This window comes from Chrysoperla carnea, chromosome 5 (assembly GCF_905475395.1).
Source record: "Chrysoperla carnea chromosome 5, inChrCarn1.1, whole genome shotgun sequence".
Taxonomy (NCBI): domain Eukaryota; kingdom Metazoa; phylum Arthropoda; class Insecta; order Neuroptera; family Chrysopidae; genus Chrysoperla; species Chrysoperla carnea.
The window spans coordinates 21,402,050-21,690,407 of NC_058341.1; the positions used below are offsets into that span (position 1 = coordinate 21,402,050).

The 288,358-nt window shown below is 27.9% G+C and overlaps 25 protein-coding genes and 1 long non-coding RNA gene across 30 annotated transcripts in view; 10 read left to right on the forward strand and 16 right to left on the reverse strand.

Annotated features, from left to right (window-relative positions):
* Positions 1 to 664: 664 nt before the first annotated feature.
* Positions 665 to 8,614, reverse strand: LOC123301048 (epoxide hydrolase 4-like). The gene is made up of 3 exons (XM_044883775.1): positions 8,485 to 8,614; positions 5,932 to 6,795; positions 665 to 775 (listed from the first exon to the last, which is right to left on the reverse strand). Exons 1-3 carry the CDS (start codon positions 8,524 to 8,526, stop codon positions 665 to 667), a joined length of 1,017 nt encoding a protein of 338 aa, XP_044739710.1. The 5' UTR covers positions 8,527 to 8,614.
* A 4,819-nt stretch (positions 8,615 to 13,433) lies between these two features.
* Positions 13,434 to 15,534, forward strand: LOC123300529. The gene is made up of 3 exons (XM_044883114.1): positions 13,434 to 13,598; positions 13,670 to 13,888; positions 13,996 to 15,534. Exons 1-3 carry the CDS (start codon positions 13,443 to 13,445, stop codon positions 14,935 to 14,937), a joined length of 1,317 nt encoding a protein of 438 aa, XP_044739049.1. The 5' UTR covers positions 13,434 to 13,442; the 3' UTR covers positions 14,938 to 15,534.
* A 152-nt stretch (positions 15,535 to 15,686) lies between these two features.
* On the reverse strand, positions 15,687 to 17,418 carry LOC123301049 (amphoterin-induced protein 2-like). The gene is made up of 3 exons (XM_044883776.1): positions 17,405 to 17,418; positions 16,237 to 16,440; positions 15,687 to 16,191 (listed from the first exon to the last, which is right to left on the reverse strand). The coding sequence occupies exons 1-3, from the start codon at positions 17,416 to 17,418 to the stop codon at positions 15,687 to 15,689; spliced, it is 723 nt and encodes a 240-aa protein (XP_044739711.1).
* Positions 17,419 to 17,963: 545 nt separating this feature from the next.
* LOC123300585 (prefoldin subunit 2) lies at positions 17,964 to 20,047 on the reverse strand. Its single transcript, XM_044883177.1, has 3 exons — positions 19,993 to 20,047; positions 19,718 to 19,908; positions 17,964 to 18,405 (listed from the first exon to the last, which is right to left on the reverse strand). Exons 2-3 carry the CDS (start codon positions 19,873 to 19,875, stop codon positions 18,075 to 18,077), a joined length of 489 nt encoding a protein of 162 aa, XP_044739112.1. The 5' UTR covers positions 19,876 to 19,908; positions 19,993 to 20,047; the 3' UTR covers positions 17,964 to 18,074.
* A 2,036-nt stretch (positions 20,048 to 22,083) lies between these two features.
* LOC123300143 (vang-like protein 2-B) lies at positions 22,084 to 25,102 on the reverse strand. The gene is made up of 4 exons (XM_044882634.1): positions 24,801 to 25,102; positions 23,801 to 23,985; positions 23,312 to 23,717; positions 22,084 to 23,230 (listed from the first exon to the last, which is right to left on the reverse strand). Exons 1-4 carry the CDS (start codon positions 24,950 to 24,952, stop codon positions 22,084 to 22,086), a joined length of 1,890 nt encoding a protein of 629 aa, XP_044738569.1. The 5' UTR covers positions 24,953 to 25,102.
* Positions 25,103 to 27,296: 2,194 nt separating this feature from the next.
* LOC123299750 (molybdenum cofactor biosynthesis protein 1) lies at positions 27,297 to 30,142 on the forward strand. Of its 3 annotated transcripts, XM_044882083.1 has the most exons (5): positions 27,297 to 27,536; positions 27,616 to 27,783; positions 28,428 to 29,111; positions 29,305 to 29,352; positions 29,433 to 30,142. In XM_044882083.1, the coding sequence occupies exons 1-5, from the start codon at positions 27,317 to 27,319 to the stop codon at positions 30,005 to 30,007; spliced, it is 1,695 nt and encodes a 564-aa protein (XP_044738018.1). In that variant the 5' UTR covers positions 27,297 to 27,316; the 3' UTR covers positions 30,008 to 30,142. The 3 variants fall into 3 exon arrangements, with proteins under 3 accessions (XP_044738018.1, XP_044738019.1, XP_044738020.1); XM_044882084.1 differs by lacking the exon at positions 29,305 to 29,352; XM_044882085.1 differs by lacking the exon at positions 29,433 to 30,142 and having other exon boundaries at positions 29,305 to 29,391.
* Positions 30,143 to 31,262: 1,120 nt separating this feature from the next.
* LOC123300122 (actin-related protein 8) lies at positions 31,263 to 35,573 on the forward strand. 2 transcript variants are annotated; one of them, XM_044882608.1, is made up of 8 exons: positions 31,263 to 31,430; positions 31,754 to 31,921; positions 32,040 to 32,258; positions 32,512 to 32,796; positions 33,261 to 33,696; positions 33,790 to 34,098; positions 34,179 to 34,476; positions 35,482 to 35,573. In XM_044882608.1, coding segments are annotated over exons 1-8 (1,749 nt in total). In that variant the 5' UTR covers positions 31,263 to 31,397; the 3' UTR covers positions 35,483 to 35,573. The 2 variants fall into 2 exon arrangements, with proteins under 2 accessions (XP_044738543.1, XP_044738542.1); XM_044882607.1 differs by lacking the exon at positions 35,482 to 35,573 and having other exon boundaries at positions 34,179 to 34,519.
* A 1,283-nt stretch (positions 35,574 to 36,856) lies between these two features.
* LOC123300864 lies at positions 36,857 to 38,354 on the reverse strand. Its single transcript, XM_044883518.1, has 2 exons — positions 38,307 to 38,354; positions 36,857 to 37,886 (listed from the first exon to the last, which is right to left on the reverse strand). Exons 1-2 carry the CDS (start codon positions 38,339 to 38,341, stop codon positions 37,364 to 37,366), a joined length of 558 nt encoding a protein of 185 aa, XP_044739453.1. The 5' UTR covers positions 38,342 to 38,354; the 3' UTR covers positions 36,857 to 37,363.
* An 18,235-nt stretch (positions 38,355 to 56,589) lies between these two features.
* Positions 56,590 to 59,457, reverse strand: LOC123301050. Its single transcript, XM_044883777.1, has 3 exons — positions 59,274 to 59,457; positions 57,171 to 57,422; positions 56,590 to 56,759 (listed from the first exon to the last, which is right to left on the reverse strand). Exons 1-3 carry the CDS (start codon positions 59,380 to 59,382, stop codon positions 56,590 to 56,592), a joined length of 531 nt encoding a protein of 176 aa, XP_044739712.1. The 5' UTR covers positions 59,383 to 59,457.
* Positions 59,458 to 66,129: 6,672 nt separating this feature from the next.
* LOC123300117 (activating signal cointegrator 1 complex subunit 2 homolog) lies at positions 66,130 to 80,334 on the reverse strand. The gene is made up of 5 exons (XM_044882602.1): positions 80,166 to 80,334; positions 68,725 to 68,886; positions 67,908 to 68,173; positions 67,542 to 67,799; positions 66,130 to 67,000 (listed from the first exon to the last, which is right to left on the reverse strand). Exons 1-5 carry the CDS (start codon positions 80,184 to 80,186, stop codon positions 66,760 to 66,762), a joined length of 948 nt encoding a protein of 315 aa, XP_044738537.1. The 5' UTR covers positions 80,187 to 80,334; the 3' UTR covers positions 66,130 to 66,759.
* Positions 80,335 to 84,973: 4,639 nt separating this feature from the next.
* Positions 84,974 to 85,857, reverse strand: LOC123300645 (histone deacetylase complex subunit SAP18). The gene is made up of 3 exons (XM_044883243.1): positions 85,699 to 85,857; positions 85,546 to 85,623; positions 84,974 to 85,478 (listed from the first exon to the last, which is right to left on the reverse strand). Exons 2-3 carry the CDS (start codon positions 85,618 to 85,620, stop codon positions 85,068 to 85,070), a joined length of 486 nt encoding a protein of 161 aa, XP_044739178.1. The 5' UTR covers positions 85,621 to 85,623; positions 85,699 to 85,857; the 3' UTR covers positions 84,974 to 85,067.
* A 728-nt stretch (positions 85,858 to 86,585) lies between these two features.
* LOC123301021 lies at positions 86,586 to 104,565 on the forward strand. The gene is made up of 6 exons (XR_006535425.1): positions 86,586 to 86,738; positions 88,233 to 88,241; positions 92,995 to 93,001; positions 94,423 to 94,433; positions 101,123 to 101,129; positions 104,555 to 104,565. It is a non-coding gene; the product is annotated as an uncharacterized LOC123301021 (long non-coding RNA).
* Positions 87,094 to 88,710, forward strand: LOC123301020 (protein sarah). Its single transcript, XM_044883745.1, has one exon. The coding sequence runs from the start codon at positions 87,214 to 87,216 to the stop codon at positions 87,913 to 87,915; it is 702 nt and encodes a 233-aa protein (XP_044739680.1). The 5' UTR covers positions 87,094 to 87,213; the 3' UTR covers positions 87,916 to 88,710.
* Positions 97,135 to 114,189, reverse strand: LOC123301019 (organic cation transporter protein). The gene is made up of 3 exons (XM_044883744.1): positions 113,967 to 114,189; positions 100,496 to 100,607; positions 97,135 to 100,175 (listed from the first exon to the last, which is right to left on the reverse strand). Exons 1-3 carry the CDS (start codon positions 114,013 to 114,015, stop codon positions 98,627 to 98,629), a joined length of 1,710 nt encoding a protein of 569 aa, XP_044739679.1. The 5' UTR covers positions 114,016 to 114,189; the 3' UTR covers positions 97,135 to 98,626.
* A 7,955-nt stretch (positions 114,190 to 122,144) lies between these two features.
* LOC123300240 (ATP-dependent DNA helicase PIF1) lies at positions 122,145 to 124,701 on the forward strand. Its single transcript, XM_044882772.1, has 3 exons — positions 122,145 to 122,905; positions 123,014 to 123,282; positions 123,744 to 124,701. Exons 1-3 carry the CDS (start codon positions 122,269 to 122,271, stop codon positions 124,692 to 124,694), a joined length of 1,857 nt encoding a protein of 618 aa, XP_044738707.1. The 5' UTR covers positions 122,145 to 122,268; the 3' UTR covers positions 124,695 to 124,701.
* A 713-nt stretch (positions 124,702 to 125,414) lies between these two features.
* Positions 125,415 to 127,055, reverse strand: LOC123301051 (zinc finger protein 271-like). The gene is made up of 2 exons (XM_044883778.1): positions 126,704 to 127,055; positions 125,415 to 126,559 (listed from the first exon to the last, which is right to left on the reverse strand). The coding sequence occupies exons 1-2, from the start codon at positions 127,053 to 127,055 to the stop codon at positions 125,814 to 125,816; spliced, it is 1,098 nt and encodes a 365-aa protein (XP_044739713.1). The 3' UTR covers positions 125,415 to 125,813.
* A 2,398-nt stretch (positions 127,056 to 129,453) lies between these two features.
* Positions 129,454 to 130,355, forward strand: LOC123300202 (gametocyte-specific factor 1-like). The gene has a single exon (XM_044882728.1). It carries the CDS (start codon positions 129,639 to 129,641, stop codon positions 129,951 to 129,953), a length of 315 nt encoding a protein of 104 aa, XP_044738663.1. The 5' UTR covers positions 129,454 to 129,638; the 3' UTR covers positions 129,954 to 130,355.
* A 649-nt stretch (positions 130,356 to 131,004) lies between these two features.
* Positions 131,005 to 132,888, forward strand: LOC123300201 (translin). Its single transcript, XM_044882727.1, has 4 exons — positions 131,005 to 131,160; positions 131,218 to 131,314; positions 131,374 to 131,586; positions 132,368 to 132,888. Exons 1-4 carry the CDS (start codon positions 131,089 to 131,091, stop codon positions 132,730 to 132,732), a joined length of 747 nt encoding a protein of 248 aa, XP_044738662.1. The 5' UTR covers positions 131,005 to 131,088; the 3' UTR covers positions 132,733 to 132,888.
* A 10,222-nt stretch (positions 132,889 to 143,110) lies between these two features.
* On the reverse strand, positions 143,111 to 155,348 carry LOC123300055. Its single transcript, XM_044882525.1, has 9 exons — positions 154,931 to 155,348; positions 154,446 to 154,584; positions 152,830 to 153,071; positions 151,178 to 151,658; positions 150,608 to 150,753; positions 149,504 to 150,321; positions 146,474 to 147,426; positions 145,374 to 145,533; positions 143,111 to 144,747 (listed from the first exon to the last, which is right to left on the reverse strand). The coding sequence occupies exons 1-9, from the start codon at positions 155,081 to 155,083 to the stop codon at positions 144,474 to 144,476; spliced, it is 3,366 nt and encodes a 1,121-aa protein (XP_044738460.1). The 5' UTR covers positions 155,084 to 155,348; the 3' UTR covers positions 143,111 to 144,473.
* Positions 155,349 to 155,960: 612 nt separating this feature from the next.
* Positions 155,961 to 156,672, reverse strand: LOC123299844 (protein FAM136A-like). The gene is made up of 3 exons (XM_044882234.1): positions 156,482 to 156,672; positions 156,202 to 156,423; positions 155,961 to 156,136 (listed from the first exon to the last, which is right to left on the reverse strand). Exons 1-3 carry the CDS (start codon positions 156,566 to 156,568, stop codon positions 155,993 to 155,995), a joined length of 453 nt encoding a protein of 150 aa, XP_044738169.1. The 5' UTR covers positions 156,569 to 156,672; the 3' UTR covers positions 155,961 to 155,992.
* A 37-nt stretch (positions 156,673 to 156,709) lies between these two features.
* Positions 156,710 to 158,397, forward strand: LOC123299843 (NADH dehydrogenase [ubiquinone] 1 alpha subcomplex subunit 8). The gene is made up of 3 exons (XM_044882233.1): positions 156,710 to 156,976; positions 157,047 to 157,222; positions 158,046 to 158,397. The coding sequence occupies exons 1-3, from the start codon at positions 156,848 to 156,850 to the stop codon at positions 158,266 to 158,268; spliced, it is 528 nt and encodes a 175-aa protein (XP_044738168.1). The 5' UTR covers positions 156,710 to 156,847; the 3' UTR covers positions 158,269 to 158,397.
* Positions 158,398 to 160,786: 2,389 nt separating this feature from the next.
* On the reverse strand, positions 160,787 to 204,642 carry LOC123299806 (uncharacterized protein DDB_G0283697). Of its 2 annotated transcripts, none has more exons than XM_044882170.1 (8): positions 204,563 to 204,642; positions 165,915 to 165,953; positions 165,238 to 165,353; positions 164,796 to 165,029; positions 164,015 to 164,148; positions 163,279 to 163,625; positions 162,846 to 163,157; positions 160,787 to 162,643 (listed from the first exon to the last, which is right to left on the reverse strand). In XM_044882170.1, the coding sequence occupies exons 2-8, from the start codon at positions 165,949 to 165,951 to the stop codon at positions 160,842 to 160,844; spliced, it is 2,982 nt and encodes a 993-aa protein (XP_044738105.1). In that variant the 5' UTR covers positions 165,952 to 165,953; positions 204,563 to 204,642; the 3' UTR covers positions 160,787 to 160,841. The 2 variants fall into 2 exon arrangements, with proteins under 2 accessions (XP_044738105.1, XP_044738106.1); XM_044882171.1 differs by lacking the exon at positions 204,563 to 204,642 and adding an exon at positions 183,109 to 183,160.
* An 8,867-nt stretch (positions 204,643 to 213,509) lies between these two features.
* On the reverse strand, positions 213,510 to 221,047 carry LOC123301052 (U-scoloptoxin(01)-Cw1a). The gene is made up of 3 exons (XM_044883779.1): positions 220,970 to 221,047; positions 213,757 to 213,879; positions 213,510 to 213,689 (listed from the first exon to the last, which is right to left on the reverse strand). The coding sequence occupies exons 1-3, from the start codon at positions 221,045 to 221,047 to the stop codon at positions 213,510 to 213,512; spliced, it is 381 nt and encodes a 126-aa protein (XP_044739714.1).
* An 18,982-nt stretch (positions 221,048 to 240,029) lies between these two features.
* On the forward strand, positions 240,030 to 250,724 carry LOC123300656 (serine/threonine-protein kinase pakF; the record flags this gene model as incomplete). The annotated part of the gene is made up of 3 exons (XM_044883262.1): positions 240,030 to 240,192; positions 241,514 to 242,095; positions 249,375 to 250,724. Coding segments are annotated over 3 exons (1,230 nt in total), but the record flags the coding sequence as incomplete, so codon positions are not given.
* A 2,201-nt stretch (positions 250,725 to 252,925) lies between these two features.
* On the reverse strand, positions 252,926 to 255,400 carry LOC123300877 (U-scoloptoxin(01)-Cw1a). The gene is made up of 3 exons (XM_044883541.1): positions 255,285 to 255,400; positions 253,752 to 254,003; positions 252,926 to 253,175 (listed from the first exon to the last, which is right to left on the reverse strand). The coding sequence occupies exons 1-3, from the start codon at positions 255,360 to 255,362 to the stop codon at positions 252,966 to 252,968; spliced, it is 540 nt and encodes a 179-aa protein (XP_044739476.1). The 5' UTR covers positions 255,363 to 255,400; the 3' UTR covers positions 252,926 to 252,965.
* Positions 255,401 to 278,399: 22,999 nt separating this feature from the next.
* The window catches only part of LOC123301053, a 14,993-nt gene continuing 5,034 nt past the window's right edge, over positions 278,400 to 288,358 (reverse strand). The window contains exons 2-3 of the mRNA XM_044883781.1: positions 281,285 to 281,584; positions 278,400 to 278,857 (exon numbers count right to left, since the gene is read on the reverse strand). Of these exons, the coding sequence (XP_044739716.1) occupies positions 278,400 to 278,857; positions 281,285 to 281,584 (758 nt within the window). The remainder of the gene's footprint in view (positions 278,858 to 281,284; positions 281,585 to 288,358) is intronic.

The following is a 288,358-nucleotide window of genomic DNA, read 5'->3' on the forward strand; positions in this document are numbered from 1 at the left end:
TCGTAAATGGATTGTTTCAAAAATTTGTCGTGTGACACAAGCGAAAGTATTAACAGCATTCTAATTTACAGAATTGCAAGTATAGAAAGCCATTGAAAGAAATTGGACCACCCTTTATATTTAATACAGTGGCGTATTTATGAATCTCTGAGATCAATTCAAAAATATTAAAATCTACACCATTCGGGAAACTTAGACAACCCTTAAAAGCGAATGGATTTGCAAACATAAACTCACTACTGAGAAAACAATAGAAATTTCCTTAAAATCTTTTGGTATATTGTTTTGTTAGATCAATTATTTAAATATCAAGATTGACGGGTGGTGATTATACTTACCACCCAAAAAAACATAGAAAGCATTTCTCTTATGCTTATTAGAGTAAACTGGAAATGCTCCAACCATGGAGTATTAAAATTCGTATCACGATTATAAATCCATGAGAAAATATCCAATGATTTAATATTGAATTTACTTCAATTTATCAATCTGGGTTGAGATTTTTTAGATTTTGTTACAAAATTTAGCTTCAAAAAACTTTTTTTACGGATATTTTTAGTATTTTTTTACAGGATCTGTACATCTTATAGCTGTCAATATTATAGAACAATATGTACGAAACATGAGGCTGAGGATAACAATTTGAAAAATGAATCAATGGCGGTCATTCAGATTGTATTGCCGATAAATAATACCGAACAACTTTGTCTTTATCCCCCTTTTCAGCCTCCCACATTAAATTCGCTACAGAACTGTCACGTACGCCAGTGATATGCTGTATAATATAAATGTAAAATTTAAATAGATTTTATATTTATCTGTATATCATATTGGTTTTATAGAACCATACAATATGTATACGTACACTTAAATAAATGCATTACATTTGAGGTAACTAGCTCACATTCTAAAGTATTCCTTCTATTGTGTATAAAATGAAATGTTACTAAGAATGTTTTCCACAGATTCAATGTTTTTTTACTATATATGTAATGTACATGACTGTACATTATGATTATTTTATATTCATCATGTATTGTATTGTAGACATCATGATGTGTTATGTAATATAAAATGATGAAAATGAAAATGAAGGGTGTTTTTACACATTCATGGGTGTGGTTCAAAAACAACCCTTATATATACAAAATACTATATACTTTATATACTATTTATATATTATATAACATAAATGATATAGAGTGTTTTATAGTTGTTTAGTTGTATATATCATGTTCTGTATTTATTCATCTATATGTACGTTTTTACCAAAATGTTAAAAAAAAGTTTAAGGAGATAAACAAGCATTGGATAATGCTAGGGATTTCAATAATACTTTATAAATACGTTTTTTGATTAACAAAGTTTCCAAAAATCACAAAAAATACCTAGGTCATCATGCTTTTTATTATTATTTTATCGTTCAAAGTTGGCTAAAAAAAAGATGATTCATGTATTTTATACTTGGATATTTCTATATCCAAAAATCTAGAGAGTGTGATAAAAAACTATCTAAAATATTTAGACATTCTTGTCGTTTATAATAATACCATAAAAATATAAGGTTGTCGATGATATAAAAACAAACTTTTAATTTAATTATGAGTTCATCGAAGATCCATCATTTGATGAACAGAGACGACTATAGTTAGAGTATTGATGATTGAAGAGCGATATCAATATTATCAAATTTATAAGCAGCACTTGCACACAATATATTAAATATTTTTATAGTTGCGTCGTATTGTAAAACCCAAAAATAACTCCTTACTTCACTATAAAGTATCTATTTGGTTTATATATATGTACCGTGCAATAAACTAAACTTTTTTACAATAATGTAGGTTTACAATCACCTTAAATGTCCACATTCCTTCGAAGTGCTTAGCTTAGGTCAAAAAACGCACTCTAGAGAGAAATACAATGAGTGCATATAAAGCAGTGTGACCAATAATGGCCCAGGTCCTATCGTAGCCCACATTAAAAAAAAAGAAAAAAAAAAAAGAGACTAAATTACCAAAATGGAAGAATCATAAAAATCACGTTGCATTATGAGCCCATGGCATATGTTTAAACACTGCAAAGAATCTTTTCTTGAAAAATTTTATTTTCAATACCGCTGTGCTTTTTGAATGGCTACTTATATTATACAAAGGATAAATAAACTATTGTTTACTGTAAGGAACACAAAAATGAGGAAAATAATTAAACTTAAACAATTTTAATTGTAACAAAAATAAATTTTGTAGATAATATTTTACAAAATATGATAGATATGATATAATAAATATAAATTAAAATAATTATTTTTAAAATAAAATATATTGTAAAAAGTGTCAATCATTTTTAATTGAATACTTATGTACATCGTTGTAATATAAGATGTATAGGTAAAGTAATGTTGGTAAGTATTTTGTATTATGATACTTGTATAAGTAATTTTATGTTTTATTTCAGGTAAAATATCGTATCAAATTAATTATATTTTCTATTATATTATATGTTTAAAGGTAAACCAAAATAGGTACCAAGACTCTCAAGTTCAAATTACAATTATATTCATACAAAATATATTAACAAAATATCTTATAACAATTATATAATTGTATTAAAAAGATACAATTATTATATATACAAATATATTTATATGTAGGTTTGTCGTGTTCTATTAAGTAGACCAGATTTAATTTTCATTAATAAAACATAATAAATAGTTATTTAATTGAGCGACATTTATTATTTTTTAACAATCTAAGCATTGACTATAAAAACTTAGTTGATGGTTATATCAAACATCTCTAGCTTTATGTTTAAATAAATCTAAAAAACAAATTTTGTAACTAGCTCAACTAAAATGTAGAAAATAATTTCTTTAAATTCAAAAAAAGCATTTGATCGTAAAAAAGCGTGTTTTTTAGTTTTTAAACTATTATTTATTTTGTGTCTTTTAGGTTTTTAGACTATAATTTATTTATCAAAAATTCAGTATAAATATGGTGGGAGCGCAAGTAAATGTATATATTTTCAGATATGAAAATTGTTAATCCTGAAAATCCTGATCAGGATAATCAAATAAACTTATTAAATTATTGTATTGTCATCGGTCCAGGATAGGTACTCAAAATTGTAGAGTTAATCCGACGTTTTGAAGGGGGTCAAAATCATGTTCAAAGTTTCCGTTACATACTAACATATTAATATACGTATTAGGCTAATAAAAGCGTGTTAAAAAAAAGAAAGCATATTGAATGAAACATGAAACGTTTTGAATGATTTTGACCAAAACTTAAGAGAATTATGACCTAATTATCATTTTAGCCTCGTCATTACTGTTAAATCGGAACTATTTCAAACCACCCACATGAAATTTACAATTTCCACAGAAAAATCTATATATCCAGAGTACCATTATCCATTTCACCCATGTTCGAAAAAGGAGAGAGGGTATTAAAACACATAATTATTATCATTTTCCTATCGTTTTTCTATAAACTGACTCAAATTTGCATAATGATTACGTTTTTATGGTCAACGGATTGGGCTATAAAGAAAACATGTTCAAATTAGTATCATGAAATATAGCGTAAAATTACTCTTTCCAGTAATTTTCAGGTTATAGTTTGATATTTTTAAGATAAACAAGTCCGGGAAAACTGATCGGAACTCCTGATGCCAGTAATAGGTGTCTATTTATTGTTTGATTTATTTCTAATAAGATTTTCTTTTTTCAAAACTGAAAGAACTTAATCAATGACGAATGGGATAATCATTTAACTTAAATTTAAAACAGGTAGAAAATTTGATCTAAATAGATTTTCGTCTAAGGTTGTTGAGGCGCTACGCAGAAAAACAAACACAAATAACTTAAAATTTTGAAACATAAATAACTTAAAATTTTGAGTGAATTTTGAACCATATTATCATAAGTCTCTGTAGTGGTATTTTATTGTTTTTATTTTAATCTATAAATCTTAAAGTTATCATATCTATGAATATATTTGTTTAAAATATTCTAAATTTAAGATGAAGGGTAATAACAGCTTTAAGACTGAATCGAGACTGGATAATTAATATTACTAAACTGATTGTATGCTCTTTGAAACAAAGTTGGGAAAGTGGCTTAGAAATAAAAACTTTGCAATAAAAAAACTAAGAATATTTGGTTTATTTGACCATGAATATAAAATTTTTATTTAAATAGGAACTACATAAAAGATATTTATTTATGTAAGTATATACAATATACATTTAACATTACTAAAAATTAAAATCACATATAAAAAATATATTAAAAATTTTATAATTTTGAATAATAATATTAATAAGTTAAAATTGTTTATGAGTTAATTATATTTTTTGAATTAATTATTATTTTGTTTTTTTATTTCAACTTTATTAGCTTAATTTTAAATACAAATATACACCAGCCATTTAAAAAGCAGTCCATTACATCATTCGTAGCTCATTCGAAAGCAGTTCGAACTAATTAAAACTTTCCCATCACCCACTCAGCTTTAAGACTACAGTTGAAATGATAAGCAGAATTATGTCCCAAATTTATTGCGTTTAAATAGCTTTATCTCTTAAAATAAGTTCGAACTAAAATCTATCTGAAAGCTGAAATTCTTTGAAATAATTCGGTTTTTCATATCCCTATTTTCGTTTTGAAAATATATAAAAAAATTTGAAAGAAAAGGCTTACATATGAGCTATAAATATAACAGATACGACCAATTTTCACAAAAAAAATGAATTGTTCTAACTGGTTCAGTTTTTCCGGTGACCTGGTACCAAAAACTTTAAGTATTTCAATTTTTGCTCAATATTACATTAAAAAATGATTTTCATTCGGGAAATACTTAAAAAGTATTTTCACTACTTATTTCAGATTTTTTTAAAAGAAATATACATCAAAATTTCGATGTAAAACTTGGATAATAAAAAATTCTACCATCCAAGCGAAATGTACGCATTATCTTATCTTTAATACGTAAAATTCGGACTAAAATAAAAAAGATATATTATTTTTAAGCGTTTTAACTTCTCATTAGTATATTCCCAGTACTTTTGATATCATTTGATAATGGAATTCGTTGCCGACGCAACATTAATTCTATATAAAAACTGCAATTAAAATTTTTTTTAAATAACATCTTAAAACTAATACACAGAGGGTCAAAGTTACGAAGTAGAACTTCATCAAATGATAGATAACGGTAAAATAGTGACAGTTTCTCAATACCCTATAGCTTATAGTCGGGAAAGCTTCCTTTTCTAGATACGTGTGTTGGAACTTCAAAAAAACAGATATTACTGAAAATATTGCCAAAACAGTTGCATAGAAAAACTGAAAATTTGGCACACAATTCCCCAAACATGGGTCAATGCATAAATTTATAAAAGCTTGTGTCGCTGAAGATTTTTTCCCAAAATGAGGTGCTGGAACACCGATAATTTCTCTACCGCAGGTTTTCGTAATTTATTATCATAAACCTTAAATCATGAAGGCTCCTTATCCCTTACTGTCAAATTTCTAATGTTTCTAAACCAACGTTTTGACAATATTCTCAACATTTTCAACGTCTTGGAAATGTTGAAAGGACGCTTTCCCGACTGAAAAATTACTACTTTCAGTCGGAAATACTTTCATAACTTGGACCACCCTGTATATAACAATAAACAACAAAATCAGATCATTAAATATAAATATAAATAAAAATATAATAAAAAAGAAATAAATTATTTTAATTTAATCGTACTATTAATCGTATTAAACATACGATTCATACTACATGTTAAACTATTTAAATACGTCGATGATCGTGACGTTAAACTATTTGTTGTATTAACATTATTAACATTATTATTAATTTTATTAACATTATTAATATTATTTAATAATTGATTACTACTTTTATAATTAATATTTAAAAAATTAAATATAATATCATTACATTCTTTCGGATATTGTTGATGCGGAAAGTGCTCAGCATTATCGATAATTTTTATTAAAAATTTATATCCACAATAATTTGTTGATTTAATTATCGAATCTAATTGTATAAATGGATCTTTATTACCAACAATAAATAATGTATTAATATAGATTTGATGAGTTAATTCATCTGTATTGATATTTGTATTATTTGTATGTATATTATTATTAATTTTAATATATGGTATATTACGAAAATAATTTAATGGTCCAATCCAATCGTTAAATCGTTTAAAACAATATTTATACGCTGTTATAATATTTATATTATTATTATAATGCTTATAAATTAAATCGATAATATTTAAATCGTTATAAATGATATCCGATTCAATAATATATGGTAATTGGGTAATATACAGCCATTTTATATTAAATATATTACCAGTTGTATTAATTAAATTCGTAATATATTCATTTGGATGTATCGATGATATTGAAATAAATTTACTAATATTAATATTTTTATTATAAATTAAATACCATGATAATATTGCACCTAAATCATGACCAATTAATATTATTGATTTATTTTTTGTATTATTTGCATATTTTTTTATTAATATAATTGTAATAAATTCTTCTAGTTCTTCGATAATCGTATTTATTGAATATAAATTCTTGTTTATTGGTTTATCTGATTCACCAAAACCTTTTAAATCTACAGCAATACAATGATAATATTTCGATAATTCGGGTAATTGATATTGCCAACTGAACCAACAATCGGGGAATCCATGTAGTAAGAAGATTAATGGTGCTTGTTTATTACCACATTCCACGTAATGAAATTTTATGTTCTAAAAAATAAAAAATAAATTTATTAGTAATAAAAAAAAGTAAGAATGTTTCGTGTTTTAACTTAAATAGTTTGTTTATGCATTTAGTGTAGGCACTGAGTGAGTTTCGTATGCATTTACAGGTCCTACAAGTCGAAAGCGAGCCCTTAGCTAAAGAACACTTAATTATGTATGAGAAAATTGCAAATTTGTTCTAGTTTAAGAATCTTTTTTATTTTTTCAAACATCTCTATTTATAATTGAGTTATTACAACCGACTAGCCCTTAAGGTCCTAAATTTATAAATTTGAGCTGTTTAAGTTTGCATTTTTAACTTATGCAATAAAGCTTATTTTCTTAGGATTAATTTTTAAAATTAAAATGCATTAGTTAAAGGCACAACAAATATTTTACTATAAACAAAATTACAACAACTGGTACTCGTTTTTCCTCACTTTTCTCAACGACTCAAAATAATATTTTGATTTAAAAAATAATTTTTAATCTCGTGTACAAATACGTGTTTAAGTAAAAATCGTATATAATCAAATAATTAAAAATTTTAAAAAGAGATTAAGAAGATTAGAATTTATAAAGTCATATCACAGTCAAATTGATTAAGTACCAATTTTAATAAATTTATTATAAACATTTAACTTATTTATTCATAAAAATTTTGATTTTGATGATTTTGGAAAAACTATATATTTTTAATTAACCAAAACTTGGATGGATTTTTCTGAAGTTCATTTGGTACCTGAAAGCGCCGCGTTTACTGCGTTTAATAGTTTGCATTCCCGAGAAAAACTGGAAAAATTGCTGATGAATTGAATGATTTTATACATTTTAAAATAATTTTTCAAAATCATTTTCCATGCCCTTTCATCGATAATAACATTGGCTATTCACGGCGCCAGATATTCCTATATATTTATTATAAATGTGAAACTAAGGATGTTTATTTGCTACGCTTTCACGCAAAAACTAGCAAATGGATTTAAATGAAACTGTACACAACAATATAGCTTTTATATCAGAATAACACATGAGCTATATTTTATGAATTACACTTTAAAAAAATTGAAAACTGTGCATATATTTTAGCTATGTAAAACAATTCTTTCGAGTGTTATGGAAGGGGCATAAGTGAGATCAAGAGAGGTGGAGGCTTTAAAACGGTGTTTTTTACTTTTAAGCCCAAATCTAGAAATCTTTTTAGTGTGGGTGTTATTTTAATATTTGTGTGACTGTTTATTTTAATAACATTTTTCGTATATTATCTTTAATTTTCTTCAAACGTGTTAGCATTCATCATAAAGAGCCTTTTCTTTTTTCTTAAGGGTACCTAAGACAGGTATCTAAGACCAACCCCCGACAAGAATCCCTAACATTAGAATTTGTTTGTTTATATTTTACGCTCATGATTACGTCACATTAATCTGTATATATATACCAACCGTTGCCTCTTTTCGTCAAGCCCGACGGAAAGATACTTACAAACTCGCACGTTTTTCCTAAAATAAAATTACTATTTAAATTTGTCGGGGTCTTTTTAAATTTTGTAAATTTCACTTGACACGAGGTCATTTTCTTGGGTCAGGATAGTATGCGTGCTCCTATTGTACGGTGGAATAGTAGTTAATTATCCTGACTCAAAAATTTTCCTGATGTAATCTGGCGCGTAAAACTAATTAAATTTAATATACTTACTTTTAGTTTAACATAAGAATGACTGCCTAAATTTGTATCCATTAAACATTTTGGTGGAATATCATAAATAATATTTTTATTATTTGTACTTATATCTAAATTATTGGTACTATTATTTTGTGAATTATTATTAAATCTTAATTTATTATAAATATAATTAAATTTAATAAATCGAAATTGTATAATAAATAAACGTTTAATTAATGTCCATATACCATATATTATTGAATTGATTTTTATATTAATTTTATCTAATATTGATATATTTATTATTAAATTTGTATTATTTATTGAATTTGTATTCATTTTTAATAAGCACTAATTTTAATATTTAAAGTAATTAATTGAACACACTAAATTTAATTCAAACTAAATTTTTACATTTAAACACATGTTATTTAAAAGTATATTGATGTAAGTTTTATATAAGTCTTCGGATTCAAATCAACAACTGAAACTAGTAAACTAAATTAAACTCAAGTTGTAACATTTGATTTAATATCACAAAATAAGACATATTTATCAATATATTATAAAGATTCATTCACACTAAACACTTTAAATATTTTTAATATATATATTTAATAATAAATATATTGAGATTATTTTGAAATAAAATTATTAGTAATATTTTTCACCTTAAAATTAATTTGTTTATCTAATCTTTAGTCTAAAGTGTAAAGTTTATTGTATTTAATTGATATCTAAAAAGTTTATAAAAATAAAAAATTTTAACAATTAGGAATATTTTATTGAATTCATTCATTGATTTTTTGAAGAGTCATTTCAGTAGCTACGTATGGATTTTTCACTATAAATAAAAATAAAATCTTGAAACAAGGTTTATTTATTTATTTATTTTTTTTTTTGAACTTCTAAAACCAAAAGTCTTGGCTTATTAGCTTTAAGTATACATAAACCTCTTCCAAATTTAATCTACAGTTGGTATAAGAAAATGGTACACGAAAAAGTTGATTTCAAGACGACATTCCCGATAACAAGCCACGAAAATTGGTGATTATAACATTTTTTAAGTCAATTTTCATATTCTTTACGTAATATAAATTACTATTTATATTATATTATGTAAGACGTACTTCATCTCTACCTTAGCTTAATAAGGAAATAAATATCTAAAATATCCAGCCATCTTAAAATAAACTTTCGAAAGTTTGACCGCTATGTGTGTGTGTCTGTCTGTGGCATCGTAGCACCTAAACGAATGAGCCAATTTGTTTTAAATCCAAGTTCAGGGTTCCGTAGAAAAATTTGTCGGGATCTTTTTATATTTTGTAAATTTTATTTGTGTAGGTATATATTTAGTAAATAAATGGTTTTTCTCATATTTAATAAAGTGAAAATGAAATGTAAATCATGAACGTCATAACTGATGTTATTTCAATTCATCATTAACGTTTATCTTTAATATTTGACATACGATTGAATTTTTATACTGTAAGGTATAAAAAACCTGTTGAAAAATCAACGAACGCAATGGTAAAAATTTTAATAAAAGGAAGACCCTTCATAGTTACAACGTTGATCTATGAGTTGGTCCAAGTTTTTGACGCGCACTTCATATCTTAAAATACTCAAATTTTACATTCCAATTAATTTTAGTAATTTTGGGTCAACAAATTTGCATTCAAACCAGGGCTAAAAGTATTTAGAGCTTGATATATTTGAAATATATAATATGGTTCTTATGGGCCTTTTATTATATTTGAAATATATATAAGTAAACAACAACAATAAGTAATAATATAATAAAAGACCATAAGAACTTTGGATCAGCATAATCAAAACTATTTTAATCTATAGTTTTCAAAAAATTTTATCCGGATCCAGAATTTATGTATTGTGTTTGGCGTCTATTAAATTACCTTTCAAACAAAAAAAATTCAAAATCGGTTCATCCGTTTAGGAGCTACGATGGCACAGACAGACAGATACACATAACGGTCAAACTTATAACCCCCCATTTTAGGTTAAGAGGTTAAAAATGAATCTTTTTTGGATTTAAGTACTAAAGTAAAGAAAACATTGGACAGCAGATACTTAGGATAATTTTTATATGTAAATAATATATATAAGTTTTGTTATCAATATCAGTCGGTAATCAGTATCGAGTAGACTGAATCGACTTATAAAAGGTTAAAGATTCATGGGTTTAATACTTAATAATTTGTTATCAATATATGGCTATATCAACAGAATACAAAATCATTTAATAGTTATTGTATAAATTATTGACTTAAAACAATTAGGTAGATGATATCTACTATCTCATTATTGTATTTTTATGTTTCTATGGGCAACTTGCATAGCTTCAATGCTTCCCAACATCCTATCCTATCTCCTACGTACTATTTTAATCGTACAAATTTGTGAGTATGTTTGACAGGATATGCGTACCTATATCAAAATAAGAGGTAGGGTATAATTTCTTTTGGTACGATAACTATGGCCGAAGATACGATAAGTATTTCTGTCTTAAAAATATTTCTGTAGGTATGAACGTATTTTTTGATATATCTACTATCTATCTCATTATTGTATTTTCATGTTTCTATAGGCAACTTGCATAGCTTCAATGCTATGCAAGTTGCCTATAGAATCAATGCTTCGTACCATCCTATCCTATCTCCTAATTGCTAATCGTAAAAATTTGTGAGTATGTTTGAAAGAATCTGCGTACCTATATCAAAATAAGAGGTAGGGTATAATTTCTTTTGGTACGATAACGATGGTCGAAAAGACGATAAGTATTTCTGTCTTAAAAATATTTCTGTATGAACGTATTTTTTTCCATAAACTTCCGACTCCTGTAACCTTGATGTTCAAATGATCTTGAAAATTTACCTGAGGTTAATAGTTATTAACACGGAAAAATGACCTTTATTGTCCTTGATAACTTTTGTCCAAAAAAATTTTATAAAACTAGCGTATTTTCTTTCGATTAAAAACAAAAATGACATATTTTTACGTTGCATTTCCTCCTAAAGCTAACAATTTTTTAATAAATTATTCTATACGGATCTAAGTTCAATCTGATGCCAGAACATGATGTATCCCATCAATCTCTGCAACTTTTGTTTAAGTTTATATTTTGATTGGCTAACTACAAAACGAGTTACTAGCCATAGTATATTAAAATGATGCACCCTGTATATTTAAATGAGATTGTTAATAATGTAATGAATATTTTAGATTTATTGAAAAATATTTTTTTAATAATAGTACAATTTTAATATTACAATTATAACTAATTTGACAAATAAATTATGATGGTATTTATTTGTTATAATATTAAATGCATTTACACAATATGTGGGAGTATTCATATATTTTATTTCAAATATAAATGTATTATTTCTATTACGATAATAATTTCATCATCTGAGAGTCTATATCTGTGTAAATAAAGTCAAAAGCAATAATCATTTCTTTCGAAACATTCAAAACATCAATTAGTTTCTTCTCTCTCGCACTGATTTACCAGTCTGTGATGTAGTTTGATTCATTAATAATTAAGAAAACGCTAGGATACTTTATAATGAGGTTTAGAGGTACTTAAAAATAATAGGGAATATTTATGAATTTTATTTTTTACTTTCATTAAAGCTCCTTCATGTAACAAACAGCACAGAAAATTGTTTGAATTTCTTTCTAGCAAAACAAAATTTAACATGGAGTTCTTATGGCAAAGATAGGATATGACGTCAAATACTATGTTCGATCTCTTTGTCTAATTAGTAGTTTTTGTCATCTCTTTTACGGTATTTTGATATTTTACTAAGAAATGCGAAAAAAAAATTCATGAATATTCTCTATAACAATAATTATTAACAAGGAATAATATTAGCATTATTTGGTTCAATGATAATTTGTGTTGGTTTCGGTTCTTTTGGTGTTATACTATAATTATATATAATAATACTTGCTAATATTAATATTATTAAAAATATTAATATAAATATTATTGTTAATATATTTATATTATTTAATTCTATGTCACATATATCATTGTTTTTGTTATTATTTGAAAGTAATGTTCGTATATCTTTATTTTTGTATTCATTCGGTGTTGAACATCTGAAACAAAAAATCAGCATGTGATATCAACAATACCTTTATCAAATTCAAATTTCAAAACAAATGAAACAAAATGAAACTAATATACTCTATCTAGTGGCAAGTTTTGAAATAGATTGATCGGATTTATCCTTATATCTTTATATGTCTATGGTTTTAAGACTTAAGATGTAAGTCTATGGATTTAAGTGTAATCAGCTATGGACCTAGATGAACTGGACCTATCAGTTTATCTAAAAAAAAATTAATTCGTGATTCATCTGTTTTATTAAATAGTATACTAGAATATAATTCTGAGGAGAACAGATATACGTCACAAATATACTTCCACACTAAAGCGATAAAAGATGCGTCTAGTTCAGATATTTCGTTAAAAAAAATGTAGATACCTTAAAAACGATTATAAATTGTATTTTTATCCATTTTTACAGACGAAATGCATAAGTAGAAAATGCAACAATAAATTTTCTTATTATTCATTACCATTTTAGATGAGATATATCAAGAAAAAAGACTATTATTTAAAAAAATGTCACTTACAGCTGAAATGTGAAATCCGACAATCATTCATATAGTAGTCCAGTTCATAAAGTTAATGGTTTCAGATGTAAACAAATAAAGTGACATTTGACAACACAAAACTGTTATTGAGATTTTATAATTTTTGTCAAAGATTTTATAAATTTTACACAGTTTCATTAAAAAATAATTCTTGAAATAAATTTATAAACCCCAACTTCAGTAATAGTTATGTTTTATATTTCTGAGCTACATGGTTTAAGCAAAAAATTTAAGACACCTCAAAAATTTCGATTAATGTAAATAAATCAATTGAAAGAAAAATCTAATAAGTATTTAGAACAATGGTAGGATGTGCAGCTCAAGACTGCAGAAATTCTTATGAAAAAGGATATCTTATGAGAAGATTCCCAAGTGATCCACAACGTAGAAATGAATGGGCGAAAAATGTTGCCCGTGGTTCTAATTGGGTACCAGCAAAACATGCATCTTTATGCGAGGTAAAAATCGACTTATTCATATTTTGTTAATGTTTAAAGAGTCAATAAAATCAAAATTTGTTATGATATAGGTGCATTTTGCTCCCGAAATGTGGGAGCAGCGAAGATTAGACAATAAACCAAAATTAAAACCAAATGCTGTACCAACTAGGTTTGGATCTGCTGCAAAAGAAAGAACATTTGTTCGGGTTAAGCAAAATAAACAAAATGTATTTGAAGGCAATGAAAATGGTGATACTGTTGGTCTAAATATTAACTATTCAGTAATAGACGATATTCAAAATAACGAGGTTTGTAAAGACAAATATCAAATTAAAGAAATAACGTGTAAAACGGTTTCTACGGTTTTTCGGGCTAAATACTAGTCTAAAGTACTTATACTTTCATTTTATTTCAGGATGAATTTATTTTGCCGGATCAATCAGAAAACTTTCAACAAATATCTACACCATTACAGACATCATCTGGAGTCATGAATAATTTACAAGAAGTGGTGATTAAAGTCGAGGAAGAAAATGAGAGCCTGTTTATTTCGCCCGATCAATTAGAAAACTATCAAGACGTAACTCTTCCATCTGGAGACTTAAATAATGAACAACAAAGGTGGATTCAGCTCCAGGAAGAAAGAGTGGTGATGAAGTTTGAAGAAGAATGTGATAGACAGTTTATTATGCCGGATAATTCAGAAAATTATCAGCAATTGTCTGCTTCATTTGGAGACATAAATAATATACAAGAAAAACTGATTAAAGTCGAGGAAGAAAATGAAAGACAGTTTATTTTACAATACCAACTAGAAAAGTTTCAACGAATGGCTAATCCATTGCAATCTTCACCTGGAGACATAAATAACGTACAAACCAAATTGACCAAGCTCGAGGAAGAAAATGCAAGACAATCGAAGGAAATAGAACGATTATCCAAAGCTGTCGGAGGAAAACAATTCCAATTAATGGCTCTACGAAAAGCTTTAAAGAGCGAAAAAGACAATGTACGAACATTAAAAGAACGTATTAATAATGATAGATATAAATTGGCTCTTTGTAGAATATTTACAGATGATCAGGTTCAATCATTAATTTATGATCGAACTCCATGGAAATGGTCTACGGAAACAATTAAACGTGCTCTAGAAATAAAACGAACTTGTGGCGTCCATGGATATGAGTTACTACGTAAACAAAAAATTCCTCTTCCTGATTTACGGACTATTCGACGCTTTTTACAAAGTAACAGATCCCAGTCGAATGAGAATGAATGCACTTCCGACTTTTTAGAATTGTCATGGATGATAAATGCAGACGAAGAAAGAGAATATATAGAAAGTAATCCTATGTAAGATCAATCTCCAAGGCAGTGGTGGTCTATTGAAACGGACCCAACATGCACTCTGCAAATAAAAATTATGGAGAAAGGAAAGTCGTGGATTATTGGAAGGGTGCGTGTCTCCTCTAATTCCCATGTGAGCATAATAATTGAAGATACAAGGCTTCCGACTGACAAGACTCCAAATGTATGTAAACAACAATTGGTAAAATAAATTTTGTTGATAAAAGAGCGCTTCTAACGAATAGATAATGAAACATTCTGTCCCAGCTATTCCGCTTAAATTCTGAACGTATTAATTAATTATTGATTGCTTTAAAAGGATCGTTGATTGATCTTAATTAATTGCTCTAAATTTTTTTTAAATCTCGCTTTTAGAAAATTCATATTGATGATGAATTCGCAGAATAGTTGTTAATAAATTTCTATTTTTTATCGTTTTGATTACAATCGCAACAGCTATATAAACTTATAAAGTAAACCTTCAGCGCAGGGGGCAACGACTGAACAACTATGTCCCACTATTCGAAGTTAGGAAAAAACGATCCATTAAGCATTTGTGAAAATCAAACTGGAACAAAGATTCTAGACATAATACTCGTTGCCAAATTATTTATTAAATGGTAAAATTGTTCAATTCAAATGAAAACTTTTTAAATTGGATTTATAGGCTAAAAGTAATTCCTAAAGTAGGAAAATCCATCACCGTTTACCGGAATAATTTATAATATGAAATATCAACAACAAGAGACTTGAAAATACTTACTTGAAACTATGACTTGTATTTGATTTATAACGATGTTGTTGACTTAAAAACGTTGTTTTACGAGAAAAAATCTCATAAAATAATTGATACAGCTGGCAATCACAGTTCCATGGATTCCCATATAAATTTAAATACGTGATACGTTTTAAAAAATGTATCAACGTTCTGTTAAGTTTTGTCAACGCACAATTTTGAAACGATAATTTAATCAACGTATGATCTGGATACGTTTCCGATATTTTATCAATACCAAACGATAAATCATTAAATTGATTCAATCTGATACAATTATCTAAATGAATTGATCGTATTTGATTCAAATAATAGAATGCATATGAACCGATACGAGTTAAATAATATAATCGTGTCATATACAAATATTTTAAATGCGGACATGTTAATATATTTGATCGTAGATTTGTTATATTTAAACCACTGATATCTAATACTTGTAATGTTTGTGGTAACGATTGATTTAAATCGGTGATTAAATTATTATCACTAATATATAATTCAATTAAATTTAAATGATTTAATAAATTATACGGCATTTGTGATAATGAAGTATTCTCAACTCGTAATATTTGTAATTTATTAAATAACTTTCCTTTAGGATTCGTAATTTTTAATAAATAAACACCGATAGGATTATAACTGATCGATAATATTTTTAAATAGTTATCAACGATATTTTCCGAGATGTAAACTAATTGATTAAAACTTAAATCTAATTCTTGTAAATTTATAAATCTGTGAAATAAATCTTCTTCAATAGTTTTTAATAAATTTTCACTTAAATCTAATTTAATTAGTTTATTTGGTATATTAATTAAATCATTTGGATTTAATTGTGTTATTTTATTTCGTGATAAATCTAATGTATGTAATAATTGACAATGTTTAATATTTATTAAATCTAATAAGATCTCCGATAAATGATTTTGTATATTATTTCGTGATAAATCTAAAACACTTGTTATTATTGGTATATTAAATAATTGTTTTCTATTAATAATGTGATTTAATTGTAATGAACAATCGATATTTAATATTTGTATATTAATATTATTGATATTATTATTAATATTTGATTTTAAACAAATACATATTGTATCACATATTGATTGATTATTACTGCCGCAATTTATTATTTGTATGAAATTTATTAAAATTATTAAATTATATTTTAATTTATTCATGGTTTTAATTAAATGATTTATTATTAAAAATTTAAAAGATTGTGCTTTGGATGTTTTTAAATTATTACCTCCTTATTTCTCTTATCTAATGATAACTAAAATCTATTCATAAACAAATAAATAAATCGTTTAGATAAATAGATAATATCGTGTACATTGTACATACAGTCACAAGCAAAACAAATGAAATTTAAAAAAAACCTCCCACAAATGTGATTTTTCCCTTGTAGCTTTCCCTTGAAACATATCTAACAACACTCTCCTTTAAATTACCTTTAAAAAAAACGATTCATCCTTCTAGAAGTTACGATGCCATAGACAGACTAAAAGACACCCATAGCGGTCACATACTTATAACACCCCTCCTTTTGTGTCGGGGGTTAAAAATTGAACCGAAATTACAGTGTACATTAGATAAATAATTATTTGTATAACATATTTAATTTGATCTTTTCTTCTGCCTCTTATGGCTTAGAAGATAGATTTTTATGACAAAATCCTTGAAATAATTTTACCCATTATCGGACATTTTATTACGGAATTGCAACCTTTTTTTAGCTTTGTGGGTTTTTAAACTAAGGTGGAGTACGGTGTTCTCATTCTTCATGCATCCCTCGCGATACATCATCATTCCACGATTTTACATGCTACCCTCACGATACATCATCATTCCACGATAATTTAGTAAACTTAACATAATTAATTTCCCGATAATAGTATTATTTATATATTTTTTAAATTAGTTATTAATTATTCCGCATTGGAATTCCTATTTTTTCATTGACAATAATCACTTTGTAGCTATATTAGACAGAGAGATCCTACAGATATGGTGACATGCTATCATAGCTACTCCATGTCCTGTTTTGCTAGAAAGAGATACAAACAAATCTTTGGAGGTTTTTATCTTGGTTGTTTTTATAGTAATTCGAAAAATAATTCTTCTCTGTTGCTATTAAAGAAAAAAAGTCGGGGCGGAAAGGGATAGTTTTACAAAACAAAAGACATAGACTTCATACTTTGATTAATAATATTATTTATTAAATATAATATAATTATTAATATTAAACGATGATGAACAAATTAGAATTAAAAATAAATTTAAGTGTTAGAAATGGGTAGAAGTAAACAAGACAAAAACAAGTGTGTAATCATATGTGTGTGTATGTGTCGAAGATTGTAGTTTTATGAATTGGCAACTAAAACATTGCCACGTGTAGATGTTTTATCTTGATTACCCGAACCACTATTATCGGTACCAGAATCTTTATCTTTTTGTGATAGATCGTCATCTTGTCCACGTATCTTAATGTTATGTTTCTCTTTGTATTCATTTAATTCAACGCCTTTCTTTGTAAGTTGTTCGTTTAACGCTTCAATTACTTTTGTTAGTTGTTCTTTGTTTGTCTGTAAGATTGGCATAACATCTTTAACGGTACGTTCACATAGAATACCTCCAATCATACGATAACATTTACGATCTTCATTTACTAATTTTAATGTGTCGATTACAACTCTGTAAATAATTCATATTGTTATTATTAAAAGAAATTTATATAAAACTAATACATCTATTGTCAAATTAAACTATTGTAGGTTAGGTTAGGTTAGGTTAGAGTTACTGTTCTGGGGTGGGACACATTTAGACCATAGGGTCCGTTGTGATACCGTTAATGGGTTGGCCCATCCCCGGCCACTACTCCATGAACCATTTGGAGCTGTTTAAGAACAGCAGGAGGGCTTTGAAGTCGACTGACTTTAGATCCGAGAGGTCGTCAAAGAAAAGCTGGCTCAAGTAAGTCCATCTCCTCATGACAAGAGCTGGGCAGTGACAGAGATGATGAGACATTGTCTCCTCCTCGTCACCACTGTGACAGCTCCTGCAGTAGTCGTGATACACTGCCAGGCCTAAGCGTTCAGCATGCTTGCCGCCCAGCCAGTGTCCTGTGATAGCCGCAGCTTTGCGAACTAACAACTTTGCGAACAGAGGCCCTTGGAAGTGATATGAGAACTTTGGAACGCTTGCGATTGTACTCAGACCATATTTGTCTTGTAGTACCACAAGTACGTTCTTCCCTCCATCTAAGATTGGCCTTTTTCAGGAGTAACTTGCAGTTCGCAAATGGAACTCCCGGGTATTTATTGATGCTTGTGTCCGGCAGCATTGTACCATTTCTGGCAAGCTCGTCGGCTTCACAATTTCCTGGAATGTCCCGGTACCCATATCAGGTTTACATTCATTTGTTCCGCCAGCTCATTTAAGGAGCGTGGTTCTTGTCAAAAATGTGTTCTGAATTTTTAATATTGGTGAATATATTTTGAAATTGAGAGTTTGCAATAAATAAAGAGAATATCTTGGTTCTCTTTTACTTTTTAGCCGTGGGTATCGTGTATTTTACAACCTACACTTACAGTATTGAATCTGATCATCTACACTTCAGTAATTACTATTTTATAAACAACATTCTCAAAATTTCAGGTAAACTATTAATAAAATTAATGAATCGCTTCAATCCGTTTCTTATCATTACTTAATAATTTTAAGATCGATAATGGTACCAAAACACCAACAAATTATTTACTTTATTGTTTTATTTACGAATAAATTAATCCTTAATTTGCATAAGGTTCTCTATCCCAGAAAAAAAGTGTATTAAGTCCAATTGTTACATCATCCATTCGTCAAAATTCAATGAATTTACTATTTTAAGACAATTTTCTTAAAAGATTTACCAGAAATTCTGTGAGTGGGCGGTTGTAAATGTATGATTGATGGTAATAAACTTTCCATCAGAATCTTAATATTATGAATTATACTTAAAACTTACTTATGTTCATTTAAATCCATTTCTAATTCAGATAATTTATTTGCTAATGCTCTTTGTTCAGAGCGTAATGCTTGAAATCCAGCATAAATATCTTCTTTAGATGACATAACCTTACTTTTATCTTTATCCGCAGCACTTTTTTTTGATTCACTTGACATTTTTATGTTTATATTTAATTTAAGGATTCAATTCTAATGGAAATCGATAAAAAATTATTTAATATATATAAATAAATAATATTTAATTTAATAAATACATGTCATGTAAGTACTTACATGTGCATCATTCATGTAAGTTATCTACCGCAGTCTATCGGTGGTTTTGTTTACTATTCCAACAATGAACTCATGTCATTACTCACCTAAAGCTACATTTATACCATGTATTCGCTTTTTAGCCTTTAGGCTGATAACACCTTAAGAAATTATGTTCGAGACATATCATATAGCGCACACCATCATAAATTTCTGCAAGAAATTCTGATGGCCTGTTACCAGGGTCGTATTGACTATATACAGCGCTTGTGACAAATGTTTAGAATGTGCTCTCCTTAATGAAATGATAGTTTTTGTTTTCCTAATCTTTTTAAACTGTGAATCGGTTACGGACAGTGCGACAAACATTTCCTCCAAGCACTCAATATTTGCCATGAAAATGCGTTTCCAAATGTCTACAAAATGCTTCGCGTTCTGGTAGTTTTACCTGTGACAACAACGATTTTAGAATGACACTGTCAGAATTTTGGAAAGGTTTTTTTTTATACCTCGCAGAATTAACTCATTGAAAAATAATGTCTGAATATCACATTTTGATATAATAAAATATTCTCTTACTCGAAAAAAGGAGTTTCTTGTTTTTATTAACTTTATGACCTAACTTAATGAACAAAAGTTTGAACCCCCTCCCACCTCTTGGATGATACTTGCTGGCCTGTATTGACATGATTTAACGAGATGCAATTTAAAACAACCACAGTGCATGAATAAAAATTTATTTGAGTAATGAGCATTGAATACAATTAATTATTGTGTGATTTATTTGTATAAAATAAAAAATATTCTTTAAAAAAAGTATAAAAAAGCTATAAATATTAAATATATAAATGTATTATAAAAAGCCTATCTACGTTTTTATTTACTTATAAAATTTAAAATATTACTTATTTAATTACAAATAAATAGTTTACGTTCTTATTTTAAATAACTTATACATTATTTGTTGCATAGGACGTAGTACGTATAATTTCTATCTAATTTTTTTTTTTTAAATCGTCAGTTGAGCTTAGCCGAAAAAATCGCGTTTGCGAACACTTATTTAAGACACGAAGTTGTATAGAAGGCGCCTCTAAAAAGTCTGTACAACGTACGTTAAAATGTAGCTCAAAATAAAGAAATTTAGCTAAACTTACCATTTGGGGGTGGAATTAGGAGAGTATCTCAATTAGCCTATTATTAGCTGCACTTTACTTGATAAAGCGTTATACAGACCTTTTAAAGGCATTCTATATAATTTTTTTACATAATATGTCCTGGTAAGTTACCCTCTATGAAAATGATTCAGCATTTTTATCGGCTAAACGCATCCAAACGTTTTTTTTTTTTTAAATCTTTATCATACTTTATGCGTTTAATACATTTGGTTTTCAAATAAAATTTGCTTAGTAGCATTATTAAAAATAATTCTGCAATAAAAAATTTACTTAGCTTCGTTAAACCACTTTTCATTCGAACTACAATGCTATGTACATAAAATTTGAAGTCGAATGTTAGAGGTAAGTACAAATACAAATTTTTTGTTGAAATTCAACTTATCGTTGAGATTCATTTAATTTTATTAACTAATTCTATTTAGGTACTACAACTCATCCTCATTTTAATAACTCCAGGTTATGGGCCCAATTGATGCGAGTGTATTCCCATTTTGTACCGCTAGGGACAAAAATTTTGAGTGGATTTAAATTCTTTAATATTTTACAATAAATTCCATTTTAAATATTAAAATGGTGAGAATATATTCAACTAAATTCGCCCTGGGAAATGATTTGTGTCACTTTCACTCAAATTTATTTGATTTAACGCTGTGTTTTCTAAATACAATTTAAAATTAAGAAAAGTTAATTTTCTTGAATATTTTACAGTAAAATCACATTAAAAATCAATTAAGTACGAAGAATAAGTTCGAATTTTATTTTTTAAGGGTTGAGTTGCAGACTTAAAAATCATCAGTAATGATTAGTTGATTACAAAGAATCAATCAGAACAAAACTGATATTTATTAATAATTATTTTTGGTATTAAAAAAAATATATAAAACTAATTCTTGTGAATAAAATATTATAAGTTTACTTATGAACCAGTCAATATGACTCAAACAGAAGTCTCAGAATTTAATCGTAACACAAATTTATTTGATTTAACATCAACAATATGTTCAGTCAAATTAAAATTAGGTAATTGTTTAATAGTACACAACAATGAAATATCATTCTGTCTTAATTGAAAACAACAATTATGTTGAATTGAACGTGACAACAATTGATCCGATATTAAAGCCCAAGTTTGTGTTTGTTTTTCTTGTTCTTTATCATTTTGTAACACTGGTTCTTGTACTAAATACGGTTCAAGAAATGCTCGTGCAGTTAAATCATGTTTTAAACAGTTTGATAAATGCTGTAATATCGAATCAACCGTATGTTGAGGTTGTTGTCGCGTTACACGTAAATATTTTTGTAAAGCTCGTGCCATAGATGGGAAGATTGCTTGTGCAGCTTCTTGAGAATCCATTGGTATTTGACCCGTACCATTTGTATTATTAAATTCATTATGATTTAAACGTTTAATATGTGTAAACGATTCTTCAGCAGCGGTTATTAAACGTGCTTTACGTTTCTTAACACGTCTCTCATATTCATGTTCTTCATAAAACCTCTCATTATGATGACTAGAATCACGTCGATTACGAGATGTTGTAGTTGTATTACATGTACTCCCAGTTCGTTGTTGAATAACGTTATTCAACAAAGTTGTATTATTTGTTGTTGCAACATTATCAACTTCATAAAACTTAAAACTAGCGGTTGATGAATGATTTTTATTTGTATTACCTGAATTATGTCGTTTTGTTGGAATACGCTCCAAATATGGATTATAAATTGGGAAATCGGTGTAATAACGTTCTAAAACAAATACAGCCGCACGCTGTATACTAAATTCACCAATTGGATATGATCGTGATTGTCCATCTGGTGATCGTATAATTTTGATATAATACATCGGTTGTAAATGTTTTAATTCAATCAATATAACAGCTAAATAATGTATCAATAACAGTGTATCAGTTAAATAAATCGCATATGATACTAACGATTGATATGTAACAGATTCGTTAAGAGTAGTCGCACTTTGTGCAACCTCTGTTACTTGTATATAATAAAATAACCAATATGTAAATGTACTTATAAATATTAATAATAATATAAATATTTTATAAATATATATATATGGCATTTTAATAAATGATTTATTTACATTTTTTAATTTATTTAATTTATTATTTTTATTTATATTATTACTTATATTATTATTAAATATATAAGAACGTTGTCTAATAAATAACATATATGAACCTATAATTAATATAATTAATTTAAATATTAATGATATTAAAAGACCTTTACATTCTGCATTACATTGTAAATGTTGTAATGTTGTGCTGCTTCGTTGTAATTGTAATGTCGATGACGATAATGCAGTGAAGATGCCTAATTTTGGTAATATTACCATTAAAACAGGGCTTATAATTGATGTTAATGATAGGAGTAATGTGATGATGTTGTTTAAATATTTCATACAATAACTAGTAAAGGTGTAGCTGCCATCGTTTAAGGTAACACTACCGAATGTATCTAAATCGTTTGACCAGAGACCACCATGACCGCCAGTACCACCAGTTGTTGCACTTAGTACGTCTTCCATTGACTGAGATTGATCCGATGTGTTACCTAATTAAAATGAATAAATTACAAATTTCTGAAGTAATACTTTTTTAGGCGAGCTATGAAAATATAATAAGCTGATGCATTACCTGTGATAGCTGTAGTATTTTCACCCCAGTTATCATCTTGTGGTAATATCTGTACTTCTATGATTTCTTGATTGTTATTACCACCATTGTTACCACTGTCAATCATTGTTACTGTTGTCTGATATGGTGATGGAGCCATGTGTTCAGCGTCTTTGTTGCGTTGTAATATAGTTGATTTATTACTTCTACAATACATGTAATTAAATTAGATTTACGTTCGCACACGGAAAATTCCTCTATGAGGGATAATAGTAACTAGCAAACATTATCTAGGTCCTATAATTATATTCTCAGAAAGTAAACCAAATAATTTTTACAAAAATATTAAAAACTCGGCTTCATGTGTTAAAAGATTAATCCGGTTTCAACATTTTAACCGTTCGTTTCTACAAGTTTGCCAGATAAGAGTTAAAGACGACGGGGCCATGTTTAACCAGATAAAATACTCTAGCCATTATTCCTATGGTCTACTACTCCTTATTCTGAATTCCACAATCATTCGAAAATCAAATACCGTTGTCGTAGCCTACCAGATCCTACTAGATCGAGATCGCCTACGAGTAGCCAACGAGATCCTACTAGTTCGAAATCGTAGCCTACCAGATGCCATTATTCCTATCGTCTACTAATACTTATTCTGAATTCTAGTATTCTACAATCATTTGAAAATCAAATACCGCTGTCTTAACTCTTACTTCAAGTGCCCTTTATCTTAGACCAAATTAGTTTTTTCATTATATAGGGTAGATCATTTAATTTACAACGGCTAGAGTTTCTGAAAGGAAACTGCAAAAAAATCTTCACAAGCATAGCCAGTTATGTCGTTTATGTGTCTAATTTAATCAGATAACCGTGCGGTTATTTTGGGGATACGAAATCGTAGCCTACCAGATTCGAGCGAACGAAATTTCGCACCATTATATTAAATTTTTCTGATTTATCATTAAAACTTTGTGTCCTAGGAAAAAATCAAATAATAATTAAAGTATAAACAAATTACCTAGTACTTCTATGTGAATGTTGTCGATGATTCGATGTAGTTCGATCACGGTCACGATCACGATCACGATGTGTACGTGATCGTCTAGATCTTGAACTTTGTTCAGATTTAACAGATTCTGTTTCCATATCATGTATTGCTTCACTACCCATACAAATGTTTTATTTACTTTTATTTTATTTTCAAATAGTGAATATTTTAAATAATATTATTGTTTGATCACATATTCTTTTCTAAGTTAGATTCTATTTTAATTTCATTTTAAACAGAATATTCTCATCTACACTTTACCGCTAAACTAAACTTCTTTGTATCTTTTTTTAAATTTATTTTTAAACTCATTTATTAAATAGGATCATATTCTTCTAAAAGGTATTCCACTTTTATATTACAGTTATAGTTTATTATACTAGACTCATTTTATAATTACTATTTAATTACTTGTATCATTTTAATGTATTGTATTTAAATTATATATTTCAGTCTTTTTCAAATTAATTTATTGATTATTTATAAATAAAATACTAAATAATAAACATATTTAATAAACAAATTATATTATTTTAACTTATTAATTACTAAACACAATCGAATTCATGTCAAATGTTTACATTTCAATATGGCTGCTTGCTGCTGTACATTCAACCCATTTAGGACCATGTTATAAATAATTATTTTTTATTTATAATAAAATTTATAAATAAATAATTCGTTTTAAATATATTTAATAAATAAAACTATGGTCATAATTTGATTTTGTATATCTAAATATATTTTATTTTGTTATTTCAAAAATTTAACAAATTATTCATTTTTAAATTTTTAGTAAGTGGTGTACTCTGGTGGTTTGTTTGTGGAAAATGTAGCTATACAAAGTGAATCTAAAAGTGACTCACCAACAAAAAAGAAAATGGTTCTATCTAACTTCCTTACGAGTTAGCGACATTTGCTAAGTTTTTTTAGAGATTGTTTTTCTTGTCTTTTTTTTGTATTCAATTATATGATTAGAGCGAATTGCGAGCGGATGCACAAGTAGGTAGTAGTATTTAAGGTAATATATAAAGACTGGTATATATCTAGATATCACTCTTCTAATACGAGCTGCCAAAAAATGTCAACGAGTGCTAAATCAACCCTTTTAAAGCCAAACTTACTCAAGTTTGGTTTACATTACGCAACTTGTTTTGTTAATAAAAAAAACTAATTGACTTTTTGCAAAACTGCAACTTTTAAATACTTTAATCAATGTTCGGAAATCGAAGTTATCATGGTTTTTTGTTAAAATGCATAAAACTTCAATTTGCGTATAATTATATGATGTCTCTCAAATTTAGAAATAGACAAGTGATAACAAACAATTGACTGAGTTAATTGTTGAAATACAATGCATAAACAGTGTTGATTGTCACACATACATAACTAATATAACTGATATTCCCATATGTAATACATACTTTACAATTTACGCCTAATTTGCACCCTCACGGGTAAACAGTGATGTTTACGACAAAATGTTTCAAACAAAAGTTGTTTTGTTTTTTTATAAGGAACATTTTTTATATTTATACTTTTGTTCTATCTCTAACGGTTTACAAGATGGGTCTTGCGGACCCAAGACCCAATTGACCTATGTGGCTCATTTATGAACTCGACCTCACTTTTTACGTTCTGAGTACGCTGTAAGAATTTCATCTTGATATCTCTTTTCGTTTTTGAGTTATCGTGTTGGCAGACAGAAGGACAGACAACCGGAAATGGACTAATTAGGTGATTCTATGAACACCTATACGAAAATTTTTTTCGTAGCATCAATATTTTTAAGCGTTACAAACTTGGGACTAAACTTAATATACTATGTATATTTCATATAGGTATAACAAGCAAATATATGAATTGAAGTATTTGCTTGAACGTTTTGCAATCAAAAATAAAATGGGTCGATTTTTTTATTATTGTGAAAAAATTAAAATTTAGGGATGGCAATTGTGTTAAAAGGAACTGTTTTTAGTTCCATAATTTCTTAAAATCTTAAGTTTTGATACGCTAACAGATTCAACAATCAATCAACAATGCATAGCCTTGTTTTAACTCTTGCATCAAGTAAATTTAATGAATTTTATGCTATATGTTCTTTTTTAACCTTTTAGTGTATACTCTATTTACTTTGAGTGTAAGTAGAAAAAGATAATCTTATTATACAATGATATGATACCACCCTTCTTTACTTACACTAGAGTAGTGTAATAACAACAATGTTTAAGAAGATGACGTCTCGTTTATAACGTCAAATTAAATTGTCTATTAGTTTTTTGATAAAAGACAGTTCAAGGATCATTATGCTGAATAATGAAAAAAGTGTAGTATTGGAAGTGGTATTCAAACAAACATTATAAAAAATAAAAAAACTAAAATGTGAACAAATATTAGTTAAAGTAATGTACTTATTATAAGTACCTTACTTAAGTATATTAAGTTTAGTACACATTGCATCTGCAAACGTAAATGATTAATAAATAATGATTAAATTTCGAAGAGAATTACAATTACTTGTATCAAATGTAAATAATATACAAGGACAGTATTATTCAAATCAACAGAAACAATATGTTTTAAAGAATGAATCAATAAACAATAACAGTACAAGTATAAATAATAATACGAGTACGTTAACAGATACATTTGGACGATTTCATGATTATTTACGTATTTCGTTAACGGAACGATGTAATTTACGATGTAAGTATGTTACACACATGTGTAAAATTGTGATCGCATGCATATGAATGTAATTAAAGTAAGTATTATTTTTTATTAGGTAAATATTGTATGCCATCAGAAGGTGTGCAATTAACAAAACAATCCAAATTATTAACGACCGATGAAATTATTTATATATCAAAATTATTTGTACAACATGGCGTTACTAAAATACGTTTAACGGGAGGTGAACCAACAATACGAAGAGATTTAACAGATATTATATGTAAGTATAAAATCAAATTCTATGGTAATTAGATCCGTATCGCCCCAGGGAAACAGTGAGTTAATTGACAAAAAAAAGTTGCAGAATTTCAATGCCAAATAAAATTGCTTTTCGTACGTAGGAATGAATAAAATGGATCAAGTAGATAAAAAATTAATTATTTTGTTCATTATTGAATGTGAAAAAAGTGTATTATTTTCCAATTTTCTCGAAAATGGCGATAACTAACAAAAAAAGTTTCATGCAAGAGCTTTAGCAAAATTAAATTTTATAAAAAGTCAAGTACATATTATTTTTTAACCCCGATCCAAAAAGGGGTGTTATAAGCTTGGCCGCTATGTGCATGTGTCTGTCTGCCTGTCTGTGGCATCGTAGGTCACCCTATTGTACAAAAATGGCCTAAGAATTAGCCAGCAACATCATTAAATGTTGTATTAGACGTTACGACTGAATATCATTCAGATCGTTAGTTGAACGGCGCCGTATATTAAAAAGGCTAGGCTGTTAACTGAACGGCTAATTAAGCTAATTGACTGCGACATATACATTGCACTGATTCAGCAGTCGAATTGGTGACTTTATGCATGCTTTTTCATTTTACAAAGTAAACCCTAGAATTTATTCTACTGGTATGAATGTTTCAGATGAATTAAAACAATTAAAAGGTTTACAAAAAGTTGGAATTACAACAAATGGTTTAACATTAACCAAACAATTAGTTAAGTACCAACGAGCGGGTTTGGATTTAATCAACATAAGTTTGGATACGCTAAAACCAGACCGCTTTATCGAATTATCACGCCGTAAAGGACACGAACGCGTCCTAGCTGGTATACATTTAGCATTACAACTCGATTATCAACCAAAAATTAATTGTGTTCTGATGAAAAACATTAATGACGATGAACTCTTAGATTTCGTTGACCTAACAAAAGATCTAAATGTCGATGTACGCTTTATCGAATATATGCCATTCGATGGTAATAAATGGAATCAAACCACTATGGTATCATTTCAAGAAATGTTGAATGCGATTCGATTAAAATATCCGAATTTAGAAAAATTAGAAAATCATAAAAATGATACATCGAAAACGTTTAAAATCCCGGAATTTAAAGGAAAAATTAGTTTTATAACATCGATGACGAATCATTTTTGTAATACTTGTAATCGACTGCGGATTACAGCTGATGGGAATTTGAAAGTATGTTTGTTTGGTAATACTGAAGTATCGTTACGAGATTTTATACGATCGGAACAATTCAATGAAGACGAATTAGTATATTTGATTAATGCAGCTGTTCGAAGGAAGAAACAACAACATGCAGGTATGTAAATACTTGAATTCATAAATTTCTAGTCTAAAAAAATTCTCTATGAAATGCTAAAATGACACGACTATATTTTGTTCTTTAAAATCTTCTAATTTAAATTTATAGGCTCAATTTTAGATCTGAATCTAGCTAAAAACATCCTAAAAATTTTCTAAAAATATTAATTACAAATAATTTCAATTTCTAGGTATGCTGAATTTATCAAAAATGAAGAATCGTCCTATGATATTAATAGGTGGTTAAATTAATTAATTAATTATTCCAAATAAAATAATTAAGAATCCAATGAAATGACATACAACATTTTATTTATAGATACAAATACAAGATTTTCATTATCATTCAATCATAAATCAATATTAATAAATAATAATCAAATCCGACTTTATTGTACTCATAAATTAACACATCTAGATAAAGATGGTAAACCCAATATGGTGAACGTAAGTAAAAAATCAATAACACAACGTGTAGCCAAAGCACAATGTTACGTTCAATTACCAATCCATATCATACAAGTAATCAAACAAAATCAATCGACTCAAATCCATTCGCATAAAGGGAATATATTAAATATCAGTGAATTAGCTGGTATTATGGGTGCAAAACGTACACATGAATTAATACCTTTATGTCATGCAATATCAATAACGTCCGTCCAAGTTAAATGTGAATTATTGGAAACAGAATCAAAAATTAAAGTTGAATCGTATGTGGAATGTATGGATCGTACTGGTTGTGAGATGGAAGCTTTAACTGCATGTACTGTGGCAGCTTTAACTATTTATGATATGTGTAAGAAGTTATCACATGAAATTGTTATATCGGATGTTCATTTATTACATAAATCTGGTGGACAATCTGGTAATTATAATAAAACATCAACGTAGACTTCATGAAAGGGAATGGAGACAGCTATCATTTGAAGCTCTATGCTTTTAACAACGAAAAAATCTTGACGAAATAAATAAAACCGGATACAATCAACGTGATTAATGAACTAAAATATTTTTGTATTAAATTGTTAAAACTGTATTTGTAAAAAAATTTAAAAAAATGAAATAATTTGTATGGAAAATATTAATTTTTTGTTTTCTTTTTTTTTTGCATCATTAAAACTTTGTAGCCATTAGAAAAAAGTTATGAGGAAATTAAAAAAACTCTATTTTTGTCGAGTTTTCCGGTTTTTCTCGGAAATTACGTGTCCAATAGGGAATATTCATGTATTTTTTTATATTTTTAATTCATAGTTTCCACCGTTATAACAAAGTAAAAAATATAATTACTGTTTAAAAATGCTGTATTTAAGTGTAAAAAAAATATTTAAAATACAATATAATTTTGAGATATTTAAACGCAGTTTTTTGGCGCTCTCTGTTGATGATGTATAAGTACGTGAACTGTCAAATTTTGACAGTTCAATGTATAATTTTCACTTAAAAAAAAATACAGTCGAATTGATAACCTCCTCCTTTTTTGTTTGAAGTCGGTTAAAAAAAATGAATTTACAACATAGAATTTACACACATGATTATTAAGTTTTCTAATAAAAAGCCGTAGAATAGTATAATTTAATGAAATACCATATAAAATGTAAGTAATTAATATCATACAGTATGTCAACAAATTTGACAAGCCCGTACTATGATGTCACGTCCGTATACAAATTTGAATTTCCGTTTTAGAAATTTTTAAATGTCCTCACTGAATATATACTTTTATTAATTAATTTTAAGTTATTAAAAAGATATTAATTACTAAAATAATGGTTTAGTTGAAATGCCAGTCATTAAAGTTACGGAAGAAAAATATTTGAACCAAATTTAAATTTCATTTCAAACAAATACGATAAAAATGACACTTTCTCGTCAAACAGCTCTTTCTTAAGTTATAATTTGACAACTTCTTTGATTAAGAATACTCTGTATCCTTTTGTAGTTGATGATTTGATATCGTCCTAACTTTTCTGAACGTTAATGACCAGTCTATATAGACTATAATAATTTTATAAGTCTGTTATGCAAATAATTATATACCTATCAAATATGTAAACAATAAACATAACCTATCTTATAGATAGTTTCGAAAAATTGTTATTAAAAAATCTTAAATAGATTTAAAAAAATTGATTAATGCAAAATTATGATAAATATTCATGATTTTGTGCATGATAAGTATTGTTACTAATTATACTAAAGTAACGAATGCCGATAATATTGGTTATATTAACCTAAATGTACTTGAGTTCTTTTCTGATTAAATAATAATATTAATTTTAAAATGCCACTTTCAAATGAATATGTGGATCCAGAAGTAAGTAATATAAGTTGATTACTAGTATCTAGGTACAAAACTACTGATTTGTATTATAAATCAAAACATGTAACCACCCGGTATCCAATTTTGTTGAACGGACTCAGATATTTTTTTCGACAAGGATATTCTTACGCAATCATATGTAGATCGTGTACTTCGCATTAATCTGAACTTTCCAGTTTTTCAAATGTAAATGCGACTCACGCTAGAATAATTAAAACGGGGGCCATTAAAACCATCATATTTTTTCTTTTCTATGATCTAATGTTAAAAAATCAATCTCTTATAATTTGAAGTTCAAAATTTATCGTTTGTTATAGCATATTCAAACAAAAAGTATTATTATAATACATCCAGGATCATTGTACTTGAAAATAGGACGTGCTTCAGATTTAAATCCGCACACGGTTTTGCACGCAATAGCGAGACGTCGGAAGAGAGGTGGTCTTGTTTATAAAGATACATTTATAACACCAGCAGTTAATAAAGTAAGTATTAACTTTGAAGGTAGTTCACTTATATTTGTAACTAAGCTTTTATTAGAATGTGATGTTGAAATATTGAGCTTAAATTTATTAACTCAACATCCATTTATTTTGATTATAGAGTAATAAAGATGTTTTACAAGAAATGGAAGAAACACGCTTAAATGTATCACATACATTACAATCGTGTTTACAATCAGATGGACGTAGACGATATGCAACCCCACCTCAACAAATAGCTGCATTCAACAGACGTTCACAACCAGAACAAACAGAAGAACATATACAACAAATATGGGTCAAACCTGAAAGTGACGTTGATATAATAGTTGGAAATGATGTAAGTTCTGTTATTTCTAAGCAATCTAAAAAATTATAATTAAGTCCAGTGTGGCTAACATAGCGTCTTTAAAAGTCGAGACAACAGATTGTTTTAAATTAAATATTATAATCTGTGGTCGAGACCCATTCTTAGAGAGATTTGATCCGAAAAATTTACATCTTTTAATAAAAAACCTGTGTCTTTTATCAAAAGTACTTTTTGTGTTTATTTTAAGACGCTCTTTATTTATTAAAAATTGATTTGATTACAGATATTACAATTGGATCCAGCATTAGATTTTAACATACATTTTCCAATAAAACGAGGTGAACTTAATATTCATAAAGATATTGGTGGTTCATTAACATCAGTCTTAAATGATTTGGAAACTATTTGGTTGTATTGTATACAATCTTATTTGAATATTCCATCGAATCAATTAAATAATTATAAAGTGGTATTGATTGTACCCGATATTTATAATCGAATTTATTTAAAAGAATACATGAATTTATTATTGAATCGAATGGGTTTCTCTAGTTGTTTTTTAGTACAGGTGAGTTCATATTTATCTATATACAGATTGTTTTCAAAAGCATTTCTAGTAGGGAATCAATGTTAAATAAATAAATAAAATATTTGTTATAAAACTATTTATATACAGGGTGGGCCATTTTAATCTATGTATCTGAATATCTCGTTGAATATCGAAAGTTGCAGAGTTTGATGGGGGACTCATTATGTTCTGATATCAGGTTGGTCCTTATCTTCGGGTTTCTTGAATAGCCAATTTAGATCCTAAACGGTAAGAGATAGAATAACACTTTTAATTAGAAATTTGATCCTCATAAAAAAAGCTCTATTTCGTTAACGGTACGTCGAGTCCAAAAACTGTAAAGGAACTTATTGGATGAAAATTTTAACTAGATTTGCTGATATTTTACATACAAATATATTTATACAAAACATGGATTCCAAACAAATACATCGCAAGCTATTTTATTTTGTATTATTTTTTAGGATCATGTCGCTGCTACATTCGGAGCTGGTCTTGGCTATGCATGTGTTATAGACGTTGGTGATCAAAAAACAAGTGTATCATGTGTTGAAGATGGTATTTCACATCGTAATACCAGAGTTCGTATGGAATACGGTGGTGCAGATATAACTCAAACATTTTATTGGCTACTACAAAAATGTGCATTCCCATACAAAGAATGTTCCGAGGATAGTAATAAATTAGATGCCATGTTATTACGTAAATTAAAAGAGGACTTCTGTCACGTGAACCTGGATATATGTGGAGCTCAAGAGAAATCATTTTTGGTTAACAATAAAAAATATACTTTACAAGTTGGTGATGAATGTATAGTTGCCCCATTGTCGTTGTTTACTCCGGAATTGTTTGGGATTACTGGAAAAAAATATATTTATACACAAAAGTCAAATTTAGCTGGTTAGTTTAGGAAAACCTATACCAACTTTAAAAAATTATTCTGCATAATTATTTTGCTTATTGATTAGTTTTTTTAATCTTTTCTTCCCTTAGGTGATCCCGAAGATCCACACGATGGTAATTATTTACGAGAGACATCCAGGCGTGCGATTAAAGAAAATGAATCGGCAAATATGTTTAATGAGTTTAATAATACAATGTTGTTCAAAGATGATAATAATGATAGTACTACAATTAAACAGGAAGTCGGCGCTGATGAAGATATTGTTGTTGATGCGATTATTGATAATACGTTAAATACGATACCGTATCATGTGCAAGATGGTAAAGAATTTACGATTTTAAATCCGGAACAAGTTATTGGATTGGATCAAGCTGTATTACAGAGTATTGAACGATGTCGTAAGTTCGCTAAAATCTAATTGAATCCATTTTACACCCCCGAAATGATATTTAAAAAAAGTAATAAATTCGTTTTATAGCTAATGAAGATCTCAAACGTAAAATGTACGCTTGTATATTAGTGGTTGGAGGTGGAATGAAATTTATTGGAATCGGTACATGGCTACAAAATCGTATATCATTACAAATACCATACATTTATAGATCTGAACAGATGGATATTATTACACAACCAAAAGATATGGATCCATCGTGGACTACGTGGAAAGGAGCTGCTATCATGTCATGTTTAGAGTCTGCAAATGAATTGTGGATTTATCAGAATGAATGGAATAATAATGGTGTTAAAATACTAAGAGAACGTGCCCCATTTATGTGGTAAACTGTTTTAGCTATATTTTAATAAATTCATTTGTTTTTATATTTTGCATACATTTTACTTAATTATTCCTAAATAGTTGAATTATCTTGAGCCAAATTTAAGAGGAAAAAAAAAAATTCATCAAAATTCCAAATTTAATTTTTTGGTCATTTAAGGTATCATTAAATAAAACAAGTGAAAACAAACAATTGACTGAGTTAAATGTTGAAATACCATGTATAGACAGTGTTGATTACTCGGTCACAGTACAATACATTCATGTCACACATATATAACTGATATACCCATATAATAAATACTATAAAATTTGCGCTCTCACGGGTAAACAGTTATGTTAACGAAAAAATGTTTCAAACAATAGTTGTTTATTTTTTGATAAGGAACATTTTTTACATTTAAACTTTTGTTCTATCTCGTAACAATTTACAAGATAGATCCTACGGACCCAAGACCCAATTGACCTATGTTGCTCATTTACGAACTGGATCTCACTTTTTACGTCCTCAGTACGCTATAAAAATTTCAGCTTGATATCTTTTTTCGTTTTTGAGTTATCGTGATGACAGACGGACAGACGACAGACAGGGTGCAACCGGAAATTAGGTGATGTTATGACCACCTATACCAAAATTTTGTTCATAACATCAATATTTTTAAGCGTTAAAAACTTGGGACTAAACCTAGTATACCTTGGTATTTTTCGTATACATGGTATAAAAAAATCTTATGTTGACACTCAGGGACGCTCATTAGATAAAACTAGGCGAGTGCCTAGAGCTCGAATGAACAGAGCACGGACGAAATGGCACTAATACACGATAGATAAACACGTCCGGGGCATCAAATACCGGTCATTTACGGTTTTATTTTTTTGTTAATATTATTTTCTTCAAAGAGGTGTCAATTTGAAATATCGCCTAATTTTTTCCACATGACGTCCGTGTACGTAAAAAAAAACTAGTAGCAGAACATTAACTTGGAAATATCTCTGTAAATATTAGATTTAAAGAGGGAAAAATGATATGATGGTGAATTTTCATTCAATCAATATCGAAGCAGTGTTAATAGCGAGGTAAGCGACCTTGAAAATCTGAAAATGGCAAGAAAACAATTTTGGTTTTGGCATCAGGTATGTACAGTTTTTTTTAAATAACAATTTTTTAATGACAAAAATAAAATACATTTAAAATACATTTATTTATTAATAATAATACAAAAAAATTATTTTTATAAAAATGGTATTATTTATTAATAATAAGCAACATTAAAGCAAGCTTGATTTGTATTTCTAGAATACCTTGACCTTTTATTTATTTAATATTATTATTTTTTTATAAAATTTGCGACCAGTTTTAAATGTTTTACAAAATTTATTGTTTTATATGAGTAGCAGTTGTCATTTTCTACTAAATTATCGAAAATTTTATTCCATCTCAAACAGACCTTCTCTTTTAATATCAAAATATAAACTGAAACTTTACTAAATTAAAGTTTTACTAGACCTTTACTCAAGTGTATAAATGGTGTTGGTACACCCTTGGAAAATTTATGGATAATCTAACTTTAATTAAATTTTTATTTTAAAAAGTGTTGGATTAACCCATCCCGGGACCCATAGACAATACAGTTGTCGGGGCCCATGTGCCAATAGTCCAAATATAGGGTTTTTTAGTCTTCGTAAATTACCTAGTCGCCCCCTTATGTGGCGCCATTTCGAACAAATTTATTTGCCTCTTCTTTTTTTTAATAGTCTTCATAAATCAATTTGCCGTCATCTTCTGTGCCACCCTTCTCATAAAAATTTGTCTTTTCCCCTTTTATACTCTTCGTAAAATCAACTTAGAGCGCCCTTATTATACAAATTTGTTCTTTTCTCTTTTGATTTTTCCCTAGTCAATAGTCAATACGGAGCCACTATAAAATTGCCTACCCCGCCACTGATTTTTCAAAAAAAATTCGAATTCGATTATCATTACTATATTTTATTATTTTTATTATCGTTTGAAGTTTATAGCTAAAGTAGTAATATCCAATTACTTGAATTCAAAGCAACTTTACACGTTTTTTAATTAAAGTGACTTTAATATTTAATTAGCTTGGAAAACTTTAAAGGCACTTTAAAATTGTAAAACCGTCCGTAAATTATACAAAAATATTCAATTTTTAATTTCGATTTACAAAACACTTTATATTATCAACATTTATTACCATTAACTTGTGTTAAAAATTAAAAAATATAAAAAAATTAAAATTTTTTTTTTCTAATATTATTTGGGCTCATTTAAATATTATTAGATTTTTCTTCAAAAAACTTTATTCTAAAATCTATTAACATCTTACATAAAATCTTTTTACATATTATGTAGGTACGAATTATTTTTAATTTCTGTATAAATCCATTACAAAAATTTGTGCAAGAACATTGATCTGTTTTGAGCTAAGAGTATTTTGGATATTTTTTTAACATTGAAGACATTAAATATTAAATGTTTAAGTGTTTTATGTGTGTTCCACCCCAGGACAGCCACTCTAACCTAACCTAACCTAAGTATTTTTTGTGAAACAATTTCGTATTTTATATTGGTAAATGGTTGGTAAAATTGGTAGTCCAAATTGGAATACTTGTGAAAACGGGTCTACTTCCTGTTTTAATTAGTACTAATTATTATCGGCAGTTGGCTGGATTTAGCTGATTTGAATTTGAATATTTTGATTGGATTTTAAAAATGGTAAGTACAAGTATTGTACTGGTAATCTAAATTAGAACTACTGAGAACGGGCCCACTTCCTGTTTTAATAAGTACGAATTAGTTTCCCCAGTTTTTATCGATTATTGTCCAATTCACATCAAAATTGATACCAATCAAGTCTTTAAATAGATTTTCACGAATAACAAATTTCTTTTGGCATGCCATTTTCTAACAGTTGATTATTATGCTTTGAAGAACGACGCGACCGATTACGATTATATTTTTGGCGTTGAAGTGGTGCATGTCTATTATTACTTAGACTTACATTCCTATCGAAATCACCAAGATTCTCTGCGTCATTGTTATCTGTAGTTAAAGGTAAAGTAATAAACGTAGGTGATATTGATGTTGTATTCAATTCTTTTGTATTCATCGTCGTGATACACTCTGTATCAATATCATTATTATCTGTAACTTGATGTTCAATAATTGTTCCATTAGCAATAGTAGCTTCATGAGTTGAATTTCTGATTTGTATTGAATTATTGTTACGATGAATACCAACACTGATGAGGTTATTAGTAACAACCCCTAGAACAATTCCACCACCAGTTGTACTTGAAACGGATGTATATGTTGTTACAATGTCGGTGGTAGATTGTTCCAATTTCCGTTTACTAAATCGGAAGTAACCACATAGACGTTCTTTTGTTAATCTGAGAAAAACAACATAAAATAATTTATAAATCTAAAGATAAATATTTATCGAAAGGTTTATGAACTGTAAATTTTATTACCTATACCCAAAACAACCGAATTCATCACACACGAGCTGCGTAAACTCAGTGAATTTCTTGTTATGTGTTAGTAAAATATAAAAAGTTCTTGCTATTTTTACAAATTTTTTTTGAGAAAATTTTATTTAAGTCTGTTGGGGCTTTACAGAAAAAGGAATACCATTAAGAATGTACGAGTATCAAGACCATTTTACTTAAAAAGCTTGTTTTTTTTCTATACGAAGTTTGACTAAGTCTAAATCAATTCTAAAAATTTTAGAAGAGGAATGTGGGGTTGCCCGATAGAGGAGGGAGTGGGGTTGAACTAATCATAGATTGTTAACATAATAATTAACTTACCTACTCATTTGCCATAATAAATAAAAGAATGGCATTGTAACAGTTGGTATAAATGCAATCCATACAATTAGTAAAAATATTAAATCAAAATGTCGACTATTCTCATATGTTTCAATTATAGCCAATCGGGCTAAGCGTAATATCATTAAAGGAAACAGACAAATCGCAAAAGACAAAACCATCATTGTTAAATATTTTTGTGTACGAATCTCTTTACAAACATTAAATTCACCTTCATACATTTCAAAACTCGATCGATAATTGTTTCGACTGCAACGACTTCCTCTTTGCGTCGAACTATCAAAATCTGATCTATAAAAAAAAGGTATTTCATTAGCTGAAGAGCAGATTGATATAGAGGCTGAAATTCTTGGAGAATTTTTGAGGGTGCGAATTTTGGGGCGAGGGATTTGTATGGGTGAATTTTCAGGGGGTGTTCGGGGAGTAATTTTTATCAGGAAGGTGTTTTGAATTGTAAAATTGTAAAAATTTAAAATATAAATAGTTTATTACACTTACCGGGAATCCGCCGTAGAATGTGAATCGGCTCGTGAACGTGAACTCGCACTAGCCTGACGTGAACGTGATGAGCGATTTTCAAACATTGTGACACTTAATGTACGATCTTGTACTTCCAATTCACGGGATATACGTGTATAAAAGTATGCCATTGAAGCTAATGGTGCGATATACCTGAAATATTAAAACAAAACAAAAGTTAATACAACTTCGTCCCATGTGTGTTATAAAGCAGATTTGTTTATTTATGCACACTACTGAATACACCCGGCAGTGTACTCCACCGAACTAAAAAGAATAAAAATTTATATGCATACACAGAGTTATTGACGCTATACGACTCCGAAGATTATGGATTGATTTTAACAAAATTCTTTCAGGAATAGATGGAGGCTTTAAACCGGAAACGCGATATGTATTGAAGTTGTATTTTTTTCAATGACACATCCTGTTTATTATTTCATTTTCTGGTTCTATGATCAAAATAAAAATGTTTATAAATACTTAATACGCGTTACGAATTTACTATGCTTTCATGTGGAAACTCGTAAATTTTCAAAACTGGACAAATACAAAGTTTTTAGAAATTTACTGGACAAATACAAAGTTTTTGGAAATTTTACTCGACAAATACAAAGTTTCTTAACTTAGTTTTGATTGGAGGACATGTACTTTTATATATTATGTACAGTAAATACATTAGCTAAAGATGAAGTTATCTTGTGTTATAGTTAATTTAAACCGCATTCTGTAATTTGATTGAGAATTCTTAAAAGCTAGAATGCAATTGAAAACTTATTGAACAATAAATTGAGAACTTCTTAGAAACTCTAGTACAGGTAGATAGTTGAATCCAGGGCCGTAACTAGGGCGTGGCAAAGCAGGCACGCACGCACGCACGCACTGGCATAACAGAATTTGAGGTGAAAAACAAAAAGGATATTTTATATGTAAAACAAAAAGTCAATAATGAAAGGCGCAAATATATATTTTTTTCATGCTCAAAGTAATTATTTTACTTGTTACTTTAACTATTCTTATCTGGAAAACCCCTTTTTTAATAATTTTTTTTTCACCAATGAAATTTAAAAAATAATAAAGTTACAGACCAATCAAATAACTTTTAAAATTTGTACATTACAGTATTAAGGAGAGATGTAGGTACCCTAGTTACGGCCCTGTTTGAATCAATCAAACGCAGCAGGATATAAGAACTATATCACTATAAAGAAAATTGTAATAGGATATGACATTTTCCTTCTTCTGTACAGGATGTGCTATAAACAAATGAAATATTTTTTTAAATTATTGTTGTTAACTTGGAAATCAAAATTAGGATTTCTGGTTTCTCGACCTTTTTTTATTTTACGAGGCACGCGAATTTTCGATCGGGATTTCTTGAGTTTCTCGAGTATCTCGAGAAATTTTGGAACGTGGTCTCGCATGCAATCTTGAAACTCGGGTATTTAATGATGTATTTTCATATGTTTTATGGGACGCTGGATTGAATGGATATGTTTTTCAACTTTAAAAGATTAAAATATGACTAAAATTACAGGATTTTGCACTGTGACTCACGAAACACCTTGTATATAATACATATTTCCTCATTTTACTACATAGAGAATCTGATGACAGGTTGAAATAAATCTATGAAAAATATGAAATAGAACTTATCACTCAAAGTGTAAAATACATTGGCGCACGGCTTCAACAATTTTATACACAACCAAAATATAAAAAGAAAATTTTTTTAACACTAAATTTTACCTAAACTCTAAACATCTATTTCTCTGCGAAAAATCATCGCATAAGGAACTGCAATAGTTCGATTGAAAATTTGTACTTTTTAGTTTGTTTTGGAATCTATTGCTTAAATTTTGTATCACCTCATATCGCTTTGCACAGAGGGTTGAAAGGGTGAGAAATGTTACCTCTGAAATTTAATATACGTTTTCAAAAACTCTGTACTGGTACCATTTAGGAAACATGACACAATTTAAAAAAATCAAAATAACCTGTATATCTAATTAAAAATACTGTATCAGACTTATTCTTGCCAAATAGTAAAATGATCAAGGATAAAATTTTATAGTTTAATAAAAATGCACCTTTAGGTCAAAGGTCAAAATATGATCTTTATAATTCTTATTATATGAAAACTTATCAATTTTTCGTCTATAGATTATTGATTTACCATTTATTTTTATGAAATGATAATCAGATTTCGCTTAAAATCATTATTTATGAGAAAATCGACCGGTACTAATTATGCTTTGATATGCAATTTACTATTCACACCCTATATTAGAGATTTTTCTACGGGTTTTGACTTTTGTACACATAAAATTTGATATTGGATAAGTTATATAAAAGAAAGAATTTATTCTCAACTATTTATCTTCATTTTTATATTTATAGAAGGCAATTTTTATAATATTCTTATTAAAATTGTTGCATGGAAAATTTTCTATTATATACTTTTTTTTATATCCTTCATATATAATACGAGTATGTAATATGATACAAAGGCTATTTATTTTATGAGTTGTATCCTAAATCTGTACATTACGTGTAGTGATATCTAACAGTTATTACCTTGTTTGTATACGAAATGTTGTTTATAATGAAAATTCAGTATTTGGAAAGTTTGCTTGGATGCAGAACTGAGCTAGCGCCATGAAAAACAATTTCTCAAAAAGCGAATAAATTGTTACGTTTTTCCCTATATAGGTTCGATAGGTACATTAAAAATATTACAATCTGGGATAATTCTTTGAAAACTTTGATATATTTTACTGTTTAACATTAAAAAAGTACATTTGATTCTTTCATTTATTTTCCGAACAAGAACGCATGAAATTCTTGACCTGATGTGATTATTGTTGCAACTGAAAACACGTTGATTTAAATATCGAGGAGAAAGTTAAAAAATGGTATCTAGAGAATTTTAGGTTTCATCCATTCATCCCCACACACATTTTTGAAATTTCAAATAGCATCCCCTATGTTGTGATAACTCATTTGAAAGGGCGTAAAATTATCTCTTCAATCATGATCAAAAAAATGAAAATGATCGATTGGTTCTTAAGATAGGCTACACAAAAGAAGGAATACATACCTTTCATCTTCTATGTAGCCTTAATTTTTTGCTCTTCCAAATGAAGTATAACAAGCTAGGAGGATAGTTTTTTAGGTGCTCGTGTATATTTGGCCTTAACAAAATTATACTTCATTTCTACATAGAAAAAATAATACAATTTTTACTTACATGATAACAAATAAAGGTCGAATATATTCTTGAATATCATCCACTAAATTTAACGCACAAATGCCAACGCCTTCAAAATGTAATTTTTCATATGTCTGAAAAAAAATAATCAGAAAATGTACATGTTTTTAAAACGCTCTACCAGCAATGGTGGATTTTTAAAAAAGCCCGCTAGGCAATGACCTAGGACATTAACGCAGAGAGGGTAACGGTTATAAAATTTCCGATAAAAAAGGTTATAAGTTACTAGACTATTTGAACTAGACTTTTGAGCTAGATATCTGCGTTGCCAAGGTTCAATTTTGGGGGGGGGGGGGTTCATCAAAAAATGTATAACTAATTGAAAAATAGTGACTCAATACTACATTTTGACCTAATAAAATGTTCTCTTATTCAAAAAAAGAGTTTTCTGTCTTTATTACTTTTATGACCAAACATGATGAACAAAAGTTTGAACCCCTCCCTTGGATAATTCCTGCGCACGGTCCTGTGTACAGTAATAATATCAAGACCCTATATCGTAAAACTCATACATTCTATCAAACTGTTTTGCTTGTACTAACATCTCCAAACATAAAAAGATACACAAAATTTTCGATTTGGTTTTTGGGATAAAACAATAAATTTTTATAAAAAAGTTGAATATAATTAATTTATTTTTTATAAACTCGAAAAGACATACCTGTTTACTCTGAAAATAGAGGTGTTTAAAATTAGGTCATCTAATTAACTAAATTACCTATATGTAGATATTATCTGGCCAATTTAAACATCCGAAGGTACAAAATTTCGCATCCGGCTGAAATTCGGCAGGATTAATCAAAACACCTTCATAAAAAAAATGTAAAAAGTCCTCTACGATCCGAAATGTGGGAAAAAATTTACGCGGCGTCACACTAAGGTTTATCATAAAATTAGTTCAGACAAAAATTGTAGATCAGATAAAAATGTCTCAACACTATATATAACGATTCAAAAAGTTGGAAGAGTTGTAATCGTCATATGATTTTATGGCTGGACATATAATTCTCTGGCTTACATTGAAAATTTAACAATATTTTCTAACAAATTTCAATAAGTAATTATGTGAATTCACAATTTCTAATGCAACAAGTTAAATTGTTATTTTTCAATAATTTTAATTTAACATTTACTATACCATTTATAAGTAAGCAATTGACAATTAGTTATAACAGCCTCCTTTATCGCTAAAATTATCCACCTAAAGCGCTGGCGTCGATCTGATTTTTTCTACCATGACTTCTCACGGAGTCAATACATATAAGCTTAATTAATTAATAAATAATATATATATATTAAGTTTAATTAATTGCAATATTTTAATAATTTTAACTGAGCATTTACTATACTATTCATTCATATTTATTTACTTAATTTTACCGGATAAATATTTTACAACTAATTAATTTGATTGGATATTATTATCATCTATCTATACATTGTATTTGTATTTATTGTATATCTAGTAATCTGTACAATTGTAATTGGAGTTAAATTACAAATTTTAATTGGTTAGGCAATTTTATACTCAAAACAAATCCTTTATACAGTAAAAACCCTTTATAGCGACATATATTACCATATAAAGGATATTTTTTTAAAGTTATAATTGCTAAATAAAAAATAAACATATAAGGTTAAATAACAAGTGAAAACAAACAATTTACTGAGTTAATTGTTGAAATTCCATGTATAGACAGTTTTAATTACTTTGTCACATTACACATACATACATGTCACACATACATAACTGATATTCCCATATAATACATACTATACAATTTGCGCTCTCACGGGTAAACAGTGATGTTTACGAAAAAATGTTTCAAACAAAAGTTGTTTATTTTTTTATAAGGAACATTTTTTTTTACATTTAAACTTTTGTTCTATTTCTAACGATTTACAAGATGGGTCCTACGGATCCAAGACCCAATTTACCTATGTTGCTCATTATGAACTCGACCTCACTTTTTACGTCCTAAGCACGCTCTAAAAATTTCAGCTTGATATCTATTTTCGTTTTTGAGTTATTGTGATGACAGACGGACAGACGACAGACAGGCGGAAATGGACTAATGAAGTGTTTTTATGGACACCGAACTTAAACAAAAGTAGCGGGGTTTGATGGGAGACATCATTTTCTGATTTCTGACATCAGATTGGAGAGTTTTAGTTCGAGTAACTGATACTTTCCTAATAACTTTTTATTATGCGGGAAAACGAGATTGAATCCTATGTAAGAAGTGGGAGGGGTGGTCAAAAATCGTCAAAATCATGCTTACGTAATTAATTAATGAATGACCTCTAATCGAAAAAGATACTTACTCCCAAATCAATATACGTGATGTATATTGGATATGGCAAAACAATACAAACAGCTAAAAACCATGTCCCCAATGCACATATCACTGCTGGTATACGAGGTTTCATTGGATCTTGTGTTAGATGATATCGATCCACAGCAATCAATAGAAATGACAGCATGGTAACATGAATCGGAATATCCTAGAAAAAAGCAAATAAACACACATTAGGTATTATGCGCAGATTGTGGCTTACAGCGCTTGTCGAATAAATCGATCCCAATATTGCGATATCTCGGAAACTCTGCATCCAAACATAAAATTAACCTGATTTTTATACTTTTTGGATCAAAATTACCCAATCCACTGAGTTTCATCAAATTCCAAAGCAAAATTTTTTTTTGCCAATTTCTCGATTTTTTTAAAGGGGTAAAAAATTACAAAAAATCGAGAAATTTTTTTTATCTCCAATTTCGATAAAACTCAGTATATAAGGTAATTTTGACCCAAAAAGTACAAAAATCGGGTGCATTTGCTGACTGGTCGAATAGTTTTTGAGATATGGAGTAAAATCGATCCAAATATTGCGTTATCTCAGAAACTCTGCATCCAATCATAATATTAACCCGATTTTTATACTTTTTGGATCAAAATTACCCAATCCACTGAGTTTCATCAAATTCCAAAACAAAAATTTTTTTTGCCATTTTCTCGATTTTTTTAAAGGGGTACCCCTTAAAAAAATTGCAAAAAATCGAGAAATTTTTTTTATCTCCAATTTCGATAAAACTCAGTATATAAGGTAATTTTGACCCAAAAAGTACAAAAATCGGGTGCATTTGCTGACTGGTCGAATAGTTTTTGAGATATGGACTAAAATCGATCCAAATATTGCGATATCTCAGAAACTCTGCATCCAATCATAATATTAACCCGATTTTTATACTTTTTGGATCAAAATTACCCAATCCACTGAGTTTCATCAAATTCCAAAACAAAAATTTTTTTTCCCATTTTCTCGATTTTTTTAAAGGGGTACCCCTTAAAAAAATTGCAAAAAATCGAGAAATTTTTTTTATCTCCAATTTCGATAAAACTCAGTATATAAGGTAATTTTGACCCAAAAAGTACAAAAATCGGGTGCATTTGCTGACTGGTCGAATAGTTTTTGAGATATGGACTAAAATCGATCCAAATATTGCGATATCTCAGAAACTCTGCATCCAATCATAATATTAACCCGATTTTTATACTTTTTGGATCAAAATTACCCAATCCACTGAGTTTCATCAAATTCCAAAACAAAAATTTTTTTTGCCATTTTCTCGATTTTTTTAAAGGGGTACCCCTTAAAAAAATTGCAAAAAATCGAGAAATTTTTTTTATCTCCAATTTCGATAAAACTCAGTATATAAGGTAATTTTGACCCAAAAAGTACAAAAATCGGGTGCATTTGCTGGCTGGTCGAATAGTTTTTGAGATATGGACTAAAATCGATCCAAATATTGCGATATCTCAGAAACTCTGCATCCAATCATAATATTAACCCGATTTTTATACTTTTTGGATCAAAATTACCCAATCCACTGAGTTTCATCCAATTCCAAAACAAAAATTTTTTTTGCCATTTTCTCGATTTTTTTAAAGGGGTACCCCTTAAAAAAATTGCAAAAAATCGAGAAATTTTTTAAATCTCCAATTTCGATAAAACTCAGTATATAAGGTAATTTTGACCCAAAAAGTATAAAAATCGGGTACATTTGCTGATCGGTCAAATCGTCGTTACATACAAAGACAATAGCTTCAAGTACTGTTACTCGTTAGCAAACATAGATAAAATTGAATTACGATGCTCTTGCATATACTTTCTTTTTTCTTTTTTTTTTTTAAATAATAGAAAATATGAGAAAAATAAAGAGAAATCTTTTGTTTGCGTCGCTATGGGAAACCACTTGTACTTAAAGAGAATATCTTGACATCTTTAACAATATAGTCATCATAATATACATTTGTAATAAATAATGGTACTTACAGAAATATTCAACAAAAAGATATGCAAAGCAAAATATTAAGAAGCCAAAAACAAATTCGTAATATTATGAAGTTCGTGATAGCATGAAATATTACAACTTTAATTTTACAAAGACGTATGTAATATCATATCAAAAGGACTTTTTTATATTTAAGGTAGTATATCCATTATAGTCAAGTTCATAAACTTGCTTGAAACACGAAAAATAAGTTTAAGCAATAAAAATACTGCAGGCCTTAAACTTAATCTAGGTTTTCAAGCTCAATGAAAAGCTCTCTCAACTCTATATTTGGTAATCGATAGATGAACACTTTAAATTAGAAAGTTGTCGGTTTGCTGATCGAAGGAAAGAAAAAGGTAATTTTCCTCAAGCTAATGCAGAATGTCCCGTACAGCAAGAACTTTCCGACAAAGAAGCTATTCTTAACAAGGTCAAAAATGGCCTCTCTCTAGTAGTGTACGAAGAAAATTTTTAAATTAAAAATCATTAAACTACTTTACTCAACACTGTCTTTTGCTTTATTGGTTAAATTCGACAGTGTCCATAACTCCTTTACTATTGGATTTTGGACAAAATTATATAAGGTACTTTCGACTCAAAATTGTCTAAAGAATACGCTCTTAAGCTATGGTAATCGATTCAAGGGCCCCCCTGTATAAGTGCTAGAGAAATACTCAGTACAACGTTTTATGCTTTACGATTTTTGTAAAATTTTTTGTTAATTGTAAAATCCTTATAACATTCTTTTTTTTCGAGTTACAGCTCTGCAGTTCTCCAGTTAATTAGAAAATCTTATATAAATCAGTCAAAAATTAACCATTTTCTTTTTAGTTTTAGTCAAATTTCTTTAAGTGTTTAGCCAGGTTTCTTTTTAGTATTCATATCATTTGCTTACATTTGAGAATAAGTTGAAAACGATGTTTTTTCAATTTTCTGGATAGACATAAAGCTTTCCTCGGTTAGCTTTTATGACAAACGTCTTTTTTTCACGCGCAATTTTTGGAATAGAATCCTGTGGCAATATCAATGGAACTTTAATGACTTTTTTTATTATTTTATAAAATATATAGTTTTGGCTACTTTTTCAGTCAGACAAAAGGAGAGTTTCGAATACGAACTCTTGACTGTGGGGTTATAGGTATATTTTGTAATAAGAAGTTCAGTATGGTTACATTTAAAGGACAGTTTTCATAGATCACCCAGTACCATTTTTTATTATTTTGAATTTTAACAAAGTGACACTACAAATTATGTAAAAAAAAAGTAAAATATAATGTCAATAGAAATTTAATAAACGAGATATACTCTTATAAATATAATACTTATATTAATATAATACTGACGCCATATTGTGTTTGTCTGTCTCATTTGATTGTCATTTGTTTTGATTTGTATATTGAAAATAAATAGCGTAAAACTGATCAGTGTTGAGGGTGCAAATAGCAGTGAGCAGATCGAAACTGAGAACTTAAGAAGTTATTGTTTTTTGAGCATTTATATTAGCGGACTTAAAAGCAGATAGATATTTGAATCTCTTGTGGAAACTTGTATGAAAAAGTATGATACTACCCAATTTTTAGCCCACAGCTTTGTTAAGGTAGTACGAACGCCAATGCAAGTTTAGACTTGTGGTTGATGATGCATTTTGTTATAACTTTATGACTGTAGATGAAAAATAAGAATAAAATTTTTCGATATCTGTCTTGGTTTTCGAAATATCGAAAGCTAAATAATTAAATTTTCGATATTTTGAAAATTTTATCAGGCTGGTTTGTTTCACTCTCTTTCGTATGTTCGAACGACCTGAACTCACTTCTAAGAAAGGTTCGCTATCACTGCTCTAGACTGTCATACTCAATACCATCGTCTACATTAAACTGACAATCACAAGGAGAACAAATTTATATTAATGTCTAAAGGATGTGACGACATTAATACAATTCGATATTACATTAATATGTCTACATATCTTTTATTTCAACACATAAGCTTCGAAAACATTTCCCTTACCCCCTCGACTTCTTATAACTTGTCTTTTATTATTTATTCGGATGAGTTTATGTATGATGAGGTTTAAAAAAAGTATTTACTTAATGCGTTTCTACATTTTCAAACAGGAAAGTCTTAAGCAAGGTCCGAGCTATTTAGCAGCTGCGGACAAAAATTATAATCGCCGCTCTTTTCACCATATATAGAAAAAAACACCCGTTACAATAAAAAGCTAGAATGAGATTTTCGACTACATAAAATTTTCAACTCCATTTTTTGGGTGAAACTATGAAAAGAATTACTATTTAATAATTTATTCAAAAAAAAGCTAAAAACACAATTTTTAACTTACATAACTTGAGTATGTACTCATATTACAACAAGAATAAAAAAATTATATAATGAAAATAAGGATAAACAACAAAATATAATTATCCTGACAATTTTCTCTTGACTCTCAGACAAAGTAAGGGAGAGTTGTCTAGGTTGGTCCGTTGTGCATGTTTTAGTTTTTCGACCACCTGTGCGAAATTTGTTTGATGATATGTTTTTCCTAATAAATCTGGGAAGACTTAGCAATACATGCGTGCTTTGCAATCAGTATAGCATACAAATTAAGGAAAGTTTTAAAATTTTCTATTTTTGTAAGTAAAAATTTTCAAAATTTAAAAAAAAAACCAGAAATTTTTCGAGTACGGAATCCTAAACTTGTACTTGAAACGTACTTAAGAATACTCTCCATTATATTATCTTTTTCCTTAAAGCCTTTTCCAAACTGAACCGATTTTGAGGATCATCGCCTAATTTTTAATGGTTCCGGGTACGGGTACGGGTAAACTCGCATAGAAACATTGTTAAGAACACACGCCTATTAAATTACCTTTCAAACGAAAAAAAAAAATCCAAATCGGTTCATCCGTTTAGGCGTTACGATGCCACAGACAGGCAAAAAGATACACATAGCGATCAAATTTAGAACATCCCTTTTTTGGTTCGGGAGTTTTAAAACAAGGAATCATCATGGAAAGAATTGTAAATGTATCTATTATGTTTGAAAATATGCTAAGCGGTTAAATTAAAGCGGTTAAGTTTGTTATTGTATTAAATAAATTCAATTTTCATATTTTTTTTAAATAATGGGCTAAACTTTGACTGATTCTTTAAAATTCCTTTAACTTTTCCGTGCTCTGAATAATCAATTTGCGATATGTAGAGAAATACTTCTTTTTTCCATACCTTTAATTCCATGTGGATTTCTGAAATTATTTTTCTCAAGTTATGGACGTGACATAATAAAAAAAAATTTAGGCCGACCTTGACAACAATCTTATTCATATAGTCTTGATGTGTTCATTCAACAGTGATGTTTCTTCATTTCATTATTAAGTATAGTATTCGTTGTGTGCGTAGTCATGGTAGGGACAATAAAATCGATGCCAGCGCTTCCAGTGAAAAATTTTGGCGATAAAGGAGGCTGTTATGAATAATTTAGCAATTCTTTACATGTTAATGTTATAGAAAATGTCAAATTGAAATTATTGAAAACCACTAATTAATTAAACTTAATGCATTAAAAATTGTGAAAATAAGAAATCAAATTGCACAAATATTATTTTTCAAATGTAAATTATATTAATTATTTGTGAGACAATAATATTAAATTTTCAATGTAAGTTATAAATGCAATCCATACAATTATATATGCATCCATACAATTCTATAATTAAAGTAGTGTATCGTTACGATGGAAACGGCTCCAATAAAACTCACGCACGGTGCGAATATGTTGGTTTACATTAACAACGATTTTATACAACCATTTTAATATAATGCTTGTCAATCACAAATTTTTCTTCTTATTTTATACCTATTTTCTGGTTTCTAATTTGTATACATAACTTCGTAATGTTATTTAAAATAAAATTATATATCATTAAAACATGATTGTACATAAAAGAAGAATTTTAATAAAATTTAAAACGTGGTAAATTGAAAAATAAAAAGTTGCCATACAAAGCACTGTAAGAATAACAAACTTTCTTCTCAGGGAGCTCATAGTCTTTTATTAAAAAAAAGTTGAAAATATTTATTCTTCGAGGTAAGAATTTGGTGGAAGCGCATGGAAAAGCATAATTACTTAATAAATAGCGTTTCAATAACGCTCAACGCTCAAATTATTCACTTGTTCTACAGAAATAACAATTATGTAACTATGCATAGACTTTTATGCGAAGATTATGGCCAATTTAATCGTCCTAGTTAACGAATAAGTCGCAACATTGTTCAAAAGGTAAATGCAAGCAGCACCAATCCTACCCTCAAGTCAAGGTAAAGCGAGATCGTTTTTCGGTGCCTTTCTTTCCAAAAATTAACTTGTACTTCAAGAATCAACACTTAAAATGCGAATTTGTGGGGCTATCTTTAGAGTTGCGTTTATATCAACAAATCTGCAACGTAGGAGTTGTAGTTGAAATAATCTGTTGAAACTTGCGAAAAGCCATAGAAAATTACATCGAACGAATGTTTTATGAACACCTATACCAAAAATTTTTTCACTTCATCAATATTTCTAAGCATTACAAACTTTGGACTAAATTAAATATTCTTAGATATTTATTTCAACACACAGGGTATAAAGGTATAAAGATTGAAAAAAAAAATTAAAAAAAAGAAGATATCTTTATGTTATTGTTGCTTGGCTGGAAAATGAATTATTTTCTATCTATTGAAATCCTAGAAAAATATAGCATTGACCTAAATGAATATTGCGAATAACAAAACTATGTAATTTTTATAAAAACATTTCAAATAACACGTACATATCGATCTACTTATCTATGTTTGTTCAAACTTTTATTTAATGTGTTTTTAAAAAAAAAGTTGTAAGGTAACTAACTATTCCTGGATTGAATATTTAATGACATTTTTAAGCGAGGATTTCTTACAATTTTGTACCGTATTATTAAGGATGTATGACTAGGGATCATCAATTAATTTCAAGAAAACAAATAAAAAAAATATTTTTTTTCAATTTTGATACTGAATTATGTATGTTATAACTTGACAATGCAAGTCGAAAGTAAGAATAAAATTTTTCGATATCTGGCGTAATTTTCAAAATATTGTAAATTGAATTTGTTTTAAAATTATTTAGCTTTCGATATTTCGAAAACCATGAGGTTATAATGAAATTCATCATCAAAGTTGAAAATAATATAAAAATAATTTCATCCCTAAATTTAGTCTGCTCGTACATCCTTTATATGGATGGGGACACTTGGTTTATTTTCTTTTCTATGTCATTGCTAATATGTATGTTTACTTTCTATTAAGAAGTTTTTCAATTTCCAATTCGTTCCAAGTGAACATTATCAACAATTATCAAAATATGTCGTTTTTTTTTAAATTTCTCCATAAAAGCAATGTATTTTATATTGATTTTCAATGATAAAAAAGAAACAAGTGAAAACAAACAATAGACTAGTTAATTGTTGAAATACCATGTAAAGACAGTGTTGATTACTCTAGCACATTACACATACATACATGTCACACACATATAACTAATATACCCATATAATACTACAATTTGCACATAATATGCGTTCTCACGGGTAAACAGTGATGTTTACAAAAAAAAGTTTCAAGCAAAAGTTATTCTTTTATATGGAACATTTTTTACGAAGATGGGTCATACGGATCTAAGATCCAATGTTGCTCATTTACAAACTCGACCTCACTTTTTACGTCCTCAGCACGCTATAAAAATTTCAACTTGATATCTCTTTTCGTTTTTGAGTAATCGTGATGACAGACGGACAGACGATAGACGACAGACAGACAGACAACTAGAAATAGACTAATTAGGTGATTTTATGAACACCTATATCAAAATTTTGTTCATAGGATCAATATTTTAAAGCGTTACTAAACTTAGTATATCTTGGTATATTTCATATGGTATAATAATATAAATACAAAAATTTTCCATATGTAGCCAACTTAAGTAGCACCATGTATACCGAAATTTGAGTTCAGGTATATGTTAATTTAATTAATTCATAATTATGTATATATGAAATATACATAGAATATTAAGTTTAGTCCCAAGCATGTAACGCTTAAAAATATTGATGCTACCAACAAAATTTTGGTATAGGTATTCATAGAATCATCTATTAGTTCATTTTCGGTTATCCGTCCGTCCGTCTGTGCACACGATAACTTAAAAACGAAAAAAAGCTATCAAGCTGAAATTTTTACAGCGCAAATTTTTTACTCAGGACGTAAAAAGTGAGTTCGAGTTCGTAAATGAGCAACATTGGTCAATTGGGTCTTGAGTCCGTAGGACTCATCTTGTGAACCGTTAGAGATAGAACAAAAGTATAAATGTAAAAAATGTTCCTTATTAAAAAATAAATAACTTTTGTTAGAAACATTTTTTTGTAAACATCACTGTTTAGTCACGAGGGCACACATTAGATTCAAATTTTAATCTGGGATAATCAGTTATGTATGTGTGACATGTATAGGTATATGTGTAATGTGATAGAGTAATCAACACTGTCTATACATGGTATTTTAATAATTAATTCAGTCAATTGTTTGTTTTCACTTGTTTCTTTTGTTTCAATTGTTCTGTATGGAAATCTGTAAATATAAATATAAATAACTACAACTCTCAAGTCTCAAATTAATTTTTTTTTTACTTTTCTTTTATATGAAAATTTGTGAATTTTTTTTTTTCAGATAAAATTTACTCTCCATTAATTTAAATCATTCTTGGTAAGGAAATCTCATCATAACAAACATGTAAAAGTTTGTTAAAAGTTTTTAATATTGCTACAGAATATAACTTTTTATGTAGAAAGTAAGCTTTTCAAAGTTATTCCTACCTAGGTAATCGTAATTGTAAAGTAAAGAAGTTTCTTTTCAAAGAATGAATACCTCTACATGGGGAAATACATTTAAATTATAAGTGAGTTATTCTTAAAATTTTACCGTTTTTTTTGTAGACATTTTTTTTTTTCAATTAGTTAGTTTACTCAAAAATCAGAGCAAATTTTTTTCTGCCCTGCCCTTATCTTTCTTATTCCTTTATCAAATTCCATAGTTCACCCCTCATTTTTCAAGCTTATTATGTCGTGTTTTTCCATAAAAATACATGTGAAATGATGAAATTGCATGCGTTTGTTATTAGCGAATTAGCGAAGGAAATGGAGCTATTTGTACTGATGATGAAATTGTGAAAAATTTCTCCAAATGAAACTTTTATTCTTATTTTCCTGCAAAAACCCCTTCATAACACAAAACGATTGAAATGTGAAAGATGATCGTAAAAACTTATTTTCTTAGTAAGTGAGCAACTTCAATATTTAATTTTATTTTTATCGAATTAAGAAAAATGTATTTACGAATGAACTAAAGCAGAAGATTCAATGTCTGCCTTTTAATATAATTTATCGTCAGTTTTTTGCTTTTATCGAATATTCGTAATGACATTTCTATTAGAAATATTTCTTGCGAAAAAAAAAAAAACGAGTTTGTGGTAGCAAAAACAAATTCAAAACCTTTGATATGTGTATGAGAATCCCAAGAGGTTAATGCTATATGATATACGTATGGTTTTGTGTACCTTGATAATCAATGGTTATATTTTAAGATACTTTGTATATCATGTATATGAAATATATCAAGGTATACTAAGTTTAGTCCCAAGTTTGTAACGCTTAAAAATATTGATGCTATGAACAAAATTTTGGTATTCGCACCGTGTGTGAGTTTTATTGGAAGCGTTTCAATGGTATCAATACACTACTTTAATTATAGAATTGTATGGATTGCATTTATAACTTACATTGAAAATTTAATATTATCGTCTCACAAATTTAAATAAATAATTATGATAATTTACATTTAAAAAATAATATTTGTGCAATTTGATTTCTTATTTTCACAATTTTTAATGCATTAAGTTTAATTAATTAGCGTTTTTCAATAATTTCAATTTGACATTTTCTATGACATTAACATGTAAAGAATTGCTAAATTATTCATAACAGCCTCCTTTATCGCCAAAATTTTTCACTGGAAGCGCTGGCATCGCTTTTATTGTCCCTACCATGACTACGTAAACAAATACTAGGTGTCCATAAAATCACCTAATTAGTCTATTTCTAGTTGTCTGTCTGTCGTCTGTCTATCTGCCCTGTCTGTCATCGCGATTACTCAAAAACGAAAAGAGATATCAAGCTGAAATTTTTAGAGTATGTTGTGGACGTAAAAGGTGAGTCGAGTTCGTAAATGAGCAACATAGGTCAATTGGGTCTTGGGTCCGTAGGACTTATCTTGTAAACCGTTAGAGATAGAATACAAGTTTAAATGTATAAAATTAAACAACTTTTGTTCGTTTTGTCCCAATTAAATCACTGTTTACTCGTGAGAGCACAAATTATGCTCAAATTGTATAGTATGTATTATATAGGAATATCATTTATATATGTGTGACATGTATGTATGTATGTGTAATGTGACAGAGTAATCAACACTGTCTATACATGGTATTTCAACAATTAACTCAGTCAATTGTTTGTTTTCACGTGTTTTCTTAAAAATTTGCATGGAAACCTAAGCTGAAGTTTTAACCACATATTTTTTGAGTTAAAGTCTACTTATTAAAAACAATTTGAGCCTTTAAATCAAACATTGTTGTTATGCTCATACATTCTTAAATCAACATATATAGATGAATAAAATTATTTATCTGTAAATAATAAAATCCAATTTCCATACAATTGACTTTGATGTGACATTCAAATAATGGGTGACATTCCTAATTTGATAAAGTTGAATATGGGTTTTATATAATACATATTCTATGATTTATATCAATTGACATTTTGAAATTAATCTATTCAATAAATCAACTTTCGTGCTATATCGGATGACGATTGTATATAAATTTATAATTATCTTTCGATATTATCTAGTTGGTATAGAGATCGGCAATGAATGGTGAAACTAATTGTTTATAATCTCATAAAAACACGTTTCTGTAAAATGAAATATCTGTTCGTTATATTCAAATTTAAACAAATATCGAAAGTTTATATCTTTAAATAAAAATTATTTGTAATTTGTACCAAGTATGTAATCCTGCTAAATTTGGGTCGGACTTTTCAAATTTGTGAGCAAAAGTGATAGCTAGCGAAAAATTAGCATCACAGCTGAAAAGAATGACCCAAAATTAGTGGGTTTCAACAAAAATTCCTATAAGATCGGATCAAATTTGCCTGTGTTATAAAAAAAATCGAATTTTTCAACTTTATGACGTAATCAAAATCCAAAAAATTTAATTATGCTCTATCACATCCAAATTTTATCCAATTTTGATAAACCAAGTATGTAATCCTATTAAATTTGGGTCAGTTTTTTCAAATTTGATATCAAAATTAACCTAGCTCTAATATGTTTCGAGAATTTGGAGTCCTGGTCCTGGAATTAAGCACATAAGTGATAGCAAGCGAAAAATTAACAACACAATTAAAAAGAATGACCCAAAATTAGTGGGTGCCAAAAAAAATTCCTATAAGATCGGATCAAATTTGCCTGTGTTATAAAAAAAATCGAATTTTTCAACTTTATGACGTCATCAAAATCCAAAAAATTTAATTTTGCTCTATCACATCCAAATTTTATCCAATTTTGATAAACCAAGTATGTAATCTTACTAAATTTGGGCCATACTCTTCAAATTTGAGATTAAAATTAACCTATCACTAATAGGTTTCGAGAATTTGGAGTCCTGGTGCCAGAATTAACCACATAAGTGATAGCTAGGGGAAAATTGACATCAAAGCTGAAAAATAGTTTGAAAAAATCGTTTTTTTACACTGTTTTCAAAATCACTCACATATCTATGCCCTACCCTATACAATAGTATCCGGATGACAATAAAAAATTACATCCGAATATCTTATCTATGGAAAACTTACCACTATTAGAAAAACAATTTTTATTTTTATTTCTATTTATTTTTAACTTAAACATATACAATTGTTGATTGGAATACAATAATGAAGCTTTATTTTACTCTGTACAGCTTTTTTTGGTTCTTAAAATAAAATACCTAATTTTGTGAAATAGATTTAATCAGAGGCTCTCGAAGATTTTATATATTTTCTCGCAGATGCTTGTATTTGACGACGTATACGTGCCGTATAATCTGTATTTAATCGTGAACCACGATTTATCAAAATAAGGGGCTTTAATGAAACGCCTAGATCATTTTTTGGAAACACCACAATAAAATATATAGCTAAAAATTGTAAATGCTTTATGTTAAAAAAATGGAATTCATTATCTGCGAACCAAGTGTTTTTAATCGGAAATTTCACGGGTATTAAAAAAGGAGGAGGTGAGAGCTTAGCCTAAAACATTTATTTTTCATTTGCCATAATGGTAGGGTTGTCACTTTGAAAATTCGGGAAGTCAGAACAGAACATTTGCTCCTTCCAAAGCTAGATACTGATTGTTTATCAATGTATGATCGAGTGACGATTTTGCACTTATTTTAAAAAAGAAATGTTCCATTATCCCAATTTATTTTGAACGCGAGCAAATGAAAAATTTCTAGATGGCTATTCGAATTGAATGCCGAAAACTCCATCAAAATCCATCCGGTCCGCTAAAAATTAGTTGCTAGCTAATTTTTAATTATTTTTGTTACCTTTTGATACTAGTAATTGGCTGGCCATTTTTTCTGGCGATAACTGAAATGTTCGTTTTAAAGTTCCCATTTCATCAAATAAATCAAATTCAAGCGTCATTGGAATATTTGCTTCAAGTCGGAGATATTCCATTAATAAACGTATTGGACAATTTATATTTATAAATAATTCACGTTCCATTTTTGGAGATGATGGGGATTGATGGGATGTTTCTTCAGAATATGGGAAAAATTTTACACGTATGTATGAAACTACAAAAAAAAAGCCATCAAAAATTTCATAAATTCGAAAGTATTTTGGCTTAAACGTATACTTAGTAACTAAACCTGTGGTAATTCTGAGCCCCTTACCCTCTGTGCTTCCATGAGACGGTGGTATTTTACCTCGGGTGATATTATCGTAAGGATTATTATTCTAGAAAAGGTTTCATATTATCAGAGGTTTCATTAATCACTCTATTTTTTTTTTTTTTTTTAACTTATGGAAATTATTTTCTACTTTTTAGTTCAGCTAGTTAGGTACATTTTTTAAACTTATACTATTTTTTAGTATTACAAAAAGTTTTTTAATACCTAAAATGATCTCGTCTTTTGAGATATTCTGTATATTATTGTTAAACTAACAAACTTTTTTTCCTGGAAATAAGCAGGTAACAAATATAAAACACACTGCTGTGTTTATATCAGAACTACTATAATTTACTTTTATAACAAGCTGTGGACAATCCTTAATATCCTTAGGGATCAGTCCAATACTTCTCTGATTTAGTTAATTATTGCATATATTTTATCATTGCTAGATATATTAAAGTTTCCTGATTTAGTAAGTTATTTTATTCATCAATAAAATACCCACTCAAATCGATAAATGCATTGTCTTGCAAACAATTTTTTTTTTAAATTGCTTTATTTCTTGTTTAAAAAAAGTTGCATTATAAAACAATAGAATATCTTGACACCCGGACATTTTTTTATCCGCAAATAACGAAAATATAATAGTAAATGAAAAAAGAGCCAAAACTCGGTTCCAGTTTTCTGGAATTTTACGTTTGAGTCAATCGATTATTAACGAAGTAATTAATTTTTTTGAAAAATATCTGCCATCTATATAAATTTAATATAATTTATTTTCAATTTTCCATAAAATTCATTGAGTCGATTTGTTGGAAAATTGAGATATAAAGCCAGAAACAGCAAAGACATAAAAAGTTTAATTTTTGAGATGCATACAATAATTTCCTATCGGGAAGTTAATTATTATTGATTTCTTTTAACTTCGATTCTCTTTAGAGCAAAAAAAAAAAGAAAAAATAGAAGCTATTGTAAACGAATCGAGAAAAAATTTCAATCTCGATTTCAAAACAAATGGCAGGCAATACAATTCTGCCTGCCATACGACGTGTTCGTATTTTCTGGACTTTTATATAAAATATACTTCTGATTTGAAAGAAATTTTTTTCTGATTCCCATAAGTTTATTGTATTTCCTAGATTCATGACAATCCGATCCAATTATTGTAAGGGGTGAGAGCAAGTGCCATTATCTGTATCAGTTATCCGAACGAAATCGGGGAGGAAAAAATAATATTTAAAAAAAAACTCAAAATACCAAAACTGTTAGCTAGGTTAGGTTAGGTTATATTGGCTGTCCACGAAGTACACACTTAGGCTATAGAGCCCATTGTGATACCATATATGTGTTTTACCCCTTTTCCGCTGATAATTTCATTTATCAGCTCCTCAATTTCAGAGGCTGAGTGCATCTCCTTCATGCATATACCATGCACTACACCAGCCCATCACAACTATTCATTAAATTAATTTTGTTACGCTACCCTAAGCATACCGCGGAAGGAATTGGTTACGCCTTAACCAACTGAGCTAATAGGGCGACAAACTGTTAGCTAATATCAAAAAAATTTATAAGAAGAAGGTGCAAAATAGGATAGAAGTTTGTGTGAAATCATTTATAGTATTATTTATCTTAGAACATAAAATTTCCTATATTTTATGAAGTAATTATTAATAAAGTTATGATAAAATCACAAACATAAATATTATATCAATTAATTAAGGATACGTATATTATTTAAAAAAAAAACACCTGGTGTTATTTCTTTTCCAGAATTTGCCAAAGCACTACGTTTACTTATTGTTGATGCACTTTTATCCCGATTTTGTGAACCACCAGTGACACTCCCTTTTTTCTTCATTTAAAAACGTTTAAAAAAAAATATTCCAGAGCTGTTTTCATTCAAGTTTATTCGGTACTCATCAACAATCGAAAATAATCAAATCGTTTAAGTATCAATCGAAAAATCATACATTTAAAAAATACATATTCTTACCATCTTCAATCAAAAATATTTTTTGTAAAATAAATATTTTGACATATTTTTGTTTTTATATATTGATATTTTCTTTTTAGACCAAGAGTTTCCCACATAAAACGTTATTTGGCTGGGAACTCGTGATATCATATTAAAATTAAACCTTAATTTACATAACTACTTAGAGTTATCACGGAAAACTGGTCCGTCGGGATGAAATCTAGTAAGTCTCGATCTTATTTTCCCATTTTACCTTCTTGTACAAGGTAAAGAAATTGTTTTGTATATCAGAGTAATGTAAAAGTGTTAATTAAACACTAGCACATTTGTAATTTAACACTTATATGGTTAATTTAACACTAGAAACACTCGTAGAAACAACAAAAAATACTAAATATTAAGTATACAAGTCTGCGAACTCATCTAACCGACTTTTCAGTCTGGTTTAATGTATAAAAGAAAAATATTATAACAACTACCATAATAAGTTATTAGTCAGTCACCTCAGTTATAATTAACAATAAATTGTCACTCCCTCAACTAATGTTTTATATCGGGCAGTGGCTAATATGGCTTAGAGAAGTCAGACTTTTGTATCTAAAATACGAGTAAAACAGTGACAACCTAACCAGCGACAACCAAAAATACGAGTAAGACAGAGAGACAACATTTTTTTTCTATCTATCTCATTACTATAAGACAAACTGAGATAGGTAGAAGAGTCGTATCCCCGTCTCGCTTCCTCTTCTATGAGCAATGCGGACTTGAATAAAGAAACACACAATAAAGTTTATAGCACACAATAAAGTTATAACAATGGTGACTTTCACTTAAAATAACTTGCCCATGCCTGTTTTATATACAACATAGTAAACGACTATGACAGATAGACAAATATACATCTATGATAAATGGGCGCGCTAGGAAGAACTTTGAATAATTGATTAACAAATAACATTCATTTTATACTTAAATAAACTCACCTGTAACATTGGTAAGAAATAACATAAAAATTGTCCAAATATCCAATTTTCAATTAATTGTACCATTAATGTAATCGGTAAAACAATCGCACATTTTAAAATATTACATATCGCGATATTTACCAAAAAACAATTAGTTGGATCATGATATAATCGAAAACGTATTATATAAACTATCATACCAACATTTGTTAAAACACCCCAAATGATAAGCACACTATAAAGTATTATAAATAGCCAATAGCTTTGTTTGATTGATGGTCGAATATGTGGTTCTTTAAAATCGATCGTGGTTGCATTAAAACCTAAGATAAAATGTGATATATAGCCTAACCATTGATCAGGTATTTCATTAACTTGATCCCGTATAATTGTCTCGGTTGGATCATTTGATGGTAATTTAGTTGCCATTTTTAATAAATTTTAAAATAAGATTGTTGTTAAGTTAATCATGATTTTTTACTTTTTGCCTTTTTTGTCGTACTTTTTTTTTAAATGTTGCAGATTGCTACTTTCAATGAACAAAGATTTTTCTTTTTAAGTATTACTAACAAATTTTTTTTATATTTTTTTATTAAAAAAGTCAAAACTAATTTATTATTTTTTGTTTATATAAAAAACAATTTAATTCGTAATAGTAAAAAAAAAAAAATTTTCAGATTTATTTCACTTTTTATAGTTTTTATCACGCTTTTATTAATAGTTTTTATTTTTTATATTAATTAATTTTTGATTTATTCTTTTAATTAATCTTGGTTTATTGTTTTTGTTTTCTATGACAATATTAAACGCGTTATAGTAACAATAAAAAAAAATTAATTGATTAAATTTTCAAAGCTTTTTTTTGTTGCTCTTTCATTTTAACAGGATGTTGTTCATATCTCGTCTTTTATTTTTAACTTCCGTGTAATTTTTGTTTGATTATTATTAATTTTTTACCTACAATACATTACTCACGGTTTTATTATCTTTTATTTTCTTGTAGGACCCATTTAAACTCGTGGTATTAGAAGAAAATTTTCTTTTCACCGAATTGAAATAATATTTGTGATTTTTTTTCTTTCAACTGGAGCACTGTGAATTATTACCTGTAAGTAGTTTGTCAATTTTTTTATATTAATGCTAAACTATTAAAAATATTTAATAAATTATTTTGCAAACATTTAATTATATGTTTAATAATTATTAATTATGTGAATCAGTGAATGTTTATTTTTCTACAACTTTGCGTTGATCTTTTAACACAGTATTTACAAAATTTTCACTTTATAAAATTAAATAATGATTTATATTTAATTTAATTTACTTAGTTTTTGATTTTAAGATTTATCTTAGAACCACTTTTTTTAGTATTCATTCATCAAAAGAATTCTTTATTAATTTATTTTCTATCACAAAGTATTTTCCACATGGTTGTAATAAACCTTTTTTGGCTTATAAAGATAAACCATACTTCTTTTTTCGCATTAAACCTGCAACGAAAAAAAAATCTTTTAGTTTGTTAAAAAATTGTTTTTGAGAGAATTTGTTATACAAGGTAAAATTCTAGAAAGGGGCTTCATTCAACCTTTGTTTCTCGATGTATGATAAGTACAAGAAAGATTTTGTGGCTTGACGGAACAGGCGTTACATTTTCATAAAAATCAATTTTTTGGCTATGTGTAATTTGTTTTTGTCTACGCAGTTTGGCGTGAAATAATAAAAATGCAAAAAATTCATTAAAATTGAAATTCAGGTAGCATAATAGTCATAAAAATGTTAAATCTTTAGCGTCACGTATCTGATGGGAATCACAAATATTGATTTTATGCTGAAGGTGTTATATAAGAAAGGGATCAAATTTTGTATAAAAATTTGTCAGTTTTGAGTCAAGTTACATATGGGATGTATTTTAAAAGGAAGTTAAATGAGGGTAAAAGAATTGAAGGCTATAATTCGGTAGTCATTGTTTGAAAAGTTGAAATTGCTCAGCGACGCGGGTGGATAATTCTTAGTTAAAACATAATTAAAGTATATTTAAAATAATATTACAAGGAATATATGTTAGATTAAATAATCCTTATATAAATGTTTAATAATAATATTTACGTTTCAAGCTTTAACAATACTTGTAAAGTATTATTACAAGTAATTCATCAGGAATTATATTAATTTAAATGCGTATTTTGTATGTACAAGGAGCTCGAAAAGATACAGGAACTTATTTTTACGTTTTCAGTTCATAATTTTAACATCCTTGCATTTTAATTAATTTGAATTGATTCATTTCTGAATTGATTTCTCTATGCATTGAGTTTTTTTAAAATTATTTTTGGGTTAAAACTAACGGCTGTACCTTTTTGCATGGGCTGATCGATTGGCACCAGCTTCTAAAATTGGCTGTGGGGTCACACGTTAATACTAAAGTAAAAGTTCAAAGTCGTTAGCCTTTCCTCTATAACATCTGTTAAAATTGATAACAATATTGGGACCTGATTCAGAAATTTAACACCAGTGGGCTAAAAAAATTAACATTTGAGGTCCTTTAGATGAATTGACCGTTGTTGTTAAAATAATTAATCATTCATTTCAACAAAGGTCAGCAAAAAACCAATAAGTGTAATCAGATCAAATTTAATTCACTCAACCAGTGTAAAGATCAGTTATATAAGGTGTATTTTTTCATAGGCAATACACATAAACTTTCAGTAGACAAACAGACTGTTGTTCGTTCTTTGGTATTTTTAAGGACGAACAACTGTGGTACACATTGCTCGCAAATATGAGTTGAAAAGGGATAAAATATAGGATAAATTATGTATAATGAGCTTTTATAAAATTATTCATAATAATTCCTGGATATAAATTTAATTGTCTTAATATAAAAGCTTACTCTTTAGAGCTATTTAAATGAGGTATGGAATTAAACCTTTATTTTAATTTTATTTTGTTTATACACCAAAAAAGGTCTTTCTAATTAGTCAAACTTTAGTTTTTCAGTAATCAAAATAATTTCTTCCTTTTTTAATTATGTGATACATTGAAATTTAATTCCACAAGTACTTGTACATCACGTTAAGCCGTCAGCATTCGCGTTATGTACAGTTATTCGTTTATATCAGCCCTTATACTAAATATGGAGACAATGATACAGCAATTTCGAAACTTATTTACGATACGTTAAATTTAACTAATAATTTGAAAAGAATGACCCAAAATTAGTGGGATTACGTATTTGATTATCAAGATTGGATAAAATTTGCGTGTGATAGAGCAATATCAAATTTTTTTGATTTTTATGACGTCATAAAGCTCAAAAAAATATGTATGTTTGACTTTTATTTGTAGAAATCATAAAAAGTACTACAGTAAATTTTCATATAAAAAGAAGGAATTATAAAATAATGTATTTTGTTCGTTTGCATAACATGAATTTAAATTGATATTTTTTCGTTCGGTACTCACACATTGAAAAATGTGCTTGACATATGTAAGTTTTCCCATTCACAAAATAAAACGTATAAAAAATGAAAATTTTTAATTTATATTCATAAATATTTTATTGTACCTACATTTAAAAAAGGCAAACTTATTTAATATTTTTGAAATTCGATTATGGCAGCAAGCAGTCTATATGCTCAACTTGAATTTTACTTATATTTCTTTTTTCATTTTCATACATTTTAATTCAAAACATAGTAAATAATAAACATCTCAAAAACCGCAATAAATTTTTCTTGATGACAATTACCGCCTAAATTCTCTTTACGCGCTTTTGACGAAAACTGGTTGAAACCGAATGACTTAGAATTCTGAAATGCATGTTGCCAAATGAATAGGAAAGATTTTGAGATAAATTTTTATATCCCAATTTTATTCACTTCACTTGTAGTTATTTCATAAAAATATATCATTACCAGATGACCCTGTGAACTTTGTTTCACCTACATTTATTTGATTATTCATCAGCTATTATTAATCTTAACCCATCCGCTTGCCTACTACCGCTTAGTCCACCCGCTAAACACAAACTTTATTCATTTCTTACTAATACAGTGTTTAAGGAAGTAAAAAGATTTTCGATAGTTGTAGGCTTAAAGTTTATCGATAATTGTAGGTCAAAGTCATGAACACAGGCGAATGTTCTCTATTGGCTTTGACAACTTTTGGCTAAGTCGCATTTCGAGTTTTACAAAGATTGTTTATAGATTGTGAACCATTTTGAGTGGACTATGCTATGGTTGAATAGCATTAAAATATTATAAACTTTTTCAAACAGATACTTACAAAACACAAACTAAACGAGAAAGTCTCCAAAAAAATCTACCCCAAAAAAAAACACCCGGCTTTTTTCACAAAAACGTTATTTTTTATTAAAATAAAAAGTTTCTAATTTTTAATTATTTAATTGTTATGTTGAAATAGAATAAATTGCCCATTTAAGATTATTTATTTCAAAATATAGAATTATTTTCTAGGTGAATAAACAACACGTGTTTTTAAGAATTAGATTATCGTGAACACAACAATCACTACTAGAGTCATACATACACTGTGGATATAGTCGAATATATACTACAATATCGCTCAAAATGCAAATTCGAACAGCTTCGATATCAAATGTATATATAAACATTTTACAACGCATGTGAAGCTCGAAGTGTATAACAGATACATAAAGAGTGTTCTGGATTTCTATAGCCTAAGCCAGATGATAAGACAAGGTAATCGTATAATAATTTTACAGTGCAATTCCAAAATACTTTTAAAAACTTTTCGGGTATACACCAAAACAAGATGCAAGTTTGTAAAAAAAAATAAAATAAGTTTGTAAAAATTAAGATTTCTTTCACAATAATAAGAAAAAAAAATAAAAAACCCGACTGCGTTAAATAAAATTTGAAAAGAAAGAAACAATTCCAGTAGTTTACATAGCGAAAATTTGAGTTGGTGTAGATTTTAATGAGCCTCGACTGTTAAAGCCGCTATGTAAACTATTGAATTTGTTTTTTCTTTTTAGATTTTATTTAACGCAGTCGGGTACTAAAAAAATCTTCTTATTATACTATATTAAAACTTTTAAACCAATTTATTATTCCTAATTAAACTTAAACATTTCACTTATATATATTTTTGCAATCCCCTTCTAATTTCCTTTATTTTGATACCCTACTCGATAGGTTTTGTTAATTTTTTTTAACGTATTACTATTTCACTCCAAAAATCCGCCATTTGGTTTGTTTTCTTAAACACCCACCTAATATAAGAACACTTGGGTTTTTGAGACAAATATAATGATACCTTAAATATTAAAATCTATTGAGCATTAAACTGAAAAAAAAAACATATGGTTTTTTCAACAGTTGCAAAATTTTCAGCCACTTTTTGATTTCTGAAATATATTTATAAAATTTAAAAAACAATATTTTTTTCCATTAAAAACGTGTCTAATAAACTATTGATGTGTATTGATGTTGTTGTGAACAATGGGTTGTTTATCGGAGATGTGAATTCCTATTAAAACGCTAGATACAGTACCTCTTACCTGGAAAATCTAATAATAATAAAGAATACTTGGGGGTCACAAATACCTCTTCAAAGTTAAGAAAAATAAAATAATACGAAAAAAATTTCTTTTATTTACAAAAAAAAAGTTATTACTGTCCTATCATATACAAAAATTCTTTTATCAGTACAGAATTAACAATAAGTTATCTAAAAAAAATTTAATTACAAAATATTTTAAGTTACTTGTATCCGGCAACTATTTCGAACATACTAAAAAAAAATCGTTTTCACACCCTCTGGTTAAACCGAAAACAACTTTTGAAAAATTCAAAATTATTTTGGCATCTACCAATTAATCGGCTTTTATCATCATAAAGCTTTATTAAGTGACATGTTTCGACGCTTTGTTTCTTTTTACCTTTTTGATAAAAATTTCCCAAAAATGCAAAAAAAAATTGACCCTGAATATACTAAAATGTGTTAACTTAGATTTTAGGTCTTTTGCACCAGACTGTGATTGATTTAAGGCAATGGGCCCAGTGGGCAAAATTTCTCTAGGGGCCTGAAACTATAGTTTAAAGATTTCTGCTTTTTTTTTTAGTTTTCGTAAAAGCACTTGGGGCTCCTTTGTTCCGAGTACTCAGTCTCTTAAATTCCTCACTGAGTTCAGATATTTCCATCATGTGTGAAAACGCAATTAAGTCATTTGTTTGGTTTTGATGTTAGTATAAATATTTAAAAATAAGTCTTAAAAACGAATTTGTTTGTTTGTTTAAAAATTAAATAAAAATTAGTATCTAGGTCTTTTAGGTTGTTGTTGTTGTGGCACTTGTGGTTGTTCAGGTTCTTCTTCTACAGGATCACATGCATGTCCTGTTTCATAATTATATTCTCGTCGTACACCATCTGGATCTACATATCCATATTTACCACGTGTTATGCAATCAATTCCAATGGTTTCTTCCTTGAAAGATCCATCATCATTTTCATATCCCCATGTAATGCTTCCATCTTCATTTTCTTCTTGGTATCTGTAATATACAAATTTGTAAATTTTGTTGTTTTTAAGATTCTGAATTTGAAGAAATAAAAATGAAACCCTTGAATATTTTCCGTAGTTTATGGGATTTTGGAGAATACCCTGCTAAAAACTAATTTAAAATTAGTGAAAATGATCAATTGACTGAGCTAATTGTGGATATACCCTGTATAGACAATGTTGAATATCAGTGCTTGAATAATTTTTAATAAATTAGAGAAGTTTACAAAACACACAAATGGTGGCCTTCCGGCCTCGATTTATTCTACTAAAATTCTCTTCGTCGGAAAATTTTTCGAATGCCTCGAAAGGCTTGAAGTAGGACTCACTTGCTGAAGCTACTTACAAATTTTCAACTCTCTATCTTTTATAGTTTTGGAGAAAATGGAAATCAAGGTTGTACCCTAATTTGCTTCCTTGGATGATCGAATAGAAATAAAGAGAGTCTTCTGGCGCTCTTTCATCTTACTCTAACGCCGTTCCTGAAATGTGCTAGGTTTTATGAAATTTATAGAATTAAATGAAATACTCACTTTCTAAGGATTTGAGCTACAGGTTTCTTCTCACGACGTTCATTTCCTTGATGTTGATATTCTCGTGGAGTTTGTATTTGTTGAGGTGCAGGTCTTGGTGCTGGTCTTGATCTTTGACTAACTTGTTGCTGTTGTTGTTGGTATTGAGGTTGGGCTTGTTGTTGATATTGACGAGGTTGTGGTGGATCGTTTCTCTGAATTGGTTGAGAAATACGAACTTGTTGTGGCCGAACTTGTTGAACCACTTTAGGTTCAGGTCTACGAAAAAAATAATAAATAGTAAGTTTTGCTGTTAAATAATTAGGTTTGTGTTGCTCGATAAAAGTTCTTTTTCGAGTTTCCTGTTTAACTATTTTACATTTTTACCTGAATTGTACAGGAGATGGTGATGTTTGTGGGCTGGTATTTAAGAATGATGGAGTGAAATCTTCATTCAATTGAGCTAAAAGTGCCTGTTTTTGTGCAAGCTGTTCATCAAAGTTTTGTTCTTCATTGTTTTGATAAGGTGATGAATTATCTTCTTCTGGTTCTTCAGTTACCGGTTTGCTGGCTATTGGTGTACTGTATGATGGTTGTGGAGGTAAATTTGGAGTTGGGCTTGCACGATAGAATCCAGGAGCTGGTCTTCTGGCCTGTAATTTTAATTAATGCTTTAATTATTTAGCTTCGAAGAAGCAAATAGTTCGAAAAAATTTCTTGAGAATCATATAAATTTTGTAAGTTTCAAAAGAGTTACTTTCATCTTATGAAGGGTGCTGAATTTGATTTTATCCCTCACTGTTATAAAAAGGTCAACTTTGGCTCGAAATTGATAAAGGATGAGAGGAAAGATTAAATTAGAATGTTCTAAATTTAGAAAAGCTTTTAATTACAATTAGGATGATGACTAAAGAAATGGATCTATTGATTTGAAATGCGTCAGAATCCGGCATAACTGACATGAATGGTCTATTTTCGCCGGTCTATAACGCGATGAAAGCAGGACTAAAATCTATATTATTTATTATTTTACAAAACACCGTATGCAAATTCACGAAGAGTGTTGGTTGGTTATAATTACATAAACGGAAAGTGTATCAGACAGTACGCAAAAGTACCACACTATGCCAAGGTTTATCTCTTTACACATAAACTGGTTTATATAAAAAAAAAATTTATATTATATATAATTTTGAATAATTACTTGTAACAGCCGCCCTTGTCTTGGTCCACCTCGAACTGGTACAGCACCAGGTATTTGAAGTGGTCGAGCTGGAATTGCTCCTGGAATTATTGCAGGCCGTGGTGGTACTGGACTATCATATTGTGCATTAATTTCAATTATATATCCAATCAGGAATATAATCTGTAAATAATTAAATAAATTATATATTAGATTGAAATTGAAAAATTAATATCAAAATCGCTTTCTTTTCTGCCTCTTTGTCTGTCTGTTTGGCTGTTCGGTACAAATCTTGTGCCGAGATTATTATTGCGAGATAAAATTCATAGAAAAAGTAGAAAATGAATGATGAACACAAGAAAAAAAAATATTTTAAAACTAAATTGTGTCTTTCTTCCAATCGCTTCCACCATATTTTATGTACATTTTTAACACACTGTATAGGGAAAATCACTAATGACGTCAAACATTCAATGTGGCAGCTATAAACAAGCTTTAATAGTTTTAATTTAATTGAAATTGAAATTATTTTTCGAATTAGAAACAAAGTGTAAAAAATTAATAATAATAAAAAAATCTTAAAACCTGCTAAATAAGAATTTTTGTATTAAAAGAAAATATGCTTTATTATCATTTGGACTAAAAAGTATGAAAAAATTTTATTTGTAAAATAAAATTCTAGCTTCACGATTTATATTATTGAATTTAACATTTAAATTTTACAATTAATTATATTTTTTTATCTTAGATTAGAGATTAAAGCTACCCATCTTCGACTGTATATAAAACATTCATAGGCTCAATTAATGTTAGAAAAATTCGTGATTAAATTTGCATTCCTTATGATTTTTTCTTTAAAATCGGAATTAAAAAGAGAAACATGCAAAATTTTTTTCGTAACAGCGCTAGTTGTATAGTTTCAATACAGGCAAAAAATCATTTCATTAGATTTCATTTGGATGATTATTTTTTGAGTTATTTGTGCGCGAAAATTCAATAAATCTGTCTAGATAGTTTTAGCTTTTGTATGGTAATGAAGAAGTTTACAGTTATCGATAGCTATGGGTGCATAATGAGTAAATTTTCCACCTTTCCATTTTAGTATCATTAAGGATGTATGAGCATGGTAGTGGGGGCACAAATTTGAAAATAGATATTTTCAATTTTGATGATAAATTTATATTATTACTTGACGATATAAGACGAAAAGTAAGAATAAAATTTTTCGATATCTGGCTTAATTTTCAAAATATCGAAAATTGAAAATTTTGTTTAATTATTTAGCTTTCGATATTTCGAAAACCAAGACACATATCGAAAAATTTTATTCTTATTTTTCGTCTACATTCATGAAGTTATAACAAAATTCATCATCAAAGTTGAAAATAAGATAAAAATAATTTCAACCCTTAATCTACCCTGCTCTTACATCCCTTATATGGGCGGTGACACTTAGTTTTTTTCTTTTCTAATTCATTGCTAATATGTTTACTTTCTATTAAAAAGTTTTTTTTTAATTTGTTTTCATTCATTCCAAATGAAAATTATCAAAAACTTCCAAAATATGTCGTTTTTTGAGATTCCTCCATAAGAGCCAATGTATTTTATATCGATTTTTAATGACTTTTTTCTTAAAAATTTGCACGGTTACCTAAGCTGAAATTTTAACCACATATTCTTTGAGTAAAAGACTACCTACAAACAAATTTTGAGCCTTTAAATCAAACATTGTTGTCATGCTCATACATCCTTAAGACATTTCCCAATATTCCTTATGCTTATTCTTAATTTCAATGAAATGAAGAAAATCCAGTTTGAGCTCAGCATTATACACTAGACTGCATTATTACAATATGAAATTTATTGTTTAAAAAAAACAATTTTTTTATGCATGATTATACGCTAATAAGTACCTTTATACTCTCTCTTTGTTAATTTACAATATATATTATTAATATTTTATATTTCAATTTTAATGTACATATTATAAAATTTATGGTAAAGTGTCGCACCACGAATCACAATTTACATTCGTATATTTTTATATTTTTACGTACTGTAATTTTATTGTTTTAATTATATTTATTAGTAATACAGAGAGTGAATTTGTAAAAAATTTGCCGATCATTATACCCGCAAATTCCGCACAAATTTTGAGCCTCAATGACCATCCGTGTTAGCTTTGCTTTACTATCATACGGATGTGTCTTTAAAAAAAGCCAAAACTAAAGCTCAAATCGTTATCAGTACGTAAAAATCTGAACTTGAACAGTGTTTGCTAACATGAGTCAATCAATTTCGTAACAAAAACGTTCCGGTAAGCGGACTGATGATTAAAGAATAGACACAAGATTTCACGCGAAGGTTCGGTATTCATAATTTTTGTAGCAGCAATGGTTCGTTGGAAGGGGTTAAAAAAAGAAACGGGATAGTTTTCAAAGCAATTTGTGGAGAAAGTAACGCTGTTGATGTTAACAAATGTAGCCAATGGATTGAAGACCTGCCAGTTGTTTATCATATTTTTAACGCAGGTGAAGGGGGTTTATTTTATTAAGTGTCTACTCGATAAAACTTTTACCTTAAAAGGTGAGTCCCGACATGACGGAAAACTTAGCAAAGAGCGCGTTACAATACTTCTGGATGCTAACATGTCATAAACTGAAAAGCTGTCTATCCTATTAATCGGAAAATCTAAAACTTGAAGATGTTAACACCTTATATGTGAATTATCAAAACAATAAAAAAGTATGGATGACATCTACTATTTTTTATGAAACCCCGTGTAAATGAGACAGATATTTATTTATACCAGGATATTAGAGGCACTAGGTAAGTGGAATACTTCTATAAGTGAGACAAATTTGCAGGTCTTTTGATGTCTCACTTAACCAGGTTCCACTGTATTAGTTTTTTGGAACGGTTTTTAAGATGTAGACGAAAATCTGTCTTTTATTATACTTTATCAGCCCATTTTATGTTAATTAAATATACCAAAATGGATTTATACCAAGCCACCTTAATTGGTGTGACTTTAATAATATAGAGTATACATTATGCCCAAGATACAACATTTTACCCTATATAATATAATATGTATTATAAAAATTTAAAATATTATGTGTGTATGATACAAAAGTTATAAAAAGATTATAATTTCAATTTCACTTTTTGTTAAAGGTGTGTATATTATACTTTGAATACTTTGTATAATGACATTCATGTTGAAATGTAAAATTTTAAAATATTAATTACTATCTGCATATTTATGTGTTCTATATAATAACGATGTTTGTTATTCTGGTTATTTATGTATGACTCATATACAATAATAATAATACGATCGATACTTATTTATATTTTGAACTAGATATGAAAAAAAATATTTTGAATTTTGATTTTTGATCAGGGTCAGAAGAATGAAAGTGATAAAATTTACTAAAAACCATTTACTAAAATTACAAATAATATTTTTTATTTTTGGTGGAAGCGTTAGGTACATTGATTTTCGTTACAATTACATATGAGTAACGTATTGACTTGCGCTTCCACCAATAAGAAGATTTCTATCTTCTTCAGAGGATACATAATAATATAAAGAACTTATTTCTACGCTGAATGATAAAGCTTTAATTTTTATCTTTGAGTCATTTTCCGTGTAATGTTCAAATGATGAAACTTGTAAATTTTCTAAGAAAATTTTTATTTCATTAATTTTTTTGAGATTGAAAGATTTTGAAATTGTACGAGAGCTGGTAATGTTTTCGAGATAATTTTAAGACTGCTGAGTTTCGGATATTTCTTTCCTTACTGAGCTTTATTCCTTCCACACACTAAAATGATTTGAAATCGTTTTTATTAGAATATCTGGCTCAGAGAAAGTAGATAACGATTCCGTTCACAGAAGTGCTCGTACGCAAAAAAAAATTACAGAGGTTTTTTCCACAATTATAAAAGATAAAAAGTTGAAAACTACTATGTAGCTTTAAATTGTTGTTGGTCCATAGTATCCAATCATACCATTAGATAATTTCATACCAACCCTATCAGATAACTTTAAGGGAATGAAAGAGGTGAAATTAATAATTAAAGCACCTTTTAGAGTCGTCATATTTTATTAGTTTTAACACGAAATTTTAATAAAAAACGAGCATAGAATAAGTTTGCGTGGAATTATTTGCAATGTTATTTTCGGTGAACCAATTTTGATTTTTTTCTTTGTTTGTTTGATAGTTAATTTGATGGAAAGTGTTCTTAGCTATGTTTCAAGAAAATCTTCCCATTCGTTTGATGATCATTAACTCTTTTGTAGCTGTTATTGGGTACGGAATTCTAAACTCGAAATTGAATAACTAAGAACCATCTCGATCAAGTTACATTAAAAAAAAAAAAAAAAAAAAAAGGAATCGAAATCAGTTCATTTGTTTAATATAAAAGCTACGATGACATAGAATCATGCATGTTCGATTTGCTTTGTGGCATCGTAGCTCCAAAACGGGTGTACAGATTTTTCTTTGTTCGAAAGGTAATTTGATCGTGAGTGTCCTTATCCATGTTTTAAGAAAATCTGCTCAACTATTTGAAGATCATCACCTCTTTTCTAGTTGAAATCGGATACGGAACCATAAACTCAGATACAGAGGTACATCAAAATTATTACAACCCTGATTGTTAGCCGGGGGTTAAAAGTTTGATACGTAAAATGATGAAAAACTAGTTATTGACATTAAAATAGGGGGTGTAAAATTCTAAATTCGCCACTTGAATTGGCCCGTATATAAAAGGAATTAGCTAATCATTACTAAAATATAAGAAATAGTTTATACATATCTATCGTTGCCAATGCCAATCTAAATTATTGAAGAGATAAGATTTTTATTTTTGAAGTCGGTCACAAAAATTGAATATGTAATAAAATGGAATTTTTTCCTCCGGCATTTTACATACTATTTTAATTTATTTATATCACATAACAAAAGAAAAAAAAACACAAATAATTTATGAAAGTAAGTGCAAGTTAAGTTTACATTTTATTTTATTATTATAAATAATTCATCAAAAATAAAATATTATGTAGTAGGTACTGTTATTATAGAATCAATGAATTGGAAATATTAAACTGTATATTTAATTATTTTATTTACTTTATATAAATATGCATATGTATTATAAAACCTTAAAATTTACCGGGATACATTAAAATTTACCGTTTTATGACGGTAAACGTATGTTCGATCTTTTTAAGGTATAGCTTACTATATTCGTTTGTAAACTCGCGTTTTGTAAGTGGATGTTTTTTACCGATTAGTTAAAAAGAAATATTTTAATTTGTATTATTTAACTTTCCAATAGGAGTTTATTGTTTTCTCTACGTTTTTTTACGTTTTAAGGTCTCTGCAATGCTAAACCAATTTTACCAAATTTTGAATTTTATACTTTTAATATGCTGATTATGAAAATCAATTGAGGAGCTGAATGAAATAAGGGCGTAAGTTCACAAAGTTTACTTTAAGAAAAACGGTATATTTGTGAGCCAACTTATTAAGCTTTAGATATCTATTTTCGACCTTAAAATATTTCTATTCAAATTTCCAAAACTGTTTATACGCCCTACTTCCAATAATAAATTTTTTTATATAATATAAACTCAACAAATTTGTTACACAAAATATGATTCTCTAATTTCTGATTCGAACGTCTTCGGCTTTTTGCTGATTTTAGCAGGTTATATTTGATTAGCAGGTCCTTACTATATTGAAATATTTTTGAGTTTGAAGAATGTAATTCAATAATTCAATTATCAAAGTTTCAGGGGGTTACCGTTTAATTCATGAAATTTTATGGTAGGTAAAAAACAAAAAAAAAACCCATAGAAGTAAAAAGGTCATTAGGATACGCCCACTTACGCCCTTATTTCATTGTGATTGCAATAATTAGATTTATTAAGAAGTTATTGGTCTGATCTCCAGAAGTCATATACACACCTTTAGTTAGAACTTATTAAAATAAATAATATTGGTCCCAATCATGATACAAAACAAACAGTTACTATCTAACTACTTGACTTTTCAACCTGAACAAATATAACTATAAATTAATCAAATAGGTATATAATTTCTAATTTTATTTCATCAAATTTTCGCGCTTAATGGTTCCATCGAATTATTTTAAAAGAAAGTGAATTTAATTGTTTATTTTAAATCACATAAATTTAATTTAAGGATTTTAGTTTTCTATTTATTTCTTTATGCAAACTGTGCAGAGTCGTCTTTAGTACAATTATTAGAATTGTGGGACCCAAAGACAAACAATCGTAAACTTTCTTCGATCTCCGAAATGTTATTAATATATCTTGTAAGACCCAACCTGATTTAAAAACCTAACATGGCATACATAAAAACAGGAAGTAAAAATAAATAATCTATAATTAACGGATATATTAGTATAATCAGTTAGATGTTGTTTTTGCTGGTAATTTTTTTTTCTATTTTGAAAAATTTGTTAAAAATAGAGAAAAATTTGCATTATTTCTAACACTTTATTAAAGAAACATACCAAATATTTCGAAAACTGTTAGAGAAATTAAAAGCAAATGTTTCGGAATAATTTTAAAAATCACTTAGAAAAAATTTTCTTTATAAAATAACAAACAACTTTTGTAGGAAACATTTCTTGTTAACATACATGAAAAAACAGTCTACACTCATATGAAATCTTGGTCAAATTTAATACCCTCCTTCGAAAAAAAACAATTTTTTCTTGTATTATTTTTTTCAAAAATCCTTCGTTTAACAAATTTTCAACTGGATTGTGTCTAATAGGACATCCCTTACGTAGGTAAAATGGAATTTGTGATCATTAACAAAGTTGTAAATTGTTTTTTAAAGTCTTCTTGTAATAATTAGTAATACTAGCTCGACTCGTGAGGAATTCCGCGGCTAAAAACAACAAACAACAAATTTCGTAGAAAAGTGGTGAAAAAAGTAAAAAGTTCTTAAATTAATATTAGGAGAACATATATTAAAAATAGTAATTATATGTCTAGAGTATTAGGGGAGCATCTGTAAAAACTAACATGTTTGCCTATTACACTTATTATTTAAAATTATTTAAATTCATGATATTTTTTCGTTCAAATTATTTACCTAGCGTTTTTTTTCCTAAGCGGTACATTTTAAGACCGTCAGTATATTTTTCGTGAAACGTAAACTTAATAAACTTGAAGGGATGAATCATGAAATTTAATAAAGAAATAAGGAAGATAAGGTTAGGACAGGAAAAAACTTGCTAGAATAATAATATATAAAATTATTGATATAATTAAATATAAAAATTCCATCCGCGATGTAAAAACACAACAGTGTAAATAATATACACTTCACTTTTAAACTTGAGCAGAATTATAAATATATTTATCGTATTAATTAATTAGTTACGTCAAGTTAATTTTTAATTTTATATGTTTTTAATCAAATTATCGCGTTTAATTGTTTCATCTAGATTATATTTGAAAAGAAAGTGAATTAATTTTGTTTTTTATTTTAAATCACACAAATTTAGAATATTTTTAACATTTTTTCCAATTGTATTTAAGAAATTTTAATTTATAGATTTAAATCAATTTCATTTAGAAAGTATTTCCGACTAATAAATATTGTTATTCAGAAAACATCAATTGTATTTCGAATTAATAGGTAAATTTTATTTCAAAAAAACATCATTAGTGCTGAATTCAAATTATTAAAGACTAAAGTTGAATAATTCACTTTTGAAGTAAAAGTAATACCTACATCCAAATCGTAAATGTTAAAAATTTCAATTAGTTGACAAACAAAAAATTCGATTAGATGAAAAATTACACTCTGTCTCTAGAGCTCGTATCACCGAACCGGCTAAGGCGCTTGGTATGAATCCAAGAGGTCCGGATTCGAGTGTATTTTATTCAATTCTCTTTAATTGGGATTACTCGAAAAGTTATACCTATTTCTTTATAGTTTTCGCCACTGTATCATAAATAAACATCAGCTATAACCAAAGGGCTTTGACGTTAAAATTCGTATACAAGATCTAGTAAACAAAACATAAATAATAAATAAATAAATAAATAATAAATAAAAATAGAAAAGAATATTGTTCATTTTTTTGTAATTTCTAGAAATTTCTTACCAAAAAAATGAAATATCTATTTTATAAATTTGAATAACCGTTAAAGTATTCGTTTTAAATCAGGAAATTTCGATTGAGAGATTGATATTAAAAATTTTTCGATATTCTATGATACAAATCTGATCGATAAATAATATACCATGAGTTTTACCTATAAATTTTTCTTTCTGGCAAAAAGTTATTTTCTAACTAACTAACAAAGTTAAATTTTACTCGACATATAGGTAATTTTCTAATATTTTTAAACCATGTATAGAATTTTTGATGATTTCTGCCATTATTTACCTCATAATTTGAATGGTGGAAGCGCATGGAAGACATATATTTGCTTAGTGTGATAGATGGTTTTTAGTCTTTGAAACTATTTATTTTATTATTTTAAAATTATTTCAATATAATATATTAAAAATTTAAATAATTATCTACTATTTTGGACTGATACACTAATTTTAATCCATTTTGATATTAATTAATAATCAAATTATCTAAAATTAGCAGTATATTAATAATAATTTGACAATGATATTCCACAATTATAAATAACGGTATTAAATGAAGCAAAATATGCATTTAGAATATTTCTTGCAAGGTTAAATAATGATCTACATTCTAATTATATACAAATAATTATTGTATTAATCTTTAATTTTAAATAATAAAAATAATTAATTTTATTTCAATGTTAACAAGATTTACAGATAAAAAAAAAATGTATTATTTTACTAAATTATTTAATTGCTATTCAATTGAATAAAAATAATATACTTTTTTAAGTATACTCATTTAGTCTGCTGGTAGACCGGACTATGGAAAAAATAAGTTATTAAATTACATTATTTTAAGATTTGATGGCCACGCCAAAACCTTTGTCCAAAAGTTTTGTTCTTATCATCCCTCTTTGAGACAGAAGTGTTTACGAGTTAAACGGTTTATTATTTCAACAACAAGTGAAATTTACAAAATGTATAAAACCTCCGACAAATGCGATTTTTTCCCTGTAAACAAATTTTTGAAAGCCATAAAATGTTCTCAATCAAGTCGGTTCGATGCCACTGATAAACACACATGTGCACAGATAAACACTCTAAACTTATAACACTTCTTCTTAAATCAATATCAAAGTGATGATCAAAGACATTAGATGAGATGAAAAGGATACTTAGAGAGCTATCCATTGTTTGGGACAAATTTTTGGAAATATTTTAATTGAAATTGAAATATTTGAGTTGACTTTGTTCTTTTGAATTATTGTTTTGAATTATTTTACCTATTTACTTTTCGGAATGAATTGAGTCGGGTTTATTTGACCATTCATTTCGATAGTAATTATTTATATGTTAAAATTATATGTCATGCATTTTCCAAACTGAATCGATTTTGAAGATCTTCGCTAATTTTTTAGTTTTTTTGGGTATAGAACTCTAAGCTCGCACATGAACACATAGCTAAGAACACTCTCCGTTAAATTACCTTTGAAATGAAACCAAAAAATTAAAATCGGCTAATCCGTTTAGGCGCTACAATGCCACAGACAGACAAACACACAGACACACACACATAACGGTCAAACTTATAACACCCCATTTTTCAGTTCAGTACCCTTGACGACTCCAAAATATCTCCCGACTAAAACCTAGTATAAAATGTTTTCAGAATTACAAATTTTTAATTTTTTACCTTTAATAAACCGCAAACTAAATAATTAGATTATATTTTTGTATGGTTTAATGTTTGTAAATTCAATTATTCTTAGATAATGAAATAATTTCAATATATTTCAATAAAAATGTAGGCTAGCCTCAAAAATGTAATCATCCTAAGAGCTAATGATTTACATTTAACACTTTATAAATAAAACTAGTTTTAATTTACAAGGATTTAGTACGATGTCAATGTTTTTAATTAAAACCACCACAATTCAGCCTTAATTTAGTAATGAAATATTTTATACAATTTTAATTACTTGCTTCTTTAAGCTATAGAGTACGTCAAATTTAATTTTTGTAATTAAGCCTAATTTTAAAATTAAACACAGATTAAATTAATAAATTATTAGGATATCCCAGGTCAGTATAAAGTAGGTACATATGAAAAGCTCTGGGACAATGATAATAGAAATTCCTTTTCGTACAATGATTAAGGACGCTATCAAAATAATGAGTGTATGAAAATATTTGAGACTTGGGTTTCAAATTTTGAGGATGAATTCTATTAGAACCTGAGAAAATTAGACGAAACTTAAGAATAAATAAGAAAAGGGATCATGTTGATAAAGATGCTTCTATATGTAAAGTTTAAGTTTAAGCACCATTGCGTCATTTATGCGCGGTTTAGATGAGAATTGAATGGCACACCCCTTAGTGTCTCACCCCTTCACCAAGAAATATGTACAGCGTTGCTGAATGCTAACTGTGCATAGTTATTCGATTTATTATATCTGGATTTTTTAGAGTTTTTTGCATTTTTGTTTTGTAATGTTTCGATTCATAATCAGGTTTTGAAAAAAAGCCGTTGGCACTCCGAAAGTACATAAAAACTACCCTTTATGATCATAAGTTACATCTTTTTCCAGAATTTCTACTCAATTCCTTCATTTTTCGAAAAGTTATCAAAGAAAGTTGAAAATATGAGGTTACTGCGATTTTCGTGAGCTTTTGAGGTTATTTTGCTATGTTCAGGGCTCGGTACCAAGCAAGGTCTATGCAGAAATTCTTAAAAACAATTCTTTTTTTTTCCGTCTCAATCCGATTTTTAAAGCAGAGATATTCAGGAAAACGTCACCAATGATCACAATGTAAAGATACATTATCCCTGTCCCAAAACCGCGTACAGAAGGTCGTGCGGATCGGTCCGGAACCGGAAAAATCCTTTCCTGTGTTATTTACAACGAAAGAAATCTATGTATTTAAAAATAATTAGCCTTCTCCCAAAATTTTCAGAATTGATTATCAAAATCCGGTAGATTTACCCAACTATTAATAAATTTGAAATTTTCGCTTTTGCAATCGAATCTGCAATAATATTAATATTTTGTGAAAGATGTTCAAATATTATTTAAGAATTTTGGTATACTTAAGTATTTGTTTTTCAAAAGTTAAAATATATGCCTCGTAAACAGGAAATTTAACGATAAAAAGAAATTAAACCTTTCGTAATGAAAATTATTATAAATAATAAATCATAAATAGAAAATTCTTAAATCTGAGACTTCAGATTTGAATAATTTTAGAGTTGTGGCAACCCTAATACCTTAAATATGAAATTAAGAAAGAAATTAACATTTTAAAAAAAATACTTACAGATATTATACAAAATTTCATCCTGAGACGGGTTAATTAATAAGAATATGAATAAAAAATCAAAATACTCTTAATAATAACCTTGGGTTGATATTTATATTATTTATTGAGATAAATCTATACAAAAACAACCTTTCACTTCAAAAAACACATATAGAACACACTAAATTAATAATACTTTAATTTTAAAATGGTAAAAAATTAATAATTAATAATATCTATTAAGAAATACAATATGTAACCAATTGGTTCTACTAAAAGACTAAAAATAATACTACAGGTGTGGCTTATTTATTTAGCCAAAAACATTTATTTGTTACAAGTTTAGTTGCAACAATTCAATTAAAATATTATTATTGAACACACTTGGTTTTTATATAATATATCCCCCGCCTTTTTGACTTCATTTTATACCGCACTTTTATATAATTTTTGTAGTTTTGAATAAAAAGATTTTTTGAAAAAAAATAGAACCGAATTCATAAATAAAACAAGTGAAAAAAACACAATTGACGGTGAGTTAATTGTTGAAATACCCTGTATAGAAAGTGTTGGATGTAGTCGTTACAAATTTGGGACTAAAATTAGGATACCTTGATATGTATTTCATATATACAGGATATAAAAAAGAATAAATCTAAAATTTGCCCAGGCACAATTATCTAAAATAGGTTCTAACTATAGAAAAATAATCGGATTTGAATTGCCTATTGTTCATTCGAAAGAAGTTTCAAGTTTTGTTCCAAAACCCAATAAATTCGGTATGGTTCTAAAACGTTGCACAAAATTTAACCACTTCTAAGTCTCACAGAGTGGTTTCTATTATTAATAATGGGGGTTTAACCTCCGTTTTTGTGACGCATTCCTAATCACAGAGGCCACCCACATCATTTTTTGTTAATCTTTATTTATTTTATTACAAGCATATTTACAATTACATTTTTGATGTGGGTGGAGTCGGTTACTTCGTTCTTATCCAAGCGACGACAATGTGATCAATTCTGCACTCCCATTAATTATAAATTGTTCACACTGCCACTGCCTGGGTTCGAACCCGCAACCTAAGTCTAAATAGTCTAACGTTCTAAAACTAGCGTCTTAGACCGCTCGGCCATTTAGGCTCCTAAATGGCCGAGCGGTTACGAGTTTAGAGTGGTTTCTAAACAATTCCAAGTTTGTAACGATTAGAAATATTGATGTTATTAAGGAAAATTTTGTTATGGGTGTTCATAAAATCACTTATAATTAGCCCATTTCCACTTGTCCTTCGATATCGATCTGAATTTTTATAGCGTACTCAAATCAATACTCAATATGGGTCAATTAGGTCCGTAGGGTCCATCTTGTAAACCGTAAAAGATAGAACAAATGTTTGATTGTAATAGTTGTTCCTTATAAAAAAATAAACAAGTTTTGTTTGAAATATTTTTAGTAAATGGCATATTTTCTGGTAAGAGCGCAAATTCGCGCAATATTAGCGCAATATTTTGGTGTCCACTTTCTCCAAAACTACAAAAGAAAGAAAGTTGAAAATTTGTAAAAAGTTTTTGAAATTACTTCGAAAAATTTTTGCAAACAAAAACCAAAATGGGTTAGTTTTTAAAAGTTTGCTAATTTATTAAAAACAATGCAAACATTGATATTCAATACTATCTAAACTGGGTATTTCAACAATTAAATCAATCAATTTTTAATTTTTACATGTTTTTTTATTAAATTTTATATATTATGGAATGAAACTCTAAACTATCCAAAAATTCATTTCTTTATGCTTATACCTATATCCTTATCCTAGTAGTACCTATAGTTGCGTTAAGTTGAGAACCTCCTATTTTTTGAAGTAGGTTAAAAACCAGACCAATAATGTTACACTTTCTTTACATAAAAATTATTCTTATAAAATTCATCAATAAATTTATTATTGTATTTTATTATATGCTAATTTATACAATTATTTAATGATACATAAATTAGTAAATACAATATATCAGAGAAATTTTTTACTTGGTATTATTTATTATAGTAACTTACAAAAAAAAATTATTAGGAGAAAGAGAATCTGAGAGCAAGGTAGTGCTACTGCCCTTGACAAAGCAAGCAGTACCATGCTTAAGTAAACTTTTACTTAAAACGATTTAATGTATTTTTAAACCCTTGTAATAGTTAAATAAGTATTTTCATCAATTTTTATCCCATTACTGAATAATATAGGAAGGTAGATGTAATATTCTACAGTCCAAAATTCGATTATATATCTTCAATGGATCCTAAACGTTTTAAAATCTTTGAAACCCACTAATTTTGGGTCACGCTTTTCCGCTGTGATGTCAGTTTTTTGCTAGCTATTACTTATATGCTTAATTCCGGGACCATGATTCCACTTTCTGGAAACCTATTATAGCTAGGTTAATTTTGATTATAAATTTGAAAAGTATTGCGCAAATTTAGTAGGATTACATACTTGGTTTATCGAAATTGGATAAAATTTGGATGTGATAGAGCAAAATTCAATATTTTGGATTCTGATGACGTCATAAAGTTAAAAAATTCGATTTTTTTGATAACACAAGCTAATTTGATCCGATTTTATTGGAATTTTTTTTGAAACCCACTAATTTTGGGTCATTCTTTTCTGCTGTGATGCCAGTTTTTTGCTAGCTATTACTTATATGCTTAATTCTGGGACCATGATTCCACTTTCTGGAAACCTATTATAGCTAGGTTAATTTTGATTAAAAATTTGAAAAGTATGGCCCAAATTTAGTAGGATTACATACTTGGTTTATCAAAATTGGATAAAATTTGGATGTGATAGAGCAAAAATAAATTTTTTGGATTCTGATGACGTCATAAAGTTAAAAAATTCGATTTTTTTGATAACACAGGCAAATTTGATCCGATTTTATTGGAATTTTTTTTGAAACCCACTAATTTTGGGTCATTCTTTTCTGCTGTGATGCCAGTTTTTTGCTATCTATTACTTATATGCTTAATTCCGGGACCATGATTCCACTTTCTGGAAACCTATTATAGCTAGGTTAATTTTGATTAAAAATTTGAAAAGTATGGCACAAATTTAGTTGAATTACATACTTGGTTGATCAAAATTGGATAAAATTTGGATGTGATTCTTCGATCGTCCAATAAGCAAATCTGGAGTTTCCGTTTTTTGACATTTCATTCCATTTTTGCACTAGCTGGGAACATCCCAGACATTAAGCCATCCTACCATATAGTTTGAATTATAATAAACAGGAATTGGATGCAATTATAATAAAATATTAGTATTTTAAACAACCGTTTTGTTTGCAACATGATTAATAACGGATTGTAATAAAATGTGACTATTTAAAAAAAAAAAAAGTCATAAAATTACGTGTATTAACACAAAAACATTTGTGTGTTTCTAAATAATATGAGAATTGAATATCAATTAAGTACAGACTAACTACCTACTACACCTTTTGGTACTTTTCTCATATTTTTATATCACATTACATATCAAAATGTCAATGTTACATAATAAGACAAATATATTTTAGGTGCATCACGATTTCGCTTTTATTAACCGGAAAGATTGTAACTATATGCTAGCATTCACAGAGCATACAACAGTTTTTTCAAACAGTTTAAAAAATATGATCACGCGAATAACTCTCGCCCCCAGAATTTTACAGCAAATTGAATATTTACTGTTCAAACTGTGCTTTAAGAGATATTTTTGGTTGCTGACTACGAATGTCAGATTATACGGATTCTGTCACGTCTTCCGAAAATCGTGCTATTTTTTGTCAAAAATTTCATTTTTTTGGCACAAAAACGGCATATTAGGTGTTTATCAAAAATGACTCGATTTTCGAAAAACATGATAGAGTCCGTGTAATCGGATTCAGAATCAGTAGCCAAAAATACCTCCTAGAGCAAAGTTTGCATGATAAATACTCATTTTGCCGTTTTTGTAAGTGAAATATTTGGCCAAAAATGGTACGATTTTCAAAATACGTGACAGAATCCGTTAATCTGATGTCAGATTCGTAATCATCGACCAAAAAAATCTCCTGGATAACAGTTTGGACGATAAATACTTCTGATTTTGTGCTAAAATTAGAATTTCTGGTCAAAAAAGACACGATTTTTGGAATACGTGACAGAATTCGTGTAGTCTGACATCGGATTCGTATTCAAAGACCCAAAATACCTACTAGATGACAATTTTAAGTCAAAATAAACAATTCAAAAAATTTTTGGCTACATATGCCCCCCCCCCCACTGGGGTATGTGACCCATGTGAGTTGGTTGAATGTTCCTTGGAGTCCTATAAACACCTTACAAAAAGTTTCATTCAAATCGGTGCTGTTACCCAACTTTTCCTATGCTTCCCGGCTTATTTGTTGTACTATTATTGACAGTTAGAAGCAATTTTGACTGGTTATGGGATTTGACAGTAACATGCATATTATTTATTTGTTTCAACGGCTTCAACCAAACCACTGTGGCAACACTGAGAGCAGGTAAATTTTATAACTTTCATATCAAGCCATTCTGGCAACACTGAACACTATAATAAAGTTATTCTATGTTTCTTACGATCTATCTGAATTTTGACTTTTAGACCAGATGACTATATCGGTAAAGATTTAGGTAGATCTTACGTAAAATCGATTTTTATTAGGTAGAGATTATTTATTTAATCTAGAAACTGATTCGTAAATTAATTTCTGAGAAATTGTGAAACATGTGAGAGAAAATTTGCAGGAAATGACTTGGGAAAGGAAATAAAATGAATGTCAGATACATAAAACATTAAATTCATTTACAAATATAATTAAAAATGAAAAATTAATGATACATAAAACTACAAACGGTTACCATAATAGAAATAATTAAAAACATTTAAGAAAATTAATATTGACGTTGTCTTTGATGGGCGGGATGTGTCCTTCGCATTAATGGATTCCATGGACGATAAGGTGGTGTTATAGCAATATCCATATAATCACCAATTGTAAACCTACATTGACTTAATGTTTTTGAATCATCAGCACCTTTCTGTCCGGTACATGTTGTACCAATTTCACGCATACGATATGTAGGAGCTCGCATATCAGGATATACTAATGCAAAATCAAAATATGTTCCTTTTTTACGTGTATCAGGATTGACTTCACGTACCAAAGATGATAATTCATGTAATGTTGCATCTTGCCATGTATAAATTTGTAATTCATTTGCAGGAACATTACCCCGTGCATATTCATTTAAATTGTTATGTCGATTATGGGTTACAAATACTCGTAAAAGTAATGGACATGTCTGAAAAATAAGATTTGAAAAATACAATTTTTGCTTAATTATATTTTTTGGTAATTGTACAAAGTACCTTCTCTCGATCTACTGGTTTTTCAGCAGCAGGCTTTTCTTCTACAATCATTGATTCGACGCCGGGTCCAGACATTTCCTATAAGATTAATTTTGAGGTTATAAATAATTTCTAAACATTTTCTATAAATTCTATTGATTAAAAAATACTTACAGGTTCTGTTATTTGTATCGATAATACACTTGAATTCGATTTCAATGTATAAGTAATTACTAAATTTTTGTTTTATTGTTCTTTACATTTACAAAAACAAATTTTTTTATGTGATTTTGTAAACAAATTTTAAACTGTACGCCTATGTACCACTGATCTCTGTTCTATCACCTTGGATAGCATACTTGTTACCATAGACGTAGTAATATAGACGGTGCGATACATATACTTTCTGTGTTGAAAAGTTGTGCCAATTTAAGAAAAAGGCAGCCTCTGTAAAGCTAGCTTTGTTCCCTGGGTGGTGATTATAGACGTATGACAGAGATAACGATAAAATCGATTGACGTAAGAATCATCAAAATCTATCTACGCGTTAGGTCTTTAGTGTGCCAAATACGAACACACATACATAAACATATATATGGACTGCTAAACACATTACCACTTCCTTTCGTCGCGCAGTCGGGTAAATATTTAATATTCAATTCATTCTCATCTTGGTAGAACTAGTTAAGGTATGCTCTTTTGTAGGTAGGAGTAGGATGGGGACATTCTCTCACTCTCTTGCACGGTACCCAGTCAGCGCCATATTGCTTATTTATTTATAGTTTAGCGCTGAGAATGTTTTTAGGACATTTACAGGTCCTACCATTATTAGTTTATAAGTCGATAGCGAGCCCTTAGCGAAAGAAAATCCCACATAATTATATATGAGAAAATTGGAAATTTGTTCTAGTTTAAGAATCTTTTTGTAGGCACTTAGCGCCTTCACTATTCCATTTGAGCTGTCAAATTGGTCAATGTTTTGTTTACATATTAAAAATTGAAAAAATCTGAGGCGGAAAAAGTTCATTAATCATTAATTTATTTATATCAGGAACTATTTTTCACACAAGGATTGTTCACACAAACATATTCATGTTTTTTACAACATTTGAATCAGGAAGCGGGAAAAAGCTAAAATGGCGTCGACTGGGTACATGCACCTACTGAACCAAAACTGGTCCTACATCGAGCATACCTTGTCTAGTTCTACCAAGGTTGTAACCCATGAATAGTTTGTTTTTTCTACCACCAGACTGCGTGTCTCGATTTGCCAGTTCCTAATACGAACACACATACATACACATATATATAGACTGATAAACACATTACCACTTCCTTGCGTCACGCAGTCGGGTAAATATTTAATATTCAATTCATTCTCATTAGTGGCATCTGTGAATGTTTAATATAAATAAGACAAATCGTTCATTCCAAATATAAATAATAAACCCACCTACACAATTTGTTTACAAGCTGCAATATAAAAATACCAACTCTATGGTAAATCCAGGGTAATTATTCATTTTCGGCCGGAGTAATTCTTTATTATTACGATTATAGTGTTGTGATGTATTTGCTTTTTATAATTCACTGAATTGTGTGTTTGATCATGAAAAAATTGAATACAAGTATTTTAACGTGATTATCAAGTTTGTGTTTGAGTCAAAATAAACCAACGATTGCTATGAAATGGCGAATTCAAATTCGTGTGACACATTAAATAATGAGGACATTGATTCGAACATTATAATAAATGAATTGGATGGGTTACCCAACTGTCATCCTAATTTGGAACAAGAATCTCAAATAGAAAATGATTCATCCGATCATACACCAAATGATTTCGAGGATCTACCGACATCATTAATAGTAACAAATATCCATGACAACGTTTTTGCAAATGAAAAACAAAAAGCAGAAATGGAAGCACTATTTAAACAATATGGTGAACCCTGTACATTTCAATGGTTACGAAGTTTTCGAAGATTACGTGTTAATTTTAAATCACCAACATCAGCAGCAAATGCACGATTACAGTTACATCAATATCCAATATTGAATTCTGTTATAACATGTTATTTTGCACAGCCTGTGACACCGGTAACAACAAAAAATTTACAACCACCTGCACCGGTTAAACAGTTTTTAATATCACCACCCTCATCGCCACCATTAGATTGGGAACCACGTCCAGAGAATGAACCATTAGTTAATCATGATTTATTGGCGGCATTGGCAACGCTAGCACCAGGTAGTTCACATGAATTACATTCACCACAACCTGGACAACCTGGTATTGTTGTTCATACTGCAGCTCAAGCGGCTGCTCAAATTGAGCATGATAATTTAACAAAACCAAAAATAATGCATACCAGGTGTCCCGAATTTTAAATATCGTAATATCATGAAATTATCATTAACATTAATTTTATAAACTGGTTAATAATGATAGAACTGTAAACTGGTTACGCCTAACGCATATTTTTAAATAAGGTTTCGTATGAATCTCATGTTAAGTCAAAGAAAGAAGATTTAGGATTGAGGACCTACTCCTACAGGTAAGAAATAGTTACATATCACGTATAAGACGTATCACGTATCACGTGAGCGTTTGAGCAAAAATCACAAGTCCAAAATATCAAAAATTGAAGTTCATTTATAGAATTTTTCTCAAACACCCACGAACTTTGAATTTTTATAAAATAAAGAGCTCAATAGTTTAGGAGTTATGGGGAATAAATTTAAGATATCGTGAGAATAAAGTAAAGTTCACACTCAATTATGTAATTAACGTTTTTTAACAAATTTTCTAATTATTTTTGTTCAAAATACTGCCCTGCTACCTCACAATATATTTTTGGCCTTAGAAGAAATATTTCTTTGAAGAGTATCTGGGTCGTATACTCGTATTGGTATCACGGCCTATTAAATTTAATATTTCCCATTGCCCATAACCCCTTAGCTATTAACATGGTGATGGACTACCTAGAAAACCTTGAAAACTTGACTCTTTCAGGGAATTTTAAAATCGAATCTCTGAGATTGAACTCCAGATTTGATTATAGATATCTTGGAATTTATCTTAAGCGAAAAACCTGTTTACAATTGCACACTTAATAGATTTTTGTACTGAAATTATGACAAATTCTAATGAGTCGATCATTTGTTGCCCCCTTTCATAATGATCTACAAAATGGTCCTATTTAAATTAAATGTGTTTGAAATCTTGCGTGGTTCTTTGTAAGATGATCTCGAAAACTATTTTGAACAATTATTAAAACCAGACATTATTAAATATTAACTAGTTTATAAAATTAATATAATTATCAATGATAATTAAAATATTGATATATTAATTAAATAAAACTATATGGTTTATAATCGTTACAATTATATTATGCTATTTGCATATATATGAATTGATGTGATTTGTATTGATTTTAGTATTTCAATATGTATATGACATGTTCCTTTTTAATTAACTTTATTAATTAAATTAAATTAATATTAATTAATATAAAACAAACAATTTTTTTAATATAAATTGAGAGGAGAGCTTCAAACAAAAAATATAATATATAATAAATAAATATAAAACAAAACGTAAAATTAGAGAAGCAAAAGAAAGTATAAAATAATCAATATACAATAATAATATTGACTTAGTACGAAGCTTTTATCACGCCGAATTCAAAATAGAATTATTTTTTTAGATAGATTATGATGTAGATGATGCAAGGGCGTTTCATAAAAAGGTTTCCTGGATAAACATTTTCGAAAAAAAAAAACTATGTCGGTGTCGTAAAAAAATTAAGAATGAGTAAATTCTGTCATCATTCTGCAAGGGTTTGTTACTCTGTCTATATCAAAACATGTTTACAAAGTATCAACAATCTTGTTTACTTTGGGACAGGACTATTGTTCTGGGTTCGAATACTTCCAGGTTGAAAAATTTTCGCCTCCTAACAAGGTGGAAATTGTTTATTTTATACATGGCATATCAGTAAATTTTCAAAGAAGTTTAATGAGAGAGGTATTTGATAAAAATTATGACTACTCGTCTCTAATTTGATATTTCTTTCACCGAATTGAGAGTGTCGTCAAATTAAGAACTAGCAACATATCTAAATACAAAAAATACGCATTGGGTAGGATTTAAATTTAGAATGTAAAACATGAAATGTTTCCGAATCGGATCGCCATAGATGCTTTTATCACTGAAAGATCTCTACTAGAATTCTCTACATTTGAAAGGGGATAAAAATCTAAAGAAAGTCTTTTATAATTTCCGAAATTGAGAATATGCACAAATAACAAAAAATGAATTATTTTTGGCGTAAGTAAGAAAGAAAACACGTGATTTAACTAATGGCTAGAAGGAGGTTTCAGATTGGTGTCACTAACTTTGATTTTAATTACGGAATAGAATAAAAATTGTATAAACTTCTACAGTTTGTCGGCTTAGTACTTTATGACGTTTTTAAATCGATAAAAAGGCTTTGTTTTTATCACTTCAGATGTAAAATCGGAAAATGTATAGCCAGAGCTCCTTTTTGGTGTTGCCTAGTATTTTATGAGAGATAAATTCACATGTGCTACTCATTAAATATTTATTAAATAATTATTAATTGATTAAAAGGCTACCATCCATTATAGATATAGGATGTCTCAAAATTATCACATTAGAGGAGCAGGAGATATAGCGGATACAATTTGTGCAGTTTTTGGATCCGACGATTCGAATTTTGAGAATTCCTAGATTAATATTAATGAAATTTGTATAACAAAGTTGTAGAAAATAAAATTTACTACAATTTTTCTTAATGCTTTTTCTCATGTTTCCCATTCATGGAAATATTTACGTTCAATGTTTTCGATAAAAAATTAAATTTAACTTTATTTTTCGAGAAATTCTTAAAATTACAATCGATAATATCTCGTTTATGGCACACAGGATCCAAAAATATCTTTGTTTCTAGAATTTTATCCTGTATACCATTCTTCTCTTACAGTTTTTAGTTTTGAGACACCTCATATAACAATGTGAACATGTTCCTAAAGATGTGTACATTGTTTATAAGATTATATTTTTATATGTTTGTTCTTTTTTATTTTTAAATATTTGTTGTATAAATGAGAACACCTCGCAGATAGTCGAAAATAATCAGATCATAGATTTTATGTAATGAAGTATGGATGTAGCTCGCAGTGGTCTAAAAAAATTGTGTATTAGGTTTAAAACCGTTGCTTAGCAGCAAATCATAATGACTAATACTTTTTTTGAAAATGTTTAAAAATTATTTCACCTATAGAATGCAACGTTATCAGCAAGTAACATGGATTTTTTTCACAAAAATTTGGGTTCCACACCAAAAGATTAAATCTCATTAAATTGTAAACTATAAGAGGGGATATAAGTAGGAAGTTTTTCAGTGACGCGAGCGGATAACTACTAGTGTTTTCATAAATACAACAAATTTTAATGTGAGTAATTCTAATGTAGATAAATAGTAATATTTTTCAAATTTTCTTAATAACTTGATTTCAAGTCATCCATTTTTTTCGCACTACTTGAAAACTTTTTGTAAATGGGACATTATACATAACGATAAACTAACTTTTTTGTTAAAAAATAAAATTCCTGAATATATGGACCTCAAGCTGCTTGGATAAAACACGTACTTTTGATGGACAAGCACTTACGAAATGTTTGATAATTCGGCACCTATGTTTATGAATGTAATTATTATGTAACTTTAATAGTAAATTTTTGTTGAACCTCGAATGTTACTAGTCAAAAAGTGAAATTATTTCAAAAGTTATTTATTCTTTATAATACATAATTTAATGTTTTAATTTTTAAATCTTGTTGGAAATAATTTTGATTAGAAGTTGATTTGATATTCGGGAAATTGAAACTAATAGTTTAGTCAAACACGTACTGTATTTTTTGTGAGAAAGAAAGGGAAAAGAAGAATGTGACTTAAGAAAGCTGTAAATGTATTATCACTTTTCAATAATAGTGGCGAATTTCGAAAGTGCACTTAAAAAATGTTTGTAAGCTATAATGGGTCAAAAATAAGCAAAATTCGTTTCCAAGTTTATTTGACAATAATATTTATTTCATGTTTGTTATTCCTTTAAGTAAGATTTGCTCCTCGGAATAAGCCACTTTAAAATAATTTATAAAATCGCAAGTCACAACAAAAGACGTTAGCGCCAAATTCAGTAGGTTCCATTTTACAAGAAACCTCGATATTTTGTGCCCTCCCCCCTCTTTCTCACAGGAGTGTCGTAGAATCGGTAGCTAAAACTGTACAATTTATTAATGAATTGTTTCAAGTGTAAAATTTTATTCTCGACCATTTTTTCGAAATATTTCTTTGTGGAATCGGTAGATTTTGTCCAAAAATGGATTATATCTAACGTGTTATTTCACTGTCCTTTTTCTATTCTGAAAATAATATATATCATTACTTTAATCAAATTTTACCCATTCTACAAATAAATTTTTCAAAAAGTGACGGTAGTTTGAATTCCGAAAAAGAAATTTATGATTTATTATTGCTTTGTATTAATTGTAAGGATTGTTAATTCTACTTAAATCTCATAAAATTGATTATCACATGCATGTGTTTATTTACATATCACAAATAGTTTTAATGCCAACATACTTCATTTTCTGAAACTGTTTGTCCAGGTGAAGTTATTGGGTTATCTATCAACACTGAGTAAGGGCGATTTTTAGGGAGCTTCCATACTTCAGTTAAGACCTCGGCAAATTTTTAATTACACCATCAGCAAATTTATGAATATTTTCTTTTTTTTTAACAAAGCGGTGTCTATAGCAGTGTTGCCGGGTCCCCTAATTAAGCTTTGCAGATCCCTCAATATCGCCCTTGTTTAATGTTGTTGGGCAACCTAATAACTTCGCCTGGAGAAATTTTAAGCTATGAAAAAATAATAACCGAAAATAAAGTATGCCGGCTTTTGGATAAAATTTGTTCGCATAATGTTTTATTTTCTTTTAAGAAAAATTCAATAAAATTAATTAATTAATATTTATCTAACAGGGTAGTATTTTAGAATAATAAATAGTAATTAATATAATTATATTACTTTGTGATTCTTCAGTATATTATATTTTTTTAGTAGATTTTGTAGTACACATATTTTTTAATAAATTCTGTATGAAGTAAAAATATTTGTACAAAATTATCAAACAAAACAAAAGTAAAAACGAAATTTTGTTCTTAGGTGATAATGTTGCGTCTTCTTGGAGAGAAATATAAACTTTTTAAATTATGTTTTTTATGGAAATTATCGGAATGATAAAATTGTTTTCGACCAATTACAAGTTGTTATTTTGGTAATCGAAAAAAATAGACCGAAGATTTTCTAGGCGCGGAATATTGTTGTAATTACGAGTTGTTTATGTTGAGTTTGTCGGATATAGAGAAGTTGGTTGAGTTCTGAAGTAATTAGCTCTTGCTTTTAAAAATGGGACACTATTACAGAAATCTTTTTCGGTGTATTTTTTCCGGAAAAGAGGTTAAATTCTTCTAAAATATTCTTAAACAATTTGTAAAAAATTCTTTCATTTTTTACAAATATTTTGCTGCTTAAACAAATATTGAAAGCATATTAAGCTTTTACTTTAATAAAAAAAATGTAGGTTGGATAATTTTTAATTAGTTAGCCAAAGTTTTGATAATTAGAAGATAAATTAGTTTTGATAATTTAGAAATTAAATTTTTACACTTGTAGCAAAATTTCGTAACGGTTCAAATATCATAATGAAAGTAAGACAAAATAATATTAAGAAATCTCAGAGCCAGGTTCGATAAAACGTTTAAAAGTACAGAGAGGTAAATTCAATTGTTTAATCTTACGAATAATCACGAGAAATTACGAATTTTCTGGCTTTAATCTAAGGTAATGAGGTTATGGAAACACTTCGTATATAGTTTGAGAGTTCTATCAAATAATTAGTCGAAAACCTGATCTAGTTCTCGCAAAATTATTTGGTGAAATTATCAAGTTGTAATTTGATTCGGAATTATGTTTAATAACTTTTCATAAATTTTTTTAATTCTGTTTAATGTTACAAATTAGAAACATGGGTTCAAAATTGAATGAAATTCTAGGATGTCGTCATACAAAAGATTTTGTTTGAAACTTTAATCAGTTAAAATATAAAACATCCTTATAAATGTTTTTATGTCCCCCACATTGAATTTTATTTATGTTTTCTCAAATTTATGGACTTGTCAAACTTCTAATTGACCAATTTATTCATACTATTCGTCTTTAATTCTAATACTAACAAGTAATGTTTTGTGAAAAACAAATATGTGTTTAAAAAAATTACGTATTACATGGGAACTTAACTGTATAATTACCCTAGTAGAGATAGAAGTTTTTTGTTTGGAAATAGTAATTGAAAAAGGTAATGTGAATCTTAAATCTTTTGAAAAACGGCGGGTGTTAGTAGCATGTATGTAATACTCTTAGACCATTAAGTACATTGACTCGGCATTGCATATATTTCCGTACAGTGAGAGATGTGCCAATATTTGAGGTAATTGCTTGGGTCAGTTAGGGACATTTATCAAAAGAATATGGAGATTTATAGACATTTATAAAAAAATAATTATTACGTATCACTTTACATTTTTTCTTACGAATCTACAATGACAAGTATGACAAAAACACTTTGTTTTGACATTTCTACACTGCCGTCATGATGGATTTGACCCAAGCAATTACCTCAGATGTTGACACGCTGTTAAAATCGTTTGACGTTCAGTCTATGTAACCTAATGGTCTAAGGTAATACTACTATATACCCAGTGCCTCATTTACTCCACGGAAAGGAAAGAAAGAAATAGTAGTAAGAAAAATTTTAAGTTCGTTTAAAAACTTCGTGTATTTATTATCTATCTGTACTTGGGTAAATTTGGTTTTTAAAATATACAAAGATATTTTTAACGTCGATCTAAAAGACTCCAGCGAATTTATATTTTGCGAATTTAAATCAAATTATTTCATCCAAATTCTACTAGAGACCTCATAGTTTTGACAATGTGAGGTCACCATCTTTATCTTTCTCTAAATTAAGGTTTCATCTTCCAATTTAAAATAAGTAAAAATGCGGACAATAAAATGTGTTATTAAAGAAGGAATTGATATTTTTTGAGTAAAATAAAGTAAACTGTTCAAAAGAAAGTAATTTATAATTAATTATAACATTATAAGAAAGTTAAACAAAATGTAATAATTTAGATATCGAATATGAGATATCGTTAATTAGATATTACAAAATTATAAAAGAAATAATATTAAAAATTTTAGGATTAATAAGAATTTTAGCTGAACATCAAAATCTGATTTGTTAACTTTAAAATATAATTCTACTTCTTGTTGGTACATATCTGTCGATTCGATTTGTTTTTTTAAATCTAGATTTTGGTTTAAACAATACCTAAAGACTAAAGACACACTAGGTCACTTATGACAATTTGGCTAACTATGGTTACTAAATTCTTAATCGAATGTATTTAGGAAAATATTTAGAGAGACTCATATTTAATCTAAAACTTTTGCCTAAATACATTAGACTAAGCCTTAAGGTGTCTGGCCTCTAGGCACTAAGTCACCAAACGCCTGGTTTTATCTTAACTACTTCCTTATGTTGGTGGTCAGGCGGAAATACCGAGCTTTTTAATGACATGGGGATAATTACTCTTCGTGTCCTTTTGATAAAATCTTTATTTTAAGAAAAAAGATACTTGGCTCACTGTAGCCTTATCATTGTAAAATTATATTTAATTTTTGGGTCTGCTCAGGATAACAGAATTCTTAGTAAGTTGAGTTAGTACACAAAATAACTAAGTTTTTGTCCAAGACAAAATAACAGATAGTCTGAGGGCATAATGTTTGGAAATTCTATATGGAATTAAAATAATATTTTTGGTTACAACTTAAGTCCGCTTAATCCAATTTTCTTATATTTATTAATCCTAATAAAATAACTATATTTGCTTGGGTCTTTTAGCCAACGATCGATAACTACAATTATTACTAATAAGTATAATTTTTCTTGATTGTTAAAGATACACATCTTAACTGATATAATTGTTAAAATTATTGTTAAAAATGTTAAAATAAAAATATGGAAAACAAAAACATTGATGTAAAAATTTGTAAAATATATTTTACCTACTTGTAAGATATTTAAAAAAAAAAAAAAAAAAAAAAACATCGAATCGGCAAAAAAAAAGTTTAAAATTAAATTATATAAACAACAATATGGCCTAATATGTTATTTATTTTATTATATTAAATTATATTAATAAATATAGTTTCATAATAAATATTATGCACTTATTAAGTCAGTTTGAAGACTTAAATCATTAAAACAAAAAACATACAGTATCAATGTGATTATTGTAAATAGATATTAAATATTATGTTTTTGCTTTGTTCATTTACTATTATATTAATATAAATATAATTTATTTATTAATTATTTTCTTAATTACTGAAAAATTTTCGCCCTAATTTATATGGAGCATTCTCTGAAAAATCGACATCTCATCTTTGCTATCAGAAATAGTTTTTAACTTTTAAGTTTTCCAAACGCATTTAATATCTTACTTGTCGTGGTTGAGCGAAGATAATTTTAACTCTCTTGAGAGAAGAAAATCTCCACCCAACTCTGCAATTGCTAACTAACTGCAGTCGACATTTTTTTTTTAATAACTGAATTATTTATGGCTTGCTTGTTATGAAAAGTTTAGATAGGCAACTTGTACATTTATACTGTGTATGTAGTTGCATACTTACACAATAGAGCTTTTTTACAAAATGATTCTTGTTTCGAACAGATTTCAATCAAGTAAAGACATATCATATATCTTGTATTCTAGTCAAAAAGCGCTATAAGGAGCATTCTCTAGAAAATCGACACCTCAGCTTTGCTATCAGAAATAGTTTTTAATTTTTAAGTTTTCCTAACGCATTTAATCTCTTACTTGTCGTGGTTGAGCGAAGATAATTTTAGCTCTCATGAGAGAAGAAAAACTCCACCCAACACTGCAATTGCTAACTAACTGCAGTCGACATTTTTTTTTATTAAAACTGAATTATTTATGTATGGCTTTCTTGTAATGCAAATTTTAGATAGGCAACTTGTAGATTTATACTGTGTATGTAGTTGCATACATACACAATAGAGCTTTTTTACAAAATGATTCTTGTTTCGAACAGATTTCAATCAAGTAAAGACATATCATATATCTTGTATTTTAGTCAAAAAGCGCTGTTTGATAATGATGAAAAATATAACCATCAAATTAGGTTTCGTTTACGAGCTTCGATTGAAAGCGAATTCAGTTGATCCTCGAGATTTTTAATAAACCTTTGTTGATGTTGTTGATGATATGCATGCTGTAATCGTAATAACCTTTAATTCCAATAGCCTTAACGTATGATATAAGCCCAGTGATATCGATTAAATGTCAAACATTAATAATTGATTTTTTATTACTTTTTCGAAAAATCCTAAAAGGACAACGAATTAATTATAATGGAAATGATAATAGAAAATTATAATGAATCAATATTTATTTATTGACAATAAATTATTGTACAAATAGTTTACATATATTAAACAATTAGCTGTATGATATTCATTTATCGTACAAAAATGGGAATTTACAGGTGCTAACTTTGAGTATATTCAGTAGAAGTTTACGATCATAGTCATCGCGTTAATGCTAATGCGATCACGGATCTGACAATATTTACTGATCGTGTTTGAAATCTAATTAGTGTACAGTGGTTTTTCGCCCACGTAAAGGTAGGGCAAAAATATAAAATCTCTTTAGAGAATATTTTTTGAGGAAAAATTTTTCTTTTTTATTCCTATAGGTTTTTTTGAAAATAAATACCGTGAATGTAGCTACAAAGGGAGGCAAAGTGGGAAAATCTTGAAAATTTCTTGGCTACGCCAATGATGGATACCTACTGGTGCCTGGCTTAAAGGCTAAAGGCTTTTATTTAGGTTTTTAACAACTTTTGGCTATTGTGAGCATAGCTTAAAGGGATAAAAGTGGTAACGCACTCTTATAAAAGCTTTTAGTCTGCGCCAGTGATGGCTTTATCTGCTAGGACACAGATTTTTCAAAATATGTAATGGAATTTACGAACTATCAAACAAGTTTCGGTGGCTTATTTTAAAAGGAATTTTTACCCAATATGATGTGTAATTCCACCAAATGAGGGATCGACGGGGGTGAGATTCAAGTTAATTCATCCATGGGAAGGTTATATCTAATATATCATAAAAAAATTTACGGAACTTTTTTAATCAAGAGTATTCGAGGGTGAAATAAAAACCTATATGAAAAATAAACACATTAAACACGATTTTTTATTTTTGTCCTATGATGAAACCACTGTGCGATGATCCCATATTATTATCGGCTATGATACTTCATAAAAAATTGTAAAATTGTCACTGTCATATCTCGGTCAATATGGTGTCAATCTGCAAGTAGGAAAGTATCAAACACGATCAGTAAATTGCTGTACCATTCAGCAAGATTATCATAAATCGTTTACGAATCGATTCACAGCTTCTGAATAAATCTAGATTAATTTAGTTACAATTGTTTCTGTCAAAGTTGTAAAACCGTTCGACAAAGATTATAGTTTTATCATTTAGTTTAAAAAAAAAAAACAATTGAAATAGCTCATAGGCTTAGTTATTCGTTTTATATGAAAATTCACGGAATATTCCATGATAATAATTAAAATTCCACTTATATTCCATGAGAATAATTAAGCTATGTTTTAATTCTTTTGTTTTTAAAATACATGCTTTAGAAACTTTCATATGTACAAAAATGAAAACTGACATAGAGAAAAAAGTTTTATGTCTAAGCTATAAAGCTTAAATAACTTTAGATTACAGTAGGATGCAATAATAATATTTTCAAAAAGATCAAAATTTTGAAATTAATATTTTTATTTAAGTATTACTTAAATAAAACCCTGATATTCCGTTTGAAACACGTTCACCGAAATATGTTTAAAACTATTTATTCATATTATCTAAAGGAACCAAATGCTCAGCTTTAATTTCTGGTGAAATTGAACTAGTCCGTCGAGGTCTTCGACGTCTTCCAAATCCTGTTGTGAAACATGTATCTCCAGCTCCGAATTTTTCACCATCCTCAATAGATTGTGGCATTGGTTGTCCCATAGTTTCCGGTAATAGTAATGTTAAGAATCCCGATAATAGTGCAATACACGCGAAAATAATCGATGGCATTTTTGGATCAAATGAATCTAATAGTGTAATTAATGGTGTTAGTGTGCCTGATAAACGGGCACACATCGACCCAATACCTAATCCCGTGTTACGAAGAACCGTTGGGAATAGTTCAGCTGAATAGTTATAAATAATTGCAAATGATCCAGCTATGAAGAATTTACCTAACATAATAATCGAAGTAGCCTCTATACTACCCTGTGTTAAATATGTTCCTACTATGCAGCAAATTCCCCCCGTTAACATCATAAAACTAATTAGCGGTCGTCGTCCTAATCGATCCAAAAGTAATACAATTGCCGTATAACTTGGCATCTCTACTAAACCCGAAACAAACATAATTACAAATGGATTTCCTTGTAGTTTACCAGCACTCAAAGATAAACCATAATATACCAGAGAGTTTGCGAACCAGCACAAACAAATATTTAATGATTTGTATCGTATATTTTTTGTTTTGAATAAATCCATCGCACCAACCGTTTTTTCGTTTGAAGAATCCTTTCGACTAGCCAATATTTTTCCACGTGATATATAATGAGCTGTGTCTAACGGTATTCCACGTTTATTCATTTTAACAGCTTTCTCAACAATTGCCACTGATTCATTGACACGACCTTGAGCCCATAACCAGCGTGGTGATTCATCCATTAACCACCAATGGAAGAAAAGAAATACTCCATGTAATCCATAAACAACTTGTAAAATCATTCGATCTTTAATTAAAGCACCCCAAGCTGCATCTAACATTAAACCACCGGCAAAAGCAGCTTGAAATGCAATTCCACATATTGTACGTTTACTTGGTCCAACAATTTCCATGGTTAATACAAACCCTGGTATATATGCACCCGCAGATCCAAAAACACCGTAAAAGAAACGAACCACCAAAAAACTAAAATATTCTGGCATAAAAGCTACTACAACACCTAATACTAATTGTAATGTTGCCGACCAACAGAATACAGTTTTACGGCCAATTTTATCGGCTAATCCACCCAGAGTAACTGCTCCAAAGAATACACCTAACATATATGCAGATTGTGCGATGGCTCCCATCCAGCGGCGATTACATACGAAATTCCATTCCATACCACGAGAGGATTGATAATAGGTGGTGTCATAGACCCATGATGTGCACGGTACGGTAATGTTATCCTCAATAGTTCCATTGTATTTATAACATGAATCTAACACGCCAGATGGTGATAATGGAATGTATTGACTTAAGATATCAGTGGAATTGTGTGGTAAATATGGGTTAATTGTACTATCGTTGATAAACATATTATCTATTTCTGGTATTGCACATCTGTAAAGAAAAAAAATTATTCATTAAAAATCATATACTGTGTGTTTTGTAAATAATTTCTAATACAGCATCAATGAGTGTCAGAGAGTGCATATTCTTTAAACAATGTGTATAAGAAAGATACAAGCACACAAACCGACATCTAATAGTATCTTTCTTATCCACATTTCTTAATGTATATGTACTCTCTCACACTCATTCATGCTCTGTATTAGAAATGATTTACTAAACGCTTTTGTATTGGGTAATCAAATTGAGATTATACATTCTTAATTTGAAATAAAAACAAAACGGTATGAGATATCATTATGCATACATACCTATGATCAGGTACAGCTGCTACAGTCACTAAAGACAACATATGCATTCCAGCGGTTACTGCTGATATTATGTGTAAGGAGAATTGCCATGCTTGGTAGCGCCCAAAATCACCTGAAAATAAAATTAAAAAATTAGCTGTGTACGATATGTCATTTAAGAGTGGGGAGTACAAATACTTTTCAATTGTTGTTAATGAAGCCTGGAGCCCCTAAACGGGAGTCTTTTGACCAAAAATTTGTCTATTCCCTTCTACTTTCCTTCTATTTCTATACTTTTCCCCTTTTTAGTTTTTATAAATCTACTCGGGCCCTCCAATGGGGTTTAATATCGAAAACACAGGTATTATATATTCAGACTCAACTCAAAAATAATTGTGTGCAAGAAAAGATTGCACTCTTTAAGCATTTGTAATTATTTTGTTTAGTGAAAGTTACTGACATATTTTCCTGTTGAACTTAAACGTAAAGATTAATTAATATTATTTCGGGTTTTAGGTTGTGGGAATTGGGACAAATCAGAATTTTATTAATAATCTAAATTCGAACAATAGATATAGCAACAAACATAGCTATAAATGTATGAATTTCTATCTATTGGGTTTGCGAAAACAAAATTTTAAAGAAAAGAAAATCCGTAAAAGTTACGTACATACGTCTTTATTGACCAAAAGCTGTTGGTCCTCATTAGTGTGATAAAAAATATTCCATTTTTTGTCTATGTAACAAAAAATGCAATTTTTTGTGTTAAGGGTAATAAGATCGACAACCAACGTGTTTCAAAATTAAACCAATATAAGGAAATGAAAAATTTAGATGTCCCATTTTGTTGGTAACTCAGTTTATATCAGTTTATATCTAAACTTATAATACCTTTTGACCTAATAAAAATGTTCAAGCATGAAACAATAAGTGTTCTGAATTCATGTTTTGTTTAAAATAATTGACCTATATAATACCTAATACATATTTATTATAAACAAATAAATAAGCATCAATGAGCCTGTCCACAAAATTGTATTTGTGATGATAACGATTTAGTTAATTGTTTAAATACTCTGCTTATATGCTTGAATATAAGTGATATTATCTGCGTAATATGTATTTACTAAATTATTTTCAACTGACTTTGAGCTGAAATTTATTATGCAGTTTATAAAAAAATATTTTAAACAGAGTTGTTCAAATGGAACAATGAAACGTGTAAAAATTTCAACTCACTAGCTTAGTCGACAAGTTCAAATTTTTGAAATATAGAAAAAGATTCCATTTCAACAGAATTTGAATTATTCTAATATAAAAATTTTCAATGGACAGACTCGGAATATATTAGATATTAAATTATTAAAAATAGTTCTATTGTTTTATTTATGCATTTCCGTATATTTTTTTAATTTATTACTGGTGCTCTACGTAATTGAATTAGAATAATTTTAATAAATTTTGCAAAATAATTTACAAGTTTCAGAATAATGTTGCCAATTCGTTTTTGTATTTTGTTAACAGTAAAGTAATCATATTGAATGGTATGCTTTTTACTTTCATTTTTCGTCATATTTTACCCTTTTACCTTATTTTCATAAAAAAAGGCTGTTTAAAGTTTATGCCTTAGTTTTGGTGGAAAAAATTCGCTTGTATTTTTGCCCTAGTTTTCGGTACCACAAAAACAGAAAAAAAAGCTACTTGAATCCAGCAAACTCAATAAATATATCAGTAAACTCAATAAATAAATTGAAATATGACAAATTTTATGAGTACTTTAGGTATATAGCCCAGGAGCTGTCAATCTAAAAAGTTCCCTCATACGTGCATATATTTTTTTTTTTTTAAATAGATAGTTTAAAACTATAGGAATTCGAAACGGTAGGTTTGCGTGGTTTTGCAAAGCCGAAAAAATGTTTAAAAAAATTAATTATTAAAAAAATCGATAAATGTTTGTCTCTCATGTTGTGAAATGGTTTGCCTAAAGTATATTCTACAGAAAATTTCATTATCTTTCAGAAAAAATTTACGCAAACCAATTTTTTTAGCCGGGAGAGTCAGGCAAGCCTTTTAAAGTGTGTGATGAGGGAGGAAATTTCTCCCTCATTACGTAACATGATTTTTTTTTTTTTATTTTGTTCCTTGCAGTGTCTACTTTAAGATTATCTTGGTTTGCGGGCTCAGAAACGGCCGGAAATGTCCAGCAAACCAGCTTAAAGTTCATCTACTCTGAACTCATTTTCAATAAATATAAACTAGAATAAATGTTTCGTTGTAAAATTACTATTGTTTTATGGTGATTTTTATTTTTTATTTTCTTTTAAATACTTTTATTTTATAAAATTACTTTTCTATATTTTCTTTTGATATACTTTAGTACGAACTTCATATAGGATATGACGTCTTGTTGTTTTTACGATTTGAAATAATGAAAGGGTAAATATAATTAAAGGAATAATAGGAAATTTTTATTTTGGATGGATTTAATAATTTAATAAAAATAATGTCAGCTTATAAATGCAGAGGATAGAAAAAATACCACAAGTGTCTATACATGTTTGAATGTGTTTATTGTCTATACAAGTTTGTATGTGTTTATCTATTATATTTATTGAAAATGAGTTCAGAGTAGATGAACTTTAAGCTGGTTTGCTGGACATTTCCGGCCGTTTCTGAGCCCGCAAACCAAGATAATCTTAAAGTAGACACTGCAAGGAACAAAATAAAAAAAAAAAATCATGTTACGTAATGAGGGAGAAATTTCCTCCCTCATCACACACTTTAAAAGGCTTGCCTGACTCTCCCGGCTAAAAAAATTGGTTTGCGTAAATTTTTTCTGAAAGATAATGAAATTTTCTGTAGAATATACTTTAGGCAAACCATTTCACAACATGAGAGACAAACATTTATCGATTTTTTTAATAATTAATTTTTTTAAACATTTTTTCGGCTTTGCAAAACCACGCAAACCTACCGTTTCGAATTCCTATAGTTTTAAACTATCTATTTAAAAAAAAAAAAATATATGCACGTATGAGGGAACTTTTTAGATTGACAGCTCCTGGGCTAATATAAGTATATACCCTTGTTGTAAATTGATCAATTTATGAAGTAAACCTGAAATTAATTTAAATAAAATGAAAAATTACTAATTTTAATTGAAATAAATTAAGAAATTGATCAAACGATGCAATTAATAGTAAACAATATAATTATTATAAGCGGAAGTGTTATTTTCTAAGAATGTAAGTAGTTCAGACAAAATTGTATAAATAAATTAGGAAGTAAGACATGTATTCAATTATAAATTGATAAGTTTTATCAAATTATTGCCAGATTTACACTTTATGATTAGTGTAAGAATTTCGTAACAACACTAATACGTATCCTCGACTGTGTCATAAAAAACGCACATTATAGTATGTATCTGTGTGTAATTTATACCTACTTTTCACAAATTTTTATTAAATAAGCAAGATCATTTTCGCCATTTGCTAGAAAATGGTTGGATAAATTATATATTGGAAATTAAACCAAGCCATTAATTTTTTGTTTAGAGAACCAATTGCTTGGTCCCTTAAAGACTTTCCCGAAAAAAAAATGAGTGTATGAAAATATTTGAGACTTACGTTTCAAATTTTGATCGTAGATTATGTTAGAACTTTGGAAAATTACCATAGTTTTTGAAATATTGATGCGTAAAGATTTAAAGATAATAACTTATATAGAAGAAAATCTTATTTTCTTAGCAAAAAGGCCATTAATTTCATCACTTTAATTGTATTTTATGGAAAAACGAGTACCGCTTGTTATAATTTTCTTTATAGGAAAATATTTGTCATGTTTTTAACTATTGGATATTAGTTTTCCAAACTAATTTAAGCAAATTAGCTTTGTTACATAATAAAGCATACCTTTAAAAACACTTCATTATAGAGTTTATATGTAAAAACCCCTAAGGGGTATGAAAAAATTGACCTGTTTATAAAGGGCTTTAATAAGAATGCATATACACGATTTATAGATGACTATTTAAAGAACGTGATTTTTAGGGAACGTCTTTATGTCTCCTGATATTAGCTTTTTGTACTTTTATTTATGGGAGTAAAGATAATTGAAGATATAAATATTATCGAAGATAATAAATGAGAACTCTAGGATATGTCGAAATAAATTTCGATTTTTGCCCCAATTCCTAGATCAGTTTTTTGTATTTTTAAAATACAAAAAACTGATCTAGGAATTGGGGCAAAAATCGAAATTTATAATTGAAGATATTTTGAAAAAGAAAATATTCGCCCTTGTACAAAATTTGTTAACGTTACGAGTGATCGATTCGAGAAATTATCTCACTGCTCCTATAACCAACCCCAATTACTGAAAAACGTGACAGGTTTACTCGCAATCTGGCAAGTAATTAAAAAATTCTTACTTTTATTATTATTTTAGAAATTTTATTTAAATTCAAATGAGTATTTCTTTGAGTTAAAAATGGAAGTTTATTTATAAATCTGTAAATTTGTTTATTTTTTAAATCTGAGACTTATACTTAACAGTATAATTAATTATTTCTCTAATTAATTCTCATACTTTGCAAGAAAAATAAACAAATAAAATAAAAACATTTTTATTGACTAAATAAAAAACACAATAATTTTTGAGAAAAAATATGATTATTGAATTATTCTTCCTATTTTGCGGTTAATTAATCATTTCATAATGGTTTTTTTTTGTTCTTGTTACAACATTTTGTGTTCTTGTTTTCCTGGTGTAGTAATCTGAGTGTAAAATAAATAGACTGAAAAGTATAAATTTATGTACCCATAAATAATTTTCTTACAGCTACATCGTGTAATATCCTCACCTTGCTAAAACGTGTATTACACTCTAAAATGTGTATACATTGGATCCTAGGCCCCTAGGCTATATATCAAGATTCATTAAATATGATAGATGAATTTTTCAGAGATAACTGATATTCCCATATAATACATACTATACAATTTGCGCCCTCACTGGTAAACAGTGATGTTTGCGAAAAAATGTTTCAAACAAAAGTTGTTTATTTTTTTATAAAGAAGATTTTTTACATTTAAACTTTTGTTCTATCTCTATCGGTTTACAAGATGGGTCCTACGAAGCGAAAACCCAATTGACCTATGTTGCTCATTTATGAACTCACCCTCACTTTTTACATCCTGAGTACGCTGTAAAAATTCAGCTTGATATATTTTTTCGTTTTTGTGTTATCGTGTTTACAGACGGACGGACGGACAACCGAAAATGGACTACATAGGTGATTTTATGAACACCTATACCAAAATTTTGTTGATAGCATCAATATTTTTAAGCGTTACAAACTTGGGACTAAACTTAGTGTACCTTGATATATATTACATATATACATGGTATAAAAATACAGTACGTATGTAATATTACATAATAACCAATAAAAGCTATTAAAATAATAATCATGAATTATTTTTTTACGATATCGTGCCGATGAATTTATTTTATACTTTAACGATTCATCATTTTTTCATTATTCAAGGTTGGAAGAATTAAGACTTTAGTACATAGAAGTCATTGTGGCGTTTATACCAGAATTTATATATATTATTGATTTTAATAATTATATTATGTAGATTACGTAATTAATGATTGCTAATGTGTTTTTTATTTTTATTATTATTATTACAAAAAGTGATAGAAAATAATATAAATAAATTATTAAAATATTTAATAATTTTTATTTTTGCTAATTTATAACAATCTGATAAAGTATAGCTGCTATATTCGATGTGTGTCGATAGAGTGGCGAATTGGCGTCAAATTACATATTCCTATACAGAATGTTCGATTTACATCTAGGCATAAAACTATCACGAGTATGACAGAGTACATGTGTTAAGCAATGCATCTAAGAGGTGTTATAGATGTTATATGAAATATCAAAAGTGACTTGTGTCGTGGCTTATCTGTTGTAGTTCATCTATTCGACTGCTTCAACTGCATTCTTTGGCTTCCCTTCTATCTTTTGTGGTTTCATATAAAGATGTTTCTATTTTCTAGGAAATTTTCAAGTAAAAAATTTAAGAATAAATTAATGAAAAAACCTAATTACTTAGGTATAATATCCAAGAATAATATAATAACAACAACAAAAACTTGTTTTTTATTACAAAAATAGAAGTATGGATGGCCCATTAATTATTATGTTTTATAATTAATCACCTTGAAAATTTAATTAAAAACTTGATGATAACGTTCTTGAGAAAATTGATCTTCAATGATTGTGTTTTATAACGGCACCAATTGTTATCGTTATATATCTATTTATGTCTAAACTAAACTCACCATCTACCGATATAGCGTTATTAACCCAAAATTTGTTTGTTTAAAGCATTTTCTCAATAAAACTTATTCGAGTATATACGAACCTGCGAATGTTTTTATGGAGATATAAATAAAGGTGTAATTTAGCCAAATAACCATATTAATGCGTCTCTTGTAGAAAAAACTTCAAATATTTAGCGTGGGTCATTTGAAATACAACAAAAAGAGGTAATTTATTCGGAAGTTTAAAAAAATTTCCTTGGCATTGATCGAAATCATAGAAAAACAAATATAATGCCACACAAAATGCCTTGAATGATTGCCAAACACATAAAATGATTTTTATAGTTTTTGAAAATTTGAAAAATTTGATTTGTTTTTATCACTAGGAATAAATTTTTCATGAAGAATTATCTGTTCACTTTATTTTTCACAAGGTAACTTTAATCTCATCTCTACATATTTTGCTTGAAACATTTTTTTTATGAGTTTAGACTTGTGGTTGAAATTATTTGTACCTTATTTTCAACTTTGATGATGAATTTTGTTATAACTTCATGAATGTAGACGAAAAATAAGAATAACATTTTTCGTTATCTGCTTTGGTTTTCAAAATATCGAAAGCTAAATAATTAAACAAAATTTTCAATTTTCGATAGTTTGAAAATTACTTCAGATATCGAAAAATTTATTCTTACTTTTCGTCTTATATTGCCAAATTATAACATAATTCAAATTTAAAATTGAAAAAATATGTTTCCCACTACCGTACTTATACATCCTTAATTAGTCGGGTACAACGGGTTTTTTTATTCTTCATTTTTTTTTAATTTCCACCGACTAGTTTTGGACAAATCAAACATATCATCCATCTACCGTTTTCCCATAAGACCAATGTTAAATATTTCTACTTTTGAAGTCATTTATTTATTTAAATAATCGAGCGACCTCTCCTAAAATTTTCAGAATTGATTTAGATTTAATCCTTCATATAAAAAAAAATTAAGCCTTTTATTCAAAGTTGCCCTGGCGCTCGCACATCCTTAAAAACTGGAATTACCTTAAATTTCATTAAAGAGTGACTAAGAACTTTTAGGACGTACTATATTTATAAAATCCTACTTATGATTTCTATTAATAAAAAATAATTTATTGAAATAATAATTGAAAACTTGATTAATTTAATTTTATAATAAATATTTTACATTAAGCACTATTATTTTGCTGACTATAATTAATTTTCTTTGGATTAATTATTTAAACAAATGCATTTAAAAATTGATATTTATATCTACTGCTCATATTAGATAATTATTTAATTAACGAAAGATAATTTAATCAAAAATATTGTGTTTTTATACATTGAAGGTGTTGAACCTCCGTAAATAATACAAGAAAAATGCTGAGAAGATTAATTTTAGGGAGGAAAGTTAGTACATAGTGGAACAGCCTTAATTGTCTGCAGTTTTTGTTATCATAACAAATTTAACTAATATTAATCCAGAAATTCTCAAAATGAAAAATATAATATATATTAAAATAAATATATATAATACAACATCGTAGGTACCATAAAATTTTAATTAATTACGAAATTTGTTATTTTTGGGTGAATATTAGTAAAATGACAATAATCAAAATAATAATCTGACCTCTAGGTAATAAAGTTTATGATCCAGGCATACGTTATCATCGATTGTCACGAGTAGATCACCTTAAAAATACCTCCATTTAAATAATAAAATTACGAAATACTTAATATCCACTGATTTATGTAAAAATATTTGTTTTATATTAATAATTAATATATTTTAACTTTCACCAAATTGAATTTTTAATTAAACATAGATAAATATATAAATTAAAAATTATTATTATTATTGTTATTTGTTATTATTATAGTTATTACTAATAACTTTTTATATTTTTAGATATTGAGGGCCTCATACCAGAAGGGCGTATCTGCAAATTTGCTAATGATATTTATTAAAATGCATGACATTTGAATATGTTGTGTCAAATTTATATGGGTTTAGTTAAAATAGTTTTGGGATAAATAATAGGATAACTTTTATGAAATAATTTTCTCATGACAAAAGGGCATATGTAATGATTTTAAATAAACAAAAAAGTTGCCAAATATTTATAGAAAATTCATCGGGTTTTCAAGGTCTTTTTTTGACGGCGTCTTTTTAAGCTAGACTCAAATCATACCAATACCGGCCTTGAGAAGGTCTCACTTACAAACTTACACTCTTTAGTTTTCCAAGAATTTTTATTTCGAAAGCTAAGCGTCTTTGTTTTAGCTACAGGGTCAATACACTCTGTTCCCTGTGGCGGCTGACTTACTAATAACGTGTGATAGTTGTTATAATTTTTTTTTAAAGAATAAGCCAGATTGACGAGTTTGCGAGATGGGTTCGCAAACTTTTTCGGCGGTACTGGTCAGTCAATATGTGGGCTACTCCAGCAAGTGGAAGGGGGGCAATATTTAGTTGCTTAAATAAGCACAAATGTGTGTTCTCTGCTCTCCTGAAATGTGTGTTTTTGCAGATACGCTCTTCTGGCATGAGAACCTCGATATACTATTATATTTTACTTATTATTATTATGAGGCAGTTATTTTGTACAAAAGTTTCCATTTTTTTAAATTTATTATTTAAATTTATGAGTAAATAAATTATCGATATATCGATAATTACAATAATAAATAGGTGTATTAATGTCTACTAGGTACTTTATAAATAGAGACTTTTTATTAGAATCAATTGCAGAAGATAGCACTGAATTATGAAAAATTTTGTTACCAGACGCTGGCCTTGGGTAATATTACTTATAACATTTTTATTCAGACAAATTTTTTTTAAATATTCTGACCAATTTTTACGAACTTAATCGCTGACTACGAATCTGATGTCAAATAAACGGATCCTGTCACGTTTTGGGATAAAAATTCTCACTCAATATTTTTAAGCGTTACAAACTTGGAACTAAACTTAGTATACCTTAATATATTTCATATACATGGTATAAAAATTGATAATTCGATTTTATTCCACAACCCAATAATTACCCAGCCATTCAATTTTCAATGCTGAAGAATGATTCGATCGTTATTATCTAAATAGGTTTATTTGTATATTTTCAGTGAACAAATCCAATTAAATAGAATAAGGCCAAGGTTTTAACCCAAGTGCATTTTCGAATGAAAGTAAAACTTGTATTTCGGTGCATAAGAAATATGCATATAAGATTATACAATTTGCATTCTTTAATCGAGTTACATTTTAATATAGACATTTATAAATAAACATACATACAATATAAATGCTACTACGAGTACAGATATCTGGGTGAAAACTGAAACTTAACTTCTAAACATGAAAAACTTTCATTCTTAAAAAAAAAAAATTATTGTATTTTTAAACCAAAAGTCACGTGATGATACAGGCGTTATTGATATGACGCCAAATGGAATCACTATTACTGCATTTATTTACTAGTATATACATATATATATTTATTTATTTCTTGTTCTATATTGGCTTTACATCATTTTTATATTGGCTTTCATTGTGGTTTGCACAAACTAAAGCATTAAAAAATAGGTATATTATTAATTTTTTTTTATTTATATTTTTTTTTTTTTTATCAAATTACATATTTGTGAAGATCATTTTGTGGTATGTAAAAATTTACGTAACCTCGAGTTTCCATTGTAAACAAGTAATTAATATTCTGTAAACATGCTTTACCGTTAAAAATTAGGCGTTGATATAATAAAATTGTAATAATGGTTTCACAAATTTTATTGTTTTTCCAACGCAACTTCTAATTCTATATATTATTAAAATAAGTTATCGTACAATCATTTTATCATCAATGTAATAATATTGCCTATATTTTTTTAAATTATAGAATTTATAATAATATGTATATTTAAAATTAAAGGCAATACAAATTACATTAATGATGAAATCATTGTGTGAAAATTCACTTTAATAATCTAATGAATTATAAAAATAACTCATGGATTAATAATCACTTCCAATCGCGGCGCTAAATGGTTCGGATCGCAGTAAATAATTTACTCAAATCTTTAATCTTGAGAATGGCAAAGAAATTTTTTTTTATGAGCATGTGCAGTATTTTGTGACACTTTCAAATATTGTACTACAAAAGTGATACAGGTGTTAGGTCACTTTGAATTCTGAATTTTAAACACAGCCAATTCCAATTTTTAATATTTTGTCTAGCGTCAGAGATGGTTAGAGATATCGAAAAAAAAATATTCGAAAAAGTTTTTTAATTATTTTGATCCACATTTATAACAAATTTATTGAAATAAGTGAAAACATAACACTATTAAATTATCAATTTGTCCAGTTTTTATATTCCATAGCATACTAGTTATAAAAGTTTATTTTTCAATTTTATTACTAGTGTGCTAAGAATGTAAAAACTGGAGAAATTGATAATTTAATAGTGTTATTTCAATATTTCAGTTCATTTTGTCATGAAAATCGGTATATGGGTATAAAAAAATACTCTAAGTAACTTTTTTGAATAGTTTTTTTTTTCGATATTTCTAACCATCTCTGACGCTAAGAATCGGCCCCATTTGTCAATTTGAAGTATTGTGAATTTTAAGTTTTAATTTCGGTTGAGTATCTTTAAAATGTAAGCGATCACCTTCCATATTATGCAAACATGTGTGCAAAATTTCAAATCAATATTCCTATAGATAACGAAAATATAAGGGTGTCTTCATCTTAAATGCGATACACTGTATAAAATTTTAACGTGTTTATTCTTCTTAGGTCGTGAACCAAATTGAATAGATTATCATAGAACACGTTTTTCAAAGGGGAATAAAAGATTTCAGAAACTTTAATCTTTGGAATTTTTAACAGATATAAGCCCTCGCGAAGTTGTTAATTGCAAATATTTTTGTGGGATTTACAATCAAACTCTATTTCCGACTAAACCTCGATAAAATATTTGAAAGGTCCACCAAATTGCTTATAAATTATAAAGTACCGAATCGGTTTCTTTTTGTCAATTGTATCAGATGGTAAAGTTGTTCGGTATTTCTTCAACTCCCTCAATTTTAAGAAATCAATGGCTAATACTAACAGCCAGTAATATACAGAGTATTCCCAACGAAGCAGAGGGGGTTTAAGTAAAGACTAGTAAAAATTAAAAAATACTAGCAAGATTCATTGATAACTTTCCGTCGTATCTATGTTTTACGACATACGAGTCGAATGTTTTCCTCTAAAAGAGAGCAAAGTCCAAATTTCAAAACTAAATAATTGACACATCTTAGTTTTATTTTTCAAAAACGAGATTCTGTCATAAAGCTTTCAAGACTATTTTACCCTGCGATATTTATGTTTTTATGAGTCTTTATTATTATCCACGATAGAAATTTTGAACCAAAAATTACCATAAAATTATTATTTCTAATTTGTATTAAAAAAAAAAGACGGAATTTTGTTTAAGGAAATTTTTACCCTCTATGAAATTTAATGTCTCTAAATATACAATACACCAAACTATTCAAATATTTTTGAGTTATTTTTGGCTGGATTTAATTATGCGTAACACGATTTCGTTAGTCATCGTATATTTTACATTCAAGGCTGTTATCATTAAATTTTTTGTAATTTTTAGTAATAATCCGTAATAATGATAAAGAGTGTTGGTTATAACTTTAACCATAAACCACAAGGTCAAAACAGGTATAATTTATTTTTTTCCAGTGAAAGTTAAAAGATCTTTGTATTTGTTAAATTGTGAAAATAACCTTTACTTACATGTTTCTTCTAATAATTACTATTGCCAGTGGCGGATTAACCATTAGACAAAGTACGAAATTGCCTAAGGGTCCCACATTGATTAAGGGCCCCAGGGGAAAAAAATAAGTAGGTGAAGGGCGCCCATGGAGCAACAAGTTGATTTACGAAAGGTAAAAAGATGGGAAAGAAAGAAAAAGTGGGAAAGACAAATTTTTATGGGAAGGGCACCACGGGGAGAGCCCAAGTTGTTTTATGAAGCCTACGGATTGTCACATTGTTTGGGGGCCCCGAACATGTGGTAATCCGGCCCTGACTATTACAGCATTTTTTCTTACTTCTGTTTTTACATAGTTACACGATTTCACTAATAAAATATTAATTTTTATTTATATCATGAAATTTTTTTTATTTTTCAGCAACACTAAACACATAAAATATCAAAATTTTAATCTGTATGATCTACTAATTTCTACTAATTTTAATCTGTTCTATTGTTTCCGGCGCCGGCATTTTTATTCCTTGCCGGCATGCTTTACTACTAAATATAAATTTGTTTTTTAAATGATAAAAATACAAAGTTAGATACAATTATGACACAAAAAATCTGTCTAAGTTAGCCTGCCCAAATAGCATTTTATGAAAAATTCGAAGTTTTGTCTTTTAGAACATAAATTCATAAATATTAGACTTACAGAACACGTGATTAAATTTTAAATAAAATTTATTTTACAATTTTACTAATGATACATATTTCCATTTTACCAATCCAAAATTATTCCAAACTTTGGAATAACATTAAAACTAAAAAATAAGAACATTTGAGACTTATAAGGAAAACGTAAGTATTTTAGACTTAAAGAAAACGAGAAAGGATTATAAATTAAAGTACAATTTCTTAAACTATATATAATAAATACAATCGATAAATTATTCTGCCTTAACCCCCCCCCCCCCCCCTTCCACGCCACGATTTTGCTAAATAAAGATCCATTGGGATCAATGTCTCATGGAGCCATACCATCTACCAAAATCTCAAAGTGATAGCATATGTTTTGCGCGCCAAACTTCGTTATACACATTTTTTAAAACATTGTAGAGTTGTAGATACCTCAAAACGCAGACACCTCAAAATATAAAGATAACATAAAATTCTTTCTACCAGGAAGTTAAAAAATGATAAATTTCAATATAACAATATACTATTTTAGACAAATTTTCCATGCCAAAAAAATATTTTCCAATGTCAAACATTGAAAGCGCGCTCAAAAGAAACGAAGTATAAATTCCGCCAAATATCTAAATAACGTCCGCCCACCATAAACATAAAAATTATCAAATAAAATTTGTATACAAACCTAAATTCCCCATCATATCTTCTAAATCATCTTCAGCAGCTTTCGGCATTTTGATTGTGTTTTAAAAAAAAAAACGTCTTTGAAATATTTACACAAAAACTGGTATTGAAAAAAATCACAAACAATTTTTAAAAATATAACTAACACACGTGCGGAGATTTTTATAACATCATTATATTGTTGAATTTTTTTTTGTATTTCTTACTTAAAACACATGATTTTAAGTTATAAAACTAAACATTACTAATAATAAAATATGTTTTAATAGGTATAATATACTAAACTTAAAACAACAATTGCAACAAAGTTACTAATTAAAATAAAAGTAAGTATATAAAGGCTATAGAGTAGCTAAACCACACACGGGTGGTAAAATGAATTTAAAATATTTATTATTATTTTATTTTTTTTTATAATGAATCAAAAAAAAAAACGTTTTTATATTGGAAAAATTAAATAATGACATAATTTAAATTTATTTATGCATTGTCTATTTTATTTATAAAATTTGAATACTCTAGCGTAATAGTGTGGATTTTTTTAAAAAATATATAAGTCTATTTTTTGTTATTTATCTATTTAAGTTACGTATAATATGTGATTTTTTTTTATAATTTCAGTCTGTTTGAATGAGTTTTATTTATTTATTATCTAAATAGCTTAATTTTACAAGATAGTATAATTTTAGTGTATGTTGTTGGTATGTAGGATTATGTGAAACACCTCCGTCTAGTCTGTACAGGCTGTATTCTTTTTAAACTGTACATATACAATATAATCCTGTATTACTGACCTAATTTTGTTTCGCATTTTTCTATTTAACTTTAAGGTAGTTGGGTCACGCAAGCAAAGTCTTAAGAAATGTTCAAAACTTTGAATATAAGTAATTATAGCTGTTAAAATTTAAGGACAATACACAATGCCTAACATGAGATAATTGTAATTAGAAGCAAGTGAAAACAAACAATTGACTGAGTTAATTGTTGAAATACAATGTACAGACAGTGTTGATTACGTAATCTTTTGTTTTTTAACGTCATGTAAGTAAAAAAATAGACACACTTAGATAGCTACACATGCATACATGACACGCACACCGTCACGGTCAAACAGTGATGTTTACGAAAAAACGTTTCAAACAAAAGTTGTTTATTTTTTTATAAGGAACATTTTTTTTATATTTAAACTTTTGTTCTTTCTCTGGTTTAGAATATGGGTCCAACAGACTCAAGACCCAATTGTCCTATGTTGCCCGTTTACGAGCTCGACCTCATTTTTTACGTCCTAAGCACGCTAAAAATTTCAGTTTTATATCTCTTTTTGTTTTTGAGTTATTGTGTTCACAGACAGGCGGACAACCGGAAATGAATTAATTAGGTTATTTTATAAAAACCTATACCAAAATCTTGTTCGTAGCATCACGACAACTTGGCAACCAGATAAATTATACGGATAACATAGTGCTAACATGAAACACTTTTGAATTAAAGGTTGTCACCTTTAAAATTGGCGAAAGTTGCTACGCCATTAAGACAAACTTATGTTAGCGGATTAATTTGGTTTCGTTAAAAATTCTATATTAAATAACCCAGAGAAAAAATTCTATTAGGCGCCTGGATTTACATATTGCGCTACATGGCCCTAGGGTAAATTTTGGAGGTGGCAAATTGATCTCAAGTTAAAAATACTTTTGAGTACATGTGAATTTGATCTTAGAGAGATTTTTTGAATTTCACAAACATATTTTCAACCAAAGATATAATTTTAAATCCTGATTCATACGCTTTCTGAAATTATGACGAATTCTTAAGCATATAGCATCGAAAAAAAGATTTTCGTAGAATTTTTCTCTTCATTTTAAATTGTATATGTATTTTATTGTACCAGAACTAGCTAAAGAAACTTAGGGTGGTATTTTTTGCCACTGTACAAGGGTGGCGCTTTGTGTAAATCTGACCCTGACTATAATACTACAGCCAGACGCGAAAGCGAACACTACAATAACGAAAATAGTATTAAATGAGTATATATAACATAATGAATGAACTTTGTTACATTATATACTGTTCGATATTTGCATTTTTGCTCTTGTTTGGTGTTCGCCTTCATGCTTGATCGTAGCTTAACATGAATGAAATGTTGATACCACCTCGTTTATTTCCAAAATCTAACAACAATGTTTTAAAAATTAAGAATGACAAATGCATCCAAAAATACACATCACACAAAAATATACTTTATCAGTAAAAAATTTACATCCATGTTGTAGTAGAACCTCTACAAACAGTCTTTAACCATACAACCTGTAAAAATTTTTATTTCAGTTGTCCCTGGAAGTTAATTCAAATATTTAACGTATATCACAATTTTATTTATACGCGTATTCAAAAATGCTACTATATTTAGATTTAAATCTATTGTAACCGTTGTTGTATCTGAAAATTTTTATTATGAGAATTAGGGCATACATAATCTACAATCGGAAAATTTTGAAAAAAATAGTATGATGAAAAATAAACACACTTTATTATTCATTTTAAGAAAAACTGCAGTTATCTATAAAAACAAATGAATTAGCAACGTAGTGTAACGAAAAAGATGTTATTCAAAATTAAGATGAGCATTTCTGTGGGCTGTATTATGCATTTTGTTAAAATATATCCCCTTCAGACCCACAATAAAAATATTTAGCTAAATTATAAAATTATTATTAACTAGCTAGACCGGTTTCGAAGAAATCGAAAGCAATCGAAACCAGTATAGCTAATTAATAATAATTTTATAATCTAGCTAAATATTTTTATTGTGGGTCCTGAAGGGGATATATGTTAACAAAATGAAAATGAAAAAGAGTAACGTGCCGGGTTACATCTAGTCTGTTATTTATGACAACATCAGAATCGAAAAATTTAATTTTTCACTATTACATCCAAATTTTATCCAATTTTGATAAACGTAATGTAATCCTACTAAATTTGGGTCATAGTTTTCAAATTTGTGATCAAAATCAACCTAGCTCTAATAGGTTTCAAGAATGTGGAGTCCTGGTCCCGGGATTAAGCACATAAGTGATAGCTAGCGAAAAATTGACATCACATTTAAAAAGAATGACCCAACATTAGTGGGTTTCAAAAAAAATTCCATTAAGATCGGATCAAATTTGCTTGTGTTATCAAAAAAATCGAATTTTTTTACTTTATGACGTCATCAGAATCCAAAAAAATTAATTTTGCTCTATCACATCTAAATTTTATACAATTTTGATAAATCAAGTATGTAATCCTACTAAATTTGGGCCATACTTTTCAAATTTGTTATCAAAATTAACCTAGCTATAATAGGTTTCCAAAATGTGGAATCATGGTCCCGGAATTAACCATATAAGTGGTAGCTAGCGAAAAACTGGCATCACAGCGGAAAAGAATGACCCAAAATTAGTGGGTTTCAAAAAAAGTTCCAATAAAATCGGATCAAATTTGCCTGTGTTACCAAAAAAATCGAATTTTAAACTTTATGACGTCATCAGAATCCAAAAAATTTAATTTTGCTCTATCACATCCAAATTTTATCCAATTTTTATAAACCAAGTATGTAATCCTACTAAATTTGAGCCATACTTTTCAAATTTGTAAAATTAACCTAGCTATAATAGATTTCAAGAATGTGGAGTCCTGATCCCGGAATTAAGCACATAAATGATTGCTAGCGAAAAATTGACATCACAGCTAAAAGAATGACCCAACATTAGTGGGTTTCAAACAAAATTTAAATAAAAAAGATCAAATTTGCCTGTGTTATTAAAAAAATCGAATTTTTTAACTTTATGACTTTATGTAAATTAATGAGCGTCTTTTACATGATTCTTTACTAACTTTTTGTTTTACTTATAAAACATACGTTTTCTTTTGCGCCTCTATTTTTCATGCGCCGATGCCACGTCCTGGTTACGGACATGGCCCCATATACATTCTACAAATTTTTGATTTCAGAATATCTATATTAATATCTAATGAATTTTTTCAACTTGTGAAAATACAACTATAAATAATAAAAAAATGTAATTAAAAAATTGTTAATGTTCATTAAATCTGAATGATAAACAAACAATTTCTTTGCTTATAGTTGAATCAATAAATTGTTTAAATAAAATTTAAGTACCATATGGTACAAATATGAGGAGGCTTTATTTATATTGTTATTAACAAGTCCATATGCTTAACAATATGACATATCTGACTCTATATATCGTTTAATTTACAGCATTATTTTAATAGCCTTAACTAAATTAGTAATAATACGCTAATATTAACAAGTAAATAGGAAAATCCTACTAATATAGTGACTAGCGGATTATCATCATGTAAAAATGTAAATATTTGTATTTTTCAGATTACACTATTTTTGTAAATACTAGTATACTATACAGAGTGTCAAAGAGGGAACTGCAAAAAGATGACATATTTTAAATATTTAAGAGAGTAGGATCTTATATATTGGGTGTATTACGAAAAATACACCAGTGACCAGTGTTACACATAATCTATAAATTATTATGACATATTGTCATCATTATAATTAAATAAGCTAACGTAGGCGTAGTTTGGCCACAAACAAAAATTTTTTTTTCAAAGGTGAGTAAAAGATATGTATATTACATTATTGAGTAGTATAACATGTCAAAAGTAGAGTAGTGGCTAGACCAGTCGCCTCCCGTTACATAGTACCTCGGTTCGTATCTTGCATTGTCCCAATTACTTTTTATTTTTTAGATAGTTGTTATGGGAACCAAAAGCTACAAATAAGTAAGAGAGGAGGAAGGTATATTTTATGTTATTTTGTTTCCCACCCCCTGACAGAAGAGTGATTTAAGACATAAGTAGGAAAGTGGGACTAATATAATTAATTTTTTTTTTTCGTAAAATAACATGTTCTCCTATTACAAAATCTTATAAAATTTCATTTAACAAGAATAAATTTTAGTATGTACAACAAAAAAGTAAGCAAAATAAGTTTTTTTTTTATATTTTGTAATAGGCGAATATGTTATAAAAAAAAAAAGTAGGATAAATTATATATAGCATGTTCTCTTGTTACAAAATTTCAAATTTTCTTCTTAACGAGCGATTTTTTAATTTTCTAAATCAAATTTTATTATTTTGTAATAGGAGAATATGAGTGAGATAAAGTATATGACATGTTCTCCTATTAAAAGTTTCATATTTAAGCATAACAAAGCCATTTTGTACATATTTTTAATATTTTGTAACAGGAGAAGAACATGCTTTTAAAGAGTGAGATATATTTATGATTATTTAAATTCCCACCCCCTGACAGAATAGTGATTTATGACATATGTTTAAAGGACGTTATTTATAGCAAGAGGGCGGGTTATATAGATAATTTAAAATATAAAAAGAGTGGAAAATTTTTATCATCAGAAAAAATTCATTTAATTTATAAGTAAAAATGTTAACCACACTCACTGGGATACGTACTAACGTACCTTGATTTCTGAGGCTAGTGCTCTTACCAAATAGCCACCCTGCTTATATGTTGTCAACTAATAAACTTAATACTTACCTTTACTTATAATTAATTGATAATTTTGTTTTGAAAGAAAAAATAGGATAGAAAATTAAAAAAATAAAACAATTTATGATGATTTAGGATGGAATCTATTTTGATTAAGTTTTTATTGTTTTGAGGTAATTAGATCGAAAGTGTTTCAAAAAATATATTCAGTTTAGAGAGATTTCCACAGAAAAAAAAAACATTCTATTCAAATTAGGATAATGTTGAAAATTTGAGCTTTGAAAAGTTCAAATAGTCAGAAACCTCCACCTCTTTCGATTTCCTGTTTTGTCATTATCAAGAATTTTTAAAATTTTGTAAATAAAATAAAATAAAATTTCCCTTATCTGTACATAGAAGTTAACATCTGCTAGATAAATAACGTAATTAAAATATGTTATATATTTTGTAGGAATTCACAATAAACAAGCTGTGATTTAATTAATTTTATCATTTGTTTCAATTTATAAACAGTTGTTTATAAATTTAACTTATAAACATTTTATATCATTTTTAAAACTCCGCTTATCAAATTTTAGATTTTTGAAGGGAGCGTGTGCGTTTATAAGTACTTGCTACCTCAGTCGGGAAGTTACCCGCAGGCTGAATAGGCTGGAGCCTATAGCGGGACAACTCTAACCAACTCCTCTGTAGTCAACTAACTCAACTCAACCAACTCGTAATTACAACAATAGTCCGAGTCTATAAAATTTTCGGTCTATTTTTTAGGCTTTTGTATTTGGACGCATTTCGTAAAAAAAGCAGAGTGATGGGTTAATTTTGAATACACTTATAATTATTATGAAATTTTTAATTTTTTAAGTTGAAATATTATCATTACAATTAATTTTTGGAACGATGATATCGAAGTATTCATAGATTATGTAACTATATCTATCACGAATTTTTAATCATATTATTATTGATAAGTTTTTGTGCTTATTACTTTATCGTGTGCACTAATAACGATTATGGTATCTATCCACTAAAAAATCAAAGTTAAAACTTTCATAATAACATTTTATAAATATTTGATAAGTAAACTTACTTCTTTATGCGCTGCTACAGATAAGAACTATAAGATGTTAATATAATTATAAGTAGTATTAATTTATATTTAAGCCTCAATACTCTTAATTAAGAATCTCTTTCAAAATTTAAAATTGACTTAAGTATATTGTAATAGATTAAAATTTATGAGAGAAGTCTTATCAAAATATCATAGTTATAAAAAATTTTAACCGTTTTTTTGTTCGTTCTTGTACAGTAACATTATAATAATAATCACTTAAAAGCAATTTTTTTAAGGGGTACCCCTTTGAAAAATTCGTAAAATTTTTATTTGTTTCAGAAGTTGATAAAACTTTGTTTTTTAGGTAATTTTGACCCAAAAAGTTCAAAAATCATGTTCATTTGGCGATTGGACTAGTAGTTTCGATGCAAATCGATATCTCGAATCGATTTTTCACGTTATTTCGGAAACTATCGATCCAAATGTTAAATGAACATTATTTTTGGATTTTTTGGGTCAAAATTACCTTATAATATGAGTTTTATCCAAATCGGAAACGAAAAATGTTTTTCGATTTTTTGCAATTTTTTTAAGGGGTACCCCTTTGAAAAAATCGAAAAATTCGTAAAATTTTTATTTGTTTCGGAAGTTGATAAAACTTTGTTTTTAAGGTAATTTTGACCCAAAAAGCTCAAAAATCATGTTCATTTGGCGATTGGACTAGTAGTTTCGATGCAAATCGATATCTCGAATCGATTTTTCACGTTATCTCGAAAACTATCGATCCAAATGTTAAATGAACATTATTTTTGGATTTTTTGAGTCAAAATTACCTTATAATATGAGTTTTATCCAAATCGGAAACGGAAAATATTTTTCGATTTTTTGCAATTTTTTTAAGGGGTACCCCTTTGAAAAAATCGAAAAATTCATAAAATTTTTATTTGTTTCGGAAGTTGACTTTGTTTTTTAGATAATTTTGACCCAAAAATACAAAAATCGCGTTTATTCAATGATTGGATTCATAGTTTGTGAGATGAGATATCGTTCAAAATCAGATACGAAAATTTGTCGAATCGATTTAAAGCAATTTCTTAAAAAGTACTTTTTATATGTCTTTAGGTTTTCCCTTATCAATTCGACAAATTAATCAAAAACACGAAATTTCGGCTATTTTTTCTCATATTTACTTGCCAAAGTAATTAACCAATAATAAACATGACCATAATTTATAAAATCAAGTAGTGCTAAAACTAAAACCATAATCGTTTAACTCTAAACAAAAATTTATTGTAAAATGAGTGGTAATGAAAAATACACTGAAATAACTTAATGGTGGATTAACTAACATTATTAAAGATCAAATTCAGGTTAGAAAAGGGAGATTGCTTTATCTAAATTGCTCAGTATTGGAACTGTGTATAATGCTGTCATCTACAGCAATGTTTCTCGTTTTAAAGATAAATACCACATTTCGGTTTTCCTGAACGCATTTTTAGAGAAGTTTTACTTTCATGGGTATATTTCTGAACGCTCCCATGGCCTTCAAAAGTTTTAAAGTAATCCGTTAAGTTTTGATGACCGGGTTCATTACTTGTAAACATGGAACAAAAAGTTAAGAAAAAAGTTAATTTTCTGACATAAAAAATATCTTAAACACTTAAAGAACCCTTCTAATTTCAATAAGTTGTTGTTTTTTGAAAAAATAAGTCTGATAAAATGGATTTAAATGATGCTTCATTAAGTTGTGCAATTACTCTCGAATGGCAAAAAAATGGCTCAATTCAACGAAAGGTTTCTCATAAAAGTGCATTAGTAAGTTTAAAAAGGAATAAAATAAGGGATATTTTTATTGAAATAGCTGGTGATAAATTCGTTACCATTAATTTAAAACTAAAAGCTGTGACAATTCATAATAAATTTATGGCTGAGGGTAAAACTTCAATAAATTTCAAAGAAGAGAATTGTATACTATTTATATCAAATGCACCATCTGGAAAATTAATGAACTTTTTAAAAATTATTTTTGTGAAAATGAATGAAGATAGTTGTAAAACTCCACCATCATCTAAAACATCACTACGTGATCAGCTTTTATCCGGGAAATTGAAAACGTATGATGAAATCAGTCCCGTTACCGTGAATGATTTAAAGAAAGTTACAGATCGAGTTGCTAAAGTGATTGAAGTTAATACTTCACCAACTTCACGAAAACGTAAATTAAATGATAGTTCGACTACTCCACCAGCAAAAAAATTGTTTAGACAATTAACATCAAATACATCAATTGATTTGAATCCTGAACAGAAAAGAGTATTGGAAGCTTGTGTTCAAGGACATAATGTCTTCTTTACAGGTACTTCTAGGTTGATTATTTCCGTATCAGTGCAAAGTCTGTGAAATTCCTTTATATGACCTATAGAACTAGAAATAAGTCTTAATTTTTTTGTAATCTCAAATTTAGGAAGTGCTGGAACTGGAAAAAGTTTTTTGCTAAAACGGATAATTGCGACCCTACCTCCTGATGTGACAATATCGACAGCATCAACCGGTGTAGCTGCATGTCACATTGGTGGAGTAACGCTGCATTCATTTGCTGGTATTGGTAATGGAGAAGGTTCTATCGATCGATGTGTTCAACTTGCATCAAGACCACAAGTACTATCAGTTTGGAAAAAATGTAAACATTTGATTATCGATGAAATATCAATGGTAGAAGGTTCCTTTTTTGAGGTAAAATATTACTTATTTATTTATTTATTATTTTAAACTATAATTATAACAATAGATTTGATTGATCAAACAATCTGTTTAAATTTAAGTTTTCATCTCGTATGAATTAAGCATTATAATTTTTCGTGATAGATTCAACAGATTAAGCATTAGGGTGAAAATAAAGCAAATATAAAATAATAAGGAGGAAGGAAAGACAAATTTATAAGGGAAGATTTGATGTACAAAGGCTAAAAAAAACCGAGCCTAACTGCCACATTGCCTGGGAGCTTCGAAGAATTCCATAGCCTATTTTCACAGAGTTAGTTTATAGATTGAGAATTTCTCAATGACTTCTCAACTTGAAAGTGTAATTTTTAGGTTGCCGGTTTCTATCTTAAATAACCTCTCAAATTTCTATCTTTGTTAAAATAAGATTTTTAAAGACGCCTGAAAATAGATAAAATAAATTATATTTACAGAAAATTGAAGAAGTTGCACGTCGTGTTCGTAAAAATGATAAACCATTTGGAGGTATTCAATTAATTCTCTGTGGCGATTTTTTACAACTACCTCCAATTATTCGCAGAGAATTAAGCAATTCACAAAACAACAAGAAATTTTGTTTTCAAACTAAAGCATGGAATCAATGTGTACAAAGCTGTTTTGAACTCCAAAAGGTCCACCGTCAATCCGACCCAGAATTTGTAAATATTTTAAATAATTTAAGAATCGGTCGAGTAACCGAAGAAATTGAGCAGAGATTACTAAACACAGCTAAGCAAAAAATTGATGGTGATGGAATTTTAGCAACGAAATTGTGCTCACTAATGCAAGATGTGAATACAATAAATCAACAAAAATTAGCAAGTTTACCTGGTGAATCAAAAATATTCGATGCAATCGATAGTGATCTATCTTTGACGAAACAATTAGATCAACAAACACCAGTTCCAAGTAAATTAGAATTAAAAATCGGTGCACAAGTAATGTTAATGAAAAATATTCACGTTGCAAATGGTTTAGTAAATGGGGCACGTGGAATCGTGATAAAATTCACAGACGGTCTACCATTAGTAAAATTTAAAAATAATAAAGAATATTTAGTAAAACCAGAACGATGGATTGTTAAGCCACCAAGTGGAAATGTATTTTCTAGAAGACAAATACCATTACGCTTAGCATGGGCATTTTCGATACATAAGTCACAAGGTTTAACATTAGATTGTGCAGAAGTATCATTGAAAAGTGTATTTGAAGCAGGTCAAGCTTATGTTGCACTATCGCGAGCACAAAGCTTGGAAACATTAAGAGTTTTAGATTTTAGTTCACAGAAAGTGTGGGCTGATCGAGATGTACTTTTATTTTATAGGAATTTTAGACGACGCTTGAAACAATTAGAAATTATTCCTTTAGGACGTAAAAAATTATAAGCAAGCCGTATGATTATATATGTAATTTTTATTTATTTCGATTTCAAAAAATTATTTTTTTATCTACAATTCTTTTATTTTATTCCAAATAAATAGAGAAGTTTTTCTTCCATAAAATTACAGATGTTATCATACACTGTGTCTCAGATTAATAATTTTTACTGTAATCTGTGCTCTGTATACAGTTTGGCAAGCATCTCGTTAGTCATTTATAATATATGAAGTAAGAAGAGTATAATATATGAAGTGAGACGTTCCTTGCAATAACAGCCAGATAAATTTGGTGTGTCTATTGACAGCGATCATACCACATAGGAGGCAGAGCGTTGAATAAAGCATGATCTCTGTTAATAGACCTTTTCATTTCAATTACGATTCGTTATTATTTCGCACAGGCAGTAATAAGTTGGACAAATACAAGATATTTGTTGTAAATATTATCGAAGATAATAAATGAGAAATTGGGGCAAAAATCGAAATTTATTAAGATATTTGTTATTTATTTTATCACGTTAGTTTTTTAACAAACTGTCCGAAACAAAAGGTTATCACTTTTTAAAATGAAAAGGTCTATTGAAGAGAAATATATCTACCAGGGTGAGTGAGTAAGAAAAAAAATTCAATTAAATTAACAATTTATTTTTTAAAAATACATTATTAACACTTTTGTATAAGTATAAATAATTTTCCTTGCATTTCTTTATGAATTCTCGTATGCTGCCCAGCCTGATTTAATATGTACTTAATATTACCAACGATAATGATATCATACTACGCAGCATATCGTAAGCCGTAAATTGTAACGTAAAACGCTGACAAATAGAGGCGATAATTGCTCGCTCAGTTTCTATGATTCAGTGCGTATTTCAGCATCAATAAAATAAACAATTTTTCATTAATATGGAAAACACCCACTGGGTCATGAAAACCGAGTGTAAATCATGAAATTGCCATCTATGACACTATGGTAAAGAAAAATGGCTTCTTTTGATTTGACCTTACCCAATGCCAGCATTTTATGTCGATTGATTTCCCAACGGAGCTGATAGAAGATGGAGATCAAAGATATATTCAAATAGAGTCGGGCTCGATAAAATTGAACACCTTTATCAGGCATTTTTAGATTAAATTATTTCTAAAATGTATTCGTTTATGTTTAGTTAAATTAGATTTACCCGAAAATGTTTTCTCACAAATTTCACATGAAAAGGGTTTTTCTCCCGAGTGAATTTGCTTATGACTATTTAAACTAGATTTTTGGGTAAACGTTTTACTACAAATATCACATGAAAATGGTTTTTCTCCTGTATGGATTCGTTTATGTTTAACTAAATCAGATCGGCCAGTAAATGTTTTTTCACATATCTCACATGGATAAGGCTTTTCCCCGGTGTGTGTTCGTTTATGAATAACCAACTGGCTTTTTTGGGTAAATATTTTATCACAAAGATCGCACGAAAACGGTTTCTCTCCAGTATGAATTCGTTTATGTATTATTAAATCAGAATGGCCAGTAAATGTTTTCTCACAAATATCACAAGAAAATGATTCTCCAGTGTGAAGTCGTTTATGATAGGCTAAACCATTTCGATTTTTGAATATTTTACTACAAATATTACATGAAAAAGGTTTTTCTCCACTATGAGTTCGTTTGTGTGTAACTAAAGTGGTCGGATTATTGAATTTTTTACTACAAACATCACACGTGAAGGGTTTTTCTCCACTGTGAATTCTTTCATGAGTAATTAAAGTACATTTTTGGATAAATTTTTGATTACAAACGTCACATGAGAAAGGTTTTTCTCCAGTGTGAATTCGTTTATGAGTATTTAAAGTGGATTTCTGGACAAATGTTTTATTACAAATATCACAAGAAAAACGTTTTTCTCCAGCATGAATTCGTTTATGTACAATTAAACTAGAGTTAGAAATAAAAGTTTTTTTACAAATATCACATGAAAACAGTTTTTTACCATTATATTCTAAATTATCATATAAAAAACATTGACCTTTTGGAACAATTTTCTCTGATTTTTCATCTTTAATAATTACTTCTGTATGTAACTTCTGTTGAATACGAATATCTTCGCAATTGTTGACCCATTTTTCTTTGTTTTGAGCTGCTCTTTGTTCCCCTGTAGCATTGCTTTCTAATATTTCATCTTTTATATTGAATTCTTCGATAGGTTGTTGTTCAAGTTTACTATTTTCTTTTTGAGTTGTCACTTCTTCGAATGTTTGAGATTCTGTTTTATTGACCACATCTTCAATTGTTGATTTTGAAGGTAAATATTCTTCAAGTTTTATTTGTTCTTCTTTTATCAATAAAGGATTATTTATCCAACAAACTTCTGTAGACATTTTTCTATTTATTTTTTTAATGATCGCTCATGCTTGGTACTTCTTGGTATATTGATTGCATAGACTCCACAGACCTGTAACGAAATCTAGACTAGTGGTGCAAATAAAAAATAGCCCAAGATTCCGATTTAAAAATAACTTGGAGAAATAGGATAAAGATAATTTCTCGACGTATTTTCTTATCTCACTGTTTGACAAAGATAATGGTAAATGTGACATTTCGCCACTTGAATAGTTTTTTGACATTCCTGAATAGCTTACAGATACTAAACAACTCAGACAATATATTTTCGCTAGATTTTTTGCTAAGTAGCATTCAAATAATCGTAAAAATATTAAATACAAATAATAATAAATCAAAACAGTGGTGGATCCACCTTGGGCTGATTTATGCCCAAGAAGAAAATGATAAAATCACATTAGGAAGACACAGTTCTCAATTCAGTTTAGTCATTGACAAGAACGGAATATATTTTTTAATTATTAGACACCAAGAATAACTTACTAAGTTTTTGTCCAAAATAAAAACAAAGAATTGATAACTAATTTAATAATTTAATTTTATATTCTGTCTATTCTATCAGTCTATATGAAGTATACATAAGTCTGCAGTCTGCGGGGGATAAGTCTGTTTATGTTTGCCATAGACATAGAGAATGGACCTAGAATGGACTACGCATTGCCAAAGAATACAGATACATGATCTTTGTTAAGTTTTATTTTGGATTTTGTTGAATATGTTCTTCTCCTACTCAAATATACAAAAAAAATTCATGGATAATTTTATAACATTTTGTAATAAGAGATCAATATTTATTTTTTTCCATCCCATTTTTGCTTTCAGAACAACTGATTGATTATTTAGTAAAGGTAAGTATTAAGTTATTATATAGATATGGTCTGGGTGGTTGTGTGGGTATAGCACTTGCCTATGAAACTAAGGTACACGGGTTCGTATCCTGGTGGGGATAACAATCTTACTTTTAAATGATTTTTTCTGATGTTAAAAATATTTTTTTCTCTTTTTATATTTTAAATTATCTATATAACCCACCCTCTTGTTTTATAACGTCAGTTATACATATGTAATAAATCACTATTCATATTTTGTTTTTGTTATAAATAAATAAAAATCGTTATATATTTCAAATTTTGTTTTAGTTTATTAATTTTCTATCCTATTTTTTCTTTCAGAACAAAATTATCAATTAATTAATTATTTAGTAAAGGTAAGTATAAAGTTAATTATATGATTATAAATAACCCGGGTGGCTGAGTGGGTATAGCACTTGCCTCTGAAAACAAGGTACGCTGGTTCATATTCTGGTGTGGTTAACATTTTTACTTCGCTGATAATTGGTCAGCTAATAATATAAATAATAATAATTGGTCAGTTTAATTTTTTTTATATTCAAAAAATAATATAATTTCGAAAAAATTTTCAATTTTTTCAACATTTGTACTAGGAGAACATAAGTGGGAATTAGTAGTTCCTGATAAGGAGAAAGGTGAGTAAGTGTTTTCATCCCGAAAGTCTAAAATTTTATTTTGGCAGAAAGTTATTGGTCTGCCCACTAGAGGTCACACTCACCAAACACGGGTGTGTAGACCACTAACTTTCTGACTTACGAGGTGACAACAATTACCTTGCTATCAGGTACTACTTATTCCGTCCGTCCTTCATGTTCTCCTAGTAGAAATGTGAAAAAAATTGAAGTTTTTGAACGAAAAAAAAACTAATTTTTTCATCATTTACTAGGCAAACATGCTGTGGTGGAAATTTGAAAAAAAATGAAAATAAAATCAGATTTTGCTTAAAAGATTTATTGAACTTTTTTTTAATATATGTTCTCACCTAGTTTCGAACCAAGGGACTATTAATCGAAGTCAGATACGCTAACCAATATACCATTATGGCTCTTGGTTCCCATTACAACTATCTAAAAAATAACATTATCTCGGCATATTAACATATTTAATTAAAAAATAATCGTGAGACCGCTAGATATGAACCGAGGTACTATATAATGGGAAGCGACTGTGCTAACCACTACTGCATCTCTGACATGTTATGATTATCAATAATGTAATATACATACCTTTTACCCACCTTTTCAATAAAGTTACCTATAAACGAATAATTGTAGTAATATTTTGTTAAAAGGTAGGTTCTGTTTGATATTCCTGAAATCGACGTAAAGGATAAAAGATAAAGGTAGGTATAATAATGAATAATAATAATTAAACCAGAAAAATTGATCAAAACGATATTTTATTATATACATTTGTACATATTTACTTGTCCTTTTCGGTAAGTATGTACTTTGTAGCATAGACAGGCACATTCTGGACACGTTTCTGCTATTATTTATTTTGTTTACAGACAGACGATTGGATTGGGGACGCTCAGCTCCGTCCATTCTCTATGTCTATGATGTTTATGTTTACATTTTAGTCAAAATATAGTTGTTACAACTTCCTAGCATCGAATTATTGAAGTGTCAAATACTTTAAACTGAAAAAATTCGATTAATTTCGATTGCAACTAGAAAAAAAAGAATTCGAAGACTATCGAAAGAAAACATGTCAGCAGAAATGTGTATATGTCCTTATAATAAATCACATGTGGTTACTAGATTAAGGTTACCGTATCATATAATTAAATGTAAGGCTCGATATCCGGATATACAACTTATCCATTGTCCGTACAATGCTACACACATGGTTAAAAAAGAATCGATGGTGGATCATTTAAAAGAATGTCCTGATAAAGTGTTAATTGAACCATGGAAATATAATTTAAATGGTACCCAACAACATGGTGATTTGATTCCAACTACATTTAATGATGAAGAAAGTGTTCAAAACAATTACGATGATGATGATGGGTGGAATTGAAAACACGAAATAAAATTAAAACCTTTTTATATAAATAATTAAGAAGTTTACTAGACAAACCGATTCAATCTTCAAGTGAAATGAAAAATGTAAATTTGCTTCAGAAATCGAATAATTATTAATTAGTCAATGGACTAAGAAAATTAAATAATGTAAATTTATTATAATATATAATATAAATATAAATAATATAAAAGATTTTCAGAAGTAGCAGGCTTAGACCTCCTTTAGACTGAGGACACACTATAAAGATTTCTGATGATGTGGGATGTATGATAATAGACTTATAAGAAATTCTTATAATGTGCCTCTCAGCCTTAAAATTAGAATACAATCTAGTAATCTTTGGCTTAAATTTTGGCAATTTTCGGAAGAAAAGTTAATGAATTTGGCTAGTGAACTATCCAGTTATTAAATTTACTATTTTTATATAATTATTTTAATATAATTAACTGAATAAATCAAAACGTGAAGTACATTTTTATTGCGTTTTTATTACACCTTTTTGGGATTCTCCTATTCTAGGGTAACATTGATATGATCATATTAATATTAACATTGCATTTTGTTTAATTCAAAAATAACGAAGCAAAATTATTACCTAATAGTTAATAGCTTTAATTTTAAATATCCCGCATATGAATGCGGGCCGCCCGCGCTCTCAGTGGGTAATTTTGGCTTTAAAGGAGGCTGTTCAAATTAAAATTATTGAAAAATAACTAATAATTTAACTTGTTGCATTCGAAATTGTGGAAATAAGAGACAAAATTAAAAATAAAATTCATAAGCGCGTTCTTCAGTCATTTCTGAAGCCCGCCTTTGGTATATGGCATAATAATTTAGGTTTTCAGTTTTCATTTCAATGAGATGCAAATCCGAATAGCGCATTCTTCAAAACGACTGCAAACCACCTTTTTATGATTTTAAATTTGCATTCTAAATTTTATGTAAAAATATTAAAATATATTTTGAATTTTTCGAAGAGCGTGAGGGTTTATATTTCTATTACGTGGCCATCTATAAAATAAAAATAAACTAAACATCAAGTAATCATACTTAACCCTACTTTATAAAGTTACGGATTATTTATATCTACATCAGTTTACATTATTATATTATTTTTATATTTTAAACCATGGCAAAAATTATGACAGAAATTTTTGGAAGTTTCCAAGAATATTTAAACACCGAACAAGAATTACGAGAGGTAAAAAGTAATGTAATGTTGAATATTTTATACACTACATATAAATTGTTTTTATAGCAAATTCGTGAAACGGTGCGAGATATTGATCGAATATCACGAGAAATTGTGACACTTCTACAAGTTATACACCAAGAACAAACAGCAGATACTGAAAGTATAATTTTTTTTCAAATAAAACGTTTTCGTTCTTCTAATTTTATTCATTTTCAATAGTTCCAAACACATGCTTGAAAGCACGAAAATATTTCGATGAAGTGAGAGTCAACTATATTAAACTAGCATCAGTTGTGCCACAAGATCAGTATTACAGATTTCATGATCAATGGAAGTTTGTTACCCAGAGATTAGCATTCCTAATAGCTCTCACTATTTATTTAGAAGTTGGAATATTAGTATCAAGAGAGACTGTTGCTGAAATACTAGGCGGTATGTATTGCTGAAATATTAGGTGGAAGTTATTCTTTTTCCCTATTATATATTACGAAAGTTATGGTAAATTTGCTCTCTAGCGCCGTTAACATGTTATCATAAAACAGTTGTAATTCGGGCCTCTAAACTTGCTATCCAATAAAAATTTATGACCTTTAAATTCACACCCAACGATTGCTTCTGTAAATTAAAACTTAAGCATGGATGATTAAAGCTGAAACTCCAAAAATGTTGGTAAAAAAATGTATGAATTTAATATTATTGTTATTCCATCAGAACCCACGATCGGGAATAGGCAATCATTTCCCCCAATGCCATCGTTTTTATTGGATCACCCTGCCGTCATAAATTAAAAAAGGTTTAGCACAAAAAACTAGATTTTACAGTAAATAAGAAAAACCAATTATATGATCTACATAAAATTTTGATTTTTTCAAAAATGTAATTTTTGTATACAGACTCGGAAACGCTAAAAAGAACATTTGGAAAATGGTTGGTGTTAGGGTCTTTTAAATTATGACGGTAGCGCTTCTCTAAGTTAAAGACTCGATTTCTCTTACCGGTAATCACTGGTATCAGAAATTGAATCCAAAAATAAACTTTACTTTCATGTATGTGAAGTATAACTTTTAGATGATCCTGAAGATCAAAATTCGACGACCTTCAGTTATACGGATTCGCCACCCTATTTTAGTTATCCTTCTAAGATTTTTCCCATTTTCGATTAAAATGTTACATGACTTGACTATTTATCTCGTTTTTTGTATTAATTTTTTAGTGAAATCTAGAAGGGATGAAGGATTCCATTTAGATTTAGAAGATTACTTGATGGGTTTATTACAATTATCATCAGAATTAAGCCGTTTTGCCGTTAATTCCGTAACATATGGTGACTATAATCGGCCTCTAGAAATATCCCGTTTCGTTGCTGAATTAAATGCAGGATTTAGATTATTAAATCTTAAAAACGATTCACTTCGTAAACGTTTCGATGCCTTAAAATATGATGTGAAAAAAATCGAAGAAGTTGTCTATGATTTAAGTATTCGTGGATTAAAACCTAATACAAGCACAGCTACACCAACGTCAACGGCGGCACCTACGGCATCAATATCCGAGAAATGTACAACGCAACAGAATTAAGATTTTTTGTTTGTTTTTTATTAATAATTATGCTCGAATGAAATATTTGCTTTTTAATTTTATATTAAGTACTATTTTTTATTAAGGACAGAATGTGAAGTATATTGTACCTAAATTTAATTTATTCAGAATAAAAACGATAATTTTTGTTCTTAATTCTTCTCGCCTTCTTTAAAGCATTCCTAGTTTAAATTTGGTTTAAACCATCCTTAATTGCTTTTTGACCTTAAATTAATGAACAGGGAATATAAAAGCTCCACAAGAGACGATTTCTGAAGCAAAATTTTGAATATAGTAAAGTTTTTGTCTATCACTTCCATGGGTTGTTTTAATGGGGTTGCAACTGCATTCAGTTGCTTTTAACCTTGAATTCATGATCAGCGACCTCAAAAACCCTCAAGAGATTTCGAGTTGAAATATTGATTTGTTTTCTCTGTTACTATTTATTTTACACGAGTGCTCTGGGGATGAGAAAACTACCCTAATTTCCTCATTTTTTCTGTTATGCCAAGGCGGCTGAATGTTCCTAAAGGTCTAAGGAACACGTACCCAAAAAAATTTTTTAAATCGGAGCTGTTCCACCACTTTTTCACATTTGATGGTATTTTCCGGCTTATTTGTTGCACTACTAGTCTATTTAAAATGTTTTTCAAAACAGACAAAATTCGACTCATATTAACGAATTGAGTCAATGAAAATCATGTGGTACACTGTAAGTAACTCAAACTGAACACTCATTTTGAAAAGTTTAATAATTTTCATGCCTTGAACATTGTATTGTATAATTTCGCATGATGATTTTTCCACTATCATACAGACACTTTAAAACATTATTGATAACGCGGAGAAAATCTTGTTTTCACTCTTCAAATTTTGCCCCGCGTATCCTTAGAATAAACCCAGCGCTGATCATTTTTAATCGTAAACCGTTTATAGTACCTCATAATAATAAGGATGGGAATTAAATGATTAGAGAAAAAAAAAACGAGAAACAAATTATACTGCAGTTCTAAAACCAGATATTATTATCAGGTTTTATTTTGTTAATTAATTGGGGTATTTCATTCATACATTGAATCTAATATATACACAATGATCAATTATTTATTTTGTCACATTAAAAAAAAAATTATCTTATGAGTGTAGTGAAAATCAATGCTTAGGTAAATATAATAATAATAATAAATTAATTCAATATATTGAACCTGTTTTCTTCGAAATTGGTTTTTTTTTTCCATTTTTTGTAATATTTTTTTTCTTATTTTTGTTTTATTTTATTTTTTTTTTATATTTCAGTTTTATAACCCGTATCGAGGTGTAGATATTTACATTTAATATTATTAATATTAATAATTATTTTAAATAATAAATTGTATACAGAAGCGTTTCGATTTTTTTTTGTTTTTTAATTTTTATAGTTTTTTATGTTTTTTGTTTCAAATTTTACTAAATAATTTATTACATTTTAAAATTTAATAATAGTTATATGTGTACATTAAACTAAATATACGCCATACATATCATACAATCCAGGATTATTTATGCAACATTTGCAGGGAAACTTTCATTTGGAACATTTTATCTTAATTTTCTTTTAACTAAATTTTAAGGTACAGAACTTGTTTTTAAATTTTCAGCTAGCTATCTCTTTTCGTTTTTGAGTTATCGCGTTCACCGACGAAAACAGAAGATTTTGTGTTTATCAATATTTCTATACATTACAATCGTTATAATAAATTTAATATACCTTTCAAATATACAGGGTAATCCATTTTAAGCGATGGACCCTATACCTTCTAAAGTAATTAACCTACAAAAAGAATGTTTTGTGCAAAAATTATTCAGATTGAAGGCGGATAACATGTTCTGACATCAGATTGGACCTGATTCTCTGTGTTGCTTTAATAGTCAATATAGATCCTAAAAGGTAAGAGATAAAATAGCACTTAAAATTAGAAAGTTGATCTTCATAAAACACTAATAACATTTTTTTAGAAAATCATTAGCTTTCGAAAGAAATTTGGCTTAAAAATATATCATTATTGCATTTAATCGAAAGAGAATTCGGTAGCTTTAAAAAAATGTTTTAGGCAAAAGTTATCAAGGACAATAAAGTTTATTTGTCTGTATTAATAACTTTTAAGTCGAGATAAATTTTAAGATCATTTGAAGATCACAGGCAAATGTTTTCTATTGTATTGACAACTTTTCGCTAAAGCATTTTTCTACAGATTTTTCATGTTTTTTTTTCGATTAAATGCAATAATGACATATTTTTAAATGACACTTTCTCCGAAAGCTAACGATTTTCGAAAAAATGTTAGATTTTTTATGAGGATCAACTTTCTAATTTAAAGTGTTATTCTATCTCTTACCTTTTAGGATCTAATTAGACTATTAAAGCAACTCAAAGAACCAGGTTCAATATAATGTCAGAATATGATGTCTCCTTTCAATCTGAATAATTTTTGTACGGATTACTTATTATTATACTTAGTATTTAGAAGATATTTGGATCCATCGATTAAAATGGGTTAGCCTGTATTGCATAATATGCATTATACAAGGTATAATAATATAAATAAAGAGAATTAAATTTAAGTTAGATAGTGAAAGTATAAATCGATGTAATTCGATATGAATAAAATTGCACTATGAATCGGAGTGTACATCTAGTGCATATATATCAAAATTTTGAATTTTTCCCAAAATTAAAATGTTATATAAATAATCCGCACATTTTCATTTTACTTTATCACAAGATATTTTGAAACAATACAAGAATGTACAACATAGTTTTTCAATCTAAAAATTCTACAACAATATTTTTGGTTTCAAAATATTTTGAATAAAGGAAAACAAAAAAAGAACTGGAACGGTTAAATATTACTTTATGCAGTTTTCTTTCTTACATAAGTATAATTATTTAAAAATATTTCTAAATTATTTATTATTAGTTGTTTATACTGTTTATTCCAAAGATGTATTTATAACAAATGTTTCTGGGTGGAATTTTTGTAAACATGACGTTGTAATATTGATTAAACTATATTCACAATTGCATTCAACTATTTTCAATCCGATATGGCTTCATTTGCGTAACTGTAGGAAAGAAAAGCGAAATTTTTCGGGTTTGAATCGAATTTGTTGAATTTAAAAATTAAAAAGTGTTTTAGACCAAACTCTGCCATCCTTTTGCCCAAATTAACCATTGTATAATCGTCACGTGATTACTCAGTGTTCACTGATTAGTGTTTTATCATCTCTAATATCAAAATTTGCATTATTTTTCTATATTTTACAAAATTAAGAATGAATTACTTTTTTTTTTTAAATAAATTTTTAACGAATAATGAGTTTACAATTCAATTATTATAGCGATATGTTTTCAAAAATATTAGAACGAAATTTACATCTTTGAATTTTATCTGTAGGTACTGTTTCATTCGATATGATGAAAATTGTGAGTCGTCAATTTTTTTAATTGATAGTAAATAAATACAATTTGAGGCTAAATTTCTATTTTCGGTAATTTAGAAGATATTGAAGAAGCTGTCAAGACGGATAACTTTTTTTTTTATCTTGAGTTTTCAGAGTGGTTCATAAGTAGGCATACAGTATAGTAACATAATAGGTATTTATAGTAAATTTATTAATTTAGAATCCAAAACATTAAAAGATAGAACATTATCTCAACAACAACACATTATTTTCGCAAACTCCGCAAGAATAGAGTCCGATTATCAAGAAAATAAGACTATATATTGCTAGTTTAAATATCGATTGATCCAAGACTCAAAAAATAAACTAATAACAAAAAAAAAAAAAAAAAATTAAAATATTTTATAAATGTATACCTACTTATGTATCTCTTTGTGTATCTTATCAAAATATTATTATTGAATCTGATTATAATGTTGAATATTCTTCGATTTTGTCTTTTAAACAAAAATTCAACTTTATATAACGTAATATTCTCTGATTTTATCCTTTACGATCTCCTTTTAAACAAAAAAAATGAACTTTAGAAAATAGAACTTTACAGTTAAAATTCATGTGAAATAGCCACAAAACTGATAAAGATGGAAGATATTTGTTATTTACTTGATCACTGCAAAATAAAAAAAACGAATCGTAATTTTCAAATTACGATTTGTTTCGTTTAAAAAGCCTAAACTGATTCTCTATAAATATGTTATTTCAGCAGACATACAGGACGAGTACAAACGATCACTGTGGCTTACAATTTTTGTAGCCGAAGATTTTTTAGTTCGCTTCAGTAGTTATCGACCTTAATACATCTTATGAACGGTCTCTTAAACCGGAGTTAATACACCGATTTTTTCAAGTTTTCATCTATCTATTACCAGTTATGGAGTAGACTGAGCTTTTCAAGCTTTCCTTTATTGAGCCTGAAAACCTAGGTCAAGTTTAATGCCTGCGTAAGATGTGCGCGTATACACCCAAATTTTTTTGCTTGAAGCATTTTTTTCGATAAAATTTATTTTTCAAGTTTCAAACTCTCATACTCTAGAATCGAACCACACATTTTATCTTCGTACAAAACAATTTGTTTATCAACGTTTTGTTTTCTTGCCAAAAAAATTTGTTTGATCAGTTTTTTGTATGTTCTTAAAACCTTAACTCTTGATATTTAAATGAATTTCGAAACAATAACTTCTTAAAATGGGATATAATCAATTCAAAAATGGAAAATTTTCTTTTGGCAAAACAATACATCTGCAACAGAATTTTGGAACGGTCGATTATTCAATTCGTGTTGAAATAACATAAAAAGAGTCAAATTTTCAAGTTGTAACAAAAAATGATAAAATTTATTTCAAATTCAGTATAAATAAAAAAAAAAAAAGTTTGAATATAAAAAAAAACCAACAGTGGTTTTTTGTTGGTCTCAATATTGAATTGTTTAATTTATAATTAGGTACTTAATATATTATTATGCATAAATAATAATATTCTACTTAAATAACTTAAATATTTAGTAAAATCTGAAAATTAGGTTCACATTAGCCATTTTTTTTTTCACTATGTTCAATTCTTTTAAAACTAGTGTTTCATGTTTTTTATTTATATGTATATATATAAATATTTATACATATGAATGTCCTTAAATGAGCAGTTGAGAGTTAGTACAGTCTGTTTCTGTTACAATAAATGTTCTTAACGCAAAGATAGATTTTCAAAGACGTTGAGAACACTTGTTAAAAGATTCATTCGATTAATTTTTATTAGCTCTGATTGTTAAATTTTTTATATACAAATTTAGACATCGTTTAAATTCATTAACTCAAAATAAATTAAAATGCAGTTTATTAACCCAAATTGGAAAAGGACACTCTTTAACTCTAGAATTCTGCACGATTTATTCATTAATTGGATGACCGTCTAGGATTAGATGATTTCATTAGAAAAGAAAATTTAATGTTCTTGTAATAGCGTTAATAAAGTAGAGCGCGATCGAATAACTACCAACAAAATAAAGATCGTTTGCGGAAATTAAGCGGCTATTTTACGAACTATTAGATTAATATCAATTATAAGTATTTCATACAATATGTGTAAAAATAGCCACATAGGAAATTTCCTGATTTACTGACCTGATATTTACTACACTCTCAGCGGCGATTACATACAAGAAAGTTTCCTACGAATTTAACGTCATGATTTTTTCCACTAAGGACAAAGTAGGAATCTATTAACTCCCCATCATACTTTTCTATCGAGTCTTATGTTATATTATTTCTCGTAGGAGGGTGTTTTTTACATTCCTAATCATACACGCTACATTCTTTCCTGTAGGAAAGCGTGACTTGAATTAACGTCCATACACATGGTTTCCTTAAGTCTTGGCGTTTTACGTTCTTCCTGCAAAAATGTGTCCATATAAGGTTAGTTGTTTAACTCTAATGAACGGAAATAATTCGATAAATCCCTCAAAAGTTTAGTCTTCATATTTCTCAATAATTACCTTTTAAAGGCTACCACTCTATAGTTATTTATCTATACAAAATGAAACATAAATCACAGAATGAAAGTTTTCTGTTTTGGTCAGAATGTTAAACGTTGAGAAATACAAATATAATTCACGAATTCAATTTTTTTATGGTGGGTGAACGTAGCCCAATATGTGATCTCTTAGGGTTAAGTTCAGTGATTTCAATTTAGTAATTAAATGTTTTTTTATATTAAAATTCAATAGACATTTAAAAAACCTTTTACAAAAGTTTACAAAAGACAATATCTTACTTAAAAAAGAAATATGATTTATACAATTTATATACAAAATTAACATCGAATAAAAATACAAAAAAGGGAAAAAAAAGAAGCAAAATTCAACAATCAGAGTGAAACTTGAAAATATAGGTACTAACTCTAAAAAAATAATTTTATGTAACAGCCTTTTGTGTAGATTTCATAAAAATAGACAATCAAGTCATATACATTTGTTTTATGTTTTAAAAAAAATTCATGTAAATACAAGTTGTAATACTTCCGCAATATCGGAAGAAGTCGTTATTATTTAATCTGAAATATAAAGATATAAATTTTCAGTTACATTTATCCGTGAAATCTCAAATGTACAAAATCGTAATAGCAAATGTCCTACAGAGGTTAATGCTTTGGCCTATTTTTTTTTTTATTTTACACAAAATAGCCTGTTAGTGCAGCTTTATTTTGCGAATCCAAACCAATATTACTGTAAATTGAGTTTAATATACTTGTTCTGTAGTCAACTCGATTTACGGAAGCAAATAATTTGTTTATATGTTTGTTTAAGTAAATAAATAGAAAAAGAAAATCCAAATTACATATTTACAGTGTGTTACCAAGAACCATAACCATAGACATTTATAAATGTAACATCATATTTATCATCGTAAACATTTTCATGGCTAGTCTTCATGGTAACATCCTATATATAAACTCTATCAGATTTTGATCGAAAAAGCAATGAGAATATTCTTATCCTACGCTTAGTTGTTCTAAATAGAAAATTTGAATATTTAGATAAAATAAGCCACAACTAAGAATAATTTTTTAATTAAATAAAGTACTAAACCCGATTTGTCGATCAAAATGGACCCAGTTTTTTGGGTTCAATAAAATGTAACGAAAAATTATATTTTTATATTTCATATATACAAAAATATTAATGAAATTTTTTTAATTAAAACTGCTAAATACAGTTACATAAAAAAAACACTTGCAAATTTTATATACAAGTATTTAAAATTGGGAAGTGGGAGAAAGGTTTTTCTTAATATGAAGCATTTTAGTTTTACATACTATATTTTTAAATTGGGTTTGGTGAAATAATAACCAAAAATTTTAATACACAAAAAGCATTGCAATTCAAAGATCCACTGAACTGTTTTTCTTTTGAAAATAGAATTTAATTGATTTTAAATTATATAGATATCTCTTCTTTTGACTCATTTCATTCATTAACATTTATCTAAAGGTAATAAAATCTGCTTTAGTTGAAAGTTGATACAACTAACAAATAGTCAAAACTGTACACCAATTTAAATCAAATTGTTTTTGATGAAATAATATTTGCCATTATTAGAATCTATTGAGTAATTTTGTTTTAAAAAAGTAAGACATTGATTTAAATTATCTCTTAAACGTTGTCCGTCATGATATAACAAACGTTTTATCATAGACTTACTGACTTATGTGCTTTTTCTTTTCTTAATAAAATGAGTGATAATTCCTAAACAGCGATGAAATATGCAAAGGTGGAGCAATAATCATGGCCGGTAAAATTTAGGCTGTTGTCTCGCTATGGGCTTAGTGTCAGAAAATATATTTTATTGTTGAACAGAAACGACTAGAGTTAGAGTATTGGTGGTTGAAGTGAAATATCTATATTAATAATTGTAAACAGCACTTGGTACATAATACATTGTATGAAAATTAGTTGCGTGGTATTGTACAGTTAAAAATAACACATTATTTGATGACAAGCATGTATTTGGTTTATATGCGTGTACCGTGAAAAACTTATTTACAATACTATAGGCAGACAACAGCCTTAAACTAAGCCATCACTCTATTTCTCATTTAATCATGAATAAATTCTTAATAAATTTATTAAAAAAGCAATAATTATTTTATCCGAAATTCGAAAAAACCATATTTCCGTTGTTCGACACCTTAAAAATAGCAATTTTTAAGGTGTCGGCGGTAAATATCCTAGATAAGTCCTTGGTTATAAAAATTTTCGTAGAGAAGCAAGTAATTCGACTTTGACAACAGCCTCTCAAAATGCCAAACGTTCTGAAATTACTGCCAAATCAAATACTATGCCTGTTCCTAAACCTTTGAACATATTAGCACAATTTAAAAAAAAGGATTAAAATATCCTATTTATTTGATATTAGTATATCAATGTCGCTACTCTTAAATCACAAGATGATTTTAATAAATTTTTAGTGTTTCATTGTGCAGATTAAAAGAAAAATAATTTAATTTGGACGACAATATATTTGATTACGGAATGAGAATGTAAAGCTGTTTGATTTTAATTTTTATAAAAAATTTGTAATAAAAATTTTTGATTGAAATTAAACAATACAGTTTTTTTATCCTAATATTTTATTTAATTCTTTATTGTAATTTTTGTAATTTTAATTATGTTATTTACTACTAATTATACTGTACAATAAAAACATTTTAACTAAAATCTATTCGAGTTTAATTGTAGTTTCACAAACAAGTAAAAAAAAACATGAGTTAAACAAATAAGTTTAATTTTTCCTAATTGAAATCATGCAAAATAAATAAAATCATTAATTTGAAGCAATAATTTACTCCAAGGTATGTTTAGCACCATATTTTTATGATTTTTCATCTGTTAAATGAAAAATTTTAATTACAACAAAATTCAATATATGTTTATCTGTTTTTAAAGTAATCTCAACTTAGCGTAGCTAACATTTTCGGAATGTTATTTAATTTTCTATAAAATTAGATCCGTCAGAAGAGTAAGTCTGTACTAGGTCAAGCAGAAAAATGTCTATCGTAGCACATAAATGTCGTCGGAAAAACCGAAGGAGGCTTTATTATTTTTACAAAGATGGGATTCTCTCCATTCATCCTACTAGTAAGCTGAATTTAATATAAGGATTACTTATTCATACCTTTATAAATAAAAAAAATAGAACAAGAATTGTATGAATTATTAATTGCTTGCTATATAAATTTTGAATAATTTTGTTGTAAATTCAGCAAGCATTTTCTCTCAATTAATCTCGAATAAATTTCATTAAAACCAAGATAAGCTTTTTACATGAAATATTTTAACAAATATATTAACAACAGTTTTAAGAATGAGATACATGGACCGACAATGTTCACAAAATTTCCTTCAAATATTTATAAATAGAAAAAATAACCAAAAATTTAGTTTTGTTATTTTAAAAACGAAAAAAACTCAACTAAAATGCTAACATATTTTTTTTTCAATTTAAAATGTTACAAAAATCACTGAACTATTTTACAAGGAAATAATTTTCTACCAGCTATAATTCTAAATCTCTTACTAGTTTTGTTCCGAGTAATTTACAGCGAATAAAATTTATTCCATTTTTATTTTAAATTCGCTATTTTCGTTAGGGGGTAGTTAGGGAACTTGGTTTTTGATTTTGTTAATGGTTTCAGTACACAGGATCAAATCCTGAAGAAAAAAATAAAAAATTAGTTATTATATTGTAAAACAGTTCAGTTATTCTTAAAAACATTTTACGCTATTGAGAAAATTATTTTTTTTATAAAACAGTAGTGTTTGAAACAATATAATTGTACAGGTCAAGAATTAGAAGGATTTAAGTATATTTTGGCCACAGCAACAGACGTTGTATTTTTTTTATCTTGGAACAAATTGTGGAATAAACTTATGATACCAGAAATATCCCAAAAATATTTGTTTTTTAAATAATGTACACAGTACAAAATAAAATTGTTTCCTCCCGTTTTACTGCCTTTCAATTGTTTTATTTATTTATTTTTTATTTGTTATGTTTCACAAACCAAATTTCAGTGTATAGTGACATATAGAATTATGTTATGTAATATTTTAAAACATTCTACATTATAATGAAAACATATATTTGATTTGGTTGTGAAACGATTTTTACAGGTACCATATTTACCAGCTATTTCATAGGGTATGCAAGATAAAACTAATTAAATTAAAAATGTCCGATTTAAAAACTAACCAAAACCGATTTTGAACATCGATGTACAAGATTATTCATATATTTGGCATAATCCAATATTCTAAAAATAGACATTTTTTAATATTTATTTAAAAATATTCTTAAATGAGTGTTTTTTTAAATTATTTAAAATACTGAAAAACGAGTTTCAACTGAAGTTAGTTTTTAGGCTTATTAATATTTTTTTTGTAGCTAATGTCTTCTTTTAGGAGCCGTTTCTTAAAGTTAACTTCTTCTTATCTTAAGTTACCTGTACTCTGAAGCTATAAGTACCTAGGATGTATACTGTATGTCAAATTAAACGCAAAACTTAAATTATTTTGAGTGTTATAACATTACACGTAATTCACATATAATGTTATACTTGTAACACTTAGAATGGCAATACATGTGCATTTTTTAAGACACAGAATGTACACAACATTACAGCAGCAACCTTTTGTGTTGTGATAGGATAAATTAAAACGGCAATAAAGTCACAAAGAACAATGTCATACTGACAATTTTTCATAGAAATCGTTAATTCTTTCAACGAAGCTCTTAAGTGCAGAGTTAGAGGCTAGAGAAAATTTACTCTAGCCGTATTTTGCTAGAAGATGAACAGGTACCTTTAAGAAAATTTAGGGGGGGGGGAACCTAATTAAATCGAATAATGGGGACTTCTTGAAATATATTCGATTATTAACGCCATAATTATCACATGTTGGAACTCAAACTACAATTCTCCCACAACTTTTAACCACATTAATTTTTTAACCATTTATACCAATATTATTAGTGAGTAAGAATACAAAATTGAAACGATATTGAATAAATTGGCGAACGGACATATCGGACATTTCAATTATTAAAATTTCGTATTGATAAAAAAGCTACATCTCAAAGTGATCAAAGAATTCGGGTGAAGTGACTAAACCGTACGCTTTTTATTAATTTTCTTTCAGTTTTCTGTTCTAAATCACTAACTAAATGAAGATCAAGCCAAATTATCAACTCATAGAAATCCATAGAGGTCAAAGAAATCCATTTTGGTACCTGGCTATAAATGTTTAAAGGAAGCATTTTCCGCCTAAAATTGAATTTGCCTTTAGGTAGGTAATTATGTTGCATACACTATGAAATGAATGGTATAGTTATATAATTATCTTTAAAAATCATTAAATAAGTGATTAATAATTTAATAATTCACAAGTTATTTGCAGGATTACAATATTATTTGAGGCGCATTTTTACATTACATATTCTCATATAGTTGCGTATTTGTTGTAGCGCCAGCAATGATCATAGTTATGTGTGCGTGTGTGTGTCAGTATACTTTTCTCTCTAGTTTTAGTCAATTTAAAACACATATTGAGAGAAAAGGAGACATACAACAGATCAGACAAACAAGTAAATACAAGATTCTCTGTCGCGAACAATATACGCATAATATTGAATAAAAACAATATGAAAAAACCATACGATGATTTGCACCCGACAGAGAATTGTTAAGTAACATCATGTTACTTCCATTGCAAGTGTATTATTTTTTCGAACTATCTGTGGTTTACTACTGTTGTTCGTTGTACCACCACCAGATTGTCCGCCACTGGTTGTCACTGTTGATGCTCCTGTTTGTTGTGTCACTGTTGTAATTATATTGTTATCACCGCCAGTTTTTAAATGGTGTAATGTCGATTTCATTTTTACACTACTGCTATTGTCGCTATTTATTAACGTTGATTCGTTTGGAAGTGACGAAGATATTGATGATGAGTCCATTACGTTGGCACTAAAATTATATCAAATATGATTAACATATTTGCCTTCTTTAATTTCAAGATATTTAATCGTGATAGGAAAAAAATGATTTTTGTGTTAGTGTGTCTTTATACAAAATAAAAATTAAAAAATTATTTATTGTTCTTAAACTGTAATCGACGGCACTGAATAGTTTTAAATTTCTTATTTAATACTACGGGGAGCATAATTTTTATGATCAGTGTTTACAACTCGCGGAGTAATTATCAAAAAATAAAAATTACAAGACTTATTTTGTTCCATATATAAAGACTTACACAACTATATATCTCATAATATTAAGGCGTGAAAATAAATAAACTCAATATTTTTAAGATTATCTTCATCTCTAATGTAAAATAATTTTTGTTGAATGTATATTTATAATACTCTGAATCAAACGATTCAAAAGTTAGACGAGAAATTCAATTTTACAAACCATTTGAAATTCGACAAAAATTTCTTCATAAAATGGCGAAATTGTAAGAGATTTCGAAATAAAAGGCAGGCGGATATAGCACAATACTAATATGGCAAATGACTCTAAAAATTTTCTTGCCGAGTTCAATATAAGACAACGAAAAAAAAAAAAAATTTTTAGAAAAAGTAAATGCATACCTATTACTATTAAGCGTATTTATTGTTTGAGATGAAAGTAGCGCTCGCCTCACTTGAGAATTCATCGAAGTGTTATTTTGTAATCGATGAATTCGTGAATGATCGCCTAAACTTTCGTCTGCTGCACTAGGCTTATAATTAACTCTTCGAATCATTGATGCTAAAAAGATATTTTTCATATTACTAGTTTACAATATTAATTTAAACAAAGTTATATAGATAGATGAAGGCCAAGTTTGAAAACTTTAAATATATTTTTTAAGTATCGAGCATACACATTTTTATTATTTTTATTGATCCAACATCTATACTATTCGAGATAAGCAGGCGATCGATAGAGTTATGAAATTCTATGGTCACTTTGGAACTTTGGAAGTCTGCGATGTCAACACTACTACTGACACGATACCTTGCCAACGAAAAAATACAATTTTTGTGTTTCTCGGATTCAATTAATTTTACTACGTGAGTGTCATAGATAAATAAAATCGAGAAAAAAATTTTTTCTTTATAATTTATTTCTTTTAAAAATTATTTTCCAATTTTTCAGAATTTTTCCGAGTCGTTCGGCAAAAATAACCAATAGTTCGCCACCCTTTGAGACTTTATTCAAATATTTGATTTGAAATAAAAATTAATTGGACAATTTTTTATACTGTTAGACAAGACAGAAGCTACCTAAGCAGTTTTATTCCATAAAGAACAAACTGCTTGTTAGCAAACAAACAGTGGAATTTTTTGACTTGAGTAACAAAAACAACGTAACAAAATTTTTAGGCTGATCAAATAAAAAATGTTGATCAATCTCTCTAAAAAGCGGTGTAACTAAACACGGCAATTTTTAATATAGCAACATGGGTGTTTGGGTTTCTGACGGTCTGAGGTATGTGAATCAGATAGATAACATATTTCGTTTCTTATATTTTTTAGATTTTTAACTCTAGTAAAATCTAGTAAAAAAAAATTCATATTTCGTCTAATTTTATAAGAATTAATAGTTTTTTATCGTCCAGTAAATCATAATAGGTCTCTTCTATACTTTTTGGCAACACTTTATAAATAACCATAAAAAGAGTTAATTTAAAAACAAACGAACTTACATTCTAAATGTGTATTAACTGGACCATTTGTATGCAAATGATGTTCGGATGTAGGAGATGCTCGCACAAGACCAGCCGTCGTTAATGTACCAATCATTCGAACACCAGCTCCCACTCCCACACTAACACTACTTGGCGACGATACATTACCAGTGACACGATCAAAAACTAATGTTGGTATTTGATTTGTAGATGTTACAGAAACAGATGAACCCGTACTACTATTTAAATTACTGTTGTTATTATATTTATTTGGACTAGTCAAGGTACTTGATAAAATTGACTGAGTTCGTAATACTTGTTGCTGATGTGTGGTGGTTCTCTGCTGTTGTGAAGTATTCTGTTGTAACAATTGTAGATTTCGTCTAGATATCGAAGTAACTGGCACACTATTGTTACCTGCAGTAGTCACAGGACAACCATTCCCACAATTTGTCACATCACCACTACTTCGCGTTGTTAAAACATCACTGTTTGTTGTCCGTTCACACTCTCGATCACTATTACTTCTAACAGACACACGCGAGCACCCAAAATTTGTCATCGAATCTTGGTGTTCTGTTAAATAATTTGTACTACATAAACAACTGCTATTATTATCACTGATGTCCGTTGAAGACGATGACGACGTAACTATTTGTCGAATATCATTTAAAATTAAACCTAAATCTTCTGCATTGTCTTGTTCTAACCCTTGTTGTTGTTGGATTTGTTGCTGTTCTTGCTGTTGTAATTGATAATCTAAACTTAAATCTGTGTATATATCGTTAAGCGTAAATTCAGACGTGAAATTTGAAGTGTCACATAATGCCGATGGCGGTGTCGATGATAAATTTTCAATTTCAATTGTAATTGGTGTAAATTCATTTGGATTAAATATATCTTCTTTGGCGGGTAATAAATTACAAGGTATTTCATAATCTGCGGGTGGTGTTTTCGGTCGAAAATGTAACCTATTCAACAAAAATTTTTATATTTAGCACAACACATATATACTACACAAAATTGGTTTTTTATAAGTTTAGTCCCAAATTTATAACAACTGGAATATATTGATTACAGGGAAAAAAAGTTTGTTACTGCTATTTATAAATCGCCTAATTAATTCATTATTACTTTAAATAAAATTATTTTCCTTTATTGTTCTCCCCCCCCCCTTTAAGCCCATTAAAACATTCGTGCTTTTAGGGGTTAACTGGTAAACAATAATCTCACACCCAAACAGGAGACCTGCCTTACTTAATTTGATTACTAAATATGGTTTCCCTCGACTTAGCAGTGCTTTAGTACCCACATCAGAACTATCTCGTAAAAAAATTTGGGTTTTCGTACTTACTCTGTAAAGTTCCCTGTACCTATGATATGAAATACTGAATCATTGCCTTTTAGAGCAGAGAACACACGAACGTAAAAAATAGAGGATGTCGATTTCATCGCAAGTTGATTTTAACGATGCTCATTTAGGAAATGTGTCGTATTAATGTACACATTATTAGCGTTGAAAAAGTTAGTTGAAAGATTGACAAATCTAATTAAGACATTGTGTTAAAATGAAAATGCAATGAAATCGAGGGATATAATGTTTTTAAAGAGCAAATTTTTTGTATATGGGAGGACATGGTTCAAATACAGGCAAGAACACACACCTTCGGAAGGATAAAAACTGCGTAATATTTGCCTGAGAAAAAAATGACATAGAAAGACTTATTCTATTTTAAAGGACGTTAATATATCTAACATAAAATTTTCGTATGGAAATTTATATGTTAGGGCCCCTCATTGTACGGAAATTTTTTGTATAAATTAAAAAAAATAGAATGTTTACAGATGACCAGTGATTTTTCTCTTCAGGCGAATATTTTCTCAATAATACACTTCCAAAGACGCCCATCATTTCATAAGGTTAAAGCTAGACCCCAAATCTCAATGTATCCGTGGAGACTTGATTTACTCATAATGAAATGTTCGATAGTTTCAGAAATTTTGAGTGAAATACAATTTACCTATAAAAACTATAATGGATTAGAATAATTAAGTAATGATGGTGAACCGGGGTCTAAAACTAATATTTAAATCAATAAAGTTGAAAGGGTTAAGAAGGGTTAAAGGGTTGAGTTTAGAAAACATATAATTTTTATTGATTCATGTGGTCAATTTTAAATAGTTAAATGTTTTGTGAACACGTCAAATAAATGTATAAAAAATAATATAGATTGATTCTGAACGTAGTTGTTTGCAAAAGAAAATGCGAAACGAGTTTTGATGACTGAAATTGAGCGGGTTTCGAGTTTGCATTCAATATTTGACCATGTTATGCAGATGCTTTAGCAAACAAAAAATCTTTTCGAATTCATTTCAAAACGGCTCCCTTCTCAGTAAAAATCCCTTATTAAAGATTTATAAGCTTAAAAAAAGTTGGTGTTACAAAAAGCAATAACTTTCAGGTTTATTTAAGAAAAAAATTCTTTTTAGAAAGAATAATTGTATACATAAACAATTCCTTGTTCGACCCGGTAAAATCTGTCATTGAGCATGAATAATTTTCGGATTAAACATTTTTGAAGGATCCCATTTAAAAAATGCTCCAAAATTTAAAAAAAATGTTCTTAGACATTTTTCTCTAAACCTTCCAGTTTTCGAGTAAAAATTTGTAAAATTTGAAAAACGCGATTTTTACGATTATCATCCCCAAAAAAACTGTATGAAATAATCATATTTTTAATATGTATAAAATTTTTATTTGTAGTGTAAAGCTTACTCAACAACATTCCGGAAAAATTTTTGGCCTAATTGCGGGAAATACAGTCAAATTAACAAAAAAGTTTCCACAGCGAAATCGTCGGAATATTGGAAAAATAGTTTCTGTTAATTAAACCTTATTTCGAGTCGATTGGTGAAAATTCCATCTTTCTAGCATGTATAGAACAGAAAATTATTTATGCTCAATGACGGATTTAACCGGAAGACAGACGTACAACCTGCTTGGAGCAATAAATATTTTCGAATTTGAATTGTATATTAAAAACATACCAATCACGTTTAATTTCACTGAGAACTTCCAACATATAATTTGTATCTTCCTCATGTGAATTGACACCTTTGTCTAATTGATTTGTATCACTAAAACTACTATTTACATGTGCAACACTAGTCGTCACTTCACTAAGTCTTTCACTAATCAATTGTGGCGATATATCATCGTACGATTCACGTTTCACTACGTTTGATACATCTGAAGTCCAATTTGTTGTCCAACATTGCGATTCTTCTTTCACCGACGTATTTTTAATGTCATTACTATCTGTTAATTCAGTTTTCACTATACTCGTCGTACTCGATGGATATCCATCCGGCGGATAGCCACCAACAACGGTTGGTGTCGTACTGTTATAATTATGTTCTGAATATAAATTTCTAAGTGCTGGTGTCACACCACTTGAATTATTTACAACAGAACTGATTGTTTTATTTGTATCTAAGGAATATGAGGATTTCACTGGTGGCCCTACAACACTATACTGCATTTCCGTATCATCTACACTATTCAACGATGATGTTTCTTCAACTCGTGCTTTTAACTTCTTTTGACATTTTTCGAATGCAAGACGCTCCCGCAATGATGGTGTTTCAATTATTGTATAATCCATTTCTCGCCAAAGATCGTCGTAAGGTGTAGATATTCGATCTAAGATTACTCGACCACCTCGTCCTAGCCTTCGCCGTGCAAAACCTATGCATCGTGGTTTTGGATGCTTTATTGATGTTAATGCAAACCGATATCGATGATCCGCTGTACCATTTTCTTCCCGTGAACACCAAGGCCAATTTCCCAGTTTGTTTGTAATCGGCTAAAAAAATGTGAATTTAAATGTTAAAGTTTTAAATGAACATAAAAATTTCCTTAATAAATAATCTTAAGAAAATACAAAAATTTTTAATTTATTTTTACAAATTAAATTAGATGGCAGAAAATTTGAGCTTATAGGTTGTTTTTTTTATATCACAATAGAGCACGCAATAGTAAGACTTCCAGGAAATTGGAAAAATAAAGTTCGAGCATTAATTCACGTCCAAATAGTTATGAATTGTTGCTTATAAGAATTATTTGATTAAAATGATCTTGAAGTAACTTACCATATGATAAGAACAGTGTTTATTTCTTCTAAATGTGTATCTACCCTCGTCAGGATCAGCAGTTTCAGATTCCTCTGGAGATGCCAGCATCGCGTTAGAAGTCACATCATCTTCATCTGAAGATATTATTGGTTCTAAGCCAGAGGCTATACAAAAACAATAATGAATTAATTTTTAACATTTTTAAAAAGCTTTAAGATAATCAAAATTTTCGTGCGGGTAAATATTTCCTACAGAAATAAAGCTATCCGTTTAATTTTAGAAAAAAAATTAGCCTCGATTGAACGAAATGTTAAACTTGGTTTTATATAAGTTAAAAAATGTTTGCACCACAAATAATCTGAGGCCTACATGGTCTTATTCGATTGCTTTTTTATGGTTTAAAACACTTAAATCGATTAAAACTTTTAATTTTAGTGTTATTTCAATAAATCATTTAGAAAACGCTTTAATATCAAGAAAAATGAAATTGAGAGCTAAATATTTATTATTCTACTAAAAAATCTCTTCTGAAGCCTTGAGAAATATCAGTTAGCTTATTAAATAAAATGAAAATTAAATATCACTTACAGTTTAAAAGATTTCTACTTGTATGAGACGTGGTTGGTTTATGTTTCCGTTTTTTATACTGTCTTTTTTCTTTACGGGGTACGATTTCATCTTTGATAGTAGCTTTATTTGCCCAATTTTGATTTGTAAATTGATTTGTAAATAGAGGCGCAAATGCAGGCCTTGATGTTCGTAATGCGGATACTTCAGCCAATAATTGTCCACTGAAATCTTGTGCTTGATACCGTTTTTCAACAATTTCAATTGTTAAATGCAGATGTTCTCGTTTTGTTTTTTCACGACGTTTAACCATTTCCAATAGTGTAACGGCACGTGATAAATCTCTTCGTAATTTTAACATTTTTTCATATGATGTCTCATCATTCTTACGATTTTTACGTGTTTGCATTTTTTCTGTACGCCTTCGAAATGCTAAATATGGATTGTTTGCAGCACTTCCTAAACGATGTTCGGTTTTTACAGCGAGAATTAAAGGATGTTGCTAAATATTAAACAAAATTATTAGTTACAATTTATTTTGTTAGTTAAGTTAGTACCGTAAACTAGAAAAACTTTCTGGCCTTTAGTTTAAAAAAAATTGTATTGCTTGATTAGTTTTTGAGAATCTGAGAGTATTACTTCCGTATCTCGCATGAGGAGAATTGAAATAATATTTGATACTCAGCTTCAAGAAGTTTCGAGGAGTAAGTTTCTATAACTGGATGGACACTTTGCGAGTTCAAAGGCACAAAAAGTTCTTGAAACAATTAAACGTCTTAAAAGGAAAGGATAATTCAATTAATAAAGCCATTCTGAAAATTTGATGGGTCTTATAAAAAGTTAGGTAACTCTTGGTATATTTCGGGTTATTAAGATATTTCTAACGACATGAGAGAGGACGCGATATCTTAAAGAAAAAATACAGTTATCTAAATAGTAGTTGTATTAGCGCAGTAAATCTGTCAACGCTACAACGAACAATAGAATATTTTGCTCAACTGTTTATACGCTATAGCAGCAGCACAATAATTACAACATATAAGAAAATTGAACAACGTTGCTACCACTTGTACAATTCACTTCTGAATTAGACTAAATATTCGTCAAAAAGCAATCGTTGTTTATTTGTTTTTCGTAAACTAAATTATTTAGGCTCGACTTGCTCATTTACTTATATATCTAGTTTTGTATGCAAAGTTACTTTCTGTAGCAAAATCGTGAAATATAAATGTTCAAAAATGTCTTCTAAATAGTATGGATTTCTATTCTTTACGTGTAAATATCAACAACTTTAAAATTTAGGCAGCTAACAGGGACCGACAATACTTGTACAATTTTTTTTACATCTGTATGTCGTTAAAAACTACTTAAAAAATAATGAAATCAACGCAACTTCTTGTACCCTACGAACAGGATAATCGCCTCAAGCTAAAATCAACGCGAGTTGCATCCCTAATTTTTTTAGCTAATGTTACTTTTGCTTTTTATAAAGCTATTTTATTTTATTACTCTTAAAGTAGAATCTACCATGAAATAACTAATATGAAAATTTCTTTTCTTGATTTATAAAAAGCACATAGATAATGAGTAACAAATACGTTTAATTTCAAAATAAAAGTGAAGAAAGTGGAATTTATTATTTGAAAAATATATATATATATAATTAAACATACCGTTTTTAGCCTCTTATTTAGCCAATAATCGAAAATTGCAATGATGAGATCATCATCTTCCTTTAGAAGAGCTTTAGCATCGTGCAATGTGACTACTGTTTGACCAGATGACTTCTCCAAACGATCCATCATGGATTCAAATTTGAGAGGAGTCACGTCCAGTCGTCGAGCTTGTTCTTCAACCCATGCTTCATCCTCACTATCCATATCATAGTCAGGAATTTCTTGTTCCATTGTGAATGCTGAAATCAAATTATCAATTAATTTCTTTATCAAAATCCATCGTCTTTCAAAAAATATCCTCGCAGAAACAGTTTAAAATTTAATGAATTTTCTTTGGTTACTAAAGAACATTCTTGAAAAACTTTAAACAATGCTATGTATTTTACAAAAGATTTTTTCGAGCACTTTCTTACGTCGGCCTAAGACAAGTCTTCAGTTTTATTTAAATGAGGAGAAATATGCAACTAAGCCACGAGAATATTCCAAATCGAAAAATTCGTTGTTTTATTTTTTAATGGAAATGGATATCGTACAGACAACAAAAAAATGATTGAAGGTTTACGAATGAGCAAGTAAAATTAAATACAATACAATTTCGTATAAGAATTACTTATATCGAAGAATTTCTCAGATCATATATTTGATATTAGACCACACAAACTTTTTTTACAATAATTTCTGAGAGTGTGCGTTGGATATCGCATTGACCATCCGACGTCGGAATTTCTTACGCTTGATAAAATGCATTTTTTTTATCACCATATACATATTTTTTTAACTTATAGAAATTATTTTCTAATTTTTAGTTCATCTAGTTAGAAAAGCGTGTTTTTGGGTTTTTTTATATTCAATTTCATACTTTTTGACGAGTTTTTGAATAATAAGAGCAATATAATTAAACTTGAATATTAAATATCTAATTAATTTAGAAAAACTAAAAAGATGTTCTACACTTTTTGTGAAACTTTTCAAACCAATAATTAGTTCGTTTCCTTCAAACCTCTGGCCATAGCCTGGTCCTAGTCAAACCTAAGGAACACAGTCTGGTCATAGTCAAACCTACGGACGGAATAGAGTACCAGTTTAATGATTGTATCTAGATATCATTTCTACATAAATTAAGTTGAAATCTACAAAAACTAATCGGGTTTTTACTAAAACCAGTTGAAGTTATACATCTAATATTAATATCGATTGGGATCGATCAATTTTTTATACACAAATTTTGTTCCTAGCTCCGAAAAAAAGTTTAATTTAGTTTTCAACGATAAACAGTTATTTTTACGCTATTATTTCCGACATATGCACCTGCCCAAACATAGTATACCAATTCGTACTATTTTAATGCTTAAATTTTACAAGTCTTGGTCGTAAGGTAATTTTAGGGGAGTCAAATACTAATTCGATCATGCTCTTGTAAATATTTTCTAAAATTTAAGTTAAAGGGGGTTCGAATTCAAATCATTGGAGAAATAGTGACCACTGAATTGTAACCAAGGAAATAATTTGGTGCGATATGTACAATATCTGTTTATAGTTATGTTTACAGTGCTGTGTTAGAAAAACACGCAGGAATTACAAAAAAAAGTATACGAAATTGATGAAAGACTTACGTTGCATGTGAATGAGCTGTCGAGGTTGCTTATAGTTAGCGGGGTAGATCTTATCATACGCTTCAACATCAGCCATACTCGCCACTTCTGGAGTCGGGATGATGAGACCCGTACAGATAGCGCGTTGAAGATGATGCTCCTGTACATCCCGATAAAAATAAATATTATATTCACAATAATTAAACACATTTTAACTAAAAACATAGTGCACAATAGACCGTTGTTGGAATTCAATTTAAACTATAAGAAACACTTTGTCACTTCAAAAATTGTAAGTAATTGGATAAAATAGATATTAATTGATCAAAATATAATGAAATTTTATTAAATTAATTATTTTTTTAGATAAAATTAATGTTTTTGGAACATTGTTATTAAAATCTGTGCTACTCCCTATCTGACAAGTATGGAACTAGTACGCCATCAAAACAACATGGCGGCTATTCAATGCAGTACGACGACATGCAAATTACTGTAGAACTTACGCATTCTTCCTCTTTTTCCATTCCAGACGGCATCTGAGGAACTGCCCGATTAATTGCTGAATAATCGGTGAGATCGGGCAGTTCCTCAGCCATATAAATAGGCATAGGTTTGCTGGCATCAAGGGCCCTCGCCCTAAACTGTAGTTTGGACATTTTGGTTGTTGACAGCACTGAACACACGGGCGGACAGGCTAAAAAACAAGCCCGATAATGCACTTTTTCGGCTAGTTGCCGGCCCAAGACGGACACTAAATAAATGTACGCAACCGTCAGCGTGTTCCCATTGTTTTTATTTGCACGCACTCAGTCACGATTACGGAAAAACGTATTTGAAACTTTGTGTGTTAAGCGTGGAATACAGAAAGCCATCATGGCGGCTCTGCCATGAAGCCATAGAACGTTTTACTACCAACATGCAGTGCGCGGGAACGATGGACGCATGGCAGCATATTAAACTCATACACAAGTCTACAATCATAATGTCTAAATTCATTTGAAATAATCACAAAAAACTGTTATTACAATTAATAACATTGTTAATTAATAAGAAATATATCAATTATGATCCACTTTCATATAAATATTTATTATACGAATTTATTAAAACTTATATAAGATGCACATTTGACTTGTGTTTACAATGGTTACTTTTCGCGTGTCTTCGGTATGGTTGCGTCGGAGATACATCTCTCAAACATTTTTCATATTTATTAATAATTATCAATATTATTTTTGATTGACACTTAATTGTCAAAAATTTTAATTTAATTTTTTATCTATATTCACTATTTATATTTATTGACAAAGTTCAATATATTTACTATTTTAAAATGAATATCGTCGTTACTAAAAAGTAGTGGGGATATTTATATGAGCACGCGACTTTTACCGAATCAACTTTCAATACGCATGGTCGGTAATGACGATAAAATAAACGCGTGGCGTTCATTTATTCAAAGGTATATGAACATACAAAACAAGCGGGAATATTTAAATTACACAACATTTTAATAAATTTTATTAACATCAACAAAAATGACGATTTTTTACAAAAATATTACATTAATTTGTACTTCTAAGTGCATCTTCTGTACCTAAATTTGATAAGAATGCTTTTATATTTTTCGATAACGTTGGTAAAGTATTTATATTCTTCTCGCAGCAATTTGTTGCACATTTTTCAAACATTCTACCCAATTTTTCCATCTAAAAATTAAATAAGTTTAATAAAATCATATAAAGTAATTATGTTTTAAATTTTTTTTATTTACATCAGCATCACTTGGATTGACTGGACCCATTTTATCACGAATATCATCATTGCAATCCATAACACATCGTTGTACACGATTTTGAAAATTACTTAGTTCTTGTTGTACGTGATTGTTTGCTTTCATTAATCTTTTACTACATTTTTCCACACAACTTTGGACACCTTGCATCGATAATTCTTTATTGTCGCAGCATTTTACAGCACATAAATGCATGTCTCTCTAAAATTACCATTTTATTTACATTAACAATTAGAGGAAATTCTTTTTTTAGACTTACTTGGAAATTTCTTAAATATGATTTGTCGAGTTCATCAACTAAATTTGTTATTTCGTGTTCTAATTTTTGTCTTTGTGGCTCAACCATTTTTAATTTATATTTAATTCAAATAATATTTTTGTAATAAGATTCGTGAAATGACTAAAAATTTAGGTTAAGGACTAAATTCCCCGAGCTTCAAACCAAACCTAGTTTTTAACGTGAAGTTAATAACAATTCATAGTAACTTTAGTAATATTTTTTGATTAGATAATCTCATAACAATGTCATATTGAGAGTTAAATAAATTTTATTTTGATTAATTTTAATATTCATCTATAATTATTCTAATCATTCTCTTGTTTGAATAAAAATCTAGCTCTCAAGATGGTGTTGACCGATCATGTTTCATTACCATCTGATGAACAATTAACTGTTACTGAAATTAATTTATCCACATCGGCATTGAGAGCTGGAGCTTTCCATGTAGGCAAAGTTTGTGAACACGAAAACAATGTAAGAGTTTGTTAGAAATGATATTTTCGTTGCTGTATATTATGTAATGTATGAACTTTGGGTTTTTTAGGAATTTGTATTGTGTCGACAAGAGCTAGATGATCCAAGAGGTTGTTTAGCTGAAGGTAAAGTGGTTACAAATTGTGCTCTGAATTTTTTTCGAAATGTTAAAAGAACCTGTGCTGATGAATTTACTCAATATGCAAATTGTTTAGATAAATCTAGTGGAAATTTCGATTTTACTCGGTAAGTAATTTTTAACGAAACATAATTTTCTCCACTCCGAGCGGAAAGTGTCAACTTTCGTCCCGATGTGCTAATCGAAGTTGGTGCTTTTCGCCTCGGTCAAGCATAAAAATAGTATACACACCACATTTACTTTATGCCTGAACTAGTAACTTACGCAAACACTATATTGTTTTTTTTAATGCCCTTTTACACAACAACAAAAAAACGGAATTTCCATTTAAAATTATGTATTTGACTTTCATAGGGCCTTCTAAAGTCATTTTTTGGGTACGCTAATATGCCTTCTGAATAGATTTTTTTGATCTATGATGCTTTTGTCTAAAACACAAAATAATGCTTCTCTAGAAATATGATACTCGATATATGCCACCCTATGTATGTCCGAATTGCTCAGAGTAAACAGTAGCGAGGGTCTTCTTAACTATATTGGACGCCGGGGCAGAAAAATCAGCCCCCATTCCCTTTCCAATTAAAAAAAATTAAATCATTATAAATTTAAACTTCGAATTCAATTTTTCTGCCTTTTAAATTGATTAACTTTCAATATCATCTGTTTTGAAATCTACTTTCGATTCGAAACTAACCATTATGGCCAAATTGGTCCATAGTTAATCGTAAATAGTTTTTATATAAATACAAAATTTCAATAGTTGTCGAGTTCATGCAACAAGCGGGCGGTGATATATCAAAAAGAGAGGGTGTGGCGTATTAATGGGTGTGCGTGGACGTACCATATCGCACGCCTTTTTTTTGATATTGCCTTTGTGAAAAATAAATAATTCTTTGGAAAACGATCACTAACAATTTTTTTCATTTTTAGCTGTCGCAAAACACAAGCTGTATATGATAAATGTGTTAAAGATAATTTAAATATTGATCGTCCTGAATACGGATACTTTTGTCGTCCAAAAATTCATAAAACCAATCGTAAGAAGCCAGAAGAAGAACCGATTGCAGTTTATCCAGATGCCACACCTGGCTTGCCAGATGATTATCCAAGATATCCAGCCAAATATGGATCACGGTTTCATACTATCAATTGAATTTTCAATCGTTTATTGTATGTATTTCTTATTTAAGAATATAGAAATATTGTAAGAAATACAAATTGTAGTTGGCATCATATTGTACATTTTGTTAGTTTTATCCAAATAAAATATTGAAGATTGCAATTTTTGTAAAATTATTTTCAATTTTCAAATAAGATTAGTAGTCCAATAAAATGAAGATTTAAACTACCATCAAAACGGAAGCCTGAAGCAATATACAAATTATACAATTACTAGAGATAAATTAAGAACAACTGACTACTACTAACTAAAATATAATACTAACTTATTATTTGGGAAGTTGGACAAAATAAATAACTATTGTTAATTTTCAAAATTTGCGACGTTTCATTGATTATTTTCAACATATTCAGGGAAAGTTTACATTTAATTATCATGGATGAGAACATTAATTAATAATTTATATATAGTGTGTCCCCGGATAGAGGTAACTATACTTGTAAATTTCCTTATTTTGCATTTTAAGAAATAAAAGTCATTGTTTATAAGAAGTTTTGCTTATTCTGAAAAGTGTGTAGATATATTTAAAACTTCTTAATAATGTACAAGGTAGCCAAGAATTACTGTCAAATCTTTGGCCATGTATAACATTTCGGCACCTTCATGCAGTTATCTACATCATATGCTGGCATTAAGTAGGAAACGTGTAACAATTTAATTCTGAAACTTGAGAAATATTATTCAAATATAAATTTCGATATTTTTTTTTTTTTGAAACGTAAGTTACGATTGATATTTTTAAGGTCTAGGCACCGTGTCTCGATTTCTAGTCTCAAAAAATTATGATGCGTCTCAATTTTGATATTTAAGATCCCTTTAATGGAATGAGGGCGAAAAGTAACAATTCTTTTATCAACTAATTTGTGATATTGAAATGAAATAAAATAATTTAATTTATTATAAAATTTATTTAGCGTATATAATTATAATTAATAATAATCACACTAATCTTTCATACGTCATGTATAAAATTGTAAAAACATTCATTGATGTTAATTAATAATTTTATTTAAAAATATATAAAATAATTTGTCTATCATTTAAGAATTAAGAATGCTTCTTTTTTTTTTAAATTTTTCATTTATTTTATAATTGTTTTAAGAAAATAGTAGACTAGTTTTTAATAATGAATTTAAAAAACAAAAATGAATGGAAATATATTTAGGTATAGATGTTGTAAAAGTTTTAAATCAATTTTTTCAAATCGTCAGACATTTAAACAAAAATGAGATTCATTTCTTAAGTACTTATTTTTCAGAATACTGAAGAGAGTTTATTAAAATCAGAATGGATGTAAGAGAGGCGAGATTAAACAATTTTATGAATGTTTTAATAAGTACCGGGTGTATCAGAATAAATGGTCAATAATAATTAGGGGCTGATAAGGTACAACAAAATAAGCATTGTGCAATTTTGTATACCGTATCGAATTTCTGCCAAATTCGCTGAATTTGCGAACAAAATAGATTGGTTCATGGTTCAATGGTGTTCATGGTTATAGTGTTGACAGATTTACTGTGGTTGATTTTTCTACTGCAGCTATTTAGATAACTAAGTTTTTTCGGGTTCTAAGATATTGTGTTTCCTCTATACTTAAAACTGAAAAAAAATATTTTTATTTTTTTTATTTAAATACTAAGTAAACGATAGTTAATGCATTTAATGTCATCGGTAGTGGCCATTTAAAACAAAACACATTTTTGTGTTATCAAAGGCGGTTTAATACTCTCAGCTCCTGATCATAAATACTTTTAAAAGTGGTATAATTCGCGTCTCCAAGAAACCGTAGAAAGCACTGTAAAGGCGCATGAAGAGAGTATAAACATTTATCTCCATGGTATAAACAAACAAAAAATCATAGCTTAACATGCAATTTATTTTATATCATTACAATAGACTACAAATCCATGCTAAAATTTTACGGGTGGAATTACCCATCATGAATCATGCTGAAAATGATGCTTCTATATACAAAAGTAAGTTTAAGCACTGTTTAAGATACAGGATAGTACAGGTGATAATATGAACGCCACACTCCTTGACGTTTCACCGTTGCACCAGCAAATATGGACGACGTTGCTGGATACTAACTCTGCATAAGTATTCAAAGCGAATTAAATAAATGCCGTATAAAAATAAATCACTTAGGGCTTCGGAAATTGACGGGAGATTAAAATTTCCTGTACCGAAGTTACCGGATTTATTTCTGGACGATATTTATGACAGCTACGCCATTTATATTATCTGGTGCAGGGGTGAGACACCAAGGGGTGTGACCTTCCTATTCTCACCTGCACCGCGCAAAACTGATGCTATGATGCTTAAACTTACTTTTACATATAGGAGTATCCTTTTCAACATGATTCCTGGTGGGTCATTTCACCTGAAAAATTTAAGCATGGGATTGCAGTCTATATTTATAGTTTCTTGGAGTCGCGAATATTTAAAACATATAGTTTGATATATGGCGATTGATAAATTTTTTACAAAATTAGAATATAAATTTTATTTTTTTATTTATGTACATTTTGAAAAGTGTGGGTATTTCAGAAATGAGATGTATATGGTTGTCGAATAGATCTGGTATTATAATTTGTGGGCTGTTGATATGTTTGTAAAAATTGTGTTGCTTGATATTGTGGAACGTTTCTACTATTCGTACTAATCGGATCTTGTATTTGATACGTAAACTGACTTGCTTGATTTAATGGTTCATAATTATATCTAGGGCGTGAACTAAAACTTGTAAATGCATAATCATGCTCTCTGGGTAAAATAAATCCAGATGGTGAATTTCGATTTGGAATATTTGGTATAGTTGGATTCAAGGCATCATTTAATGTAACATCATATTCGTTTTCAATCAGATCTAATGGATTTTTAATAGCATTTGTATGTTCTTTTGGTTTTGATGTGGATACATCAGGTATTTGGGCCCGATCACGACCTCCATAAGAATTTGGACGTACATAATGAGTTGATCCTCGATTATTTTCTTTAGGTTTTGGAACTTCTTCATAAGTTGTCAATTCTGTATCGCGGTTATTTTGATGAGATTTTGTTTCTTCAACCTTCGGATTATTTCCTGATGGTCCAGTTTCTCCAAAATTTCGACCTCCACCTACATTGTAGTTACTGCGTAAATTAATTTTAATATTAGATGATGCTTCCGAAGATCGTGAGTTTTCATCTCGATCTTGCTCCGCTAAAGGAGCATCGTCAGTTATATACTCATACTTTGAATCATTGCTTGGAGACGTATTGTCGGTTCCAGGATTTGTAAATCGACCTCTGGTTTTAAAATTAGTATTGTATCTTGAAGCTGTTGCAGTTTCTTCAATGTATTTATTCTCATTTAGTGTGGTCGTTGTTAGCGTTGAAGTTGGCTCTGGTTTTTTAGGTGTTGTAGTTTCTTGCGCTCTAGATCCAACTGGTTGTAGTCCGCGAGCCGCTAGGGGATTTCCTCCTCTACTAGGTAGGAATGGTCGTCGAACTATTTTATATGGTTCTCTTTTAGTTGAAGTTTCGACACGTGTTGTAGTCGATGTATGTTCTTCTCTAACAGGTGAAATTTCATCATCAAGTTTTGGTTTATATTTTTCGTTTTCATTTCTTCTAGAGGAATGATCATCATCGTAATATTCGTCATCGTATACTTCAGTTGAACTTGGTGGTCTAGGTTTAATTGTGGTTGTTATTCGAGATGGTTTTCTAAATCTTGATGTTGTATCTAAAACGGAACTATCATCATCATCGATTATGGGTCTCCGTTTGGAAGTAGTAATAGAATCATCAGGATAAACCTCTTCGATAATTGGCCGTCGTTGTACTGGTCTATCTTCAACGGGATCAATTGGTATAACAGGCCGTTTTTTGTTTCTATTTTTAAAATCATCTCTGTAAGGACTTTCAATATCATCACGATAAACGGGTCGCCTTGAAGAACTTCGTGGTTTGTATTCATCTTCTAACGGATCATCTACGACTACAGGGAGTTTAGAATTATTTGGTCTGTTACGACTGTTTCCATATCTTGGGGGTGGATCAATTGGTTTACGACTGCTAGGTGGTACTCTTGGCTTTATTGGAACAGGTGGTTCATCTTCATAGTCGTCGTAATATTCATCATCTTTGGCACTTGGAGCAGATGGAGCAGATGGAGGAGCGTTACCTTTTGTAGTATAATCATATTTTTCTCGTTCATTGACTGGAACAGGTCGTCTTATTATTGGTGGAGCCCGTGGTTTGCTGAATATTGAACTTGAACTGATTGGTTTAATCTGTGGCTTAGGTTCTTCTGGCTCGTATCTGTCGTCTTTTAGTGGCCTGTGACGTCTATCGCTATCATCTGTAAAAAAGAACTTGATTTAAATTTTTGTTCCCACTAAAAAATCGTAGCTCGAGAGACAGAAGTCTTTTCCATGATTTTTTCAGTTCGAACAATGATTTTTTATTAAATTTTCTGATTGCAATTTTATAAAAATAACTTCATGGATTTTATGTTGAATTTTGTTCAAAGAAAGAAAAATTAAAATTATTATTACATATACCTAACGGTCTTTTACGATCATATGAGTCATCATCGTCGTAAGGTCTTCTTGCTGGTTTACGACGCTCATTATATGCAGGTCTACGATCATAATCATCGCTAGTCACAGGTCTTCGACGGCCATCTTCAAATGATCTTCGTTCGTCTACATCAATATCATCTTGTTGTTTATTTCTTCGACTATCTACTGGTTTACGTCGATCCTCCTCGTCTTGAGGATATTGCCGATCATCTTCTATTCTTTTGCGGTCGTTTTCTGGGCGTCTTCGTTCATCGTATGGTCGACGTCTATCATTCATTGGTCTTCTACGATCTTTAATAAAAAATAGAAATTATTTAAAAAAAAACTTAAGTATGAATTTTTGAATATGGTACAAGGGTGGGTCAAATTTTCTTGTAATACATAAATAACTAATTTCAGGCATTTCACTTACCACGACGATCATATCTAGGATCATATTCATCTTCATACTCTTCATATTCTAATTCTGGACGACGATTTGATGGACGTGGCATTGGTTTTTTTCTATTAACTCTTGAGCGAACAGGTTCATCATCGTAATATTCATCACTGTAATCTTCCAATTCATCTTCATAGTAATCGTATGGTCTACGTCGTCGATATGGTCGTCTTCGTCGATAACCATCTCCTCCACCGTATCCCTTTCTTCCACCACCTCCTGAAGGCGGTATTGGTGTTGTTGTTGCCTGAGTTACGGGCGGAGCTTGTGTAGTAGTTGTTGTTGTCGTCGTTGTGGCAGCTTGATACAAAGCATCATTTCTAGAATTATAAAATTTATAATAGATCAAAATTTAAAATAATAAAACCTGGAATTGAAAAGAAGTACCTAAACAAATTTTATTAATATTTGTTACTAAAAGCAACTAAATTCCGTAAAAGTTGAATGAAAAAACAATTATAAGTACAATTTTTCAGCTTTTTTATAAGGAAAAACTTTCTAATTTAAAGTATTATTCGCTATTTCTTATCAGCTATGAATCAGATTTGATTTGAGCCTAAAAACTTTCACTTGAAACTGTTCTTAAAATAGCTTTATTTTGCAGTTATTTTCTTGTTTCTATGTATTTATTGTTAACTAATTTTATTTATTTGACCTTTGCGGTTTACCAGCCTTGGAAAAATCCCAATCATAGATATTTATTACCCACCTATGGAAATATTTTGCAGAATTATTACAATCCACTTCTGATACAAAATGACAAATGAAGGTTTTTTGATCGAATGCTGTGTAATTTGCACATAAGAAATCGTATCTTGTTCCAAACAGACAATGATGATACACCTAAAACATAAAAATCCTTGATAAAGCAGAGGTGAATATTTTACTTTTATTATTTAGCCGATAAAAATTGGTGTATAGAAATTCGACGAATTAATTTATTAAAACTCTTGCATTTCTACGCCAATGAATTTGTATTTTTCAAAATTTTTATTTAGCTTTTATTAATGATCTATTTTATATTTATTTAAAAATAAATTAATGATAAAAACCCCCGACACAAAATCAGATCTGATCGATTCGCCTGTAGTGCGTAGCTCCTACACAGATGAGCCGATTTTGATTTTTGTTTGTTTGTAAATTGATCAAGATTGTTCTTAGCTATGTTTCAAGAAAATCTGCTTAGCTGTTTTAAGATCATTACCTCTTTTCTAAAGATCAGAGATGCCCCAGACACATAGATACACAGACAGGCACACGATGCCACAGATAGACACACAAGCAACCTATCTTATAACAATCCTTAATGTTATTCAGGGATTAAAAAAGGTTTAAAAAATGGAACTTTCCGATCATAATGCCAAAAATGAATTAATTTTGTATTAAGTTTGTTGTACAGCCCTCCCTTTCAGGCTGTTCTTGGTTCGATTGCCATCAAAAAATTAATGCTCCTGCGCCATCCCTTTTCAAGAAAGTTTATAGATAATTACCTGACATTTGTGCGGTATACTGGCATAAAAACCGTCATGTAATCCATCACAAGAGAAATTAATTTCTTCTAATGGTGGTACACTCGAGTAAAATGGATAATCTGTTAAATTGTATCCATTTAATTCGCGTGGTAAATTTGGATCATGTCTGTAATCAATTTGTGGAATTCCAGTTAATGTGGGTTTAGTTTCGGTTTCCACGCCATCTGCATTTTCAGGTGCAGTACTTTCACCCTAAATTAAAAATTGTTTTCATTACAACACTTCTAAAAAGTTGCATTAAAGCCTTGTAGCCATGACGGCATGGCGCGTGGTATGATTTACGTTCCACCAGGGGTGGATAAAAGATTTCGTTCGTTTCGATGGAAATATATCTTAAAGTTATCTTATAAATAAGCCATCACACGTCGTGGAAACAAGGCTTTATGGCTAAATGGCATACATCTGCGTTTTCATTTGGTAATGGAGCTTCGGTTGTGGTCGTTGTTGTTTTTGCAAAAATTAATGATGTAGCTTTTAATGAATTGACGTCAATTGTTAAACAATTCAAAATGATACCTGCAATAAAAAAAAAATAATTAAAAAAAATTTTTTTTGCATTTAATTAGATAAACTTTTTCATAAAACAAATAATTAAAAAGTTTTCCATATGATGCCGAATTAAGGTGTTTCGATAAATTTCAAGTCGATTTTCTGTACGGCTTACGATAAATTAATGATTAAAAACAGCTCTTTTTACATGCTGGTATATAAAGAAGTCGTAATCAATGTTGGTTTTTTAGTCAATAAGTGCTTTTACCTAAAAATGTTATACCATTTACATAAAAAACTTTTATCAATATTCCTCAAGTTTCAAGCTTTAAAATGATACCAAAATTAAGAACTGTGCATAAAAATGAAAAAATTTTCTTTGTTAAAAACACTGACTTTGATAGTTAATTTTTCCTAAACCGTTCAGAAAATCGACATGAATTTTCCACAAAAGGTGTATAACATAAAAGGATGATTCATTGGTAAATAAAATTTCAAATTTTTTGGATTATTTTCATTTTTTCGGTATCGAAATATCTGTTTTTGGACACACTGTATATGGTGTTGATATCATTAAACACAACTTACCAATAAATATTATGTTCCATAGTTTCGGCCGTTTCATTTCTGAAACAATAAGAAAAAATATTTAATTAGTTTCTTGCTCTAATTAATAAAACAATACTTCAACGCTTCAAGTACATTTTATAATAATATCAGCCAATTTTGTTTTTATTTTTACTGGAAAAGTATTCACATAAGTAAATTTTTTGAGAGATGAGAGCGTTAAAAGTAGTACGAGCGCCAAGTCAATTTTAGATATAGGGTTGAAATAATTTGTGCCTTATTTTCAACTTTGATGATGAATTTTGTTATAAATTCATGAATGTAGATAAATAAGAATAGGTACAATTTTTCGATATCTGTCTTGGTTTTCGAAATATCGAAAGCTAATAATAAATAATTAAAAAAAATTTTGATTTTTCGATATTTTGAAAATTATTCCAGAAATCGAAATATTTTATTCTTACTTTTCGTCTTATAGTTATAACATAATTCGCCATCAAAATTGAAAATATATATTTTTTAAATTTGTGTTTCCACTACCGTGCTCATACATCCTTAATTAGTCGGGCACAGCCGATTTATTTTTAATTTTTAATAATTTATTCAGGTTTTAACTTTAATTTAAATATAGTTTTTTTTAAATCTATTTCCACCGACTAGTTTTGGAGAAATATGCCTACTTTTGCCTACATATAACAAAAAAATTAAACTTTTTATTTAAAATTGCCTTGTTGCTCGTACATCCTTAAGTGGGTAATTAAATATAGGTATAATTATAGTTTTTGATTTGATGTTATAAAGTAAATATTGATTTTTACTATTGATTGTATTTGAGAAAGTGATGTACATTTTGCATTTAATTTTCAGTGGCGGATTTACAGTTTTGGAGCGTTAAATAGATTCCGAGGTTATACAGTATGTCTTATCTTAAGTGTAACCACGAACTTACTGAACGTGAGACACAATTTCATCCTGCAAAATCTTCACTCTTTATTTTGTTATAACTTTGGAAAATCCCAAATGATTCTACATTATAATTGAAATAATTGTAAATTGTTTTTTCGAGCATAAAAATTCGATTATTAAATAAAATTAATAATATTTAACAAAATTTACAATACCCTTTTGGATTTAGTGCCGAACTCAATAGAAATACTAACAACTTTCCTTATGAACTTATTATGGTGTTTTGATGTCAAAGTTCTTAAAGTTACGGGCGTAGAAACAATTCAGTCTTCAACAATTCAGATATTTCAGTCAATTTGTATGCTAAAAATTCGTATGGGTAATTGAGGTATTGTTTTCAATACCTCAATTATTATGTAAAAATAACTGCTCAATTTCCAAATAAAAATACTTAGATTCGCTAGTATCCAATAACAGGTATATAGCGGGAAAAGGAGATATGAATGGTTCAAAATGTGATATGTATTTTTCAGTCCATACAACTATATTTTATTTTAAAATTTAAAAGATTTTTGGGTTGTAAATTGGAATAATATTTCCGTTTATATATTTATTTCAAATGTATTGTGTTACTGCGTAAACAGGTTTACATAATGTTTTTACCTAGTTGCACTGTTTTGGATTAAAGATTAATAATTAAAAAAAAAGATTTACTTCCTGTAAATAAACATATGCATATGTAACAACTACTTATCGTCACATATTGTCCACACCTTTTCAATCAAGGATATTAAATAATTATTATAGGTAATATATTGATTTCTGTGATTTGCTATTAATAAATAAAAATGTTTATTATTGCTTATTAATTATAACTGTTAAGTTTGTTAAAAATATCGTATTACTTGAAGGTCTGTTTTGATTATGAAACTGTTAAATTTAAGTCCCGTTAGAGTACTTAGTTACAAATTTATAAATTAATATTACGTATTAATTTTTAAATTGTTCGATTAGTTTGTCGATTGATTTTGATGGTAATAATTTTATTGCCAATCTATCCGATAGCTTTATAGCAAAATTTTCTTTTCACATTTTCAGCTGTTTTGAAAAAGCTTTTTGCTTGATTATATTCTTTACTTATGGCATTCAAAAAAAAACCAGGCAGATTTTCATAATTTCCGGAAGAGTTTAATAACTTACCTTTATGAAATGGCAGACAAATAGAAACATCAAAATTTCGCTTAGCAAATATAAATGTATATACTTTGATTAGCTCTGGTTCTAATAAAGATACATTTGAAACATAATTGAGGATAAAATTATTTTTTACTTTTTAATGTAACTAAGTAAAAATTGTATCGTATCCACTGAAATTTTTTAATTCTATGGGCCCAGCGATTTTTGTATGGTTCTATTTGTCTGCCATTTGGACAACTGATAAAGGTAAGTTTGTCGAAATTATGAAAAGTAAAGGATACGGTCAGTATAAGGTCGATCTTCCCCCCTCTGATAACCAGATGAGACTGTAATACCTTGTCTATCGAAAAGTGTTCATGGATATTGTCTATCATGGATACCTTATCTATCGAAAAGTGTTCATGGATGTTTGGGATTAAAGTCACTCGCCAGCTAATTCTCCTAACTATATAATACTATATAATAATTTTGTGTTATAATATTATTAATAATACAATTATTAATGGTAAATAATTTGTTATAAACTTATAATTCCATAGCAATGACATTTTTTGTTAAAAAATGAAAGTAAAGTTTGATGACGGCTATTTATAAACAGCACTATAGTGTTAATCTGCATTAATTCAACAAAGAAATTTCAACGATTATCGATCAAATCAAAAATTCATTTCATGTAGTTTTTTTGTGTTGCTAATATATTTAAATAAACATTATTTACACCAATTTCTATTTCATATGAATTGAAATGACTATTTTTTTTAGATAATTTATATTCAAGTGTTATAATCGTCTAGTACTTGCTTGTGTCATGTTTTTCTGATAATTTTTTAAATCTATTTTATATGATTTTTTGTGTGTAAAAATTTAGAACATAATCACGAAAACTAAGGGTGATCTGTTACCCGACTGACCTTGAAGGGAGGACATGTTTTTTGAGTCCATACCACATGTTGTATGTCTGTTTTTTTTTTTGCATGATAGATTTTAATATTGTCTTAATTGTGTTAATGGCAAAGGTTATACAAATATTTAATTTGCCCATCTGTGTGATAGCGTATCCTGCTTGCTAAATGTCCAAATTTTTTAACGTAGAGATATAAAAAACTTTTAAATACAAGAAATGTGTTTATATTAACACATACTTAAAAAAAAAACTGTTATATTTTTGACCATCTGAACCAGGGGTGGAAAATGTCTGTTTTGCAGTTTTCCGGTCAGAAAATAAAGATAGTAAGTTTATAAAATCAAAAAAAAAAACTTACTGCACAAAAGTGTGTTATATGAATAAATTTAGCTACTGGCGATGTTTGCGTTGCAATCAAAATATCGATATTTACCGAAATGTGTCTGTGGTATGATTTTCAATTTTATTTTTTAAATAATTTTTAAGATAATATTTGGTCCAAGGAAAGAGATAATATGCAAATATAAAAAACATCGACTCCATCTTATTAATTAAGGATTACTTATTTAAGGTCCATAAGTAGTACTTATTTTTATCTTATTTTATGCAGACGGGTTTTTTTTTTATTTTAAAATTTATTATTTTTATCTTTATTCATTAGTTGTATTGTTTGTAGAAAATTTTCATTATTTTGAGGAATGTTTGTGTATTCTCATATGCATATCTGCCTCTTTGTGCTTGTATTTCTTCGATTGTATTTTAAAGATAAATAGCTATATGTATAAAATTCACTTATGTAGCTATTATAAAATAAAATATACAATGAATTGTATTTAAATATTTTTAGTATGAATTTAATTTTAAAAAGTGAAAGCAAAATGGTATGGTAATATTATTTGGTCTATATGTATTGATGATATATAGCGTGCTCTGGAAAATATAAGATATTAATATTACGCCACAAAATTAACACAAAAATTGTGTAGCCTATTCGTTGTGTGCGTAGTCAAGGTAGGGACAATAAAATCGATGCCAGCTTCCAGTGAAACATTTTGGCGTTAAAGAGGGCTGTTATTACTAATTTGCAGTTCTTTACATGTTAATGTTATAGAAATGTCAAATTAAAATTATTGTAAAACACGAATTAATTAAACTTAATGCATTAAAAATTGTGAAAATAAGAAATCAAATTGCACAAATATTATTTTTCAAATGTAAATTATCATAATTATTTATTTAAATTTGTGAGACAATAATATTAAATTTTCAATGTAAGTCTTAAATGCAATCCATACAATTATATATGCATCCATACAATTTTATAATTAAAGTAGTGTATCGTTACAATGGAAACGAAACTCACGCACCGAGCGAATAAAAAAACACCATTTATTGCATTAAAAAGTGGATAATAATTTAATCGTGGGGTGCAATCTACATTCATACTTTAAATTATCTGATTTGATAGAAATCGACCACCCCACGCTTTGAATTTTACATTAAAATTATAATTCACTTTTTAGTGCAATAAAGCGTATATTTTATGGTGTCGGCAATTTAAGACTATTTGTAAAGTTCAATTTTGAACTTGACGTCTAGCAAAAAGTTATCAAAATTTCTTAAAGAGTCTTCAACTCAAGATATATTTTTTAGAACATAAATAATCTCCTGGGATATGTGATATAAATATCACAAACGCCAAACCATCCAAAATTCTGGCCGTGGGTTGTAAACTATTTTTCTTCATCATTTAGCCGCAAGAACAAGATCTGCCCGCCTGTACTCCGGGAAAAGCGACTTTTGTGGCTTGCTAGAGTATAGCTATGCTATTGAGTAACAGAAATATTCAAGATATCAAAATTCTTATAAGTCAAAAGAATGTTTCAAATAATGCAAACAATATCTTAGGAACAAAACAACTTTTATTGTATTGACACTCTGTAATAACAGTTAAAATTTATTTTTAGTTTATCATAATAATTGCAAAGCAGATTTTATCTCAACGCTTTAGGCTCCACCTGTATATATTATTATTATTATTAGTATTATCTATATTTATAAATCTATTTTAATGTATTAAATAAACAATTTCGAAATGTTTCATGAGTAGCAGAACTTGTGGTACTGCCAAAAGACACTTCCTTAACATAATCTCAATTCTAAAACAATTCATTCGATTCGAACCGTTTTATTTAAAAAAAAGCATTTTACAAAAATTCAGCCGTTGCCAAACACCATCGATTATTAATTATTACTTGACAATAATGCTTATCAATATATTATGTATAGGTGATCCAATTTATAACAGCAGGACTTCAGCAAAGCGTAGATAACGTTAAAATAATTTTTCTAGCAACAGAGTGTTGAGCTTTTAGAATAAAATGAGATTTTTCTATGAAGTTTGTCAAAACGTCTGATTAGAAAAATTAGAAATTTGAAACACAGTATGAACTAAGGATTTCAAAAACCAGCGTCGAAAAAAAAGTATAATATTAAGTTTTCATGGAAATTGGAGACAAATCTTTTGTAAGTATAGAATGTTAACAATTTTGAGTTTATAAAAAAAATGACAAAAGTTTGGTTTCCGAAGTGATTAACAAACATATCTTTTCATATCTTTTAAGATAATTTCGGCCCCAAATTCCAGCGATTTTAAATGAATGCATATGTAATTTTAAATACAGCAATAAATAGATAACAAATTTTTGCCTTTTCACGACTAAGCTTCACTTCGTTAGAATATTGAAAGTAACTTTATTTCACAAATATATAATCAGAGTAGTTTTTTCTATTATAACTATCTTACAATCGAGTTTACTGTTGACCATATATTTACTGTATCCAATTATTACAATGGTTTGTTAGGCAGCTCGTGACCAAATAAATAATACTTTACGGAAAAGTGAATGTTATACTTTAAAAATTTGTTTTATATCTTATAATTTTTGGTAGAATAGTATATTGGTTTCGCCTCGAAATTGGAGTTTAAACAAGTGAAATCAAAAAATTGACTGAGTTAATTCGGAGGTATTTTTTTAAATTTTGTTTTGTTTTTCGCGAATGTTTCAGAAGACCACTAGTTGAATCTACCTGTAAATTTTCAAATGGCTATCTTTTATAGTTTTGGAGAAAGGCTAATATTTTATATAGTTTCCCTCACGGATAAACAGTGCAGATGTTTACGAAAAAAAGTTTGAACAAAAGTTGTTTATTTATTAATAAGGAACATTTTCTACACTTAAACTTTTCTTTTATCTCTAACGGTTTACAAGATGGGTCTTACAGACCCGTTATGGTTTTATTTCTCTCGCGTTTGTATCTCAAGAACAACAACAGCATTCTTTCAGAGCTTTTACCTCGAAAACAACAAATCGGATCGATTATTAGCATCGTTTTTGAAATATCCAAATAAAAGTGTTTGAGGAAATTGTAGAATTATTACAGTTATTTTAGGAACAAAATAGAAAAAATATATTACTTAATTTTGTTCCACTGTGTTCGTTTACACAAGTACGATTGCCTACGCATTTCAAGGTATTACAAAGGCCGTAAAATATTTCTAATTTAGACTTTTCGAACTGAAAAAACCCAGTTATAAATTAAAATCAGATTAAAAAAGTAATAAGTAAGATAATTAAAAAAAATAAAATTAAATTTGTGTGTCTACTAATTAAATTTCAAACCATTAAATTAACTATTAAAACCGCATAAAAAATATTTTATAAATATTTTTTTTTTTTACATTATACATAAACTTTTGTAATAATTATCTATAATTTATCAATTTTTATGGTAAATTGTAAGAAAAATAATAATATTATTTGACACAATGTTATTTAATGAGGTTTTAACAGAATTATTATGTAATACATATTTTAGAATTATATCCATTAAATTAAATTGACAAAAAAAATTAAAAAGAAAGTATTTATAATCTTTTTTTTCTAAGAAGTATTTAAATTATTAAAAATCAATAATGATTTAATTTTTTTTAAACTAATAAAATATTGAATTAATGATTTTTATAGTGTCAATTTAAATAAAAAATCCATTTAAATAGTAAAAATTGAAAGTTCAATTTTATTTTTTTTGAATTTATATTTTAAAATATCGGAATTGTTTAGTCAATTGGTAAAGCATAAAATTATTACTAGAAGTTCTTTGTTAGTAAAAAAAAAGTCTACCGGACACCAGGTCTTTAAGACGATTTATTCTATAATTTATTTTCTCCTATTTTGTAAACAATAGTATTTAGTAAATGACTTTAGCCTTAAAAAAAAGGGTCAGAACCTCTAAAAAATGTATGATAGACGACCTCAATTAAGTAATAATTGAATAAAATCTGGTTATTTTAAATGTTATAAAATGCGTTTATAAAATCAGATGATATTTCAGAATTAATTCAAATTTAATTAATATTCTACATAGAAGATATCTAAATCGTTTTGACATTTTGCATATCTTAATGATAGATTATGTTCACGACAAATAACGTGGCCCTGTTACACTGGTGTTTATTTCAAAATTGTACTGGTTTTGCAATCTGAGCGTTTCATTCTGCCTCTCATACCCAACATTTTGTCATAGCCTGAAAGAAAGTTGATTAGTTCAAAACAGTTTTTCGAAAACAGAAGAAAACCTTAATTACACCAAGAAAATTAACTAAAAAAATCCTAATCTTAAAATGACCGGCATGTAAGTTGTTATGGTGTCAATGATAAGTTACTTCAAATGTCACAAAAATGTCTGTTCAAGTTCATAATCGTGAAAGATTATGTTAAGTTTAAGTTTAAATTAAGTAATTTTTTTTGGCTCATTTTAGCCTATTTGTGCTAATCAATCTAATATTTCGTCCAAGAATGTTTCTAATTTAAAACTAACGGATAGCAAAAAGGAGCATCTTCAGGTCACCTTGAATTTGATTTTCCTGGCAAAATATTGAGATTGAAAGATTACTGGTTTGTAAAAAGAAATAACTTTCTAATTTGATGTTTACCTTCAACTCTTTTTAGTTATGCAATCAAGCTGAATTGTAAAATACCCAAAAGGTCAAGGTCAAGTGCAAGTCTTCAATTATATGTTCACCTTTGAACTGAATAAATTTTAGCCTGTTCATTTTATGATTTGGAAAATCCCATATGCAATTACTAATACCTATAAGCCTTGTTACATAGTACCGTAGATATTTCTGGAATTTCGTCGAAAATAAATTTACCTTGAAAGAATATTCGAAGGTTAAATTAATTTAAATCTTAGTTATTTTGTTTCGATAAATTCATTTGAAGAATTCGACTCTATGAAGGGTATAAAAATATACAATTCAAACAAAATTAAACCTTTTTTCTTGTCTTTGTTTATTTGATATTGATACTTTTATAAACAATTAATTTTATGTATATGACATTTCTTCACGTTCCACTCTATCAATCTACTCAAAAATTACCTTGATCTCATTGTAAATTACCTACAAATGAAATACAAAAACGATGATGAATTAATAAGAAACGGAAATTAATAAGAAAAAATATAATTAATAGATTCTATGTAGCCATCACTATAATAATATTTTTGCCTCTATTATTATTCACTATCTGATTTTCTATATAAAATATTTATTTTTAATTATGTCATTGTCATTATTAAAAAAAACAACAAAAAAACACACATAATTAATAAAAATTGCAAAATAAATGATTTCTATCTCGAATTTAAACAATAATCATTACCAATAGTAAATTAATACAACTTTAATTACATAGTAGTTATTTTTTTGGGTACGCAATTTCTCTGTATTCTCATTTAAAACAGGAAAAATATCTGTATGCTGTTCGAACAGCATATATCGGGTGCTAAAACTGCCAAATTCGGAAAATAATTATTTTAGCAAAAAAAGTTGCACCCAAAAGTTGTAAAGCTAAAGATGTATAAACTTTAACCTTGAGGGAGATCTTGACTTTTAAGTCCAAGTCTTATTAGATATAGCAAAACCTTAAATTAGGAAATTGTTTCTCATAAAAACCGATAACTTTTCTTCGAAACAATTTTTCGAGAACTCAATAGATTTGGTATAACTATACAAATTATATCTTTGATTGATTTTGCAATTGATTTTCAAATTTTCAGAAGTATAGTCAGGTTTTGCATGATGTTCATTGGCTTGTTTTCTGCTGGACCACTATTTTTTTTGACTTTAATCATGACCTTCAAGGTCATTGCAAAGGAATACCAAAATCAATAAACAATCATAAATTGAATTTCGAATTCGATTGCCGAATTCTAAAACAACATGTTTTCCTCTATTTCATACCAAGTAAAGTGGACTAGTCAGTGACCTTGATGGTCATCCCCAAGATCAGAACTTATACAACTCCTTTAGATGTACAATCTTTCTATGAAACCTTTTTTTTAAAGCCATTTTTTTTCGAGTTTGGTTGATGTTTTGGAACACCCGATATTACATTGCTATAGAGAATAAAATGGTGATTTAGAGGATAACATTCCTTTAAGGAAGATTCGCGGAGATTTTTATGCTTGTTCGGTCGTGATTGTGATCGATTATAAGAGTTTAATAATATTATCGTAAAAATTCATTTTTTTCTAGGATTTATCATTCCAGAGATAGACTCTGCACCGTTTCATTCGATTATTTTATAGAAAAAATAAATGATAGCCTTGGAGATTATTGTGAAATGTTTCTTGAGATCATGTATACGATTGAATATCGATCTCGAGTCTTCTTGTTGCCGTATTACATACTCAACGTGCTTTGTGAGATTCTTTCAAAGTCGCTGTATGATAATTTTTTTGAAATTAAAACATGTTTATACTTTTTTTTCTTGTATTCATAGCAAAATATTTACATTTTATAGTGTGTATAATATCTGGTACACCATATGTTTTTACAAAATATAAAACAGTTGCAAGTAAACTGGGTAAAGTTTTCAGATAATCAACTTCGGCAAAGGTATATTAAAGCTTTTTGAAGGTGTAATTGGTTTTTATAGTTAAAATGGGCTAAATATTGTTCTAGTACTTAAGGACTGCCTGGCTATAAACTTTTGATTTCCTGCAATTAATTTACTCGAAGGCTATGACTTTTATATTAAATGTAAAAAGTGCCCAGTTTACAACTTCTCGTTTCTAAAACATAAAAAATAAAGTGAAATTGTACCTAGGTGTACAAAGCTTAATATCTAATCACCAATATGAAGAAACTAAATCGATGAAAATGTTCAGATCATATTAAATGGTATACAGAATGTTCCATAAGTTACGGTTAAGGTTTTAAAAATAATTTGATTAAACTAATATTATACAAGGTAATTTTGACCCAAAAAAATTAAAAATCATTTCTTCATTTAACATTTGGACGAGTAGTTTGTATTTGTAATGTAAAAAAATCGACCCCAGATATCGTTTTTCTCCGAAATTATTACCTCAATAGCCAAATGATCCCAATTTTTGAATTTTTTGGGGTCTGAATTAACTCATAATATGAGTTTTATCAATTACTGAAAGAAAAAATAAAAAAAATTGCAAAAAATTGAGAAATTTTTTTCGGTTCCGTTTTAGATAAAACTCATATTATAAGGTAATTTTGACCCAAAAATTCAAAAATCGGGTTCATTTAACATTTGGATGAGTAGTTTGCGTAATAATGTTAAAAATCGATTCGAGATAAAACCCATTAATGTGAAAACAAGTTTGACTATAACGGATATTCTATCCTTAAACTTCACGCATCTCGAAAATAAAGTTTTGCCCCATAATATTGTGCTAAAAAATGTTTGTTTAGATTTCCCCTACAATCTCTTTTATTTTGTCGGTATATATATTTGAAAGACACTGTATTTGAATTTTCCTTCTTATAATCAACATCAAACTATATTTCTCAAGAATTATTTTATTAACTAAAAACAAAATAATAAAAATAGTTTAATGAACGATTTGAATGGATGCATATAACGTACTTAACAAGACATAAAAAAAAAACTGTTAAACGATAAACGATCAAATGAAAGTGAAATAACCTTTGCAAGGTTACTGGTCTTTTGGAATAAAGGTTATATGAGTTTAATATCCATATGTTTTGTATGTAACTTATCTAAACGAAAAGAGTATATTATAATATCGTTGAAACTTGATCATGGTAACATAAAAAATACAAAAGTTTTATTTAACATATTTTACTGTCCAGTTAAGAAATTCCCATTTTTTAGTTTATTTATAGCTTTCAAATGTGCGTTGTTGCATAAATCATTCATGCATTGCGAGCCCAGTGCAGTAGCAATTATGTTTTGGCGGAGGGGGGCACTTTATACAAAGATCGGAAAACCGAGAACTGAAGATAATTTTGAGAAGTATAACTCTCAAGAGAAAAATCTTTTGAAGAAATTGCAGCCTACAGAAGGAATTTTCATGCTTTTTTGTTTAAAATCCGGAGGATCGATGCAAGTTTGTTAGTAAGGAAAAAAGAGATTTAAAAATAAGAAAATAGGTATATACAAATGGTCGAAAGCCCGCAATTATCGTAGAAATTGAAAAAATGTTGTTTAAATTTAAGAATTTTTGGCAACGGAACATTATCATCAATTGTAAGCTTCTCTCAATTTCCATAAATTTGACACTCGTCTCGTGGCTTAAGCCTGTTACCTTCAAAAATCTTCCAAAAGGCAGAGAAAAAGTATCATGCGTTAAGTTATGCTTATATTTATTTTATGATATATTTTAAGTTTATTTATAAACAAGTGTAGACGTTATCACCAAAAATGTGATTAATGCAATAATTATGGAGGTGATATTAAATTATATCGCCAAAAACTGATATGATTAAGTACTTCCTTGCGCTTCCACCACAAATTAAGATTATAATGATTAGGGAAAAGCTGATTACCTTAAAATAGCTTAACATTATACAAAACATGTATAACTTTTGTTTATCGAATGTTGAAAAATTAATAAGATATAAGGACAATCAAACTTTCGATTTTTAGTTCGAGATCTATCTTTCACTTTCACTATATTTCATTTTGTCGGAATAATTATATTTATTGTCATCGAATTGATTTTTCGCTCCCTATATCCTCAAATAGCCCCTTCAGGCAGATCAACAAACAAGAAATCGAATTAATAAAAAGCAAGTAATAAAATGTTGATTTTTTTGCAATTTTAGATGACTCGATGACGCGATATTTTATGACATTATTTGTGGATAGATTGTAAATAATAGTTTTAAATGTCAAACAAGTTAGATACACTTAAAAAAAAAGATGATTTCGATTTGTTATACGTGTTGTACTTTGGTACAGATAAAAAACTAAAACCTTCATTTATTTTACAAGCAATAAATTCACAGTTACTTAAGATGGCATGTGTGACATATGCCGTGTCTATAAAAGGTTCCGTAAAAACTAGATAATTTGCTATTCATGCTTTATTTACCAAACATCTGCCATTTGGTAGACCTAATTAAGATTTTTTAAATTTTGATGACTAATTACTAAAAAAAATGGACCGTCTGTAGTGTCCGCTAATATTTTTCCGACAAAATACATGTCCAAAAAATTCAATTGCACCTTATTTGTCCATAATTGCCACAAATATTATTCGTTTTTTTTTTTTTAAATTCTCACTCCCAAAAATTTGCCATTGAATTTAACATTAGATGTCATAAATATCATTGAGTTAACCAAATAATAATGCCTCCGCATTCAATTTCATTTACTCGGCTTTTCATGTTTATTTGTTATGAGCCCCCACTATCAACTCATGATATCAGGGCTCCCAATTTAATGTGGACTTGCTATCTTATTACAATAAGTAAAATGCAAATGTTCATAAGCTTTCAGCTGGTGGTGCAAAATTTGCCGAGCAGATAATTTATATTGCTCTTGTTCAGTTTTGTTAGACTACCTAAGATCTACGACCGTTATTGCATATTTTTGAATTTATTCTGTATTATATAGGACTGTCCACAATTGGCCGTGAACCCAAACTAAAGTGAAATTTAATTGGTTTTTCCTAGAATCCTAGAATCATGTTTTCGATATACAGTTTTAAAATATATAATCTGTTGAGGTAAAAAATAATACGGAATGCTTACAAATATTATTGTGTAATTTGATTCGTTCTTCTTTTGAAAGTGATTTTGATTTCAAACCATAAAATGGAATTTACTGAGTGTGTTATAATCTTACTTTGTGGCAAATTATATGCAAAATTCTAGCAAAAAATTCTTACTATACAAATAACATGATAAATGAATTATTATATTTAAAAAAAAAAGTATATGAGTTTATGAAAGTGTATTTTTTAACTGATATTCTGAAATGATTTGTCTTTTATATTTTATCTCATTAACTTTAGGAGTGTTATGATGTATACAGGAATTTCCTAAATAACAGGCCTAAACCAAAATCATGAATTAGTTACAAAGAGACGACTAGTTCTTAGTTTTTTTCTTCACAGTTAACGACGAAGATCTCATTAATTATTGTTTTCAATTTTAAAAATTTCTCGAAGTTTTTTAGTAACCAAAGTTGTAGGAAAGAAAGTTTAATATCAGTCATCATCAGGTCATTTTTTTTGGTTTTTATCATATAAAGTTTGATTTTAATTCATTTTAAAACTTTCAGCGTAAAATTTTTCTAAGTAAGAAAGAAGACATGATCTGATGACAAATTTTAGAAAACTTTATTTCCTACAACTTTTTCTATCAGTTGGGATCCTAAGAGAAATTTTGAATGACCCTTAAATGAAAAGTATTAAATGTTAGGTTAGGTAAAATTATATTGGCTGTCCACGAAGGACATACTTAGACTATAGAGCCTATTGTGATACCATATATGTGTTTTAACACCTTTTCGCTGATAATTTCATTTATCAGCTCCTAAATTTCAGAGGCTGAGTGCACCTCCTTCATGCATATACAATGCACTACACCAGTCCATCACAACTATTAATTAAATTAATTTTGTTGCGACGGCTAGAATAAGCATACCGCGGACAAAATTAGTTACGCCTTAACCAACTGAGCTAATAGGGCAACTATTAAAGGTTAGAAGAAAAAGTTTCCCCTGAAAGAAATTTTACTAGGATGCTCTTTTCAATAAACCCTTCATTTAAAGGTATATTCAGATGTGTCCTTTAGAATGAGACATTCTGTACACAGCTTATAAACGGAGATCATTTCATTTGAATTATTTTGTAATAGGTAGATATACTATACATCCAGTATTTCGAAATAAATAATAATAAATCGTGCAAAATTTCCGTTAAAAATACACTGCATGCATTAGGAGTAATTGTTTTGGTAAATATTGATAAATGTTATGTTAAGCCTTAAGAAATTGATGTTAAAAACACTCTTTTCTTATTTCAAATGATTTGTTTTCATGGTTTCATCACAATATGAATAATAAATAACACTAAGAGTGGAAAAAAATTACAAAATCGTTTCAATGCCTAAAACAATTTTATAATAAGTAGATAGTTTCATATTAGTTAGCTTTCTTATCTTTTATGCTTTTTTGCCCTTTCTGTCTGTTTAATTGGCACTAATTTTGGAGAGAGTTAAAGCAAATTCAGATAAATTGGTAGTACATAGTCGGTATGGTACTGAAGTCGTGTGAGTGCGACCCCTGTAGTCCACACGACTAACTTTCCAGAGGGAAAAAACATTAAAAAAAGGTCTTGTTGGCCATCATATATTATTTTTCGAACATGTACACTTTTCAGATTCTGTTTATTCAATTTTTTCCAGTTTTTTTTTATTACCATTAAAAAACGGCTCAACTAATTCTGCTGAAAGCTTTTAATAAAATTAATTTGATCTTAATAAAATTAATATTTGAACAAAAATATTGATCCATACTAATTCAACTGCCGCTTTTGGGTCAAAATTATCTCAGAAAATCATTAGATTTTATAAAAATGTTTAGACAAAATGTTTTGCCTTTTTGTCTAGAATAACGTAGGTATGGTTTAACCTTAGCCGTTATATATCTTTTTTAGAATTGGCATGTTTTTGTAAAACAAACATTATACAATGCAGTTAATCCTAACCCACATATCGTTAACCAAATATGCATTTGTAAATCAAATATTTATCGTAGGCAACGAAATAACCGTTGAATGAACTTAAAGAACGATTATTCTTTGACCGAGTTTTCTCAGAATATTAAAAATTAATAAAATAATTATTATATAATTGTGGGAGGAAGAAAATAAATTAAATCTTTCTATATGAACAAGTTTTTAAGAGCGAGTAATACTAACTACAATAATTTTATCATAATGATTTATATATAAAAGAATCTGCTAGTAAATCTGAACCGTCTTTAAATGCATCTTCTAGGTTCGTGCAGATTACATCATTCATACTTAATTGATTTTTTACAAGTTTGTGATGAATTTTATTAAAAAAAAAACTTATATATTTAAAAAAGGTTAATCCATAATACGTGTAGGAGTGTTAAATAAATATGTTTACATTTTTTTTATTAATAATAACGGTTTATCATATCATGTTATTTACTTTATTTTAGGTGGAATCTTAAAATTCACCCACGAAGAGTGAGTGCATCTAAAAAGATTTCCAGCATAAAAATTAAATTAATTTTAAGTTTTTTATAGCTTGTCCCTGGTAGTATATGTTTATTTGTTTTTTAAATTTTCCACAATTCTATACTTCGCTAATATTAGATAAATAATGTTCTCTTAAAAAAGAAATAAATCTCATACCCTTGTCCTTTTGAAATTAGGCGCCGAAAGGAATGTGTGCCAATATTGGCTTTTTCAAATTTTATAAGTTTGGAATCCTTAAACGTCGACGTGAATTTAATAGATTGTGCAAATTTAACTTGTATACAAAAATTATTTATTTAAAATTTTTCTTGAAAATATGCGATATAATTTTTTAATATCTGGATTCGCCAATAGATGTCAGCAAGAGTCATATTTTTACTTTAGACTACTCAAACGCCTCCTTTTTGTTATGTTATAATTTGCATTGTATTTCATTAACTACGTTATACACCAATAGATGTCTGATGAATTTTTCATGAAAAGACGGATAAAACGACATTTCTGATAAATGAAACCTAGCTAGATCGACTTATCGCCCCAAAAAACCCCTACATACTCATTTTCATGAAAATCGTTGGAGCCATTTCCAAGATCGTTGATATATATATATATATATATATACAAGAATTGCTCGTTTAAATATATAAGATAATTTTTTAGATATCCGTTGCTGAATGACTAAAACGAACTGCTATAGTTTCGAAATATTCGTCGACCGTTTGTTCCATTTTGATAAAATTGATATCGTAGGAGATTAATTCTGATAAAATTGATATGGTACCGAATTTAAATAAAAAAGTTTTAAATGGTTTTTTTATTTATTGTGTAAGATTTACTAAAACTTCTGAGTATTTAAGATTTTGCATACCGGTTTTCGATTTTAATCGCTCACCTTGAACAAAAAATAAAAAAAGAACGAAACGTGTCGTAGGACACTCAGTAGGAAATATGTTCTTTTCGTACAAATAACTGAATTAGTTAGTTTTGTAGTATGCTACCTTGCTGGTTTAGTGTAATTAGTTTCTTTTAATTGTTTTTTTTCTCTCTCTCTCGATACTTTTAAAGAATTAAATATTATAGCTTCTTTAACTCTATTCTTTATGTATTAATTGTAATATTAGTTTAAAAAAGACATACTATCGATTTAGTAGTCAGTAGTCAACCCAATATATGGGTACATTACCCACAATTTAATTGATCAGGATACTTAATATGATATAAAATAAAATTTCCTTCTACTTACTTTAAAATTATCTCTATTATATTTAACTTCTGATAACTCACAACTAATTTTTGAAAAATTCAAAATTTCTTTTATTCCTAATCAATCATGAACACAAGTTAATAAGTTCCATGATCAAATTCAATGTCAACAATGTAAGTTCCGAGCAGACTAATTTTTACTCGGGCAATAATTTCCATAAATCTTTATCTATAGAAATATTTACGGTCAGATTAACATCAGTGTATGATGATCTTTACATAATTAAAACCTTGTTTTGACTTTTTGAAGGCGATTTAAAACTTTGGTTCGATAATATTATTTACGAAATAATCCCTGATAGGCAGAAATAAACAATCTTAAGAAAATTAAAAATTGAATAGTTCATAATTAATATTTACCTTGAACGTTTTAAAAAGTAAAACACTTCACTTGATGAAATTGAAATTATAATGAATAAATAAAACTAATTAAACTAATTAAACTTAAAAACAGAACTAACAGAAGATTAAAAACTTTAGTTATTTCTGTATATATTTACACAACACATTGTAAGAAGTAATATCATATGTAATTCAAACTGAACAACGATGATGACTGAATTTAAGATGGCATAAAATATTCCACATAGTCGTTTGTTGTATAGTCGTAGTCCGTTGTGGAATATTCAAATTGTGTCTGTAAAATTTATTTTTTTTTTTTGTATGCGATTTAAAAGCATACATATACAATATTCATTCATTGACTTGTTTTGATTATCATTATAGGTATTATTGCAGGTGGAAAGTGGTAAACCTTGAAGTAACTTGTTGGGAGCAGTTATTTTTTTATACCCTGTATATATGAAATATATATAAAGGTATACTAATTTTACTCCCAACGCTTAGAAATATTGATGATACGAACAAAATTTTAGTATAGATGCTTATAAAGTCCATTTCCGATTGTCTCTTTGTCTGTCCGTCCTTCAACACGAAAAGAGATATCAAGCAGAAATTTTTATACTTAGGACATAAAAAGTGAGTTTGAGTTCGTAAATGACCAACATAGGTCAATTGAGTCCGCAGGACCCATTTTGTCATTAGAGATAGAACAAACTAAACTTCTAAAACTCTTATACTTTTGTTTGAAAATTTTGTTCGAAAACATCATTGCTTATCCGTGAGGGTCAAGATTAGGACATAAAATTAGTGTCCATTTTCTCAAAATCAATAAAATATAGGCAGTTGAAAATATGCAGGTAACTTTAACTAATGGTTTTATGAAAAATTTCCGAAAAACGAAAAAAAATTCTTGAATATACTTTAAAAATACTTTCAAAATTTTCGAAATTTTCGAAAACCAGTATTAAATTTTTATAATTTATTAAAGATAATGCAAGCATTGGCATTCAACACTTTCTATATCGGGTATTTCAACAATTAACTCAGACTATCGTTTGTTTTCACTTATTTTTTAGTATTTCTTATCTATTTTAAAACATTCTGTGTTTGGAATCGAAAATAGAATATTTTTGTTATAAAATTGTGGCCAATCTTTGCATTTTATGTCGTCTGGAGACGAAGGTAAGGCGGGATGTTTACTTTCTCCAGGTTCTCTCCTATTTTTATGAACTTCTCAAGAAATTTGACGACTGACTATACGCTCATGACGACCGAACGACTCCCGTACTTGTTTTATCGCCTGCAGAGGCTCATTTTGCACGAATTTAGAATCATCACTGGTCGAAATGACAAGTAGAAACTCAAAGGGACTACTGACTGTATTTTCAGATCGAGTAAATTTTATGTAACACTTATTTATACATAAGTTAAATATATACGATATAAGTATATATACATACGATATAAGTATACATGTATACATACGATATAAGTTAACATGGAGATACCAACATGTGCATAAGAAACAAACCCTGTTTTGTTTTAGGAATATTATTTATATCTATTAATTGAAACTAAAGTAAAATTGAAAACTCAGCCGAAAATAAGGATTAATTTTTTGAATTATGAATAATTATTTGAACTACAATGTATTCATTATCAGTATTTATAATTATACGTTGAATATTTACATTCCTTTAACTCTTTGTCTTCTGATAGATACTTTTCGATAAGTTGGAAATCGTGATCATTTTTTGTTTGTATGTTTATGATTCAGCTAATTCATATTGTTTATGGCAATATTGTAGTCAAATACATATTTATAATACGAAAATAAATAAATGTAAGTATTGGGGTGGCTTGGAAATTTAATTTCAAATATCTTTTCGATCCTTCGTTTATAAAAATTTTGCACGAAACTGATGGGATAAATATGAGAAAATTTTCAATCATGAATTGTAACAAATTAAATTATTTTTGTATAAGTCTAGAACATCACATTGTAAATAGGACCAAAGTTGTAGCACACTGAAGTAAAAGTAAAAAAAAATTTTAACTTTAGAATATTGCAACGTTGTTTTTATTGTAGGTACAAAATTAAATATTACAGGTCTTGAAACTTTTTTTCATCTTTATTAACATTTTTAAAGAAATTTCTGGGAATGTAGAAATTTCCGTGAATGCTTTTAATCACTTACTAATTTACGATTATGCATTTGTTGGATGTGGGATAAACAAAGTCCAGTTCTAGTTCCTGATAATCGATAACAAAAATCGTACCGTGAACAAATTCACCAAAACTTTAACTACTTTATAAAATTCTCATTCATTATCTTTGGTAATCGAATAGAAATTGATTGACTGGATCTAGGAGGTCATTTGCATACTTTGAATATGTTGCGGACTATACGAAAAATTGTAAATTTTAAATAATTGATGTTTAGTTTATTTGAAAACAAAATTATAGACAAATAAATTCAGTAATTACTTTTGTTGTACAAAACAAATAAATACCATTTTAAGTTTACTTTACTTTTAGACGTATTTATAGTTCTACGGTTCTTTATAAATATGAATAATTCATTTTTTTTAACAAGGTTATATTGTCTCTCTCTCAAATAGAATAATATAATTGTAGGTATGTATTATTAAATTAAATATACAAAAAAAAAAATGGTAAAAAAACGGTAATTTAAAAAGTGAATATAAGTGTAGAAAATATTATTAAATTAATAACATATTACCTTGAAAACATACAAATCTATTTAATTTTTTAATCGATTTATGGATTAATACTTCTACCATGAATACGATTTTTAAGTACCTATGCTTAAAAATTATAAAAATTTAATCTTAAAAAGCGTTGAATGTTCGATATTCGTTATCTTATTTTTTAGTTTAAAGTAAAAAATTATTAAATATATTTCTTCCCATTACCTCCCCCACGTAGAGTAGTGAAAACACACACCTTCAATCTCAACTAAATTTTGTTTAGAGCGCTGCGGAATAAAATATTGACCAACGCTAACTAGTATAATAGCCGTTTGAAAAAAGCCGCTACTATATTACCATAAGTTTTTTTTTTTTTTTTTGAGTAATTTTGACTGTTTTTGAGATTCTCGATTGTCGAATAATAATGACATTCTGATATTCTGTATAGTTAGTAAAATTGTTTTCAAAAACGCACTCTTTTGTAATATGGTGTAGATTGATGAATAAAATCAATTTCCTTTTATTAGCCTAATGGGTCACATTTCTACCATACATGGTACCATAAGTATTACAATCTAATACAAACGGTTACGATCGCTAGAAGTGGTTGCAGATTTGTTTTCAATCTTAGTATGAAAATTATAAAAAAAATTGATAGAAATTTCATCCCGCAGGAGATAGATTCGAGTTTTCTAAATCTAATTTTCTAACTATCTTAAAGTTATCGTATAGATACCGTCAGAAGCCATGGGAGAAAAAAAACTATGCCTTCCTTGTTAGAGTATTCTAGATACGGATCTGATAGGTAAATGACATTTAGATATAAGTACATGTCATTTTTATAATATATCGAGCGGAATTAAAATATGAATTATTATTTGCTTAAAATAAATATACATAATGAATTAATTAATGAGGAAAAGGAAGAAATCTGTATTTTAAATATTTAATATATGTGAATATTATTTATAGTAATTGTAATATATTAAAATTTTTTTTTTTTTTTACAACTATATAGAAATTTTAAGAAAATGAAAAAAAAATCTAGCAATAAAATATTTGTTTTAGAAAGGTTTTATTTGTTTTAGAAAGGGTTTTAGAATTTGCTCCATTATTTTATATTCCAAAAACCAACTTCATTTGTTTAACGTTTGACAAAACTTATATTATTTCTTATTATTTGTCCGCTTTGGAAGACAATTCCCACATTATTTTGTACAACTTCGGAAGAAAAATTTGTTATAATTTAAAAGTTTTTAAGTTTGTGCGATATTCAACTAGATTAAAATTGTGAAACTTTCGAATTTTTGCAAAATGGATCAAAATTCTCTATGGTCATCAACATTAAACAAATTTTTATCAATTTTAAATCGGCCTTCAAAAAAACTAAACTTAAAACAAGTATTTTGTATAATTTGAATACGAAATGCATTTTTTCATGTGCCATGAATAAATAATCCTGTAGCCTTTAAACAAAAAAAAAAAAAAAAAAAAAAAAAAAAACTATTTAAAATAAGTGAAAACAAACATTTGATTGAGTTAATTATTGAAACACCATGTATACACAGTGTTGATTACACTGGCACATTACACATACATACATGTCACACATAATTTGCGCCCTCACAGGTAAACAGTGATGTTTACGAAAAAATGTTTCTAACAAAAGTTGTTAATTTTTTTATAAGGAACATTTTTTATATTTAAACTTTTGTTCTATCTCTAACGAGTTAAAAGATGGATCCTACGGACCCAAGACCCAATTGACCTATGTTGCTCATTTACGAATTCGATCTCACTTTTTTGGCCCTGTGCACGTTATAAAAACGAACGGACGGACGGACAACCGGAAATGAACTATTATATGATTCTATGAACACATATACCAAAATTTTGTTCATAGCATTAAGCGTTCCAAACTTGGGACTAAACTTAGTATACCTTGCTATATTTCATATATACATGGTATAAAAATAATAACGATTGATATATTCCTTTAAAATTGTTGAATATAATCAGTTTTAATGAATTAATTATACTTTTAAGTAGTCAAAAAAATTTACATATTTTACAATCAAAGTGAAATATTAATGTTTTAATGAACATCATTATAGTATTTAAACAAAATTGAAGGTTAAATTAATTCTTGAACATTCTATAAAATCATTCAAAATAATAGTAATTAAAAAAAAGACAATAGAGATAATAAAAATAATAAACCTAAATAAATATTCATATATAAAAAGTTTATATTTTAATAAAAAACAATGATTATTTATTTTAATTATTGTAATTGATTTTAACATCAAGTGTTGTGCACTTTATGTCGTGCAAGTATTCACACATATTTTTGAATATACATAAACATAGTAAGTTTCGAATTTTAAATCAGCCAAATCATTTAAAGAAGCCAATAATTTTTTAAAGTTCATTCATCCGAACATGAAATATACTTCAAGTATTTTTGAACAATTTAAATAAATCCAGTGTTATTACTTTTTGGTTTTGTTTACTTTTAATCATGTATACGATAATTATTTACATTATGGTCTCTCGATTATAATTGCTGATTTTTAATATGATACATACAGCGTAAACTTAATATTGACAAATATCTTGTCTGGTAATCTTAATTAAAGGGAATTTAAAAAAATACACTCGAACCCGGACTTCTTAGATTCATATCAAGCGCTTAACCAATTAACTCGAATGGGCTAATTGGTAGGGCGCTTGAAATGAATCCAAGAAAATCAGGTTGGTTTAGACATTACGTCCCAAATTTGATTTTATTAAATCATTCTTAAGACCTATAAACCAGATAGTTGTGTATTAAAAATAATACAATATAGTTTTATATGCATTTCTGCATGCAGGTAAAATAGATAAAATGAAAGTAGAATTAATTACAAAACGCATATCTTAGAACAAAATGTAGGATAATAATAATAATAATAATAATAATAGTTAATATTAAACTATTAAAACAATATTATTATTATATTTACGAAACTATTTTTTAAAATAAAAATCACACTTTTATAATATTAATTCCCGATTACCTTCACTTTACTTTACCTACTTCAATCTGCTATCTGTTTTTTTTTTTTTTTTTTTTCATATTCTTTTGCAATATATAATATACCGACATCGAACGACTACGACCACAATGCAATAATGCAACCAATAATAATAATAAGAAACAATTATATCAATATTATGAGCATATTATAGTTAAGGTAGTTTTATCGAAAAGGTGTTAAAAATATCATGTTTCATGACGTATAACATATACTACAATATGTCACTTTCATTCTACTCAAAAAAGTATTATTTAAAAAATACACTTAAAGTACTTACTGTAGAACATACTTATGGTAGTACTATCGGTAAAAGACTTTGCATTCAGAATTTAATGAAACTTGGCATAGTTGTCCATTATTTAACATTATAATATCATAATTAATCAGTTAAATTTTTGGGGGCTTTCAGAGAACTGAATAAAAGAGATTTTAAAGATATTTTAACATTCATCCTTATGGGAAATCACAGATTTTATTTTATTTCACAAAACTGGACGTTCAGATTTTTAGTTCTCAAGTTTCATTAAATTCTGAATGCAAAATCTATTACCGATAGTACTACCTTAAGTGCTTACTTTTGGTAAATTTCACTTGCATTAGGATATATCCATATGATAGGCTTTAAATGTATTTACTTTAGCAAAAAATTGAGATTGCAAACTTCTAGCTACTCAAAATTATTGATCATATTATTTAAAGAGCGTAACGGAACTTTGGTTAGTTTGATAATTTTTTCTGACTTATGAGTAGCTGATTTTTCAATTTTATCAAATTCTTAAGAAAACTGAATTTACGAGTGAATTATCTTAACAATAATAATGACATATTTGTTGCATTTTTTTTTTACACACTCATTTGGAAAATATTTACACAATACCGCACCCAATTTTTTTTTTTTTAATTTTACGTGACAGTGATTTTATATTGATTTTAATAAAAATTTATTATTTTTTGTCTTATTCCGACCATTATGTGTCATCGAATATGTGATGTGATTTCTTTAATTAGTTAATATTGATTTCAAAATCATTTGGTAAATTTAATTATAAAAACATTGTTATACATTACATTTTGGGGAAATGAAATTGAAACAAGATGAACATGATTGGAAATATTATTAAATAAAAGTGAAATTTAAAGAATTTAACCTTCTCTTCCCCATCTTAAAAAAGCATTATTTGATATTCGCTCATTTTTAGTTAGTGTTTTGCGTCCATCAACGTTTTTTTGTGTGTCCACAACCGACATTTTTACAAATAAATTGATCAAAAATCGAATAAAAATTCTAAATTAACTGATTATCGTCGCGAAATTTGAAACTCTTTATGATCTTCCAAAAACGTGTCTGCCAAGGCACTGTTCAACTATTTTTGAAAAGACGAAAATCGTTTAGTTAATTTAATGATGCAACTCGACATGAAATTAGCACCCATAGAAAACACTTAGTTCCAACACGATGTTTTTTTACAATGGCACAAAAATTTCTATACTTATTTCAATATATTATAAATATGAAAGTAAGGATGTTTGTTTGTTGGTTTATTTGTTTCGCTTTCAAACAAAAACTAATTAATGGATTTGAATAAAACTGTGCAATAATATAGCTCATATATCAGAACACATGGGCTATAATTTACAAAGATATATGTAAAAAAAATTAAATTTAGTCTAATACATTTCACTACGCCATCTATGAGCATCATTTTGAACCATATATTAAAGATTTCCGTAAAAATGGTGAACAATTCATGGTCACCTGCTCTGATACATTCAATGAATCCAGACTATATTACATTTTCCTGTGCAAAATAATCCCTACCTCTATTTTGAGTGTTATGGAAGGGTCATAAGTGAGAGCAAGAAAGGTGGAGGCAACACAATGGTCTATACTCCTAAGCCCGGAGAAGCGGGTATCAAGCTATAGTTTTATGAAGACAAGAATTTATAGAGACAGACTGGGACATATTTATAACAACAAATACATTTGTAGAATCAGCCATATTCACTTAAATCACTTTTGCACATTTAATTTATGTGACCTTCTTGATCATATAATTTTTTAGAATAAATTTCACCCAATATTGTTCAAACTGATCAATGTTGGTATTATATTTAAATTAATTATAAATTTGGTTAAATAATCAAATTATTTCATAATTATTATTTTATAATAATTAGTTTTATATGGTTTTGTTGGTAATGTGTAGTAAATAAATATGGATTTATTATTTTATCATAATATACTTACCCATTCAGTCAATTTTGCACAACGATTTCTACTATTATATTAAATATAAAATACGTGTTGTATTTTGTTATTACTTAATCATTAATATACTTAAGTATATTATATTTATTTTAATTGTGGCCACATATTTATATTTGCATTCTAAATATTATATAATAACACAGACAGACATTTATTAAGGTGATTCCATACGTGACTGACACTACATTTGAACCAAAATGCGTCTTAATTTGCGTCAAATTATTGTTTAAAATTATTGCGTTCTTGAACCGGAAGCCAACCGAAAATCTGATAATAGAGCAACATCTGCGAATCAAGGTGTGTAATTCGTACGCACAACGTATCATTAAGGAAACAAAAATACTGGCTAGTATGGCAATTTCAAGGTTGAAATTTTTCATGATTTACGTAATACTTTCTCTACATTAAAATACAATTTGAAAACCTTAATTACATTGCCTTGAAAATATAATTATATCAAAATTAATATTATTTTTAAGAACATTCTCATTATAATATAAAATATTTGTACTTACAAGGTGTCACAAAAGTAATATTCCTATATAAAAGGTTTTGCAGGTGATACTCATGGTAGAATTATATCTATACAGGATGGTATTTTATAACCACTCGTTTTTAGAGAGAATGATACATAAAAATTCACTAGAAATGGGTCTTGAACCGCTTTTGTTATGAATTTAGTATGCCTCTCTTGGTATCCTATTAGCGATATTTTGCGATCTCAAAATTACCCTGAAAAATAGGAATAATTGTTTGTGTTGGAACAAAAAGTTTTCAATGATTGATATCAGGAATTTCAAGTATACCGTGAGAGTAATGGAATCTTTTTTGTGGAAAAAAGTTATTTAATTTGAATTTTGTATTTTGTAGGCTTCACAACTTTTGTGATACCTTGTAATTTACTTTACTTATCCAGTTTTAAAAATAATAATTTGATTTAGTGAACGGTGTTCTCTGGCGCACAGCGATGTACTAGTGAATCTTTCATTTTATTTATTTATAATTCTTAAAACAAGTGAAAACAAACAATTGACTGAGTTAATTGTTGAAATACCATGTATAGGCAGTGTTGATCACTCTTTCACATTACACATACATACATGTCACACATATACCACTAGTTCGATTTACATCTAGGCATATAAATATCGCGAGTATGACAAAGTACATGCGTTAAGCAATGCATCTAAGTAAGAGATATTATAGATGTTATATGAAATTGCAAAAAAGACTTGTATCGTGGCTTCGATGCCTCTTCAGCTGTAGAACAGTTCTTCTGTTGTGTGCCTGCATAGAGTGGGAGAGAACACATGTATATAATACTGCTCACTTAGATGCATTATATAAAAATTTCAGCTTGATATGTTTTTTCGTTTTTTAGTTATCGTGATGACAGATGGACAGACGACAGACAGACAGACCGAAAATGGACTAATTTAGTGATTTTATGAACACCTATACCTAAATTTTGTTCATAGCATCAATATTTTTAAGCGTTACAAACTTGGGACAAAACTTAGTATACCTTGGTATATTTCATATACATAAACAAAAAATCGAAAAAAATTTATGGTTTCTGATTTGAATGAAACTTAGTATATAAGGTAATTTTGACCCAAAAAATTCAAAAATCGTATTCATTTGTTGATTGAAAGCATAGTTTTAGAAATATCACCCATTTTCTCATATTTTGGCTCGATATCTCCGAAACTAGTTGCCTTAACGTTATATTAATACCATTTTTGTAATTTATGGGTCATAATTACCTTATAAACTGATTTTTACCGAAATCGGAGCCAACATTTTTTTTTTCGATTTTTTCGATTTTTGTAAAGGGGTACCCCTTAAAAAAATTCCAAAAAATCGAAAAAAATTTATGGGTTCTGATTTGGATAAAACTTAGTATATAAGGTAATTTTGACCCAAAAAATTCAAAAATCGTATTCATTTGATGATTGGAAGCATAGTTTTTGAAATATCACCCATTATCCCATATTTTGGCTCGATATCTCCGAAACTAGTTTCTTAATCGTTATATAAATACGATTTTTGTAAATTATGGGTCAAAATTACCTTATAAACAGAGTTTTATCGAAATCGGAGCCAACATTTTTTTTTCGATTTTTTCGATTTTGTATAAAGGGGTACCCCTTAAAAAAATTCCAAAAAATCGAAAAAACCAATACTTCTAATTTTGGAATAATTAATAATTTTGAAAGGAATACGCAAAGTTAATTTTTGATATGGAACATTTTTTACATTTAAACTTTTGTTCTATCTCTATCGGTTTACAAGATGGGTCCTACGGACCCAAGACCCAATTGACCTATGATGCTCATTTACGAACTTGACCTCACTTTTTACGTCCTGAGTACGTTGTAAAAATTTCAGCTTGATATCTTTTTTCCTTTTTGAGTTATCGAGTCCACAGACGGATGGACGAACGGACGGACGGACGGACAACCGGAAATGGACTAATTAGGTGATTTTATGAACACCTATGACAAAATTTTTTTCCCAGCATCATTATTTTTAAGCGTTACAAACTTGGGACTAAACTTAATATACTATGTATATTTCATATATACATGGTATAAAAAAATTAAATTGTACAAACAAAATTGAAAGTTTAAAGTCGATGACATATCCATTAATCGTGTTCACTTATAAAAATTATGACAGTTGAGATTAAAAAAAAAATGAAAAAGAAATTAATATAACATTTATAATAATAAAAAAAAAACTTTTAAAAAATATAACGCCTTTATACAATTGGAGCAATTTAACTTTCATATTTATACACTTAATAACGCTTCATCAGTTTGATGTCTTTGGTCAGACCATGTTGATAAAGACTCTAATTTTATGTATTTATTTTCAATTAAATATCATACGATATCTATTACGTATGTCAAGTATATGTCAAATATTTTTATCCATAATTTAATTAAAGTTTAAACATTAATCATAATATTTTATTTCGGTGAATAGCCGTTCACTGATTACCTATGGGCAAAAAATCTCAAAAGCTATAGATAAGGACTAGAAAGTTAAAATTTTATTTTTAGTCGGAGATTTAAAACATGTTGGTTAAAATTTCCAATTAATAATTAATCAAAAAAAATTTTTTTTTAAGTTGGAAGTTGTATAATTCTTTGAAAAGGATACAATTTTACAAGTCTTAAAGGACCGCAATATTAGATAGGAAACCCTAAAATGTTCTTTGGATCATTTTGATCAAAAGCTCTCACGACCACAAACATTTTTAACGAGTAGTTTTCGAGCTACGGGCGATCCAAGCTACGAATATGTTGTAATTTTAGTATATATGATTAGGAAAATGGCTTTCTGTGAAACTATTTAAAACCACCCCGAAAATGTGCTTCAAATTTTACTGATCAAAAACTCTCATGGCCACAAAACTTTTGAACGAGTAGTTTTCGAGCTACGGGCGACCAAATTACACATATATTGTATTGTAACTATATGACTAGGAAAATGGCTTTCTGTAAAACTTTTTCAAACCACCTCACGGCCACAAAATGTTTTAATGGGCAGTTTCTGAGCTACGGGCCGCATAACTATAATATATGTGTAGCTTTGAAAGCCCGTAGCTGGAAAACTACCCGTTTAAAAACTTTGTGGCTGTGGGAGCTTTTGATCAGAATGATTCAAAGAACATTTTAGGGAGGGTTAGAAAAAGTTTCATAGAAGCTTTTTCTTTTATTTCTATGAGTACTATCCGAAACAGATAATGAAGATAGATCACTAATTATCTTTAATATATGTACATTAATTTTAAAAAACAATAATAGCTACTAATAATAGAATTTCCTTAATAATTATAACTATCCCAGCTAATATATACATATTCATGTAATTCTTATTGTAGTTAAAGGTAAAAGATACAACTTTTAACATCAACAATCGCTTTATAAAAATATAATAATAATTAAAAGGAAGGATATGATTGTTAATATAATAAATACTCTTTTATGAATGGATGTATTTAAAATAATATTTCCATTTCTATTTCATAAAACATATTGAAATGTAATTTATAAATATATTATATTAATATTTAATATAATTAAATATATTATTTATATACCTATATAATAGATTCTTATAGATATTAATTATTTATTATAGATTATGGATAATAACACTATTATTTATAAATTATATGAAATGAGTTCATTTTTCTTTTTTTTAATTATTCGCTTTTTTTTACTGAATGATTTAAGATTCTTTTACACTTTTTGCATGCTAATTGATTTTGGTACAGAAGTATGGCCTCGAACTGAAAATAAATATCAGTACAAAGCTGACTCTCTTTATATTCTATTCGCACTGTACTTGAGTTTTATTGGAGGCGTTTCCATGGTAACCATACAATACTTTAATTATAGAATTTTATGGATGCATATATAATTGTATGGATTGCATTTATGACTTACATTGAAAATTTAATATTATTGTCTCACAAATTTAAATAAATAATTATGATAATTTACATTTGAAAAATAATATTTGTGCAATTTGATTTCTTATTTTCACAATTTTTAATGCATTAAGTTTAATTAATTAGTGTTTTTCAATAATTTTAATTTGACATTTTCTATAATATTAACATGTAAAGAATTGAAAATTAGTCACAACAGCCTCCTTTATCACCAAAATTTGTCACTAGAAGCGCTGTATCGTTTTTATTGTCCCTACCATGACTACGCACACAACGAATAATGGAGTTTCAAAAACTATATTACTGTGATATTATTGTGAAAGTTTCCCAAACGGCTGCTTAGAAAAATTAGAAATTTAGCTTATGCCATAAGGTTAGTGGCGCTAGAGATTTTTCTCGAAACAGAATGATGGAATATCTATATCTTTTGATTCTTTTTGATCACTGCAGAGAGCGTCTTCCACAAAGTCCTCTTGAGCTATTGTGACACTTTGACGGTAAAAATATTTATAAATTCAGAATCACACCATTCTTTGGAAAATGAAAGAGAGAGAAAAAAAGAATAATGATGGTTTTCAAACTTTTGAGAGGTTGATTGTCTAGTTTGAAAAGATCGGTCGCGTAGACTACTAGAAAAGCTTCGTACTGGTTTAAAAACCTTAGTTTCCAGAAAAACGCGTTAAAGTTTTTAGTAGCGCCGTTTTGCATAGAAAATGGTTATAAATTTGTTTTTTCTACAAATTCATAAAATTTCATAAAATTTTTTCTGGAATGCTGAGGAACATTTACCATTTTTCTGTAAAAAATTGATTTTTTAAAATTTAAAATAAGAAAAAATTTCTTCATATCTTGACTAAATGTAATAAAATTAACAAACCATAACTGAATAATCCTGTAAGTATTATTTGAACAATAAAATATTAGAGAAAGTACTACAACTAATAATCATTATTGATTTGCTGATTACTGAATGAATAGTAAAAGATAATTTTTTTTTTCAGAAAATCATCAGAATAATTTTTTTTTAAATTATACACTCAATTATAAATATTTTACCATAACGCATGATTTAAGAATAAAAGTACTATTTAACAGGCGAGTAAAGTTAGTTTAGAGCCATTTACATTTATTTGTTTAGTAAATCATCAAAAAATATATTTGATTTTATACAGAGTGCTTCGTGACTTCATGCTCAATTTGTAAGAGTGGATTCATTATGGAATTTTAAGTCGAAAATATTTTGTATATTTTTTGTCGAAATTCAACAGATTATGAAATATGAGCAATTATTTGAGTCAAGAAAGTAAAATTGAAAATTAATTTACTAAATTAATTCAGTTTAGTGTTAAAATTATGGTATGACAACCTTAAGGTCTGGAATCCCACGCTTAATTTGTAGTAGGAAAGTATTTTCCATCTAGTATAGCCAGGAACACAGGTCCAATCTAATAGCCATCAAAGTTTCTGAACTTGACTCCTATGGACTATTTTTTGTGAGATATGTCATAAAAATATGTCATCAGATTTAGAACAACGAATAACTCAAGTTTATCTCGATCTTGTATTGATGATTTCACCATAAGTGCTAAGTCGAGCAAAATATTCCAGATCTGAGGCTTGTTTGAATCTGGATGCAGGTTTGGAGGGTAATTTTAACCAAATAAGGATATTTGGACTATTTTTAACAAAATTACACGCACTAATAAAAGATTGGATTTTTACACTGTATTTAACGTACCACCCTGTACCTATAAAATAGACTTGAGTATCCATTTCATAACACTCACTTTCTTTTGTTTATAAATAATAAAATCTTATCAAAATGTTTTATATTTCATCGCGAAAAAAAAAAGAAATATCATCAATAAAAAAATATGATTTTAATATTTAAAGTTATGTAATTTATAGATACATATTTATTTACTAATAGGTTTTTTTTTATTATTATTGAATATAGCTACTTAAAAAATCGCTTTCTATAATACATTTATTTATGACTTAATCTTTGTTTAAATATAGAAGAATTATTAAAGTCCTGATATAAAATTCATATATTTACTCCGAAAATAAAAAAGGTCAAATCGTAAGAGGCAAATACAGGCCAAACTTTCAATTTTCAGGGTATTGTAAAAACAATTTAGTACAAATGTTTATTTGACCGTACTTTTCGGTTTTGCTTACATCTGTCAAAAAGCGCATCAAATTTAAATTTCCATAAAATTGTAACGGCATTGTAACTGGGAATCTATCGAATGTATGTAGATTCGATAGATGCGACTTTGCTTTGTTCACAAATTTTATCTATAAAATGTTTTACAATTTTTTACCTAATTTGTTTCTAGTTTCAGCGATCAAGTAAAATGATGATTTCAACATTAACTTATTTATGAAAATTGGTTTTCGATAGTAAATTTGAGAATATTCTCGTTTCTTTTTTGAACAGAAAAAGCGAAAAAACATATTGAAAAAAACTTTTTTCTTTTCTTTTCGTAAGCGTATCTTTACGCTTACGACTATTTACGATTTTATTTAATAATTAACTTAATCAGAAAACTACCGATCTTGTTTGCTACAGGTCATTTTCACCATGGCTTGTATAACATACAACATAAGTAAAAATATTAATTTTGCAAACATTCCAAAGAGAAAACGGAGAAATTAATTGTATATGGTGGAAGTCAGCGATATTTAGTGGTTCAAATAGAAGGGTATGAATGAATGTTTTAATAATTTTTGATGAAAATAACATTTCTAAGTCAATTTCTTTTTTTCTGAAATGAACATAGGTATAAAGGGGAAGATATAGCATCTATAGAATCAAAATTTTCATTTTTTTGTTTTTTATAGTCTTGCATTAAAATATCACAATGTATGTCTCTGTTTGTAGCACTTTTATTACTCCATACGTATTTGTTTTATCAATTTAAATATTAAACAACCATCGGATAAAAACATACGAACCACGGTACATGATGTGAGAACCATAATGTACCATGGATCACACCATATTGCGAACAGCAAATGATATTGTATGTAAATGGATACTTGTTATCGTATTTTTGGTGTTTTTATTGTATTCTATTTACCTGCGGGATATTTCATTTTTTATATTATGGAAATCGTGTTTTTAAAATCTAAATAAGTAGTATCTCATTTTTCTGGAATCGTAGTCCGAAAAGATTTGCAGTATCACCAATAAATAGTTGCTTAGAAAGAGGAACTTTAGATTTTAACACAGAAACAATTACAACTTCGAATGATAAATATAAAAATTTTAATATACAATGCATATTGTATCTATTGTATCTTACTCAGCCTGTAACATAATCCACTATTGCATATTTATATAGAAGATTATATAAGATTATACTTATAGATATCTTAATTCCATTAGTTTAGTAATTAATAATTATATAATCCAAGTTTATGAGATTCTCTTTAAAACATAATATGAATAATTTTTTGAAATACTTTCGAATAGCAATTCAAGAGTTAATTACAAAGAATAAGCATAGATAATTATATTCACAGAATAATTATATTAAAATCGAAAAATTAATTGAGATACTAAAAAATTAAACGCCTGATTTTATTTATTTGAATTCTACATAGCTTATACATCAAGTGCTCATTCTGAAGCGAAATTTCTATGATTCCTTTTGTCTAATTTTTTCAGAATTGATGAGATTGATAGCATAGCTGAAATTGAAGTTTAAACCGTGGCTCGAAGTACTGAAACGTCGTGCAGAAAAAGTAAATAAAATATAATTATAAATATTGTCTAAAATACCTGTAAAGTCATTTTAATTCTAAAAATATTAATGAAACTTGGGAAAAGACGACATTGGCGTATTTTAGCTTTTTTATTAACTTTAAAACATTTTTATAAACTTTGCTTCTTATTTATGGGAGAGCTTGCAAAAATATACAAATTCATATAAACTTCTTTCTCCTTTGGGGGAAATCTATCAGCTGTTTAATTTTTCGGCTGAAAATTTGAAATGTTATGTATCACTAGGAGAATATACTCTTATTTTTATATCATGAATAGTTTATTCATGACTTTCAGTTTAATATTAAAGAAGCATACAAATGTAAAAAGTAAAGAATGTTTAATTTTTCTAGTGTATCATCTTAAAAATAATTTTAAATATAGATCATGTTATTCTTAATTAGTTTTACATTCACCATTTTTAATAGAAATAATATTATAGTAATTAATTATTATTTATAATTTAATAAAATATTTTCTAAAAATATATATTTACTGTAAACATATCTTTAAAATCATTTGAAATTACTTGTAAGTACAATATATATGTATAATGTATATAGAATATCATACTTGAAATTATTTCATTATTCGAAAATGGAGTAAATTTATGAAAGGTAGTAAGAAAATTGAGCAATTTTTACTAATACTTATTAAAGATGGGGAAATTGAGCACTTTTTACCTTCTTGATGGAATTTTACTAGTGTCAATTAAAAAAAAAGTAATAACTTTTACTATTTATAGTAAAATTTACTATCTAAAAGTTGTGTACGCCTAGGCTACAGATAAATTTATTTTTAATCCGAGAATAAAAAAAAAGAGTGTTAACTTTGAACGCTATGTGTGTCTGTCTATCTGTTTGTGGCATCGCAGTACCTAAACGGATGAACCGATTTGCATTTTTTTGTTTCGTTTAAAAAGTAATTTAATGGAGAGTGTTCTTAGCTATGTTTCAAGTGTGAGTTTACGGTTCCGTACCCGGAATAACTTAAAAAATTGGCGATGATCCTCAAAATTGGTTCAGTTTGGGGCTTTAAGGAAAAAGGTTATTTAACTGACTTGTAAGTTTATTATAAAGTTTGACAAATAGATTTAAAAAAGGAAAGTACAAAGTTAAGAATGTATCGGTTCATATTAATCAGAGACACGAAAAGTTTCTAATTTTTCTAACGACAGTACTTTCTAATATAACAAAAAGAGATTATAAAGTGATATTTACGATTTTAATGTTCTAAAACAAGCCGTATTGAAGGTTGATTAAATTAGTGACTTGAGTAGCCACAATTGACCAAATTTGTGAGATTTAGACAAAATCTGTTTTTCTATCAAATAGTCAAAGGGCCCAAAATTTAATGAAAGACGAAAGCTGTCACGAAAGAGAATTAATAATAGAACCAACGAAAGTACTTCGGAAGTATTTCATCTGACATAAAAGGTCTTATTCACTTGTTTATATAGTATCATCTAGGTTTGATTTGAATGCATTTAAAATGTGCTCAATCCACGTACGACCAACTTTACTAGTAATTAATATTAAATATTATTTTTAAAATATTTTAACAATTTAAATAATTTGAACAGTTATTTATGTAGGAATAAACTATCAAGCTAACACTTATATATAGCTATACGTATTAAATGATTATTAAAAATAATAATATTATGTCTAGGTAGGAGGCTTAAATTATTTATAATAATTTAATTTATTTATATAAATATTTCAACAGATTATTGTGTAATTTAACATTTCAAAAAAAATAATACATACATAAATATGCAGTATATAAGTTTTAATAATGAATATGATTTTTTTACATCTTAAATAATAATTATTATATACATATCTATAGAATGTTTTTTCAACTGCGGTACTGCAGTTTAGTAAAATTTATTATCTACAATTTAGCTCATAATAAATGTTTCCATTTGTAATAAAAACTGACAGATTATTTATTTCATTAAAAATTAATACCTGTTAGTATAAGACGTCCAAAGAACATCTTACCCACTTCGATATTTTGACAAAACCAGACCCTACCCACAGCTTGGTTAACTCACATTCATCTTTGTGGGAAACATGGGTACCAGGGCCCTACTATTTCTAAAACTTTTAGAGGTAGGTTAATTTTGACCACAAATTTGAAAAGTATGACCCAAATTTAGTATAATTCCATCCTAAGTTTATTAAAATTGGATTTAAATTAAATGTTATAAAACAAAATTCAATTTTTTGGATTTGATGACGTCATAAAGTTAAAAAAATAATATTTTTCATAATACACCCAAATTTTATCCGATTTGAATAAAATTTTTTTTGAAATCCACTAATTGTGGGCCAAACTTTTCATTTTTGATGTTATAATTTAGCTAACATTCACCTTTGTTTGAAATATCGGTACCAGGACTCGACAATTTTCAAAACTTTTAGAAGTGGATTAAATTTGACCACAAATTTGAAAAGTATGACCCAAATTTAGTATAATTCCATACTTGGTTTATTAAAATTGGATATAATTTGGATGTGATAGAGCAAATTTCAATTTCTTTGATTTTGATGACGTCATAAAGTTCAAAAAATCAATTTTTTTCATAATAAACCCAAATTTTATCCGATTTGAATGAAATTTTTTTTGAAATACACTAATTTTGGGTCAAACTTTTCATTTTTGATGTTATAATTTAGCTAACATTCACCTTTGTGCGAATCATTGGTACCAGGCTGCTACTTTCTCCACAACTTTTAGAGGTAGGTTAAATTTGACCACAAATTTGAAAAGTATGACCCAAATTTTGTATAATTCCATACTTGGTTTATTAAAATTGGAAATAATTTGGATGTGATAGAGCAAAATTCAATTTTTTGGTTTTTGATGACGTCATAAAGTTAAAAAAATTCGTATTTTCGAAATGGTATTTTTTGATAAGTAATGAAAGAAATGATAGTGAAATACTTATATAATTAAGTGCAACTTAATTAAACTAACAGTTTTTTTTATGTGTGTATTGTTTATTGAATATGCTTATGGATATGTCACAATATTGATTTATGATTGAAATGAAATCAAGGTGGGGTATTGCAGTTATTTTTGATTAAATAACTGTACTAATTAAAAGTTGCTTTTACTCAACAATATAAAATAATACTTATTATTATTAACTGGATACAATAAAACTAACAAGGGTATACACATTTATAAATTACGATTATTAAAACATATGTTACAATCAATTATTTATTGAAGTTTTAGGAAAATCAAGGTATGATACTAAAAACATTTTTTTTAGATTGATTTGTTCGTCAATTACAGAGCTGTTTGTCTTATGGATCAAAAAGTATTTCGATATTAATCTTTGAATCAGATACCATGATTAAGATAATAATCCGAGCTTTTTCTAAGAAAAAACTACGCTTTCCGGTCGTGGTTTTCCTTTTTGGATTACCACATTCATTTTTGTATATATATCCATAGTTGTCTAATAGATAAAATTTTTACCGTACGTGAAATATAAATATGAGCTTTGTTGCAATGCTTCGCGCTCCCACCCGAAAACAACTACGAGAAAGTTCATAATATTTAAAATGGTAAGATAATTTTTGACGATATCACTATATACTATGTAAGTATAGGGATGAACGCAAAACTGTACTAATATAAATGGCGGTAACAATATTATCAGATTTGAGTATCTGTCCCATATTTTGACATATACAGTCAAAAACGGCATCGGTTATAACGACATATCAGCTAAAATTCAATATTTATTGGAATTATACTCAACTATATCGACTTTAACGACCAGCACAAGTAAAAATACACTTACGTACTTTTTCGGTTTACACTAACGTACTTTTTCGGTTAAACTTTGATGCTTATAAACTTTATTTTGAGTCTTATTAGTTTCATTTTGGACCTTATTAACTCCATATATCGGTTATAGCTACCAATCGTCAATGAAATTAGTCAGCAATAACGAAAAAACAAGTATATACATATGCTTATATATTTTACTAGCCGTTAGCCCACCCGTTTCACTGGGCAACGGCAATTTACGCCCCAAAATAACTTTCTGCCCCGTTTTTAACCCCGCTAGGCGATGAGTTTCAATAAAATACGAAAGATGCCTTCCATCAATTCTATGACTGTGTATGCAAAATTTGAAATAGATTGGACTAAGAAATCAAATTGTCTTATACAAACTTTGCCCCCGCTTTTCCCTTTTTGGGGGTAGATACGTCATACAAAGAACACATTCTCCAAGTTTCAGGTCTCTATGATCAGCGTTTTAGGCTGTGCGTTGATCCGTTAGTCAGTCATTCAGGACAACGCATTTTATATGTATAAATGATTGGTTCCATTCAAATCTATATCTTTTGTATATGGATTTTATGAGAATTTCTATAGAATTTCCAATCGATAACGGTAAGCAATCTGATTTTCGATGCACAGGAAGGCACAACTTCGGATATACTTTATGGTCAACATCTTTTTCGGATATTATCCGAAGTTTCTCATAAAAGCAGGCAGGAGATGACTGTAAGGATTAAAACACTTTCTCTTTCTTACTTCACTCTCTTTGAATTCTTTTTGTGAACTATAGAAATATCGTGTAAGCCTAACTACCTGAGTGTCAGACAACTTACAACCTTGGAAAAATGAAACAGGAAATTTCAAGTAATTGTTGAAAGAGACGAAAAATCTTTTTGAGAGAATATGAAGGTATAAAATGGAATTTAAAATTCTATATAATCTAATTTTTCCATAGAAATGAACACATATGGCTATAAAACCCTTACCTGGTACTTATTTGTGGGAGCGCAGGTCATATTCAATTTTGCTACAATTAACATACCTTGAATGCACTTCTTTGCGCTCCCACCAATATTGAGAGTTTTGAAATACCTAGAAAAAATTTGAAAGACGTAAAAGTGATGTGCTATTAAAAATAATTAATCTTTTAACTTAATTGTCCTAAAAAAACAAAAAGAGACGAGATAAATTATCGCATAGACCGGCAGACAACGTACAGCCTAAACTACTGACGATAGAAACCTGAAATTTGGACCAATTAATCGTACTTTTCAAACATGAAACAACATTTATAAAATAAAATAACAATAAAATTTAACAAAAAAAAATAATATTAAAAAAAAAAAAAGAAAATTATACGTTACCTGATTATTACTTTATATATAGAGCATGTAATTTATAGAAACACCATAGATAAGGTAAGAAGATCGTAGACGAACACTTAACAGCAAAAGAAAACAATACAAAAATCACACAAAACACTCTACGTAGGTACGTGGTTAAGAATAATAATTAATACAATTAATATTATATTATCTTTATTTAACACATATATTAAATTAAAAACATACACTAAAATATAAAAAAAATTTCACTAAAATGCCATGAATTCACAATCCGTGCGGTTTTATTTTGTTATTTTTTTTATTTTTTGGTTGATTTAATAATTTTTTATTAAATTTTCTCTTATATTATTTTGATTCTCCACTTAAATATTCAATATAAATATACATTAATATGTATATAACAATTGCATATAATAAATAATTAATATATATTAAAAATATATCATAAATATATTTAAACATTTATCAAATTATTGATATTTATTAATGATATTGGTGATATTGCAATAATACCAAATTTTATATATTTTAAATATAAATTTATTGTTGAAAATATTAATTCTTGGTAATAATGTTTTAAACTAATGATAATCATTTGTGTGAAACTTTTTGATTTATTTCACTTTAAGTTTTTTTTAAATTGTCATTGAATTTCTTTTTAGAAACACACAACACTTTGGATTTCAAATTTACAAGATTTTTTTTTTTGATTTTGTTAAAATCAACAAAAAAAAAAAATGAAGTGTTTATTTTAATCTTGTGTGTGTATGTTGTGTTTGGCTGTGTTCACTTCCACTATTCAAATGCGGTGAATGGAATTAAACAACACGGAGTGAGTGCCATACGTAAGTATCTACCTATGTTGATAGGTAGGAAGTAGGGTTACCGATTAATTTTGGGAGGAATTTATAGCTCGAAAGTTTGCAGCTAATTCCATGGTATTGATAAAATAATGAACTTTTTCGGTGATTGAATAATTAGTTTTCGTAATTTCGTCTAAAATCGTTTCGGATATCGCTTTTCGTACAGGATTTTAAGCTATACCGTAAAATTATTGATCCAATCGTTCAATAGAAGTATGTTTTAACGAAATCCAAATTAAACAATTTTTTCTCAACTTTTTGGAATTTTTTTAACGGGTACCCCTTTAGAAAAGTTGAAAAATCCGAGAAAATTTTCTGGTCTCAAATTTCAATAATATGTACTTTATAAGGTTATATTAACCCAAGAGATTCAAAAATTACCTTCAATGGACGATTGGATAGTTATTTTTTGTGATTTCGCATTAAATCGCTCCTAGTATTGTCGCTTACACATGGTTTTAAGTAATACCATAGAAATTATTTATTAAATCGCCCAATAGAGTAGATTTTTGATTTTGTTGGATTGAAATTACCTTATAAAATGAGTTTTAACGAAATAGAAAAAAATACAATTTTTTTCGCTTAATTTTTTTAAGGGATAGGTACTAACTTCTTTTGAAATATTGAAAAAATTGAGAATATTTTTTGGTTCCCTATTTCCATTATAATGATTTTCATAGATTTTTATTACGGGGGGGGGTGCTAGTTTTTAAAACTGCTTACGGTAGCAAAATTATTTCAATCTGCCACTGGGTCGAGCATTGGAACTACGACAATGTTATAGAAGGGTGTGAAAATGATCAAAAATATGAATAATAGTTTTTTCGTACAAATTCCGCTAAGTATGTTGGCAATCCTAGTATTAAGATTGTATGAAAAATCATAATTTTTGTCTTGTTTCAGAAATAATAACTTGAAAAGTATTGGTACATTATTTTTATGAAGTGGGATATTACTTTTATTAATAATTTTATGTACTTAATTTAAGTCAGTAATATCAACGGCTCTTATAAATTGTAGTTTTTACTTAAATACATTTGTTTATTAAAGTATCGACTTTCATTAATATACATGTCTTTGTTTACTTACAACAAGTGGATTTAGTATTTGATTATTTTAGTGATCAGAATTATTAATTTAATAAACTATATACTGAGATTAGACCCACAATATTCTAAAACCAATTTTTAATGATTCCTCTGTACTATCAAATACGCTAACCCGATAATTAATTACGTTGCAATGCCAAATATTTCGATGTTATCCAAAATACCTAGCTTTTTTAAACTTATAATCCTTAACAGCCATCTCCATTCAACTGCAATCGCAGAGAGACAACGTGCTAGACCCGGGAATATCTAGGGAATCTGGGTTCGATTCCCGGCTGTGTAATTACTAAATTACGTAATGTGCTTTAATCCATTGAAGTGAAAAGTCATGCTCTCGTAGGTTATAATCATAATGTGTTAATATAGCAAAAGCTATTAAATATATCAGATAGCTATTAAAGCTATCAAATGTACGTTTGGTTTCATAATGAAACGAAATTAAGATTTTATTTAAAAAATGAACAGTTAAACGTTTGTCGATTATATTCACATAAAATAAAATCAAGAAATTATAGTTTCTCTAGTCTGCTGTTATTTATTATTGTTCTTTGTCTAACATATTAAAGAAGTATATATGTATTATGGAACTGTTAATTCAGCAAAACTTTCCCTTAATAACACACTTGACGTGTTTTTAACCTACGCTATTCTACCTATACGGTTCAGATGGCTTTCATTGTTGTATAATATTTTTGTAATATATTGTATTTGTTACAGTTAAAGTACAAAGTTCAATTAAAGTATAAAGTGCAACTAGGTAAATTAAAACTATGAAACTTCGTTATCGATGGTTGATTAAATGTTAAATAATTTCTTGATACAACATCGATTTTTAATTGTAATGGTATTATTAGACACAAGTTGAAGCTTTTTAAAATTGCGAATGTATTTTAAAACTTGAATTTTCTGCTTACCAACAGTTCAAAGTGATAATATATTTCAAGAGATAATTACTTAAATTATATAGTTAGATTTACCAAAAGTATTCTTACTCTGTAGTCTTGAAGTATAGTTAGATCTATTAGATCTGTTTAAAGAATAATACAGATAATTGGTATTCACGAATGACGACTTGCTTCGCTTTTTCGATGCAATTAAAATTGAAGTTGTCGACGGCTGTACACGGTTTTCCATTATACTTAAAGTTCAATTTGTCAGGACTTTGTATTAGTATTTGTCCGGACTTTTCTAAACATTCTTTCTATTTTTGCTCTGCGCATTTTAAGCCACTTTGTAAGATGATTTTTTCAATATTAATTTACATACGTGTTCCCACAATTGATTGTATCAGTTTAGATTAAAATTATATCATTCTAAATGAGAAACCCTTTAAAAGACATATTTCTAGTTATTGATTACAGAGTTCAACCAATTCTTGATTTTTTTAATATTGTATCTCTAGATCTTAAACCTTATCATCTTTTATTTTTATTTATAAAGATGTTCTTTTGGTGGAAGCGCACGTCAATGTATTAAATACATTGGTTTGTTATAAAATTGATGCTATTTTATGTGATATCGTATCTTCTTTAATATAAAAATATAAAATAAAATAGTTTAATGTTTACAGTTTTACGTCGGGGGTTTTTTAAAAGTTGTAAATTTTATTTATTTATAAATTATACACATTCTTTAAAAGATTAAAAACTTTTATTAAAATTTTAAAATATATAATATTAGTTATATGATGTTATATAACACGATTTGAAAAGAATTTATGTATTATATGCACTAATACTACTTAAGATAAATACAAAGCTACAGAATTCCTCTCGGTTTTCCATTTCGGTATACTTTTATCAAACTTATTTTAAAATCGACAATACTTTGTCCATAATAATGGACAAAGACAAGAACGATGATTTCTTGGGGAGCTTCAAATTATTACTACCCTGTAAAAGTTAAGTTAAGAAAATATTATAATCGTGAATTAAAATTTGTTTGACAATTCAACGGAGTGATGGATTTTGAGAATTCCTTATACGGGATGATATCTAATTGCATCTCGCTTTGGTCGAAAACCAGTAGGCTAACCTTTTATACCAGAATTATGGTACAACTAGAAATATGAGAATATTTAACTAGTTCGTTAGTGTACAAAGAAAAAATATACTAGAATTGTCTATAATAACCGCTGTATTATCATTGATTTTTTAACTAGTTTCAACTTATAATTAATTAAATATAATATATTTCATGTTACAATTTTAAAATAACTTTAATATTTATAGCTTGTTTTTTTCTTTAAATGGAATTGCTTTGCTTATGATATTTGATACTTTTATAATAAATAAATCTAAATTTATTATTATTTCATGAATGAATGATTTTCATGTTATTTTTACAAGTCTGACTGTCTGTTCATTAAAAAAAAAAACAAGTCGTAAGAGTATGACTTGTACAATAGATCAATAACTTTTTGATGAATCAAATTATAGCTTGAAATATTGATTTTGGTAAAACCTGGGGAGCCAATTTATTTACAAAATGACTTCCCTTTTATCGAATACCAAATTTGGTCATATATCTATAGATAGATGAAAATATAAAAGGCGGTATACATTAAAAAGTGCCTTAAAAAATGGGTATCTCAAAACGATTAGATTTTTGAAATATGAATGGTAACATTTGTGAGTTCTATTATCGGGATGAATATACTTATTTTCTACCGGAAAATTAATAAATTACCTACTGGAGTATAAACAAGTATTTATCGTTTCTTATAAAGGATGTACTTATATATATATATATATATATATATATATAAAAACACTTTTTGTCTCAAAAAATTGGGATAGTTTTTTTATCGAATGCAAGGATTAACGAAACAAGTAGTTATTTTAAAAATTCTCTGTACACCCTGTAATAATCTTGATAGGTAGTTTTATAAACAACAACAAAACTGTTATAATAATATTTATTTAAATTAAATCAATATCTTTTATTATGGAATAACAGTGGAACTGACTTATTGGTCTATTGAAAATGAAAGTTATTTTATATATGTACAAAGTAACACAAAAGTAATCCAATCCAATGGAAACATTTTCATCTCCTTTTGTTTATAAGATCACCAACTTGTTTTCTAGTTGGTTTATAGATCTTGAGAAGATAGAAGTGTATATGTAGATAAACTGCATTGGTCATATTAATTTGCCATATAAACTGAATATTCCTTGCGCTTCCACCATAATTGTTTATAAATTTAATCCAATTTCAGTTTCTAATGTTTACAACTCTAAATTAGAATGCTGTGAATATTTTCGCTTGTTTCCAACGTCAAATAGTAGTTTGAAACATTATATTTACGGTATAAATCGTTAAAAAAACGGTCAACAACGCTAGGGTAAGGCGTATGTATCATCGTTTGTATCAGAGCGTTCAGCCATGAATACGTCATTGTATTTCTTTTTGTGAGGTTTTCTTAATTGTTGCGTCTAATAAACCTGCAACGTTGGAGTGCATAAAAGCTAATATCTTCCAAATTATAGTTGCAACAGCCCTCCCTTCGGGCACACGCGAAATGTCATTGAGAACTACCTTGAACGAATAAACTGCTGCTGAAGGTCAGAGGCGATTATTTGGCTTACATAATTTTTAATAGTAAAAGGAGTAATCTTAATATTCGATTAATAACGAAACTAAGATCATATAACTTTTTGGCAGCAAAGTTTGCAGTGAATGAATGATTACAAGCAAAGAGCTAGTAGTTTTTAATAAGTTAGTTGAAAATTAAAAAAAAGTAAAATAATCTTAACCGAGATTCTCTGATCTTTCGAATTAGAGTTATTAATTTTGAGGCACATTGTATATTCTTTAAAAAATATGTTGGTGGCACCAATTTTTCTGTATTTTTTCTCATATTTTGATAAAAACTTCATTTTAGACTAGATAATTATGGCCAAGGAAAAACGATGCGAACAACCAAAAATCAATACGATTTATTGTTACCCACTAGATTCAAGAACATATATATTGAAGTACGTTTATTGTATGGTCAAATGAACGAGATTTTCGAAATTTTTAGCATTTCGAATTAAAAAAAGAAATTTATTCACTTACAAACAATCGATTTCCATTAGAAATAGGTAAATTGTTATTAAGGTTAAGATTTTTAGCTAATTAGTTATTGAAGAGTATTATTTATTGTACATTGCATTAAATTAAATATAACTCTATTGTGTTCTATGCAAAAATTTCATTGAATACAATTGTTTAATTTTAAAATATCTTCTCCCACGTTCATAGTGACTTGAAAAATAAATATTAATGACACAAGCATATGAATTCAAGCGATATTGAATGAAAAGTACAGCGCTTTCTAGCAAATCGTGATAGCAGTCCAATAAATGTCCCAATTAGATTTTTCCCTCTTTACAATTTCGTTGCATATCATTCTTGGATTTATAGAACATATCATTTACATACTTTAGTTCATAATCATATGACTGACTGACTAATATATCAATGCACAACCCAAACTCCTGGGGCTAGGACCGTGAAAATTTATAAGTGGGTATCTTTGACACTGTGAGCCCTATGGGAGGGATATTTTTTGGGAATTTAACTCTTTAGGTACTGGCAATCGTTATTTTTGAATCTACTACTTGTGAACCAAAATGAAGATAAGTGATAAGAGATAAGTGGGGAAGTGAAGGTTGTAACACGATGGCCTTTGTTTTTTAAGTTGAGATTGCCCAGCGAAGTGGGTCGGTAAGTGCTACGCATACATATTATCATTCATACTGATGAATCTTATAAAATCGTGTTATAAAGCACTCTTAGTTCATTTTCGGTGGAAATGATGTTTGTAGTGACAGCAAGCAACCGTAAAAACAATTATTTAATTTTAAATGTCGCTATTAAATCACGTTTTATATTAAAAAAAATGCAATAAATTTGTATAAAAAAGTAATGTTTTTATTCATTTTTACAATAATTTTACAAAGATAACTAAAAAGTTGCTTAATTTTAAATTATAAAAATCAAATCATAAAAAAAGTATGAAAAAATATAAATAAATAAAATGTACAAAGTGGATAATATTAACTATTAGGAAGCGAATCTGTTGCCGGCGCCATCAATGTATATTTTGGAAGCCAATAAGCTCTAAAGGCAGAGTATGAATTTTGTATTGTCTATACAACTGTATTTTAATGGTTGAAATCCGACTGTTGTTTCTAGATTCAAAATTAACGATGTTAAACCGTTCTATACAAGTTATCAGTTGGGTAAAGAAAATTATCCATCACTTTTTACGATGTTTTAAAATTTCCGATTAGTAAAACTATTTCTAGTTAAGTTTTAAGATCTTAATTGATCATTTTGTCAAATTAAAAAAAATCAAAAGTTTAAACAATTGCGAATAATTTTGGAAAAAGAGTTAGATGATAAATAGTTAAGCTAAATATGGGACAAAGTGAATAATATTAATTGATTTTTCTTAAATATTATTCCGGAAATAGTGCCGGAAACTTTTACGTGGTAATTACCTATTATTATTTAAAGATTCCTAATTTCACAAAATTAAGTTTTATTGTATTAAAATATTTGTTGATCGACGCTGGCAATTGAGTCTCTTCTTAAATATTATTAGGTACAATAATATAATTTCTAAGACTTTTAATATTCGTTTGAAATAATTAACTTTCATTTTATTTATAACATTTTGTTTTTATTGTAAAGTACAATAAATTTTTGTTGATAAATTATTTTGACAATGACAAATGAGTTTTGTCAATAAATGACACCAAATAAATAAATTATGTGATACCGCATATGATACAAAAACGTTATATCATATTTTCAAAAATATTATGAAAATTTAAACAAATTTTTTAGATGATTATTTTAAGATTAAAAAAGGTAAATTTTTATTCAGTCAAAATAGGCATTACAAAATTAGCCGAGATAAAAAACCGGTGAGTTTCGTGTTGAAAATTAATACAGATGTACCTATAAATGCTTAAATTTCTATAGTTTCCATAGATCCAAGTCGTATTAAAATGATTTATTAAAGGGTTAAAAATTCCAGCTTTTCTTATATAAATTTTAAACGACTTTGTTTATCAACTATAAAATTCTATGAAAACGATCCACTATTTTTTATCCGGGTCCGGAAATATTACATAATTGTTGAGATAAAACTTGCCCAAATATAAAGAAGAAGTCGATTAATTAAAAGATAATTTTTTTTGTCATTGCATGGCAAAAGGAGGCTTTCTAAGGTTGAAGACGGCTGGTAAGAACCTTACGTTGTCAATAAGTTAAATTATATTAATAGCATTTCCCTCTGTACCTGTTTACGGAATAATAAATAATCGATATGAGCAGAACCATAAAAGCTTCAAAAGATAATATTAATAGATTATGGGCTTCATGAGAAATTCAGATTTTCTTTCCAACTGAATCATTTATATAAAAAATGTGCTTAAGACCTGTGCCAACTTTTAACTGAATTTTTACTTTTACTGAACTTAAATGCCTATTTTGACTGAACTTATGGTTTATACAGGAAATTTAGAAAATAATTTTTAAATCAAATTTCTAATACTCATGCAGAGATCAACTTATGACACGTTATGAAAATTCATCTAAAACGATTTTGATTTTGAGACGTGTAATATAGATGAGACGAACCTTTGGAAAAATTAAATTAATCTTATTTTAAAATAAGAGTGCTTTCCTGTTTTGCATTTACCTAAATATACAATTGTTTAAGTTCAAAGCAGTCTCATTTCAAAACAAATTCACTCCATTATGATTTTTTAATAACATCAAAATATTTTCGTTCAATTTTTGTATTGGATACTAAGCTATGCAATAAGTATTACACAAATATAATACTAATTGCATAAGTGTTAATCGTTGATTAAAAAAAAATAGGTACAAATAAATGCTCATTGATATGATGTATAAAAATATAAAAAAGTACCCGTAATTTTGAGCAAATATTTTTTAATCTCAAACAAATTTATTTTTGAAGCTTCCAATCTAAATTGCATTGCCAGCAGCATCTTTATAAAGATCTAAATTGACTGAATATAAACTTGTTACGGAAGGACAATCAACGTTAAACCACCAATCACAAACTCTGTGGATTTGATTGAAAACTGTACCATTTGGACAAAGGAAACTGTATTTCCGACCATTAGGTAAACACCAATGCCATACCTAGAAAATGAATCATGTGATTTTAGTAGTATAAAAATGTTTTATATCAAAAAACAAATATAGTTACTTGACACTGAGCTTCAGGATCGCTGTAATATCCAGGTCCTTTATCCGAACATGTGAATGATAATCCTTTAGGAATTTCATTATAAATTGGATAGTCCACGCCTGCTGTATAGCCTGCTATTTGCTGTAAAAAAATAAAGAAATAATTTATATTAAATTGCAAATTATGGTTGTTCTATAATAAAATAAACAGTTTGTAACTAATGAAAGGTATATGCAACTGTTAATACATGAAAGATGTGTGTTTAATGATTTTTATGCAATAGCTATTACATTCTTAATAAAAAAGTTGCATGAATAAGAAAAATGTTTAATTTTTTATTATTTTATCGTACCGTGAATTTAAGCATTACAGTGTTTTCATTACAGCGTTTTAGTTAATTTTTCAATGAATATGTAGTTTCGTATAAGTAGCTGAAAAATGTTTCTCAATAATACACTTTTTTAGAAGGAAAATTCGAAATAAATTGTTGATATCTTGTTCCAAAAAGTAGTAAACTCATTGTGATAACATTAAAACTTTATTTTATTATAATTTATTGCTATTGAGAGTGGGCAAAAACATTTATAAACTCTAAAAGTGTTTATAGTGGCAATAAATAAGTGTCAGCCAGTCATAGGGAAAAATATAAAAAAAGTTTTTGAACCTTCAATTTTTATAATTTGAGCTTAGTTAATATATTATATATTAAAATTATTACTTTCTTCTGATTCAATAAACAAAATTATTTCAATTATAGATCACAGACAAAAGATGATAAATATTTATTGTTTAGTTTGATTGACACTAATTATTATACAGCTCCTATGGCCTTATAATAATTATATAGCTCCATACACCAATAAAATACATTATCTGTATATAAAATCTATTGTTTAATAGGGTATTGATTAAGATAAATTGTTGCAATAAAATTAAAATAAAATTATTTTATGTGAGAACAAATAAAATATAATTGAAATATTATAAACACGCAATTATTATTATTAAACAATATTTGTATAATTTATATATCATTATTTAATTAATTCAACATTTTTATATGTTTCAATAGTGTTAATGCATATACTTAGTAGTGTAACCACAGCTTCGCTCGTCCGTGGATATCAAAGTCTCGATTATAAAACAAAAATCAACGTCTGTGGATGTAAAAACTCGATAAAGTACCTTTGTCTGGTAATACGAATAATTTAATTGAACAATTTTAATAAAACAAATTTCTGAAATATTTTCCATTTTGAAAGATGATTTTCGTTAAGGAATTCCTATAAGATACGAAATGGAAATGCGTTAGGTAAAAATATGGGATACTGCCGCTGCCCTTATATATATGACATAATTGACGGATGACCACTAAGGAATTTGACGTGATTGTTTTATATTTATTTGTAGAATTGGTTTTTCCAAACGGACAAATCGACTTCCAAATAGTTTTTTAATTGAAAAATAATTTAATTAGGATGGGAACATTCAGTGGTTAAGAGATTACCACATTTTCTGTGTATTGCTATGCAGGCGGACAAGGAAGTAAATAAATTAGACATAACGTTTTACAACAAAATAAAAAAATTATCTACGATTTCAATACAAATTTATATCTGTTTATGGTCCTGCATATCTTAGTAATGGATTGGCTCATCAAAGACTAAAAGTATACAAACGATTAATCAATTTTTACAAAGATGGAAAAAATTGATTAAGGTAAAAAATCTCATTACAATCATATTGCGCGTAAAAATGCTAAAATTACAGATTTATTTATTTATTAGAAAATATTATGACATAATTTATTTAAATTTTAAAAAATAAAATATAAAAATTATTATTTATTAAATTCAACAAGTAATGTCATTTTAATTATGGGAAAGTGCAAAAGTTTTAATATAAATATAAACTAAAAGATAACATAAAAAAATCACACTATTATTATGGAAGAAAAATTGCAAAATTTGTATAAAGATGTTTGTTGTTGTTGTTGTTGTTAATTTATTTAAATATTTATAAAAAATAAATTATGTAATATCAATTGGTTCAACACAATTAGCCATCTTGACCTATAAGCGTGTGAAGAAAGTTTTTCATGATGGATAGAGAGTACCTATATTGCTTCAGGTACTTTATAATAAGAATTCTTTCTTCAAACGTATATTCACGAACTTAATCGATATGGAATATAAGAGGGAAATGTAAATAGCTCCAAAAAACTAATTAAATACGATGCGAACTAAAAAGTAGAAAATTGAAATAATTGTATAAGACATCTCGATCGGTAACCTGAGTTTAATATAGCATATTATTTTACTTTACAATACAAATTAGTTTGTACTTTTAAGTCCATATCTTAATAAAGAGTGTTTTCTAGAATTTATTAATTAAGGACTTCAAATCAAGCCAACGGCATGCGTCATTTAAACTGATGTCTTCCCGTCACCTTCAAAGTCAAATTTCCATTTCGGATCGTTCAAACCATATCGGGTAGGGTGATATTGAAAAGATTCATTAAATTTATATCTGTTATGATTGGAATGATGAATTAACTTAGTGCTAGTCCTCACAACACTCTCGGATTCATATTTAGAAAAATCGTAGTTGGAAAAAATCCTACCGTGATGGGACTGGTATTTTATAAGGGTGAGATTGTTAAATGTTTCGTATTCGACATCAAATATTAGAATTTTGAAAAGAACTGACAATGGTAGACGGAATGTAGATATTAACAAATTTTCTTTGATAAAATTTCATGGAAGCTGTACATTGAATCCGAGGACGTAATTGGATCATATGAATGTTCGCGATTTCATGTGACTCGTATATATTGGATTCGAGGACGAGGTTAAAACATTAATAACTGAATTAATAAAACACTAATTAGTTACAATTTATTGAATTTCTACCAGCCAAAATATTATATAATGATCGATTGAGTTTATACGATCAAGGCTTTGACTATAAAACAATTAAAGGCAATATTTAATAACACCTTAATTTATTTTTTTTGGAAAATGGCTAATAATGAAAACTTTGAGTCTCAAAGTAAAATTTTGTTAATAATAATTAATACCTAGTCCTTTCTCGAACACTTTACAAATTAATCTAAAATGCCACTTATAACGACTTCCAGGTATTAGTAAATGCCCCTGAGGGGAAAATTTAAAAACCATTTTCTTTGAAATTGCATTTATAGTGAGTTTTATGCTCATTTTAATTATAGAGATGTTAATTTGTTAAAACCGAATCTAATTATTACTCTCAATGCGTAGTACCATATATTACGCATCTAACAATACTAATATTATATTACTATAGTATTTGTAAAAGTGAAAATTTTTCATGAAAACAATGACATAATAACAATTATTAATAATGTATCTGACAAATAAACGGAAATCATTCGGGAAGTGTATTTTTTATTTATTTTATAATCTATAGGTTTACAATAATTTGTTATTACTTATTGTTCTTAAATTATCTAGTAAAAATCTATCAATCTACAGTATGTCCAAATAAAAACAGGTAATAAAATAAAGCGATTTTACTTTTATGAGGCGTTATATGCTGTGAGATATAATTAAAAAATCAAACTGCCAACTGAAAATATTTATGGTCAGAAACGATATTGTAAAAGAGGTTAAGATTCAGGGTGAATTTTACACGACCATGGTGTCGATGATAAAAACTTCGACTTTAAAGTATTGGTATTATCATGTCTACATGTCTATTAGATTTTGGTGTTCACAGCCAGTGCTGTAGTCGTAAAATTGACAGAAGGTATAAGGTATATCAACCTTAAAAATCAGAGAATATATTGCAAGAAGAAGTTGTCAAATCAAAATACAGGGCATACAGCTTATACCTAGAAGTTACACGCATAAATGGACATTAATTTTCGAGTGTAAAAACTTTAATTTTGTATAGAATATTTATAAAACGGTTTATTTCTAAATGAAAAATAGAATAGTAGTCCCGCAAAAGTTCCGTAATTTAATATTGATTATGCTAAACCTAAACGTTAGCCTTTTTAAATAACAAATTACTATTAAGACGGAAATGACAAAATTGTTAAATCAATAATGAAAGAATTTTAAGATAAAAATGTCGAAAAATATTAGATTTAAAGAGAAAATGGACAAATAATAAATTATCGAAAATTTTATTTGCTTATGAAAAATATTTCCATTCTATTAACAATAGCCGATAAGTAAATGGTTTGTTTGTTTCCTTCTCTATATAACAATAAGTTTTCCAGTTTCTCTGGCCTGAATTCGTGATTTTACGAACGTGGCTCACCAGATAATGAAAGTATGTCATATACTAAATTTTATTACTGTGGAACTAAAATTGTGGCCACTTAGGAATTTAAACTTTTGTTTTTCTTTCTATTAGTTTGTCTAGTAATATCGGACGCACTGTAGTCGTCCATAGTATGAGAGATGGACGAGAAAACTTTCTTTATGGTTGATTAATGTATTCAAATATGTTTTAATATCGAATAAAATATGATTTCATCATTTAAAATGTATAACTTGAACAAAAAAACATTACAAAACAGTATTTAATTATAATACATATTTGTGTAAATTATAAAATTGTAATATTTCTATTGTGCGTTTTTCTTGTTTTGTTATTCAGCATGTATTGTTTATAATTGTTAATACGCTTACACGATTCTAGAAAAAATACAAATTTCTTTATTAATGTCTTAATTTGAACGACGATATATAAGTAATAATGAATTCAAGATTTTTATTATTTGACAGATTTTGATTATTGATTTGGGTATATTAACCTAAGCAAATTTTATGATTGCCGTGTGTCGATTTCTGAAAAAGAAGATTTTGTTCTGGCAAATAATACCTTTCACTAATTCTTTAAAATTATTATCATAATTCAAATTTGCTACGGTAATATAAAGTTTTGATAATCTTATTTCTATCGATTGGTAAACTAGAGAATATAAAAAAATCCTTTTAAATAAAGTACAATTTTTGTACAAAATTTTCTTGCAAGACTCACGTGTGTAAAAGACTATTCTAAGTGGTAATGTTAAAGAAATCTATATTTTTTGCCTCCAAACATGCATAGATTTCGGCCTATTCCATAACGATAGCATCTTATAGTGAAGTCAGGCTACGCATTGTATATATAAAATAACTGTATATGCAGTTCTAAAAAATACAGCCTGTATTAAATCATAATTTGTACAAACGGAACGAATCACATTTTGTTATCATAAAAATTTAACATTATTTTATATGAAATAGTATTGTCATATTTTTGTGAGATCTTTGCCTAATTAATTATTTGCTTTTAACAATGCCTGTAATGTAAAATTGTAAATATTATGTTTTTTAACATAGTGAAATACTTTTCCTTGAACTTTTACTAAATAATAAAAAGTAAAAAATAATTTTTACTAAAAAAAGATCAATTCTACGAATTATTATTTAAGACCTGCGTTTTGGCTGCCTGTTTCAACAAAATTCGTTATTTCGTTTTAGCCTTCCATTTTACTATAATAAGTAGTTAGATATAAATATGTTTTTTTGTCTTTTCTTTCACATATCGTAGCAAATTGTTCTTTTCCTTCGAATATTATATTCAGTAAATTTAAGCTAAACTACTTCATGCCATTTTTTAAAGCAATGTTCAGTTTAAATTTTTCCATCGAAAATTAATTACTAGAAAAATGATATAGCTATCTGTTTAGTAGCGAGGTCGCGAATAAAATATAGCTTTAAAATAAATATATAAAAATAAATATATAGTATTTTTTCAAAACAAATTCACAACTGAAATCATTGGACCAAACATCCCTTTTTCACAAACAAATAAATATATTTTATAATTATTTGCTTTATTTAATATAATTACATCAAATATTATAAATAAATATTTTGTAATAAAAAAACCTTCGTAGGTACTTTGATGAGTAATCCTTATGTAAATTTTCCGATTTCAGGTAAATTTATTGTAATTGATTACATTTTTTTTTTATCATATCACTTGTAATCATTTAGCAATTTTTGGGTAAATTTTAAAAGATATTATATGGTAATCAATATTTTAAGAATTTTTGTTGACCAAGACGAAAAAATGACATTTGATTAACATTAGGCTACAATAATCCTTTTTAAGCCTTCACGTCTTCGTACAGTGAATACCATTTTTAAATGACCCTATCTAGACAATTAGTGTCTCGCGTTATAAATAGCTTTGCTAGGACAATTGATTCTAAAATAATATAATAATTAATCTATACAAACGGATATACGTTTATAAAAACAATCATTTTGTTGCGTTTACCGGAAATAAAACAATATTTATATATTATTTAAACAAAAACACGACACATGGATAACACCGGATGAATTATTTCCAAAACAGTTTTCAGGTTGTTCACACTTTTCGTTTTGTTTCAGTCTGGCGTATGAACAATTGGCAAAATATTTTACTTAAAAACAAAGATAAAAGAATCTCAAGAAATTTTTTTATTTTTGTCCTCTATTTTTCATATCATTATGTTGAAAGATGTAGTTAGAAAATTAGCAAGAAAATTTTTATAAGCATGATTATCAGTATTATAGTGATTACTAATATAGTTTCCCTCCTTGATAATATTTTAGGGGAATTTAGGAAAAAGTAGACCGGAAAAATAGACTCGGAAAAAAATTTATGTAGTAGTTTCCCATTTTTGAACACAATTGCTAAAACTTCAGAACCCAACCAACTCGTAAGTACAACAATAATCCAGGATTACCATTTCAGGCTTGCCAAACAAAGCTATCGTGATAAACCAGCGAAATGTCCTCTGAGTGTCCAAAAAGACTATCGAAGTATGAGTGTTGTACTTAAAATATTGGAGTTTTTTCTATTAGCGTTCAATATTGTTAGATTGATTTATAGATTTCGGATTTCTTGAAATAATTCCAAAATCTATCCGCTGTTTTTATGATTATCATATCACAATTACAAGCATAATTTTTTTAATTTTCCCACTGTATTTCGAATGCAACCACTTTTTTTCATCACACACAATAAAAAGATCAAACACTTTTAAATGACCGAAATAAAAAAATGAAACTAATTTTGACAGAATAATAGCTCTACATTAATTTAAGCGATAAAGCTCGAAAACTATGAAATGAGAATGCACACAATATAAAGTTGACCTAATACACTTTTAATTGATGGAAAATACAAATGGAAAACTTACACATTCAACAAAAGCGTAGAAAACGTATCCAATAAAAAACACAAATAATGGCACTAAATTCATGGTAATATTTGCCATAATGATTTATAAAAACACACTAAAAATTTTTTTTTAAGAAAAACGAAAATGTAAATTTTCACAACTTAAGAGTGGACAAATGCACTGAACTAGATAAATGCACAAAGTGATAAATAAAAATTTGATTAGTTGGATTTTATACTCTTGGCTAAAATTTAAATTTAAGAAATATTAATGAAAAATTACCATCATAAGAGATTCTTCTCATCCCCTACTTCGCATCTTAAATTTATTATACAGAGCATATTAGGTATAAAACAAATGAATCGCTCAGATCCCTACTTTTTCAATCTATTTGACTTTGGATGTAAAAATACTATATTCTTAAACTAAATGCAATAGATGCAAGGTATCGCAAAAGTAATCACCAAACTTGAAAACGCAGTGTGTCTTTTTTATATAAGTCGTTTATCTTTTTAAAAACTTTGTTTAAATTCACTTGTATGTCCTGGAATTTTGTAAGTTAAATCTGATCCATTTTTTTAGGGACAAATTTTGGTGCTTTTATGTTATTTGATCTTATGAACCATAAGACGTTGCAATCCTAGTTCAATATAGCGCTTCGGGATAAACCATTATCACCTTCGACGCCACTCCTAACCCTATAGTGTTTTCGGGAGATTTGGCATTACTGCTTATGAGTCTGTATAAAATTTTGACAATAACAATTATGTTTTTATTAATTGCATTCTGAATCAGTTGTTGCTAATATTCAGTTAATATCGAGGGATCAATGACAATTCCTAGGCCAATCTCTGTCGAAGTTATCTATCAATGCATAGGAATATCCCTTGTTTCTTTATTCACAAAGATATTCTTCTAATATCCCAATCTTCCCTTTTGGGTTCGTGTACATTAATATCTTCACCAAAAAAAATTTTTGGTGACCATGTCATTCGTTGATGGATTCAGGAATTTAACGCCAATTGTTAGATAGCCTTTAAAAATATGACTCCATGAGCATGAAACCAGTAATTAGTATGTATATTATCACCACCTTTGAAACTTTTGATGTTTACGTATAATCAAAGAGATAATTTATAGCTTTTTGGGTACTTAAATAGAGATAGGGTTTTATAAGTTATGTAATTTATAGTTCCTAGACATTTCTCAGTCCCATGAATTTTTAAGCCATAATATTTTCAAAATGTTTTAAATTTTCTTTGCTCATTGGACATATTTTAAAATAGATTACGGATATATAAAACAAGAACTGTTTTATTTAGGTAAGGACTTCAGGGATGCTGCATAGTTCCGTGTCGTTTATTTTAGGACTTTAATCCATTTCAAGTATGTATAAAAAATGAGCTTTAGAGATATCATGGAGGGCTTACTACGATCAGTTCTCCTACAATAATAGGATGATTACTTTTGCAACACTTTGTAATAATAGAAGATAAAAATATATGAAATTACATAATATTTCTTTATGGTGTCTTTTGTTACAATTCTTAATGAAGGTATGAATGAATATTTATTTGAATTTTAAATTTTTCATACAACTTAATTAAATTTCACTACAGACTTTATTAAATAAAGATAGCGAAATAGCAATTCTATTTAATTAAAACAGGGTTTTCTTATTTTTAACATTTAGTAACAATGAAACAAGTCGTGATAGATATAGGTTTTTAGAATCAGATTAATAGCTTTCAGATAAAGAAAATTTTAGCTAATTTATACATTTTTTCACAAATTTGCGATGATAAATATTTCCATTTTATACTTACATCAATTCTAAATTATTGTGTGCTGAATCTAGAAGGACTTAAACACTAAATAAAATATGGTTGGCCAATTTTAGCCAAATTTATTTTTTCATTCTTTACTTATGATAAATATATTCACAACGGTACAATTTCCACTCCAGTTCGCCTAAAAATCAACTTCTTTAACTACACCATCTATCGAAATTGATCGAGAATTATGATCTTACTAAAATTTCTTAAAAGGTGTTATAACATCATAATACTTGGTTTGTATAATTTTGATTTCGATTTTCGTGATGAATAGAAATATTTTCTACTAGAAAGATAAAAAAATGCTTGAGAAACAAGTGTTAGTGATTGTTTGACAATTTAATTATTATTTCCATTTTTTCAGAGGATTTTAAATTTTTGTAAATAATTTAAAATGTAGCTATTGCTTATACTTTATACTGTGTACATGAATTAAAACGTGGTTACCAAATTTTTTTAGTGTGATGCAAATTTAATGTAAAACTACCAAAATATTTGTAAATGAAGTAATTAAAATGATAATAAATTAACAGTATTTTAACACATAAAGTATATATTTTGGACAGTAATTCAAGGGAACATGGTCAGCTAATTGTCTAAGATAGTCAATTAAAATACTTCTCTGATCTCATAAAAAGGGCTTAATACAGTCAATTAGGTTTGAGAATTTAGCAGACAATAAAAGTCTTTTTATAATTAAGAGATGCAGGCATAGTTAATGAAAAAATTTCCTGTTTTCCTGCAAGGAAAGTGAAGCTTTAACGTCTTAGTCATAATTTTTAAATTTGAAATTGTCTAGCGAAGTGGGTGGGTAACTGCTATTTATAATATAAATTTAATTTCATTATAACACTATTAAATTAAAACTATTCCTAACGAAATTATATTTTATAGGTGAAAGAAGCCACGTGTAAAAATATAGCGTCTTTTATTCATGCCTATAAAGTATAGTTTTTTAGAATATTACGTAAGTAAAAGAATTTAGGTTAAAAAAAATTTTTAATTAGTTATTAATTGTGTAAAATTAAGAAATATACTCATCGGAAACTAAAATAATTTTATTATGATTTTATGAGCATCTTCCCGTGTCTAAATAGATCAATAATCATAAATCATCTTATCAGCTAATAAAATATACCTAATTGATTTGATACGGTAAAGTGATTATATAATTTAGTTTTTATGATTTACTAATGCTTTTATTTAGTTATTGCCTTACAAAATAACTTATTAATTCCAAAGTGATTTTTGCTAACAGGGTATGTGCAGGTGGTATAAATCTTGGTTGGCCGATTTGGCCAAGGTTTAAACATCGAACTTTGATTTGCCAACCCTTGCTCAAACTTTGGTCAATGTTAGTAACTCAAGGTAAGGCTTATTCAGGCTGCGACAAGCTCGTATAAATCTTATGGAAATCAAGGTAAAAAGTATTATCTGGACGAAATTAATACCTATAGGGTAAAAATCTCGTTTAGTCGTTATATAAAAATTTCGATGAACTAATTGATTGTAGAGAATCGATGGGAATATCATTCATTAAAAATTTCATTTAAATAAAAAATCATTCATGTAAAATGTTACTGAAACAAACAGTTTTAGTGTTAACTTCACAGGGGTGCTATTTTTTCACATTTTTTTTTAATTACATAAAAAAAAAAATACATTGATTTATTAAAAAATTATAATAATTATAGAAACAAATAATTTATATTAAAGAATAATTATAACAGATATAGACAAATTCCCATTCATTTTTTTCTATAAGAAATTATTATGTTTGTATGTTGAAGAAGAATCGTGTAAACTGAAAGAAATGATTTGAATATGCCGGACATTGTATTATCTTAGTATCTTATACAACCTATATATTATTTAGATATAATCAAGATTATTTAATTATTAATCTTAATATTCATTATTTAAAACTATTGTGTGACTTTAACATTCATAGATATAAGTGAAATTTACAAAATTTAGACAAACCCCCGACAAATGCGATTTATTCCTTGTAAACCGATTTTTGGAAACGTGGCTATAAAATGTTTTCAATGAAGGCGGTTTGACCGTTTATGGACTACGATGTCACTGAGAAACACACAAACGCACAGATAAACACTATAAACTTATAACACTCCTTAAATCATTACTAAAGTGATGTTCAAGGACATCAGATGAGATGAAAAGGTTACTTAGAGAACAATCATTATTTGGGACAAATTTTTGGAAATATTTTAATTGAAATTGTAATATTTGAGCTGACTTTGTTCTTTTGAATTACCCAATTATTTTACCATTTCACTTTTCAAAATGAATTGAGCCAGGTTTATTTGATCATTCATTTCCATAGTAATTATTTATATATTAAAATTATAAGCTTGCACTTGAAGCATGGCTAAGAACACTCTCCGTTAAATTACCTTTTAAATGAAACCGGTTTATCCGGTTAAAATCATGCACCTTGAAATTTTGAAAATGTACTTAAAAAAGAAGTAACATTCTCCACAGGTTTGAGATCCGAGAGTTGAAATGGTGAGAATCTTAAAAGATGAAAGTCGAATTCCAAAAAAATCATTTACCAGAAGCAAGCTTGTACTTTTCACAAGGAAATTTAGCGTTGCCGCACGAGTCAATGCAAAATTGGCACTTATAAATTACTGTATCGTAGAATAGTGATCGCATAGAAGTATATTCGAAAGCTGAAAGAGTCTACGACATTCTTACATTCATGTTTATGAAGACAACTTTTGGTTAGTTTTTTTTTTAAGCATACAGTCAGCATGATTTCGAAATAGTATCGTTAAACAAAATGATAAGATACTTAGAAATTATGCTTAGTCAAATCCTAGAGTAAAGATCGAATTTGTTCATCACTATAAATTATAAATCAATATTTGATGCATTTTTCATGTAAATTTTTATCTAATCAGCGAAAACTTTTTATCGTAATGTTCAACTAATAATCTATATGTATATACAGGAATTTTTTGGTTGGATACTGTCACTTAGTGTAAAATTTTTCATATTTTAACTATTATTACTAGCTATTTTCAGTTCTTTGGATTTGATTCAAGTTTATCAAAATAAAGCAGCTACCAGAACTAAAATAACTTCCCCATAGACTAAATGTAATTTTAGATTAAAATAATTTAATTTTGAAAATTTAATTTTAGATTAAAATAACGTCTAAATTTGGATGTTTGACGTAAATAATTTTTGTAAATATTTACAGATAATGATCATAATCAACATTTTTATTTATTTACGTTCATATAAAGAATCAAACAATCAAGTCGGTAAAATAGACTATAAACTATTTATTTCTATACAAGTGGACACTTGAGCAAATAATCTGATTTAATTACGATAAAATAAATTAATTAATTGTATCAGTTAAGTGGGCTGTTAGAAAAATAATTTGATCAAGTTCAAGTTGAATGCGCACACGAAGGATTCCATACCATCGTACAATATATAACGCTATGTACTTTTTATTAAATATACTCTGTAAAATAAATAAAAAATCGGGGCCTTAAGCTCGCACGGTTTTTTATTATAAAACACTATGTCTGAGCGATCTTGGATTAAGAAATGAAACTATTTTCTTGTTTAGTTATAGCAAAAAAAACTACCATTATAAAGCCATCCATAGTTATCAACAAATGTTATTGGAAATTTAATTTTACAAAAATTATTATTACCCTCTATGATAATAGACAAATACTATTTTTCTAATGCCATCTGTTATTATAAATAAAAACTACTCATTTTTCCGTTTATCCGAAAATTATTCATAATCACGCTTGATTTCGTCCACAGCTATTAGCTACAAAGAAATTTATAAAAAATTAATAAATGAATCTACGCAATCATACAATGCAGCTAACTAATGTAGTATGTATAAGTTAATTAATAGTAATTAAAATATTGCTTAAGATATTACAAGGCTGAGATAAGTAGTTTAAAATGGGATGGCAATTGAGAAAACCCTATTGGACATGTTAAAGGGTAAAAATGTTTAAAAAATCCTTGAAGTTTATGAAAAGGCATAAAGGGCTTAGAGCTAAATTTCATATGTTCTGAATTTGCTGATTGAAAATAGTTCTCATAATTAAAATTTACAATGTGTCTTAAAATTCATGAGTTGAATTTTTTGAAGCTTAAATTTTGAATATAGTATTCAGAAAGACTACTGTATATAAAAATAATAAGAAGCCTTTGTCGATCCGACAATATTTTTGAGAGATAGAAATTGAGCTGATTCTAATGCAGTTGATTGAAACAAATTGAAACTTACGTTTAAAAATCTATTGTATAAAAAAAATTTTTATTTCACAATTTTTAAATCTACTTTCTCTGTTTTCCGTCGTTTTAGAATACATAAAAATTCAATTAATTAGGCAGGAAAAATGTGAAAAATGCAGGCTATTGATTTCAGATCTAAACATATTTCTTAAAGCTCGCATTTCTTTACCACAAATAGGCAGTAACAATTTTGTAACATGTTCATCACTTTTTATGCCAATAGTATCAACAATTTCTTATTAAAAAAAAGTGATATAACAATGATTATTGATTGCGTAAGAGAAAATTGACCATCTGATGGATGTTACACGACATACACTTTTTTTTTTGAATACCATGGCCATAGATTATTATTTATAACAGTTTATCGTGAGATACTATTTCTAAAAAAAACCTTAGGGCAATGCAATTACAGTAGGTAGTATCAACTGATCAACTAAAATCTTCCTATTGAACTGTGACTATTTAAACTCTTATTATAAAATTTAATAATTATGTGAAAAACATTTTAAATTAAAAGTTAAATCAATCATTTTAACATGAAATATATTTTTGTTACTTCCATGCATTATATCTTTATCATCAAAGATGGTGATTTTCTGAATAGTTGATATGAAGTTCTATTGGACTGATAATCACTACTAACCGTTATAAAATGGCTAAGATGCTCTCCCGGAATGTGAAAAGGAAGGAATAGCTTTCGATAGTTATAACAAGGTGAAATCGAATCGATATCCTAGATTTGTTACCACCGTTAACACCGTCAATACATATAAATAATGAAGACTATATAGGATAAAAAATCATAAAGTGTATATATTTAATATATTTAAAGTGTCTTTTATTGTGTGATTAAATTCATTGTCGAAGGTGTGGTAAGCCGTAAAGAACTTGATTCCCTTAGAATCCTAGAAGACCGAGACTCATGGTTTCGTTTTAGTCGAATTAAACAGGGTATTTAATTTTTAATGAACGAATAATTTTTACCATAAGCAAAATCTATTTTTTTAAATTGTTTTTCATGTAATTTTACAATTAAAATGATTTTCCAGTTCGAGAATGTGGAGACTTGGTCCCGGAATTAAGCACATATGTGATAGTTAGCGAAAAAATGATATCACAGCTGAAAAGAATGACCCAAAATTAGTTGGTTTCAAAAAAAATTCCAAGAAGATCGGATAACAATTGCCTGTGCTATTAAAAAAATCGAATTTTTGAACTTTATGACGTCATCAGAATCCAAAAAATTTAATTTTGCTTTATCACATCCAAATTTTATCCAATTTTGATAAACCAAGTATGTAATCCTACTAAATTTGGGCCATAATTTTCAAATTTATGATCAAAATTACCCTAGCTCTATAAGATTTCAAGAATGTGGACGCCTGGTTCCGGAATTAAGCACATTTGTGATAGCTAGCGAAAAACTGACATCACAGATGAAAAGAATGACCCAAAATTAGTTGGTTTCAACAAAAATGCCAAGAAGATCGGATAACAGTTGCCTGTGCTATTAAAAAAATTGAATTTTTGAACTTTATGACGTCATCAGAATCCAAAAAATTTAATTTTGCTCTATTACATCCAAATTTTATCCAATTTTGATAAACCAAGTATGTAATCCTAGTAAATTTGGGCCATAATTTTCAAATTTATGATCAAAATTACCCTAGCTCTATAAGAGTCAAGAATGTGGACGCTTGGTTCCGAAATTAAGCACATCTGTGATAGCTAGCGAAAAACTGACATCACAGCTGAAAAGAATGACTCAAAATTGGTTGGTTTCAACAAAAATGCCAAGAAGATCGGATAACAGTTGCCTGTGCTATTAAAAAAATTGAATTTTTGAACTTTATGACGTCATCAGAATCCAAAAAATTTAATTTTGCTCTATCACATCCAAATTTTATCCAATTTTGATAAACCAAGTATGTAATCCTACTAAATTTGGGTCATACTTTTCAAATTTTTGGTCAAAATTAACCTAGCTCTATTAGTTTTCGAGCAGGGTTCGAGGATATATATCAATCGATATATATCATGATGTATATCCGATATATATCACGTGAATTTTTATGATATATATCAATACAAAAATGATTTTAAAAAGCGTAATATATTTCCTTTTTAAGTGAAATATTTTTTTTCAAAATGTATACCTGACGAAAAAACTACTATTTTCAGAACTATATTTTTTTTCTTTTTCAAGATATCTGTGCACAGACGTTGTATGGCATTCCCACTGTCTTATATTTAAAACGTAAATCACAATAAATAGAATCATCACAAGGTATTCTTTTTTAAAACTAAAACGCATCTCAACTCAATTTATTTATTAGCTATTACAAAATCAACAGTAAGTTGCAAAACAATATAATATAATAATTTGTTTTTGTTCTTATTTTTTTATTATATTTTTATAAAATTAATATAATTTATCATTATTTAATAACTTAAAACATCTTCAACAATAATCATCATTACTACTATTTTTATTATTCAGTCATAATATCCTTACGATTTGAAATATGACAGAAAAAAAAAAGATTAATTATTATACATAAAAATGATGTAATGATTGCGATTCGAAATAATTCGTACTATGATTACTACTTGTTTAACTAGATTTTTATTGTTTATTGCACAAATGAAAAATTCTTATTGACGATAAACTATAAAAGATTATCTTATGAAATTTTTAATATAATCGCGCAAAATTACAGAAAACGTACTTTAGTAGTTTGCAAGTGACTGTCTTGCATGCGCTTTGAATACTAAACCTATATTAATTACAAGTCCAACATTCTACCAAGCCACCAGAACTACCGCTAGAAACGACAACTAATCAATAAAATGTAAATTTGATTTTTGCTAAATTGGGTTCGATTTAAGATAGAAATTTTGTGTGAATTAATGAGTATGTAATACGCCTTCTGTATAAATTTCAAGTCGATTTCTTGTACAGTTTACGATAAATTAATTATTTTATTCAAACAATTTTTTTTTATACAAAGTGATAAATGACGAAGTAGTAATACATATTGGATTTTTAGTCAATAAGAGCTTTTAAAAATGTTTTAACATTTACAAAAAAAAAGTTTTATCAATATTTCTCAAGTTTTAAGCTTTATAATCATACCAAAATTAGGAGCTTTGTATCAAAAGCAAAAATTTCTTCTTTTTTTTTGTAAAAACACTTAATTATCTCTGAAGGTCCGCTAAATCAATTCCAAAATTTGGCTAAATTAAAAAATAATGAAATTTCATCTTCCCTACATTATCAAATTGGAAAGAATTTAATGGAACAATTGTTATACATAAATCAAAAACTTGGTGACGGTGTCAACATTGACGGTAATTCTTGTGGAGGACACATAAGAATAGACATTATTATAATATTTCGTCTCCCACGTGTGTGCAATCATTCATATTCATAATAATATTGTTGTAACTGCATGGTTGGTTTTTGTTTATGTTGGTACTTACTTACTGTAAGTGAAAAAAAAGTACTTTATATTTTTAATTACAATATGAGTTTTAATTTATAACAAAACAAAAATTATTTGCTAAGCTTTAATTAATAATTACTGTAATTATTGCATAAATAAAATTATAATTTTTATGGTTTAATGTGGAATCAAATGGTGAGAATATGCGTCATTAATATTTTTTGCTAAAAATAATTTTATACAAATTTTAAAAAACAAGTATGAAATATACCATCCAATGAAATTTTTATACTTACTTTGTCTGGTTTGACTAAGTCACTGAGTTTATTTTGGCGTTTCAGATCAATATGACCTATAGAATGAAAACATCAATGGTCTAAGAAAAAGGAAACTTAGCTAGATTAGCTAGGAAAATGGAAATTAGGAAGAAAATCAAATTGAAAAATAAGACTCGATCCTAGTCTAGGTTTTGAAGATTAAGTCTTACTCATATAAAGGATTTTTTAAGTCCCTTCTTTTTGTAGAGAATGGTGCTGTACAGTGGAACAAAAAAGTGTTTTTGCTATTCTAAAAACACAAACATTTAATCTGATTTATAACTCGTGATAAAATATAAAAAAATTCTAGTAATTTCTATGATAAATCACAATTTGTTTATTAGAAAATGTCATTAAAAAAGGTACAGTTAATATTTGAATTTGATTGGTTGAAGGTGTTAGTTGGTCATGCGATTCTACAAAAGAGGTACCGAGAAAACGCGTTTGAAGAGTATCAAAAGCTTAACACAAGCAAATCGACACAAAAAGATCGACTATTCATTTGCCGAGCTAATCTTAATTAAAGAGAATTAAAATAAGTTAAAAATTTAAATAATAAAAATAAATAATTTGGGATCCCGGTTCTAGTGATAGAGTTTTGATCTTCCGGTGTGGAGACTAAGTCTAATTTGTTACTATAAAATTATGTTAAAATTATCGAAATATTTAAAATATTTAATCTTAATGAAAGTTTATGGGCCCTTGTTTCTTAATTTGGAACTAATATATCATTTAGATTGAAATGGAACCTTATAGAAATATTTAATAAAAAATTTATAATACAGTTTTTTAAATATAATTTTTAGTAATGCTGTTATATTTTTAAGAATAGCGCGATGAAAAAATGTCTAGCCCACAAAAATATGTTGTAACATTTATTACATTTTTATGTGTGACAATAATTTTATGATATTACAGTAGTTGAAAAAATTATATCAAATCTCATTTTGTAACATTTTAAATAATTTGCTAATATGTCCTCTCATATACAATAAAATAGGATTTTCAATGAATTACAAACAAAGAAGAGTCTAAGCTCCCGAAGACAACATTTTCCGGTCACCATTTCTTAGCTAGATGCAATAAATATCTATTTACTAAAAAACAATTTCGTTGTAAAAAGACACTCTTCAAATTAATAATAAAGTAAGTATAAGCTAAGATGGTCAATTGGCTATAGTGGATTTATAATTGGTAAAATTGTATTTAAATAAAGCTAAAAGCCAGAAAATGGTGGAAGAAATTTTGAACAATTAACAAGTACAATGAATCACTAATTGGTAGGGCGCTTGACATGAATCCAAGAAATCCGGGTTCGAGTCCTGGTTCGAGTGTATTTTTTTCAATTCTCTCTTTAATAAAAAATTACTAGACAAGTATTTGTCAATATTTAGTTTACACTGTATGCATTATATTAAAAATCATCAATTATAATCGAGAGACCATGATGTTGTAAAAATTTGCTCTTACATCTGAAATTGCTGAAATATAAAATACGAAATAAAACAAAAAGAACTAAGTATATTTGAGAATTTATTCCGAAATTATATCGAGTACAAACAACAGGCGTTGCTTAGGTGTTTGTCTACAAAGCAAAGTCGTACATGCATTCGATGGATTTTCGAACTTGTATTAAAAATTGTATGTTGCAAGACGCTCGGATATATAAAACAAATACATAAATCGGACATATTACATAAATTTATAATTCTTATCAAAAGAATACACAATTTTTATTAAATAAAAAGTTTTGTTCTATAATAATATAATTAATACATTGTGATGTTTCCTATATTTACCACCCATAAGCTGATGTGAAAGATACTTTTGTCAAAATCATTTTTGTTCCCAACAGAAAATAAATTTAGAATTATATTTTTTTTTATGTAATAAATAAAAAGTTTATAGGAAATATTATTATTAGTTTTTTATATTATATTCTAATAATAAAAATTATAATTGAAATTATTCATTGTATGTATAAATATTATGTTTAGATAACAATTAAAAAAATCATGTAATTTTTACAATTAAATATATAATTATAATTTTAAATATAAAAATTAATTAATATAATCAATTATTTAACTTGATGTTATTTCTGTTATTTGGCCAGTGTAGTCAGGTTTTGAGGCAAATAAATTACTAACAGAAGGAATTTGGTGGAAATGTTAGTTTATAGAAAAGTCACGATATATCAAAATTTAGCTTTCGTATGTTTGTGGACGCAAAAATAGAAAAATAGTCGATGAATTAACTTGAAATTTTGGAAGATCGTTGTATTTTTAGCCAAGAGTGTCATTTGTATCCTGAAATTCTCACTGTTAAAGAAAATTATTTTATTATTAAAGAATTATGTATCCGTTTCGACACTACCATTGGGAATTATGTATCCCCTATAAGCCTATTCCACGATCTTTTCATTCTGTTCAAGCGCAAGCGCGTTTTACAATAAATTAATTAGTTTTTGTTTTTGTTATACTTAATTAAACAAAAACAATTAGGTATGTCATACACATGATTATAATTCCGTAGTAAACGTGTAGTATTTTATTGTTTACTTTTGTCATGACTACCTATAGTTTTGAATAATTAATAATTATTATTCTGCCTATTTATAGAACCTGTAATTATTGCAATAGTTTGAACAAATCTTTACAAATTTTTAATAAATTATTAAAATTTTTTCTATCATAAAAACATGCAGGTAATGTTTCAAACATTTTGCCACTGTTTTTGAGTTTCGAAATTTTTTGCTTTGCAATTACACAGCAAATTTTGTTTATTATTTCTTGAAATTTCAAGAAATAATTCGATTGTAATTTGGTTGGCTGTAAAATAATAACGAAAACATGAAAATGATCAAATTTTCAAGTTATTTAATTGATACAGCGATATCTTACTATAATTGAAAACAAGTGAAAATTCTGGAAACTCGTAGTCTGACGTTAAGTTAATTTAAATCATCAAAACTCGTAGTCTTTGACGCAACGATGGATTTTCTTCATAATCGATTCATTTAATTTCTAATTTCTTAATTTGTTATCTATGAAGTATTTTGTATTTATCTATATTTGGAAATCAATAATAAAAGAATTCCGAACAAGTTTTTATGGAATCTTCTAACAAGATCAAAGTTTACTTTATCTACTGAAGGTAGTTCATTCGAGACAATCAAAGTTAAAAATATCTAATTTATCGCATTATTTAGACAATTATCAACGGTGGAATGAAAATATACTGGAAAAAATGAATCCGGGAAAAATAGACAGAAAAATATTTCTGTAATAGTGTCCCATTTTTGAATGCAAGGACTAAAAACTTCAGACTCTAACCAACTCCTCTATATACGACAAACTGAGCAAATTGAATTTCCAAACTAAGTTATAAATGTCAAAAAATTCTCATATTTTTATTATTACTTTTAGTTATTACATCTGTTTGAAATTTTGTTTCGATGTGGAAACGGTAGAAACTAACGATTCATTTTAAAATAATAGTTTTATTTCATTTGAATATAGCCAAAAATTTTTAATAGCTATGCAGATAACTGACAATAAATTGTTTTTGGAAGGTTTATCGCCACAGGATAGAAAAATCAAGAAGAAGTATTTCGATATTTTCGTAAAAAATCAACAATCACGTCAAAATCACGAATTCGATCCTAAAGAATTATCTCATAAGAGAAATTAAAATGTATTCAACTGATATGTGTGTACTATTAATTCTTAATATTTCAAAAATTTCTCCGTTTAGAACGCGAGATAATTAATGCCATAGGTTGTCCTTTCGACGTAATTTGATCAAAATAAGGAACTTAGGCTTTAATAATCTCGCGTTCTAAATGGTCGAAGTTTCTGAGACTTTGTGATTTTATAGTAAGTACAATTCTTTACCTATGAAAAATATTCTGTCGTAAAGTAGGTTTTACAGTAGCCACCATACTGAAAATACTGGATATTATAATTTTTACAAGCGCTTTTAACTTTTACTGTGTAATTTTAACATCGCATTGCCTTCACCGTTACATTCTTAGCTTAGCTACTGATACGAACAGGTAAAAAAAGAAGAACGAATGTGCAATCTCTTAAAAAAAAAATATTTATATAACTTTACGACCAACCTACCTTAATAAAAGATAATAAAAATTCCGTAATTAGGACCATTAAATAATTATATGAAATATTTGGATTCTAATCTAGAAATATGAGTGTGAAAAAAATTATCTCATTATCAATTATCATATTTTTAACGAAAAAAAGAAAGAGAACGCATTAATTTTACGTAAAAATAATTTGTAAATATATATATAAAACATTTATTAAAATAATTTTTAATTAGTTTGAATACGAACACTTAATATTTAATTATTAACACTGATTTGTGTTAATTGCTCTGATAAAGTTTTTATTTGATTGTAATTGTCACATGAAGAATAGTGTGATTTTATAATAGTTCTTTAGTTATGATTAAAAAGTTCAAGTGATTTTAAAATAAAAGTTATTTAAATGTTATTATAAGTTTGGTTTTTATAGAATTTTAGCACGAAACGGTGAGAAATAATTATGGGATTTAAATTTTGAATAAAATAGTAAAGAGGTTAAACATTGTACATTTTTCCAACGTTTTCATTTAGTATTTAGATTTTTCAACTAGACGGCTCACGGTCTAGTTGAAAAATCATAATTTGTTGATAATTTTATGATTCTGTATATCAGCATTTAAAGGTAAAATGTAATGATAAAAGTTAAGTTTGTAAATAAAGAATATTGCTTGAAAAGTTTTTACCGTTGCGGAAATCCCAGGAAATTTGAAAAATAGTTAAAAAGTTACATTCTGTACTTGAAAAAAGCAATTTTTTCTTTGAATAAAAATGCCAATGTTTCTTTGAATAAAGTAGAATAATTATCGGTTCCGATACTTTGAGTACTCCGATGAATTATAATTTCTTTGTTAGCAACTAAGCATTGACGTCGACGCTAACCGAAGGTATCCTTAGCTAAAAATTGATTCATTGACATCGACTTTAAAGCGTAATTGCTTCCAAGGAAATAATTGATTCTAGTCGGTACTTTAAAATTATTGATTTATTTTGCGTATTTTTCGTCGATTCTGTTTTCTGTTTTTAATGAGTTTATATGTACTTTAGTACGTAATAAACTAAGTCAATAACACCCGGTAGTCCATATCATAAAATCTACTGAACCGATTTTCATGTAATAATTATGGGACCATCTGAAAAATATGACTTTTCAAACAAACAAAAATTTTCAAAATCAGTCCAATATTGACGGAGAAATCGATTCACATATGAAAATACAATCATACTCTATTTTTTAACCCTCATACATTTTTAAAAAAATATACGTGATCACTTGAAAAGTTCCTTTTATCCGCGTAGGATAAACAACGCAGCACTCTGGCCAACGTAAAAAACTTTTTTCTTAATTATCATACTTACCTTTTTCCAATCCTCCAAACTAAAAGCAAATCGAATCATATGAATATTTGTTTGCTATGGGGTTACGATATTTAAATTTCTTTCCAAAAAAAGGATCACATAGATATTTTGCTATGTGATTATTGAAATCACATAGCAAAATATTCGTTTTAAAGTAACGATCGATGCAAGACGAGGCTCATCTTTTCTCTATCGGAAGTATAAATATTTATTTGGAATGACAATGCAATTTTTTGTGCATCTGACCTTATTACCCTAAGTGTAAAATATTAAAAATAATTATATATTATTATGAAGGTTATTTAGTTGCAATATACAGCGGTTTACTCTATTTACCACCTGTCTGACTAACGATTCTAGGTATTCATTTATAAGACTAATAGTGTTTATACCATGCATATATGTAATATGCAAGGTATACTAAGTTTAGTCCCAAGTTTGTAACGCTTAAAAATATTGATGCTATGAACAAAATTTTGGTATAGGTGTTCATAAAATCACCTGATTAGTCCATTTCCGGTTGTCTGTCTGTCTGTCGTCTATCGCCTGTCTGTCCGTCTGTCATCACGATTACTCAAAAACGAAAATAAATATCAAACTTTATAGCGTGCTGAGGACGTAAAATGTGAGGTCAAGTTCGTAAATGAGCAACATAGATCAATTGGGTCTTGGGTCCGCAGGACCCATCTTATAAACTGTTAGAGCTAGAACAAAAGTTTAAATGTAAAAAATGCAAAAAAATAAACAACTTTTGTTTGAAACATTTTTTCGTAAACATCACTGTTTACTCGTGAGAGCGCATATAATGTGAAAATTGTAGTATTATATGGGCATATCAGTTATATATGTGTAACATGTATGTATGTATAATATGACAGAATAATCAACCCTGTCTATACATGGTATTTCAACAATTAACTCAGTCAATTGTTTGTTTTCACTTGTTTTATTGTTATATTGAGAACGAAATAAAAAAAAAGCACCTGTAAAATATCATGAGTGTTTTATTTCCATTCATTATTTACAACATATGTTTTTAAATATAGGTATTCATCATACAAAAAACCGTTACAGAGTTATACAAAGTGGCACAAAGTATTCACTCTATAATATTATTCGGGAAAATAAATTCGTTTTAAAATTAAAACATTGCAACTCGAATGGAATATATTAATTGCATAAAAAACTGTTTTTTATACATTAAAGAAAACCTTTTTTACTTCTCTGCGCCAAAACCAATACAGATTATTTTTACAACCTTTGCAAAAAAAGACTTTGGATAGGACCTATGCCCAGTAAAGCTCATTCGGTTTTTCTAAGGTAAATATGAAAAATAATAACCATTTTAAAGAATTGAACAATTGTTTTCAAGAATAATATTTTCTATCTTCAAAACAAGATAATAAACAATTAATTTTTTTTTCAAAATTGATCTATCAAATAAAGTACTTTTCGTAAGAACATTGGTCGATACTAGAGCAAGAATTTGCGTAGCATAGTGATATCCAAAATCATTTCTATTTGCTTAGGCAGTCAGAGTTGATCGAATGTCAACATAAATCCGTCAATTTCAAAAGAACGAACAAGCGGTTATATTATTTAAGCAGACCCACTTTTTTCGGCACGTTTTGCACTCGGCGATGTTGAAACAAATTGACATATTTGCATACACTACGGTGTAATAAACCTAAGATTGCTAGACAGTTTTGTTTTATCATATAATTGGCAAGTATATGTATAGATGAGGAATTTTAACGCAAAAAACGTCAAAACCGCGAAAATTTCCGAATTAAGAATTTTACTTCGGAAATTTTAGAGGTAAAATGCTAAATTTCCTCGTCTAGTATAACAGTTCATGTTTTAATATGTATCCTCATTAAGCATGATTGTAATTCTGTGGGTGTGATGGCAGAATTTACGTTTACGTACCGGAACGCAATCGATAGTTGATCAATATAATCTCTAAATACGGCTTTTAACAACCAATGTGAAACATATAAACATATCATATTAAAAATACAAGTTGATTGCAAAAATTTGAGTATATTTCAAAGAAAGCTCTTTATTTCTGCACCACTCTGTATTCAAAATGTATACTCTGTTTCAAAACAAATGCAACATGTACAAAAAACTCGATGTCTAAAAATATATTAAGAGATATAATTTGGAAGGGAGTTTTAAGTCAGTAATATTAAATCATGAGCTGCATTTCATTTGACATACTTGCTTATATTTCATTTTAAAACCTTTGAATAAATCAGCAATATCAAATATTTTTTACTGTGTGAAATATTCAAAGCTCTCAATTTTTTCCTCTATTAATTATGATTTTCCACGACTCCTTTTTAATAAAACTTATTTCATACGCGCCTGCATTAAATCTACCTATGTGCGATTCATTACCAATATGTTACCTGTTACCGGAAGTATTATTAAAGGGGATTTCTACCCTTCTAACGGTTTATGGGTGTATTATAATTAACATTTAAAGTACAGGTGTGGTTGCATTATCTAATTAAATCCACAGATCTGTCCGCCTGACTCTCTTTTGTGCATGATATCTCACAAGTGAAATTTACAAAATTTAAAAACTGGTTATTTGGAGATAGGTGTAGAGTGTATAATTTTTGGATTTATTTATAGCGAGTCAAAAATTTATGTGAATGTAGTTTTTAGGTTACCTAACTAAATTGAGAAAGCTACGTTTTTAAAGTTCTAAGCCGAGCAAATTTTTAATTGGTCTTTTATCAATTATTTGCTTTTATAATTTATGCCATTGTATTTTCGAAATTAATAATAATTGAAAATCGACTTTGATGTTTAAATTTGTATAAAAAATATAGTAAAAAAATTAAAATAAACTGTCATTGAATTTTCAAATTTCGGACTTCGGACTCTCCACTTTTTTTAGTGTCGGGTAACGGTCGACAATACCCGAAAATTGATTATCTTCTTATTAAAACTAAAAGTTTACTGGGCTCACAGTATAGCTCTTTATATATATATTTATAATACAACTCCATAATGTATTGACATGCGCTCCCACCAATATAAAGTTTTAATAATATTTTTAAAAGCTGACATCAAATTTAAGATTTCAGTCAAATAAAACCCAATGACTCAAACTGTCCTATACATTCAAACTGTTTCGTTAGAGACAGACTAAGGCTGAGCATAAATCCAGGATCAGATTGATCAGGATCAAGCGTAAAAGTATATAAAATTATGATTTTTGTTGCTTGATTTTTGATCATAATTTTCAGTCATATCATAGAACAAAACCTAAAGAAAACCCAATTGCTCTCTCAAAATTAAAACTCTAAATCCGCCACTGATTAATTATCATATCTCTTCTTTTTCAATAAACCATGTTTATGCAAATTAAAAATGCAATTTTTAATAAACACTTAATATTCAAAAAAAAAAATATAAATATACAAAAAAAAGTTATTTTTAGCAATAATAAAAGACAATTTCTAAAAATTTCTAATTTAATTTTGTTTTTTGTGTGTTTATAGGATAAATAATCAAAATATAACAAAAATGTCAACAACTAGTTCAATGTTAAATGAAGAATTTGGTTTTGTTAAATATGATGAAGATATATTAACAAAAATTCATTTATTCACATCAGAAGAGGATCATGATGAATTAACATGCAATTGTAATTATACAAACAATTACAATAATAACAATAATAATAATGGTATAAAAACTAAATTATACAATAACAATAATAATTCAAATGGCAATGATGAAGATCATAATGCATTACAATTTCAAGTTGTTGATGACAATGGCGATGATTTAAATAATAATAATGATGATAAGAGCTGCGCAGTTTTACAACAAAGTATAAATGATGATTGTAGTACAGGTAAAATAATATCTATAAAAAGTTATATGGTTTTAGTGGATAAATAATTTGCGAAAATTTTGTGCCACTTTTAAACTTAAATTTTGGTATCAGAAATAAAAATATAATTAGTCCTACAATCTCCTCTCCAAAAAAACTGCTTATTGAAAGGAATTGAGAGAGATGCACTTCTCTAAACACTCGAAAAAACCAAATATCAGTAGTTAATTGTCCGATTTATAATTTCCACTCAAATGATCGAATTTTGTAAGTCTGCGAGATTGCACATCCTTTTTCACTTTTGTGAATCCCTTGACTTTGAAACTTTCATTATTAAAGTTATTATACTCTACATTTCAACCATCCGGCTACCACTCCTCTCTGGCCAAATCACTGGCTACTTAGATAAAAAGCGCGGTCACACTCTTTGTAAATTTAACACCCTGAATTTTGTATTTTTTCTTCAAGGAAAAGGTAATTTGTCAATCTGTGAGTATGCTAAATTTACCGAACGACCAACGGAACGCGGTAAAAAAAGTAATCGCGCTCTTTATCTCCTGAAAATGACCATGATTCGGGGAAGTTGTCTTTTACAAAAGTCCATGTGGAAGTATCTTGATGACGGAATTGGCACATTGGATGTAATCTTGGTCTTGGTGTCTCAAGGTCTTAAAACTTATTTTACTCGCTACTTTAATTTCCCTTTCTAAAATTGCTGCAGCAATTAGAATTTTTTAACTATTTTCTGATCAATTATAAGCATTAAATCGAACAGTTTATTGATTCAAGAATACTACGTCTTTTAAAAATGTAGTAACTGCTCAATCTAGAAAGAAAATTTCTAATTATCGAGTTGTAGGATTGAAATCGAGACGTAACTGTCTGAAACGGGTCTTGGTGTCTCAAGGTCTTTAAACCTATTTTTCTTGTCACTTGAATTTTCTTTAATAAAATTGTTGTATTACCAATTCGGATTTTTAAACTATTTTCTGATCAATAATAAAAGTTTATTGAAATACACTGATCAATAATAAGCATTAAACCGAGCAGTTTATTGATTCAAGAATTCTACGATTCTTAAAAATGTAGAAACTGCTCAACCTCGAAGGAAATTTGGAATTATCTAGATGTAGGATTAAATTCAAGACGTAACTATTTGAAACTGTAGTCTATGGACATAGAATAAAGAAACCTTGCTCTTGTAGTAAGCGACAGTGTATTCCAAAATTGCGCCGTAATTTTCATGAACGCGCATATTAATTGTCGTCCAAATACATCGACATTTTTACTGTACTATTCTGATAACAATTACTAATATTTGAAAATCCCCACCATATTCTAGCACAATCATCATCGTTAATACAACAAAATAGTAATGAAATTACAACACGACAACGTAGTCAACAAATCACCTGTTCAACTATTACCAAACCGTCGACAGAAACAACGCACCAAGTCAGTAGTTGTTATCAACAACAGCAACTTAGTTTAAAAAATAATATTAATATTAATAATAATAATAATAAAAGTGACTGTGATATTAAACACGAAGTGGATAAAAATATTACGAGCGAAACCGATGATTCATTGTTGATAAGACGTCGACAATCATATTTAGTGATTTCAATTGATTATCATAAAAAGATTGAAGAACAAATCGATGAATGTGATAATAAAAGTTACGAGAATCGAAAACGTAGGCCTACATTACAATTGGGTAATTTGGAAATTATACCAACAGAGAATCCAATATTAAATGATCGTCGTTTATCACAAATATCATCATTGGAGCTTTTTAACAATCAAAATAAGAAGAAACGTTTAAGTTTTATTGAAAGAATGTCAGCATTAGTTACGGATCCAAAAGATGGTGGTGTTGTTACTATTCATGATTTACCGATGACATTTCAAGTGAAATATTTAGGTAAGATGCTGTTGTTTGTACCTACTTTTGTTGTTGTTGTGTTGTTTTTATTTGGTATTTTTTTTGTGGGTTAAGTGTTCGATCACGTGACATTCTTTCTTTTTTTTATTTTAATATGATATGTAAATTTGTCAGTAATTTTAATTATGCAGAGTCTTTTTTTGTCATATTGGGAAAAAATGCTTATCAGTAGTGTAGATGGATTAATAAACAATGTTATTTAGTGATAAGAAATATCTACAAGATAAGAAAGAAGAGACATTAACACAGTTAGGGGAAAATTTAAATAGCTTGTTCTTTTTGGCTCTATGCGGTACAAATTGCGGGTGTATTGGAAAAAAGCGCTTCCTATGTTTTTCCACTTACACATGGTGTACTGCACCATGCTTAAAAGAACAAGTCCCATACACGTTCTTGATTCTGGATAATTAGGAACTCTATATGTGCGAATAGCAATGACAGATTTAATTCTAACAAATTTAGATCTAGATTTCTGTATAGTCAGCAGTAGTTCGCAAGACAGCACCCTTTTTGTTGAATGATTAATACATACTTGAAACTTTGTTAGTGGCTTCCTATTGGCGAGTCTACCAAACTTTGCATGAAACTTTGAAAAACGCTGCATGAAGTTTGTTGGAAACTTTGGGCACTTGATAACATTTCTGTGACGAAGTTAACGCCTTTAAATTTATTGTCGTTCTATTGGTTTCGTCTAAGAACTGCAAGCTGCGCCTGAATGAGGCTATCTTAAAAAGAACAATCTTAGAGGGAGGAAAGCACTCTATAATAAAAAATGTTGCAGGTATCACAGGACACTGGCTAGGCGTTAGGCACGCTGAGTCTTGGGGCCTGACAGCTCCAAATGGTTCATGAAGTAGTGACCAGGGATGGACCAATCCTTTTTCGGTATCACAACAGACCGTTTGGTCTCATCCCAGGACAGCTACTCTAACCTTACTTTACCTAACCTGAATGTGATACATAACGCCATTCATGAGAAGCAAAATGATCCAAGTTTAGGCTGGAGTGTGTTCTCTAGAGAAGATTTTAATTAATATAACTCATTGATATGATTCGGATAGAATATGTTTTAATTTCAGAAAATGGCAGGGAAAACCATTTGAAAAGTTTAAACACCAACAGCCAAAAAAGTTAAAGTTAAAGTATAATAGAGCTCTACTCAGATTGTTTACGAATCAGTAAAAAGATTAGCCAAAATTGGCTAGGAGGTATTTGAAAGAACAATATTTAAGTTTTCCAAAAAGGTACATTAAGAAAAGTAGCCACAATGAGCCCATTGCAATTTCATTGATTAATAATAATTTGAAGAATTCAATAAAAACATAAATATAAGTCACTTGTAGAAAATGAAGCTAACTTTCGATTTCCAGAAAAAGAAATTTTTAAAACTTCCTAACATGAAAACAAATCTTTTCGTAAACAATAATATTTATTTAAAATATAAGGTAGACACATATTGACAGCCTTCTTGGGATTTCATGACTGATGTTACTATACATAGAAATTTCTTTATCGCAGTTAGAATTTTGAGCGTAAAATACCGCTTATTTATTTAATAGATAAAACATTCTTAGATTCATATACATACGGAACCATAAATTAAATATAAATATCAAAATACTTTCTCTTTCTAAATAAAGTTTGTTTTGAATAAATAATACCACGGTTGATTTTTCAGATCTCCATTGTATAACGATTAAATCAATAACAAATTAAGAAATTGTATAAAATTATCAATTTCATGTTTTAAAATATTTATCGCAGTTGGTTTTAAAGTTAATTCATTGTTTAATAAAAATGAAGTTATTTTTAATTCAAATGTTTGATACGCCTAGTTAGGAATTAAATTAATATTCGTATGTCAGGCCATAAAGTTATAAATTTTTGCGCACATTATATTAGGCAACTTTAAAGTATTTCATAAGTCTGTTGAACTTTTTTCATTCGTCTATTTCGATAAAGATAAGCAGAATATTAATACTTGTTTATTATTTTTGTTTGTGTACTAAACTTTTGTTTACAACTTTAAACATCAAAGTCTTTCGGTTATTATTAATGTTTATGATAGAATGGCATATACTATACATGTACATAGCATATCGAGTAAATCTCAAATAAAGACAATTGAAAAAAAACACATACACCAGGAATTGAAGCCGAGTCTCTTGGATTGATGCCAAGCGTCTAAACCAACTGGACCGTATATGCTCTAGGCATAATGTGCAATAATTTCCACAAATACAATAAATTTTCGTTTCGTTTTGCTTGCGTACTAAATTTTTGTATACATATTTAAATATCAAAGTCTTTTCATTGTTATTTATGCTTATGATACAAAGGTGATAGATAATGTTGTACAAAAGTTGCTACAAACAGTTCATAGAAAGTTTGAAAATCTCTAAATATTCTATTTAGTTTTGAGATAAATTCAAACCTTTGCTGACAAGCTACCTTAATTAAAGAGAATTAAAAAAAATACACACTTGTCAGGATTCATACCTGGGTCTCTTGGATTCATGTCAAGCACCTTAGCCAACTGGGTCATACGTGCTCTCAAGATAATGTGTAATTTTTTCAACTCAGCGAATTTTTTATTTGTTTTGTATGTCAATATTAACTTATTTATTTATTATTTATGTTTGTTTACTTATTTGTATACAAAATTTATTAAACAAACTATTTGAAAGCTACCTGTTTACACTTTTAATAGTAAGTATACCATGCAATGTTCGGTATTCTTCCGGCATATTTACTATTAGCCGTTTAACGTTCGCGCCACTGATCAATTTTCTCTTTGGTCTTCCTTGACCTTCCTTAACCCGTGGAGCCCCAGTATTAAAGAATTCAATGCTCGCATCCTTCGCACGAGATTGTAACATATATTTTAGTATGCATTACAAAGTATAGTATAGACAAATGCAACGACACCTCTTTAAACAAAATCGATTCAGTACTTGTAGTTCAAAACATAACTCCCTTACTTACAAATAAAATTTCAACAAATTTTTTCCCTTTTTATAATGTTAGTGAAGATTGATCCTATGATGAAACAGATTTTCGTTTGCCAGAGGCCTAAAAGCTAATTATTTGTTGTTTTACAAAATCTTTTTTGCAAAGCCGCGAACACTGTCCGCTTATTTATCTACGATAAGTTCAATGAATTTTATGTAATTTGTTACTTTGTTAATGAAAGTTGTTGTCTGTTATTTTAACTATGGAATCATTCTAGTATTCACCCGTCTAACCATGTTTAACCGTTTTTTATTTTGATTCGGTATTACAACTCTCATGTCAGGTACACTGAATTTATTAAAATTACCGGAAGTTGATAATAATGTTTTGACATTTTACATAAATGTGCCTACAGGATATAAAAATATTTTGTTTTTTTGTTTTTTTTACTACCATTAAAAATATTTTTTTGTACGTCCGCTGATCATTACGTAAAAATATGCCTAGGTATTATGGTTATTAATCAATTTATATTATATAGAGTAGGACTAGAGGTAGGCGTAGAAATTGACAATATTTTCATAACGATTGAATAAAGCGTTGTTACTTTCGTATTTAACAGTTACGACTCTTTTTTCGGGAATAGAGACCGGTCAATTAACTAATCAGTGATTCTGACTCACATATCTGAATTTTAGATCAATTTTAATGAGCTCATCTTCTGAAAAAAGTAAAATAGAAAATGAAAATCAAGTTTTAGCCCGGAAAAACTAAACTCAATATAGGGGCGTACAAGCTTTTAGTTAATGTCACCAGTTTTCTAATAATTCGTGGAAAAGTTTTAAAATTTAGCATACAAATTAATGAAGGGCTAGCTAAAATAATCGCCATTATACTGTGTTCATTTTATAGAGAGCCTATGAATAGTCTGATGAATAAAATGGAATTATTTCGGTAATTAGTCAGTACCTTATTGGACAAAAGCAATTAAGTAAATTTGCTTATTTTTCAACTGAGTACTTTAAGTATCGTAAATCATCAAAATCTTGTACTCTTGTACTACTAAGTTTGTTTTTATTTAAAATCGAATCAAAATATGGTGGAAGAGTTGGGAAGAAAAAATAAATAAATTTTTTTTTTACCCGGCATTTTATCGAATGGCATTTCCAAATCCCAAATTATATTTAATTTAACATCAACCATTTTTAAATTCCACTAAAAACTATTATTTTGGTTTAATTTATCACATAGATTTATCAAAACTAAAAAATAAAACTTTGTGGAAATAGTCTTTAAAAAAAAAATAATAAGGAAAATTTTTAAAAAAATGTCATCAAAATTTGTCAAATTGATTTTAAGTTAAATCACTTTTCACGCATACATTCAAATAATTTTTTACATAAATATTAAAGTTGTAATTCTTATATTGGGTCAGGTAACCATAGTTTACCGTAGACGTAACTTACCGCATTTCTTCAGAAAATTCATGAGCACGTAGACCTTATTAACACTTAATTGTAAAATTTTTCCATGATTATTTTGTGTAATTAATTACTACTGATATGAGTTTTAATAAGAAAATATAAAAAACATTCCTTGCATGCCATTTGTAATTAATCTGTATAGCATAGATTAAATAGGTACTACTCTGTAAAAAATAGTGACAATATTGAAACCTTAGAAGGTAAGATAGACGACAACTATGTTATTAAGTAACTTATCAGGTCAGGTAATGTTATAATTCATATCTTAAAATTATTTACTGTATATGTGTTGAAATCTGAGTATTTTTCGGAAAATACTTTAAGCGTAACTTTTAGGGTTTGAAAGAGATTATTTTACATACAAGTACATTAAAATTCGAACTTAAAATATTAAAAATACAATAAATACATTATAATTATTTTCTTTTTTGCTTCAATGCAGCTCTGAAAGTCCTACAGATTTAATAAAATTTAGGATATTCCTGGATGATACTTCATTTATTTCACTTAAGTGGAGATTAATCCATCCCTTAGTTTCGGTGTTGTTCAGGATAGAGGCTTTCACATTCATCCATAATGCGTATTTCGTATTCACTCTCTTCATGGCATTATTTTCCCATACTTCTTCCAATTATATATTCATCCTGCAGTATTCTAACAAAGTCCTACGCCAAGACAACTATTTTCTAAGCCAAGGCCTCTATTTTCTTATATTCTTGGTTCGAGTTCTTGATAAATTTCGAGGTAAACACAATGCAGTCGATATATTAACTTCGTTCAAAATATATACCTAGGTTATATTTGAATAAATACTAGTTTAGCCGTTCACAGATTATCATTCTTTTCTTATTTTTGAAGTGGTCCTCATAAAGCTTCTCCCATAACTATATTAAATTCATTGTATTTATATCAGTTTTTTTATTTTTCCTATTCTAACAATTTTTCCGAGGCGTGGCAAACTTCGATAATTGATAAAAGTTTTTATTGTTTTTATTCTGATACAGAGATAATTGAATAACAAAATATGAAATTTGATAATTGAATAACAAATATTTTTCTTTATTACCAAATTAGGCTTTATCAATCTTCCAAAAGACACACGAAAAAAATTCATTTCGTCATTCTGGATACATTGCGAGGATTCTTTTACTAATTTTTTGGTAAAAGTTAACAAAGGACTTATGAAGTTTCATTAGCACTTTTTGGTAATAACTAAGGCGCTTATTTCCATTATTTGGAAAATGCTGTGACGAAAAATTCCTGTGAAGAAATGTATTTTTTACGACTTATTGTTCTATACACAAATAATTTCCTTTTAACATAAACATTTTCTTTTGTTAAAAGTAGTAACATAAGTTTTATAAAGTAATTTAAGACCTCATATAATTCATTAAATGTACCATAAAAATTAAATTGATAAGAGTAGTTTAAATATGCTTTCGTGAAATTTTTGATTTAAAATAATGTAAAAGTCATGTTATTTTACTTTTTACTTACCGAATGTAATTCATGGCCAAAGTTTTAATTAAAACCACAAAATTTTTATTTATTAAAACAAATAACAATTTAGCCATGACATATGGGGTTAATTGTTATTATATGGCTTGACCTAAAAATTTGGCTACATATATCTAAAAGTTATGATACCTACCATAAAAAAAAGTTAGAAATATTGTGCAAATTTTCATACCTATCCTATTCGATAATATTAAAAGTATGAATCGGGTCCTACAATACGTAGGTACCGAATTAGGATCCAAATTCTTACTGTCCTAAGTGCTATACTTTTCAAGAGACCCTGTGCTTTTTTCAATATTTTAGAAAAATTCCTCAATTTTTCCAAATTTATTAAAGATATATAATGAACTTTGGTAACAAAACTTCGAAATAGAATTGCTGTTATTTTTCTGTCCTGATATGAATATCATGCACGGAGCGAAAAGCCCCAACTACAAAATAAAAATTTCTACTTTTCATATTAACAAAATTAAGCTTCGTACAATGATTCTGTAGACACCTGGTATATTGTTATTGTTATCATGCTGATCAATGCTCCAGTTGCGTTAGTTTTTGTCTTTTATTGTTATTGTTATTGGTATTTTATTTTTAAGATTATCATTATTTTATTTTATTAACAAATGACAATGAAATTTTTATTATTTATAAATTCACAATTGCGTATTTGTTTATTTTTAAAATAATAAACACCTTTTTGTTTATCATATATGGGTTCAAAATTGTTCTTGAATATTGGATTTTCAACACCTACCTAAAGATGTACACAAACACATGCCACGTGATTTACCTACATACTTGACCTATATGTACTGCTGCAGGTATTGTTTACAAAGTTTCTCGAAGCTTCAAAATTTTTCGGAATATTTTAATTATTTTATATCTGCACCAGCGGCATTCCTCTTTTCAGTTATTGATTCTATTTTAAATTATTATGAATCATTTTGAGGCTTTATTATTCTTATTTTAGTTACAGTCCAAAAATATGAAAATCTCGATTTCCATAAACCCGACATCGGAGCCACGATTATAATACTTTTTTCAAAACTTATCGTTATTAATCCTGTAAATGTAAGACAAAAAGATTAATCGAAATTTCGCTTCGCTATGGGCTCATGTTCTAAATATTTACACCAACACATAGATATTATTATTAACCTTTTTTATAATAAACCTGAAACCAAAGTTTATATTCCACTATAACCGTGGTTAAGACGGAGTAATGAATAGAAAATTCGACGAATACGTATAAAATTTTTACTTTTATTTCAAAATCAAATTTTCATCGTTTTTAATTTTTTTTACAGGTCATTGTCCAGCCAAAGGATTATGGGGTATAAAACATACACGTGGTCCTGTCGATACAATGGTAAAAGTAGCAAAAAATCTACCACCTGGACAAATATTACCAATTGTACGTGTAACAATATCCACAAAAGGTATAACAATCACACAACAAGTGAACAATAAACGTATTGAAAATTGTTATGCAATTGAAACGATCTCATACGGTGTACAAGATCTTGTATATACACGTGTATTCTCAATGATTGTGGTCTATGAAGATATGAAAGATCAACATCCATTTGAGTGTCATGCGTTTGTGTGCGAGTCCAGGAATTCAGCCAGGCGGCTAACGTATGCATTAGCGGCAGCGTTTCAAGATTATAGTAAACGGGTACAGGAAACAATGAAAGATGATCCAAGTTCACCGATTAAAAAGAAGTTTGCTATTGATTTAAGGACGCCTGAAGAGATACAAGAGGATATTGAAGCGGAAACTGAAGCGTGATTGACTATTTTAAAATGTTTTTTCATGAGAACTTTGAGAATATAAGTGTTTTTATTTGAAGGATTTTACCAATGTAGGTAAAAATAGTCAATTTGGAAACAATTTATATATGACGAAACTACTGCACCATAAGAAAGATAAATTTCCTTGATCAAGCAAGACAATTATTTGAGTACTTAAATTTAGTGGTACTTCGTTGTTTAAATTTTTGCAAATGAATCAGTTTGATTATCAAGTTTGATTAACTTCTCGGCTCTTATCATTAATTTAAACTCCTATTCCTCGCGTTTAAGGCTTAGGAGGTTTTGGTCTTAGAGCAACTAAGTTAGAGTGACTGTCCTGGGGAGTGACACTCTTAGATCATTGGGTCCGTTGAGATACGAGAAAGTGGGTTAGCCTACTCCCAACCATTACTCTGTGAACCATTTGCAGCTGTTTAAGAACAGCAAGAGTGTTTTGACGTCATCGGACTTCAAATCGGAAAGGTCGTCAAAGAAAGGCTAAGTCCAGTGAGTGCACAATTGTTTTCCATGGACTCATATAAAAATGCAGTTACCAAAATATTTTTGTGTAGTTTTTCTTTTTTTTTTGACTATATGAAATAAAAATCTCGGTTTTTTTATTTAGTTGGGAATTTAACCCGTCATTTTACAGTTAGTTGCTATCATCAGCTTCTGGAAAATACCAGAAAAAAGGTGTTTAATTTTAATCAGTTTGGAGTCTCGTCATGCCAATCGATTGATTTTTTTATTTAACACTTTTGTACAGATTAGAGCACAAGTAATCATCTTATTTTTAAAAGCGAAACTTCTCAGTCAAGCAAGCTGCAAAACGAAAGCACTTTTGGGGAGGAAGATAAGTTTTTGCCTCACCTTATAATTCCAGCTATTCTGAAGTTTGCCTGATTTCAAAAGTATCCTTTGAAACCTTAGATAATCAGATGTTTGGGCACTTAACACACAGTGATATTTAACAAATTAACTCTCGGAAGGTAGTGGATGGGCATATATATACTCTAAAATGTCGCGGTACAAAGGATTGCGGAATATAATGAGGCTGGAATAAGACTCTATTACTTAGGTATTTATTTCAATGATCATGAAATTTGAAAAGTAATACCCTGCAGTAACTTTGTATGTGACTTTATCATGACGAGCTTGATCAATTTCTTATTTCGTAAAAACTGCGAATAATCGAAGTGTTCTCTCACGGTGTTCTGAAAGTTATTCAAACAGTAAAATTATTTTATTTGACAAAAATGTGAACTATAGATGATATCTGGTCCTCCAAAATGAAATGATTGAATAACAGAAAAAATAGACTTTCCTTAATTTTAAATATCCGATTGTCATGCTTTTTTTTTTTAAAACTGCATCATAGGTACATACCCCCCCCCCCACTCCATCTCTTCCCCATTTCAAAGCCCAAGAGAAAAGCATGAAAAATTGTTTATTGATCAGGGTTTTTTTGAATCTGTGAAATTGTACAAATTAATTTGTATTTAATTAATAAGTTTTTGTAAATGCATTTTAACCAAAAATACATATTATATTGTACAGGTTTTTTTAGGTTATGTGAATATTTTGTAGGTTATGAAAATAAAATATTAAAAATTCTTAAGATTTGATGCAATATTGAAAATAATCTTAAGAGAATAAGAATATTATGATTTATAATAAAGTCATACATGTATGTAAAAATTATTTGTATTATAATTAAATTATGAAATTATTAGTGTAAAAAAAAATTATATTTCGTGATAATATTTTAATCATTACCATAATAATAATATTAATTTGAATAACTTTTTTAATTGTCATTATTTAATTTATTTTTATAAGAATTTTTCAGAAAACATTGTTGTGAAATTTGTTTTTATAAGTCATCTACTCTACTCTACTCTACTCTACTCTAGTAATTATTTGTAATCTCTTAATTACCATTGTCTTATTAATTAGAATATTTATTGGGTAAGTAATTACTTTTAATAAATTAAAAAAATTATTAATTTTTGAGTACTAATTGTTCAAATATGTTTCCATTATTTATTACATCAGAAATTTTAATCAGTGTTTAGAATTTGATGAATGGAATTTCCATGCATAATTAGAGAACGCATAATTTCATTAGTTTTAATTCTGTATGCATTTTAATTGTGTATCGAGATCATTATAGCCATTTCCGACATTTTCGGCAAAAAAAAAATTTTATTTTTCTCATGAAACTTTGGTATTACATTGAAAAATTTTTAAATTTCGAAATTAAATCTTTTAAGCGTTAATATCTCTTAAAAATAGTTTGAAAATGTAACGTCAAAATTTTTTTTTCTTGTTCTTTTTTGTCAAAAACAAATTAATGATTAATATCTTATCAGTTTAACCGTTTAAGAACAATTCATAATAAGAAAATAGAAAAGATTAAAAGAAACATCAACGATTAAAAATCAATAAAGATTGATTGGAAAATCTAATGTTTGCACTGTCTCTCGCACTGTATAGTTTTTCTTGTCTCTCAGCATCTCTCAGCAGCATCACGTTTTAAATTTTTTTATGCGAAGAAAAATTTTGTGGATTTTTATTGACTTGTTGAATGAAAATCATTTTCTAAAGTGTTGTTCCGCCAAAAATGACCAATAATTCAATATTGAATATCCTCGAAGCGTTGCTAAACAAAATTGATTTTTCCTTCTAATCGCTTCCACCATATTTTGATATAGGTACGTATGATATTTAGTTTTGAATAAAAAATTTACATAAAAAAACATTAATTACGGTAAATGTAAAAATAATTTTTTTCTCTCGGGATAGAGAGCTTCAGTTGTTAAAATGTTTTGGATAATCCACGGCGTTTTAAGTTTTTATACATTTAAAAAAAATACTTTTCTTACCTAAACTTTTAATTTTATCTATATTAAATTTTCTGTAATTCGTAAAATAACAATTCTTTTGATTTGAAGTTTTTATTTTTAGTCTAAAGCAATAATATACGATAGTAACACAGAATTATTTTTAATTATATTAGGAAAACTTATATAGTTTCAAAGCTTTAAAATAATATATACAGGAAAATAAAAAATGGTTCTTGGCATATTAAAATCATTCATACGTCAACCCTTTCTCCGTCGCACATCAGGTTTTCTTCTTCCGGCAGGTTCTCCTGGAGATTTTTCTGGAGAAATAGATGAATCTGTGGAATTTTCTTCATCGCCAGGTGTTTCCTCTGTTTGAGATTGTCCAAAATTACCATTTAAATCATAAAAATTTTCCGACTCTGAACATTCAATTGAATCTTCTGGTCTAGCGCACGTAAAATTTTCCTTTAATAAATAGATGAATATATTTAAACATAATGTATATTTTGATATGTACCTCCATAAAATTCGCGTTATTTATGTCTGAAGTTTTAACAATAATCCCGATTTAAGGAGATACGTAAGCAAGAACACATACAAGGAGACTAAATGACATTAAGGCAATATCATAATGCTCAAATGACTTATCAAATTGTGGTATAAAACCTCATTGATACAGCTATAATCGCGTATCGATTTTGTGCAATGTGTTTGAAAGTCATAATAAACTAGGTCGGTTACAAGACAGGGGCTAAAATATTTCATTGGATAAATCTAAGGTGAATACTCAAGTGGGCAATTTTCTGTTCATTATTCAACATGATCTGATAAAATGTTATATACTATTTTTTAACAAATTAGTATTTAAAGTTGCCTACTCATATTTTTATATATATTTAGTTTACACAATAAACTTATTCTCTTTGGTCAATTTATTACAAACACGTAGAAAAAGTTGCCGAAATAATAAAATTTTCTTACTAGTTTACACAAAAAGGCTTACAATAAAAAAAGTAAAAAACTTTATGATAACACTCTTACCTGATTGAATTGTGTCTCTTCTGGGCAGATGAAACTCCATCGAAAAGTTCGTTCCTTTCCATCAGCGTACGTTACAGGTAAACAAACATGAAATATCTGACAATCGTTAGCAACATCTGCATAATAACCATATGTTCGATTTTCACATGAAAATGAATCTGTAATTTCAGCACGAATGGATGTTGCATTACTGGGTAAATTTAATGTTTCCACAGCTGATGGAGGTGGAGCACTGGCTTGTTTTGGTCGAACCTAAGAGCATCGGAATATGTAAATTTTTTTTTATCTAATTTGAAATTCATTTATTTTTTGACTTATTGAGCGTATTTATAACAACATTTTAAGTGTAGAGAATATAAAAAAAACACAATATCTCAGAAGTGGTGACAGCGACTCTTTGATATTTTTTTAGTCTCTTAATTGATACATTACAACTTTTATGTGTAAGAATTGACGAACTAATCAAACTTCCCAATTTAAAGGGTTGAAAATTGGGTACAATTTTGATTGAAAATATTTAAAAACTATCGCAAACATAATCTTGAATAATTATATCCAGTATATACGAAATATATATATCAAAGTATACTATAATTTTAGTCCCAATGTCCCAAGCCTTTAACGCTTAGAAATATTGATCATATGTGAAAAATCTGGATATAAGTGTTCATAAAATCACCTAATTATTTAATTTCCGTTTGTTCGTCTGTCTGTCCGCCCGACCGTCTACATTTTCTGTAGAACTTTTTCGAAAAACGAAAAAAATTCTAGAAAATACTTTCAATATTTTCAAAAATCAAAAAAAAGATGCCATAATTGCGTTGGTTTTTTAATTTTCCTAAATTTAAAAAAAAAAAATGCAAGCCCTGACATTCAACACTTTCTATACAGGGTATTTCAACAGTTAATTCAGTCAATTGTTTGTCTACACTTGTTTTAGAATAGATTAGATTTCGAATAGAAGTATTTTCTAATGTTTTGTTCTAAGTTTAACGGCTGCCGAGCTAGGGGCAAATGACAAAATAAAACCTTTTATAAAGAAATGCTTCTTAATAATGTATTAAAATTCCCACTTTTTAAGAAATTTTAAATATTCTAATTTTAATTAACAAGAGCTTATTTCGTTAAGGCCACATGCGTTGGATTGGAAAAATTTCCAGTTGTTAAATTATTCCCATTATTTCATGATTACAATGTGCAAAAAAGTACAGTTGCTAGGAAATATGTTTTTAAAATGGTAGTATTTTCTTGGTTCAAGAAAAATTTTAAGCAGTCATATACTTGTTATCTTGAATTAAAGTACTGAGATTGTTGACTCAAGAAATGTTTTCTTGTTATAAGAACATCAATAGACAAGTAAAGGCGTGTTTTTCAATCCAATTATTTTTCCAATATATATCTTCCCTCATAAAACGCCGTTGATATCTCTACAAAATCGCTTCAGAAAATTCAAACTGTTAAGTAACACTTTAGTAGCTTTCACCGATTTCGTGGTATTAATTTAATTACACTCCATATTAAAGAACACTATACCCGTATTTTTGGTGATACTGCCGTTGATACTAATCCAAAAATTCCCAAAAATCCAATACACAAAATTACACGAAACATTTTTAAATAAAAATTAATTTCTATTTAACTAAATAGGTATTTCAAATTATATTTTTAACTGACTTAATCCTTAAATATATTATGTTTATATAATATTTCAGTTAAAGGTTAACCAAAAATTTAAATACTATTTTCAGTAGTGGGGGAGGCATTATTTAACGAAAAAAGCAATTTAATATTAACGTTACAATGATATCAATAAAGTATTAAAATTTTTAATTTAATCACTTTTAATAAAAACATATTACCTACATTTATATTTTGCAAAAAACTGAGATAACAGTATATGCAAATTCTATTGAATTAAAATGAGACAAAAGATTCGGGATTTACTTTAAAAATCAAATTAGTATTCCAGACAATACTCTAAATATGGACATTGACTTTATTCATTAAGTCACTATGGAATTATTATATAAAACACAGACCGTTGTCTGAGTGGCTACTATAGAATAAATTTTACGGTAAAGTAACGAGTTTAAAAAAAAAAATGGTTAATTTATTTGAGAAAATTTGTTTATTCCGTTATAATTCCAATGATGCTATAAATAATTATTATCTTTTTGATCGTGTATTTATTAAATCCATAAAATAAATTTGGAATAATATATGAAGGTGAACAGATTTTATGGAAATGCTAATAAAAAAACTTAATTTTTAATAGTAAAATAATGCGAAATTTTCTCACTTTGGTAAAAATTGAATTCAATAATGTAATATCTCATTTTTGAATCAGTTTATGCAGCGCACATTACATATCTAATATGCAAATAGAATATGTAAGAGCTGGCTGAGAAAATGTAATGCAACTTTGTGAGATATGGGCTTTTCAAGCAAACACAATTATACCGATTTTTTATCAATCCGAATATAGACCTTTTGATTTAATAATTATCAATTATTTAATATTTATAAACTTTTGGCAGATTTTGTAGATATAATGTCTAATTCTTTTTCTCATTTTTTTAATTTTTAATCGTATTTAATTTGATTTATTTCTAATATATTTACAAATTAGAAAAGGAAATGGTCATTTGAAATAGCCACTCACCAATCAAAACAAATTTTGACAAAAGAAGAATGTCAGTCACTTTATTAGAATGCAAATTAAGTTTATTGCAAAATAACATATAATTATAACGGTAACAAAAGTTATTTTTTATCTAACTTAAAATAAAACAAAACAAAAACGGCAAACCCTAAAATTATTAAATTCTTTAAAAAAATTCACGTATGACGCATAAAACATGTTGTAAAGAGTAGAATAACATTTCCAGGTGTCTCAAAAGAAGTGTATAGAAATATTTATCCATATAATAGAGTATTTGACGGATTCCGGGAAACTATCTAAGAATAGTACCTATGCGATTTTTATAGAGCCCATAAATAGTGTTTTCTTTTTATTATTTATGTATATTCTCAAAAAATAGGAAAATTCCCTTTAATATATTTAGACAGATTTAATACACATTCATTCTACATATTTGCCAGAGTTAAAAAAGGATCGCTAATATCGAAATTTTCAGCCAAATTTTTTGGTTTCTAAGGTAGTATAAAAGCTATAATCAATCGTAAACTTATGATGAGACTATATATGGCCAAACCAAAGAATAAATTTTATAGTCTTAACTATAGTCTTACTTAATTCTTAGCTTATAGGTAAACAGCCCCAATACATTGTCTCATTCGCAGTACGAAAATAAGGAAAAATATTTGATATAGTTAAATTATTGGTATAAATTTAATGGGGATTATAATATGACTGTTATGACTAATGATCCTATAAATATCAATAATTGAATGACAATTTTTTCAGTCACATCAAATAAGAATAATTTAATTTGACCAAGGTAAATTTATGGTATAGGTCAGTGCATAATCAAAGTTCATTCGTATGCAAGTATTGCAATTTGATTGATATATTGTGTTATGTCTTTTAATTCAAGGCCTGTAAAAAATATACAAAAATAAAAAATAAAATTCAAGAAAAGAAATTTTCTGTTGTTTAAAAAACCCCGACGTTGATTTATCAGGTTATAATAATTACCAAGGAAATAACTTTTTATAAATAACTGAACATATTTTCAACATGGCTTAGAACAATTCTGAACTTTACTTCAAACAGAAAAACGCCTCTAAATTGGCTTAAGAGATTCACTTATGGATAAAAAACAACTACAGTGGTAGCCATGCAGCTAAAATCTGAAAATATAGCAATCAAAGCGTTGGAGTTTCCAATATGCTATAAATTTTACCAGACATCCTATTTCATGTACAGTGTGTCGCATTTAAGATGAAGTCACCCTCATATTTTCGCTATTTATTGGAATATCGATTTGAAATTTTGTGCATTCATACAGGGTGGTAGGTCACATTTTTTAAGAAACATAACCGAAATCCGAAATCACATTTTTAAACTCAGCCTACCATAAACTGATTAAGAATTGTTCCTATTTTTAAGTCAATTCTCATACAGTCACCGATTTTAATGACAAAATTATATTTTTTAATTTTTACATTATTTTAGTCTTTCCTCAAATTTATTGCAAGTTTATTGAAATATTATACTATTAGTAATGAATACATAACACTATTAAATTATCAATTAGTCCTGTTTTTACATTTTACATCGAACTAGTTAAACAACAAATTTTTATAATTAGTGTGTTTTCGCGTAAGAAACAAATGTCAGACAATTTTCGAAGACTATTAATCACGGTTAGAAAGCTTTTCTCATATAATCGAAAAGTAGATATCCGAGATTAGATTTACGAACAATCGTAACGTCGATATTATTTCTATAAATATTTAAGATAAAAATTAAAAGTTGAACTAAACAATAGACTTTCACTATAAAAATTGAATGGTTGAATGGTCAAAGTAAGTAATAATAAGAATTATTTTAGTTTACAATATAGTTGACAGTTTAATACTTAACATGCAAGTCATGCTAAATTAGATATTATTAGATTCTAAGCATATATATAATATACATTTTTTTGTTTTCCTCATTCTTTCATAATTATTCTTATGATGACTTTCAATGTCACAATAATTCTTAGTTATTTGTTGTACAAGTACCTAGAAATTATTCAATAACATCTTCTTCTTATTAGAAATTAACATTGAATGTGAAATTATGTAAAAAAAATTTTTGTCAAAAAGCTGTCGTCAATTTTTAGAAATACACTTTACAAAATTTCTATATTCATTTTAAAAATCTCTAAGGAGACTTTTCTTATTTTTTTTAAGAGAATCGAAGTGCGATTTTGCTTTTCCGTATCTCAAAAACTATTCGACCAGTCATCAAATGCACCCGATTTTTGTACTTTTTGAGTCAAAATTACCTTATATACTGAGTTTTATCGAAATTGGAGATTGAAAAAATATTTCGATTTTTTGCAAAGTTTTTAAGGGGTACCCCTTTGAAAAACTTTGAAAAAATCGAGAAAAACGCAAAAAAAATTTTTGTTTTGGAATTTGATGATACTCGGTGGATGAGGTAATTTTGATCCAAAAAGTTTAAAAATCATCTTAATTTAATGATATATACCTTAATTTAATGATATGGTACCTATAGAAAGTTACAATGTCTTTGTTTTTAAAGGAGAAATTGCCCAGCAAAGTGGCTGGTATTTGCTAGTTTTTTATAAAATTTTCCCAAATACGAACTTTTTTCATCATATTCTCCGCCTATATTTTCGATCCTGTCTTTTTGAGATCAACTAAAGCGTAAAGAGGCTATGACTCGCTTCAAGACCCTTAATATCACGAGATAATCGCTTGCCTGCCGAGATCAATATCTACTTGCCATGTTTTTGAATATAAAAACTTCAGTGCATGATCAAGATTTAGCCAGCCTAGATCTTGTAATATTATAACAATTTTTTACAACAATTTTAGCGGGAGCGTAAGAAACTGTCTACTTTGTTACATAATTGACTGCTTTGTTTTAAAAGGGATATGTACTTCACTGCGCTCCCACCATTATGAAACTTAATTAGAACACAGAAGAGACAACACATACAGAAAAGCCGATGATTTTATCCGGAGGAAAAGATTTTCAACAAACTTAATAATTGTCGTTAAAATTATATCAATCATCAATGTTTTTTTATTTAATCAATCAGTAATATGCTCACGATTATCATGTTTAAATTTAAATAAATACGCGCGGTGAATACTTTTGACCATGTGACAATTTCTCACAATACAACCAACCAAAACTTACTTAAGTGATTTGTTTGTGAACATTAGTAAAACATATCACAAAATGACTTAATAAATATTGTTTTGATTAAATGGTATTGATAATTTAGTTCGAAATTATCAATTATAATTTTATTATACAAAATATAATAACATCATTTTAAGGTCAACGTCTGAATAACATGTTTATTTAAAAGTTTATACTTTGTTTTAAAGTGGTAAGTACATGGGCACGCTTTTCCTTAAAATTGGTTTTCTTGGAATAAGAGTGCGATAATGTTTTTGAGTAGGGGATAGTTGTCGAGATTGAGTCCGGGCTCAATTCTTTTTCGAATCCATTTTAAATTTAAGTTAATTAACTAAGCCTATGCGATTTATTAAGCCTTTTCAGTTTTGGATTATATAAGGAGCTCAGAAGAAAACAAATTTTAAATGGTTATATTTTGTAATAAACGTAGAAAATTATCGAAGTGAGGATTGGTGTATAACAAAAGTAACGGATCGAGTATAACAGATCATAAAAAGTTTAGTTCAAATAAATAATTCATGCCACCCGGTAGAAACTGTCAACTTGACTCGTAAAAGATACAAATTTAGTTAAAAATTTTTACAAAGTAAAAGTACTTGGAAAGATCGAAATCTTTAGGAGGGTTTTTATTATAATTCGAAGTAAAAATTAAACGAATAAAAATGGAATAAGTATAGATAACAGTGCATTGGAGTAGGCTTTTTCATTAGCATAGAAAGCTATTAGGAATATATCATTTCGAAAAATTTAAATTTTTGCTTAATAAATCGATTATTTCACAGAAAAAAGTACCATCTCCATTCAAAACATTCATTCCAAGTTATACAAGTAAAATATTATCAAATTAAAAAATCGACTGAAATCTATTCTGATTGCTGGAAGATAAGGCGCTTCAGTTCAGTCAATGAGTGATAACCGAATATTTTTTGCATGATTTCTTAAAATGTTTATTTTCATTGCACTAAATATTATGATGATAATAAAATACCACTTTTGTTTGTGACGCGATTCTATAATAAATACTAGTTAGCGATTTTGAATAACTAACGGTTTTTTGAATAAGTGTAGCGACTGTTATATTATCATTGAGAATGATATGTCTATTAGTGATGTGCCGGATAATTGTATCCACTGATATCCGTCATAAAATATCCGTAATCATTTTCAGCGGATCTTATGCGAATCTATTGTTAATTTTTTAAAATTTTATATAAATAATAGAAAAATAATGTGCGAGTACATCAATCTATAGGGCATACTCGACGTACTGCAATATACAAGGCTTATAGAAGACAATACCTTAATTTTTACCTTAATTTTGCCTAGCCTAGTTTATGCACGCACCAATGAAATTTGCAGCTATAAAAGATTCGTATTCGTTTTAATAAATTTTGATTTTGGTGATTCGTACCAACCAGTATTCGTGGATCCACATTTTTACCAATCCGGCGCAACACTAATCTGTTTTATACATACATTTATTGTGCGTGTTCTACATAACTTTTCTTTGATCACCCGTTGTGAACGATATTTATAATTTCAATTTCAATAAAATCTGTTTTCTAAAAATTCTAAATAATTGATGTAAAATAGTTCCGTTACCAGAAGAGTATAATTAGGAATGAACGAAGATTGGGATATAGTCGAATATCAAAATTGTTAATTAATTCTTTTTTAATTAAAGTATTGAAAAGCAAACACGGTTCAACCGATACTAATTTATGTAGAATGGGATAAAAGCTTTTGTAGGGAAAGTTGTTTTTAGAAGTATTTAGAGTATTTTAAAACTTATAAAATTTAGTAAGGATTTTTAAAAACGTACATTTTTACAAATATCCATGTTTGTATGAGTGAAGAAAAATTATTTTTCTCTTTTTAGTACAATAAAGTGAATATTAAAAAAAAATGTTTTTAAAATTAATATAATATTTTATTAATATATAATTATTGTTGTTTACATTTAATATGATTATAAATACTTAAATAAATAATAAACTTTTTAAAAATAAAATCAAGTGCAAATTATTTATATACACTATCATGTGAATATTTTAGTTAAATTAAATTGCACAATTTTTCATTTGGTTTTTATATAGTTAAATCTATTAAAAATCAGAATTTCTATATCTATTAAAAATCAGAATAAATCATCAAATAACATGTATTTGTATATTTCAACATGATGATTCATCGCTGAAAACTCTGATTTATTAAGCAGATTGACTTTAATTTTTGTTTTGTTTTGATAATTGTATGTTTTGTTATTCAATTAGAACATTTTTTTGGTTAACCAATTTTACCAATATGCTATGAAATGTAAAATTGTTATTTGAAAGTAATATGATTGTTTTTTAGGAAAATACTTTGTTTTTATATAATTTAAATAACATACTTTCATTTAATATAATATGTATAGTATTTTCACGTAGAATATGCTGTTTTTACTTAGAGTTAAAGAGTCTACTACTACTTCCCCTAAAAAGCAACAGGTACCGTAATCGCAATAATATCTTAAGGTAGTTCCTCCGCGACCGTCCAGTCAAAAAGTTTTGGACTAATACTATCATTCAGTGTATCAACTGTGCTATGACTATTATACATATACAATATATTATTTTCAACAGACTGTAGTTACACACAATTATATCTTCTATTCGTATACACACACATACTTTGATATATACTTTTACCATCAGTTTTTATATGCTTTCCACAAAAATCATCGCTAAAACGAGTTATTAATTTAAGTTTTTTATCGAAACTATATGGTAAATAATTTTTATTTTTATTTATATATTTTCTAAATATAGTATTCTACATTATATTAGTTTTTCATAGAGATGGTGGACGTCATTCATTGGTAAATAAATATAATATTTGTAAATTTGTGTATTTTTATACACTTCTCCCATGTACACGTACAAATTGCGTCACTTTTAATTGCTAATATCTCATGTATGGCATGGTAAATCATCTTCTAATTTTAACAGCAAGTGTATTATGAATTAAATATTTTATATTCTGAGTTTTGAGAAATTCTTGGAATATCACTTTCGTGTAGGTACTACCTTAAGGAAATATCTATCTGAATGCAGCAATTTTCAAAAAAGGCTTTTATTTTTTTTAAAATGTAATTTAAATACTTTTAAATTAATTCTGAAAATTTTGAGGGGGGATGAGGTTATGCTGTTTAATTATTTTGTTTTAATTAAAAAATTTTATTTTGTTTAATTTAATTACTTTTTATTTCTTAATTTTGCATATTTTCATTTCATATAATTTGGTTTTTCTGTTATAGGATTATTAATTTTAATTTATTATTTATTCTGTTTCAGGTATGTACACCATTTTAAAATTTCTTTTTGCATCAGATCTGGTTTTATTTTTTAAATTCATTATTTTTCTTATATCTTATTATTTGATATTTCATTTCAATTTCAAGGGTAATTGTTTTTCGAAACGTTTTAAGAGTTTTCGAAATCGATCTAGATAATTTATTTTTACTTCCTTAAGACATATAGAACGACAAAAGACTATTTAAAAGACTATTAAAAAAAACTTAGCAATACAAGGGTATTAAAAACAAAATTCCCATCAGAAAAATCCTTAAAGTTTCATACCAATAGTTCTAAGAAGTTGCTATTAAAATGCATTTGATAACTTCTTATTAGCCGATGTCCCTGTTTATATAGAAGGTAAAAGTAGCAATGCTTAACGTTAATTAAACGTAATAACTTCCGATTCAAGAAGTTTCTTGCAGTTTCTCCATGTTTCTCAAAAGTTTTAAAAAGTTTTTATTTGTATTTGTTATATTCGTACATAACACTAGTCGAAACATTTTTCTTCGCAATTAGTGGGTCAATTCTGAAATCTTTGTGTCTTCTCATAAGTACTTTAAACGAGTCAATATATATACTCTCTCTTCCATTTCTTAAAAAAAAGATTTCCTTCTTCTACTCTTATCCACACTGCTTCCAAACTCTTTTATAAATTATGAAGGGGAGATCAAAAGCTATCTTTCTCCATAACCATGAGTTTTAGCCGAGCGAAAGGAACGTGGCTAGGTAATAAGCCATTCTTACTAATGTAATGATTAGTCTTAGTTGGCGTAGTTACGGATTATTATTTTATTATTAGTCGATTGAATCCAAAAACTTAATAATTATTTTTCTGCTAGGAATTTTACACCTTTTAAACATTTAGGAGTCAGGATAGTATAATGTGTTTAAAAAATAAATGCTTATTTTAAGTAGGTTTGTATTTTATAATATAGAAAGGTATTTATTATAGGTTTAGTTTAAGATTTGCAACTGTCAGAAATATTATTCGTTGAAAGAATTTTTTGGTCTAGAATAGTTGTTTTTTATGTACGTCCAGAACCGTCGTTTTAAGCGCCGTTCGCAAAAATACTTATAGCTTACATATTACTTTTTTCGCTTGATTTGTTTAGGTGTGAAAACTAATATATTGTGAGAATCTATATACAGAATATTCTAGCGATGCTGAATTCGGTTCTCCACGCAATAAACGCAGGTTATTTAGACAATCATTAAATTCAGTAGTTTTATTTCTTGCTCAAATAATATTTTATTATAGAATGGTTTTGCGACGTAAGAGTTTGATTTGAATGGCAAACAATGAATATAAGTAAATTTTAAATCACTTTAAATGAATGTACCTAATAAATTAATTTTTTGTCTTCTTTCAGATGAAATACCCAATGGGTGGAAAAGTCAGATGGAAGGACTAATAACCTACTGTAACCATTATGAGTCTAGTCCTACATAAATGATAATAATACGATGATTAATTAACAAATCATAAAATTTTGACTTTTTAGAATTTTGTTTTTTTATACTGCCCAGAGACACATATATATGCATATTTGTGGGTAATAATGACATGTACCCACCCATAAATGTAACCTACAAGAAAAGATTATGTTTTAAGTAAAGTTGTTGTAGTGAACATCTACAGATAAAATCATTTTTTTAAATGCCTCTAAGGCATGCAAGTTGTAACAATTTAACCTCAATACTTCAATGTATTTATTATATGTATGTACTATGTACACGGTGTAGTAAAAGTAATCGCCCTATTGTATTGAAAGAAATTTCAACACAATATTTATCTGTTTAGTCAGAGAAACAACTCTATAATTAGCTTGCCCTGTATACAAGAATAGGATACGTTTTCGAATGTATATTTTAATAAAGCCTGTATTTCGATTTTTCTTTCCTTATTGAACTTAGTGAAGGACATCTAAGAGCCATTGCGTTAATTAATGCAAGATACGAGCTAGTAAGCCAAAAAAAAATGTTGAAATTAATTATAAACTCAAATCATAATAAAAATACAGACCCGCTTAAATGATTTGAATACTTTTTGTTGTTATTGTAGTTATTAAAATTATATCTGGTGTGGTCTTAGCAACGACAAAACTGTCCTGCAGATTTTTGCAAGCTTTTTCGTACTCCGAACTATTAAATACAGTTAACGCAACTTCAATAAGAATTTACATATTCAAAATACAACCATATCCGGTGTTTGTTACGATTCCATAACAAAATTTAAAAAAAATATGGTATGCAATAGATATTTGAATGGTGGAGGTGCAAGGAAGAATACCTTTGGTAATCGAAGGCGATAATTTTTGGCCTAAATTTTAATATATAGTTTTAATAAGTTAGGAAAAATACTTTTTGAAAATGACTAAAAAGTTCAAATTAATTTTAAATTTGCTCTAAGTAGATATTAAGTTTAACAAGATTGAACCGAGCCCCCAACTATAAATCTTTATAAGCTGTTGAACAGTTTTTATGAAACATAACTGAGAACCACATTGACTAGAGAAGAAGCAAGAATTTTTTAGAATTACACATAGGCAGGTAAAAAGTAACGCAAATTAGATAGGCATACCAATTTTTTAACCTCTGGCATAATTTTGCAAGCTCATCTCTTTATCGGTAGTTGAAAAGACGTGGCTTTTGTTGAAAGTGCTTTTGTTGATTCAACGAAAATATCATCTGCAATTCCTACATTCCTAAAGTAACCGAGGTCATTGGATAGAAGATTTTCAGCTAAAGCACATTATGAACCACGAGCCTAAATTTTCGCTTGAAATAAATTTTATTTTCAAAAAAGGTTGTGAACTTTTACGTCACGTTGTACATTTATGTTGAATGATAAGTTTTTATCAATACACACCATATATTTTATAAAATATAGGTAAAACAAGTGTGATGATCATCACAGTGGTCGATACATATGCGAACTACTTTATGTCGTGATAAAAACTTTCACATCAAGAAATTCAAAGAAATATTCAAAATCTTCTTTACTATACAATTTGTTTTTTAAATTGTTTATATAATTGTTTGTATAGTTTATTAGCAGATATGAAACCACTAGAAAAAACCACTACTACTTAAAACAATATTTTCCCACTAACGAACAATAAAAACTACTAATTTTAGTAGTAAAACTACTTAGTTGGGAACATTGCTCGCTGATTTTTGAAAATACAAAATAAAAGTTTATAGATAGTGCGTGTAAAATTCCGAATACGTCTTTTTACTTAATACCTAATATGGATTCCGTTGTCCATTATTACCTCTTAAAAACATTTTGTTTTCTGTTGAACAGACAAAATAAAGAAAGCGGTGTGACTGATAAAGTGATGAACTGTTATTGACTTGTTACAGATGATATAGTACACCCGGTTTGAACAGAAATGTAAATTATTGATCAGAACTTATATCCCTTGTCTATTAAAGAAGAACTTAAGTGGGACTGGGAGGAGCAACAGAAGATAATGGGTTAATTATAGCCAGCAGACAGTCGAAGAGAAAGGCGGTGATCTTCTATCTTTTCCACAAACGGGATACGCTTAAGGCTAGTTCGCCAACTAAATGTCAACCACCCTATCCACTGGTTATTTTTGCCAAATTTACAATTTTTAAGCGATAATATTGGCTATATTCATAATAATATCCATCTTTTCTAAAATTTCAAGATCGTGTTTATGATAAAGGACGCTTTCTTGGCTATAAATATATTGAGAAATTGTCATTCTTTGAACGGCATCTAACATTTAATGAAGTTCTGCTTCATAATTTGTATCACCCTGTACATGTGCAGGCTTATATCAAAATATACATTTTTCATTATTGAAAGCTTAATAGGGAAATTGTTTTTTTCTATTTATAAACCTCTTTTTACTAAACCCACTAAAATGCAATGATATTGTGTAGCAGTAATTTTCACTCAATTCCTGTCTTCAAATATTTTATACTGCTCATAATTTTAATATATCAAATAATTTTAAAGACAATCTGTATAGTTATGTATCCAAAGTAAACAAATATTCTATAAGTCATAGACCATAAAAACTCTTTCCAGTCTAATATTTCTAATATATATACTTATATGTTTTTTTTATTAATTTAATAAATAATTCAATTATAAAAATATAAATTTTTTAATTAAGGAATAATAAGATTACTTACTTTTTATATTTGTTGATAGGATATGCGTAGGATTAGAAGGAATTTTAATTATATTGTAAAGATATCTCTTTAGTCTTTATTAATTCGAATTATTTTGTTTTAAATAAATTAATTTATTCCTAAATTATTTCATTTAATTAGTTAATGGCATAGTTAGTAATTTTTTTTAATGATTTAATTCATTGTCATTGCTTCAGCAATTTGTTCAACTATCTAAATTTATAATATCTTCGCACAAAAATTAATTTTACCCTATTACCCAATAATATATTTGACTTCGAAAATATGATTTTCACTTATAATCTACCCTATACTTACCTATTATTTAATAAAATTTAATCCTTAATCATAGACTTATATGAAGTATGAAGTACCTCAGGAAAAACAAATAAAGTTCATTTTTGGTTTTTATGACTAATTATTGAATATTACAAAATATCAGGCAAATGATAATTTGACTAGATCTAGGTAATTGAGAATATTTTCTTCTATTTTTTCTTTTCAGAAATTTTCTATAGGTAACAAGGAGGGTAGTACAATGGGCAATCTCATTTAGAAAGAAAATTGATTTTATTATTATTAATTTGACAATTTTGGCTATATTTGCATGACACATATTTATGACTAGACAAAAAATCATTGCCTTTATTTTATAAAGTTTTCTAATCTTTTTGACGAAATGGATCGAGAATTTTATGTAACTAGATCATTTTATAAATAAAATAATACATAATTTTGTGCTTCGAGCTCAACTGCAAATTTTTTTTTATATATTTTGGTATTTTTGGTGAAAGCCCAACTACAAAATTATTCCATTAATAGCAAAGCTATGTCGCTTTCAATTGATCCAGTAACTTATGATTTTCCATGAATGTTATTTTTAAAGTGGTAGGTGTTTTTGAGTCGTCAAATTTAATCTAAAATATTTGATAATTTTTGTGCGAAAATTCTATAAATACCTAATAAATTCTATAAATAAATAATATAAATAATGAATGTAATTTTTGACTACCGCATTGTATATGTTTTCTTATTAAAAGCAATAGGGTGAGTTCACAAAATCATTAACCAATTAAAAATCATATCAATCAATCATGTTCAGTGATGATGACATCATGACTTGATCTTGTGATTGGTCTAATTTTCATATTATGAACTAATCCCATTGCATTCTTCAACAATGGGGTGCGTTCACATATATTAAAATAGTTAGAAATCATTCTAAATTCATCTAAATCAATTACAATTAATGATAAACATATCTCCTTCTTCTGATTGGTTCACATGATAGGTGTTAAACTGTGTCATGAACGCACCCCATGGCATTAAATATGCGTTTTTAAAGTGGTATATGTGCATTGTATACTATGTTGTGTGTTGTTTCTTGTGTTGTAACGGTTGGCAGTTTAATGTCTAATGATCTTCCCCAAAAACTCCCACTTCCATGATGATGGTCTTCTGGATGCTCATAATGATGTTGATGTTGCGCATGCTCATAATAAATAACCTTTTGTGGTTGATGTAATTTCTTTGCATCGAACCAGAACCGTGCCAAATTTAATAGCAACCCAACTACCGCAATAAAGAAGAATTTCTTTTGTAAATGTGTTGATATTAAATTAAGCACTGTATCCAATAAGGCTTTTAATACGGCACCAGTTACGAGTAATTTTATTAGGGCAATTAATTTATGTATTTTGCCCTTCTTCTTTTTCTTCCTCGATACTGTGAATTAAAACAAAAAAATCGTATTGTGTTAAAATGTCTGTAAAATTTGTGTATAATGTTTTATATGAAAAAATATCAAAAAATTAAAAAAATTATATTTTATAAAAAAATTATGTTCAAAAATGTTTAATTAGTGTGTTAGTGTTTTAGTATAGTGTTTAAAGTATAGTAATGAAGTGTGACATGTAAGTGAAATGAGAAAATCCTGTAAGAAAAATTTGTACAAAGAAAATTGATTAATTAATGCAAATTTTGATAATATGTTTATTATTTTTTTACAATAATTTAATATTCATAAATAAATTAGTTACAATATAATTAAATAAATAAATTAAATACAGTCCTTTTAAGTCAGTGCCTACACAGAAAAAAAACTAACTGGAATCAATGTTTATTAAGCTCAAGCAAATAAATTTCTTGGAACAAGAAAACAAAATGATTTGTTTTTGAAGAAATTTTTCCTTAATTCAAGTAATTCTTTTTCCTGTGTTTAATAAACTCAACTTACAGAAGCCAATATTTATATCATTTATGGTTAAAAAAGAAAAATTAATTCGAGATTCGAATAAATTTAATAGCACCATGTATTTCGATAATGCCCACTATTTGTTTACTATGCTGGCGTCTGTATGTTGAGTAAAGACACATTTTTTTTCTAAATACTACATCTAAATTTCTTTAATGAAAAACAAAATATACATTTATTGAACGGTTTTACTGTTAAAAGTATTCTAAGCCGATGAAAAATTGTCTTAATTCCCTTATTGTCTTAATTCCCCCTTATTATTTAAAGTTACGAACATTTTTGTATCAACTTAATTAATTGAGCAAATTGTGTGTGTTTTGTGAAAAATTCAATGAAATTTTAAAAAGAATGAAATTAAGAAAAATTATGAAATATTCAGTAATGTATTTATTTGTGTCATTTTTGTGAAAAAAAACCCAATTACCCGTAAAAATTTTTGAGCCATTTATTAAATAAATACATTTCTGAAGAAAAAAGAGTAGATTTTTCTTAACGAAAAAAGAAAAAAAAATTTAGAAATAATTTTTTTTTTTGCTAAATATTAGCTACATAATATTTATGAATAAAGAAAGAATATTTAATAATTTAAATAAATAAATAAGAAATCAATAAATATGCTCCAAACACGTAACGTATTTTAGTTTAGGGTAAGCTTAAAATTATAAAAAAAATTTATTTTTATATTTTGAGATGTCTCGATTATTATAAAAATTAATTTACGTTTTTTATTTGAAAGAGGAAATAATAGCGACTGTTAATTGCTGAAAAATGTTTTTATTTTAATTATTTTATGGATTAAACGACTAATTTTTTTTTTATATTTCTTAAGTTTACCCTAATGTTGTTTTTTTATTTAAATAATATAATTAAAAATTATGTATTATTAAATATTATTTAGTCGGTAATTCAGATATCGTATTATTTGTAATCGCTTTACTTTGCTTCTATTTATTTTTTACGTTGTGTTCCACGATTTGGAATTTGTCCTGCATAAGCTAATTTATGTCCGAATTTCTCTAGCAATGCTGGCTGTACCTCACGATAGATACGATCCCAATAACTACTAGCCTGCTCTGGTGGTGCCTGATACCCTGGATGTGTTATATGATCTTCACTATGAGGTGGTGAATAATGATGGATTTCAGGAACATGATGAGTGTCATGATGGTCATAATAGACAACATGCTCGTCGCTATGATGTTCTTCCTTCGCTTTTTTCGCCCATATCCAAAATTTAATTGTGTTCAATATTAGATATGCTAATGTTACTAGGAAGTATTTAACTGATAAATGACCGGCTAATATTTCCAATAAAGTTTTGACTACTATTTTTACAACAAGGGCAGCGATTAATAATTTAAGTAACCCAAGTAATTTATGTATAATGCCTACTTTCTTCTTTTTTCGGGCAACTGTGAAATAAAATTTATAGTTTTTTGGTTAGTTTTTTTTCTTTTTGGTTATTTTGTTAATAATTATTTATAATTTAGTTGTTAATACGAATTATTAAACTAGAACAAAAACTTGAAATGGATTGAAAAACCAAAAATAAACCAATAAAAAAATACAAAATATTTTTCAGCAATTAACAGTAAATATGTATTCCTTTTTTAGAAATTAATTTTTTAAATTAATGAGACTCCTCTAAATTTTTCAATATTCTTTACCGTCAGCACTCCCGTTATGAGCATTTTACTCACGTTCGATTTAAAACATAAATAACTTTTATTTTTCAAATGGTAATATATGGTTGAGACTTTTTCTTCATTTAATTTAATCTATTTTTGAAATATGTTGTGAGAATTTCTATCATCACGAGATTAAATTATAATTTTTATTGAAAGCATTCTTACTGGTAAATAGCTTATAATTATATATTTTTTCTTCTTTTATTAAGGATTTTCGAACGTTTGTTGGGAGTGGTGGCGGGTTAAGTTTACCCTCGTCGGGCTGGCGAGTTAAGTCGATTTTTTGAAAAGAATCAATTTTTTCAATATTATAATCAAAAAATTATATAAATAAATAAGTAAAATTCAGTCGGTAATTTAAATATCGTTTTTTTTTTGTTGATCGTTTGACAAATTTGTTTTTATATAGTTTTAAAAGCTTGTGCTCGATTTGGAATTTGTCCAGCATATGCTAAATTTTGTGAATATTTCTGTAATAGAGCGGGTGGTAGTGCCTCACGATAGGCACGATCCCAATAGCCACCAGAACTTTCATGTGATGCTTCATATCCGTGATGTGCTAAATGTTCTTCACTATGAGGTGGTGAATAATTATGGACATCGGGTACTTCATGATGGTCAGAATAGACGATATGTTCGTCATGATGTTCTTCCTTTGCTTTTTTCGCCCATATCCAAAATTTAATTGTGTTCAAAATTAGGTAAGCTAATGTGACTAGGAAGTATTTAACAGACAAGTGTCCGGCTAAGATTTCCAAAAGAGTTTTTATTACGATTTTTAAAATAAGACCAATAAGTAATAGTTTGAGCAAGAAAAGTAATTTATGTATAATGCCTACTTTCTTCTTCTTTTTCCGGGAAACTGTGAAATAAAATTTATATTTTTTTGTTAGTTTTGTTTGGTTATTTGTTAATAATTAGGTATTTATAATTTAGAATAAAATAAAGATATTTAAATAGAATTATATACTAAAACAAAAACTTGAAATTGAATGCAAGACAATAGTTGTACAAACTAGTTCCCATACCGCTAAAGTGAAAACAAGTTCTTACTACGAAATATTGAGGATAAGTAGGTACATTTTTTGTTTGTCATGTAAAGAGCAGTCGTAAATTAAGTCAGTTACGTTTAAATTGATATTTAACCTGATTGTTTTTCCAAAATCGAGTGTCACAAAGTTAGTTAGAGCCAAGATTAAAGTTAAACTTAAGTTATGTTTGCCGGCAAAAAATGTTACACTTTAGTAACGCAAAGTTATAAATAAAGTTACAATAGAAACGTATATCAACGTTTGCGTTTATTATAAGCGGACTATTTTTTATATGGTTTGTTTAAAGTGTAACATTTATCGAGGAACTTTAACCTTTAACTCTATTTGTTGAAACTCGGGGTTAATTTCTTCAATTTTTTGTTAAACTACACATCAAACTAAAATTAGTAACAAAAGGAGTAAATTAGAATCATTCATGGATGCTGTAAATATTAGAATTTTCAAAAGAGTGCTTTTTGCGATAATTATCTAAGTAATAGTTTCCAAAAAAAATGTATTTATTAAAATATTTACGATTACGGTTTTCAATTTTAATGAAAAAATCTATTTAAAGATAATTTATTATGATAAAAAGACGTACTATTTTGATTGACCAACAAATCTTAAAGAGATTTGAAAAAAATGAGTGCCAAGAGTCCAAGAGTACCGAGTTTGATTCTTGGATTTTTTCCATTCTTTTTAATTAAGAAACTTAACTTGTTGAAATGAGACGAAGTATCAAATGCAAAATTTCGATATCTTATTTAGTTTTCGAGACATGATGTCTAAGAGGGAAAATACTGAAATATTTGGAAACATGATATTTGGGGAAAAAATGTTCAAGAATTACATTATTTAGATTAGTGAAGACTGCCAACAACCGATTTTGTTGACAGTTTTGGTAAAAATGTTGACAAACAATGAAAAACTTGGAAAAATTTTCTTGGAAACTACCTTAAATTGTTAGTGCATTCAACTACCAAATATAAATAATAAAAAATATATAAAAATAATGTGTATTAAATTAAAAAAATTAATTTTTATCATAACAAAATTTATTATACTTTTAAAAAAATACAGAAAAATACAACAAAAGAATTTGTAACAATTTAAATTATGTTTTTGATAATATTCAATTATTTTGAAAAGATGGCACTCCTTTAATTTTTGTAACAAATGTGACAAATTTTCAAATGGCAATTTTTTTTTCATTTATGGAACGAACGATCGTTTTTGGTAAATTTGGCAATTTTTATAATTGAATTTTCTCAAAAACAATCATAATTTGTATTTGTTATTTTATGTACAAAATATAGATTTATCATTATTTGGCTTGTTTTGAAATATGGCTATGAAAAATTTAAAAAAAATTTTATTATTATTTAAAAATTACACTAAGGCCCAGTTTTACCACGTTTGTTTAACTTGAAATAAAGTTTTAGCTAATTTGAAAAGAACATTATGGTGAAATCGGGCCTAAGTTCGATACTAGTTCCAATTATTAAATAAATAAATATGCGAAGCGTTTCTAGAAAAATAAATTAATTTTTATAAATAAATAAAATTAAATTAAATATTTCGAATACTTAAAAGGCAGACTTTGTTTTAGGCTTTGTCAATTCCATACCGATATTTGACGTATATTTCGAATTAAATTTGATCAAGATTATCGATTTTATTACTACCATTGACTTTTACGAATAAAGTTTCGATTTGACTACAAAAATAATTTAAAATTTTTAAGTCGTCGCAAACTTTAAGAACACATTTCTTGAACAATTTTATGTTTCTCGATCGACTTTTAATTACATATACAGGATTTTTTTAACTGGAAAACTTTTTAAGAAATGAGCTTGTAAAGTTTGCCTAATAAAGGGTCTAGACCAAATTTATAGATTAATAAAAATGTTTTGTTTGTTAGGAACCTAAAACATAAATTATCCAAAAGTTTGGTTAACCGATCCAATTTTGGAATTGAAAAATAATTTAAATTTTTATAACTTATAATTATTTGTATCGCTATAAACAGGTTGTTGGCCACTATACGCTAATGTATGTGGATCTGGTGTTGTATGGTAGGTCATTGGTTTTTTATAATCCAAATTACGATCCCAATAACCGCCCTCAGAGCTACCATCGTAATGGTCATAATGTTCATGATGTTCACCCAAATTTTCATAATGATGTTGATGATTTGAATTTTCATGATAAATCACCTCTTGTGGATGTTTCCAACGTTTCCATTCAAACCATACACGGGCCAAACTTAATGCTAAGCCGGCAACAGCAATTAAGAAGAATTTGACTTGTAATTTTGTCATAATTATTTTCAATAAGGCATCGATTTTCATTTTAATTAGTGCGCCAATTATTAATAATTTTAAAAGTTGAATTAATTTATGTATTTTTCCCTTCTTTTTCTTCTTCCTGGATACTGTTGGAAAAATTTGTAAAATGATTTGTTTTAGAATTGGTTTTTCATTTTTAAATTGTATTTTTTAATATTTTAAAAAAAATACTTTTGTGGTGCTTGTTTTTTGTGGCATAGTGTTAAGCTGTGCAGAGTAGTTTGTGTTATGTATAGATTTTTGACATGATTAAGCACGAATGAAAAATGTTTAAACTTTCTTTGTAATGAAATTTTACGAGCATGCATTTGATGGGTTTGCAGATGTGAATTTTCTGTTATTTTTTCTCAATACATCTGCCTTGATTGTAACTAACCGAAAAAAAAATTAATTGAAAAGGCGAAGCATTTTTTTGATATCTGAATTTCATTTATCAAGCTATTTTTAGTATCATAGAATTCAAAACTGCGAGTTTAGGGACCGAAGAGATTAGCAAAGTTAAGTTTTTCATTATCTTTATTGCATTAAAATTTCAAAGCCCTCATTATGAGAAATGAGGGATTCTTGCTAAATGTTATGTTCAAAATCCTTATAGAAAAATTTGAAACAGCTAGACAGTGAATTTCAGAACCCAAGAAAGTGAAATTAATTGTCTGTTATAAATTATGCAAATCTACTGACATTGAATAATACTGAATTTAGATCGGATTATTACCAAAAAAAATTGATTTCGAAATTTGGCTAAAGTGTTTAAGTGGATGTAGCTTAAGCTTAAACTCTGTAGCGAAGGCTTCAGAGTTTTCCATTTTTCTTTAGTGATATGAAAAAATTCTTTTTAAATCTATGTGATAGAACCGAATTTCGAATGAATGTAAATAAAATAAAAAATTTCTATTTTTATCTAGTTGGACGCCCTACTTGTAGTGAATAATTTCATAATTTGTTTTCCCATCAAATTACCATATTTTAATTACTCAAAAAATTATATGCTTATTAAGTATTTTGTCACAGTATTAATTAAGAATATTAATTAATTTAAAAAAAAAAAACAGACATCGTTAATTATCATCGTGCTTAAACTATTCAATTAAATATTTTAGCAAAAAGCAATTAATATACTATTTTAGTTAATTAAAATTTCCGAGCGAAAGTATGATTGTATTTTATATTTTTCTTGTTAGATGCAGCAAAAAAATTGTTTTTACAGTTAGACTTATTTTTATTTTTTTAGTTTTTTTCCGAAAATTTAAGTTAAAATGAAACAAATATTTGAAATTTTCAAAATTGAATTCTGTTTCAGACGAACAATAACATTGGCATCTCATCATTTATTTATGCCTTAACAATTTATTTAAATTTAGTGAAACAATTATTTTGCAAAATATTTCTTGAACATTATCGTTTCTTCAAGCGGTAAAGATGTGATTTGATTTATTACATGTACACAGCTTGAAGAAGTCTCGATATAGTTACATTGAAACGTGTTGCAGAATAAATGTATTATTAAACTTTTTTGTTGTGGCTGAAAATTTGATCTCGATTGTTTAGAAGAATAAATTTTAAGGCAAAATTTTATTTAAATATCGTCTTTGTAATAATTATTTTTCTCTTTATAATTTTTCTCAATTGGATTAGTATCTATTTTATTTTTCTATCGCCGAATTTATAATAAAAAATAAATAATGCGAAAATTTCAAATATTTGTTTTATCTTAATTATAGATTAATAAGTATTTAAAAACCAATTTGCTCAGTCATTAGACATTATTTTATTTTTATGAGGTTAAATAAACAAGTTTATTGTATTAAACAAGTTTAACTGTACGCACTAGTTTTACGTGTTTTATTTTTTATTGTACATATTATGAAAATAAAAGTATAATGAAATGTGTTTTTAAAATGTTGTTAAAAAAAGTAGTGTATGTAAATATACATTAATTTGTTAGTGTACTTAGAAAAATTTATTAGGGTACTTAAGTTTAAGTGAGATGTGTTTGTGTACAGATATTTGTTTTGTTAATTAAAAATGTATGCTTTTTAAAAGTGTACATAATGTAAAATAATCCGATGATTTTCTCTTAATTGATTTGAAACAAATTATAAATCAATATTATTTGGTTTTTTTTTATAAATAAAGTTGTCTTAGAAAAAAATTGTGCATTTTGTGTAGATTGTGTCGATTTAAAACTTTATTCGTTTTGAGGGTGCAAAGATTGAAAAAGAAGTCGACACGAGTGTATTTTCCGATTTTTTACGACCTTTATATTGATTGCTTTTAATTAATCCTGGTTCCCTACAACTATTTTCAAAAGTTTCGTGAACGATAATATTGCATGTTTCAAATAACGAACCATGTTTCCAAAATATCGTTTATATTTGGTTTGAGCGAGATTTTCTCATGATTTATATTAAAACTAATCTTATTTGAAAACTAAAAATTGAAGAATATAATTAAAATGTTCGATTTCACCAATTATTTTATTTTAATTTTTTTCTTATCTACCAATAAAATCTCATTTCAATCATAGAGATGAAATTATATTGATAAGTTTAAAAAAATTCACTAATCATTGTTGATTTAACCCGACATAAATGGGCAAACATTCGGGCACACCTACTTATTATGAAATTTTTTCAATACTTAACATAGATTTCAACCAAAAACCTGTTGTATCTCTAAAGTTCAATAAATAATAAATATTAATAAAAAAATAATAAAAAAAAAATATACAAATGATTATTAAAAACCTTCAAAAATAAAAAATAAAAATGACCTAGTAACCTATTCAAATGACCTGGACTTCCTATACTGAAGCGTATATTGTGAATTCAGAATCATGTAAGTGGAAGACAGACGCGCACATATTATATCGGAGGTTTAAATAATTACCTCCTATAGAAAGTTAATATTTCATAATTAAATCAAATAAAAATATGAATGGATTGTTAAATACGATTAGATTGACGACTCATAGATAGACGATTAAAATACCTTTTCAATCGTGTTCAATAAAGGCGATTCATCATTGACATAATCCACTTAAAATCGTTTTTGTACTGGGTAGAGTTTTTTTTTTGTGTCATTATTTTTTAAAGTTAATTTTTTTTTGTGAGAGAATAGGTTTTGTGCATAAAATGTTTAAGTGTAAAAATTTGTTTTATTTTGTGTAAAAAAATGTTTTTTTGGTATTACAATAAAAAAAATACATGGTGTTTAATGTTTATTCAGATGTTGTTGTATGTTGTGGAATTTTAGCATTGTTGTTGTCCTAAAAATTGTCTTCGATTCGTTTTCTTAAGATAATTTTTAAGCATTTTTTTAACAAACTGTTATTATAAACAATTTCAATTCGAAACAGTTAATTATTAACAATATTTTTAATTATTTTGAATGTGAATTAATTTCCGTGCTGTAGTTAATTCATCAAATGAATAAAAAGCACTGCCTCACAGTCTAAAAAAGGTTTTACACAATTATTGTTCCTAGATTATGAACAATGTGTAATATTTATACACGACTGATGTGCTATATTTCATGCACAGACGTAAAAATTACTCTATCGAAAACATAACCACTTGTTTTTTGATCTTTAAAAACTATAGCTTTGAACGAGTGATTATTAAACAGCTGAAAAACTTACTGTTTCAAGAATATAAAATAATAGACACGAACTGTTTCAAATTACAAGTTAAAATTACAAATTCAAGCTTAGATAAGGAATCCAAGCTTAAAATTGCATGTTACTTTATCGATTATATTTTAAACAAATTAATAATTTAAAAATTCAAGCCATGACGAAGTTTCAATTCCCTGTAAAACAAATGCTTTATTTGTTCATGAGTATTATGACAAAGTGAAATAGATGAAATTAGTTAAAAAAATTAACGAAAAACATATCGAAAAAAATGCTCAAAATATCCTTAAGAAATTATGAATAATTTGTTGTATTGTGTTTCGATTTCACTTTGAGTTTATATCTTTTTCTGAACTGGAATTTGTCCAGCATAGACAATCTTATGTACAGTATCCACGGATTGTGGCGCTAAATGATTATGATTAAAAGATCGTCGCCATACGCCCCATCCATTATTCTCTTTCCATCCATGAGACGTATCCGGTTCATAATGGTGATGGGCATCTTCATGATACCAAATCTTCGATTCATGATGATGTTTCTTCAATTCAATAAAGAATTTATATAAATTGATTAATAATCCAACCAATGCAATCAGGAAGAATTTAATTTGTAAATGTGCTGATAACAGTTTCAATAAGAATTCAACTTTCATACGAATTGCTGTGGCCGCTATGTATAATTTTAATAAACCAATTAACTTATGGATTAATTTTACTCGTCGCTGCTTTTTGACCTTTATTTTGGGTACTAATTGCGATAGATCTGGACCTGAACCTTTTTTACCATGGGAAACTAAAGTATAATACAAAAAAAATTTATTAATGCTTGTAATTATTGTTGTAATTTTAATATATAAAAAATAATTTAAAAAAAATATTATATTCTGTTTAATAGTTATCTTTAGATTCGTCTTCATGTTGGTAATATAAGTATTATCAAAGATAACAAATGAGAACTTTGGAATATTTTGAATTAAATTTCGAAAAGGTAATTCCGATTAGCTAATTCATATTGATAATGACTGTATGACAGTCGAAATATGTATTTTTATTATATAAAATTGATCTAGGAAATTGGGGTCAAAATCGAAATTTAGTAGAAGTTTAATTATATTTTCACAATCAAGAATTTAAATTTTATATTATGTCTTTCACATGAGGTAACACCAGATGGTATAGTATTTGAAAAATTGATAGTTTATTATGCTGACTATGCCTACACAAAAACTAAAAAGAAGAATCGACATTATCTATTACACTAACCTTCATTCGCCTATGCTAACAAGATCACCGGGAAATATTGTGATATGACAGAAAATGATCATTATTTCAATATCGATATAATAAATTGTAGCGTCGAAGTACAAAAACGAAAATATAGTGTAACATAGTGAATTTTGATTTTAAACTTAAATTCTAACAAATTTTATTCGATTTTCCTTCTTATCTTCAATGCAATATGTATTAATCAAATTGACGTCTCTGCCTCCCTGTTTGTTTGTTTGCAATAAACTCAGAAACGACTTCTTGGAATTTCATGAAACCTTCACTGGAAGATTCAATTCTTTCTTGGCCATATTTGTGGTCTTTTTTTATTGAGAATTTTTCACTTTGGCTTAGAGCAAAACTTAGGTGTCAAGCTCCAGATGATATCTAATTTTAAATACAAATTAAAAAAGATAAATTTGGAGTAAAAAGAAAACCGAGACTAACAAACTTTTATTAACAGAATATAATAATTTTAAAATAAAATAAAAAAAATTATAATCATACCTTAATAGTAACATATCGATGCAAAACATAAAACGAATTAAGTCACATGTATTTGTAAACTTAATTCAAAACACAAATTAATTAAAAAACAAAAACAAAAAAAATTCATGCTAACAGGCATTACATAAAAACACATCTGTAAAAAAATCTTTTTAGGCATCATCAAACTATTTTAAATAATTATAAATTATCATAACAAAAATATTATTTAAACATGCTACGAACAAAAAAAATGCGATATCACTGTAAAACATGCCACACGCACAAAAAAATTAGTCAAAAAACCGTGCAAACTTTTATTTGCATTCTAATTAAATAGCTACACCTATTAGGTAAGCTAATCATTTTTTTGGTAATTTCAATAAAATAAATTACTAAGTGATTTTCTCTGAATATTAAATTAATTCGAAATAAATGAATAAATGTTTTTTTCGATAAAATTTTTGTTTAATTAGGAGAAAATCAACGGTTATATTTTTTTGGGTATATTTTATGAGTTAAGGAAATAATTTGTTAATAATAAATACAAAATGCGAATTTAAATTCATTTGGAGTATATGTAAATTTATGTTGAATATATCGGAAATCCCAAATAATAAGGGAAAAAACGTGAAAAGTTCAATTCCCAAAAAACAGTCATTTTTTATTCATTTCCAAAGATAAATTAGCAGCATTTTTCATATCTAACAAAAGTTAAATACAATATCTGTTGGATCCTTCCACTTTGGATATAAAGGATTTTTAAAAGAGACACAATTGGATAATAAAATAATAAACATAATTAAATCTTAAGCAGAAAATACTTCGAAGCTTTTTAATCAAAGTTGTCAATAGCGAGATAATCTCTCCTTCTTTGAACTGATTAAAATTAACTAAAGGTTTAGCTTACTATCACTAGGGATATTATAAAAGCTTTCTTTTATTACACATGATCCAGGAATCAAACCTTGAATCTTAACTATCGTAGCTAGTGCGTCTCTATTTCTTTCTCTATTGAATTTATTTATTTATCTTCTATTTTCACTTAAGTTACAGATTTATTAAATTTTTGAGAGTTAAAATCCCTAAATTTAATATAATTTCGTTCACAGTGTGATCAACATATCGTGGACGCAAATCCTCTAACAGCGATTACTGCAGGTCTGATTATAAACAAATATTAGTTTTTATTCCTATTATTGATATCATAATCAACTAGTTTCAATGATGGGATTTTTTTCGCATACTAGAAAAAATAGAACTAATTTTCATTATTGGGAATGAAAAATTTTCAACAACGAATCTTGCGGGTCTTATTTTACCCACATTCAATATAGGTACTTTGATTTTTTGTATACTCCAAATGACTTTATTTGAGAAAAAATGAAAGAAAAATCATTATTTTGATCAATATCAAACAATCATACAAATGCTAAATTCTCAAAATGCTCCAAAAATAATAATTTACCTGCTTTACTGGTACGTTCAGCTACACCGGTACTTCCATCCTCCGATGCTGCATTTGTATCAATATCTTCGTCTTCCTCTTCATCGTCATCCAATTCATCCGTTATCGTATTTACGTCTTTGGTGCCCGTGGTATCCTCTTTATTATTAAAGAATGTACCAAAACTATCCGATAACATGTCCGTTAACTCAGTGATAATTTGTGTTACAGAATGTGATACAGATGTTGGTTTATCTTCTGATTTGGCACGACCACCAGTTTTTAAACTGTAGTAACGATCAACTTCAGCATCGGCTTGTGCTATACAGAAAACAAATCATTTGAAATATATATTATTATGAAATTATTTTTAATATTTTAATGGGTTATTGCTTGTTTTATTAAATCAATGAAGCGTAAATAAATAGAGTGCTTATTATCAAAGAGATGGGCGATTTAATGTTTGTAATCAATTAGATTCAACTACTGTAGATTCAACTGCTAATCTTGCGATATAACGCACAAAATTAGCCGTCATGGGTATGACTTTTAAAGACTAGTATAAGTAAATAAAATTGAATTAGCAAAATTTCAAAATATTATTTTTCAAAATTCCAACGCTTTGTATCTATAAAAGAAGGCTTTCCCGGCTATAATTGTATTGAGAATTTCTCAATATTTTATCGTTATCTATCTTTTGATGAAGTTTTACTGTTATACCTTGCGCTTCCTTGCGATTGAAACAAGTTTTGTCGATTCAAACAGAGCTCCCAACGTCACTTTAGTTGTGGAATAAAAGTTTTTTTTAAAAAAAGGAATCTTCTTGGTCAAAGATCAAATAATTGACGAAAATTGGACAATATATCGAACGAAGTGTCTAGAGATAATATGGAAACATTGTGATTTGAGTTTAAAATTTCATTAAACATAAATATGACCATTCTTTGCATAGTTTTAAGACGCACGTGCATAAAAAAAAACAAGTTTATAAAATTAGAAATTCCAAAGAATTTGGTATCACTTTACCGAAGTGTAAGAGAACAAACATGAATCTGTTTTTAAGTGTTTGACGGTTAAAGCAGATAAGTAATAATTTTCCTCATTGGAATTTCTTTTTGCTTAGACACAAGCTTCCTGTCTGTAAACTAGTTTTTATATTATAAGTGAAAATACGATATTCACTTTTCACATGCAACTTCCTTTTGGAAAGCCGATTAAATTAAATCAAGGGGAACTAATATTTTTTCATACAGATTTTCTGCTGGAGATGTATATCAAATTAATTGCTCCCTTAACTTTGTTAATTTTGGCTGAATTTTGTATTAAACTCGAATTATTTTTTAAATGATATTATTTTGTTTTTAGTAAGAAGGTTTAGATATACCATAGAGTTGATTACTACATATTTTTTTAACTTCAGATGAAGACGAAGAATCGCTTCACGTACAGGATAGTAAATGTAGTTTCTGAAATCTTTAATAATGCGCAAAATATGAACGTTTCAATTTTCATATAAGACAATAGGAAGACATATAAAAATGAGTTTTATTTTTATGAATCGCCATAGAGGAGACCACATATAAATTTTGCAAGAATGAGATAGAAAACAATCTTTGAAGGCTTATATACTTTCCATCTTTTAAATCCAATTAATATCTTTAATCTAAATCTCACCATTATTATCTACAAAGCAATGAGATTTGTAATCTTAATATTACCTAATGCAGTTTTGACTGTGTTTTTTATAAGAAATTATTTCAATTTATTTGTTCAAAAGAACATTGACCCCCTTCCAATTATTAAATTCATAATTTTGTAAAAATACCATTTTTAATTAATAATTAGAAGATTATTAATAAATATAATTTAATATATTTACTTTCTTAAATATCCGTTAGCAGTTGCGAAAGATTTTAATATTTTTGTGTGTGTAAAATATATATTAACATAAATATAACGTAAAACAAGTTCTTATGTGAAATAATACGAGTATATCGGTCAAATTGAAGAATTTATATGTTGTTTTTTTTTTTGATACGGTTAATAAAATTTATAATTTATTCTAATATTTATATTAATATTTATTTAATTTTTGTAGATGAATGCAGCAGACAAGTAAACCACGGAATTGAATTAAATAAATCTCATAAATGTTAGTTAAAATTTTGTTTTATTTTCTATTTATGTTTAATTAATTTGATAACCTGAATGAATACAATAGTATATTATGACGGAAATTTGATTTTCCTGGTGATATAAAGACCGAAACGAAGGCGAGACTTTATGTACCTGAGTAAGGTATACTAAGCGGAGAATGACTTTTGTGATTTGTTGGAGTTTTGCTTTGCTACCGAGCCACAAATATCGCAAGTCACAATAATCGCTTTTCACGAAGTTAAATACGGCCGGAAAGATTGCACTGACGGCTATGGAACTAAGAAAAACTTTTGAACTTTTTACATTGTTATTTATAACGTGTTTATCTTACTACAACTTTTTTTTCAATTAATTATTCATTTTTCGAATTTTGATGCTCCCCCCCCCCCTTCAAATTTGACCCTAGAGTCACCTATGCTCGAATATAACTATATATAGTGCATATATATTCATTCTGGTCATCAGAAAAGGCTTTAGTTGCTAGAAGAAAGAGACGTATTTTATTATGAAATATTCGAACATATCCAATTACATGGAGATCCCAACGGGAGTATAGAACACAAACCCTATTAAAAATATTAAATGTTATATAACCATTTTTGTATATAAATGCAATAAGCCATGAGATAATAAATTTTATGTACATAATAAATTTAAGGTGTCAGATCTTGAGCTTTTGTATCCAGAGCAGCTTTTTTAACGCGAATGGGCGATTATTAGTATGAACTTAATTTAAAGAAGTGCCTGAATATTATTTCTAAATTTTATCAACGGGTGTTGTCACTAAATGTGTTGGTATAATTTAAAATTGAACTAGATGTTAAAACAGTCCTAAATCCAAACTGACAACATCCTACGGCTAAATTGATTTTTTATTAATTAGTATATGTACGTTCACATACGTACGTCAAGACATCACTCAAAAATCAATAAATATCCAAGGGTACTAAAAATGACAAGAGAAAACAATTAATAAAGTAGTCAATTTCATATTAAACTTGATAAAGAGTTTGTGAAACCATTATTGATCAAGAAATCTTATTAATCTTGTAAGATAAATATATTTCAGTGCACTTGACATTGTTTGACTAGTTTTTTTTATTTATTAAATCCGTGTGTTTAGCTATAAATAAAATTTCTTTTGATTTGATTTGTATGATATAAAGTAGATCTATTTAAATAATAGAAATATATTATGGTTGACAAACCATATATGTACAACTTTTATGTGATAATTTCTAATTTATATATTATGAATAAGAATAAATTAATACTAATATTTTTATATTTGGTTGAAACGGAAGTTGTGCTACTTTTTTATTTTTAATTTAGGCATACAAGGATTTTATCTACTTTCTTTTGTTTACATCAATCAACACACCGCAATTATTTATTATTAATAATTAGGTCTAAATTTTTTAATGAATGGGTAATTTAATTTGGTAATACTTTCTTCCAGACGCGGATCCCTAACCATTATTACCAGAAGGTTACTAATGACAATTGAAAAATGTCAATTTATTTACATCGGCGGGAAATATTCAACATTATTTTTTGTTATTACTTATTGTTGTTGTTTACTTACAGGGCGCTTGACATGAATCCAAGAAGTCCGGGTTCGAGTCCTGTTTCGAGTGTATTTTTTTCAATAATCTTTATTTTTTTTTTTTTTTGGGTTGATAAGAGAAATAACATTTTAACTAAAAAATTTATATAGGATTTATTATTTTTACAACCCATGGCATAAAAATTGAGGAAAAATATTTAACGCGAACCATTTTTAAATACATATAAAACTCCACTTCGTTTTAGAAACATATTCAAGATAATTTACTTCTTCTGTTTTATACCTCAGTTTTCATTGACTATATGGAAAAAATTCCAAAGACTAGTTCTAATATTCAAAGATTAAGACAATATTTGTGATAAATTGACTGTCGTCTTGGAGATATTTGTAAATTAAAGTTGAAGCTTATTATGAAATAAAGATTATAGAATTTCCGGCTGGATAAGAAATGGAATATTATTGTATACTAGTTATTACTGAATACTACATTGTCATTTGTACCAATTTTTTATTTTATGTATTTTGCTGCTAATCTGCGGTTTATACGTAATTAATACCCTAAAGAAATGTCATATAAGGTGCGTGTGTTAACTATTAATTAGACCGAAAATGTTCATTTTTAAAATATTTCTACAGATAAATATTTGAAATGATTATTAATACTTTCTTAGTTAATTAATTTTCTTATGTTTACGAATTAGCGGCTTTGTTTTGTTCAGAATAGTATCAGAATCTACCCAGATGACTATCTTCTAAGAAGCGAGTAGGTCATTTTGAAAATTTAAGTTTTCAATTTGAAGTATTTAGAATAAAACGATTCCCGTATGGACGAGAAAAGGATTTCTTAGATCATCTGATGCATTTATTATTAGAGTTTACTAACATATATGCATGATTTACTTAATTACGATATTAATTGAATTGATTCAAGGAGCTAAAATCGTGGAAGCTATAATATTATAGTCTAAATTAATTCGTGTACCTATTTCTCACAACAACAAAAAATTCGAAAATTATACTAGCGAAAACTCTAAATATTAATTTAATATTTAACGCCTTAAGTGCTGTGGAAGAAGTCAAAAAATAATTTCAAAAATACAGTAAATAATTTCATAGTAAATAATTTTAACAACAAATCATTAGCTATAAGTCCTCCTGAATGAAATTAGTGCAAAGGTTGAATATCCCTCCGTGTTGCTGTTAAATTTTAAATTCATATTTAAAATTCATGTCAATATCTAATAATTTAGAAAAAATATTAAAATTAATAATAAAAACTATATCTATTAAGTAATTAATTATGCTGATATTCACTGAAGTCGTTATTAATTATTGAAATATAAAAATGGTATAAAAAACTATATTTTTAAATAAATATATGCAATTTATTTCAATACAATCTTTTGAACTTCAATTATTTATGAATAATATTTCTGGTGAAAGTTTTATAATAAAATATGTGGGCAAGGCTAGAAGAATATCATAGGTCAGGTTCACATAATACTCCTTTAACTGTACTTATTAACCGACTTCAAACAAAAAAGGAGGTGGTTCTCAATTCGAATGTATTTTTTTTTATGTTATGTTATTTTAAAAATTCCAAACATTAATTATCGTTGTATCCCCAATTCACATGGTTATTGACATAATTCTGTCTTTTGGATCTACGTTTCTTCTACGATAGCTGTCTTTTGGGATATAACTCCCAACTATAATGATCGATTTTAATATTGTTGCTTTTTTTTAAGTTCAATATTATTGCAATGCTTTTTACGTTGGTGGGAATGCAGGTTAATAACAATAATCGTAACTTAATGGTCTTTTCACAAGGCTAATGCATTTTTATTTGTTGTTGTCAAAGTCAATGACATACTTTTTTTCTTTGATTTAGTGACAAATTAATAAAGTATTTAATGACCGATTTTAATATTGTTGCGTTTTTTTTAAGTTCAATATCATTGCAATGCTTTTTACGTTGGTGGAAATGCAGGTTAATGACAATAATCGTAACTTAATGTTCTTTTCGCATTGAAATATAAATTTTGTTTGCACAAGACTAATGCATTTTTATTTGTTGGTGTCAAAGTCAATGACATACTTTTTTTTTTCGATTTAGTGACAAATTAATAAAATATTATGCATTTTTTATATATGCATTTTTTTTATTACTGAAATAAACCACATGCATTTTATTCATAGACACAGCAAGAATCAATAAAAATACACACATATTGACATGATAGAAGCAATAAATTTTACCGTTAAATGTATTATGATGCAAGACAATCCATTTATATTAATCAATATTGCTAATCAGTAATTGGGTATTTCAATAATTTTTTATTTTCTATTTTTAAAATAATCATCACTTCAAATTGCAGAATATTTATAATATACAGTTAATAGTTATTGGACCCTGGAGACTTTTAGACTTTTGAAAAGTGTTATACACTCGGCTGTAATTTTGTTTGTAATTTCATTATGGAGAGAATCAAACATTTTGTCCTAGTTGAAACTTTAACGACATTACAAAAGGTTTAAAGACACAGTGTGATACATGTTCGTTACGTAATTTGTTAAATCGCCGTGTTACCGTCATCCCAACTGTTGAATAATGTTAAATTTTACCTCAATGGGCAGTTCTTGTTATCGTATGCGCGATTAAAGTCGACCATTAATGGCTCCTTTTAATGGTCACTCCTGAAAGCTTCGATAGAGATATACTAAGGTAGAGTTAAAGAAAGTTAAAGCATTGCCGCCGTTTCCAGCCAGAGGTTTGGTATTTATGATATAATAAAAGCTGCAGCCAATCATAGACTTATGATCCGATTAATGTATATGGTGGAACCAAAAATTGTATCGGTTAACTTTTCCAGCTAAGAAGCAGTGTACCCTTCAACTAATATTAATTCCGAATTATTACGAGCAAACATAACAATATAGAATTTTTGTTTATAAGCAAACAGAAATCAATTTTTATCATATAATTTAATATAAAGTTCCCTTAACATGAGAATCACAATAACTCGATCTTTTTCTAAGTCTAGGAGACCAAGACTATTTTTCATTTTTAAAATGTATGTGCAAATTTTGTAAAACAGCTCAGTTGCAGAAAACAGATCAGATTCAGATATAATAATTTCTGTATTTCGAAAAAAATTTCGTAAAATATAATTCCCTACTTATAGGAATTTTTTACAGTAGCTTAATATAGTATACGAAAAAAAAACTTCAAATTCGAATATTAAAAATAAGAATAATCAATTTCAAGCTGGTATGGTGGTGCATATAAAACGACACGTCACGTATTCAGGAAAGCGGCCCTGTCAGCATAGTACTAATTTTGAAATTATATTTTATGATATGTGTTA

What these genes read in the sequence shown, in the direction of transcription:
- LOC123301020 (XM_044883745.1), top strand. Translation starts at nt 87,214, where the DNA reads ATGGCGAATTCAAATTCGTGTGACACATTAAATAATGAGGACATTGAT.
- LOC123299750 (XM_044882083.1), top strand. Translation starts at nt 27,317, where the DNA reads ATGATTAAATTTCGAAGAGAATTACAATTACTTGTATCAAATGTAAAT. An exon ending in GGAACGATGTAATTTACGAT is followed by an intron (nt 27,537 to 27,615) that starts GTAAGTATGTTA and finishes ATTTTTTATTAG; the next exon opens with GTAAATATTGTATGCCATCA. An exon ending in GAAGAAACAACAACATGCAG is followed by an intron (nt 29,112 to 29,304) that starts GTATGTAAATAC and finishes TTCAATTTCTAG; the next exon opens with GTATGCTGAATTTATCAAAA.
- LOC123300202 (XM_044882728.1), top strand. Translation starts at nt 129,639, where the DNA reads ATGTCAGCAGAAATGTGTATATGTCCTTATAATAAATCACATGTGGTT.
- LOC123300201 (XM_044882727.1), top strand. Translation starts at nt 131,089, where the DNA reads ATGGCAAAAATTATGACAGAAATTTTTGGAAGTTTCCAAGAATATTTA. An exon ending in ACAAACAGCAGATACTGAAA is followed by an intron (nt 131,315 to 131,373) that starts GTATAATTTTTT and finishes CATTTTCAATAG; the next exon opens with TTCCAAACACATGCTTGAAA. An exon ending in TGTTGCTGAAATACTAGGCG is followed by an intron (nt 131,587 to 132,367) that starts GTATGTATTGCT and finishes TTAATTTTTTAG; the next exon opens with TGAAATCTAGAAGGGATGAA.
- LOC123300864 (XM_044883518.1), bottom strand. Translation starts at nt 38,341, where the DNA reads ATGCCATTCTTTTATTTATTATGGCAAATGAGTAG. An exon ending in TTATTATGGCAAATGAGTAG is followed by an intron (nt 37,887 to 38,306) that starts GTAAGTTAATTA and finishes TGTTTTTCTCAG; the next exon opens with ATTAACAAAAGAACGTCTAT.
- LOC123300240 (XM_044882772.1), top strand. Translation starts at nt 122,269, where the DNA reads ATGGATTTAAATGATGCTTCATTAAGTTGTGCAATTACTCTCGAATGG. An exon ending in ACATAATGTCTTCTTTACAG is followed by an intron (nt 122,906 to 123,013) that starts GTACTTCTAGGT and finishes TCTCAAATTTAG; the next exon opens with GAAGTGCTGGAACTGGAAAA. An exon ending in TAGAAGGTTCCTTTTTTGAG is followed by an intron (nt 123,283 to 123,743) that starts GTAAAATATTAC and finishes TTATATTTACAG; the next exon opens with AAAATTGAAGAAGTTGCACG.
- LOC123299844 (XM_044882234.1), bottom strand. Translation starts at nt 156,568, where the DNA reads ATGGTTGAGCCACAAAGACAAAAATTAGAACACGAAATAACAAATTTA. An exon ending in CATATTTAAGAAATTTCCAA is followed by an intron (nt 156,424 to 156,481) that starts GTAAGTCTAAAA and finishes TGGTAATTTTAG; the next exon opens with AGAGACATGCATTTATGTGC. An exon ending in TCAATCCAAGTGATGCTGAT is followed by an intron (nt 156,137 to 156,201) that starts GTAAATAAAAAA and finishes TTTAATTTTTAG; the next exon opens with ATGGAAAAATTGGGTAGAAT.
- LOC123300122 (XM_044882607.1), top strand. Translation starts at nt 31,398, where the DNA reads ATGCCACTTTCAAATGAATATGTGGATCCAGAA. An exon ending in TAACACCAGCAGTTAATAAA is followed by an intron (nt 31,922 to 32,039) that starts GTAAGTATTAAC and finishes TTTTGATTATAG; the next exon opens with AGTAATAAAGATGTTTTACA. An exon ending in ACAGAGTATTGAACGATGTC is followed by an intron (nt 34,099 to 34,178) that starts GTAAGTTCGCTA and finishes TTCGTTTTATAG; the next exon opens with CTAATGAAGATCTCAAACGT.
- LOC123299806 (XM_044882170.1), bottom strand. Translation starts at nt 165,951, where the DNA reads ATGAAACGGCCGAAACTATGGAACATAATATTTATTG. An exon ending in ATGGAACATAATATTTATTG is followed by an intron (nt 165,354 to 165,914) that starts GTAAGTTGTGTT and finishes TTTTTATTGCAG; the next exon opens with GTATCATTTTGAATTGTTTA. An exon ending in TCCTAGATATGATCGTCGTG is followed by an intron (nt 163,158 to 163,278) that starts GTAAGTGAAATG and finishes TTTTTATTAAAG; the next exon opens with ATCGTAGAAGACCAATGAAT.
- LOC123300143 (XM_044882634.1), bottom strand. Translation starts at nt 24,952, where the DNA reads ATGGGTAGTGAAGCAATACATGATATGGAAACAGAATCTGTTAAATCT. An exon ending in CATTCACATAGAAGTACTAG is followed by an intron (nt 23,986 to 24,800) that starts GTAATTTGTTTA and finishes CATGTATTGTAG; the next exon opens with AAGTAATAAATCAACTATAT. An exon ending in AAATACTACAGCTATCACAG is followed by an intron (nt 23,718 to 23,800) that starts GTAATGCATCAG and finishes CATTTTAATTAG; the next exon opens with GTAACACATCGGATCAATCT.
- LOC123299843 (XM_044882233.1), top strand. Translation starts at nt 156,848, where the DNA reads ATGGTGTTGACCGATCATGTTTCATTACCATCTGATGAACAATTAACT. An exon ending in TTTGTGAACACGAAAACAAT is followed by an intron (nt 156,977 to 157,046) that starts GTAAGAGTTTGT and finishes TGGGTTTTTTAG; the next exon opens with GAATTTGTATTGTGTCGACA. An exon ending in GGAAATTTCGATTTTACTCG is followed by an intron (nt 157,223 to 158,045) that starts GTAAGTAATTTT and finishes TTTCATTTTTAG; the next exon opens with CTGTCGCAAAACACAAGCTG.
- LOC123301019 (XM_044883744.1), bottom strand. Translation starts at nt 114,015, where the DNA reads ATGCCGAAAGCTGCTGAAGATGATTTAGAAGATATGATGGGGAATTTA. An exon ending in AGATATGATGGGGAATTTAG is followed by an intron (nt 100,608 to 113,966) that starts GTTTGTATACAA and finishes TTTTATTTTCAG; the next exon opens with GTGATTTTGGGCGCTACCAA. An exon ending in GCAGCTGTACCTGATCATAG is followed by an intron (nt 100,176 to 100,495) that starts GTATGTATGCAT and finishes TTTTCTTTACAG; the next exon opens with ATGTGCAATACCAGAAATAG.
- LOC123301049 (XM_044883776.1), bottom strand. An exon ending in ACTTCATTATCACAAATGCC is followed by an intron (nt 16,192 to 16,236) that starts GTATAATTTATT and finishes ATTATATATTAG; the next exon opens with TGATAATAATTTAATCACCG.
- LOC123300529 (XM_044883114.1), top strand. Translation starts at nt 13,443, where the DNA reads ATGGTAGGATGTGCAGCTCAAGACTGCAGAAATTCTTATGAAAAAGGA. An exon ending in AACATGCATCTTTATGCGAG is followed by an intron (nt 13,599 to 13,669) that starts GTAAAAATCGAC and finishes GTTATGATATAG; the next exon opens with GTGCATTTTGCTCCCGAAAT. An exon ending in ACGATATTCAAAATAACGAG is followed by an intron (nt 13,889 to 13,995) that starts GTTTGTAAAGAC and finishes ATTTTATTTCAG; the next exon opens with GATGAATTTATTTTGCCGGA.
- LOC123301048 (XM_044883775.1), bottom strand. Translation starts at nt 8,526, where the DNA reads ATGGATACAAATTTAGGCAGTCATTCTTATGTTAAACTAAAA. An exon ending in ATTCTTATGTTAAACTAAAA is followed by an intron (nt 6,796 to 8,484) that starts GTAAGTATATTA and finishes TTTATTTTTTAG; the next exon opens with AACATAAAATTTCATTACGT. An exon ending in ATGATATTATATTTAATTTT is followed by an intron (nt 776 to 5,931) that starts TTAAATATTAAT and finishes TATATTATACAG; the next exon opens with CATATCACTGGCGTACGTGA.
- LOC123301052 (XM_044883779.1), bottom strand. Translation starts at nt 221,047, where the DNA reads ATGGCAAATATTACCATGAATTTAGTGCCATTATTTGTGTTTTTTATT. An exon ending in TCTACGCTTTTGTTGAATGT is followed by an intron (nt 213,880 to 220,969) that starts GTAAGTTTTCCA and finishes ATTTTTTTACAG; the next exon opens with CAAATAGCAGGCTATACAGC. An exon ending in ATCCTGAAGCTCAGTGTCAA is followed by an intron (nt 213,690 to 213,756) that starts GTAACTATATTT and finishes TTCATTTTCTAG; the next exon opens with GTATGGCATTGGTGTTTACC.
- LOC123300645 (XM_044883243.1), bottom strand. Translation starts at nt 85,620, where the DNA reads ATGTCTGGACCCGGCGTCGAATCAATGATTGTAGAAGAAAAGCCTGCT. An exon ending in AACCAGTAGATCGAGAGAAG is followed by an intron (nt 85,479 to 85,545) that starts GTACTTTGTACA and finishes CTTATTTTTCAG; the next exon opens with ACATGTCCATTACTTTTACG.
- LOC123300877 (XM_044883541.1), bottom strand. Translation starts at nt 255,362, where the DNA reads ATGTTTCGTGTAATTTTGTGTATTGGATTTTTGGGAATTTTTGGATTA. An exon ending in CAGTATCACCAAAAATACGG is followed by an intron (nt 254,004 to 255,284) that starts GTATAGTGTTCT and finishes CGATGCTCTTAG; the next exon opens with GTTCGACCAAAACAAGCCAG. An exon ending in AAGAGACACAATTCAATCAG is followed by an intron (nt 253,176 to 253,751) that starts GTAAGAGTGTTA and finishes TATTTATTAAAG; the next exon opens with GAAAATTTTACGTGCGCTAG.
- LOC123300055 (XM_044882525.1), bottom strand. Translation starts at nt 155,083, where the DNA reads ATGTCCAAACTACAGTTTAGGGCGAGGGCCCTTGATGCCAGCAAACCT. An exon ending in AAGTAGAAATCTTTTAAACT is followed by an intron (nt 150,754 to 151,177) that starts GTAAGTGATATT and finishes GTTTTTGTATAG; the next exon opens with CCTCTGGCTTAGAACCAATA. An exon ending in AGTTAATACACATTTAGAAT is followed by an intron (nt 145,534 to 146,473) that starts GTAAGTTCGTTT and finishes ATATCTTTTTAG; the next exon opens with CATCAATGATTCGAAGAGTT.
- LOC123301051 (XM_044883778.1), bottom strand. Translation starts at nt 127,055, where the DNA reads ATGTCTACAGAAGTTTGTTGGATAAATAATCCTTTATTGATAAAAGAA. An exon ending in AGAGAAAATTGTTCCAAAAG is followed by an intron (nt 126,560 to 126,703) that starts GTCAATGTTTTT and finishes TTTCTTGTGATA; the next exon opens with TTTGTAATAAAACATTTGTC.
- LOC123301050 (XM_044883777.1), bottom strand. Translation starts at nt 59,382, where the DNA reads ATGAAGAAAAAAGGGAGTGTCACTGGTGGTTCACAAAATCGGGATAAA. An exon ending in TGGAAAAGAAATAACACCAG is followed by an intron (nt 57,423 to 59,273) that starts GTGTTTTTTTTT and finishes TTTTTTTTGTAG; the next exon opens with TTTCATACATACGTGTAAAA. An exon ending in CCAATTACTAGTATCAAAAG is followed by an intron (nt 56,760 to 57,170) that starts GTAACAAAAATA and finishes TACAATTTTTAG; the next exon opens with CTATATATTTTATTGTGGTG.
- LOC123300117 (XM_044882602.1), bottom strand. Translation starts at nt 80,186, where the DNA reads ATGAAATTTTGTATAATATCT. An exon ending in GACAAGGGCGGCTGTTACAA is followed by an intron (nt 68,174 to 68,724) that starts GTAATTATTCAA and finishes TTAAAATTACAG; the next exon opens with GCCAGAAGACCAGCTCCTGG. An exon ending in CCATCTCCTGTACAATTCAG is followed by an intron (nt 67,800 to 67,907) that starts GTAAAAATGTAA and finishes TTTTTTTCGTAG; the next exon opens with ACCTGAACCTAAAGTGGTTC.
- LOC123300585 (XM_044883177.1), bottom strand. Translation starts at nt 19,875, where the DNA reads ATGTCAAGTGAATCAAAAAAAAGTGCTGCGGATAAAGATAAAAGTAAG. An exon ending in ATGGATTTAAATGAACATAA is followed by an intron (nt 18,406 to 19,717) that starts GTAAGTTTTAAG and finishes AATTATTTACAG; the next exon opens with AGTTGTAATCGACACATTAA.